This window comes from Tauraco erythrolophus, chromosome 1 (assembly GCF_009769465.1).
Source record: "Tauraco erythrolophus isolate bTauEry1 chromosome 1, bTauEry1.pri, whole genome shotgun sequence".
In the NCBI taxonomy this organism is placed as follows: domain Eukaryota; kingdom Metazoa; phylum Chordata; class Aves; order Musophagiformes; family Musophagidae; genus Tauraco; species Tauraco erythrolophus.
Window position 1 is genome coordinate 120,910,572 of NC_141465.1, and position 288,358 is coordinate 121,198,929.

The 288,358-nt window shown below is 38.3% G+C and overlaps 3 protein-coding genes across 9 annotated transcripts; 2 read left to right on the forward strand and 1 right to left on the reverse strand.

Annotated features, from left to right (window-relative positions):
• Positions 1-6,887: 6,887 nt before the first annotated feature.
• DYNC2H1 (dynein cytoplasmic 2 heavy chain 1) lies at positions 6,888-193,310 on the reverse strand. 3 transcript variants are annotated; one of them, XM_086621808.1, is made up of 90 exons: positions 193,009-193,310; positions 191,019-191,189; positions 188,294-188,429; positions 187,851-187,969; positions 187,098-187,242; positions 185,330-185,562; positions 184,938-185,072; positions 184,727-184,840; positions 183,551-183,662; positions 183,249-183,373; positions 181,864-182,039; positions 180,298-180,493; positions 179,017-179,112; positions 176,838-176,990; positions 176,630-176,728; positions 173,412-173,551; positions 173,092-173,320; positions 172,492-172,619; positions 169,143-169,258; positions 167,788-167,915; positions 162,627-162,776; positions 161,669-161,874; positions 160,613-160,768; positions 160,407-160,521; positions 159,836-160,006; positions 159,272-159,654; positions 158,369-158,501; positions 158,161-158,278; positions 157,880-157,992; positions 157,670-157,789; positions 155,646-155,796; positions 153,904-154,106; positions 153,219-153,401; positions 152,825-153,007; positions 152,442-152,665; positions 151,512-151,627; positions 149,295-149,494; positions 148,378-148,642; positions 147,836-148,043; positions 147,319-147,448; positions 146,690-146,845; positions 145,373-145,632; positions 144,491-144,737; positions 143,586-143,737; positions 142,898-143,042; positions 141,513-141,615; positions 139,758-139,925; positions 139,500-139,624; positions 138,107-138,355; positions 137,223-137,331; positions 136,443-136,556; positions 135,474-135,616; positions 133,360-133,441; positions 131,024-131,178; positions 129,197-129,334; positions 126,745-126,858; positions 125,612-125,772; positions 125,325-125,448; positions 124,444-124,565; positions 123,799-123,885; positions 122,194-122,320; positions 120,296-120,437; positions 119,092-119,209; positions 117,575-117,587; positions 116,024-116,122; positions 114,688-114,811; positions 111,694-111,857; positions 110,302-110,421; positions 107,796-107,930; positions 106,885-107,028; positions 105,115-105,204; positions 102,565-102,630; positions 101,437-101,487; positions 99,235-99,312; positions 97,931-98,062; positions 95,958-96,030; positions 89,956-90,116; positions 86,930-87,055; positions 80,400-80,510; positions 78,344-78,499; positions 76,263-76,338; positions 73,993-74,201; positions 72,229-72,333; positions 52,683-52,799; positions 42,591-42,800; positions 38,589-38,678; positions 22,894-23,003; positions 22,485-22,566; positions 11,948-12,064; positions 6,888-7,046 (listed from the first exon to the last, which is right to left on the reverse strand). In XM_086621808.1, exons 1-90 carry the CDS (start codon positions 193,207-193,209, stop codon positions 6,888-6,890), a joined length of 12,939 nt encoding a protein of 4,312 aa, XP_086477934.1. In that variant the 5' UTR covers positions 193,210-193,310. The 3 variants fall into 3 exon arrangements, with proteins under 3 accessions (XP_086477934.1, XP_086477927.1, XP_086477940.1); XM_086621801.1 differs by lacking the exon at positions 117,575-117,587 and having other exon boundaries at positions 119,100-119,209; XM_086621814.1 differs by lacking the exons at positions 117,575-117,587; positions 176,630-176,728; positions 176,838-176,990; ... (11 more) ...; positions 191,019-191,189; positions 193,009-193,310 and having other exon boundaries at positions 119,100-119,209; positions 139,758-139,904; positions 173,412-173,547.
• Positions 193,311-195,081: 1,771 nt separating this feature from the next.
• On the forward strand, positions 195,082-210,518 carry DCUN1D5 (defective in cullin neddylation 1 domain containing 5). 5 transcript variants are annotated; one of them, XM_086621824.1, is made up of 8 exons: positions 195,082-195,182; positions 197,955-198,046; positions 200,704-200,774; positions 201,174-201,265; positions 207,012-207,120; positions 207,214-207,318; positions 208,179-208,281; positions 209,040-210,518. In XM_086621824.1, exons 1-8 carry the CDS (start codon positions 195,097-195,099, stop codon positions 209,093-209,095), a joined length of 714 nt encoding a protein of 237 aa, XP_086477950.1. In that variant the 5' UTR covers positions 195,082-195,096; the 3' UTR covers positions 209,096-210,518. The 5 variants fall into 5 exon arrangements, with proteins under 5 accessions (XP_086477950.1, XP_086477954.1, XP_086477961.1 ...); XM_086621828.1 differs by having other exon boundaries at positions 197,964-198,046; XM_086621846.1 differs by lacking the exon at positions 195,082-195,182 and adding an exon at positions 197,668-197,688.
• A 47,599-nt stretch (positions 210,519-258,117) lies between these two features.
• On the forward strand, positions 258,118-265,300 carry LOC104382170 (collagenase 3). Its single transcript, XM_009990058.2, has 10 exons — positions 258,118-258,496; positions 258,596-258,837; positions 259,987-260,135; positions 260,228-260,353; positions 261,182-261,343; positions 261,956-262,073; positions 263,104-263,237; positions 263,567-263,726; positions 264,494-264,597; positions 265,200-265,300. Exons 1-10 carry the CDS (start codon positions 258,374-258,376, stop codon positions 265,298-265,300), a joined length of 1,419 nt encoding a protein of 472 aa, XP_009988360.1. The 5' UTR covers positions 258,118-258,373.
• The last annotated feature ends 23,058 nt before the right edge of the window (positions 265,301-288,358 follow it).

Sequence of the window (288,358 nt, forward strand, 5' to 3'; positions counted from 1 at the left end):
TCCCAGCTCTCGCAGCCTCTCCTTGTATGTCAGATGCTCCAGTCCATTAATCACCTTTGTGGCTCTTCTCTGGACTTGCTTCAGTATGTCCACATCTCTCTTGCACTGGACAGCCCAGCACTGGACCCAGAACTCCAGATGTGTCTCACCAATCCTGAGCAGAGAAGGATCACCTCGCTTGACTTGCTGGCCACACTCCACCTGATGCAGCCCAGGAAGCTGTTGGCCTTCCATGCTGCAGGGGCATACTTCTCCTCACTGTTTCTTCTTCCCATGCAGATACTGAAGATGTACAGAAACAGCTGCAGCAGGCCAGAGTGGTCAGTCAGTGCTTTATCCACTTCCACACCAAGGCATTTCTAAGTACTGAGAAATTCACTTGGTGAATCACTTACTTCTAAAAAGAACTCCATCACGACTAACTATAAGCATTTTTTTAAGACATATCTGCTTATTCAGCACTGCTGATAAGAAAATATCCTTCGGAACAGACTGTTGATGTAATGTTATATATGCTATAAATTGTTTTCACCTTCCAAACCCTCCTAACTTTCCTGCGCCAGTCTCTCACGAAGGACTAGTCCACAGTACCATCTAGTGGCAGAACTTGATATGACCATGCCCATCACAAAACTAACGCATCGACGTTCCTTAGCCATCTATCTCCTAGAGAGATAAAAGTGTATGAAACATCCTCTTATGCTTGGAAATAGTGCCATGTGGGAGTGCATGAGAAAAACTCACCTTGTTAAGGACTAAGATGAGTCAGACAGCTATGACGATGAAATTGCGTACCTGGTACACTTCATCAGCATGATTACTAATTACTTTTCCCAAAGATGACCCGTTAGAAGATCCTTGTTTGCTGCTCTGAAAAAAAATAATCTAACACTGGATGAAGATATGAAGAATATCTCTGAGGCTTCTTTTGAAGACAACCAGAGGAGCTTGCTTTCTCCTGAGATGCAAAGCCTGTAGTAATTCTCACTGTTCTTTAGGAACAGCTCCCTGATAGAGTACACATATCTGACGTTCAACTTGGGCATCTGGTTACTGCTGTGTAAGTAACTTCCTTTACAGGGTCATCAAGCTAGAATGAACACTGGTCAGCATATTTACACCATACTCAAATTATATGTGCTCTGATTTATGTGTTGAAAAAGAACACAGTAATGCGAATGGTTTTGATAACAAAAAAGTAGAACAGCAATGTATTGTAACACAGCATAAATACCCAAATTCTTGCATTGACTAGCCTCTCATACCTACAATGCCATTCTAGAATCAGGTTGTGCAGAGCTTTCTGGATATTCTATAGTGATTCTTCACGCATTATAAAGTGTTCAAATAAATTAAAACAAAATGTTTTCAATCGAATTTAAAAAAAGGGGGAAAAAAATCTCTATTTCCAGAAGGATCATACCCTAAGAACTATTCCTCAGGCAAACTACAGTCCACATTAACAGTAATTATTGTTGTGAAGCTGTTCAAATACTTAACACCAACCTTATTCTTTGATTTTCTAAAACAAATTAGTGAAAAGCCTTTCTGTTTGTGCCAAACCTACTGAAAGTGAAAAAATCCTGTTCTATTCCTTTCTAGGCATCTTACATAGAGGTCATGACAACTAGAAATAAGAAATCCAGACCTTAAAGAGAGACATTTTTTGAAACACATTGACTTAGTGAGCTCTGCTATAAGCAGCTTCAGTGGCTGAAATGAAAAGAAGATGCAGGAAACAGAGCTGGGTGATGCAGCCTCACGCGCGAGAGGCCACGGGCTGAGGTGAAGGACGATGGCCTCTCAAATGGCAGAGTTTCCAAGGAAGCTTCTAATATGTGAAGAACTCCAGCACACTCACGACGTTGCACACCTTCAAAGGAGGATGCTCACAGAGGGTGAACTTGTTTTCTCAGGTGTGACCCACTCTTTATTTGTCTTCAGACTCTTCTACATCTAGTCTCTTATTCACACCTTTCATTTCCAACGGATTAAAAATGAAAAGGTTAAAAAATGTATATGTAAAACTTTGTACGAGAATTTCTAGCCCCAGTCAAGCTTGCACATTTTTAATATGATAACCAATATTAAGCATAATTTATGGAAACCCTTTTTGGTTGATGAAAGTCTATCAGTTTAAGAGGTTGTATAACAATTCATATTTGATGCTTTTGAGCATGGAGTTCAGGGGTTTTTCCTCCTTCGGCTCTAACAATTATATAGATGTTTGGGGAGAAATTACTGCTCTTTTGAGTACTGTTCTCTGAAAGTTGAAATAAAGAAACAAAGGGGGAAAGACTAATTGGCACAACCAGTTCTATTTGTACTCTGCACAACTTGCATAACTTCCCTTTCACTGCAGCATTCAGATTTTAGTGAAATTCTAAAAATGGTCTGATAAAAAATCTTAAATCAACTCTGTAGAGTTTTCCCTTATCACTACAACAATTTGAGGTATTCTATCACAATCATAGGTCACTCAGTTTATAAAATGAGTACACACAGCTTTAGTCAGGCAATCCACTCATGAGTTTTCTGTTCTGGAACGTTTTAACTGGCAATTCAGTAGCCAACGTTAAGACTTACAGACTATGAAAAGAATGAGACAGAAAAAAACAAAAAGGAAGTTACACTCTTCAGCAAACATGTATTCTTCTGTTTGGGAACATAGCATGATCTGTGGCAATAGATTTGCTGTGGAATTGTTAAATGCACCAAAGAGCATGTCTTCCAATGGATGACAGCAGAAATACCTGACGAATACTTGACTGCTATAAAATGTAAAAGGAAGAAACTGTTCCTTTTTAAATTAAAAATAAATGCATTTGTAAAAAAAAAAAAAAAGTTTGTATTTTAAACACACAGATATTACTGCACAATCATTATTTTCAAAGGTTTTGTTACTCTTTAAAGGTTTTTTCACTTCATGCTTTGTCACTTTGAACTCTATTGATAATTTGCGCTTGGTGAAGATACATCTCTTTCTCCAGTCTTCAAAAAAAAGATGTTTATAGAGTACTAATGTGTGTTTTCTAAGATCTCTTTATATATTTTAGTCTTACAAGTTGCTATACCCTTGAAACTGAATAACAGAACAGACTCATTGAAACATGAGTCAGACTATTAAGGCACTTCTGATGGCTTTATTTGTTATGTTTCATACTGATTCCTACTTCTGAATGACCTGGGCTTGTGATACAGCCACACTTTGGTGGCAATAAACACTCTACAGTTCTGTCTTTCACTACCTAAAGTATCATTCCTATGATATACAGTAGTAGTTATCTACAGTATCTTTCATTCAGATTACAACATTGTGTAGAAAGAAAGCACATCATACAATGCACTCAGACAATCAATATCAAGGAAACACATAAGAAGTAATCATCTCTTTTTCCTCTTTAGGTCACCTGGGAGCCTTCCAAAACATCAGGGTTATGACTAGAGTCATGAGAAGGAAAGATTAGTGCATCACTTAGTCAAAATAAGTATCAAAGAAACCGCTTAATACACTGTGAATATAATACACAACTCTCAATTTTTTTGTGATGATAATATTACATCATTAAAAAATCTACTAGATTTCAAGCTGCCAAACTAGCTTGAGATTTACTTAAGTTTTTTTGTTGTGTCCTAAAAAAATAAACTCATCAAAGACATCTAGAAAGAGTGCGACTTTTACATTTGTGATGTAGATCAGTCTAGATGAGCTCCCAAAGGACTCCTGCCCAAATATGAATATAACTCAATGCTCTAGTTATAGTTAAACATAAAGAAGTTTTTTTTCCATATAATTCATGGAAGAATTCAGAGAGTGCAGAAGCAAGCAGCTTTGGTAATGTGGAAGGGCTCTAAACCAAGAGGTGAACCAAACAAAAGGAGATTTAAAATCCATCTGGCTAACAGCACTTTCTACTCACAGAAAGAAGGCTCTCTGACAGAAATGCACGAATGCCTGTCCTGAAAACAAAACTCTTGACAGCGTGAGCTGAGAAATATTTGGCAGTTCTAAATCTGAGGCAGCAGGAGATGATAGATACAAGAGGTAATGAGCCTCCACAGCAGAGATGGGCTAGTTCTGAGGGGTTAGGACACAGATGAGTTATTGGTAAAAAATTGAATCAGTTCCTGACCCTGAAATAGACATAAAGAGAGTGTGGTAGGTCTGCAGGAGTCTCTTTTATATCTGTGTTTTGTTTTTTTTTCTGATAGAGTCAATATCTGTATATTAATAGAATCAGTAAAGACTTCCTGACTAAATATATAAAAAGAGGAGACTTGAAATCAGAGGCTTTAATAATATTAGCATTTACACCTTTATGTTGGGTTTACGTAACGAGGTTTTGGTAGCATGAGAGAGGCTGCAGAGAGAGCCCATGTAAGTAGCTGTGAAAAGCTTCCCCAACTCCAAAACTGGTTGGACTGGTCTCTGGCCAGCTTGGACCTCCAATTCACTCAGGCCAGGGCTGAGACAGTCAGCGCCTCTGTGAATGCCCTATTTAAGATGGGGACAAAGGAGCCCCAACGGAGGCTGGACCTGCAGTGATGAGAGGGGAGAGATGAGGGGCTGGCTCCCTGGCCTCCCGGGCAGGCAGCTGCCCACGCTGGGCTGCTGATATCTGACTGGAGATGGCCGCGGCAGTGTGTCTTGGAGAGCTCCGAAGCACCCTGCTCCCAGGATACCCACTGGGCGGAGTTTGTCCTGCCAGGACTGCCGAGGTTCGTTGAGAGGTCTGAGACCTGAGAGAAACAGCCACGTAGACACCAAGGACAGTGAAGATGGAGTGGGAGGAGGTGTGACGGAACTGAGGTTCCCTTGCAGACTGTGGTGAGATGGCAGTGGCTCCCCTGCCACCCGTGGAGATTAACAGTGGAGCAGAGATCCACTCACAGCTCATGGAGAAGCCCATGCTGGAGCAGAGATGCCTGTGCCTGAAGGAGGTTGTAGAGAATGGTCTTAATGAGCTGCTGGAGTCTGATGATGAGGCAGAGAGGCATCTGAAGCCTGTGGAGAACCCCACGTAGGAGCAGGTGGCAGCTCCCTCAGAAACCATGACTCTGTGGGGAAGAAGCCTGCGCTGGAGCAATCTGATGGGTAAGGATTGCATCCTGTGGGAAGGTCTTATGCTGGATCCAAAAAGGAAGGTTGCAACATGATCTTTACATGTGCCTAAGGGAACTGAAACACAGTCATTCTCAGCCAAACTTGTTTCCTCTCCCAGTGATGTTTTACTAAGAAAGCCTAGTATGACAGAATACTTTCTCTAGACAAGCCAACCTCTAAATCCTCACAGAGCTTGTACACGCATTTATACGAGTGCTTTCTGATCTGTTGGAAACTTCGTCATTTTCTTCCAAAATTTTCTTCACAGACAACCATTTTCCAAATTTTCTACATTTTTATTCTCCGGTGAATAAGAATCAAATGTATAAAGGAAGATGAGGCAATTATCTGAAAAGTATCAAGTAAATCTACTCTGTTTTTAGATAGGATTCAATTTAAAAAATGTATGTGCACTTCTATCAAATTATTTTAGGACATCTTTTTATTAGAAGAAGTACTAAATAGTGAAACTTTCCAAAAAGAAGACAAAAGACCAAGTTTAAGAGATGAACAATACAGTAGAACAGAGAAAAATACTTTCTTCAGGAAGCTGAACTGGAGATGAGACCAATCTTTTCTCTGCTTTCTTTCTCCTTCCCTTGAATGATCAATGAAAAATATTGAGCAAGTGAAATACAGTCTTAATTTAAATGCTACTTTAAAATAAATATAAAATATATCAGAGTCAAGACATCTGTTTTGTTTTCTAAGTAAACCAAGATAGCTTAGATAACTTAGATAGTTTTTGTAGTTTTGGCTTTTAAAAACATCTTTATAAGGTGACTGTAATTGCAGTAAACAATGAGACACTTCCAACTCTTATGTTCAGACTTCATCATTCTCCAGTAATGCTGCTTCCTGCTGGGTTTCGGGTTTCCTGCTTCTTTTGAGATTTTGTGTAACTGCCCACCAAAGCTATGGCAGCATCCCAACATGATACCTCACGAAACAGTGACATCAAACTTGAATATTCTGCACTTAGAACAGGACCCCAGGGGTTTCTCACATCAGAGATCAAAAGCATTATTACATCCCTCTGTTAATCACTTAACAATTGGGTGAAAACCTCTTTTGTTTGTCTAAGGAATTGTTTGTCTATCTTGGGCACTTATATGCACATTCTTACCAGAATTTAGTACACTTTCATAAAAACGTTTTTTTTCAGTAGCTCCTAGATAACAATGTTGGTAGTCTAACGGAATTTGTAACTCCACATGAAGTTTATGAAGCTCCTGCTATTTACTACCAACACAAAGAAATAGGATTACAAGCAAAACGTCATTAAAACAGACTGAAACATTTGTCTTGATTTTTATATTCAAGTAAAAGATTCAATTTCCATTACAACAGGTAAGTGTTATCATTTTTTTTTTATTAAATAATGGAGCCATAAGAATAACAGTTCAAAAAGGATAACGAAAAAAAGCTGATAAAAGAAAAAATGTTGTCTTTGAATTTATAGTCAATATTTATGGGTAAAACAGAAGAGATTTTAGCAAGTCTGAGGAAGAAATACAGCACATAACATTGTCTCTGGAGAGACAACTCAAATTAGCAGTTTGCTGAATAGTGCTATGTCAAGGTTTACAATATCCCACAAAGATTCAACAAGGTTCTATTCAAGTAGAAATAATTTTATATATCTAAAAAAATAAACAGAAGAATTTATAAATCACTGCTTTAAAAATCTATCGGCAAGGAATTTAAGTTTTCTTTTAATAAGAAACAACTGAGATCTTTAAATTATTCTGAACTTCAACAGTTAATTTAATGCAGTTTCAGATTACTGATTTTTTAAAAATAAAGCAGCGCCACATTGAATCCACTGGTCTTGGCTTCCTCCACAAGGTACATCAATATTTGTCACCACACGGTCTCTCTCCACACTAGTGTAGACTGGTAAAGATATGCATTCCTCTGGAGAATATGGACCACATGCATCCTGTCAACAAACAAGTGCTTAGGTATCACTTAAACAGACAACAAAACATGAGAAAGGCATAATCTCCAACGATACGGTATCTAAAGGTGGATCCTAAGATACAGTTTAGGCACTGCAGCCTTGGACAGGCAACCCTTGGTCCAGGCTACAAAGCAGAAGGATTACTAACAACGCAGAGACTTCGGAAAATTCGCTAGACTACTCCATAACTAAGCCTCTACTGTTTCGCTCCAGTTTATTAAACTGAAAACACAAAAAAGTATGTAACAGGGGTGATCTACATACCAAAATCTTCATTCAGCTAAAAAATCAAAAAAATTACACGTCAAAAGATTCTGCAAATCAGGGACACGGGAAGTGCTGAACAGATCCCAGAGGAGAGAAGGCCCCTCGGGAGCACCAGCGTGGTGCTGCAGGGACCTGCCAAAAAAAGTCTTACCCCACATTTTCCAGGCTACCTCATGGATTTAAACAATGATTTCTACAGTCAGTGAATTCAAATATACAGATTGTTATATGATTCAGAGAGCACTACTACACCTTTACATTACAGCCTCACAGGGCCCCCACTTCATGCAGGATACTAAGAGGAACCCGCAATTTAGTTAGACCAGAACTTAAACAAACAAAAAGCCTAAATTCCCCAGTCCTTTCCATATACTTTGAGCACTTCAAGACATGCAAGCATATGTAAAAAGTTACATTATCAGTAAAAACAGTGCAGGTTTGATGACTTTTTGATTACTTTTTTTTTTTTTTTTTTAATTCCTTTCATACTAATACTGATCAAAGTCACAGTGGGGTTCTTTGGCACTTCTGGAAAACAGGCCATTTCCATTAAGTGCCTAAATAGGAAATTATTGAGTTAACTTTAAGCATTCAGATTTGAACTGAGTGCTTTGAATTTTAGGCTAAATTAATTTATAATTTGTATTCTTCTATACATGTACTTTCCTACTGTACAGCATTAGCAGTACTGCTACTACACAGATTGCAATTATGTTGTAGACACTACTTAGGGAAGAATCTTAGTCAGAGCCAGGTCTTTACCTCTCAGTCTGTGTCCTGATGAGCAAAAATGCTCTAATCTGAGAACAGTGACAGCTCCTCTCCGCTTTCTGTACTACAAACTCCATGCACCTTGGACATAGCTTTCTCCTAGGGCTTTGCACCGGGCATTGTCCCTACACATGATTACAGAACCAAGCTCAAAGGCTCAGTTTAGACTTTCTACGGCATGTAATTTGGGTTTCAAGCCATGATATATTTATTCAGTGTAAATAATTCAGGGTTTGATTCAACTGATAGATACTAAGCGTGTTTTCCGTCACACTCAAAATCTCCCTTCCTGTCAACAGGAAAATGTCAGAAGATGTTCAAGAATCAAATAACAAAGCAGCACACTTGCCAGAAAGGAATTTAAAACAAAATTGAGGGTCTTTTTAATGCAAACCACATAAAACATGAGTTAGTGAAGATCCAATATTAGAAAATAAGCAAAAACAGGAAAAAGGAAACATGCAAACAATAACTGTTTCAAGCACTTTGCCTTGCATGTCAAGTGGAAGCCATTTCTGAAGAATTTCATTGTTTCCTTTCAAAAATCAACTTCCCATGTCTTTTGAATATTAATGTTTAAATCTTTACACAAGGTCTGTGCACTGCAAGAGTTGTACAAAATATCTTAATAATCAGAAGTTTGTCAAAAGAACTCAGCTGTTCTCAGAAGGGTTATTCTTACAATATTTACCCCTTGGTTCACACTACTGAAGAAGACAAAATGCTGGCCAGTCTGCAAGTAAAATGTTAATCAGAGAACTTAAGTTTTCCCAAAGCTGGGAGGCCAAAAGTTGGCCAGTTTGCCTTCAACGATCTCTTTTTACACTTTTTTGGGGGTTAAAATAGTTGTTCTTGTGCCTTTCTCAATCCCACTGATGTTTTAAGGAATCGCATTACTTAAAGGTTAAAGTCATTCTGTGACAGTCTTTCTGAACCACAGATTCTTACGTCCTTGGCTTATGCACGGTCCAAAAATCCTCTGTTTAGATTGCCTCACGCACGGTTCTATCCCCCTCGGCAACACCCTTTGCAGCTTGGGGTCTGTTAGTGAACTAAAACTGGCAAGGATCCTCACAGTTTAATGAGAACAATCATCATGTTAGTAGCTCGAAATGCTCCATTTTGAGCATTGCAGCACTTTGAGGGTGATGTCTCAGAGAAATCCTGTAGGCTACTTTATTTTTTTTTTTTTCAGTAAGTTCACTTTATATTAGGAATTGCATAATAAACAGACTTTTGCTCATTAGATTTTGTAAGAGATATTTATGAGGAAAAGAAAAAAAATTCAAAACCTAAGAATCCTAAGATAATATGTTCTACTTCATGCACTCTTCTCCTAAGGAGAGGATAATGAGATAAGGGGAAGTGCATAATGTCCTGATTCTGCCTTGTTTTCTAAGCACAGTGTTTGATTATGGTCAGTTTTTACAGTGAAGCCCATAGCAAAACAACTTAAGGGCTGAGCAATTCAGAAATGCTCTCCTTAGAGACACTTTATATGCAAAATCTGGGCAGTTGACAAGTGTTGGCTTGTGTTTTAAAAGAATTGTATTTTTTTCCAACACAAAGACTTCAGTTGCTCTTCATTTCAAATGTGAAGTACATTGGAAGAAGTTTAATTCATTGATTATTGAACTCACTTCTCTGTTTTATAGATAAAGCTCTCTGCTGATGTCAGATATAACTTCTGAATCTTATCTTTGAAGTTTAAAGAACACAGACTGTTATTCAGAAAAACACTTAAGAATCTGTTTTATGTCTAAAACAAGATTAATGTTTTTCAGAACAGAGAGAGGGTTACTTGCAATCCTCATCTGCAGTGTACATAAGATAAACAGTTGGTGTTACCATGTAAAACCATGTATGTTACCACCCAGAGCAACAAAACTAGTGAAGGGTTTAGAGAACTTGTCCTATGAGGAACGGCTGAGGGAGCTGAGGCTGTTTAGTCTGGAGAAGAGGAGGCTCAGGGGGGACCTTATCGCTCTCTACAATTACCTGAAAGGAAGTTGTAGGGAGATGGGGGTCTGTCTCTTCTCCCACGTTATGAATGACAGGACGAGAGGGAATGGCCTCAAGTTACGCCAGGGGAAATTTACGTTAGACATCAGGAAGAATTTCTTTCCAGAGAGGGTTGTGAAGTATTAGAACAGGCTGCCCAGGGAGGTGGTGGAGTCCCCATCCCCGGAGGTGTTTAAAAACCGTGTGGATTTGGTGTTGAGTAACATGGTTTAGGGACCCTGACAGTGCAGGGTGAATGGTTGGACTCGATGATCTTGAGGGTCTCTTCCAACCAAATGATTCTATGATTCTATGATCCTCCTCCACCCACCACTGAGTCTATATATAAAGATATCTGGCAATTCTGTATTTACTCCATACATCACCTTTCAAGTAAATTGGAAATCTGTTTACTTGTCTGAACAAAACAAACCTTGTAAACTACTAAAGAACTAAAAAAATCTTTCACTGGTCAACTTTGTAATGGGTTTGTGGTGGTTTGGCATTTTTAATATTTTCTTTACTTGTGTATTCAAAGTCTAAATCTTGACCATTATACTTCTAATGCTGTACTATAATATAATGCTATATTTTCAGTGCTGGAAATAACAAACAGTAGTGTGTTAGTAATGGAGCTCCTTGCACGATATCTATCACAATATACTACAGGTCTCATCTACTTAGGTCCAGTGAACTTTTTTCTTTGACATTCTTCTAACCAATCCTAGCATTCTCAAATAACTGACTGATTGTTTATTTGCTAAATTGCCAAATAACAAACTTCTCCAGTTAATAAATTGCTTGATGAGTTAATGTCTCCAGGACAGGATAAAAGGTGACATTATTGTTCATTTTGTATATAGTCTAATTTTATTTATTGTGATAAAGAAGTGGAAAAAACCTGCACCCATCCCTATTTCTCACTTTTTACATTTACATTTGATTTTTGATGTAAAAGTTTTAATATATTTTCTTTTAGATGTGTCTGTGGGATTCTTCTCACCTATCTCTCCCAGAGTTAGCGGTCTAGGCTGTCTCTAGAGTCACATCTAGGCAGAGATTTATCTCAGTTACCTTGTGATAGGATGGACTTCCTGAGATGCCTGTCTTTTACTGAGATCAAAGAAGGAGCTAAGGCAACTAAGTCATACTGGGCAATTAACTTTTTGACAGATAACTTTAGATGAGATGAATTCTACAATAAGTTTTCTTTTAATTATAAGACTAAGTATATGAATTTGCAATTCCTACACATCCTTGAATAAGTTCTAAGTAACATTTTGCTTTATTTATCAGAGATTGCTATTATAATTGGAGAGCAGAAGCAGTAACAATTTTTACTGTTAGGATTACTTCACTTTCATCTTCATAGTTCTGCAAGCATTGGCATTTTTTTAAATTAGTGTAAGTAGGGGAAAGGTTTTCCTTGCTTACAGATCATATCATGTTCTGTATCTTTTTATTGCTGCTATATTTTAATTTAATGTTTAAAACATGAAGAAAACATATTCTAGGAATGAACTCCCAAACTCATGTATACGTTTACTAAATACACTTTTCAAATATATGTTGTTTTTTTTTTTTAAAATAAGGAAAAAAAAAGGTATGATTGAAATAAAGCCCTCGTCTTAACCTAAACAATAAAAGCTAAAAAATACTTACAAAATGATAATAAGTTCTTCTTTTATATAAAAGAAGTAACTGCTTTTCCTATTAAAGACAGGGATTTTTATTTTGAAATAAGGGGGAAAACAAGTCAGCAGCACCATACTGAAAAGCTACTACACAGAAAAAAGCAAATCATGGGTCTTGAAAGTTTATGGCTTTTAATAATTTAGTACCTGTGGAATCCAGGCCATGTAACAAGGGAGAACAGATGACACACTGGGAGAATCATGCAGATTTTGTGAAAGTCGATTTCCATCAAAACTGCAGCCTTCCAGTTGCAAGCCACTGATCTGCCATGGAAATAGAAAATATTCAAACATATATAACAGACTTAAAATGTCAGTAATGATTACACTGTGCTTTAATAAATGACAATCCTTTTTACTGTGACTGAATTTTTAAATAACAGGAATTGTGCTCTGTGTCAGAACAGGAAACATGATTTAAAAGGAAGATCTAGACCACGCTTCAGAGTGAACTTCCTCTGATTTGGATTCACATTCTTTGAAATGTTAGAGGAAAAATACCTGTAAATGTCATCGTTTATGAAACTGCAGTTGCCTGGCATTAGATTAATGGAAATATGATAGCAACAGCCAAGTACACAATCATTACAATGTCAAGAAGAAGAGAAAAACAATCACTGAAATATAGATGACTTTCTGCTTCGAAGTCTGAGCACAGCTTTCAAAGAATGGAATGTGTGATTACACAGCTTCTCTAGAGGCAAACAAAATATATGGAAATAATACGATAGAAAATGTTATTTAACATAATTCAGGATTTTGTAGATGAACTATTGTTTGGAAAAATTAAATAAGAACCATATACGCTTCAATAAATAACTATGCAATGCTTTGTATGTAATATGTTCTCAGTGCTTTCTTTTACTTAATAAGTACTTTCAGCCTCTGAACTAAACATTATCTTTTTTTCTTCACTGAAGTCCTGCATAAATTAATGACAATGGTATCTATTCTGGATTTCTTCCAAATAAAATTTTCATTATCTGTTTATAATTTTATTTCCCAGTTCAAATAATAAGTTTGCCAGTATAAATAATAGTAGTAGTCAGTTCAGCCTGTTGAAGTGAGAACTTCAATTTTAGCAATAATAAAATTCAACTCAGTAATAACTGTCATGCAGCTTTTCAAAAGGGTAAATCTTAAGCTGGAGAAGATGTTCAACAGAAGCTAGAATTCGAAAATCATCTGTCTCTTACACTACCATACTAATGCCCTGAATTAAATACGTAATACTGATGTAGGCTTTCACCAAATACAAGATTCATAAAGCAGTGCTGGAACTAGGAAATACAATGCTTTTGGAAAACAGGTGAGTGACCACATAACCAAAATAGAGAAAAGTATCATTTTCTAATACATTTTCTCTTGCAAGAAATTTTTAAAAGTGCACTAAATTTTAAAAAGTAGCTAAAATATGAGTAGTTACAATGAAGAGTTGTATCATAGTAGATGTAATGGAAATAATTTGCTTGGGTAATTACAGTATTCTAAAATTATTTATTTGACAAGAAAAGTTGCAATTAAACCATAACACAATGGGGGTTTCTGTCATGCTTGAAAATGTTTTCCTCCCAAGTGTTCGGGTTTTTTTGTTAATATTCTACTAACTGCATATTAGCTAAGATCACGTTTTGCTTTTCTAATAACTAATTATTCTTTTGACTGTAGACAGACATTGCAGCCTTCAAAAATTTGCTTATTTTAAGTCATATTTCTGTTCTAACTCTTAGCTGAGGACTCTTCCTTACAATGTGCAAGATGCATATACATATATTCTAATGTGAAAAAAAGATTATAAAAGATGGCATTTAAAAAAGCTGTAGAAAAAAGCTGTGTTTCACCTTGGACAGACAGTGACCTGAAAAGTGGCAACATTCTTTGAAGCACTCTGTGCTCCATATGGAACAGGACGCACAGTAAAGCCTCCCAAACTGAGGATAACCTGAACTAAACCAACCCCAAATGGAAAGCTCAGAGTAGCATGATTTTTTGTCTAACTTTAATTTCCACAAATTATTATAACAAGGCCTGGGTGAAATGAGTTAAATTTTACAGACTCTATTTGGAACTGCAAAAACTTTTTTTCTCCTTCAACCTGTTGTCAGTAGCTCAAGGTCTTTTTCTCGTTATGGAAGTGTGACATTCCTCTTCCTTCTCCTGCCAAGTTTATTGTGATCCTTCCTTTGAATCTTCCCTGAGATTTTCAGGTCTGCTGCTTTTAAGGCACAGTGTTAATATTTGATATTTTATACCATTTCTTTTCAAACTCAAAATCTCTCCACACAGAGATTTTGGAAAACAGTGGCTTTATCCAGTAAAAGAGAAGTCTGAGTGTCAATAATCTAGCGTATATACAGTGCCACTTCTGTCTTGCAAGAACAAAGAATATGAAGAAAAGTATCACAAAAGGCACAAAAGCAACAAAGTATTACTAATGATTACGCTGAGGCTTTCCCACAGACTCCATCTTACTGTTCTCTATTGTTAACACTGACACTTAAGATGTCACTTTATTACATGCAAAGGTCGTAGATTACACTTTATCTAACTACACTTCTGACTTTCAAAGCTCTTATTTATCCCTATTACACAAATATTAGAAAGATTCATCTCATATGTTCTTCCTTCTGGCCTTCCTGCATTCTGCAGGGAATTTTGTTATGGACTTTAGTTTGATAAATATGTGAGTTTGGGAAAGTAATTGAGTGAAAACTGATCTGATAAAGAGGTTTTAAAATTTGTTGTTAGACTGTTCAAAGGTCTGGCCATCCTGAACACCTCTAAAAGAAGTTTCTATAGAAGTGGGTCACCTATTGAAAAGTCTCTTTCTACTGCACACACATTTCTTCTTTTGATATCAGCAGTTCCTTTGACATTATAGTTATAGAAAATCACATCATTTGATCTCTTGGAAAACTTCAACCAATCATAGAAACTCCTTTGAAGATGAAGACCAAAATTTTGACTTTGATTCAATATTAAAAGACACAGAAAAAATAAAACACCAGAACAATGTACTTTCAGATACTGTTTGGCTGAGTACTCCCATAGCCACGTTCTCATTCCTACGATGAACAATGTAAAGAAATTACAACCACTATGAAGGACAGGGATTTCACAGTATCTATAATTAACATGCACAGTATTTTTGCAACTCAGCTCAGAGTAAAGGCTGAAGTTTACTATCATTTTTAAAATTTTAATTCTGACAAAGTATTTGGCATTTTGTAACTACTGGTACTACTTTAGTTTCAAAAAAGCTACTGTTACACATTACTGATTACATTTCTTTAAAACACACTTGTAGAAAGTGTGCTGATATAATGGTTCAAAGCATCTCTGTTTCCAGAATTTCAAATTCTCTGCAATTAATTTTTCCTTACTGTTTAATTTCAAAATTTCCCATGAAATGATACAAACTACAGCAGACATAAAGAAGTCACATTTTCACTTCACGACCTCTACAGGCCTCCATCATTGATTTCTTATTATTTCAGGATGGAGATATACTGTAAAAAAAAGACCTCTTAGGATGCCTTATAACGGTGTTTCTGTCAACTGCTAAAACATATTTTTGATATTAATGCTGATATTATGTATTTGAATATTATAGTCTCGCAATTCATTTTTAGTTTTCACTAGTTATATTAAACTCTACTCAAGCTCATAGTACTTACTACCCAAAAAGTCTTTTACTATGTTTGTACAATAACAGAAAAAGGAAGGCCAAAATGAATGACTACCTGCTTTTGTCTGAGAGCACAACTGGTGCATAAAGCAAAGAGAAGAGGTGCTTTGCATATCAATACGTGATTATACTCCAATAGCCACACGTTTTCAGTACCTTTTGTTAAAGCAGTCCAAAGTGATGTTACAGAAGGCGTAATTTTATACAGATTGATTCTAAATCAAATATTCATCACATCCTACAAGAAGAGATCTACTCCACATTATAAATCTAAATCACCACCTGAATTAACTCTGCTAATTTAACATGGAATTTGATAATCCATCCAGATTCATGTGTATTCTTGGCCTTATGGAGTGTTCTTCTGCCTACTTTGTAGTTACACTAACAGTTACAGCTCTTAATTCTTCTGATCTTACAACGATCACAGGGTATATTATTTAAAATTTTTGGCACACAAAGATCATACCAAATGTCTACAATTGCTCAAGTAGGATGCCATTTTTTAACAGTGCAGGAAGACTGAAAAAGGATTTTCATCATACAGATCATGAGATTTCCACCTTCTTTTCCTTATAAGAACAAACTCTATGTCATCAAAAACTTTTAAAATTAAAGGCAAGAAAAAAAAATCTCAAAGAACATGTCTTCAGAACGGTTACTGAGTGTGACTAAGTAACCTATATAAGAAGGTTATACAAAATATGTGTGAATCTTAGGTTTAAATTCAAAGTTCATCCACATTCCTAATTGTTCCAATCCTTCAACAAAGATATTCTATTAGAATAATGAAATATCTATTGACTGGGGGACTTGAGCATGACTCTCTCATATCCCAAAACAGAGCTGCCCAACCATGTGAATACAGAATCAAGTCTCTCAGTGGAAATAGTCACACAAAGTGAAATTGCACAATTAGCACAAATTGAGATTGATAAACCTCAGAATAGCCTATAACATGATCACGTTCTTGCAGGGGATGTGAGAGATCCAATTTTAAGCCTGCAATCTGAACCATGCAAAGAAGGAACATGTAGTATCAAAAACTCAAATCTTCTGACAAAAACAAATCATATTTACCAATTCTACCAATTATTTTATCGCAAACTTTCTAAGAGTTTTAAGATCTGTCTTATGTAAGAAAAGAGTGGCTTAGCAATCAGAAATGAACACAGGTTCATGTCACTTAGAATTTCACTTAGATTTCACAATCTGAAGACCTGAAAGTCACCAAGGGGGGAGGAAAACAGCAGGATTGAGTATATCTGAGTTCATCTTATAGATGAAGAGGTGTATGATCATGTAGGTTCTAAACTGAAACACAACAAATCATAATAAGAATATTGTGCAGACACAAAAGTATGTCTATGCATAATACTACTAAAAAAATACATTCATAGATGCATACACAATAGGATGCCAAGAAACATTTTACATTTATTTCAGTTATCTTATTCTGCACACAACTGAAATGGAAACAGATCTCCTTTTGCTTATGAACTGCATTCTTAAATGGGTAAAAATTTCTTAGTAACCTTATCTGCAGAAAGAAACACAGCCAGTGAGGAAGTAACAGCTAACCATCAGACTGAGATACACAGTATCAAACTTATAGTGGCTCAGGCCACCAAGGATCCCATGTATTTACATGGATCATGTGTAGCCTAAGCCAGCAAAAGTAGACACGTTATTTTTTTGCTAAGACTTTCCACCTTGTTTTCACAACATCCTATTGTGATTACAATTTCCTTTCTTCTATTTCACCCCTATGTAAGATTTTCTGTTCATGTATTACATTTTATATAAAAGAAATCTTCCTATCAGCACTGGTGCTCTTATACAATGAAGATATCATCTTTAATCAAGTAGATAAATGGTGTTATTCATAACAGCATTGTATAAACTTAACATATTTTTTGCACAGTGTCTTGAAAACTTTAAATAACTCTTTCCTGAACCCTATGTCTCCATGATACCATGATTAAACTTCTAAAATGTGACAGGTTTTTTAAAAAAACCCACCTTTTATCTTAAGGCAATTGACCAAAACTACTGTGGTAGGACCTGTGGAAAAATAACAGAAATTGAGAGGATTGGGAGAACATTGTTCCCCAAAGTTCACGTCTTAACATAGCTGTAATATTAGAGCAGCTTTGAGGCAAGATACATTTGCTGCTCCCAGGAACAGAATGTGGTTGGCAAGGACAAGACCTGCTCTGGTCGAGTGGAATGCATAATATCCTTGGAATGGGGAGTAGAGTGGTATGGAGGTACCACAGTTCATCCCTGTTGTCAAGGATAGAGAGTGACTGGCGGAAGATAACCGCATAGCTGCTATCAAGGAAGATCCACCCAAGAGTCCTGAGAGAGCTGGCGGATGTCATTGCCAAACCCCTGTCCATTATCTTTGGGCAGTCTTGGCTCACTGGGGAAGTTCCACTGGACTGGAGGCTGGCGGATGTTACCCCCATTTACAAAAAAGGGCGGAAGGAGGATCCGGGGAACTACAGGCCTGTCAGTTTGACCTCGGTGACGGGCAAAGTCATGGAACAGGTTATCTTCAGTGCTATTAATGAGCACATACAGGTTAACCGGGTGATCAGGCCCAGTCAACATGGGTTTATGAAAGGCAGGTCTTGCCAGTCAAACCTGATCACCTTCTATGATGGGGTGACCCGCCTGGTTGACGAGGGAAGGGCTGTGGATGTAGTTTTCCTAGACCTCAGTAAAGCCTTTGATACAGTTTCTCATAGTGTTCTGGTTGAGAAACTGGTAACTGCTGGCCTGGATAGGCACACCCTCCTTTGGGTTAAAAACTGGCTGGATGGCCGGGCCCAAAGAGTGGTGGTAAATGGGGCTAAATCCAGCTGGAGGCCGGTCACCAGTGGGGTTCCCCAGGGCTCAGTGCTGTGTCCAGTTCTGTTTAACATCTTTATCAATGACCTGGACGAGGGGATTGAATGTACCCTCAGTAAGTTTGCGGACGACACCAAGCTGGGAGGCTGTGTCGATCTGCTCGAGGGTAGGGAGGCCCTTCAGAGGGATTTGAACAGACTGGATCGTTGGGCTGAGGCCAATGGCATGAGCTTTAATAAGGCCAAGTGCAGAATCCTTCACTTGGGGTGTAAAAACTCCAAGCATCGCTATAGGCTCGGGGAAGAGTGGCTGGAGAGCTGCCTGGCGGAGAAGGACTTGGGGGTGTTGGTTGACTACCGGCTTGCTATGAGCCAGCAGTGTGCCCAGGTGGCCAAAAAGGCCAATGGGATACTGGCGTGTATCAAGAATAGTGTAACCAGCAGGAACAGGGAAGTGATCCTGCCACTGTACTCGGCACTGGTGAGGCTGCACCTGGAATATTGTGTCCAGTTTTGGGCCCCTCGCTTTAAGAGAGATATTGAGCTCCTGGAGCAGGTCCAGAGAAGGGCGACTAAACTGGTCAAGGGGCTGGAAAATAAAACTTATGAGGAGCGGCTGAGGGAGTTGGGGCTGTTTAGCCTGGAGAAGAGGAGGCTGAGGGGAGACCTGATTACAGCCTACAAATACTTGAGAAGGGATGGTGGGGAGGTGGGGGAAGGGCTCTTTACATTAGTGATGGGTGATAGGACAAGAGGAAATGGGTATAAGCTTAGTCAGGGGAGATTCAGGTTGAGTGTTAGAAAGTATTTCTTCTCTGAAAGGGCTGTCAGCCACTGGAATAGGCTGCCGAGGGAGGTGGTTGAGTCCCCATCCCTGGATGTGTTTAAGAATAGGGTGGATGAACTACTTAGGGATATTGTTTGATGGGAGATTAGGGACGGTTGGACTGGATGATCTCTAAGGTCTTTTCCAACCTAGAAAATCTATGAAATCTATGAAATCTATGAAGATGGATCGTAACTGCTGCCTCAGCAATGATTGAGAAATCGTGTCCTGAAGCTGAACTTTGCTCATTATAATGTCATTATAATACCAAAACACACCTCCACCTCAAAAGCTACCCGCCTCCGGGCTGCAATCACCCCTCACCGAGAATGCGCCTTGAAATTCTTCTAGTCTGTACCTTTAAATCAAAGCAAGGAAAATTTACACCAATCCTAACAAAGGTATGTATGACTAGAGTCATTCAAGCTTCACCTGAAAGTAAAGAAAGAGTATAAAAATGGCTTAAGAGAAGGGGGCGTTGGGGAAGACCTCTATTGGAACGTCTGGGATCAGTCCATGGGCTGGACTCTCTTCTTGCCACGGGGATGCCTGTTTGGTAAGAGCTCTGTGTTATGTGCACTTAGGTACTAACATCTTGCTAGCTATTGAAAATTATCACTGATTAGTTGTGTTTTACACTGTTCCAAATCTGTTTTTGCAGTCAGTATCTGTCACCAGCTATCTTCAAATCTGTATCCTGTCACAAGCATATGTAATAAAATTTGTCATCTATAAACGTAAGTTTCCAGAAACTTCAAGAATTGATACAGGGGATATATGGGATTTGGCCCTGTGTCGCTGCCCATGAGGGTCCCCGAATAAGTCAGACAACCACCCTCTGACCTAGCGGGCTGTCCAGAGGGATTTGTCCCAGTGATGCTGTCACTGTAAGCCTGACAGACCAGTCAAATTGTAAAGGGTTCGAGGTAATGCCCCTTTTCCTTAAAATGGAGTGTGGCAGGCGGGTTGAGTACAAGGGTCTCGTTTTTATTGGGAAACTGGTAGACTGGTCAAATTGACAGGAGACAATTTCTATGGTCCTGTCACATTACAACGCAACATTAGGTCAATAGAGGATAGAGAGGGGGACTACCTCGAACCTCTCTATTGACCTAATGTTGCGTCGTAATGTGACAGGACCATAGCAGTTGTCTCCTGTCACTGGAGAAAGACAGGTGTCTCCTGATAGTTGCTTAACTCATTTAAGATCTGAATTGGTGCATGTCTTTCTTCATTGATAAAATGAGGCTGGTAAACTCCAATTTCTGATTTAGGTATCTAAAATCAAGTGGGATAAAATAGGGTCCTAGCTATCTCACCACAGCATGTCTTCGAGGACTTACCTGTTCCGCTGATCGAATGTTTTTGAGTTCCCACTGAAAATAGCTCCCTATTCTATAAGGTTAGCCTGAATTCTTGACACTGCAGATACGATGTTAACTTTACCAGTATTAAAATTCATATTGCTCATGGGAACCAAGCTTAACGTGCAATCCAGAGGATCCCTATCATACAAGACACATTTTAGAGGATAATTTCTCTGAATCATTGACATTTTTATGCCTTAGTTACACTCCATGTGTTATTTAGGTTTACTAATATGAAAATTTCTCCCCAGTTCTCCAAGAGCACAAGGAAGGAGTCATGGGAAGGAATCTAAATATTCTGGCGTGGCAAAGGGTTACAAAGTCTTTCTGTACATAAAAGATTCAAAAAAGCAGTGAAAACACATTTGAATACTTACTAATCAGATTCACTGAATATTGCTTTTACTGAGGAAAGGCTAATATTCAAATCAAGTGAGTGAACTTGACATGATTCTTACCTTTTGCCAAAAATAACCACTTGGCTAACTGTTTCTAGTATTCCTGAGGCAGAGAATTTGATCTTTAAGAAAATTATCTTTTTATTTTTTGATTCCTCTAAGAACATAAGACTCATTCTTGTAAGGCAGTGGAGAATATATGTTAATCTTTTCCCTACATATAACAGCGACTCAGTGTATCCCAACTAATATTACCAAAAATCTATCACATAAATTTGCACATAACAAAGAATTATAAGCTTCAATGTACCTAACTGGAGTGTTATAAAATTCTTTCCTCTAATTATCTTTTAATTCTTTAGTTTCCAATCAGCTATTTTAATCTAGCAACTGTAAAATATTGTAATATTTTTAGCATATGAAAATACTTTGATAATATTATTCATGCATGGTGTTCAGGTATTTGACATTGACTTCTGACATTTTTCAAAGACAGTAGGATGGTTTTGAAGAAGACCAGGCTTCCAGGATCTGCAGCTGATAGTTAGCCTACTGGAATGAGTGGTCTGAGATTTGAAACTCAATTTTGGCTCACTGCTATGGACTTAGAAGTCTTGGCTGAATCTGGAACCTCAGAACATGTGACTTGCAGGCTTTGAGGTTTATCATATGACAGGTTTATCCCAGGGAACCAAATTGCCCTAAAAGTCCCTTGGTTTATTTATCTCCAGGTTCTAGACTCCCATCTTCTCATTATATGAAGTAAACAACCATTACTCTTATTTAAATACCAAGATTAAATAATTCTCTAAATTATATTCTCTAGTTCCCACAGGAATTAATTCAACAAAGTTAAAAAGACTATATTGTACATAGTCTTTTGGCCTTACAATCTATTAATATTTTAGGAATATGAATTCTTATACATTCTGTATTATTAATCTTAGATAGTGCCAGCAGCCAATCCAGAACCCTACTATCTCCCACAGCCTTGTGTCTGCCTGCATTATCAAACTAGAGAAGGTGCCCTGCCACTTGCTTTCTCTCTCCTAGTCTAGGAATCTCTTTGCTTTAGCTGCACATCAGTACATAGGCGCGTGGTGAGCGCCCTGCATTATTCACTCGTGGTTCCGTAAGAAAGCAGTTTTAAGTGTCGTGTTCTGTGCTGAACGCAGCACTTTTAGCTGGGCAGTATTATCATGGGGCCAACATACCTGCTGGAAGATGTAGCGTAGAAAACTTATTTTGGGAATTCCCTACAAAATTAAGTATAAAATAGGTGCAAAGAGATCTGGATTCAGTCAAAGTGGCAGTGCCACCTGAAATGTTAAGAAGCTAAACTAAACCATTTGAGGATTCCTCTCTACTTTGCTGTCTAAGCAATCATTAGTGACTTTATGGCTGCTGGCTGTAACCCTAAACGTCACCAACATCTCAGGTAGACTAGTGTACTTACAGCTCAGTTTTCAAGGAAGTTTATGGACAGATGACTGAGTCTATGCTAATAAAACAGCCCTGTAAAATTCTAGTAAAACATCCTAGTAAAATACCTTAACTTGGAGTTTGCCTTCGTGTATTCGCCCTTTCCATGATGCTGTAAATTTAAGGCTGTCCACTGAACAGCTCATTACTCTGCAAGCAAAACATATATACAGTAAATCTTAGAGACATACAACAACAGGAAATTAAATACAAAATCAAAACCAATGCATTTTCAATGTCTACCATATCATACTAAGTCTTACTTTGAAGAAAAATACACTTTTAATCTAAAAAAAAATTAAAAAATCAGCATTTAAACAAATAACTCACAGCTATTCTATTTCAGTGCAAGTAACAAAAATAAGACTACAAATGACAGGAGTTGACATAATTTGTTCCATCTGTGTCCCGTATCTTCACGCATAGGGAACAATGGCACATTAGCATACGTAAACAGGTGGATTATTTTCCCCTCACCTTGCAGTCTCCTGGCGTAAGGCATTGAGAAATGTGTCTGGATGAAATAGCTCTGAAAGGTCAAGGGTGTCAGACAGTAGTTGCTGTTTCTCTGCTTTTCCTACCCAATTCTAAAAAAGGAAAAAAAAGGAAAACAAAGAATTCTGAAATCATTGCCTGATTTTTCAACATTTTGAGTTAACGTCTGTTTCTCAATTATTATGATTAATGAAAAATGTTAGTGCAATAACCTCAAAGATTAATATTAATTTCATTTTTTTCAAAGTAGTAAACAGAAAATTAACACCATTTAAAAGTGTAAAGAAAACCAGTAGTTCATATGCAATGACTCATCCATTCTAAACAAACTTCTGTTTTGTTGTTTGAACAGTGCAGCTCACTTTGTACAATGAAACGTTTACCGAGTTTGTTACATTCTGTTGAAACTCTATCTCACCTTTACTAACAGAAGAGTTTATGTTTTCCGTCAAAATGGTTGTCATTATTGTCTTTGCTTTACTAAGTTCAGGCAAAAACTGTGTTCAAGTATGCTTCAAGATCATTCTTTTGGGTAAACTGCATATTAAATTCAAGAAACACTTGACTTTCGATCTGCCGTAAGAGTTTTCCTAAGTACTTACCAACAATTTCTTTGAAAATACCTCTTAGTATGAGGTTGATGCTGTCATTTTTAGTGTGCAGAGTTTCAAGAGATGTTTCAGATGTATTAGTTTGACACATGAAATCACAGAATTTCTGTTAAGATAAAAATTGGCTTCTGTCATATTTTGTAGAGGGGGAAGGAACAACTGGCCTCAATTATCATCACAGGACAATTCTCCTGGTAGCTGTACTACGGCACATAAAAAATAACCAAGTGGTTGGTGACAGCCAACTTGGCTTCACTAGGGGCAAGTCGTGCCTGACTAATTTAGTGGCCTTCTACGACAAAGCTACAGCACTGGTTGATATGGGTAAAGCAACGGATGTCATTTTCCTGGACTTGTGCAAGGCATTTGACACTGTCCCACATGAAATCCTTGTCTCTAAAATGGAGAGACATGGATTTGACAGATGGACCACTCGGTGGATAAAGAACTGGCTGGATGGTCGCACTCAAAGAGTTGTGGTCAATGGTTCAATCTCTACATGGAGACCAGTGTCAAGTGGTGTTCCTCAGGGGTCTGTTCTGGGTCCAGGGCTGCTCAACATCTTTGTCAGTGACATGGATGACGGCACTGAGTGTACCCTCAGTAAGTCTGCCGATGACACCAAGTTGTGTGGTGCCGTGGATTCACTTGAGGGAAGAGATGCCATCCAGAGGGACCCTGATAGGCTTGAGAAATGGGCCAGTGCTAACTGCATGAGCTTCAACAAGTCAAAATGCAAGGTCCTTCACCTGGGTCGGGCCAATCCTAGGCACAAATACAAACTGGGCACAGAGTGGGTTGAGAGTAGCCCTGAAGAGAAGGATTTGGGGGTGTTTATAGATGACAAGCTCAACATGAGCCGGCAGTGCGCTCATGCAGCCCAGAAGGCCAACCGCATCCTGGGATGTATTAAGAGAAGTGTGGTCAGCAGGTCAAGAGAGGTGATTCTCCCCCTCTACTCTGCTCTTGTGAGACCCCACCTCGAATACTACGTCCAGTTCTGGTGTCCCCACCATAAGAGAGACATAGATCTGTTGGAGCGTGTTCAGAGGAGGGCCACAAAGATGATCCAAGGGCTGGAGCACCTCTGCTACGAGGACAGGTTGCGGGAGCTGGGAATGTTCAGCCCTGAAAAGAGAAGACTTTGGGGGGACCTAATAGCTGCCTTCCAATACCTGAAGGGAACCTACAGGAAGGCTGGGGAGGGACTTTTTACAAGAGTGTCCACTAGTAGGACAAGGGGAAATGGGTTTAAGTTGAAGGAGAACAGATTTAAATTAGGTTAGAAATTCTTCAGTACGAGGGTGGTAAGACTTTGGAATAAATTGCCCAGAGAAGTTGTGGATGCCCCCTCCCTGGAGGTGTTCAAGGCCAGGTTGGACGGAGCCTTGAGTAGCCTGATCTAATTGAGAGGCGTCCCTGCCCATGACAGGGAGGTTGGATTAGATGATCTCTAAGGTCCCTTCCAGCCTATGTCATTCTATGATTCTATGACACCTACTCCAACCTACTTCTTTCACCCTGTCTTACATGCAGCTATGAAGCCTGTTACTAGGAGCAGCAAGCTTGGAATTTCCCACCAATGCAATGCATTCTGTGCCAACATGAGAAGAGAGACACACATTGCACCTTGTGATCTTGATAAACCATGTGTCTTAAGTAATGAAATCTGAGTTTGATCCTCAAAACACAATCTCAGACGAAAGAATTTGTTATCTTCAGACAAGTTAGTTAGGTACCTGAGTGGTTTTGCAACAGTACACACTGAAAATCCTACATTTCATACTATACATCTTTGGTACAATTTCTTTACATGGTATAGTCACAGTCCTGACTGTGGTACTGTAGTATGAACGTTAACCTACTGTATAACCTACTCATAAGTAGGTGCAAGTCATATGCTTCTGCATAGAAAGATTTATGCTTAATACTAAGCCAGAAAATAATTAGAAACGAAGATTCCACATGCTATAACTAAATAGAAAGATAAACCACGCTCCTTTCTGAATATCAACTACTAGGAGATTACAAAATTACTCTAGACACTGAATAAAAAATCTTGGAAGCAACATTCTCATTATACAATGCACCTGCCAGGCATTCATATCTTGTTTAAAAACTGCTTTACTGTATTCTTTGAACTGCTGACAGACAAATAATTCCATAGAAGCATCTTAGAAGCGACAAAATAATCCAAAATACAAGTAAATATCCCTCAGGGAATTTTATTTTACTTTGTCAGTGCATCAGACACATCTCCATAATGTTTCCATCATGTTCAAACATTTTATTGGTGATCTTTTTACCTGTCACATCACCGATTACGAGCCCTCAATCCAAATGATTATGAATCTTTTAGGAGATTTTGCTTTCCGTTTTCATTAGCTAAATGTAAACAGTTAATGACTCCTGTCTGCCTGATTCTTTTAATGACTTTATATAACAACCTCTTTTATCATATAGCAGTAACTCTGCATTCTGGTTAGGACAGGTTTTGTACGTTGTTTTGTATAACAAAAGCAGGTGCAATCATTTCAATTTGTATTTAATATAATCATTCTATTGCTGCCATCAAATAGCCTTTTAATCTAAATGCTAAAGAGAAACGCTGTCAGGAACATAGATGTGTATATTTCACACAATTAAAAGACCAGTATGAGTGATATTATTTCTGAACTCACACAATTAAGTAGCACTGGGAAACACATAATAACAACAAAAACTTTCATTAGATCACAAAAGCAAAGTTTGTAATTGCTTGTGCTGTTATACATAAAGCTGAAGACATCGCTCATGCACAGACGTTCAACAAATAATTTAAGATTTAAAAGCAATAAAAATTATAAGAAAACGTATTTTACAACACAAGTGTGAAAAATATCCTTATGCTTATTCTTCTTTTCGTCTTATATGACCACATGGAAGCATGTGAAGTGCTACAGTCTCAAAACACAGCAACGTTCTTAAATGGATTATTTGTCACTAGTGTCTCCACTGCCACTGCCACAGTGCATGGAAGGAAGGGATCAGGTCTTGATGGAAGAACGCTTAAACAAAGCTGCAGAAAGAACTGATGTTTCTTGAGAAGGAGAAATCCTGTAACAGATCAGCTATAATATCTTAATTTCCCTCTTCTATCCTGACTCCAATAAAAACATACATTGACTTCATTTGTCAAAGTGATGCAAAGTTGTTTGACTTCTTATTGACCTTGGATGTCCACACAGCATTTCGGTCTGAAGGTCATTCTTCTATCACCAACTTGGTAGGAAACTCTGCTTCTCCTGCCAGGTAGGCCAAAATAACCCATGCATTTGTTGCTTGCCAGCTGGATTGCAGTAAGCAGACTACCATCAGCTCCAAGATGGTGTAAAATTTAGCTACTTGTCTCGTTGTGGCTCAGGCCAATGCTCTTGCTCTCCCAACCGCCCCCTCACTTCCACCTCCCGTAATATCGTCTTTAACAGGTTTGCTGCAGTTCGGGATTTGTTTTCTTTGAAAACGGCTAACAGTCAAGATGTAAACTCGCTAAAAGCAGCTTTCAGTCTATGAATTAAGATACATCTTTGGTTAGATATGACAGCTGTAATATCTGGAAAAAGGCATATGAAAGCTGAAATGGTGTATAACTTATTTTTAAAAATAAATTAAAATTATATCAATAATTTCTATTATACCAATAACGTGGTCTACAAGTCCAAATATCATCACCCTGAAAAGATTTATATTGCAAAATAAAATTAAAAATCTATCATACACTCTTCTTTGTAACTGTTTATTTCAATATTTCATTATTTCAATCTTTGCTGAATCTTTATTACAATGAAACTAGAATTTTAAGTTTGAACTGCCCATGATAGATTAATTTAGCATACGATGATTATAAATACTAAAACTTATCAGCAACACTGAAAATACTTGCAAAGCAATTCCTAGCAGGATAGTTCAAAACGTCAATGGGAGGTTCTGTTTGGTACAATAAAAGATTATTTTTTTTTTATTTCACAAAATCTTAAGTGTGGTCTCAGGTGGTTCAAATAATATTTTTTCATGTATCTTAACATCCAAGAAGCATCTACTCCATTTTCAGGGAGAAGCCTTCCTTATCTTCTGTAATCTCAAAGCAAACTGAGCACCTCATGTTAAACAGTGGAAGGAATAAAGAGGCAGCCAGATTTTCACATTATCATTTATACAACTTCAGGCTCACAGAACTCTTCTACAATCAATCAAGTACCTTTCCTTCACTTGTTTTAATTCATTCCAAATGTATTCTCTTTTACAGTGTTTTCCATTGGTGTGGTCCCAGAAGAGAACTTTTCTTGAAAGAGAAAATCATATAAATCACTACAGAAGCAATTTAATTTCTGTGTCTAGACGGAGAGTTGTATTCAATGTTACATGTATATGCATAGCCAGAAACCAGAGAGCATAATTCTGCTTTTTCGCTAGTTTTGGAGGGATTCAAACTTACTAGGGAAAAAAATGCAGGACCTTGGATAAGTCTGAGAGCAAACAATGAGTAGCACTGCTAAGGGATTAAGTATTCAGTCAACCAGAGTTGAGATGAAGCAAAGGTCAATCACGCAGTTATGCTACAGTCCTGTTTTCCTCGGAATGCAGCAGCTGTTCCATAGATGTGCTCCTAAGTGTTGGCATTCAGTGGTAAATGCCAGCAGCAGTAATTGTGTTACATTGCTAAGAAATGAAATAGAGGTATTTTTTCCAGCATTTAGAACAGAGAGGGTAACGTGTAGCTTCTCAGGGGCAACTGGCATACAACAATTTGCTCCCTTGTGGCAATTTTTTTTCTATGTGAAATTCTTGAGCTATTATTCTTGAGCTAGTTACCCTTTACTAAATGAACATGTGAATATTGCAGTATTTCAGGTGTTGGCACAAACTATCTTTCAAACGGTAAATCATATAGGAATTTGATTTGAACTATTACTTTTATTTTAAAGTAATCTTTTCCTTTCTTTTCCTTTTCTTTATTTTCTTTTCTACTTTTTCTTTTTCTTTTCCTTTTCCTTTTTTGAGTACTCAGACCAAAACTGCTGGCTAGTGCTTTAAATAAAATACTATTACTTCTTTATTTCAGTTTGACATGCCTCAGAAACCCCTGTTTGTTCAGGAAGTCTGAATATCAACACAATACCACAGTGTCAGAGCATAAAAATTCTGAGTTCATTAGCATCAACACGGTAGCTAACAATGTGCCAGAAGCAGATGTGCAGCAAGGAATAGCTGAGGGAAGTATTAGCAAATGTGATCTCATTCCAGTTAATGAATTAATTTATTTTTATCAAAACAGGAACTTAACTTTCCATGAATTGCTGTTTCCTACATTTAATAAGGATACCAGAATGATGCTGAGTAAGAACTGTAACATCATACTGACAGGTTCATGATTGATATATGCCAAAAATGTCTACTTCCAGATATTTCTGTATGATCACTTAACAAAGATTCCAGTTGGACAATACTCTTATGTTTTACGTCTTCTAGTCTCTTCTTTCTCCACAACTAACCCCATCAGTCACTAGGTGATAGATTGCATTTGCAGTTACACAGAGTATAACTGGGTAAGGAAGTGTAAGAGCTGCAACCATTCCTTGGTAGAACCAGAAACTACAAAATGTGCAAAGCAAACGGGACAAACATTCAAAGAAACTTCAGCATCCTGTCCTTCTGAAAGAGATTATGATCCTACTTCCCATGTCCACTGGTAGGTTGCAGGGCAGGGAAAATGGTGGCACACCATTGCCTACTGCAATCCTTGAACAAAGTCAGGACTACATCAGACAAAATTCCTTTGCAGAGCTCTGGAGCAGGGATGCTGAAATGTACATTGTGATGGTGCTGGTGTGAGTAAACAAGGGTACAGAAGAGTCAATATGTTAGCCACTAGGAATGACCGGGATGCACCGCAGTAATTTGTTTTATAGCACCAGCTTGAAGGCTATGTTACAATAAAGAGAGCCAACAGAGAACTGCTTACTTTACTACGGTTCATTTTCTCTGGTCAACATCCCATGAGATACAGATTTTCCATTAAGCATCTCCCTCACAGTCCTTGTTCCTCTTCTGAAACAATGACCCTTTGGACTGCAGTCATCAGTCTCTCTCTCTCTTTCTTTTCTTTTTTTTTTTTAAACTGTTTACCAGTCATTTATTTCCTGTTAATACCCTCTCTCGAGGCTGTCAAAATACAGATAAAATCTCTCAGCTATGCCTGTGTCACAGAACTCTGTTAGCAACTATTAAGGCTCAACCTACCTCTCAGATATGTATGCAATGTTTATCAAACACACTAACTAAAGCAATCTAATCAGAAATTGTTTAACTCTGTGGGGTATATATCCCAAAACATACCAGAATGAAAAGGCAAAGAAGTAAATATATTTTTCCACAAGGAAAAAGAGATCACTGAATGGGAATAGTGGCTGATGCAATCCCAGTCTAAACAAAGGAACTATACGATCGCCTGGCCACATCTGTAGACACGGCATCCTGGGACACACCACACTGGCTCGTGCTAAAGCTATTTACACTCCATTGAACAGAACACCGCAACATGGGATTACTGCTCAGACTCTTAAATGGTTTGTTCAACCAAGCATAACTTCGTGTAGTCACAGGAATTAATTAAGATTTTTTTTTAAGTGCTGTAATAAGCTGGTATGGATTGTTGTTTGTTCCTACACAGTAAAGCCAAGGCATTTAGAGTGAAGGTACCTCAAGTACAGTATAAGAACTAATTGTAGCCCATAAAGCCTTTCTTTAAACCAGAAAGGGAAATTTTTTATTGTGGCCAGCCCCAACTGAACAGCTTATCATCAAGGCTGTAGGTGTCTTTCAGATGTCCTGTCAGAGTTCAGGGCTAAGAGAATACTGGAGACCAGTAGCATGGCATGAAGCTTCATTCAAACTTGTTCTCAGGAAGTAATCCAGTGAAACAGACGTTATGGAGTAATTTAGGGAAAAAATAGTCTACATTTTGTTAAAAAGCACACTTTTTTGGTATTATTTTTAAATGCATTTTTGTTTAGATACAATGGTTTTAGTTTTAAAATTATTTCTGATATCCAAATAATTTATTCATAAAATTAAACATTTGGCAGCAATATCATCTGTGTCATTTTGATACCTATTGCATGAAATTTTAAAGTATTCTACAGTATCATGGAATCATAGAATAATTAGAGCTGGAAGACCTCTGGAGATCTTCTAGTTGAACTCCCCACCTCAACGAAGGGCCAGATTACAGTAGGTTGCTCAGAGGCTTGTTCAATGGTATTTTAAATATCTCAAATGATAGAGATTCCACAACCTTCTCCGGGCCACCTGTTCCAATCTCTGACCATCCTCAACAAAATTTCTTCCTTCCAAATGTCTAATCAGATTTTCCTTTGTTGCAACTTGTGTCTGTTTTCTCTTGGCTGATCTTAGGAAGTGCCATTAGATATGTCTAAGCAACACATGAAACATTTGAAATTTTCAGGGCTTATAACTCGGTACATCACTGTTGAGTATTTAACATTTAAGAGAGAAGTACTACAATGAAGTGGTACAAATCAAGTACATATTCATGAGAGCAGATCTGATCCAAAAGGTACAGTGGAGAAGTTCTAAATCACAAAATTATAGAATTTAGGTTGGAAGGGATCTCTGAAAGTCATCTGATCTAATTGCAGCTGAAAGTAGGGCCAAACTCAATGACAGTTCAGGTTGCTCAGGGCCAGGGCATTGTCTACTCCAGTTCTGTATATCTCTGTAAGTGGAGATTCCACAAACCATTCTGGGCATCCTGGGCAACATTTTTTTTTTGACTGAACAGTCAAAAACTGTACAAGTGCTTCAGATGTGGCCTGTATTTTTCACTTGATGGATTCTTCTCTTGATACATTCAAACCATCAATTTTGACTTTCTCAGTCTGATGAGAATAAAATACATGAATACACACGACTGAATAAATCTTTTTTCTAGCTTGATAATCTACGTATCTGAATAATGAACAATATTTGGTTTAGTTCTAAATTATTTACTGCATTTTGCCTGATACGTATATAATTTCAGTTGATTAAATTTATCATATGGGATCACAAAATGACACTGAAAATGATAATTACATAGAACTTATAAGAAAATACATTGTATGCATAAGGAAAAGCATATACAACACTGTATAAGAGTACAAACCTGATGGGAATTTTGAAACTCGAGCTTAGATGAAGAGAATAGATTCCTCATTGGATCACAACTCTCTTAGTTGAGAGGGACTACGTGGAATTAACAACATTAAAATATCACTGCTTGTAAATATGTTCTAACACATTCTCTTCCATGTAGGGATATACATTTTAATTAAGTTGCTATTTATATTATTTAGTTGAGTACACTGGGAAATAGACTACAGAGCAGGAGGGTATTTACCTTTCCTCCCTTTAAGCATCACTTATATGCCTAAAATAGGGATCTAAGCATCCTATCATTCATAAGAAGTCTTTTCCTTTGACTCAAGGTTTTGTTGTGGTTTTTTTTCCTCAATTAAGTAGTTTTCTGAATGTTTAGAGACAATGACCACAACAAGAGCTCTACTAAGACCAAAAAAAACTAAAACAAAAAACAAAGCCCCAAATCAGAATGCCTCTGTGTTTATTCCAGTTTTAAAATACAGTCACGACAACAGAGTTGCTGAGTGCACTTGCAGCCTGCACTAGTTGCTTTATTTGAATATGAATTCCCAAGAGTAAAACTACGGCACACACAACAGATAAACAAGAATTTAGTCAAGAATTACTCTTACGAAGCTTTTCCTTCCCAAACTAAATTTGAGATGACAGCTCTGAAACTTTAAACATTTTTTAAATTTTTTCTACAGGAGTACAATATGAAACTATGTTATAATTTCAAATTCAGCTATATGGAATCTCCTTCCAAGAGAGAAAGATAGGTCAACATTTTTGCCTCCCCCTAAAGAAATGCTAATTAGGGATGATGCTTGCTGGTGGAATGGCAATCTGTTTCTATTAGAAAATGGGCTTCCTTTTTAATATATACCTGCAAATGCTATTTGAGCAATAGTTATAGGATGTTACCATGGATCTTGACCAATTAAAGTCTCAAATTAAGACATGAAATATTTTGTCAACTGTTTCACCAAGCCAGTTTCCACCAAAACATCTACTTTTCAAAACAGAACCATGATCATACCTACTTACTTTTTAGTTACAAAGCTGTCTTATTGCTCTAAGAAATTTATTCCTATGTATGCATGTATGACCATGAAATCACAATTATAAATTAAACAATAAAAGATGTAGGATGGATTGCTTATTATTAGTAGACACAATACTTGTGCCAATATAGTGGTGACCAGAAGAGCAAGTTCCTGCAACTGAGTTGTCTAGAAAAAAGCAGAGCAGATTGATGGAATGTACCTGCAAACTGGTGTATTAGCATGTGTTGCAGTCTTCTCATTTACTAGTGACTGGGATTTAAAATTACCAGTGTATTTGACAGCATAACGTAAGAAGACTCATTTTCATATGCAAATGATAATAACATCTTTTTCTACTACTTGTACTATAATTAATCTTTTTTTGCTTGAGCTCTTGTCAGTCAAGGCTATCCATTTTACTCTGCTTTCTCTTCTGCAGACAGCTTTGTCCATGATGAAGGAAAGAGATACAATGAAAAACAAGTTATTAGAAACTGAGCAATATGCACTTCAAATTTTAACAATTTAAATGCATACAGTTTATTAATATTTCATTATTGAATCTTTTCATATTTCTTCCTGTATTGTGAAAATGTATCTTGCAGCTTAAAGAGAAAAATCAATGCTGTGAGATTACTACTTAGAGGGGCATAGGACTTCTTACGGAGTACCCAAGCCGGTCAATCTGGGGACTGAACGTAACGTTTCAGGAATTGGATAAAAGAGGATATTTAGGAGAAGGATCAAAGGTGGGGAAAGGTGGATGGGGGATGAACAAGAACGGGAAAACAGAGAGTTATAAAAGGGTAGGTCGCATGTAGGGAGGTTGCTGGTCAGTACACTTTGGCCAACCTTGTACCTGATCACCAGAGTCTGTCCTATCCTCCTCTTAAACTCTGTTTTTACTTATTTTTGTGTGCAAGAGTGTTCTCTATGTGGGGGAAGGGAATCCACTAGCAAGCTTCTAGCAGTATCAGCCAGCAAGAGGATGAGAGGGCTGGGAGCTGCATGCTGCAGACCGAGGGACTGGAAGCAAGAGAGTGGAGAGACCAAACATCAGTGAGACTTGTGAAGGGTGCTTTCCCTCAGCAGTGAAGAACCACCGAAATAGGACAGGGCTGTTCATGCTGTCTGTGTTTAGCAGCTGCCTGTAAAGGTACTGTCCTCCTCTCTCCATTGGCCTGTGTGTGGCTGGCTGTGTCTGCACAGAGGATGTGTGCAGTCCTATTTTGGGATTCACACTCAGCCCCTATTTCTCAGATTTCACGTGCATATCATCTACTGTCGCATTAAGACTGATTTATATGCTGGTCCTCAGAGTTCTTTAACTCAGTGAAAATTAAGGACTTGACTTCCTTGGCTTTCTAAGAGCAGACTTTCTGCTTGTTATCAGTGAAATCAAAATTGAACCTCTTTGCCTAGATGCCTTGGGTGTGAAGGAAGAATCTTGTGTCTCCTATTCCCAGAAGGTTTCCTAGTAGCTTTAGCTTGCAATTTCCAAGAGTTCAAACCTCATATACCTTGGGTGTCCAATCTACCTCTCTGGGGACCTAATTGTTGAAACAGTGGAATAGTAAAGGTTCCAAAACAGAAACGGTCATTCTACCTCAAACAGTAAGTCTAGTAAAAGCACAAATCTTACACTAAGGGGTCAAATTGGTATTGAAAATAAATATTACTATCCTAGATTTCACTCAGGATGGGAGGGGACAAGAGATAACAGCATCCCAGAGAGATACATACAAGTCTCTTGATAAAATATGAAATATAACTTTTTTCTATAATATTAGTACTTTATGAATACACATACATTTTCAACAAAAAATTTCATAACTTATGCAAATAAAAACTTTCAGTGTTCATAAACATTTCCTTGATTAGAACTTTGAAAGTAGTGTTTATGATTCTGAGGTTAAACAGTCTTCCTTTTCAGTGTACATTGTAAGCCTTTTAGCAGTTGTGTGACCAAATAGCCACCCAAAGGAAGAACTGTTTTTACAGATGACTTCAAGGTAGCTCAGTACAAAATAATGAAAGAAATATTTTCATTTAAAATATAAGGTCTTGCTGGAATTAGAGTTTTTGTGGTGTTTTTTTTTTTAAGAAGTTAAACTAAGCTCATTATTTAGTTCTTGTGGAAACAAGAAATACTTGCCAACTTATTGACTCAAACATTTTTTCAATGTTGATATTCATCTGAAATTTGCCTCTTAATAGCTGTAGTTCTGCGTCTCTCTCTTTCTCTTCTGCTGGTACTCACAGTCATGAGAAGATACTTATCTACAGACTGGGATGGACTTTAACTCCATTATACACTGATGTGTAACATTGATGAGTTATAATCATGTATCATGAGAGAGGGAAACCACAGAATACATTATGATGCCACCATGAGAAAACTGGGAGCATAAGAATCAAGAACTACAACCAACACAAACATCCATGATGATTTATAAGCTTCATATCCTAATGTTGATAGAAAATAAATCACTGTAACCAGACAAGCTGAAAAATGACATTGTAAAGTTCAATGTCAGCATTGCTAACTGAAACTATTCAGAACTCTTCATCTTAGAAGAATGTTCAGTATACAGAATTTTTTTTTTAATTTAAAGCAAAAGCTATCACCCAAATATAAGAACTTCCACCTGGCAAGAAATCACGTATTTCTATCACCTCCATCACCACAACATAATACAGAGCAAAACACGGCTCTATTGCATTGTGCATATACTGATTTGTTCACACTGGAAGTAGGCAGATTTCTTTTTTTTTATTTTGTTTTTACTGAGATAATTCAGATCTGAGAAAATGAAACACCTGTTGTTTTTCTGTCTGTTGTTGTGTAATGCTCTGAGAACATCTTCACAATTCTATAAATTCTGCTATAATTATTCTACCATCTGGCATATATTTTGGATTTCTCCCCATCCCCATTAAACGTTTGTAAAAAAGCAGTTGCTTTTATTATTTTCTGCACTGGCAGGAAATAGCTTGACAAGGCAGCCTTTAACTAATAACCTAAGTAGAGACTTACTGCATCCTTAGTAGATGCAATTTTTCAGTACAACTTTGATGCTTCAATGGCTCCTACTTGCCTCTTGAAAAATACCTAAATCAAACCTGCTTCAAGTAGTGAAGGTGGAATTTAATATCTTAAAGTGAATGAAACAAAGGGAGGTATGAGTAACTATCAAAAAACCTTGATGATGGAGTTGGTCATATAAAACTAAACCAATCCAAAATATGGCCTTCATTGAAACACAAATCTGAAGATAATTTTGAGTTGTGAGAACATTTTTACTGATGGCTTTATTGAATTTCTGAATACTAAATTTATAATGAAATCACATTTATAAAATCAATAATGAAAAGTCACGAGAAAGGAAAGTTAATTAAAACATAATGAAGGCTAATCAAAATCTTGGTGTAATATGTAAAACCATAAATTAGAATCACATTTACTGAAAAAGATGATTCAACTGAAATACATAATTAGAAATAATCAACATTTTCTGGTAAAATACATACAAAAAAAACCCCCCATAAATTGTATTTAAGACGTGATCTGACTAGAAGCTTGGGAAGCCACGTACACTGATAATGTATTATTAGGGATTGCTTCAAATACAACTGTATTACATATTTGACATTTAAAAAAATATCACATAAAAATATCATAACCAGTATCTGGTCATCTGTCTCTATTTTCTATTGTCACTAACAAAAAAAAATGAACACAATTTAGTGCTTATGGATACAATTAAATATCTACTGTAAAGCTCTGCCTTAATAATTTGTCCCTCTCTTACAGTAAGTAGGTATTTAAAACTATACATGATTTCTTCATAATAGCTTTAAATAAAAGCAAGTAATGCAAATATACGATATTGTCAGCAGTTTGAACAATGAAAAAGGACAATTATTATCATGGTAACATAATGCAGCACATTTTTCAATAGTTGACTGGAATAATAGATGTAAATAAAAACTTTTTGAATATGCCTGACTGAAAATCACCTACTACTGTTAACAGCAATTTCATCCTGTTACACTCCGCTACATTATCTTCACTTTTGTCGTGGGTTAGGTTGAACCGCCCCCCCCACACACAGCCGGTCACTCCGGGAAGTATACTCCACACAGAAGCTTGAACTCTAATCTCAGGCTTCCATTTAACAAAATTCATATAAGCAAGGAAAATCACACGCACTTTGGTCAGAAACAAATACAGGTAGAAATCACAAACTGCAAGGCATACTTGAAGATTATAAACACTGCTGACTCAGCCACAAGTGATGCTTTTTTAATAATAATGACTATAATAGTCATTCAGAAAGGACTAAAAAAAAAAAAGGCGACTAAACTGGTCAAGGGGCTGGAAAATAAAACTTATGAGGAGCGGCTGAGGGAGTTGGGGCTGTTTAGCCTGGAGAAGAGGAGGCTGAGGGGAGACCTCATTACGGCCTATAAATACTTGAGAAGGGATAGTGGGGAGGTAGGGGAAGGGCTCTTTACATTAGTGATGGGTGATAGGACAAGAGGAAATGGGTACAAGCTTAGTCAGGGGAGATTCAGGTTGGATGTTAGGAAGTATTTCTTCTCTGAAAGGGTTGTCAGCCACTGGAATAGGCTGCCGAGGGAGGTGGTTGAGTCCCCATCCCTGGATGTGTTTAAGAATAGGGTGGATGATCTACTTAGGGATATGGTTTAATGGGGATTAGGGACGGTTGGACTCGATGATCTCTGAGGTCTTTTCCAACCTAGAAATCTATGAAATCTATGACTAGGTTCAACTCTAGTCATATGACCAATGTATCATCTGAACGTGCATTATCATTTGTTGCTATATATATTTACACTTTGTTTATAATTTCAGCCTTTTGTGAAGGAAAGGATAAAGAAAAATTAAGCATTAGCCAAAAGAAAAGGTTTGCATAACAAGAATCTCATAAATACTTCGGAAACAACCATTTGATGGTTCGTTTAGAAAAAGGAGAAATCATTTTCCTCTAAAACATTCCTTCTGAATCTGAAAGATTCAGCACTAATGTTCACAGAAATCTTCTTCATATCCCACTGGACAAGACTGTTAATGAAGGTCAAATCCAGCAGCTTTCTATTTCTTGCCTGGAGGTAACAGAAGATCTGTCCCTCCTAAACGAAACTTCCTCCCTGGAGGGTTCTCTCAGTTTCCTCTCTATGTATCCAGCATGATGAAATCTGTTCCCTTAAATACTAATTAATTTAGATCAACTTTTTTATTTGTCTGCCTATTATCTTAAATATACCTCTTCTGTTAATCAAAGTACAGATAGATTTACCTTAACTAAAAATTTTCTTCTTCACTGTCAGACTGTAGATTGACAGAGCTGTTGTCAGACTCTGCACCTTCTATTATGGCCCCTTATTAACCTGAAGAATGCAGATGTTTTCTTTATTTGCTTCAAAGACTAGTTTTCTATTAATTTTTATACTATTAGAGTTGCTTCACTTTACCTCTTTACGTTATGTCTCTCTACCAGATTAAAGAGTGTGTCGACTTAGATGTTCATCTGAGTAAATAAATTTGTCTCTTCCCCCACACTTCATCAGAAAGACTAAAATCTAAGATGTAAATCTATTGTGAAATAACTAAGAACATTACTGTACTGACTTCAAACTGCTCAGTCTGCTGTCTTCACATTTCTCATCTATCTTTACATTTTTACATGCCTTTTTACATATCTACTAAAAATCTTTGGGACTTGGAATTTGGAAAGGCCTATTGCAGTGCAATTCGCACAATATACCATGTCACTGAACACCAGCGTACTGAGGCAAAATGACTCTTTAAAATTACCTGTATAGCAAGTGCTCGAGCTACAAGACTTCTAAGATACTGTAAAGGATCTTCCGGACCTTCCCACTTGTTTTGCCATGAAAGAGGACACTGAAATGAAAATATATTTACTGAAATTATCCATTTCAAAACTATCATCATTACATTTTAAGATAGCAATTTGAATGAAATTAAATAATCCAGAGAGCAAGTATATCTCCAAAGAAAAAAGGTAATACAGGTAACATAATGATCAAAGCATACAATCACTAATAGGAAGGTCATATTCCTGCTAATTCTTCATGTGGCCCACAAAGACACAGTGCTGATGGAGAACTTACAAGCACCTCTGCTATTCAATAAAGAAACATCAGTAGGTTCCACAAATATTTCAGAGAGGCCTCAGTCGATCCTTTCTCTGAAAGCCACAATGCCATCTTTTCAACTGCAGTCCCAGGTTCCCAATCCTTTGCTGCTGTCTCCTCAGCCTTGAACATGCAGTTGAGTGGCTCTGTGGTGAAGTGAATCTAGTGCAATTCCTCCACATGGTTTTCTTTTCTTGAAGCGTTTGCAGAACAACATCTGAGGACAAAATCCCGTAAAACCTTCCCATATAAATCTCCCATTGACTTCAAAAAGAAAGGTTTAAATGACCCTTCTGTTAGATTTCCTCCTTTTAAAATAAGGATAAAAACATTAATCATACCTACTCCACAGGAACCTGTAAAGCATACTGAAATGGACTCTGCAAGATTCTCTTACTTAAGTGAAAAAGAATTGATGTAAATCATTCCTTGAGGAATATTGCACAACACTGAAGACGCTGAGCAGAATAAACAGTTTATACTGTTTAACACTTAGAGTTGCATTTTCAAGAAGGTTCATGAACTAATAGCACATGAGCTGAACAGATTTTCAAAATCTGATCACAGAAGTTTGTAATAAAAAGTATCTTTCAAAGTAAATAGTCCAAATTTATCGTTTATAGATAAAAAACAGGAAATATATGCATCTGTGGACACTAATAATTAATTGAATAAATTAGAATATATACAAGACAATAAAGCACAGTTAACTGAATGCTTTTTGCATAATTATGATTCTTTGAAAACTTTTTGTATTTAAAACTATTCTTGCATTTTTGCAGACACTTTTGCTAGATGCTTTTATAGGTTGCTCACTGATCTATCATTTAGAAGGCATTCACCTAATGCTGCTCATTTATCACTCTAAATTACTCTAAGTTTAAAAAAAACTTATCCTTCGCATATAAGGAATTAGCTGGATGGTCGCACTCAAAGAGTTGCAGTCAACAGCGCAATGTCCAAGTGGAGGCCAGTGACAAGTGGTGTTCCTCAGGGATCAGTATTGAGGCCAGTGCTATTTAACATCTTTGTTGGCGACATGGACAGTGGGATCGAGTGCACCCTCAGCAGGCTTACTGACAACACCAAGCTGTGTGGTGCGGTTGACACACTGGAAGGAAGAGATGACATCCAGAGGGACCTTGACACCTTTGAGGGGTGAACCTGTGTGAACCTCATGAAGTTCAACAAGGCCAAGTGCAAGGTCCTGCACATGGGTTGGGGCAATCCCAGGCACAATACAAGCTGGGCAGAGAATGGATTCAGAGCAGCCCTGAGGAGAAGGACTTGCAGGTGTTGGTTGATGAGAAGCTCAACAGGAGCCATACATGTGAGCTTCCAGCCCAGAAAGCCAGCTGTCCCTGGGCTATATCAAAAGAAGAGTGGCCAGCAGGTCAAGGGAGGTGATTCTGCCCCTCTATTCTGCTCTTGTGAGACCCCCACCTAGAGTACTGTGTTCAGGTCTAGGGCTTCCAACACAAGAAGGACATGGATCTGTTGGAATGGGTCCAGAGGATGGCCATGAAGATGATCTGAGGGCTGGAGCACTTCTCCTATGAAGACAGGCTGAGAGAGTTCAGGTTGTTCAGCCTGGAGAAGAGAAGGCTCCAGGGACACCTATTAAGCAGCCTTCCAGTACTTAAAGGGGGCTACAAGAAAGCTGGGGAGGTACATTTGCAAGGGCATGTAGCAATAGGACAAGGGGTAATGGCTTTAAAGTGAAAGAGGGAAGATTTAGATCAGATATGAGGAAGAAATTCTTCATTCGGAGGGTGGCAAGGCACTGGAACAGGTTGTCCAGAGAAGTTGTGGATGCCCCATCCCTGGAAGTGTTCAAGGCCAGGTTGGATGAGGCTTTAAGCAACCTGGTTTAGTACAAGGTGTCCCTGCCCATGGCAGGGGGGTTGGAACGAGATGATCTTTGAGGTCCCTTCCAATCCTAACCATTCTACGATTCTATAATAGCTTAGCTAATTGTTAGTATGGAAGCGTATTTCAGATGTACACTAACATATCATCTTTGCACAAACAAGGCACATAGCTGAAACCATTAGAAGTCATTTATTGAGCTTCATATTTCTATTAGTAATCTAGCAGCTTCTTCAGGTTCTATAATCTTAAAAGAACTACATTCTTGGTGCTTTTAAAATATAAGTTTTTTAAAATAGTCCTTTGTTACATAATGCATGACCACACTAAACTAAACAAGAACAGTGTATAGAAAATACATGAAACAAATCACTTAAGATGGTAAATATGCCGAGGTTTAGCTGCCAGGAGGTTTATCTGTCATGCCAAGAGCGTAGCATTAACCTCTCTGGAGGGCCACTGGAAAGATTGCTTTATGGTCACAATCCAGTAGAGTCATCTGTGTCACGGTAAGTGGATAAGTAAGCAGATGAAATGCCAGAAACATTTGTTCAATATATTGGGAAGGACTGAACTGATGTTGGTGAGAGACAAAAATGCATAGAGTCTTTAAGTACATTTTTGTAACAGTGACCAGCATCATAGCCCCTGCTGTTTCCAATTTAAGTGTGCAGCTTAAGCACACAAGCAAGCCACACCTTCTTGCTCAGTAACAAGAAACATAACTATAAATACTAAAAAACAGCCATTACATGTGCAATTTGCATTCACTATGACTTGTACTTAGCACCAATTTCTACAACAGTCAAAACGTGTTTAAAAAGGCAATGAGATTGCTAACACAAAAACGTTAATTTATTCTAATTCTATAGCAATTTTGCTAACAAATGTCTTGTGAATCTGAAAAGACAAAGAATTTAATTATTGTTTTAATTAGAAATTTGATAGATCAATAAATGCATAACAACCTTTTTAACAGTACTTGTTCGTCACATGAAGATAAACAAGATATAAATAGGAATTATCATTCATTGTAGAGCCAGTCTCAGTATCTATGAATTAGCGTCAACACAATTTATCAATTGCTGCAGGTGAAAAAAACCCACAGAGTTTCTTTGGAATCCAATTACCTAGCTATTAATGACAGAGCATGTAAATTTGCAGTCACTAATTGTACCAGTTTATAAACATGCCTAGTCTGATGCCAGAAAACACGGAGAAAGTACATTTAAAATTTTAGTGGCTTTTCTTGTTTAGCAAGAATATAGGGTGAGATGACAGGTTGATATGATAGGTACAGCTAGTCTGGTGTGATATGGCAATAATCCACAATGAATAAATGCAGAGAGCGAATTGTGATTACAACTGTAGTAAAGCTTAAATTTTAAGAAACTGTAAAAATGAAAAAAAGGAACAGATTTACATGTTTTACTGGCTAATATATTTGACTGATCTTGCATGATTTGGTATTTGAAATGGAAATACTATTCCACAACTTCTAATCTGAGTGGATTTGTCCTTAAGAGAAAGCTTGATGAAAGTATAATATACTCAGAAGCCTCTGCAAGTACTTGAAGCAATATTTCTCTGGGTTTTCATTCCAGAAAAAAATATGGTTCTGTTTTAGAGTTATTACCAATAAAATAACTCCATTTTAGGGTCTCTATCAATAAAATAACATAGAGCAAATGCTGAAAATTAAATACATGAAAATATATATCAGAATTTTGTTCAGTTTCTTTAGTTTTTTTCTTTGCTTACAAGGTAAATTCATGACAAAATGACTTACCTTTTGATTTAGCAGAGCGCTTGCTAGTCTTTGTACTTCAGAACTCAGTAATGAGGTACCTCTGATGACTTTACTTAAAGAAGCAAGTGACTGATGGACATTTTGCACCAGGCGAATGGCATTGAATTGTTCCAGAGTAATGAATGATAAGATCGGAGATCCCTGTTGCTCCACAGGAGGAGACACCTTCTGATGAATCAGGTTAGAATTCTAAAAAAGAACACATGATGTCCAGTTAATAAACTCAAGGAGACTATTATGTTATACAATGTATTATTCGTTTAATTCACAGTACTTCGTATGACCTTGTTAGCTCTGAGGTAATTCAGATATGCCCCCTTTTCTGACACTGGATTAAAACTATAATGATACTTTCAGTATTGTCCCTGAGATGTTCAATATAGGCATCACTCTTCTGAGACAACTCTGTCTACCCAATTACTTCAAAAGTCCTAGATTTCTGAAAAATCTTCATTTAGCTGAATCACTGCTTTTAGTATTGGTGTTAATGTGTCAATATAAAAAGCAGTAGTGTACTCAGCATAACAAGATTGTATAGGGTACTGTAAACCATGCTGCCAGACGCAGCTCTCGCTTTGGTAAGACTGGTTCAACCTAGAAGCAAATCAAATACAAATAAATACTAAATACAGAATAATATGTGTAAATCCTGAGTATCCAACTCTGAAGGGTACTGCTGCTTTCCCATTGACATTTTTATTACTTACTTCCATTCCTTTACAGCCACTGAAAAAACAAATTTATTCAATAATGTCCAGAGATGGTAACATTTTGCAAATCTTAATTCATATGCAGCTTATTACATAAACATATTTTAGCATGTGTTCTGAAACTACCAACCTGACATGTGACAAGATGCTACACTGAATTCTAGTTATGGAATTTAAATCTTTATTGGAAAATTCTACAAGGCACAAATGCTCAAAGAAAACTCTAGACTTTGAGAAAAAAAATATTTTGCTATTTCAATTACCAGTAATTTATTAAAGGTAAAATGAAATTTTACTTTCTCCCAGGTATCTCTTCTTAAAATAACAACTAGTTTTGACTATTTGATTAAATACACTTCTGAATTGTCATATGGCATCTTGCTTTCCAGAACACATAGGATGTCTGTCTCCACAATAATTCCCAAGCACCGTAAATTTGTCAGAACTTTCATGTGTTTTTCATTTCAAGCTCATACTGCAGTCAACTATCAAGCAAAAACATGAGAAAAGCTACGTGAAAGAGTAATACAGACAGTATAGTTTATGACTGACAGAAAAATGAAGGCTAAGGTCTTGCCTCTCACATTATTAAAAAGGTATACAACAAAGTCATTTACTGTTCAAAGTGTAAGAAACATACAGCATTTAGAAATGTCATGTTTTGTTTTTTGTGTTTGCATGCATCCTGAAATCACAGTATCAGTTTCACTTCAATTTTTCTGAGACCATAGTGTATGGATCTTCTGGCTCATAGATCATAAACAAGTTTCAGCAATGTCTAGTGCACGCAGGTGACTCACGGGAGGTTGCAAAAGCGACCCAGCCTTGGATCACCTTGAGGTCCTATCTCTGCAGAGACAACCCATGCAGAGCTGTGAAGATAGCTCAGACTTGAGCTGTCCAATAAGCCCTAGACTGAACAGAGCAGTGCTGCATCATTCAAAGGACCAAAACTTGAGTTGAGCATTGAAATCCTTCAACAAATAATATTCCCTGAGTCTCAATCCAACCATTATTCAGTTGCCTGATGAAGAAAGATAAAGAGAAGCTGGAGGGTTTCAGTTTCAGCTAACGACCTTGTGTACTCAGAAATCACAGATCAGAAGACAAGTAAAAAGTAGAGTATGCAAAATTGAACTTCACCCATGGATGAATAAAGAAAGATAAGGGGAGACTTCGCCACACTGCCAAAAAAAACGTAGAATCCACTTAGGCATAGTCCTACACACAGTTACATAAATCAGGGGATAAAACCCTAAGATTTGGATTGGGAATTGGGAGTCACTTCTCCAACTACACAGCTGGCCTGTGAGGAGGCCCTTCCCCCTTGATTGAGAGCCCTTATCTGGAGACGTAAATGAATATTTAGTGTGCTTTAAATTTTTAACCACAGATGATTAACTAATACTCGTGTAATATCATAGAATCATAGAATTGTCTGGTTGGAAGACACCTTACAGATCATCGAGTCCAACCATTCACCCTGCACTGTCAGGGTCCCTAAACCATGTTGCTCAACACCAAATCCACACGGTTTTTAAACACCTCCAGGGATGGGGACTCCACCACCTCCATGGGCAGCCTGTTCCAATACTTCACAACCCTCTCTGTAAAGAAATTCTTCCTGATATCTAACCTAAATTTCCCCTAGTGTAACTTGAGGCCATTCCCCCTCGTCCTGTCATTCATAACATGGGAGAAGAGACAGACCCCCATCTCCCTACAACTTCCTTTCAGGTAACTGTAGAGAGCGATAAGGTCCCCCCTGAGTCTCCTCTTCTCCAGACTAAACAGTGCCAGCTCCCTCAGCCGCTCCTCACAGGACAAGTTCTCTAAACCCTTCACTAGTTTCATTGCTCTTCTCTGAACCCGCTCCAGCACCTCAATGTCCTTCTTGAAGTGAGGGGCCCAAAACTGGACACAGTACTCAAGGTGTGGCCTCACCAGTGCTAAGTATAGGGGGAAATATCTAGCACGCTTTTGTGTTGTAAGAGCGTGTTCTGTGAATCTCTTGTGTGCTGTAATAGTGTATTGTAATAGTGTATTCTTGTTTTTAAGTTGTGATAGTACATTCCTCCATTATATCCATAAAACCTGCAATAGTGGCATATTGAATCTGCAAGTGTAGTTGAAATAAATCATTGGCTTCAACCTTGTAGCTGAGTCTCTTTTCGCCCCACATAGTTTGTTCAGTATATAGGAAATGTAATGTAAAATTAGTACAAGCTAGTTGATGATTTCTTATTGAAGTATTTAATTGTACAAAAAAGGAAGAACAAAGACATGGCAACTTGCAGGCATTGCTCACTCTGTCATATATACTGTCTTAATTCATGAAAAACTTACTGAAAGAGAAGGCCTCTAAGTTCCTCAATACTGCCCTTTACATAACAGTCTCCTATGAACTGCATATTCATTTCATCACTCTTTTAATGCTTTCTCCTGAGAATTTGTTAAAACAACCCATCTGTCATTTTTATAGGAAAATTAAACATGAATACTGATATTAGCTTATACATTTAACGTTCTATTACATTCCCTTAAAATCCATTATGTATATAACTCACATCAGCTTTAAAAATATCCTCATGACCTGCTTGGGAATTAAGATGAAGAACTGCTGAAGTACTGAGTGCTTTTCCTAATCGCAAGAAACTGAAGATGGTTCTAATCTTTAACATTAAATACTATATTATATTACCAATATTAAGTTAGGTGTATTTTGAGACTTTGAACATTTTCCCTCTTTCACTTTTGTACTTACTACTATCTCAGTACATGACCTCATATAGACTCACTTAAAGCTGGTCCAGAGTTTTTCTTCATTACCTTCCTAAACTCAAGCTTGCTCAAACTCCAGTATGCTCTGAAAATTACTCCCTCAGAAATAACAAATATAATGAAAATAAACTTCTATACCTCCACTAGCTCTGCATTTGAGTCAAAATTCAATTTTGGTGGTGGTGCTGGGTTTTAGAAACATTCATTGACCTTTTGATGTACTTATTCTGCCTCCTTCCTCAAGTCTCTCTGCCTATTCTTTTAGATATTAGCCTCTCACTGCTTATTACACAAATTTTTCATTGTTGAAAATACAAGAAAGCATGACTCTACATTTCTGCTTCACTGATTTGCTTTGGTGAAAAAAACATTGTTATTTTGCTAAAGCCGAGGTTTCTAATGTTTTAGATAAAAAACCAACAACCCATTAATTTTCAAAGCTACTTTTGCAATTGTCTTGCAGTATTACGCAACTTTATGAAAACAATTAGTCAGCCTTCACTTTACAAACACAACAAAACACAAGGTAGAGCACACTACAATTTTTAAGGCCGAATACATCATGACAGCTTACGATCATATGTTTAGCAAAAATAATTTTGAAGCAGTTGCTTCCAAATTTTTATTATGGGTGGATCTTCTGACTTTCCTGGAGGTACTAAAGGGTCTCCCTGAAACAAGGCAGAAAATGTATCCACCTTGCAACGAAGATGTAGCACTGATTCCTGTCTCTCTCTACTCATGACAGATAGCCATTTGGACATGGTGAAATGGTTATGCAGCCCCATTGTGTCCTGATGTTTTTGCGCTTCCCTGAAAACTGTCATATGATAGGCAATGCCTGAGTTCCCTTGGACAGTGATTGTGACCGATCCAGTTATGTGACAATGCAGTGCTTATATAGGTCCTGATCTACACTCCGTCATGGCAGAAGGCTATGTGGGAAGAGAATGGACACCAGGACACAAGCTGGTTGAACTACTCTGCTGGCCCAGCCCTGGCCAACAGGCCGTGGTGGGCCATCATTTCACATTAAGGAAGATGATAATTCTTTTTTTTTAATTTTTGCAACATTTGTTTGACAAGTTATTCAGTGATGGCTTCATTTTTTTTCAGTAAAGAGTCTTTTGTGCAAACTTATACTGAGCATGTAAGTATTTGGGATTTTTTTAACTTCATGGCAGGTTTAAGAGTGTTTAATTAATTTAATTAGTGTTAAGCTGTTATTAAATCACACTGAAAGACACTGCAGAAGCAGTTTCAGGAGAGTATTCATTACAGGGGTGTTTTCAAATGGCAAGAATTAAAATGTATGTTTTCAAATGAAACTAATATAGATCAAAATATCAAGACATTCTGTATTAGTCCAGATCAGCTAAACAGAAAGAGGAAGTTTGTTTGTGTAACTTTCAACACAAGAGTGCACTGATTTGAGCCAGATTTTAAGTATCTATTTAATTTCAAGTAAAATTCAATGAAAAATTCCAAAGTCTGCATTTTGGCTGGATTAATAAACCGTGGATGAAGGAGATGCAGTGCCAACTGTTGCGTGCGTTTGCTGCCTCTGTTAGCAAAACTATTGATTGAGAGATTATAATTTGAACTCATGAAAAAATACAAATACTATTTTACACATTTCAATGTGGTATAATTCTTCAGTGAGCACATTACTCAGAAGTTAAATAGTCCATTCACAGATTTGTGAAATGTTGGCCAATATTAGGTAAAATTTTGGTTTTATCACTGATTTCTGAAATTCACTGACTACACAAATCCTATAGACATTCTGCCAATTTAGCTGTATTATATTCTCTAAATTATTTAGACTGATTTTTGTAGGATGAAACACTGATGTTCAGTCCAGAGAAATACCCAGTCAAATGCCGTCTGTTATTTTACATAAACTCGGACATTAGATTACAGAATACAAAAGTGATCACCATATGGTATTGACAGTGTAAAGATAAAAACATGTCCACACTTAAAGATTATGATTAATTATTCCAGTATAAATTCTGCATAAACCTATGTCAAATGGTATATTTTGTTATGCTTCAGAATCATCAGCACTTAAGAGTACAATAATTATTTTCAAGGTATTTGTAAGGTAATGCTTTTTGAGTTAATTCTTGATTTACATACTCAGCATAGGAATAAAAATGTTTAGAAACATACTTAATCTTTGTCTATATATTAACAAGCTTCAAAGTGTTTTTTGCCTCTGGAATAAAAAGTAGTTGATTTTAAAAATAGCTTTGATTTACAAATAGCATTAGCTAGATTCACTTCGGACCCATACTGGACACTTCTCAAGTTTCAGTAGTTTGAAACAGATATTTCACCACTATTTCCAACTACCCTTAGTAATGAGTACATCTGACAGGTAGAAGACAAGTATTTGCTTCTTTTAAATAAAATGGAATGTACTGTCAGAATCTATCCCATCTCTCTACTACTATCTGTATCCAATAGATAGAAGAGGATAATAATAAAACCACCACCACCACCGACTCCATGAAGATCAATAAGGTCAAATGCAAGGTCCTGCACATGGGTAAGGGAAATTGCCCATATTAATACAGGCTGGGGGATGAAGGGATTGAGAACAGCCCTGTGGAGGACTCGGGGATACTGGTGGAAGAAAAACTGGACACGAGTCAGTGACATGCGCTTGCAGCCAGAAAGCCAATCGTACCCTGGGCTGGATTAAAAGAAGTGTGGCCATCAGGTTGAGGGAGGAGATTCTACCCTTCTACTCCACTCTGGTGAGACTCCACCTGGAGTCCTGTATCCCAGATGGTCCAGAGGAGGGTCATGAAAATGGTGAGAGGGCTGGAACACCTCTCCTATAAAGAAAGACAGAGAGTTAGGGTTGATCAGCCTGGAGAAGAGAAGGCTCCAGGGACACCTTATTGCAGCCTTTCAATATGTAAAGGGGCTTACAAGAAAGATGAAAAAAGACTTTTTACAAGGGCATGTAGTGACAGGAAAAGGGACAATGGTTTTAAACTGAAAGAGGGTAGATTTAGACTGGATATAAGGAAGAAATTTTTTGCAATGAGGGTGGTGAGACAATGAGACAGGTTGTCCAGAGAAGTCATGGATGCCCCATTCCTGGAATTGTTCAAGGTCAGGCTGGATGGGGCTTTGAGCAACCTGATCTAGTGCAAGATGTCCCTGCCCATGGCAGGGGGTTAGACTAGATAGCTTTAAAGGTCCCTTCCCATCCAAACCATTCTGTGACTTTATAATGAAAAGTCTGCAGCTAAATGTAAATGCTTCCAAAATTGAGGGGGAAATTTTTTTTTACAGACTTCAGGAATAGATAGTTTTTGTCATTTTATCTCTTCATAGCTGAATATGCTCTTTTTAGCTCATATTCTGTGCCCATTCATTCATAAATAAAATAATGCATGGTTGTTAACTTAAGCAGCAATTCAACTATTTTCTTCATTCATCCCAGGTCTTTATTTAAACCTTCTGAAAACAAACACGATGCCTTCATTGAGCTATCAATAAAGAATTACAATATAGAAGTGCATGTAATGTATACGGATTTTTTAAAGATGCATAGACTTTTGCAAAGCTTAAAGCAAGTACTGGTTGAACAGACTATGAAAATTATATTTGATAAAGGACATTATTATTTGAAGTTTTTGAAACATTCAAGCAAATGTCTCCCCCCCCAAAAGTGCACAAGGTGATAGGGCATCCTATTCGGAAAGAAATCTTCAAAAGATAAAGAAGTTCATATGCTAACAGTGTAAAAGCATTAGTAAAATCCAAGAATGTTCAAGGTAATATAGGTGTCTTTTTTTAAGATACTATGAACAGTAAAAATGTAGGTCAAACACAGATGCATACAGTGACTCTACAAATACTGGGACAGAAGAGAACACAGAAATATTGCATAATTCATTTTCTTGTATTTAAAATAAAGCAGAAGAATAGATAGGCACCACAGGCTTGATTCAGGCAGGAATCTAGTTACATTTGAGATGTCTCATTCTGTCTCTAGATGCTACTCCAGCAGACCACAGGTCTCCTGCAGATTCATTGTTATATCTGCCAGGCCATGAATATTTGATGATTGATTTATTATTTCTTGAATAGTGATAAAAGCCTAATTTTACGTAATCAAATTGAGCCCCTATGACAGCATCGATTGAAGAGAGCATTTTACATCTCTAAAGAAAGTTCTCAGATACAGTGCGGTAAAAAATGGTTATATTCAAATCAACAAAACCAAAAGTCAGAAAGAAACTCGCTGCTCAGTTCTGTGAACCAGACAAGCTACAGGGTAACTCACAAGGAGGAAACTGTGAACGGCAGGATGGTCAGTCGCCAGGGATTAGCCAGAGATGACCCAGACATTATAAATAAGTCAGTCTGATGCTAATCCTTAGTGTACAGATTGGTTTTGTAGTTAACCAGAGACCTCCTGCATCCGTAGAAGTACCACACACTAAACACAAAATTTAATTTTTTAACTCAAACATAACACAGTAAGCAGAGCAAACAATATGTATATTGTTTGTATCCAATGGTTCTGTAAAAAAAAATGCTCTTGCTAGGAACACATCACTAGACAGTAACTAGGTCTTATGATAACTGCAAGGCTCCAGTACTGACCTTTTAGACTTGTTATCAACTTGTTATGAGAGCTTGCTGTCTGAAGTGGAATTCAGTACCACATATCTCTAGTTATGATGTGAAGTTGAAGCGTGGGATAACAGCAAAAGTTTTGAAAGTATGGGCACAGGTGGAAAAGAGAGGACCAAGAACCACGAACAACAAGCTTATGGTCAGCTACTGGTCCTTGAGGAAGGGCAACATTAAGAACTGGCTAGACTGCTTTTGCTTTAAGACAAGAAGATGCAATTAAGCAGGAAAGAAAAACAGCCAAGTGACACAATAAGGTACCTGCTACAGTTTGAAGAATAACCCCAGCCAAGCATCACCCAGGATGTTCAGGAACAGAGGTAAAGGGCTGAAAACTCATATGAAAGGAGAAATCAGATTTGAGGGCAACGGTACGGAATAAAGACAAGGCCTGCATCTGGTCCAGCTTCCCTTGTCAAAGAGCTCTCTGGCTTGATTAGCTTCACTGAGGTGACTAAGACCATCAAGGCCCATAGCCACCAGCAGGGACTATGTGGCTTCAGCTTCATGGTACTGCATGCTCACAGGTAACTTATATGACACAAGTTTTAAAGAACAAGTGCTTTGAATTTGCAGTGCTAATGATTAATAATGATAAAGAACTAGCCATTAGCAATGTGTGCTGTTAATGAGTATTAATGTAGTGCAGTTGTGTTTTTACTGGCCTCATTTATCAGTCTTTCAAACACTACAATCAAAATCTCTAACTTTCTGATTGTATGTGTATGCACATACATAACAGATTCATCTGAGCTCTTGCAAGGAAAGTTTGCAGGTCTAAAGGTACATTTAACTCTAGTCAGTAAGATATAACAGAAGATGTCACATTGAAATATACTGCTTTTTCTTACAGGATCACGGACCTGGTTAACAGCAGTCCATGTTCAGAGGCCACAGATTTCAACATGAAGAGAGTTCTTACATTGAGGGTGGTGAGGCACTGGAACAGGTTGCCCAGAGAAGTTGTGGATGCCCCATCCCTGGGAGTGTTCAAGGCCAGGTTGGATGAGGCTTTAAGCAGCCTGGTGTAGTGGACGGTGTCCCTGCCCATGGCAGGGGGTTGGAACTTGATATTCTTTGAGGTCCCTTGCAACCATAATGTTTCTATGATTCTATGATTTAGTACCAAAAGATTATTTTGACAAAACATGATGTATCATACACTTAGCATGGATTAAATGAGAATTTAATGAGAGATTTCAAAATGAAATGGTAAATTCTAATGTGCATCTCATGTCACTTCTTTGTATGTGGTTACTTGAGTAAAGGAAAGGTTTTTCTCATTCCAATGTTGTGTACAAGATGTTTTTAGGCAACAGTGTCTATGATCTATTACTTATTGATGAGGAGAAAAATAATGGCCAAATGTCTAGGTAAGCACCTAGCATGAAGTGAGAAGGAACCTCCCCAAGTGTGTGTAGTTGTGTAGTATCTGCATTTCAAAGAGAACTCACACACATTACAGCTAAACGGACACCCATAGTAAAAATTCAATGGTTGGAAATCAAGCTTTACAATACATGTAAAAAAACCCAACCCAACCGAACCAACCCAGAACAACGAAGGAACAAAAAGGAAGTTATATTGGATATTGCAAGCATTGTAGCAAGGATTTTAATGAACCTAAATTTAAAGCTAGCACCATATTTCAATATTATACAGGAAAGACTTTATTTAATATTTAAAATAAATATTGCCTTCTGAATAGTAAAGAAATGAAGAGACTAAGTCTGCAAAACTAAAATGTATTAGTGTTCTTCTTTGAAACACATACAAGATGTCAGTCTCATGTCTTGTGAATTAATTAACTTCTTCATTTCTTATGTTTCAATATTCAAGATAAGTCCTTAGACATTACTTTTAATGCAGTTACCAGGGGAAAAAAAAAGTTTTTATTTCAAATTATCTACTTTCCTACCTGATTAAGTTTTTTCCATAGGTTGAGAACAGGAGAAAGTTCAGTAGACCATATTTCTCTGTCAAATTTGCAGCCTGCAGTTACTGACCTGCTCAGGATCCGAAGCTGTGAAATGACCTGAGTGACGAGAATACAAATGTAAATCTTGAAGAAGGATAAACAAACCTCTTTTAGTACAAGAATGAGATACACTAGCAAATACTCTTTAATTTATTGATGGAGTATACTTTCCTGCATAATTAATTACTAATCATAATCTATTCAAAACACAAACAATACCCATATCCAAATATAGAGCATACTTGAGCCTCATTCATATTAAGCCCAAAACAAACAAAATCTGTATTTTGCATATCACAGTCATTGTCTTTTTTCAACTACAATTTAAAAACTAATGAGGTGTATAATTAATTAAAAAGCCTCTTTTCACAAAATCTATAGACAAAACTCAAAACTCAAGCTCTGCCTTTATCTAGGCTTCATCTGTAACTAAGAAAAGAGAAATAAAAAATCAGAATTTGTTACTGAATACATATTCTACCTATCAGGCATCAAAGCTCCACGACAATTATAATCAATTCATTCTGATCTCCCACAGATCTCTTACTTATTTAGATATTCATGTTACCTTAAATTATTTAAATGTACACTTATTAGTTTAAAGAAATAAAGCGAGCAATTTGAAGAATAACTGCAAAACTTTCAAAAAGCAGGGGAGCTTCCAGTACATCAGGTCCAATTGCCTTTTATTGTTAGCAATTCTGGTAACTCCACACATAAACTAATCAAATATATGTATACATTTATAAAGAAAGAATACTGAAATTAAAATTCTTCAGTGATATTGCAGTCTATCCCTTAAACTGCATATAAAACCCCTGATATTTTTAGGCATTTTAGCTAAAATTTAGTTATTTTTCACAGTGCATTTTTTGCAAGACGTTTTAGAGAACAACTTACTAATTCTCTCCTCTTTTGCTTGACTTCAAAGAATTAAACTTGATAATAAAAATTTTATTAATGGTTCAGAAGGACTGGACTGTTTAATTGTTAGAATGAGTCAGGAAGCCAAGTTGCTTCTTCTGGATTTTGACTTCTTTTCTATTTTTGAAAGATGTGCAATGATGTAGTATTCTCTTTTGTTTTTCATTTTCATTTGCTGAAGCAAACAGCAACTTCTTATTTATCAGCTTTGATAGGGACTAGGAAGCACTACAAGACGCTAGTATACTGAACTTAATACATTAAACAGTCTTAATATATTAGATATCTTACAAGACATAAACCAAAAGATAAATATAAAGTATAAATATTTAAAATATAACAGACAAACCTGTATTTAGAAAAACAAGTTTAAAAATACTTTTAATTAAGCTAAAATAGTTTTTTTCATGAAAAGCTCACTTAATATAATGTTAATTTTGAAAAAAATCTTTTTTAGTTCCCTTAAAAATGATAATATACTCTGTTATCCTAGAGAATTATGCATACTTTTTAATTCCTGATCTCAGAAATTATGAAAATAGGATTTTTATTTCTCTGTTATATTTAAGGAATTAAAAGTGAAATTCATTCCAAGTCTTAAAAACCACTATTAGTTGACGAAAGACATAGTCTATGATAATGAAGTACCTTAGTCATGACCCTGCAGCTTGGTTTGCCAAGAGAACAACATGCATTCCTAATGAATATCTAGAAGAAACATCTCACTGTACTAAAATCTTACTTTTGTCTAGTCTGAAGTAAGATGGCAGAAAGGAAGGCAAGGAAAAGTTGCAGCCAAGGCAAAAGAGTAGCTGGAGTGAACAGAGCTTTGCCTAGGAACAGGTTACGAGCCAGCTGAGAGCGTACAGGCAGAAATCGGAGGACAAACCAACATGGGTGGTGCTTTAGTAGGTGTGTGCTACAGACTCTTTGATCAAGAAAAGTAGAGAAGTCTTCTTCTAACAGCTTAAAGGAGCCCAACAATCACAGGTCTTTATACTCATGGGAGACTTCAACCAACCCAGTATGTGCCATGAGGGTAATATGAAAGAATGCAGAATTCTAGAATTCATTAAAACAACTTCTTTATACGGGCAATCAATCACCCAACCAGGGGAGACACTCTACTGAATCTGTCACTAATAAACAACGAAGAACTAGTAGAAGATGTGAAGATCGAGGTCAGCCTTGGCTGCACTAAGCGTGAGATTGTGGAGTTTAAAAACCTGAGAGAAGGGAGCCAGGCAAGGAGTAAAATCACAACCCCGAACCTCAGGAGAGCAGATTTTAGCTTAGTCAGGGATCTTCTCAAATTCCTCAGAGAAGAAGAACAGTCCTTTCTGATGTGCAGGAAGCAAGCACAATACAAGCCAAAGAATAAGCATGGCAGAAGAACAATATGGATGAAGAGGAAGATAGTGATCTCAAGTGTAAAAAGTTAATCCACAGAAGATGGGAGCAGGGATGGACTACCCAGCAGAGTGTGCTGGTTTTGACTGGGACAGAGTTAATTTTTTCCATAGCAGCTTGTATGAGGCTATGTTGTGGATTTGTGCTGAAAACAGTATTGATAATGTTTTTGTTACTGCTGAGCAGTGCTTACACAGAGTCATGGCCTTTTCTGCTTCTCACCCCACCCCACCAGTGAGCAGGCTTGGGGGGCACAAGAAGTGGGGAGCGAACACAGCTGACCCCAACTGACCAAAAGGATATTCCACACCATATGACATCATGCTCAGCAATTAAAAGCTGGGGGAAGAAGAAGGAAAGGAAGACTTTTGGAGTGATGGCGTTTGTCTTCCCAAGGTCTGATAGAGACCTACTTTCCTGGAGATGGCTGAACACCTGCCTGCTGATGGGAAGTAGCGAATTAATTCCTTGTTTTGCTTCGCTTGCGTGCATGGCTTTTGCTTTACCTATTAAACTATTTTATCTCAGTCCACAAGTCTTCTCACTTTTACTCTTCTGATTGTCTCTACTCCACCAGGGGGCAGCGAGCAAGCACTGTGTGGTACTTAGTTGCCAGCTGGGGTTAAACCACACACAGGGATATAAAGACATTGCCCAATTGTGTTAGGATGGAGTTAGGAAAGCCAAATCTCAGATGGGTTTGAAACCAGCAATAGATGAGAAGGCCTACAAGAAAGTCTTCTGCAAGTATTCTGGTAGCTAAAGAGAGGAAAAGAAAATATGAGCCATTGCTCATAGCTTCTTTTATGGAAAATACCGTTTCATTTTCTCATTCTCCTAAATTAATTTTAAACTTTAATAATTAATAATTAAGGAGACAAAATAACTCTTGGGTTGAGAGAAAGCACTGTACATAGTCACTTAAATCAAACTTAAAACAGACAAGCACAAATTCACCCCACCTATCCTTAGGCACTTACTTAAAACTTACTTAAAACACAAAGATTACCAGTTTAGCCTCCCTACATAAACAAGAGACAGATCTTAAGTGGGCTAATTTGTCACTTCAAAGGCCCTCCCATTTCAGTACATAGGAAAACTAAATTCCTTACATATGTACCTCAGATAGACAAGTCAACATGGAAATTAGAATGAGGATTTTAATTTGCTGGAATCCTAACTTCAAAACTCAAGAATTCAGGTTCTCTCACTGTGCTATATATATGTTACCATCAGGTCAACTTATAATGAACTTCAGATACTTACTCTAGGATGATACTAATTGTGCCTTAAACATGATACTTCTGTAACCACAAAGAGAGACTAGAAGTGACTAGCACAGATGCAGACATCTGATAGGTCCATTGAATCATATTCTTTGCACTCTAGTTTGGAAAAGTATCAAGGTATGTACTTATAATACTAAGGAAACTGAAAATCTAATCGTAGTTGTATAATTCAGGTCACTCAAGAGTACATTTACAATACTTAACCTTTGAATGCTCACCTTTGTTGTCACAACATATTCCTTTAATATATTATACTCTAAAAGCTCTTCTATGTTGTGCTAGTCCAGCCAAAAGCACACCTAAATATTTTGAATAATGACAAGAGTGAAAAAATCTACCATAAACCAAGAAAACAGTACCATCACTGAAAATATAAGAGGGATGGAAAGAAAGGTAATCAAAATTTAAAAGCAATCACCAATCATTGTCTGTTTAAAGAGGTGTGAGAATATTATTCAGAACCACGAGTCTTTGTAGAAGCTGCCTGTTTTAAGTAAGGTCAACTAATCATAACGCTATTTATATAAAAATTTCAGTAGAGTAATTTATTTGTGAACAGTGCATCTAGTAACTACGAACAGCGTACACAAACTGCTACTGAACATTTTCTCCATTCTTAATGGAAAATTCATACATGGGTTTTTTGCATTGTCAGCACAGAAAAATAGAAATTGCATATATTAATAAAGGTGGGGTAGTCAAACTTAAAATGTCAATATTTATTTACCTAGTTACTAAATTAATTCTGCATCTCAGCTTTTTATCTATGGCATACTTTATGGGGTTTTGTGGATATATGCTGCTACAATATTGACCAACACATTATAGTAAAAAATCCACACATTTAGAGAAATTAAGAGAGACAATGAACAAAATGCAAAGTAATAAAGACATGGAAGATCCCATGTGGCTTCACAGGGAACTACTAGAAAGTCATGTTTGACCTGAAAACTAAAATAATTCATGGGAAAAAAAAAAAAAAAAAGGAAATGTCAAGATTTTAACTTTTACTTTCCTGGAACTAGATAAAATCAGCTTTCTAGGAATGTAAAATCTATTTTTGTACTTCACTCATGCACAAGATGAGGAAAAAGTCTTGCTTTCAGTAATTCACAGCTACTGCAAAAACCGCTACTTCACAAATACAATACATAATAAACACAGGCTTATATCTAAGTCTAGTATTAATTTCATAAGCAATGTATCCTACAAATTATACAACAAAATTAAATTTTACACACAGCCTTAAAATTTGAAAAAGAGAAAGTAATAAATTCAAAACTATACTGTGAAATTCTGTCACTAAATTAAAAATAAAAATAAAAATCTAGGATCAATCATTACTGAACAAAATACAACTCTGTTCTAAGAATACAAAACAGAAAAGATTTGCTAGTCAGATAACAGCTATTTTTTTCAAGACTATGGAACAGATAAAAGGATTTTTATTTTTGCACAAGAAGCTAACAAACTCCTCTCAGTAAATCTATAGACAATGACAAAGCAGAGACTCTACTGCCATCTACCAGTTTTAAAAGGATGTAGTCTCAACACAGAAACCACTTCCATGTTTCATTTCTGTGAATGAAACAATATATCCCTTTACACAGCTGTTCAAGGAGATACTTTTGTTTTTAAGACTTCATAGTTCAAAGTAAAATACGAAGTTATAACACAGTCATTTTGGTAAATATTGGGCAAGTAGTAACTCAGTGCAATGCAGCTATGTCTTCATTGTGTCAAGAGAGGGAATGGGTTTCAGTTTGACAAGCCTTCTGGCAGAACTACACATACTGTTCCTCAGAGTTTGGCTGCAGTTAGCCACATGGTTGTCAGGGCAGTCTAAGACCGAGCTGCCAATGAAACCTCTCTGGCTTTCAGTCTCGCTGTGTCCCTTACCCTCTCTCTAAGAACAGGGTCCATGGAGGTTGTTAGGACAAAGGTACATTAATGGCATTCCTAACCAAATCACTCATACCGCATGTGGATGCATAAGGAACTGTGCAGGTCTACGCTTGCTCTTTCATTGTTCCCTCAAGGCCACCTCAAAGCTTCACTTTCACTCAATAAGGATGCCAAGTAGGATGGGACTCAACACAGAGAAGCATGTCTTCTTAATCAAAAGACAAAGCAAAACAGGGAAAGACACTGACGCCACCTACATCTTCCTTTATGCAGAAGAGGATCATATACCGTTCATGGCAGGAAGACACCCTGTAGGGTTCAGTGGAATAGGAAAGAACATCAGCAGGATGCTGCAGATGGACAGCACAAGCCTACTACTGATCCAGCCAGTATTCTAGTTGCACCTTCTCCCAAAGAATAAGTAAGGGTTTCACTTTGTAGAAGTTCCCAGGATACACATTACCTGGAGAACATGATGCTAAAAAGAAAGACCAGAAGAGGTGGCTGATCTTAGCTAATTACACACCCTGACAAAATTTAAGAAAACCAGAAAATTGCAGCCTGTTCTTGGAAGACAACAAAATTCTCATATGCAGAGCACCAATATATTATCACATACATAGCACCAATCCTATGGGAATTAATAAGGCTACAGGAAGAACTGCATTAATTCACTGCAGTGGTAAAGAGTTGTATTTTCCATTAGAGCACAGTATTGTGAGTTCGACTTCGTTATGTGGCACAGCACATTTCTTTCATGCAGCACCACAGATACATACAAAACACTCTCCATGTTTTAAAAATTCTTATTAAGTACTCAGATCACTCTGTTGCAGGGTAACAATAAATACAGTTCGGCATTACTCATCAATTTCTGCTAGAGCTTATTAGTCATAGATTCATAGATTCATAGATTTCTAGGTTGGAAAAGACCTTAGAGATCATCGAGTCCAACCATCCCTAATCCCCATTAAACCATATCCTCAAGTAGCTCATCCACCCTATTCTTAAACACATCCAGGGATGGGGACTCAACCACTTCCCTGGGCAGCCTATTCCAGTGGCTGACAACCCTTTCAGAGAAGAAATACTTCCTAACATCCAACCTGAATCTCCCCTGACTAAGCTTATGCCCATTTCCTCTTGTTCTATCTCCCATCACTAATGTAAAGAGCCCTTCCCCTAACTCCCCACCATCTTTTCTCAAGTATTTATAGGCCGTAATCAGGTCTCCCCTCAGCCTCCTCTTCTCCAGGCTAAACAGCCCCAACTCCCTCAGCCGCTCCTCATAAGTTTTATTTTCCAGCCCCTTGACCAGTTTAGTTGCCCTTCTTTGGACTCGCTCTGGGAGCTCAATATCTCTCTTAAAGCGAGGGGCCCAAAACTGGACACAATATTCCAGGTGCGGCCTCACCAGTGCCGAGTACAGGGGCAGGATCACCTCCCTGCTCCTGCTGGTCACACTATTCTTGATACATGCCAGTATCCCATTGGCCTTTTTGGCCACCTGGACACACTGCTGGCTCATATCAAGCCGGTAGTCAACCAACACCCCCAGGTCCTTTTCCGCCAGGCAGCTCTCCAGCCACTCCTCCCCAAGCCTATAGCGATGCTTGGGGTTTTTATACCCCAAGTGAAGGACTCTGCACTTGGCCTTATTAAAGCTCATGCCATTGGCCTCAGCCCAACGATCCAGTCTGTTCAAATCCCTCTGAAGGGCCTCCCTACCCTCAAGCAGATCGACACAGCCTCCCAGCTTGGTGTCGTCCGCAAATTTACTGAGGGTACATTCAATCCCCTCATCCAGGTCATTGATAAAGATGTTAAACAGAACTGGACCCAGCACTGAGCCCTGGGGAACCCCACTGGTGACCGGCCTCCAGCCGGATTTAGCCCCATTTACCACCACTCTTTGGGCCCGGCCATAGTCATGTATTTGTGATGTGGGATGCACTTAATAAATGTCTAATTATGTGCTCTGCACAGCTGACACAAGGGTTACATAAATGCTAAATTATTTTAAGAAAATAGATTTATGTTCATCCTTACATCTATAGCAATAACACAAGTTCAAGAACTATTTCAATTGCATGCTTTCAACAATTATACCCATATTACTCTATGTACCATGATTAGAATTACAGAGGAGCAGTACCAGTGCTGAGAGTCCTGTTGAGCCAAATTTTGAAAGAGAAAATTTAGTCTGCTGATGAACAGAGAAGAAACTACAGTTACTTGTATATTATAATTTCACCTTGAAAAATAACCACACACTACAGCCCCACTACTCTACATACGGTAGAAACACTGCAGTCAGATGTATGGCTGTAATAGTGGGTAGACACACTCACCCTAAATTTTCTTTAGCTGACTCGGGTAATAACTGCAGTGGAGACTTGGTATGTAACCTCAAGCATGACCCAGCAATCTGAGAGTTCTAAATGTCCTGGTATACCCTTTCCTAAACACATTCTCTGTTGCTGTCATTAACAAGGTGAAAAGGGGGGTTGGAACTAGATGATCTTTGATGTCCCTTCCAACCCAAACCATTCTATGATTCTATGAAAACCAGTACTGGAACTGTACTACGATCACACATCTGACTACAGAGAGCAGTTTAAATCTAAGTAAACAAGATGTGCAAGGAATGGTGGGAAGTCGTACAGAATCAGATGGGACTTGCTGAAAATAAGAACAGGTCAGCAACTAAGGTAAAAAAAAAGAAATCAAGGAGAAAATGTTGTTTTACTGAAGTCAATGAGATCATTGCAATTACATTTTATGAGGTAAAATTCACTTCATGTTTCCTGACCCTGATTCTTACTTTGTTTGCCTGACTATATTGCCTTACATTGTTTTCCATTATCCATAGCTATTAAAAAGATTTTTTTTTTTTCTACAAAATTTCTAAGCTTCAGGCACTGGAAGAGTAACATTAATGATTTTAAATGAGTACTATATTTAGCAGCTACACTAAGGTATGATGAGCTACTCCTTTTGACTTCTAATGGATTTCATTAAAGAAATAGTTTCTCTTAAGCAACCACATCTGTAAAAAGAATGCATTCAGCGTGAGATTTCTGTGCTAGTATCATTTCTGGGGAGTATACAGTTAGGCAACGTGCTTTTTGCCTGATTTTGTAAACCCATCTTTGTTCAGATACCATAATTTACTTAAGTCATCCTGATGTAAAGTGTGAATATTATTTCTTTATGTTGAGTTTCTGCTAGAACAAACTCTAAAGTTTTCAAATGCTTCAGCTGCCATTCATGACAAGTAGGAAATGTCACTGTAGGAATACATGAAAATAAGTATTCAGTGGCCTCTGCGCACGGTTTAGGAAGGAAAGGAGCAACTAATAATGGGAGAGAAATAGTCTGTTTAGAGAACATGAATATACTCACACACGAACATGGAGTGAAATACAGTTGGCAGCCAGTCAGCAGTGGTGTTCCCTAGGGCTGAGTACTGGGACCAGTTCTGTTTAACATCTTTATCAATGATATGCATAAGGGGATCAAGTGCACTCTCAGTAAGTTTGCAGATGACACCAAGCTGGGTGCGAGTGTTGATCTGTTTTGAGGGAAGGAAGGCTCTACAGAGGGATCTGGACAGGCTGGCTTTATGGGCTGAGGCCAACTGTATAAGGTTCAACAAGGCCAAGTACTGGTCCTGAACTTGGGTCACAACAACCCCCTGCAACTCTACAGGCTTGGCGAAGAATGGCTAGAAAGCTGTCCAGTGGAAAATGACCTGGGGATATTGGTCAACAGACAGCTGAACAGAAGCCAGCAGTGTGGCCAAGAAGGTCAATAGCATCCTGGCTTGTATCAGCAAATAGTGTGGCCAGCAGGACTAGGGAAGTGATTGTCCCCCTGTACTCGGCACTGGTGAGGCTCCACCTCAAATACTGTGTTCAGCTTTGGGACCCTCACTACAAAAAGGCATTGAGGTGCTGGAGCATGTGCAAAGAAGGGTTACGAAGCTGGTGAAGGGTCTGGAGTGCAAGTCTTATGAGGAGAGGCTGAGAGAACTCAGGTTGTTCAGCCTGTAGAAAAGGAGGCTGAAGGGAAACCTCATTAATCTCTACATCCACCTGAAAGGAAGATGCAGTGAGGTGGGTGTAAGTCTCTTTTCCCAGGTAACAAGTGATAGGACAAGAGGAAACAGCCTCAAGTTGCACCAAGAGAGGTTTAGATTGGATATTAAGAAAAAAGTCTTCACCAAAAGGGTTGTCAAGCACTGGGAGAGGTTGCTCACGAAAGTGGTGGAGTCACCATCCCTGGAAGTAGAATCATAGAATCATAGAATGATTAGGATTGGAAGGGACCTCAAAGATCATCTAGTTCCAACCCCCCTGCCATGGGCAGGGAAATCCTCCACTACACCAGGTTGCCCAAAGCCTCATCCAACCTGGCCTTGAACACTTCCAGGGATGGGGCATCCACAACTTCTCTGGGCAACCTGTTCCACTGCCTCACCACCCTCAATGTAAAGAATTTCTTTCTTATATCTAACCTAAATCTGCCCTCTTTCAGTTTAAATCCGTTGCCCCTTGTCCTATCACTACACACCCTTGTAAAAAGTCCCTCTCCAGCTTTCCTGTAGGCCCCCTTTAGGTACTGGAAACCTGCTATAAGATCACCTCGGAGCCTCCTCTTCTCCAGGCTGAACAGCCCCAACTCTCTCAGCCTATCTTCATAGCAGAGGTGCTCCAGCCCTCTGATCATCTTCGTGGCCCTCCTCTGGACTCGTTCCAGTAGCTCCATGTCCTTCTTGTGTTGGGGACTCCAGAGCTGAACACAGTATTCCAGGTGGGGTCTCATGAGAGCAGAGTAGAGGGGCAGAATCACTTCCCTCGACCTGCTGGCCATGCTTCTTTTGATACAGCCCAGGATACGATTTGCTTTCTGGGCTGCCAGTGCACATTGCTGGCTCATGTTGAGCTTCTCATCCACCAGCACTCCCAAGTCCTTTTCCTCAGGGCTGCTCTCAGTCCATTCTCTGCCCAGCCTGTACTTGTGCATGGGATTGCCCCGACCCACGTGCAGGACCTGTGCAGATGTCGCACTTAAGGACATGGTTTAGTGGTGGACTTGGCGGCATTAGGTTTACAGTTGGACTTCATGACCTTAAGGGTCTTTTCCAACATAAATGATTCTATGATTCTACTCAAATCAATGAAATCCAGATGTAGTTATGGTAGTTTTCTTTCATCTCTTAAGTGGTCATTAAAATGTTCATTATACAATTTTTAGAAATGCTGTTGACATTATGACAGAGCTTGATATGACGTTCAAGAGAAAGAAATAGGTACTTCCAAAAGGTGATTCACCCCTTTATTTTAGATGCCCATTTAAGAATGGCACAAATTATTCCCTATAGCTGCTTAGTAACAAAGAAATGGATAACTAGTTAAAATTACGTGGCTAATATTCATATGAGTCAAGTTAGACAAGATGAATTACACTGGAGCTTCTTTTTTTTCACTTCAATTATCTTTGAATTAGGCTTATCATATTTTTCTATCACAGTACCTAGGCATTTAAAAGAAAAACAAACTCACATGAAATTATTCCAATATCGATCAGGGGAAATTGAAGTGGCTTGAATCAATAAATACATCACAAGTCTTTTCTAGTAGGATTTTAACAAAATATCCTCTAAGAATTGAATTAAAAATAGAATCATAGAATCATCTGGTTGCAAGAGACCTTCAGGATCATCGAGTCCAACCATCCATCCTGCACTGTCAGGGTCCCTAAACCATGTTGCTCAACACCAAATCCACACGGTTTTTAAACACCTCCAGGGATGGGGACTCCACCACCTCCCTGGGCAGCCTGTTCCAATACTTCACAGCCCTCTCTGTAAAGAAATTTTTCCTAATATCTAACCTAAATTTCCCCTGGAGCAACTTGAGGCCATTCCCTCTCGTCCTGTCATTCATAACGTGGGAGAAGAGACCGACCCCCATCTCCCTACAACTTCCTTTCAGGTAACTGTAGAGAGCGATAAGGTCCCCCCCTGAGCCTCCTCTTCTCCAGAATAAACAGTGCCAGCTCCCTCAGCCGCTCCTCATAGGACAAGTTCTCTAAACCCTTCACTAGTTTTGTTGCCCTTTTCTGAACCCGCTCCAGCACCTCAATGTCCTTCTTGAAGTGAGGGGCCCAAAACTGGACACAGTACTCAAGGTGTGGCCTCACCAGTGCTGAGTACAGGGGGACAATCACTTCCCTGTTCCTGCTGGCCACACTGTTTTTGATACATGCCAGGATTCCATTGGCTTTCTTGGCTGCTAGGGCACACTGCTGGCTCATGTTCAATCGGCTGTCGACCAGCACCCCCAGGTCCTTCTCTGCTGTGCAGCTTTCCAGCCACACTTCCCCAAGCCTGTAACGCTGCAGAACCTCTGACAGAACCTCTCTGTGTATTTCAAAGATACACTTTTATTCCACAAAATCTACTTTTACAATATCATTGACTTGTAGGAAATGCATTAAAGAATAACATCTAAACAAAATATTTGGTATTAACACAGGAGGTACTTTAAGAAGTACTAACTGAAGATAATATTAATGAAGGAAACAGGACTTCATACATCTACATAATTCACTCTATGGCAGGTAGGAACATGTTATTCTTCAGAGACAGACTGCAACATACAGAAAGCCTAGATAACCATCAGATTAGGCTCCTAACTCAGAAAAATAAGGTTTTGTTAGATCAATATCAACCTTAGTATAGCAAACTTTTTTTTCTGTTATTTTAGTTTATCTGCCATCCTATAATGACTACCCAAAAGATTATGTACATACTGGTAAATAAAAGGGGAAGTTTGTGACTTCCAGCAAGTAGGAAAAGGCTCCTTCTCCACCTGCAGATGTGCAATTGCAGAATAAGTAGAAGCAACTGTGAAGGAAAAGTTCTATTGAAGGGGCATGTGTGCTAACTGAGCCTGACTCATGGATCAGAATGAGTGCCATTCAGAGGAAGTGGGAGGTGAACAAGAACATGGCGACCCAGGTGGTGTTCTCCTGGATTCTGCTGGTGAAGGGAATGGGACAGGAACAGATGCATGTGACCATGCAACAAGGTCACAACACTTGGTTGCAGAGCTGGGATGCTGCAGACATGACTTTGGCTTTTATGGCTATGACACCTTTTTTGAGCCTGATTGGTTCAAAAAGCAGGTAATTTTGTTGCAAAATCTGAACCACCAGAACTGCAGTGTATCAGTGGCCTGGTTCAAAAGCAAATAAAATTACAAAGGACAAAATATAGGAGTAGAAATACTCCCAGCAACTTCAGTTGAAGCGAATTGGAACCCACTTATTTGAAGTTGTAAGTATCCACAGCTCAGCATTTTTAATTGGGATATAAAATCTACAATTAAATAATTTTACAGTATTTCATTGAAAAATTGGTAAGAAGCTACAGTCTGTGGACTCTTCAACAATCTGAAGCTCAAAGAGTATTTTATATTTGTGATGCCCTTAAGCACTTTGAAGATGTGGTGGGTTGACCCTGGATGGATGCCAGGTGCCCACCAAAGCCACTCTATCACTCTCCTCCTCAGCAGGACGAGAAGAAAATATAATAAAAGGCTCGTGGGTCAAGATAAGGACAGGCAGATCGCTCAGCAATTACTGTCATGGGTAAAACAGACTCGATTTGGAGAAATCAATTTAATTTACTGCCAGTCAAATCAGAGTAGGATAATGAGAAATAAAAATAAATCTTAAAACACTTTCCCCTCACCCCTCCTTTCTTCCCCAGCTCAATTTCATTCCCAACTTCTCTACTTCTTTCCCCAAGCAGCACAAGGGGATGAGGAATGGGGGTTGCAGTCAGTTCGTTATGTACTGTCTCTGCCGCTCCTTCCTCTTCCCTCTCTTCCCCTTCTCCAGCGTGGGGTCCCACTCACATGAGACAGTTGTCCATGAACTTTAAAGAGTAAGTTTCAGTTATGCATGCACAATCACCCTCGAGAGGTCCTAAAAAAGTGAACTGTAAGTCCACAGGCTTGTCTTTCACTTGTCATTACTGGGACGGTGGACACAGAAAAATCAAGATGCTGTACTGATATACAGAAAGACTGTAACTATCCTTTATCTTTGCATGATATGTGTGAGAAAGTGTACTAATTTGTTCATGAAAATATCAAAACCAACCTATTCTTCAACCTTATGAGACTTACCTGTCTCATACGATAGTCTCTGTGAAGTATCATGAATCTGTAGGTGTAAAAGAATGCTGATTTCCTGATGCAAGATATTATCAGAATTATTATACACAATATTCTATATAGAAATTAGCATTAAGCAAACTAAATGTTAGCCATACTGATTATCATCGGCAGTCATATTCAAAGAGTCTTGGATAACTTGCCAGATACTGAATGGCTTATTTCACAAAATGCTTTACTATATTATTGGAGAGTGTTTAGATTAACCAGTCGACGGATCATACACAGCTACTAGTTACAGGCTGTAGTCGCTTGCAGGCAGAGCCATTCGACAGGATTTGATGGGATCATGCAACACTAACAGAAGGTTTTAAATGTTACGCTCTCTAGGGAGTGACTGTCATACTAAATGTGCTGTGCAAAGAAAGGCAGGAAACAAAACAATGGCTCTGCGCTTTCATTTCATTTTCCTAGGGTGGTTACTGGCAATAATTCATATTAGTTGCAGGTATGCTAAATCCAGCACAGAAAAAGATAGCTCTTACTGTTATTCTAAGGTGTAAAAATACACACGCGGGCCTTTCTGTTCAGTCTGTAAAAATTCTATTTATCACATATGGTAAATGTTATTTTGACTAAGACATTTTATGTATGGTTCTATTAAAAATTATACTAAAGGGTGACATTGGTTCTTAGGAATTTATAAAAGAAAAAAAATACAGTTTCAAGAGTAAGAGACAAGTACACTGGAGTTAAAAGCCCACTTCGCAAGAAGGCAACTGGAGAGAGATCTAAATTACAGACCCTTTTCATCCACAGGAAACCTAAAGCAAACCTCCACATACTGACTGCTCTAATCATTGGTTATAGGTTAGATGGGAGATTAAATGACCTGAATACAGGCCAACAGGCAGGCAAAAAACACAGTGTTTATCAGATCAGAAGAACAGAGCATGACTGTAACTGAGTGCTGAGCACTCTTAAAGCTGAGTGTGAGGAAACTTGAGTCGCAGTTGTACAGAAAATCTCTACCTGGTGTAAAACAGACAGGACGAGCTATGCTGATTCCTGCAGCTGTACTGTCAGCTGAGTTCTTTTCTATTTTAACCGCACTGTTCTGCAGAGAGAACATAGCAAGTGATGTAAGATTATTCACAACCATATTCATCCTAAGGGATGTTGTGTCAAAGACTTGTAACAGAACGTAAGGCAGAACTGAAGATCCATGGTGAACTCTAGAAATCCAGCCTCTAAAAATTTACCTAGCTCTACCTACATAAAGCAACTGAGGACAAAATCTAGAAAAAAAATTCAATCATGTTGCTGAATAAATAATATCTATTTAAGTCAAATATATTCTTAAAACCAAACTGGCTCTTACCAGTATGCATGCAATATTAATACTCTCTGAACTGCACTGCAGAACATCATAAGACATAATTTCTAGCAATTCAATTAGTAATTACCAATATTAAAATAATATAGCTAGCGATATTCAGCTCTTAAATAAGAACTTAAGTTCTCTGCTGGAAAAAATAAAAGCTGTGAATATAATCAATATTTTCAAGGTTACTGAAAAATGTCCGTTTCTTTTCAGTGCTGTTTTAGGCTTACCCAAACATTAGCAATGCAGTAGGTTACAGAAGAGATCTCTGCACGACGGCAAAATGCTGCACTGTGATGCAGCAAACTTCTGCTACAGCAAAGTGTGTTGCTGCAGCAATACAGACTACCATTCCTATACATGAAAAATCAATAATATTCATAAAAAGTCTCTATCAAATCTACATTTCTGTTACATAAGTCTTCCATCTTGTGTAGTGAAATGATGTCACAAAATGATATCAGGTTTCTTGTAATAGAATTACGGCAGTTTAACTTCATGGTTAATAGAATAGATCACAGTGTTACCTGTTTTAATACTTATTTTAAAAGATTTTGAACAGATAATAATTGCTAATTACAATTTACTTAAAATCAATGTATATCTGAATGATTACTTTAAATCTCTGAGCCTAAACATATGACTAAAGTCGAAATTGCTGTCAGTTGGTTTAAACAAGTAACTTCCAAGTATGTATGTTTCAAAAATAACTAACGCCCCTAATCCCGGGTTCAGTGGTGTAGATGGAATAATTCTGTGCATTTCTGCATAAGGACGACATGTTAGTAAAAATACAGACTGAGAAATGATAATGGCTAGTAGATGAGAAACTATATGGGATAGTAGACATAAATTGTAAGAGAATATATCACGTACTTAGCACAGAATCAGTGACATAGTGGACACGGCATTAAATTTCACCTTTCTGGTGCTAGTGATGAGGCTACAGAGCTCATAGCAACTTATTTCTCACTACCTTAGTCATTCAGCTTTTCTCTGCTATAGCTTGGTAATGGATTTATGCAAAACACTCCTGTTAGAAGGCAATCATTCAATTTCAGATTGTGAACCATGGGACTACCTATAGATCAAAGCTGCCAAACTGTCAGAAATGGAATGAGAGTAGAATTCGTAGTTAGGTAGGAACACAATTTAAGAAAAATCTACCATTTCTGTTACTTAAATTCCCCAAAAGTTAAAGAAGAACCACAAACTATTATTTGAGGGATGAGGAAATCTCTCATATGACAAAGGAGCATCTCACAGAATTGTAACTACAAATCTCATATTTTCAAGATTATAACCCGTAGTTTATAATCAATGCTATGACAGACCAGTTCAATAGAGTGTGAGTCTGCATGCAAATGTGTTCATCACCTACTTCCCTTCACACAGGAACTCTGATTCTATTCTGACGTTGTGGAGGTTAACTAAGGACTTATTTCCAAAACCTGGCATTTTTAGCAATGCAGCTCTTAACAAGCTATGTAAGCATAGCTGAAATAAATAAAATAATCAGCAGTCTACAGTTTATCTGACAGAAACAAAAGCATTTAAAGTTGATTTTAAGACAAAAATGAACAGAGCTATATTGATTCTTGGGTGTTTTTAGGCTTCGTAACAGAGGAGTTCTTGAGCTCAGCATATTACCCTATGCACTCTCATCCCACTAATTTGTCTTTATATAGCTTTATAGTTTCATGTGCTAATAATAAAACAAATAATTTGAAAACACAGCTATGGATTTAAGTGAACAGATATATTTATACCTGATATTCAATAAATGCAATACTCAAATGCGACTTTTTTTTTTTTTTTAAACAGATCAAAGGTCTTATATCAATAAGAAGTTTCCGCATGGAGCCCTTTTTAGGTGAGTGTGAGCAAACAATCAGATATTTTTTTTAAAAAATGTAACTCTAAGTCTTGAAATTGAAGGGAATTCCAGTTATAGGGAACTTCCAATTCATTTTGCCAAGAAAGGTTGCATCAGATAATCCTTGAGATCCCTTCCAACCTGGTATTTTTTGATTTGATTATCTTTTTTTCCCTATAACTTGTCCTTATACAGGACAGTATGCTAGGGCTGTGCAGAAAATTAAAGTGAGCCTTGACATACAGACCAGATCACTTCACAGCTCTGACACAAGACTCTCAATTCAATCAACATTCGATTTATCTGAAGCAATTAATTTACCAGTCAAATAAACTATACAAATCATTAGTCAAAGATCTGTAGTGTTTAATTGTGCTTATACAGTAATCATATGCATTCATCTAGACTTAAAAAAAAAAGCAACGAAAAAAAAATAGACTGAAGCATTTCAGCTTTGCCTAAAATTCCTAAACTTGCTCCATATTTTACCTAAAAGGTATTAGAATGCCCAGCAAACTTGAACAAACAGAAGGTAGAATTTTGCCTGCCTACGAGCAGAAGAAATACACATGTCTATTAAATACATGGCTCTGTGGCTGGTGTCACCACCACAATTTTGGGTTTTCGATAACAGGATGGCCTGCACGGCACAGGCTTGCTGGCACCAGATAGGATTCATCTTTCTCAAAGGGAGAAGAGAGTCTTTGCTCATGAGCTAGCAGGGCTCATTGACGGGGCTTTAAACTAGATCTGAAGGGGAAAAGGGATAAGATCAGGCTTGATCAAGACAAGGTGAGAGTACCTGAAGAGCTGCAGAAAGGAACTCCAGGCACTCCAGCCCATAAGTGAGCTTCATCGGGAGCCCAACTTAAATGCCTCTATGCAAACACACGTAGCAGAGAGAATAAACAAGAGGAGTTAAGAGATGTGTGCACGCCTGCGGGGCTATGAACTTATTGGCATCATGGAGACATGGTGGGATGAATCCTATGACTGGAGTCTTGGAATGGAAGGATACAGGCTTTTTAGGAAAGATGGGTTGGGGATACAAGGAGGAGGTGTCACCTTCTACCTCAGAAGAAGAAGAATCTAGGCCTTAGTGGCTCAATTCAGTTGTTACATATAATGCCATTTAAGACTCTGTATGTTATCCAATAAAACGTTATGGATAGGCAGATATGACACAGGACCTCCAGATCCATGCTCTACTGGATCAGGGTACACTGTACTGGGAATCAGTTGTTTAAACACTGTCTTCTAGTGCCATTTTGCCTGACTTCCAATTGCTGGCCCAACATGAAAATGCATTCACTTGGGTCCTGTGTCATACTTGGCAGCTCCTAGTAGATGTATTAAATACACTAGGACATCTCCAGATGATACAAGATACCAATTTTTAGGCAAGTGAATTGACACCTAAGGGAAGTGATAAAATATTAGCGATGAAAAGCTTTGTCCAACAGACCAAACAATGCACTGAAGATGAAAACACCCAGAGTTCAAATCACTCCATCATTTCCCTTCTTAGACTAACGAAGTTATGAGGAGAACGACACAGACAGTCAGTATTTTCGGCTCCACAAAGGGTGAGAATAGTTGCCCCAGCTGTGTCATTAATAGTTCCCAGCATAATGGATGACCCAGGTCACTCACTCAAGCTGAGGCTTCTACATACAACTCTAAAACTATTAGGTGAAAAACGTTTGATCATTGCCTACTATTGCAGCTGCATTCTCAAATATTTAACATCTATTCAAATCCGGACTAAACTGCAATTAAATGATACCTGAGAACTCTTGACTACGATACAGCCATCTGCCATATCTTACAGCTAAAGCAAGAACGGAAATATTTAAAATCAGTAAATTTTTAAACAAGACCTACGAAAACTCTGGAACTTACTTTTCATTATGTTGACAATTTTATTATGACATGTCGAAGTAGTTACATGCTATTCTCCAGTGAGAACAACATTTTTTTTCAAAATTTCACATTCTAATAGTAAAGATAGAATTCTGACTACTGGGAGAATTATTCAGAATTTCTCTTTCAGAAAAAGTATCAAATGTTACCCATATTCTATCTGGCAAACTATTGTAATAGAATTCAGTGACCAAAACCAAAACCTTAACTTGCAGAGAACAAACAGCAGCTGTAACAGCTATCCCCGTTGATGGGAGTTAAATTAACAGTATAAAGAGAACCAGTGAAACTACTTATATACGTGGATACTGTTCAACATGAACTGAATGATATTATTGTAAACTTTCTCAAAAATTCTTTGTTTATTTATGTCCTAAATAAATATCTTTGAAACTAAATATAATTGTTATTATATTAAATATTATATTTAAATATTCTACAGATAAAAGTCAACATATTACAAAAATCCCTCCACTTAGACTCTGACTTTCTTATGGAAATTCTTACTTATGAACAGGTAGTTGGGTTCTCTAGCTTATACTGGATGCAGAAAAGATTCAGAGGTCAATGAAAAATGTAACTTTACCTGGGAACTGATCATACGTTGTGATGAACGAGCAATATTAGCAGGCAGGCCAAAAAAGTCAGGTTTATCATCTTCTGGAAGTCTTTCAATAATATTACGATAATCCTGCATTAGAAGAAAAGAATAAACATAACTGAGGGAAATTTTTTGTTCAGCTTATGAAGTTAACAGTGCTTGCTGAAAAGAATTTCATTAAGTGCACTGGATAACACAAAGATTAATATAAGTATATAACACAAGACATATCTTAGTAATCTTATTTATAAATTTCTTAATTTTATTTATAAAAAACTATCTTCTTTTGTATAGCACCATTCTTACTATGGTGATGCTATCAACTGAAAAGAAAAATATGCTAAGACTGTCTCTGAAAAGTAGTTACAATACTTCTGTTGAAACCTTAGAAGTGAGATTAATGACAATATAAAAAAGATTTTGGCATTTGGAATTTGAGTAATAGTGTATAATACATATTTATAAAATGAAGAGCACCCATTTCTATTTAAATATATGAAGACATTATCACTCAAAGAAAGTGAAATCGTTTAGGGAAAACCAGGTTTGCATGATCACTGAAGATGCACAATAGCATCTAATAGTGGTTATAGTGTAATAGTCACTAGTGATGCTGCTCTTGTACAAAACAGAAAGAGGCCTAACGGTGCTGAATACCTCTTATCATCATGGCTTTAAAGGTAAAAATAATTACTATTTCAAAGTCTGGCTGCACCCTATTGTGTTATATCACGTGCATTTTGTCCTCCACTTGCAAGAGTATGCCCTAGGTGTGCACGGAATCTCACTTCAGAGATAAGAACAGTAGCAGACTTTTACACCAAACACCAAGGGAACACTATTTAGTAAGAGACATTATTCCAATTAACTTTAGTAATCAAACTTAGCTTTATTATTAATGTTCTACTAATCAAAATAATTTGCAGAAAAATATGTAAGATATAAAAGTATAAACTCTCACATGAATAATCATGTAAGAAATTGTGACATATTAAATGCAGTGCAGGCAAGAAGAAAGGTTCATCTATTTGACCATATTATCTACCAGAACAGAGACCAGCCTGGTTTGTTTATTCCTTCCCTCTTTACATAAACTCATATTAGAGGTAATGTAGGGCTCATATGGAGCCCTACATTAAAATGCGAATGAATCTTAATAATAGTAACAACAATAGTATGTGAAAGGATAGGGACAGATGAGTTCTTTAGATTCTGTTGAATTCCCTCTTGTTTATACTAAAGGAATATTAAAGGAGAATCAGAATCCACATTTATCTCCAAATAAAATGTCATAAATCCTCCATGGCATTTTAGCAGATTATGTCAGAATGTTGATATATTTTGTAAATAAGGAGATATATTTAGATTCTCCTATTTCATCCAGAAGTTTCAATAATGTTTAGCAGTCTGTACAAAAGTGTTACTATGTTAATATACTGTCATATAAAAATGTAATGATATCCTTCTTTCTCAGAAATTGACCCAATTTCTTTTACCCAGCTCTTCATAGCTACGCTGCTCTTCACTATAGTCCAATCAGATATCATTAAAAAGGAGACTAACCAAACAGACTAGGAGAATAGTTCTGACCACTTAAGAATTAGTGCTCCACACAAAAGAAGTCCTAAAGAAATGGAGGTATCCTTTGGACTGTAACTCTGGTTTTCTTTGTGGAATTGTTTCCAAGAATAATTCTTGAAAATAACTGATTTTAGTTTCTATATTAGGTGACAGAAGATGTATACCTACCAAAATACTGCAGGAATTTGGTAAAGATATTGAATGCGGGAAACTAGTCATCTTGCCTCTAGCATTTAAACTGCCAATGACTCGTGAATTGAAAAGCTGTTCCAAGTAGGACCGAAGAACCCTCATGTCGAAGTAATTATCTACACGGCCTCCATAAATTGCGTTTTCAAACAAGCCATGCACAAATTCCCACTGAAAATCTTTGGAACCTAAAAATTAATTGATATTAGTTGTACATCAATGGATACCATTGCATTATAAGCATTTCTTCTTGTCATTGCAGTTCTTCAGTGAAATAAAAAATACAAACACACCAACTAATTTCTAATTGTTTTTCTTCTGTATTACGAAATAATGAAAGTTGCAGAAACTTTAAACATTGTAAATATTTGTCATTGATAACACGAACACTTACTGTGTTTCAAAATGAGTTATTAGAAATATTACTTAAGTCTTAAAGTGCTTTTTATTGTAGATAAATCAATAGGTAATATGCATTTCAGAAATGATGCTATTAAAATTTTAATTATGTGCTCCTTTGTCATAAATAACACTATTTTGTATCACAGTACCATCTGATCTCATAAAATAAACTGATTGATTGAGCCAAAACTAGATAATGCTCAAAATAAGTAACATTACTGGAAATGTCATCTTTCAAAGACAAAGAGGTCCAGCATAGGTACTTTGTAAATGATTATAAATCACACAACACAGCACATAAAACTAAGCGTGTTACGATTAGTTTCCTGACCAGATTAATGCTGCAATTAGATTACTCTGGCTTAGCTATATCCCACAAATTCAAAATAAATTATTTTCTCTCCTTTCTATCACAGTTGTCCAAAAGAACAACATGGGACAATGATCTGCTTTTAACCTATAGCTTTCACGTGCAGGTAAAAGCTTGATCAGAAAGATACTTCTCAAAGTCCCTTGAAAAAAGGAAGGAGCAACTACTTTCAGGGGGGTTTTATTGGTGGTAACTGTTGTTTCCAAACACTTCAATCATTCCTTCATAAGAAAAGTTATCTTCACAGTAATAGTTGATGATTAGATTAATGATTATCATTGATAATTAATGATTCAATCTCTTCACAACACTCTATGTTTCAAGTCTGTATAACTAAGGTCCAATTCCAGCAGTACTAATGATCCATAAATCTCATTTAAATCAATGATCATAAATTATTTCTAATTATCAGTTCCTAACTTCACTTTAGAATTACATAAAATACAAAGACTTTTTTAAACATTACTTTTTTCATAATAACTAATCCTATGCTAATTACTATGCTAATTAACAGAAGTGGGCTCCATCTAACACTGAATTTCAATATGAAGTATTCATTCATATTCAATGCGTATTCAATTCATTTATTCAATATATAGGGAAGCTCACACTAGGAAGGAACAGAGACAGAAGACTTCGTCTTCCAAGCACTCCTATATCTCCTATTTATTCCTCTGGACTCAAGAAGTTGAACAGAATAGCTCTTGGCATAAAAAAATTGTTGGTTTACTCAACCTCCCAAAAATGGAATTATGATTCACTCTGTGTTTCTAGCTTTGCTTACTGGTGATGAGCCCTGCAGTATCTCCACTCCTATCTCAGTGTTGTAGAAAGATAAAGCTCTTCATGCAACATTTCTACTAATGATAAAACAAGACACGACCCATTTGAACTCAAGGTTAGATGGCACAAGGTGCTTTGCATCCATACAGCTAAACTCTTTTGCCCTAAAATAAGGTAATCTCCTACCTGCTGCCTATTGGAAAGAGTCTCCAGGCTCTGCTATCTGACAAACCATGCCTTGTCACTGCCTATGAGAATGCCAGTATAAGCCAAATATGAGAAAAAATAAACCTGATCATGGAATAGTTTTAAGCCTGTGTCCAGCCCTTACCAGTTTACTAACACAGACATATCCTCAGAGTCTGGATCTACATCCACAAAAGCCTAATAAGCCTGAGCACAGCTGATTCAGGGTCAGACTGCTTCCCATACTGATGTAGTTACCTAACTACCTGATCATCTGTTTATATTCACAAAAATGTTCCAGTGAAGATTCAAATGCAAACTTTAAATACCTTCAAAGCAGCCTTTAAACAGAATGGCCCCACTCCAAAATCCAAACAAAACAATCACACAAAGTAACTATTTTATAAAAATTACTGTGAAAGTTTTTAATATTCTGAAAAATTTAAATGAGACATTCAGAAGGGTTATGATACAGAGGTGAGAAATCTTTCCTTGAGAAGTGACTTACCCTCAAAGAGTCTATCAATAATGTCAAAACCAGCACGGAGATCGGATAAAGAAAATTCATAGAACTTGGTCCAACCCTACCATTAAAAGAAATACAAAATTAGTTGTAATTACACAATTATGATACTGAAGTAAAATACAAATATTATGTGGCTACTGAATATTGTATAATACTTAATACTGACTGAAAAAAGAGACAACCTATGTATGTCCTCTAAAATGCGTCTTTGGAAACAGTCAGTGGAGGTAGTATAAAAAAAAAAATCAGATCTACCAGTGTATTTAATTTTACATACTTATACAAACTCGAATCCATTGAGTATGAGAAATGCAAGCTTAAGATTATTTTATTTCCTAACAGTATTTACTTCAACTAAAACTTACTAATGTCTGTGACTAGGTCACACATTGAATTATCATTTTATTTCTGGGGCTTTTGTATTTCAGTTTCCTTTGGATTCTCATAAATAGGTCTGAGTCTTCAAACACAGTCTACATTATACTTTCATCATCTTACTCCTTAATTCATGTCACTTCTCTACTGACTGAAAAAATTATAACGAGAAAAGCAATTACTGCCGCTACTACAGAGAAAATGCTGATGGTCATATGCATATTTTAATCATTCTCAGTTTGTACCTCCTTTCTGTTCATGGTGACATTATTCTTTATGCAGCATTCATGTGCAATGCGTATGCAATTCTCATAAAAAACTTTCAATATAAATGGGTAAGTATATATAAATATTCATAAATGACACAGAACTTGGGAAATCCAGATCTCAAAGGTATCTCCAGCTGCTCTATCTTCTTATGGCTGTAACTTTGCACATGGATCACATCATGGGAACAGATGCACATGACTCATGATGAGAAACATACAAATGCATCAGATAACATACACATTTCCAATGAGATGGATACAGTCTCAGGTCAAGACTGTAGCTGCTCCATAGATCGCAATCAAACTATCAGCCAGTCACCCTGAAGGTCATAAACTGGTGTCTCTCAACAGTGTTCATCTATATTTTTTGACGCAGACTCAAAACAACCTGAAATTCATTATAAAATACAAGAGCTTCTAACTGGGATTAATTGCAGTCCAGCACTGTTAGAAACTGGTAATCTTAAGCAAAATATAAAACCATCACTAAGTCTGCACATGAGACACACACAGTTACAGTGGAATTAAGGAGAAAGCAGTAATCCTGCTTTGTGTCACTTGGAAAGCTGGTGGTAAATGAACATGAATTTTAACAAAGCCAAATGAGAGTTCATGTGTCAGATCAGAACTTTAAATATTTTCACCTATTCTACTTCTTGGACACCATATTCAAAGTCTGTTACCGCAAGGCAAGAGGAAAACAACCTTATAAATCACGAAGTCAGAAGGAGCAAAAAACTCTCAAAAATTATAGGTTCTGCCAGATCGAATCTTTCAGATGACAGGTTAATTTCACCCTTAGTCTAAATAAAATAAACAAGACATAGAATAGTTTGTTGGTTGTTTTTTTTTTTTTTCTGTTTAATTTAAGCATCTGCAGCCAGAAATAAATGTTTGCTTTAAACAAAAATTTATCTAAGGAAAAAAGACATCACAGTCTCTGGAAACCATTACGATCCTCACTAGTAATGAGTAAATTCCCGTGTTCTTCCTTCTCCTTGAACAGGGTTTGTGTGCAAAAAAAGTAGTCAGTCATCTCCTCCTTCCCACCAAAGTCTCACTTTTATCATATTTTCTATGCAATCATGCATGTTTCCAAACTATTTTCTCCTGTCCCAAGTAAACAGGATTCACAGAATCTTTTTCATGAGATTTCACTCCTGCATTAGTATCAGTTAGTACACAAAGCACAAAATAACCCCATGCAGGCAGTAGCAATTTTCAGAGGGACAGAAATATAGGCTACCAAGATCTTATTTTGCAATGACTTGAGAGACAATAATGAAGCCAGGCACCAGAAGCATCCAAGTTTTTCTCATCTCTGAATATGACCCAAAATATACCTGATGAAAAATACTTCCAAGTATAAAAGCTAATAAATGGGGTAAATTTTTAAAAAGGTAGCAAAAAAATTATTACCTGAGGAATATAATTTCTTCTTTCTTGGCATACAGCATGAAACCATGCTAAACAAAAGAGAGAATGCGCTCTAGACAAATTTCCCTTTTTATTAATTTGCTCTGGTGTCCAAGATTCATAGGTCCGCAAGAGATTCTTTTTGAGGCCTGGAGGTGCCTGCATTGGAAGGAAAACCACTGTTCTAGACAGAAATCCTGATTCTTTCATTTACTGTTTTCTTAAATTCTAACTTATGATTTATAACTCGATAAAATGAGAGACAGTACTTAATAAAACAAAATGGAACAAGAAAAAATTCTGCTTGTAATAAGTAGCCAAACAACATAATGATCTGATACTGAAAATAACTTAAACATACTGAAGGAAATTGTAACCAGGACTTACAGGAGGACTGAACTACACTAAAAGAACTTTGTGAAAGAATAGCGCTCTATCAAAATACGTAAGCATAAAAATATATTCAACTTTTTCAAGAAAAAGAACCTTTCTTCTGATTTTACAAGTTCAACTACCAATTACTGTTTCTGTGATCGGAGTCAGCTTGCCTTCCGCCATCATCCCACTCTACTAGCTAGCACATAGATACAGTGTATACGTGTGATAAAACGCCAGTTCTCTAATTTAGTGGTAGGTAACATTCACAACCAGTAGAAATAACTGCAGTTAAAGTATATATAATAACAAAGATTACAGTGCTCAAAAGTAAAAACAACTTATTAGATACTTAGCCATTTTCAAATTAATTGCAAGTGTGAAGGTAAACATAAATTTTAAAGATATTTGAATCACATTTTCATATTTATAAGAAAGTTCTTTCTTTTGAAAAATAATTGTTGTTAGTGTTTCCATAAGATTATCATAGTTGCGTATGTTGAATTGCACATGTGGCAAATAATTGCAAAATAATGTAGTCAATTGATGATTGTTTTTTTAAATACCTACATCTTGATTGGTAACAGTTAAGGGACATACCGCAAACACATAATAATCAAATATTATTAGTCAAGTCATTGGCTATCATTGTATTTACTACCAATGAAGAGGTAATAAAAGGATTTAGACTGTTGCATCAGTGCAAAGTTCCAACTATTCCAAAGATAGTAGGATCAGTAACTTCAAGAAGCTAGATGTAAAGAAACGAGACAATCCTACACAGTCCTGTAGTTTCTGTACCATTGAAGACCACAATATAAGCAAGAAGGTACCCCAGAACTTTAAAAATACCTGCAGTCAATATAAAAGTGTAACAACTTTGGCTTCTTGAAAGTCAGCAGCATTGGACTCTAAAAGGCCAGAGCTTCCTGGTTTAGCTGTAGGCAAAACCTACACACTCCATAACCAATGGAAGAGTTAGAAGCACCCCTATCCGTGTTCTGCATAAGTGCATTAATAATTAGAGCACTTTCCAACAAGATGGAGGACAATGGTCTCAGTTATTTCTTAGGTTGAGCCATTTTGAAAGCAAAGCTCTCAGTTTTTTGTAGAGGCCTTTAACAGTATGTTCTGGTGTATGGGAGGAGAGCTGTTTTTGTTGAAAAGGTCCCGTGAATACAAAGCTGTGAGGCCAAAAAAAAAAAAAAAAAAGAGAAAAAGTGTGATTCTGTGATCTTCAGATGAAGACATTCATCAAGAAGGAGGAATTCCTTGTTTTTCATCCCTGTTCCAGCACCTCTGTAGGTTTTTGTTTTTGCGAAACCGTGATTAAATGCATAAAAGAATTTGCAGCACAAATCAGAGCAAATACTTCCCACAGGTAAATTTATTTTCAGCTCAGACTTTCAATTGGAAAAAAATATCTGGAAAGACATTTTACAAAACTTCTCTTTAAAGCACAGCTTCTGCAATTTTCCACATATATACTGCAAATGATCATCAAAAATCTTTCAAGGTAAATTCATACCATTTTTGTATTACATCTAATTGAAATATAAAGCAAAACCAGTTATGTAAATAGTCCACATTATCCAAACTTTATTCTATCTAAATATATAGTTTACTATACACTCAAGTTCATTCATTGTAAACATGTAAAAAAAGCTTTCCAAAGAGATCTTACTTCATAAGTTATTTTCAGACTTGATTGAAGCAAAATCGGAGTAAATTTCGTATGAACCTCAGTAGTAAGCCAAAGGCGAAAGTTTGGTTGAGGCTGCAATGTATTCAGTTCCTATTAAAGAGATGTTACATATTGAAGCAGGTTTTGGGTTGGGTTTTTTGATATACAGAACAGTATTTATAAAATTATAATATCCTAAATTAGAAAGCTAGGTTTATCTCAAAATTCTTTAGCTGTTTTTATGAGTAAGGTTATTGAAAAGACTATAGTTCAAGATGTGTTGTCTCCATACAAGCTATACGCTGGCTGTGCTCAAGTTTGAAGTTCATCCTAGCTGTGTCAAAACATTTGCACCTCCCCCTCAGATCCTAAATTCAGAGCATAAAAATATATGGCAGTTCTTTACTCTTATGTCAAAAAACACCAGAAGGTTACATCTCAAAAGATGAAGCCTTGGAATGCAGGCTACATATCAACAACAGATCTCAATGAATTCAACAACTGTATAGCTACATAAATTTCTTTTTCTTCAAGTGTTTGTTGTATGCATACTTCATGTATCATGAGTCACATAAACCTGAAGATAGGAAAATGGAGTTCTAAGAGAATAAATATTGTGAGATGATATTTCATAGATTTCATAGATTTTCTAGGTTGGAAAAGACCTTAAAGATCATCCAGTCCAACCATCCCTAGTCTCCCATTAAACCATATCCCTAAGTAGTTCACCCACCCTTTTCTTAAACACATCCAGGGATGGGGACTCAACCACCTCCCTCGGCAGCCTATTCCAGTGGCTGACAACCCTTTCAGAGAAGAAATTCTTTCTAACATCCAACCTGAATCTCCCCTGACTAAGCTTATACCCATTTCCTCGTCCTATCACCCATCGCTAATGTAAAGAGCCCTTGCCCCACCTCCCCACCATCCCTTCTCAAGCATTTATAGGCTGTAATCAGGTCTCCTCTCAGCCTCCTCTTCTCCAGGCTAAACAGCCCCAACTCCCTCAGCCGCTCCCCATAAGTTTTATTTTCCAGCCCCTTGACCAGTTTAGTCGCCCTTCTTTGGACTCGCTCCAGGAGCTCAATATCTCTCTTAAAGCGAGGGGCCCAAAACTGGACACAATATTCCAGGTGCAGCCTCACCAGTGCCGAGTACAGGGGCAGGATCACTTCCCTGCTCCTGCTGGTCACACTATTCTTGAAACACGCCAGTATCCCATTGGCCTTCTTGGCCACCTGGGCACACTGCTGGCTCATAGCAAGCCGGTAGTCAACCAACATCTCCAGGTCCTTCTCTGCCAGGCAGCTCTCCAGCCACTCTTCCCCGAGCCTATAGCGATGCTTGGGGTTTTTACACCCCAAGTGAAGGACTCTGCACTTGGCCTTATTAAAGCTCATGCCATTGGCCTCAGCCCAACGATCCAGTCTGTTCAAATCCCTCTGAAGGGCCTCCCTACCCTCCAGCAGATCAACACAGCCTCCCAGCTTAGTGCTGTCTGCAAACTTACTGAGGGTACATTCAATCCCCTCATCCAGGTCATTGACAAAGATGTTAAACAGAACTGGACCCAGCACTGAGCCCTGGGGAACCCCACTGGTGACCGGCCTCCAGACGGATTTAGCCCATTTACCACGACTCTTTGGGCCCGGCCATCCAGCCAGTTTTTAACCCAAAGGAGGGTGTGCCTATCCAGGCCAGCAGTTACCAGTTTCTCAACCAGAACACTATGAGAGACTGTATCAAAGGCTTTACTGAGGTCAAGGAAAACTACATCCACAGCCCTTCCCTCGTCAACCAGGCAGGTCACCCTGTCATAGAAGGTGATCAGGTTTGATTGGCAAGACCTGCCTTTCATAAACCCATGTTGACTGGGCCTGATCACCTGGTTAACCTGTATGTGCTCATTAATAGCACTGAAGATAACCTGTTCCATGACTTTGCCCGTCACCGAGGTCAGACTGACAGGCCTGTAGTTCCTCGGATCCTCCTTCCGCCCTTTTTTGTAAACGGGGGTAACATCCGCCAGCCTCCAGTCCAGCGGAACTTCCCCAGTGAGCCAAGACTGCCCAAAGATAATGGACAGGGGTTTGGCAATGACATCCGCCAGCTCTCTCAGGACTCTTGGGTGGATACCATCAGGCCCCATAGACTTGTGGGCATCCAGCTGGCGAAGCAGATCCTTGACCCGTTCCTCTTGGATCACAGGAGCTTCGATTTGCTCTCCCTCCCTGCTCTCAGACACCATAGGCCAGCTCACCTGGGAACTACTAACCTTGTTATTAAAGACTGAGGCAAAGAAGGCATTAAGGACCTCAGCCTTGTCCTCATCCCTAGTGACTAACGTACCCCCGTGTCCAGTAGGGGCTGGAGGTGATCTTTAGCCCTCCTTTCGTTGTTAATGTATTTATAGAAGGACTTTTTGTTGTCCTTTACGGAGCAGGCTAGTCTAAGTTCCAGTTGGGCTTTTGCCCCTCTGATTATCTCCCTACATGCCCTAACTTTCTCCCTGTAGTCCTCCCTGGATTCCTGCCCATTCTTCCAAGACTTATAGACTTCCCTTTTTCTTTTGAGGTGTTCCCAAATCTCCTTTGTCATCCAAGCTGGTTTTTTATCCCAGCGACTCAATTTCCAGCACACAGGGACAGCTCGCTCCTGTGCCTCCAGAATTTCCTTTTTGAGGAGTAACCAGCCCTCCTGCGCCCCCTTACCCTTGAGAGCTGTCAAATCATAGAATCATAGAATGGTTAGGGCTGGAAGGAACCTTCAAAGGTCATCTAGTCCAACCCCCCTGCAAGGAACAGGGATATCTCCAACTAGATCAGGTTGCTCAGGGCCTCGTCCAACCTGGCCTTGAACGTCTCCAGGGATGGAGCATCCACCACCTCTCTGGGCAACCTGTTCCAGTGTTCTACAACTCTCATGGTAAAAAATTTTTTCCTAATATCCAATCTGAATCTACCTCCCTCTATTTTAAAACCATTACCCCTTGTCCTATCACAACAGGCCCTCCTGAACAGCCTCTCCCCATCTTTCCTGTAGGCCCCCTTGAGGTACTGGAAGACCGCTATAAGGTCACCCCGGAGCCTCCTCTTCTCCAGGCTGAAGAGCCCCAACTCTTTCAGCCTGTGTAAAAGCTTCACAAAAAATATGTAATTACTGAATGCATGAAAACATACTGCTCGTGCTCTATGTGCAACCAAAACAGACATATTTTCCACTGAAGATATCACAGTTGTTTGACAATTGACTTTAGAACAATGTCAACAGTTTTGTGTATGTCTCTTGGAAGAAACATAGCTCAAAGAACTCTTAAATTTTCTCACAATCCATTCATTTTGACAATCTCTAAAACATAATCATAATCATTTTATTTTCAGTGTTTTCAGTAAAGAAGAAAATTCTGTCAGCCCATTAATTGTTCTGCTCTTCAGGCAAAATGACAACTACAACTGTGACCTAGAATCACCGAATTGTTGAAGTTGAAAGGAACCTCTGGAGACTGTCTAGTCCAACTCCATGCTCAAAGCAGAGACAGCTACAGCAGGTTGCCCAGAACTGCGTCCAGTCAGGTTTTCAATATCTCTAAGGATGGAGACCCCACAGCCTCTCTGGGCAACCTGCTTCAGTGTTTGACAATCCTCACAGTAAAAAAAAAAATTGTCTAATGCTTAAATGGCATTTCTTGTATTTCAGTTTGTGCCCTTGGCCTCTTGTCCTGCCATGGGACACCACTGCGAAGAGTTTGGCTCTGTCTCCTTTACTCCTTCCCATCAGCCAATACACACTAAATAATAAGAATCCCTCCAAGGCTTCTCTTCCCCAGGCTGAACAGTCTCAGTTATCTCAGTCTCTCCCTGTGTCACACACATGCTCCAGTCCCTTCATCACCTTTGTGGCCCTTTACTGGACTGGCTCCAGTATGCCCATTGCCCCTCTTGTACTGGGTAGCCCAGCACTGCCTACAGCACTCCAGATGTGTCTCACCAGGGCTGACCAGAGGAGAAGGATCACCTCCCTTGATCTGCTGGCAACGCTCTGCCTAAAGCAGCCCAGGAGGCCAGTGGCCGCCTTTGCCGTAAGGGCACACTGCTGCCTTAGACTCAGCTTCTTACCCACCAGGACTCTCAGGTCTTTTCTGCCAAGATGCATTTCAGCCAGTTGGCCCCCAGCCTACTTCCTGAGCCTATCAAGGTTCTTCTGAATGAAAGCACACTCATGTGCTGTATCAATCATTTCTCCCAGTTTTGTATCATCTGTGCTTGCTGAGGATGTGCTTTGTCCCATTACTAACATCATTAATTTAGACGTTAAACAATGTCGGCCACAGTATCAATGTCTGGAGCACACCACTGATGACTGGCCTCCAGCTGGATTTTTTGCTGCTGACAACAACCCTTTGAGTCATGCAGTTAGGCCAGTTTTCAATCTACCTCACTGTGGTACAATCAGGTCTGTATTTCATCTACGAGGATGTTATGGGACACAAACTAGGATATGAAAATGATTCACAGCTTTGGAAGCAGATTTAAGAAAAGAAAACAAGGGAATTTACATGATGGTTCAAGTGCAATCATCTGCAGCATGCATTCTCTGATACATCGGGTTTGGCTAGAAGATAGCTAAGGGCAGTCAGTTGTAAGCTGTGAAGGCATCATCTTCATATTGATAAAGTTCACATTGACCAGAAGATGTATTTCCTCTCAAATGGAAAGATTGTGAGAACTGAATTTATATATCTGGATGGAATTGAATTATAAATAGGCAGATCTCTCTTAAGAGGATGTTCAGATATATGAGTTACATAGCCTCACACTTGCTAATGTTATGTAAAACAGACAAGGGGTCAAACATCAGCAAATCTCTGTCTGTATTAAGCTCAGCAGAAAGTTTAGCACATTCAGCATTATGTTCTTATGGAAAAAATAAGAAACTTCTGGTAAGTATCCATATTTTAATACTTAAAAGATCTGAAATTTTATAATTACTAAGAGTCTTACAAACACTTCCTTACTGTTCACTATCATATTCAGACTAGACAACACACATCATGCCTTTCTGTTTTTTCAGAATGGAGGGTCGGAGCAATCCCAAGCACAAGTACAGGCTGGGTGGAGAATGGATTGAGAGCAGCCCTGAGGAAAAGGACTTGGGAGTGCTGGTGGATGAGAAGCTCAACATGAGCCAGCAATGTGTGCTGGCAGCCCAGAAAGCCAACCGTATCCTGGGCTGCATCCAAAGAAGCACAGCCAGCAGGTCGAGGGAGGTGATTCTGCCCCTCTACTCTGCTCTTGTGAGACCCCACCTGGAATACTGTGTTCAGCTCTGGAGTCCCCAGTACAAGAAGGATAGGGAGCTGCTGGAGATGGTCCAGAGGAGGGCCACGAAGATGATCTGAGGGCTGGAACACCTCTGCTATGAAGACAGGCTGAGAGAGTTGGAACTATGCAGCCTGGAGAAGAAAAGGCTCCGGGGTGATCTTATAGCAGCCTTCTAGTACTTAAAGGGAGCGCCTACAGGAAAGCTGGAGAGGGACTTTTTACAAGGGCATGTAGTGATAGGACAAGGGGCAATGGCTTTAAACTGAAAGACAGGAGATTTAGATTGGATATAAGGAAGAAATTTTTCACTCTGAGGGTGGTGAGGCACTGGAACAGGTTGCCCAGAGAAGTTGTAGATGCCCCATCCCTGGAAATGTTCAAGGCCAGGTTGGATGAGGCTTTGGGCAACCTGGTGTAGTGGAGGGTTTCCCTGCCCATGGCAGGGGGGTTGGAACTAGATGATCTTTGAGATCCCTTCCAACTCTAACCATTCTATGATTCTATGATTCTAAGAATGTTAAAGGCACACGCACGCCACATGGTCATTGGTAGGCAGAAGACAGACTCTAAGCTCATGTGCATGGAGTACACTTTACGGACAATCATTAGAAACTTGAAAATTAAGATTGTAGTAACTGTTGATAGGAATTCCCTATCTTTCTATTTTTGAGTTAGTTTGTGTTGTGGATTTCACAGTGCTACACATGTAAAGTCACTTTGATTTAGTTAGCAAGTTAATGATTTTATACACTATAAGTAAGAGTGTTTCTATAGAACATTAGACATTATAATTTCAAATTAGCAAAAACTCTTAGTGACTCAGACACAAGTTACAGTTAACAAAAAAGAGCTACTAAAAGGAAAGTCTGAGAACCAAAAAGAAAAAGAATAAATTTAAGCATACATAAATTCAGAGTTCAGCAAACATAGGCAGTATCCCATAAAGTACCAGAAATCCTAACAGGAGCATTTGTTCACTCATTGTGGCAGAAATACTCTACATTGTATGAAGATTAAAGCGCTTCCACAAAGGAAGGAGCTGCTTAGATCTGAAGCATTTCACCTTTTTCACAACCGAGAAAACTGCAAAGGTCTATTTTTAAATTGTTGGAATTTTAAACATCACTATGGAAATGCCTGAAATGCTTCAGAGATGTTGCATACTAATTTTGCCTGGTTTCCATTACATTCTCCTCTAGTTATCCTCACCTTTTCCAATACAGGAAGCCAAGATGTAACAAGATGCAGGTTCTTTAAACACAGCCATTCTCCGTTGCGTGCACATTCTTTTAAAGTCTGAATGGCCAGGTCAGCTTGGCCTTGGCCCATTGCAATCTGAAATGACAGACACAGTTGTATCAAGAATTTATCATACCTCATTTAACAGCTGAATACACAATTGTATTTCCAAGTTAGAGTGCGTATGTAAAAAAGAAGCTGTGCTAAAGATAACCAGAATTTTCTCGAATGCAATAGACTATTGAAGCAGGGAAAATATTAAAGAAAACATAAGTTTTTCCTTTGCAACCTATCTAACCAGAGTTTCTTAAGAAACAACATTACCTAGTCTTTTTATGGAAAAAACATACATCACTTGGTGACAGTGATGGTATTCCCTGGGAATTCAAAAAGCAATTTAAATATCAGTGACTATACTGTATTACTGCAGAACTGCTGATACAATAAAAACAAGAGATAAATGAGGACAAAGTTAAGAGTACTTCCTTTGAAGAGAAACACTCAATTTCCTATCAAGAAGAGTGAAAAATTAAGGCTGCTTTCTTTCCAACTGGGAAATATGAATAACTTAAGGGATTTTCTTCATTTTTTATAGTACCATACTGCTTCTAAAATAAATTTGGATCTTCCAATGGAAATACAAAGATCCAAAACTGAATTTTCAGATAAATTAGTCAAAATTGAAAATAAAGGATGGACTTGTTCTGTGGTGCAATTACTGCAACAATTGATGTTAGACTATGTAGAGTACATTCACTTTAGTTGTCCCTTAGAATCTAACTGGAAGCTACACATAACAAAAACACCTGAACCAAACAAGTTGAAAAGAAAGTGGTCTTAGCCAAACTGAAAAGTCTTATCTTGGCATTACTGCTGTAGCAAAATACAACTATTACGATTATTATGACTTCATCAGATACCTCTTAAGAGGAAATCCATCCTATCTTTTTATCCTAAAACTGCATTGAATCAAAGAAACTTGGGGCCTTAGCTTTACGTGACGTTACAGAGATATTTTCCGCCTAAATAGAACTGAATATAATATCTTGAAATAATTTAAAATAGCTAAAAGAAGGTAACTGAAAGTCACCAGACAATATGGTAGTCCACCACACAAATTCAGCGTTCTGTTCTTTATCCCATATGAGAAATAATTCAACAGAGAAGAAAAATCTGATCTTCTATGTTCTACATAAATTGAATGAGAAATTGTGAGAAAAAACAACAACAAAATATTCTCATTAGTAGTACAACTTTCAGATGATTGAGCTTTGAGTAACACTCCTGAATCAAACACCATACCATGTTACATTTTAAAAGTCCAATGTATAAAGGATATTTAGAGATAAACAGAAAAAGTTATGCAGCAGAGTAAGAAATATACATTCTGAAACATTCACAGCTAGATAAGCTGGCAGTAGGATCTAAATCTTTATAATTTGATGGGAAAAATGTATTACACCAGTGTAATTCCAGGAAAAGAACAATTTCAAGGACTATTTAAAAGCAACATTAAACTTGACATTTTCCATTTCTATGCTAACCAGTGATCAGCTAGATAACAACTCCCCTTCCCTGAATATTTCAAATGACAGAAGGAGATAATGTTTTACAGAAAGGTATAAAGCATATTGGTACTGTGTATGAGGAATATTAGGAAACCACTCAGATCACAGAATAATTTGAGTTGGAATGGATCCTGGAATGTCTCTAGTTCAACTTCCTGCTCAAAGTAGGGCCAGCCATGAAAGATCAGACCAGGATCTGAGGGCTCTGTCCAGAGGACTCTTGGGAACCTTCAAGGATGGAGACTGCACCAGGAAATCTGTTTGACTGTTCTCCTGGCGAAAAAGTTTCTCCTCTCATTACCATTTATGCCCATTGCTTCTTTCCATCATGCCTGATTGCAAGGACTCTGGGTCCATTTTCTCAGTGACTTTCTTGTAGGTATTGAAAGGCTGTTATTAGGTCTTCACAAAGACTTATTGGTGGCAGGGCACAGTGCTGGCTTATATCCAGCTTGTTGTCTACAAAAATCCTCCAGTACTTTTCAGCAGAGGTCCTCCCCAGCCAGTCAATCTATTACTTGTATCATTGCAAGGGTTTCTTCTTTCCCAGGGGCAGGACTTTGCATTTCTTGAGTTATGAAAGGTTCCTGTCAGCCACGGAAAGCCAAGGAGAGTGGTGAGCCACTTGCTTGGTGGGGCAGGGCATATAGTGACAAGGCACATGGAAAAGGTTGAGGTATACTCAATGCCCTTTTAGTGTGAGGTTTCACTGCTGAGGCTTGTTTTCGGGCCTCCCAGATCTCCCAAACCCACAAGCAGGAGTGAAGCAATAGCCATAATAGAGACAGAGAGATTTAGAAATCAATCAACACACTTAGAAATAAAAAAATCCACAGGATGAGATGGGATGCACCCAAGAGTTCTGGGAGGTGAGCTAATATCACTTCTTGCTATCATCTTCAAAAGGTTATGTTGATCTGGAGTGTTTGCTGATGAAAAACAAAAATCATAGAATCATAGAATGGTTAGGGTTGGAAGGGACCTCAAAGATCATCTAGTTCTCTGCTCTCGTGAGACTCCACCTGCAGTACTGCATTCAGCTCTGGAGCCTCCAACATAAGAAGGACATGGAGCTGTTGGAGCAAGTCCAGAGGAGGGCCATGAAGATGATCTGAGGGTGGAAGCACTTCTCCAATGAAGAGAGGCTGAGAGAGTTGGAGTTGTTCAGCATGGAGAACAGAAGGCTCTGGGGAGACCTTCTAGCAGCCTTCCAGTACCTAAAGGGGGTCTACTCAGTAATTGTATCTCTCTTCTCTAACCCACTTTGCCAATAAAATCAGAAGTTAGTGGCGAGACAGGTGGGAACAACAAACACATAGACTATGTTTTCACATACTAAATTCCTTAAAAACCAAGGTAAAACAGATATTACTACTGTAAAATTTTACACATTGTAGTTTTTAATCATCATGCTCATCTAAGACTGACCTGATGGTAGCACTCAGTGTTTCTTTCAACACTGGCAAGTTCTTGCAACTCTTGAGAAGGGTCAGCACCAGGAGAAATAATTATCAAGATGGGCTCGATTTCCAGAGTCTCTTGATACAGACGTTTCAAATTCAGAGGCGATGGAGATAAGTCTTTTATTCCTATAATTAGAATTAGAATTTTCAGGGAAATAAAGTGACTACACAGAATGAAGTCCTTCATCAACCACTTCAGAGGTCATCTGCTGTCAAAGTTCTGTTCAATGGAGACCATAAAACTGGTTCTAAAATGAGGAAAAAAATTCTTACAATAAGCAGGCAGAAGGCACTCTCTGTATTGATAAGGAAAAGACACAAGCACCAAAATGGTGCCTGAACTTCCAGCTTGACAAATATAAACTGTAGTTTTCATTTAGAGTGTAGTCTTCAGGGAAATTTACAGAAAGAGAAGAGTTGGATTATAAGACTATGAGAAGCTGTGCTATTTGCTAAAACTAATTGCAGTGTGTATGTCCACATGCAGAACTTCTCTCCTGTATTGTCCTGAGAACCTTAATTATTAGACTTGGATGTTACACAGTTCTTAGTATTACAATTAATTTGGTCTATTATTTGCTTTAATATACTATTTAAATATTTAGAATGTTGACCTTGCATAGGCAAGGCATTTATATACAAGTCCAAAGCTATGTGTATAAGGGTATCATAAACAGTGTTAACCACATATTTTCAATGCATCTTTAGACTGGTCCTTAAGTAGTGAAGTGTTAGGTGCAATGAGAAATCACAACTTAACGCAAGACTGAAGAGCCCAAATCAAACACATCTATGCCACACCTAATAAAAGATGCAATACACATTTAATTGAGGGCATAGTCTGCTTTCAGACTTGAGCTATTATCTCCACATAGAACAATACTCTATAATTTGAATATAGCAGGTCAGGTTGACAAAGGTTAGTATGCGGTCTGGGTTCTCTGCATGTATCTGTACAGAGACTCTAACTGATGCAACTAAACAGATAAAATCACTATCAATCAAAATACTTTAAAAAATTTGAATTAAACAAGACTAATACTGGAAAATATTTTCATTTTGTATTCATTAGGCGTGCAGAGGTAATATAAGCAGAGATTAATACACATACTGAGGCCATAAGGCAATTGATATAGGCAGCTTTCTTGATGCTGCTCATTGCCAATAAGTCCTAAACCCTAGAAGATCCATAAAATGACAATTAAATTAAAGTAGGGCTGTTCAGTGCTGAACTGAAGCATGCTCTGGGAGAAGACTCTAGAGACTCTTTACTGTCAGGTTTGCAAAAATGTCTGACAAGCATCTGCAAGTTGTTTGTCAATGAATCCTGTACAGGCCAAACTCGGACACATTTTCAGAAGGCCTGACAAAAGTTTACACTTCGAATGAAAGCTGCCCAGCAGCTTTCTAGTCATTTCTCCAAACTGAGCTTATAGTAACATTTTTCACAAATACAAGCTACTCCAGATTTAACATTCCCTTCACTAACATAATAAATGGAAATAGCTAAGCTATTGTCGGGGAGGGGTGAAAGAAAGAAAGAAAAGAAAAAAAATTAAGTAAGAAAAAAAGTGAAACAATATATAATTACAGACTGGTTTGCTTTTTTTTCAACCACAGTCATGATTCAAGCTACCTGAAAAAGTAATAAAAGAAAAATATCAGGAAGTAGAACATGATCACATTCTCTAGAGTAAGAATGTTTATTTTAGTTAGTTTTTAAGAAAGAGTATTTACAATGCTGAAAATGGAAGATGGTATTATGCCTACGATTAGAAAATTCAACATCAAATGTTTCTTTTTGTGGATGAGGACCATACGGAAGAGGTACTTGTAATGTGTTCTGGTATTAGGGCTATAAACCACTTTCTTTCACCTTAAGCAAGTTTTATCTCATCAAATCCCTCTCTACTAAGTTGTATTCACTGTGAGTATATTTCACTGTTGAAGTATCAAAATATAAATGTTTCCATATTAATTCAAGAGAGGTATTAAAACATTACACAAAGCATTATTAGAACTTAATCACTACCTACATAAGCAATTAGCATATATTGAAAATCTTAACATGAAATTTTAGATCAAAATTTGATTAAAAGTAAGGTTTTGGAAAGGTAAATTTTATTAACTTTAATTTCAGTGAAGAAAATAATTTTGAAAATCTTCACTACTGTTTCAAATCCTGTGAAAGATATAGGACTAAAAATATCTGTTGAAGTCAACAGGCAGCATGGATACAAAAAACAAACTGAGGTCTTTCTGAACACTGATTAACATTGTGGACCGGGTGTCATGGAATACTGCAGATATTCACTGTTACATGGAAATGCAGAGCAGATGTACAAGGTCATATAAGGCAAATTCGTTGAGTCTTTTAAGTACAGTGTTCTTACTTCCAGTTGAGAAACCCTGGAGACATAAAACACTGATCACTGAAAAAGGTTTCACTATAGGCTTGTGAGGTTCTTATACACTCGCCTTGACATTTATTATTTGTCATGGACAAAGGCAGAAACACGCTAGACAGACGTCTCTTCTTCACCTCTTCAACCACTCTTAAGTCCCTGTTCCTAAGACTGCTTTGCTGCTACAAACAGCTGCACGGAACATACCGCAACCAAGATAAACCAGAGACTGTTGGCTGTATTGTTATTTTTAGCACTGTAAGCAGAAGGCACACAGATTCCCGAGAAGATTAATTGATTAAGAGTTTTGATATCCTACATAACTCAGTGTTAACTGGGGACTGCTGCTTGGTCTTGCCTTAACTGGGGAATAGAATAAAAAGCCACGATTCCGCAATAGATGAATGTGTGTACACCTGCAACTTAAGTTATTATAATGACATATTTGTGGTAATGATGCTAACTTAAAAGAGGTGCAACTGCAAATGAGCAACTGTCTAGCCAAATATATTGCTGCACCCTTGAGATGCATCATTTAGAAAATAAATATGGTGTAAGTTTACTTCCAAAAAACAGTTTGGGATTTTAGAAACTTGGACACAATGTTTAGAAAAAGCACAGCTGTACTGAGCTGCTTTTTGTTCCAAGGAAGCTCAACAGCAGTGAAATACAGAAAACCTACAACACAGCCCTGTCTATACCTGGCCATTACAGCCAGGATTACATTTAGAGAACTGTAAAAAAGGACTCCAGTGTTTTCAGGGTAAATCCATAAGCACTCATATTCCAGATAATAACTATGCAGTCAGAGTGGGAATTCCTGACATACTTTTCTACCTCCATGCTCCATTCTGACAGGACTTTTTAAATCTTACTATCCAAACTGACACCCTGACATGAGAAGAAAAAGCATATGTGAGAGCAAATAACTTTTCCGATCAAAAGGGAAAAAAAGAAAGACCTGACATATAAATACAAAGTTAGGCACAGGATGCAAACTTCACATTTTTTAATAAACTGATGAAGCTTCCATAAAATCAATGAACTCACAAAACTTCTCTACCAAAGTCAATGCAATTAAACTAATTCACAGTAGCTAGAACTTGAACTCCAGTGCTTGTTAAAATTCCTTCTGTTGGTGATCTGTACATGGAGAAACAATGTACAAATTTATCAGTAAATTTATTATTACTATTAAGAATTCCAATACAGAAAGCGGGAGAGGCAATATTTTTTTTTTATTTTGGCAAGTAATTTTATTTGGACCTAGATGCAATGTGACCATGAGAGCTCTGGTCCACTTTAGAGAAAATGGTCTACGAGAATAAAACATAGATTTGTTCAGTCTGCACTGGTTTTCTTTCCGTGCATCTCTACTGCTTTTTTGAAGAAGTTGAAAATGTAAGTAATTAAAATCAACTATAATACTATTTCTGATGTAGCCAGACTCAAAAAACTAAGTTAAAGCAGATATGAAAAAAACCTGACTCATTGAGAGATATGGAATGATTTGGGAGTACACCATCATTTTTGCTAACATGGTGCATTTCAGTACAGCATGTAAAATAAAGAAAGAAGTATACTTTGGGTGCCCACAAAATGCATTTATAGAAAATTCTTATGAACTTTATCTTCAAAAGAAATTATTTTAATCCCTCTTCATGCATAATTTAAAAATATATGTAAAAGTTGAAAAAAGGAAAAAAAAACACGTATCTGGATACAACAGAAGTGGAAAGCTTTCTTGTAGGCCATTACAGCTCTTTTAGAACTCATTTTTCTCACAGGAAAACAGCCAAAGGAGATTGGAAACTTAATAGTTCCCTTTTGAACTAAGTGAAATAGTTTGTTTAAGAAGTTTCGGGGCAAGGACCCTGAAAAAGACATGGTAGAAAAAAATATGAAAAAGATATTCGCACAAGTGTGACCCCTTATACTGGTTGGAAAGCACTGTTCATGATTGATAATGGGATCTCAAAATAAAATCTCACTGATATGCAAGAAATATCTGTGGATTAAACCTTGCCTACAAATGAAGTCAATGGTATTCTGCCTTCCTCAGTCAGGCTGTAGTTTCATGCACCAAAACCCACTCCACTGAGGAATACCTCCAAGTAACTGGTATCAAGCTAGACCTAACCAATTTATGTAATTCATTAAGATCTGGAAGGCAGTAAGTGGGTGAACAAACTTACTCTGCATTCCGGTCTCTGCTGGGCTTTGAGCCGCACATACTGCAGATCACGCTTGCCATTTGATTGCAGCAGGCAGGGACGTTGTCAGTGTGGGACCTGTTCACTCACCATGACGAAAGTACCCTCTCGATCTAGCACTAATGTCTGACAGCGCAGGCTAAACTTACTCCTGAAAATACCGGCCTTGGTGGCAGACAGGGAACCAATTTTGACCAACAAATAATGGCCACAAACAGAGCATAGAGAGTAAGATAAACTCTCACACAAGTGTCATTAAAAATGTAAGAATCAGAGATCTAAACTTCTACCTAATCTTATACTAACAAGAAATGACACCTATGTTCAGAACTTAAAATTACCACAGTCGTTTTTTGTATATAACTCATGTACTGCATTGTCATGCAAAATGCATGAGATCATTCAAACTTCAACCCTTCACAAGTACTGGAAATGTTAAATCCAGCCATATTACCTTGGCAGCCTATGAGCCAATTTTCCAGGTTCATTTTCTACCACACTAAAAGGAGCCTTTGCCACTTACATTTAAGGTCTTCACGATCTACATACTTTCCCTTCTGTTAATCCCACTTCCATCCTGACACTGTACCATGTTAAAACCAATAAATTCTGCCTTGTCCCTACGTAATGCAGAAGGTGACTTTCAAAACTACAGTGTCCACCCCAACGAGACGCTCGTAACTCATCTTCCATATGCATACTGTCATTAACTGCTAAAAACTGAAGGAAGGCTTTGGTGTGCTGTATTGTAATGTTAAGATTATTTGGAATGCAAGTCCCAAACTTTGGATAAAATAGACTTCAGACAGGAAACAGACAGACTAGAACAATAGGCAATCATAGTATTGAATCACATTAAATCATGTGCATTTCTAAATACATAGTAAAACTTGTATCACAAATCAAGAGACAGACAAAAATGACTGAAAACATGAAAGAATCTTTTGAGATCCAATTTACGAATTCTCAAATCTAATGTTTTTTAAATGGCAAGTGACATTAAATGAAAAAATCTTCTTGGAAAATTTATGTCTAAAGGAAAATGTTGCAGTGTAAAACTTACAGAAAACCAGCTATCCTCCTTTCTTAACTACTCCAGTGTTCAAGAATTCATTAAAAAAATCTAATAGATCTTTTATTATATTTTAAATCACTATGTAGCATAAACTAAACAAATTTAAAAGCACATTTAAACAGTACTTTAAAAGAACAAAATCTGCAAATCCATTTAAAGCCACTTTTAAATCCTAAAACTTAGGGATTCCCTAAGAACTATAAAATAAAAGAGAAACATAGGACACAAATATTTACTTCTTGTGTGGAAATACCCTGGTGAAAAAATAACTTACCTAGGGTTTTACATGCAAAAAGAGACATGGCACTCTGTAGCCTGTCTGGTCGGACAGCCTGGACCACAAGTACCTTAAAATAGAATATATTAAGGGGAGACGAGTTTATAAAAGTATATTGTGACAATTTAAAAAGTAAGACTCTCCTAAAAAGGCTGAATTCTTTAAACTTCTCTTTAGAACAAAGTTATTTTCTCTGAATATATAGAGCTATCTGATCATTCCCTTCCCAGACAATCGAATGTAATTGTTCTTTTGCAAGTAGCTTGTCCTATTGATAGAAACAGAAGACAGATCTACACCTAACGTCTATTTGTAAGCTGGAACTTTTTCTACAATGTCTTAGAAAAAAGGTAGCTACGTGGGTAGCTAGAATGACAGAAAGGAAACTTAGCTTTATACTGGTAATCTAAATTCTATACATGTATTTAGGCAGTAACTTCCTAACTGGAATACTAATGTTTCTGATTTCAGTGCAGTAACACAGTAAAATAATAAGATTTGAAAGAATTTCCTTTGTTTAAGCACATCTTTAGAGCTTTACATCTAACTTCTTTTACTGAGACATTCTGACTTTCAAACCTCCTAGTTCTGCAGATGCTTCTACTGATCTTCAAAAGACTAAAGAACCTGAACAGCTAATCAATTAGGACAGAAATCAAATTAGCAGTTTCCCTACCAGCTACCTCTTTTTCAGGTAACTTCCTGCAAATGTTCAGTGCAGGCAACTGCAAGCAACTAATGCAACTTCACTAGAAATTATTTGTTAAAATCACCAGCCCTTCTCCTATCCCCTTACTTGCAGACCCGTAAACCACAATTCTGAATCTACCATCACATTCCAATTTCCAAGTCTTGAATACCTGTTGTTAGTTTTGGAGGAAAAATTTATCTTCATTACATTTATAAGAAAGTACTACTTTTTAAGCTTGAGATTACATTAAGTGCTATTGCACTATTCTTAAGTTTAACGTACAATTTGAAAGAAACACACTTATGAGTGGCATAAAAATCTAACCAGGTAGTTTCAGTATATTTCATCAACAGAAACATTCTTACTAATTTCTATGCAAGGAACTAGATATATAATATGCTGATCATTCCAGATTTATTTTCCTATAAATGCAATATTTTTATGACAACACATTGCACACATAAGAATGACTCTTTTGCATTTCATCAAATCAAACAAGACAGACAAATTCCTTTCTAAAATGGTTTGTTCCTAAATTCCATGCATGCTATTTTAGAAATTCTCCTCCTCCACAAAAACTCCAAATAGAGGGGCCCTAAGAGCCAACCAGTGTGAAACTACATTGTCTTACACCCCATCCCTTCTTTGGATGGACCTCCATTTTATATGAAATTACTTCAAATGAAAAATCACAGCATCATTTGCAAGTAAATAACAACAACCTTTCTTCCATAAACACAGGAGGGATGACATTTTTCTCTTCCAGAGGAGAAGGATCCCCAGGTAGAGGAAGGAACTTGCCTCTCCAGCATTTTTGGTGAGTTCTTCAATCACCAAGCTTTCAGGAAGAGCAGTATTTCATGACTACTATTCTAAAAAGCAGGATCTGCGACTGTGTTTTGTGGTTTTCAGTCAGTTGTGTGAGTTTGTACATTTAATGATGAACTAAAATTAATGATGCTCAACAAGCTGACAAATTCTGCAGTAACAAAGCAACCATGAAAGAATTTTAATATCTATTCATAAGAGCCTGTTACTTCACAGGGTACGCTCAGTTGAAGCCAATACATCAACACAAAAAAGACTCAGATAAGAGAGAACCGAGTGTGTACTACACACACACAAAAAAATCCTTAGACTAAATAAACTAGTTAAGCTGTAAGACAATGTCACTACTTATGATTTAACTAGGTCTGAAGCCTTAACTCCCAAGATATAAAACTTACTTTCAATGTTGAACTCATAATTATTTTTAAATAATTTAATTTGAAAAAATTACCTGCTGAAATAAGGATATTCTTTTCACAATAGTAGATGGAAAGTCTTGTTCACACACAGAGCTCTGAGAAAAATTGTGCCACAGACCTTCATCTTCAAAGTAAAGTGTCTGATAGAGACCTGGGAGAGAAATCTACAAAACAAATGATGCATATTTAACAATCAAGAAGAATACCCATTTGGACACTGCCTATTTTAATTAATTTCCAAATACCACTATAACCCTAAACCTGTAAATACTTGTGCATATCACATAACTCAATTCAATTTTATCCTCAGAGCTAAAGAAGAAAAGGGTAGGTTTTAAAATTAATCATTTGTTTACCTATTCCCTGGAAATGTTAAGTCTGAATTTGCTCTATATTTTTGTTTCTAAATTTCAAGTTTCTTTGTTTTTAAACTTTGGGCTCTAAATTTTAGTCTTTTCCTTTAATCATGACCAGGTTCTTTTTCTATCAGGACATGCTAGTGATTCACCTAGTTGCTCACTTTTGTTGGTTTGATTAAACTCTTAGCAACCATGCTTGCCACATCACTATTGCAATTGTTCCTGATCCCTGGTGAAGGGAAATGAAAAACAACAAACTCCGGATTTAGCAGCAAAAGACCAATGAAAGTTTTTCTTCTTGCTCCTGAGCTACATGCAGGAGAAGAGCCTCAGTCAAAATTTCAAGAACTAGTATTTTCATTTAGTTCTGTTCAGGCTCAGAGGACTTTCACACGGACTGTTGCAGGATAAATCCAACTAGAAAGTGATTTTTGTTTCAGTTTGGAATCCCTTGATCTGAGCAATAACAAACTCTGAAATATCTTTAAAGATGTGCATGGAAATCTGATAAGTAGAAAACTACTTTCCCAATTAACTGTATATGGGTTTTAATACAATATGAAGTGGTTTCTGAAAGTCATTACATAACGGAAACCTGCAACTTAAATATTCTTTGCAATGCTTCCTCCATATATTTTTCTATCTATAGAAATTGTAGTACCTTGGGTAGGCTTATAGTATTTTCTAATCTCAGTAAAATGACGGGTTCATTCATATGCATTGGAATTTATTGTTAGATGAGGAAGAGGTGTACATGAAAAGGTTCAGAAAAACGAGATGAAATTTAAAAAAAACCCAGAGTTTTGTTTTCAAATGAGCATATATTAAGCCATGGTTTCTGGAAGATAGAATGAACAGTTCAAAATAACAAAATTTTTCCATCTGAAAAACACATATTTGAGTATTCAAATCCAAATTACTATTTACTAAAAGCAAAGACCTTTTAAGTTAAATTCAATCCACTACATGATTTATACCTTCAAAGATGCTACTGCCCAGGCTCGGTCCTGTTCTATCCAAGACGGGATCTGGTCACGAACACTTCTTTGTGAATCCTTATTGAAGCAAGTTACATGACACACATAAGTTACACAAATTTTTGTGAACTGCTATATTCAGTATTAGGATTGCAAAATCCATATTTTTCATAAAAATAGTATTCACGACAAGAATTTTCCTGTGGTCTTTTGCTAGGTTCATAAGTGGCATAACAAAACAAAAGCTATCCATGATCCAAATTTGAGGTACACTTCACATTAACATTTGCTTAAACTCTTGAGTGTACAAATATTTTATCGTTTAGAGTATCTGTATGACCCATTCAACTCTAAGTAGTTCTCTTTTCCATTAAAAACAAGTGATCAAAATGACTGACTATCTGCATATGCACTCTGAGCAACTGACTTCAAAAAAATAAATCCGTTGCACATATTCACAGTCATGAAGAAGATGGTTCTTTCACAGTTGTAATTCTGGGGTAATTCACTAGGCAATGCAACACTTCAGGACATTTCTGCACTGGTAAAGTTTGGCCACAGCTCTATTATTCTGCTTCTTAGATGTTGTGGATGGAAGAAATTCTACGGATGAACAACATAGCTTAAGCTCCAGTGGAATCTCTGTATTTGCTGTATTATTTTTTACAAAAAAATCTTACAGTATCCGTTAACTTGTCTAACAGTATCTGCATGGAAATCACATCTCTCAACCACTGGGCAACTTCAAGAGTAATTTTAAATGTCCAGCAGAAAAAACGAAAGCTTTCTTGTGAAAGGATGTCTCAGTCAGGAGTTATGAAGTCTGAGAAAAAAACTACAAAAGTAGTTTCCTGCAAAAATAGGAAACTCAGAAGCAGTTGTAGGAATAAAATTGAGATGAGTCTGCAATATACATTCCAGTTAGAATCGAGGTTGAATCACGTATGTCCATCTATGGGTTGTGCGTTAGGTGGTGTAGAGGTAGGACTGGTGTTAAACTCCACTGTACAATCAGATCTCACACAGCTTGAAAATGACCTACAGTAAGAAAATACTTGACTATCACCAAGTTCACTGACGTTTAATTGAATTATAAAGACTCCATAAAGATGAAGAGGGACTTCTATATTCACATTGAAATGCAAAATCTGTAGAGTCATCTAAGGGCTAGAGAAACTGGGAATTTAAGGATCTTTTTAGCAACCAGTTGTTTAAATAAAAAAAAACCTGAGTACTACATTGTGTTTTAAGTGACTTGCCACTTCTGCCAGCATACATATGAACACAGTTGGTGTCACAGATATTCTAAAAACAAAGTACTCACACTGGTCATTGTCTTGCAGCACTGGATGTAGAAATACCCTAACAGATGTCTAAACAAGGCTAAAAGTTAAAAGTAATTGTGAATGATGAAAACTGCAGCTAGATGGAAATGACCTAGCCTGACCATGAATGAAGAAGAGGAAATCAGCAAAAGAAGAGACAAAGACTGAGCTTGAGATGCGTGATCGGGCTTGTGTTTCGTAAAAACACCTTTCAAAACCTTTGTTAAAATATTTGGTCCAAAGAAGGGTTATAATGGATAAGACTACAGAAAGCTTAGCTTTTTCTGTACTCTTTTCTACTGGAAAGTTATTTTGAAAGCATACAGATTCAATAGAATTAAGGGACACTTAGTAAACTACAGCATGATTGATCAGGCATGCAACAGCAGCTTCTTCAGCTAGCTCTGTCACCTAGTAAAAGATATAAATACATCTCCAGATGTAGAACTCTGAGGCTGGGAAAAAAGTATGTCAAAGTTAGCAAAGTGTGTGGACAATTCCATCAATCCATAAAAAAAAAATACAACTCATATTATGATACCGGGAGAAAGAGGGATTTAGAAACACTGGTTTCAGTTACAGAAGAGGGCTTAAAACCTTCTCAAACATACCACTGAAAAACTAAATTGTAATCCTGGTAACAGAAAAAAGAAAAAAAAAAAAACAATGGAGAAAAGTTATGCAAATTAGAAAATGAGTTGCCATGCTCAAAAAGTTCAAAAAGTGTTTAAATTTTTATATTACTATGTGAGAAGTCATTTGTTCCTTTAATCTATGAATACAATTAATTAAACAATATAGTAAGAATACAACTTTAACTTGTCAGGATTTAAGTAAATGTTCCTTATTTCAAAATACACAAATAAATGTAGCTTACTGATTTTCTTATGGTTTCTCCAATGATCACACCTGTAAAAGTCTCCCATTCCTAGGAGGAATAAAACAACTCAGATAAGTCATAAGATCATTAAGAATAAAGATTAATATGTAGGCAAAACAGGAAGATAAACAAATTAAAGCCTAGATTCTGAAAGAGCTACAAGACATTTTTAAAACTGTAGGTAATACTACCAGTACGTAATTCCTTTTGCAGAATCCAAGCTAACTGACTACGGTTCCTTGTAAGAAAAAGAAACACAGGAGAAGCCCTGTCCTTTCTCAGCACCCACAGCTCCCACCCAGATTGCCTAACTATAGACTAGCAAGAAGTCACATTCGTAGCTGGCAAGAACACACACACACTGCCTGATAGGGCATCAGCAGCCCACATAGAACAGATAACTACAGAATCCATGTTTCAATACTGCTTCATGTTATAGTATCCCAAGGATGCAGTTATCAGAACAGGAAGAATACTTAATATAATAGATTGGTATTATGAATACACTGGTTGTGTTAAGAAAAGGAAACGTAAGTTAAATTTACGTATGATTAAATTTTTTAGACTTGGAATTTGTATCCAGGAAGACAGTTTTTAACCATTTTAAGACAGATTAGATAAGTATTTAAAAACATATTAGAAATGACACAATCCTATATTTGGAAGCGGTAAGAAATACACTAAAAAAATCTTCATAAGTATTGAAATTTTACATAATCAGTATCTAAAATTCTATGAAAAAGATTCATTTCTTACTAGCTAAAGACAACAGTAACACTCCAAATGGAAAAGTCAATCAACTAGTACTACTCTGATACAGACCACAGTATAGCTTTTGCACCCATCAATCTAGTTGAGCCTGCAAAACACTGCAAGAACCCTCCATAAACATCTTTTTCAGATCCCTATTTAAAAGATAACCATTTACCTGCCTTTGTCGTGGTAATCTTCACTTTGAACCTAATAAATAAAATGCTGATATCCAAAAGTAACTATCATAGGAAAATAGTAGCATATAAATTTTAAATCCTTACTTCTACAGTTACTGACAAAAACTTTTTATTTACTTATCTACAGTTCATATTGTGAGTAAATCACTTGCAGATTTTCTCTTTTAACACTTACATTCTCTTGAAAATGTTCAGGGTGCATTCCTCGTACAAAATGTAGAGCAAACATTAGCTGATCAGCCTGAAATAAAAGCAATAAAAATGTGTTCATATGTTCATCACAAGTCACCTTTCCACCTTTTTTATAAGTAAAAAAATTTCCTTAATTTCCTTAAAGACCTCTAATTCCATAGTAGTGAGTTAATGACACATATCCTAATTCAAAATTGCTACACACCTCTGCAACTTAGAGACAAACACTAACCCAAACCCTGTATCTAACTCCATGTAAATTCAAGTGAAGAAGATAGTTAACTCTTACACTCTCAGTATTTTCTAAACTCCAACCTGATCACTCACAGTGAAAATTTTTCCTACCAGAAATCTCCTCTCTGTGCCTTGCTTTTGAAATCTTTAATCTTTTCTGATATATAAAAATAGCTGCCTTCCAATATTCAAAAGATGTGATGATCTATTGGAAGGCTTCACATACTCATGACTTCAAATACAGACTTTAAATTATTATGAAAATATTTAATGAGAATCTACTTGGACTTTGATAAACCAAAATCCTTAGAAATAACTGCTATCTCTGCATCCCCAATCTGGTGTTGATAGACTGGGTTGATAGGAGAGGAGAGGAGGTGGTGTAAAATTTTCTAAGATGTCTCCGTTCTCACTGATCAAACTCCAGACTTAGATGACTTGTAGTACTGCTCAAATCATCTATGCAGATCTACTCTGCATTCTTCAGTCTGGTACTATGAGACAAACACCTCCTGTTAAGACTGTTCCTTGTCTCTAAACTGGAAAGACATGGTCTTGATGGATGGACCACTCGGTGGATAAGGAATTGGCTGGATGGTCGCTCTCAAAGAGTTGTGGTCAATGGTTCAATGTCCACGTGGAGGCCTGTGACGAGTGGTGTTCCTCAGGGGTCGGTACTGGGACCAGTGCTATTTAACATCTTTGTTGGAGACATGGACAGTGGGATTGAGTGCATCCTCAGCAAGTTTGCAGATGACACCAAGTTGTGTGGTGTTGTGGACATGCTGGAGGAAAGGGATGCCATCCAGAGGGACCTTGACAGGCTGGAGAGGTGGGCCTGTGAGAACCTCATGAAGTTCAGCAAGGCCAAGTGCAAGGTCCTGCACGTGGGTTGGGGCAATCCCATGCACAAGTACAGGCTGGGTGGAGAATGGATTGGCAGCAGCCCTGAGGAAAAGGACTTGGGAGTGCTGGTGGATGAGAAGCTCAACATGAGCCGGCAATGTGCACTGGCAGCCCAGAAAGCCAACCATATCCTGGGCTGTATCAAAAGGAGCGTGGCCAGCAGGTCGAGGGAAGTGATTCTGCCCCTCTACTCAGCTCTCCTGAGACCCCACCTGGAATACTGCATTCAGCTCTGGAGTCCCCAACACAAGAAGGACATGGAGCTACTGGAACGAGTCCAGAGGAGGGCCACGGAGATGATCAGAGGGCTGCAGCACCTCTGCTATGAAGACAGGCTGAGAGAGTTGGGGCTGTTCAGCCTGGAGAAGAGAAGGCTCCGAGGTGATCTTATAGCAGCTTTCCAGTACCTAAAGGGGGCCTACAGGAAAGCTGGAGAGGGACTTTTTACAAGGGTGTGTAGTGATAGGACAAGGGGCAACGGATTTAAACTGAAAGAGGGCAGATTTAGGTTAGATATAAGAAAGAAATTCTTTACATTGAGGGTGGTGAGGCAGTGGAACAGGTTGCCCAGAGAAGTTGTGGATGCCCCATCCCTGGAAGTGTTCAAGGCCAGGTTGGATGAGGCTTTGGGCAACCTGGTGTAGTGGAGGATTTCCCTGCCCATGGCAGGGGGGTTGGAACTAGATGATCTTTGAGGTCCCTTCCAATCCTAATCATTCTATGATTCTATGATTCTATGAAGTAAAAATTAAAAGTGAAAGGCATATCTATCCTAAGTTTTCACCAAGAAAGCAAGAAGAGGAAAGCCACCTGATTCAAATACAGAGCAAACAAGAAATACATTAAGAACATTATACATAGGAACAGGGGAACAGATAGAAACAAACAAGCTAGCAGGTAGAGATTTGGGGCAGGATGTGAAAAGAGAAAAGAGAATATTACAATGGGGCTTTTCTCTTTCTTTTTTTTTTTTAAAAAAAAGAACAAATAATCACACAAAACCTCATCATGACAGCTAGGTCAAATACTCACACTTGGGAATGCTAGAAATAAGAGCGAACATAATAAGAGTGCTCAGAAGACTGTGAAGCCTGGGGCTGGCTATGAAGCCAGAATGAGGGAGATATGAGGAGCCAGAGGTAAAGCAGAAGCAGGACTAGACAGAATAGACTTGTCCATTAGAAAACTTCTCTGTGGAGACATGTGCATATCATATTTTAATTTTTAGTCCTCCCCATTTTGCATGTTAAATATTGCAAACATAATTTTTTTGCATGCATTATGTACCTACTGATATGATACTGCTTATGTGAAGTAGATCAAGTGTTGGTTGCTGAAAGAATTCTTTCAAACCCAATGCACTGTATAAAAGCCAGAAAAAATACAATCTTACCTTAAACAAACAACGACAAACATATTCATACACTGTGAGTTTCAATGAGCCAATAAGCGAATTGATTCTTTCCTCAGTATTACTTGAATCCTAAAAAGAAAATTTGGATTTCACAAATTCATGTGGAACTAAAAATCTTTTATGTAATCTGTAAATTTCAGCAGAATGACACAAATAGTTTGGACTCTTGATGACACTAGTTCTAAAAACATACTAATGAACTCTGTTACAGCTATCAAGGAGCAGATGATAAAATGAGAAGTTCATGCTGAAGCATTAAGAAATGAGTATTTTGGTCTTGAATATTTTGATTAGGAACATTATATCACATGATATATAAGGTAAATACATAAAGAATAACGGTTTCTTCTCCTAACGTTAATATCTTTGAAATCTCATAGCTTTCACTTGGAAAAAACTGCTTATGTATTGAAAGATGATATTTAATGTTATTAAACAGGTATGTTGATGCTAACTGTAGTTACTAAACTTCCAGACAAATTTGGCCCAACAGAAGTAAATATTAAAGAAAATAGTAAATATATCTTGTCCTTCAAAGCTTAGAGACTAGAAGCTGTAATTGTAAGAGGAGAAAACTGAAAGAAAGATGAGACAAAAGAAGAAAAGAAAAAAAAAAATGGAAAAAAAAAGAAAAAAAGAGGGGGGGGGAAGGTGAGGGAGGTAACTGGTAGTTATTATTTATCAGAAATAATTTCCTTTCTACCATGCTGGAATTTGAAGAGATGAGTTTATAAAGGGGGACAATTTGGATTCACAAGCTGATTTGACTAATACCTCTCCATGTCTAAAAAATTGCTTTGGAAAATGAATAACCGGATAGAGGAGAAGAAAAAATGAAGAAAGCAAAGAAGGTAAAACCAGAAGTTGAGCTTTAAATAGGTAACATAATAGGCAGGAAGAAAAAAAATTATGAAAGAGTGTCAAAGTAAGAACAAGAAGTTAGAAGCTCATGTTGTGGAAAACAAGCAATGGGTAAAGAGCTTCCAAGAGGGCAAGTTTGCATAGTCAGAACTATGGTCCTGGAAGGACAGCTGTAAGCACAGATGCCAGAATAAAGGGTAATCCAAAAGTGACATGAAAAAAGGCTGGTGAGTGCCATTTTAAAGCAGAAGCAAAGAGAAAGAAGATGAATTTTGGAGATACTGAATAAAAAGGAAATGCATCGTTACTCAGTGTGGCTTTTTAGACCTAAAGAGTGAGGCAACAAGGGATAAATCCACAACCCAGTGATTCAGTAAGAAGAATATACTGGCCATTAGCATACTGAAAAGTAAAAATTTTATTTTCAACAAGACAGGCTGCATGCATGTTTACAAACTGTATAAAAGTAGATATTTGATCTTCTGTCAGGTAACTGAACCATGTAGAAATATAGGTCTTTTCTTATGTTACCCCTTGTTGATAGAATTATCGTTACTTGCAGATTAGATCATTAACTTATTTAAATAAACCCTTTAGTAAAGTTAAAATCAACCTTTTTTTTCCTAAATCACCTTATGTAAAGAGCAAGTCTGAAATTACAAGTAAGAGTTACTTTGTTTTCAGACAGTACAGCAATTTTGCGATACATATGTAATGTAAGATCATTAAAAATTCCATGTGCATGTATTCTGAATATGTAAAGCATCATCAGTCCTTATACATTATTATACATTATTTTTTAAAAATGTCCAGAACAGCTAACAAATTCTAAGGATCAAAGCAGATTGATTCTTCTGCAGCATTAACAGCTCCAGGAAGACAACATACCTGCTCGCTTTGCAGAGCCCTTTGGAAAAGTCGCAGGAAAGCCGCCAAACTGAAGCGGTACATATTATTAATTTTGGACAAGTCAGAGATAATAAAGTACATCTTGCTAGCACTCTCAGCTAAAGGGAGATAGGCGTCCCTCTCCTGTGGTTAAAAAACACACACACATATATAAAAAGCCAATACATTACTGCCATCTACTGGTTTTTGCATCCCATATTCAGCCCACGGAAAAACATCCGGATGACTCCCACTGCTCTAGAAAACCGAATCCTTTCCGATTCTTCAAATTTAGGGACATGCACTCAAGACTTCAACACTATCTTTAGATTTCTAAATTGGAAGAAAGCATTTCTAGCAAAAATTGTTTAACTTATGAAAAACAATTCGGAAATCAATCTCTAGGGTACTGAGGCCTCTCCCCACCGCCAAACGTCGCAAAATTCAACAGAAAATTGTAAACTAAACAAATAAGAACACAGAGGGAAAACTCTGTAATTGTTACAAAAACAGCCTTCTAGATGAATAGCATCACCAATTATCTAATTTTTTACAATAGCAAGAGATGTATTAAGTAAGAACATCCATATGAGCCATACCATTTGCCATAGCAGGTGGCGTAAACAAAGTCAAAACACATTATTTGCCAATAAGTCCTTGAGGAAAATTCCTTTAATTCAAACTGTCAGACTTTAAATCATATAGCTATTCACCATGTGTAAAAAAAAGGAATTTAATTACTGAAAATAGTTTCTGTACTTGCATATCTCAATTATCTTTTACTCCAAAAAATTAATTTAGTATGTTACTGATCTTGTACTCCTGTGGATGTATATATCCTCTCTATATAGAAGATGATTATTTTTAGCAGGAAAAAAAAACAGCACTAGAAGATTAAAATAGTCTTCTACCTTATCAAGGAAACTCTGAAGTCTGAGAGATTCAGCAAGTGATTCTTGGATGAGTGCACTACTTGCTTTAGTCTGATTCAAAGATTCAATCAGATCCTTATTTTCTAGTATATTGCCTTGTGATGTTGCAAGTGTCTGGAAAAAAAAAAAGTCATCTATGTTACCTCTAAAGGAACCATTTTGGAAGCTGTCCTTACTGACCTGTAAATATTTCTGAATCCTTGAATGCATCAAGAATGCACTTGAAAGTACTAGAAAGCAGGTGGTTATTCAAAAAACTGAGATGTTTTAAAAGAAATGCAGATCATCAGGTTCTGAAATTCCAGTCGTCAGCAAGCTTTTGAGAATGATTTCTATGATCAGAGTCTTACATACTAATATCCCCATGGTAAATTCAAATTAGAGTATTTTTTCTTCTATTTACCTACCAATTTAAGCTGAAATTGGCTACTTGTAATGACTTCCTGTACCCAGTCATTCATTTTCCTTCAAAAACATTCCAATATCCCCTATACAATTTAGTTCTTATTTCCAGCTGAGATGAATATTTACAATTACAACAATTTCAAATCCCTTCAAAACCCTTGAGATCACTCCATATTTTTCCTGAGTTCTCTTCTAATTTCACTTCCAATAAGAAGTGGGAAAAGCTTGAGTGATTCACTATTATTAAGGTTTTTCACCAACTTTCGGTAAATACACTTCAATACAATTTTTTTAGTCAGACAACAACACAAAATTGGCTTCTTGTCAGCTAAGTCAGTTCTGAACAACTACCTGTAGGACAGCATTTCAGGATATTTTGGAGGCAGAGATTCACAAGTTAGAACAGTAGAAAGCACTTAGTTCTCTAGCTGAAAAGAGTTTAGGGCAAGATCATCTGTTTTTTCAAGGGAGTCCGATTCTGCTATGAGGAATCATAGTGTGAATTATGAGGTAGCCACAGCATGTATGTCTTCACTCCATGACCTTCAGAAGAAAACCATTATAGTACTTCAGATGGAATGCTAATGTTGTTTTAGAATTAACTTGAACTTAGCTAGATCACCTCCAGCACTGACTTCGTGGAGAAAGTCACTTGTAGCACCCGCCAGTTTCCACTGAGCTTTAGGTTTCTTTCTTCAGGGTGAAAGAGTATTCTGACTTCAGTGCTAACAAAAATGCCAAAGTTGAAATCAACTTTGGTGTTAATACTTGGCCACTTTTTGTTGCAGATATATTAGGCATCAATTACTTGAAATCTTGCACTTGATAATTCAGATTGGAAAAATGTGAAAGATTTTGGAGTTCCAAAACCACACAAGAAGTCTGTTCGAAAAAGTGGACATTTTTTTGTTGCAACTCTGAACTCTCAACTTCTGGTAGAAATTTTAGATGTTAAACAATGATCAAATTTAAATACCGAAATTTTTTTAGAGAACAAGTTTCCCTCTGCCTGTAAGAGAAATCTGCCCATCACAGTTTTTGAAAAGGTTTGAGGTTAGTATTTGAGACTTAATAGGGAGATTAATAGGGACAGTAAATGTGGAAATTCATATCACATTAGATAATTATGTGCAAAATTCTAAATTCGAGCTATTAAGGGCCAGTCTAATAAAATTCAGTTTATCACTTTTTGAGGAATCTGTAAAAACAACTAGCAGATGCTCAAGTCCAATGTGCTGCATACTGCAGAGTTCTGGGACTCATCCTCAGACTGAGGGTTTGGAGGCAGCAGGTCAATCTTCCTTCTTTTAGAAGGCAGATTTGAGGATTCATTCCTATGGGCATGAGGTACAGTTTTTGTGAAATCCATGACAAGACGCAAACAAAAAAGAAAATAGTTCTCTTCCTCGGAAGCTACCTTTTCTTATAGAGCTGTACAACTGTTTCTGAGAACAACTACTTTCATTAAAAAGGTAAATTGAAAATTGAGATTATTAATTTTAAATATGAGAAAGAAAAATGCTAACTATAAAGAACATTACAGTTCATTGCTAATAAGAAGCAATTGTGGAGGTTTAAAGTTTTACATGTCTCTCAACAAATCTTTCCATCTTCTACTGGGAATTTTTCTTTCAGCATTTTTGCTTTCACAACATAGAATAATTTCTCAACTTGATAAAGTATCATTTGACATGATACACAAGCTTAAAAATGCAGCTTTTTAAAAAACTCATAATTTGAAAAAATTAGTATAATTTTAAACCAAGTTTTCTCTTTCTTAATGTATTAAAATTAATGAAATTTCTAATCAATCTAAACCAGCCTACACATAGCCCAACAATTCATACATTTAACTTTGTCAATGCTTAATGTATTGAAATACTACAGTTTCATGTCAGATGCACATATTTTATCTACTTTATGCTCCCACAGCCACAGGCAAATCATGCTTTTATTTTCTCAAATCAAAAATTCTGAGGGCTCATTATTCCAACACGTCCACCTTCTTCATTCAAACACATAACAATATGAAGGCTATCTTACTGATCTAACAGACATAAGAGAGGTAAATTTATTTTACCTCCAAAAGAGATTCTTCAAGCTTAGCTAACTGTATCTTCTTATCTTCTTCTTGTTGTAACAGTTTTGTCTTCTGCTCTTCCAAGTCCGGCTTTTCATGCTGAATTGTTAAAGCCAAAAGCTAAAAAGACAGGAGATTATTCAACAGGATAAAAACCATTTTAATATTTCATAACATATAGTCATTAATTACATAGCATAATATATGATCACTAATTACACAGCAGTATACAGTCTATATTTTTGAAAGTAGACTTCTGAGGATTTAGTCACTTGCACCAGGCATCCAACAGCTTTAAATCTATGCAGATATCCAGGATATCCTGCAGTAGCAAGTACAACCCAGGAACAACTGTAAGCCATGCCCTTATGGGTAACATCAGATGCAAGCCAGGTGAGATACTCAACAACATCTCAAAAGGCACCGTATCACTGATTCACATCCTTTTATACTGAGACCTAAACCTTCGCACCTCAATCTGAATCACATCTGTGTTTAAATGACTGGCAGTCTTCATTAGTGTATAAACCGTTATCAGATATAAAAAGAAGTAGGTGAGAGAAACCACAAACTGGAAAGAATAGCAGAGATTTCTTTCCAGCAAGTCTATCAAAAGCCAAATCCCTCTCTTGCCAACGAAGAGAGAAAACACAAAACAAAGTATTTTTTTCCGTATTTCCACTTAAAGAGGGGGTCAATTCACTTGGTTCCATTGTATGATGTCAATTCCCTACTTCCAGTGCAGGGAGGAAATCCATATGCTTATCCACGTTTCACATTTTGAATTATATCTTACTTATCAACATCTTATTTACATCCCATTCTAAGCCACTTGTTAGTTTCAAAATCTTGTTTCATACCAAACAAAGAAGGTTTTTTCTTCCCTTAATTTCCTTCTTTTCTTTTTTTTCTCTCTTCCATCTGTATGCTACATTTTGCTTCCTAAATGTTACAGAAAAAAACCCTCAAAAGCTACTAGAATTTTGGAGGAAGTAAAATATACAGCTTTTTGATTTCATTACATTTTTCCTGTACAAAAGTATCTTGATGCTAGCATTACTCTCTAACTAGGACACTGGAGAGCAGTAACAGAAATGTTTCCACAGTACCATAAATGCATCTTGAACAGAAAACAGAAGCAATTAATCTGTTGCAACTGAAGTCATGAGACGGTTCCCATTTTCTCTATTGGACTCACTTTGTTCCAAAGTGCATAAAACCAAAATTTTAAAATTTAAATTTAGTTTCAGCATCAATTTTACCACTTATATTTGTGTGCTAGAAAATATTTCCGTGACCAGTAATGCAAACTGCACCATAGGGCTTCTTCCAGAAGCTGTGTGTAGCTACGAATGTCCGCCACACACACATTGTTTTATTTCAAATGCCTACCTGTCCTCTTAAGCCACTTCCTGTTGTGGTAAAGTTTACTTCTGTAACAATAGAAGAAGCATCAGGTGGAATGAAGGGATGTGGGTTCCTTGTTGAGAGAAAAAGACGGAACTCTTCATTATAATCTATCATTTTTTCACCTATTTGTATAGCGTAACGGGATCCTGCAAATAATAAATAGATGCTATGCTCACTCTGATTGGAACGTTCTAGAATTATCTGAAATTGTATTTGTATACTACTTTATGACCAATAGCTGCAGATATATTTCATAAAATTTATTTATAAATTGTTCAGAAAGAAAAATAAATTTAGAAAATTTAAGGAACATAATCTCTCCTGCATTCTTAGACAAAAAAAAAATGAAATAACATAGCACCAGTGTAAGAAAGTTACATAGTGAGAATATTTAATACACCAGAGTAGCATGAATGGCAAAAAATGTACTTGAAGTAAAACTAATACTAAAGAATCTTTGAAATCTTCAAACAACGAATAGGAGACAAAACACCACACATGATACACTGGAGAAGCCTCCTTTTGTGTAAGAATCCTGTCATAATTCAAACATATTCATTTACATTTCCACACAGGTACACCACTCTATCAAAACACACTAACCATAATTGCATATTGGCTAACTAAGATGGTTCCACACTTTCTGAATGTAATCCAAAACCATTAGATTTCATCTCTGGATCTGTTACATTTGTTTGTAGAAGGTTCATATTGTTGTACAATCATAATTCTATTAAAATATTACTTTCTGTGATAATTGTTAGAGAGAATGTCTATGAAACTAAAGATGTTGGAATATCTAGTCATTAGATTGAAAGAAAAATATTCTATTAAGAAATATCCCATACATTTGTCTTATCATAAATATACTTAATTGAATCACAGTATGAAACAAACAAACTATTACATTTCTGCTTTCATGGTTTCAATCTCTGTTTATACTCCTAATATTTTGACATTTCTCAGTATGCCTTTCACACAATTAAACTAGTATGTATGGCCTCTCCTCACCCTCCTTCCACCACGTTTCCACTATAACAGGGTCAGAAAAGAATAGACTCAAACAATCACATGACTAGAGTAAGATTTTGCCTCCTGATACTAAGAAGGAAGAACAAAATTATAAGATGAAAAGTTTCAAAGTGAAAATTTCCTTTCCAGAGAAATTTCTGAAGTGGAACAGTTAGGTGCTTCTCTATTTTTAGCACTAGGAGCAGATCTGAAAAACTCTAAGTATAAATCTCTTGCTAAAACATGGCTAGAGATGAAAATCACATATCAATTTTGCTTCTGTGCCAAGGATCAGAATAAATTTTAGGCCCATGCTGTAAAAACGCCAAACAGAAAATGAAAGCTGTTTATTGCAGTATATATATTCACATTTTTCTTAACGTTTCATTCCAAGTAATGAAAAGATGTGCAGTCATCACAAGCAAAATAATGCAGACAGGTCCCCACCTCCACAGTTTGACAAAAAGAAGGAACACATGCCTGCTTGTGAAATGACCGAAAAGACTCCAGTAGTGACCCATTCTCCCTTCTCAGAAAACAGCTCCCTAGGGCGGACTCGCACAGGCATTAACACAGCTCATTAACATACAAAAGAGGATACCTGAGCATTGTGAGCAATTCCCCTTAATAAACTAGTATATTGCAATTTAATCTGCTTTCTCCACAGTTTTGCAGACATTCATCTCTTAATTTGATGGAGTAGAATCACTTAAGATGCCTGTAATACTGTATTTCTGCTTTCCAAAGTTCAGCAGAAGCTAGTGAAAAAAAAGAAGTTGTAAAGAAGTTCTGCCTAGCCTCCTACAGATCCCTGAAGTCACCACTTTGGTGGTGCTCTCAACTTTTACCAAGGATAAAAAAGCAATCACAGGTGTAATGGAAGAATGATTTAAACATTTTCTTTTCACTAAGCAGACCTTTCTGATATAGGAGAAAAACGTACCTAAGAACTCTACAGCATTTGAATTTATTTTTAACATGTATTTACATTTAAAGAATTACTGCTACCTCATCCCCTATTAGATCTCAGTATGAGATGAAATGACAGCAAAAAGGAGGCGGCCGGAGCTATTTTCAGTCCCCAAAGTTCACACTGTAAATTACACGCGCAGGCTGTGGTATGCACTGAGGAATGAACACGTGAAGTAGAAATACACTCACTAAGGATAACGGAAATATACTTTAATTACAATAATTTAGAAAGTATTTAAAACATACATGGCTGTATTTTTTTAATCCACTCAGTCCTTTTGATATAATTTCAAAATATGCAACATAATTCAACACAATTCATGCTGAGATACTTAAACTATTACTATTTATCTTTGCTAAACTTTTCAACAAAATTTTTCATATCAGCCTTTTTAAAGCAACTAAATCCAAAGCAGTTATATTTAGAGTACATTATCTCTCCAAAGCAGAGATATTGTAAAATGTAATTTTTTTTTTTCCTTTCCAATTGCATCAATTAGGGAAACTCCTTTCATCAAATTGCACCATTTTGGTGATCTCTATGACTCCCATTCCAAAGTCACATCAGATCTTTGTGCCTTCTTTAGTTTCAGACAAATGAAAGAGAAACAGCAACACCAACATTCTAAAATTCTAGCTGCATAACCAGTTGTGTAATTTCTGGTCTAGTTAAGGCTCAAGTTCCTAAGCAAAACTGTGTTTGAAATTATCACTAGAAATTAACTTAAAATTTAAATTGTGAAGAGTTGATAAAAACATTTTACTCTAATTCCAGTCAAAAAATCTTTAAATACTTTTCAATATTTTTCCACTTACTAAACAAGAACATATCCCCAATGTATTTCATGCACTGAAGTGCTAGCAGCAGGTTAAAGAGGAAAAAACTACACAATACTCATGTTTTTAGAAAAATCCATTTTTTTATGATATATATATATAGATCTAAGCTACAAAAGCTTTAAGCAAGCATTTGTAAAGATCTTGGTTATTTACCTTGAGCAACAAGATCTTTTCTTAGCAACGGGTAAAGTACAGGCTCCACTCCATCCATTTCCTGTATAATAAGTGTTTTCCCAAATCTCACTGCCAGCTCAAGAACGGTTAGGAAGTTGGTGTCCTGGGCAAATAAAAATAAATTCCTTTGATTCAGATTTTTTGAAATATTAACACTTTGGAATGAAGAGGAAGGCATTATACCAGAAACCAAAATCTAAAAATCAGTAGCATAGCTGAAAAATTCTATTACAAGCATCATATGATATTTCAGGGTTTAGCCACAAGTGTTTAATTTAAATAAGTTTGATCTATTCAGCCACTGACATACAGGCAACCTATTGAACATGCCTAGCTCTTGAAGTGCTGCACCAGAAGAGTACAAGTCTACCACAGGTCTTGTGTCACATCTGTCAGGTGCATCTGGAAGTCTTGGCTAGTTAACACTCAAGTAGCTATGTCTCAAAACCAAATCAAGATCTAAGGACAGGATTCACATTGATGTTAAGATTTCTAAACGTAGTCTTTTACGTGTAGATGTCTAAACATCCACATGGTGCTTAAGATTCCATTACAGTCAATGGAGATCCTAGACAATGCAGACAACAGAGCCTAAAAGGTAATCAAGTCAATTAGCTAGCAGAGGAAGCATTCAGTTACCCAAAGATATGTATCCAGTACCACCAGAGAGTATCTAAAAGGCCTGCACAGAGCCAGCAGGGATCTATGAAGACCTACATTCTGTTCAAGCAGTATCTTGAGGCCAGGTGGGGTTCAATAAGGGACTTTTGAATGGCACTAGATGCCCGCCTCTATGTGGGTGCAACTGAGCCAAGCCTCGACACCCATGTAAACAGTGACATGTAGACAAATGATCTGAGGTACCTTAACCTCAAACCGAAATCAAACCTACTGTTTCCAATGTAGATAACACAACACAAAACTCATAGGGAAGCAGTGTATACATACTCCTCAAATCCAGTGAACTGCAACCAAGAATACTGGAGACCTCTCTGTGTACAAATCTTTTACTATCTCCCTCTCAGCAGGAAATACTGATTCTCTTGGAGAGGGCAGCACAAAAAGGCAACCTTGTAGAAGCAATACCAAATGCTGACCCTCTAGTTTTAAATACTCCGATCTCCTCCTTGAGCATATTTTCAGCACTGTATAAGAATATTGTAACCTAGAACTCTACAAGAAATTATATGCTTCATGGAATATAATCACATTTTTAGTGATTGCTATCACACCCTTTTAAAAACTGCTCTCTAAACTCTGGAACAGAGTGAGCTCAAGCAGAACAGAATTTTAAGATGAAGAATAAATACTGCACCTGTTGGTTAATAACTTCCAAACGTGATTCCTTCAAATGTGTCTTCAACCATTCAGTAGCCCGGAAAGAAGGGTCTATCAAAAATGGACAAACTTTACTCTAGAGGAGAAAAAAAAAAAATATTTTTTTTACTGAAATCTGTTTTGTTTAAGAATAAAATTGAATAGAGTCCTTTTTTAATTTCCCAAAATAATGGTATCATCATTTCGAAATCTTTTCATCAACAAACTGTTTAAAGAAACAGTAACAGTCGAATAACAAAATAACAACAAAAAACAGCAGAAGGAATTTTATGGGGTTTTTTTGTTTTTTGTTTTTTGTTTTTTTTAAATAAAGCACCCAAAATCAAAATTCTCAGGTGTTTGTCCCATTAAAGCTAGGCAGTTCTTCACCTTCTCTTAAAAACAGGAGTCTCTATTCAATGAGTATAATCTATGGCTTTCGTTACTCACGACTTCTTTGAAACTTAGAAGAAGAGGTATTATTTTTCCTTTTTCTTTCTGTAGTGAGCAATAATACAGTACTTCTGGTTTTGGACCTCAATTAATTTCAGACAGAATAATGAATATAAGTATTTCACAAGCATAAAGATAGAACTAGTGTTTTACTTATAATCACAAACAAATCCAGATCTCAAACTTGCAAACACTACAACGTAGAATATTTTGGTGATGTTGGCTAACAACATGCATATTGATGAGATGGCAGCTTTTCATTTTAATAAAACCCTTATTAATGTGTGGTTCCCATACCAATACTGTGCAAAGCTTTACTATTTTATTGTACTATATAAAGATATGTTATGCTATACACATTGCTTTCTAAATATTAAGACTTTAACCACTGATGCACTAATTATTACTAATTAAGTGCTCAGAATTTACACAATGGTCACAACACAGAGTGACCACAGAGATGATAGTAAGTCCAGCAAGTGAAAAGAGACCTATTCACAGATGACATGTACATTTAAGATTTCACGGAATCACAGAATGGTTGAGATTGGAAGGGACCTCTGGAGATCGTCTTGTCCAAACCCCTGTCTGAGCAGGGCCACCTATAGCTGATGGCCCAGGACCATTTCCAGATGGCTTCTGAGTACCCCCAGGGGTGGAGACTCCACCACTTCACCTGTGCCAGTGGTTGGTCACTCTCACTACTGTGTTTCCTGATGTTCAGACAGAGCTTCCTGTGTTTCAGTTTGTGCCCATTGCCTCTGACCCTGTCCCTGGGCACCACTGAAAAGAGCTTGGTTCTGTCCTCTTTGCACTCTCCCTTCAAGTATTTATAGACATTGATAAGATCCCCCTGAGCCTTCTCTTCTCCAGGCTGAACAGTCCCAGCTCTCCCAGCCTTTCCATACAGGAGAGATGCTCCACTGCCTTATCATCTTTGCGGCCTTTCACTGGACTCTCTCCAGCAAATCCCTGTTTCTCTTGTACTGAGGAGTACATAACTGGATACAGGACTCCAGGTGTGGCCTCACCAGTGCTGAGCAGAGGGGAAGGATCACCTCCTTTGGCCTGCTGCCAATACTTTGCCTAAAGCAGCCCAGGATACCATTCTTTTCAGCAAGGGCCCATTACTGGCCTATGTACAACCTGGGGTCCACCAGGACCCCCAGGTCCTTTTCTGAAAAGCAGCTTTGCAGCTGGGTGGCCCCCAGCACATGTGGGTATATGGGTTTGCTCTTTCCCAGCTGCAGGACTTTGCAATTTCCCTTCTTCCTGTCAGCCCCTTTCTCCAGCCTGTCAAGGACCCTCTGGGTGGCAGCTTGACCCTCTGGTGTATCAGCCACTCCTCTCAGATTTGTGTCATCAGCAAACTTGCTGAGGGTTTAAACACGTCTTCTCAGCAAGTCTCTGATTCAGTCTGATAGAAGAACACTTTCAGGGTGGGTTTTTTTTTAGATTCTGAGTCCTACTATTCCAAACTGAGCAACTACTCAGATCTCAAACTGAAAGATAGAGAAATATGGACAATATCCAAGTATCAAAAGATGATGAGCACAATGCTTGAGAACTGTACTGTAGATGACATTGGTAAAATACTATGTTTAATTTCAGTTTTAAAAGGATGCTGAAAAAAACTGTACACAAAGAAAATCATTTGAGCTGAGGGAGGGCTTGAAAAAGCTTTTCATGCACAGTGAGATTTTTAAGAGCTCAACCTATTCAAGTAAACAAAAAGATGAAAAAAAGATTTGATTATAGCATGTAAGTAGCTTTAAGGGTACAAAATGGTATCTATTAAAGAGCTTTTTACTCAAACTGAGAAAAGAATTAACTAGATCTAATAACAAGATGATAAAGCCTGATAAATTTCAATTGGAGAAAAAGCTGTAACTAATTTGAGAGAATCATCCAAGCAAACTACCTGTAGCAAATGCAGATTCTCCTCATGGCATTAAATCCTTACTTTCCAGCAGTTCTAATAAATTACTACATTATAACTACAATATTATGTACCTAATTGTGCAATTGCTTTAGAGTATATATATAAAACTATATGATAAAAGTGAATCGTGAGTATAAGCATAGTATTGTCATTCTTTTCTCAAGTATTATTAGCTACTGGCCTTAAGTGAATGGCATTTTGTATCCTACATCACATGGCTAATCTGACGAAATCTCAGCATTTCAAATACAGATATTTTGAAAAGTATCTGCAAATAGCCTTTTCCTTTTTCTGAAAAAAAAATACTAGAAATACTATGCCAAAGTATTAGAAATACTATGCCAAAGTGAAAATATATGGGACATAATCTTCCACTGATTGTATTGGTGTTAATGATTATTCACACTTTGAGCCTGAATGGACTGATACCAGGTTTTGTCTGTTAGACATCTGGAAGAAAATTGTAAAAACCAAAAAGAAAAACATGTGTTTTCTTTACTTGTTTTTTTCCTTTGCTACAGAATACCCAGAGTTACATAAGTATTTGTTTCTCTGTGTGTATTCTGTGGTGCTAATAAAATAACACAAACAAAACAGTTCAGAATTCCAGAATATGCCACGTTACTGAAATTTGTAGAAATTGAAATACTTCCAAGACAAGACAAAAAAACAAATTTACCTGCAAGATGACAAGAGCATTTTCTATTGAAAGGTCATCTGAAGGTAAACCTTCACTTTTCCAGACTAACTCGTCACTTTCTGTACACAGGAACCGCCGTAAATTGAACTCTGATAAATGAAAGAGTGTAACTTAGTGATAGTACTTATAGTCTGCATAATTTTTAAGCATTTATCACTCTATACACAGCGGAGACTGTCTAACACAGTGCAGGTCTGTAGATTTCCTTTAAATTTATTATATTATTGCTTGAATTTATTACTATTAACTAGTTGATGTTACTAAAAATATTTAATGGTGTTATTAACACACATAGATAAAAATGATTAGTGAAAAAGCAGAAGTATTCAGAATGCATTGGCAAATTTACAACAGTTAATGTGAATACATTCATTTACGTAAACTGTTCTTTTTAAGCAAGGACTATAGAGTTAAATCTTAAGAATTTATATTTATAATCTTAATAATTAATAGAATAATTGTAAGAAATAGTCTGTATATACAAGTATTTATTGAGTAAGACAATGTTGTCAATTTCATTTGGGAACACCAAGACAATTGAGACCGTTCATTAGAACTCACTGGCATTCCCACTTCCCCAATCATAGAATCATAGAATGGCATAGGCTGGAAGGGACCTTAGAGATCATCTAATCCAACCTCCCTGTCATGGGCAGGGACACCTCTCAACTAGATCAGGCTACTCAAGGCTCCATCCAACCTGGCCTTGAACACCTCCAGGGATGGGGCATCCACAACTTCTCTGGGCAACCTGTTCCACTGCCTCACCACCCTCAATGTAAAAAATTTCTTCCTTCTATCTAATCTAAATCTGCCCTCTTTCAGTTTAAATCCATTGCCCCTTGTCCTATCACTACACGCCCTTGTAAAATCCATGTCACTGACAAAGATGTTGAACAGCACTGGACCCAGAACAGACCCCTGAGGAACACCACTTGACACTGGTCTCCATGTAGACATTGAGCCATTGACCACAACTCTTTGAGTGCAACCATCCAGCCAGTTCTTTATCCACCGAGTGGTCCATCTGTCAAATCCGTGTCTCTCCATTTTAGAGACAAGGATGTCATGTGGGACAGTGTCAAACGCCTTGCACAAGTCCAGGAAAACGATGATCAAGCTTACTTACTTACACATAGACACAGACACAGACACACATAGACACACAAAATTACTTTCAAGGCCTGCTGATTTGGTCCATTCATCCAAGCTGGTTTTCCTCTGATCCTCATGTGCAGCAGAAAGATAGGTAATAAACGCAGCTGCTAACTGAGCTTTTTTAGGCAATGTAGCCAGTTCAGCTGTTATCTCTGACACCTTCAAAAACAAAGTACAGAATGTAGAGGTGTATTGCAAACAAAAAATTATGTTAATATTTCTCATCAGTTACTAAAAAATCAGAATTAAATTTGCCTGCCAGTGAGAATACAGCTAAGACAGCCTCTCTTCTTGCATTTCAGGTGTCTGTACCCACAGTAACACACACAGGGAAGTACGGGAGAAGTACTTTTTATCTCTGGGTTAGAGCAAGGACAGATGTTTTTGAGAATTTACCTACTAAAAATCTATGAATCTGATGAACAGTTCGCCTTGTCACTTATAAGCAACTGGGTAAATAGTATTATAGTAAGAAAAAAAAAAAATATATGACCCTAGTCACAGGGTCAGCTAGTAAGTACCACTTACAATATGTATACAGATACTAAATACTATATGTATCTATTATACTTAAAAATGTGATTCACTGCAGACTTACATAATAAAATCCATTTGTCATGTATCTTCAAATAATTCATCTGCACTACATCACCTCTGCTTTGAAATATTTCAGTATTTTGGAGAAAAATACAGTGTATCAAAATAATACACAACTACCATAATTGCTTTGAAAGTACTGTCAATTTTTTACTTTAATCAAACTGACACTAAAAGAAAGTTGATATGCAAACAAAAAAAGCAACTTTTTATTACTTCCTCCTTACTTTAAAGGGAGATGAATACTGCTTGTTCACCTTCCTTAGTACAGAAGGAGTTCCTGCCTAATATATCTTCCAGTTTGGTCTACAGCATACTATTAACAGATAGTCTGAACTTTCTAAGACAGGGGTAATATATCAGAGTGAAAAACTGCAACGAATCACTTCTAGAAGCATTTAAACTCTGGGGTTGAAATACACCCAACTCTTACTATAGTAGATGGAATAACTGTAAAGCTACTTTAAGAGGAAAATCTTCCATTTCTTTCCATTATGCTGGTCAACCTACAAGAAGGATTCATCTAATCTTAACTTTGGTACTTCAGAATGCAGACATTTAGTCTGCATGTTCAGACTTCTTTTTGGTGTCTATGGAGATGCAGGATCATGTGTCTCAGCAGACAGATTTTCTCCATTTTAAGATACACAAGAAAGCTTGGTATCGCTTCTGGAGGTGACAGCTATTTTCAGCTTGTTTATATCTTGAAATTTCCCATTCTGTTTCAGACTGAAGAAGGGCCTGTGTGTCCAAAGGCTTGCCACTTTCTCCCAAATGTATCACTTCAGCAAGTAAGATATGCTCACTTTCCCTACTTCAGAAGTAGAAAAGTTTCAAACATGTAAGTGAAGACTTCAAAAGTAACCCAACGTTTTGGGTAGGTCTACATTTGCATTTCCTGCATCAATGCCATAAAGGAGGTATGTTTTAAGACTGTGATTGTTTAACGCTTTCCCAAAATCTGTACCTTTGATTGTACCTCAACTTGGAGGGTCCGACTGCTGACATTTTTAGCCACCATAACAAGTACATTGATATTGCGATTGAAAAACATTAAAGAACGTTTTAAGTTCTATATTAAATACCAAGGGCTTTTTTTACACATTCTATAGCTATGTGATATAGGTAAGGTAACTTCTACAGTGAAATAAAAGTAAGTTTTAGAAGGAAAAACAACTTTTATTCCTAATGAGAAATCAAATAATATGTACACTTAGGAGACATGCAGACTAGCAATAACTCACGTTCTCTAAACAGTGCAAAAGTTGTATTTTCAAATTATCAGCTATAAAATATACCTATGCAAATTTTCACTAACCTGGGTGCTCCATCTTTCATGTTCCCTATCGAGTTGATTTATCAATACCTCTGCAGCTTTCAATGTTTTCTGAGCCTTACTTAGTTCTGCTTCAAGTTTTGCTGCTTCTGTTGTTCTGCTCTGGAACCTGCAAAACAACTACTGTTTGTAACTGCTATCATGAACTACTAAACTTATGGACAGTTATTTTCAAAGCAGTTTAATTGACTGAATTTGTAATTAATTTCTCCCTTATTCTTTATGAAGAACACAACTACAATTCTTTTTTATATCTTCTGCTTCTAACTGGCAGATGAGCTTGTCAGACTTTTAACTAACAAAATTTAGATAGATGCACAAGGTGAGATTTAAAAATACATTTTCAATATAGACTATAACGTCTGAAAATCATTTCTTCTTCTACTTAGACAGCCTGACTTGATTTTAGTGATTGTGTTAATTTTTGTTCTGCACTTAGCCAGGACAATAGCAGACTCAATGCCATACTATACATACTGTCCCTGCATATGGCAGGGGGGTTGGAACTAGATGATCTTTGAGGTCCCTTCCAACTCAAACCATTCTATGATTCCATGATTTGTAACTTTTTGGTAAATTTAATCTACAAAACCTGTAAAGGAGATATTGCTAATTGATATGGATGACCCCAGTTCAATGCACAGTAATCTATCTTGTAAACTACTATGAAATAAGAACATACTCTAAACAACAGGCAAGGTTTAGGTATTAGTTTGTAATTTTTAATACCTAATCAGACTAATTACTATTTAATTAACGTAATTAATGTATTTAATAATCCACCTTTTAAAGTAATTTATTTAACATAAAAGGTACGTTAGTAAATTTAGTAATTATATTTTATATTTAGTAATACACTTATATATTTATATCATATAGTATATAGTGTCTAGTTAATCTCAGACATCGCTATATAGCTGAGTGACAAGAAGAATTCTCCAATTTACTCCTTTTTGCAGACTACAAAACATGACTTTTAGTAATACACATATATGTCAAGTTGTAAAGTATCTCCCATCCTAACTACATAATGGAAACATTGAACTAAAAAACTTGGATTAAACCGAATTTGGAGAAAGTATAAAAGTTCACCACAGCAATTTTTATGGCACTGTAAGTCACATATTTGATGAGATGGTAAGAAAAAAAGAGACGGCTAACTAGCTAACTGTCAGAAAAGTAAACCATCCTAAAAGAACTAGAAGTGCCTTTATTCAAGCTGTGATCAGTAGAAGTCTCGTATAGATATGTTTCCGAAGTCCTAAGGAAACATTAAAGTCCATTTAGATTTAAAAAGTGAGAGACATACTGCTTATCTTTCACATCTACAATGTCTACAGCGAAGGCTTCCAACACATTCAGTAGTGAGAAGCAGTCAGTACTTTTGAGGACCATCTCATCTGATCGATGAGATGAACTGCATTCTAACAGTATTCATTTATCTCCGCGGAGTGTGTAGACAGCCTAATTATTGCTACTTCTGATGTAAATATCTTGCAGAGAAGGGATTTACATTTGGTTAGCTAAATTTAATTTTCATAGTGTAAAATCACCAATGTTTTTATTTATATCTTGAAATAAACTTACTTATCTTTCAGTTCCGATACTTTTTGACCAACAGAGTTCAGAAGATCTTCTAACTTCTGCTTTCTGCCTTCAGTTTTCTTGAGATTACTACAAAAATGTAACATTTATTTTAAGACTAAGGATCCAAAGGGAAAAAAAAAAAAGAGTAAAAGTAACAGGAAAGTCATTTACACAGAAATAGTTCAGAGATGGTTCTTTCTTGTGATTTATATTAACAAAACTCTGTTTTCACATGTAAAAGTTTTGACTACTTCTCATCACATAGTTTTAAAAATGGAACTAAACACCCCATTCAAATGTGTTCTTAAAGATCAAAACAAATTCTTCCAATAGAGAACTTTAAGACCCGGCAAATCAATCAGTATAGATTCCATATCTGTGATGTTCATTTTTCCCTGACGCATTTCAGCTGAGACAGGTAACTTCTAATTGGCCGAAAAACACCCAAGGCATGGCTTCCAGGAAAAACAAAATATTGCATTCTTACTTGTTCTGTCTCAGCATGAACGCTTTATTACCTATGGATGAGGTATGCTTTCTTACATCTTTGGTTTTTAATAAACTTCAATTCCTCCTTGGAGGCTTTAGTTTCACCCACCAACATTGGAATTAAAAACATTTATTTTATAACAGTGTCTAACTTACGCTTCCAAGCCAGCCTTTTCTTTTTCCAAAGGCTGAATTCTTTCTAGGACATGGGAATACTGGACATTGGCATTCACCCAAGCTGCTAATGGAGCAGCTGCAGCGCTGGCTCGTTTAGCATTCTGAAAAAAATCAGCAACCGTTACAAGAAAGTCCTTGAAGTGTAATGTAGATGAGATAAACACAGGATAAATAACTGCAACAGATTTACAACTTATCAACTCAAATATGCCAATCAGCTAGCTCCTCTACTGAACTAATCTTTTAAAGTGTTACTGAGAGATTATATTGTAGGCCATCAATCTGTGTAAAATAAAAATAATAGGTATCTTCACAACTATGAAACTTCACTGAATTTAAGAAGTTTTAAATTAATGCATAATTTATCAGTGTTTTCCTTCTCATGTAACTACAACTTTCCTTTTAATAATAAGGAACTAGTATTTAAGAATTCCTTTTTATAGCTACTGCCAAACCAATTCTCAAAAATCATTCATACATTTAATCATCATTAGTCCCTCTTTTTTTAATTAAGTGTATTGTTAACACTCTTACTGCTACATGAAGGCTAGAAGGATTCAGTTACAATTCCTTGATCTGAGTTCTAATTTATACCAGTGACAAAAATATCTGAGGACTTGACTTCATAATGACTTCTCATCCCACCACTCCTCAGTCACCAACAAAATTCTCACTGTTGGAGGCAGTCTGCAACGGAGTAACCTCTGCTACACTTTTACCTCTTTATACTGACCAATTCTGTAAGCAGAATTCATAACTTTTTCTCTAAGTTCATTCTAAAAATTATGTTGGCAAATCAGACAATCATGGCTTTTATTTTTTCATCTTTTTTCATTTTATGTAATGCAATCACAAATTACCTTTGGATCAAAAGATGTTCTGTTTTTAGAAAGAAGTTCTTCAACACTCTCTCGTATTTCTTTTGGAATATTGCGGGCATCAAATGTTGCTATGTCCTCCCTCACGCCTCTTTTGGCCAAGAAACTATAAAAAGAATTAAATAAGTAAGTGAAGAAGAAAGAAACGTTAAAGAGGTTATTTCTCTATGAATCCAAAGAATCCTGCACACACATTATTCCTGAATATAAATCAAAGTATTTATATTGTAAAGTACTGGTTAAGTTCAAAGCTTAAATAAAATCCTCACCTCTTCATGCTCACCCATGATGTATCAAAAATCCCCATCAGCCGTAAAACTCCTTCAAGTATGTCTCTGATTATGTCAGGGGGCATCCGTAGCGACCGGATTTCTGACAAAGACTCTGGCTTTATATTTCCAACTGCTAATTTAGCTTCATTAACCAGTGGCTTAAAACATAAAAACACACCAAAAAAGAGATGAAGATACAAGAAACTGAACATTTGCCATTCAGTTTTCACATAATTTCTTGTTCTTTTTATACATTTTATTACCTAATCAACTGCCACTGATGCATATTCCTGTGCACAAGTCATTAAAAAATTGCCATGTATTGAAATGATAACAAATATATTTCCATTCATATTTATCCTTCATATTTATCAAAGACCACAGGAAGGGATTTACCCTAATCCTGTAGTTCTATGTCACTTTCAATACAGGGATGTAATTTCTTGGCACCTATGACATTTAAAAGGAAAAAGTTAAGTTGCTGTACTTTTCCTCTGCTCTTTAGTACAATTTTTGAATGGATGGGATGAAAAATAGAGACTAAAAGCAATGACTGAACATACATGCCTCGCAAAACACCTGATACTTAACAGCTGTAAGGTCTCTTGAACAAGCTGTTTGCTCTAGTGCCATTAGGATTTACAATTTTTGGAATATAGTAATACCTGGAAATTATCTCTCAGTAAGTTATTTCCATTCAGCTGATAGTACCAAGCCCTATGATATTACCAGCTTGACCAAGTACCAAGCCCTATGATATTACCAGCTTGACCAAGGCAGAATAATGTAGTTGGTCTATATAAAACATTAGCAATTGAAAAGCATTTCATAAAATCTGCAGAACTCTGTTGCAGATCACAGCAGCATAGAATTAGCAATAAGAGGAAAGATTTGGCCTGAAAATTCTTTCTATATTTAAGATCTAATAAAATACAAATGCTAAAATGACAATCTAAATCTGGTAAATAGAATACTGTTTTCTAATGCATAAAAGTTTTAACATCAAAATAATTTACAGCAAAATTTAAGAAATGCAGGGATAAATTTCGCAGAACTATTTTGCATAGCAGGACTTGAGTAAGTAAATAAAGTCAGACTGCAAAATATTACTTTTCCTTATCAGCTTTTACCTGAACCTCTTTTAGCTCATCTTCAATTTTTCTTTTTCTTTCTTCTATTTCTGCAGCTTCTTCTGCTATCCGGTGTTTTATTTTTTCCATTTCTGTTTTTTGCTCACTAGCACTCTGTAAAAAAGAATACCTTAAGTTTTCAAATTCATACAGATTTTATCCCTGTAGGTCTCTTATTTGTTTTAGTCTTGATTATAATATAATTTGCACCATGCTAACTACATAAAATATTTGAGACATGGAATAAGCATCTTTTTTACTGTCTCGTTCCCTTTCTTCATCGTAGGCAAAATCTGAAACTCTATTTTTGAGGCTCATTTTCACCGTTTTTCTCCTTCCCTCTGATTTTCCATACCTTATCCAGATGTTAGTCCTCCTCTAAAAGGATGAGAGTGACAGCATCTGTAACATCCTTGCTACACTTGAAATATCTTCCTGCCATTGTTTTTGTAGCTGCTTTCTATTTTTTTCATGGCACCACTAAAACTCTCCTTTTCTATAACATTCATAAAAGCAGTAGTTGTGTTAGAACTACAGCCTAATAGCCTAAAAACACTAATACATTACTTGTAAATTTGCACCCATCTGTCTGTAAGGATACCTGTCCTATGTCCTGGCCACATATTGTAGGCTGTTTAGGTTTACATCTTTTTTTTTTCCTGGATTTGTACTGTGCCTACCATACAGCAGACAGTAGCTATTAGCCATCTCCAGGACTCCTAAGCACTTCAATATAACAATAAATACCTACTATATAAAACTACAATAAAAAGGACCTTACATATCCTGAAACTAACAAAAAAAAACCCCACAAAACAGGGAATACCAGTTACAAAACAGATAATTGAAGATAAATGCATACAATGCATAAAATAAAAGACTAATATTCTAGGCTAAGTTCACCTAAAAGATACAAGACAACAAAGCCCAGAGATTACATTTTTCCAGGATATAACACATTATTATAACCAGCAATTGTCAAGCTGAGTTGAACTTGTAGCAGAAAGTAATAGATGTAAATAAGCAAAGAAAACCTTGAGATTAATAACAATCTTTCTGAGCACTTAACCCAAGCTATAGACCAGCATGTCATTGAAGATTACATTCAAATCCATAAAACATTAACTACATAAAACCAGATTAGACATTTCATGCAAATGTAAATGTACTGAATGATAGCTCTGAGTAAGAAAACCTTAAAATTCAGTTGTAGGTCAAGAGGATGGCTCTGAAAGAAGTAAAAGAGTCTGCATGTATTAAAGCCTTCTCTTTTACATAAACCAGAACATTTGAAGTGACATTAAAATGTCAGAGGGCACCTATACTTTATGCTAATCTAAATAATCAGAATTCTACTCTGATTTTTCTGAGTCAGTGGGCTCATCATGTTTCATTGCGTTTTGCCTATTCTTTGATTATGTCCTACAATGTAGTATGTGCTACCCACACAACCTGTAACTCTACTGGACCACAGCAGACACAGATATAAAACAGAAATAAGGGGAAACGGTGTAACAAGTTCTTTGAGGCCAGCAGTGAACATATCAAGCCAATCATCATTATTCAAATTTATGTACAATAGGCAGATAGAGCCTAAAAGTATTAAAAATTGCCAACAGAAGTAGACATAAAAATGGGAAGTAATGCACCTTTAAAGCATGGTGAACTAAATGGTTTGGAAAAGCAGGCACCTACTTTACTGCATACAGAGAATGTCTTTGTCTTTGAGCTTCTTTATTTAAGTTTGTTTCAGGCCGATCAGACTAAACCAGTGACAAAACAAATAGTGCAGTGACAGCAGATTCATTATGGCTTTTCCTACACTGATGATTCCTGGAAGGAGCAACGTAGAGATCTATTTTCTGCATAATTATTTTACTTAACTGAGAAAATGCTACTAAAGAAAATGACCTCCTAAAAAGCCCAGGTCAACCTCTGAGCTGAAGAATAAAAATTCAAGGAGTGATGAACACAAAGGTACCATTAACTTTCTTTAAGGTTAACTTCAGAGACTGGGCCTTATGAAATCCATACTTTCTAACAGTCAACAAATTTAATTCCTGGTATTTGTTACCTAAAATAGTGCTACTTGTCAGTATTTTGTTTACAGTTCCTATCTATAATAAACATTTTAAAATGAATCAGTTTGGATTTATGAAGTTCTAGGAAAACTTTCAGACTAAACTACAGCAGTAAATACAATCCAAGTGCAAAACTTGCAGTGATCTCTTCTTACTCAATCAGTTCAAATATGATCTAAATTACATAATTCTCTGTCCTGTTGCAAGTTTGTTTAAGCCTCAGGGGTCGTGCATTCCCTTAGGCAAATTCTTGTAAAAGCACCAGGTTTTGTAACCTTTGAAAACAATACAAAGCACAGGCAGTTAAGGAGAGCAAAACAGAAAAATATATATATTTTTTTCTTTACTTTTGATATGATTCTATACAACACCTGCATAGATACTGTAATTTCTTGAAGGGCAGCATCAGCCTCATCCTGCTTCGTTTTGAGCAAAATGCTTTGTTCTCCAGCTTTTCTGTTCAGTTCATCTACCAGGGCTTTAGCTTCATTCAACTTCGAAACACCTGCCTATAAAAGTTTATAAGAGGCAGTTATTTAGCAATGAATTTTAAACAGATTTAAATGAAGGTGGGTTACAAACAGTATGCATAAACTAAGAGTGATGTAGACTAGTATTCTTAATTTTTTTATTTATGTATGTTCCACATTTTCTTGATATTATTTACATTTTCTTTGTATTATTTAATTCCAAAATGAGATTTGACACTTACATATGTGTCACTGTAAGATCTATTACTATATCAAAAAGCTGGAAACAAAATTCTCAAAATAACAAACTTTTAATGGAACAGCAACTAGTACATAATCTTTTTCTCATTAACTCAACAGCATTTCAGTTAACTGATATTAACTCCATGTAATTTTATGTCTTCTAAAAGCAAAACTACAAAAATTAAACAAATCAAAACAAATTAGATTATCCTATTTCTACATATTTTACATTCTCTAAAGAACATAGATGTACATAAAACAAAGACTCGACTATGCTTAACTATTTTCTTTATTCACATTTTCTAAATTATTTACTCTATAGTAATCAGACATTAGAATTATTTCAAGATATATTAAAAAAAAAATCACCTGGAAGATGTTTTGATTTAGGATACACATATCTAATTTTCATGTAAATTATTACTTTTATTTAACCAGAGCACTTAAGAAGTAAATAAGTGTTTGTCACAAATAAATCACAGTTACTTTCTAAATAAATAAAAAAGCAATTTCTATCATTACAAACATAAATCTTCCTAAATTCCTTACTACAGTGATGGAAAAATATTGGCAGGCAGATTAAAAACAGTGTAGAACACAAGGCAAAGAAGTCACTTGTTTTTAACAGATGCTTTAAGAAGAAATAGAGCTTTGCAAGTCAGGTTTCATAACAGCAGCAAGGCTCACTGGGAAAAGGAGCTGAAAAGGAAGGAAGAAGGGTAAAGACAAAAGTTACATGTTTTAAAGGATCATCTTTCCAGAATCTTACTGGGGGAAGGGAAGGAAGTATACCAGGAAGAGAACAAATGAGTTTCAAAAATAAGTATGTTATGCATACAGAACAGGAGTAAAGCAGTAGTTGTGAGATGAAATGCATTTGGTCTACAACTGTCTAAAGGTTTGATACATGGAAAGGAATATGAAAACAATTTCAAATCACAAAATTAGAGAAAATCCCAACATAAGGAATCTTGGACAAAGCAATACAAAAGTACCATGAGGTTAAAGATAACGATTTGTTGAATCACAGGGACGCAAGAATCACACAAAGCAGGAAGTTGCTGTAGAGATATATAGACAGGGACAGAATATGAAACTACATTGGGAAAATTTATACAAGCAGAAGTAGGACTTAAATTGATGGAACATTGATGGATTGTTTGCAACACAATTTCAACACATATGGGTCAAAAAATCTGAAGTGCTCTCAAGTACTTTTTAGTTTTCCAAGAAAATATACCCAGTCTGATATAACTGTAAATATTAACGAAAACAAGAAACCACTCTACACTCTTTGAGGCATTTGAAAAGAGATGCGCATTAAGATCGATACTATCCCTTTCCTGAAACCACAGCATGAGCATATGTCAACAGAGGACACCTCGCATGATCTTGCCAGCAGTTACAGCCCATTAATACACAAGGCATTTCCAAATGTGAGAGTATTTTGAAAATCCATATGTTAAAAATGTTTTAAATACATACCTGCAAGTGGTTCTGCCTTTTTATTAGCTCTCTTCTTTTACTGTTATTGATGGTACTATATATATGAAGGAATGTCATGTATCTGCTAGGTGTTGCTCCATACATTTTACATGATTCATGGATTGCCAGAAATGAGTTCAGAAAATCAGAATCACCTGTACAACATAATTTGTTACACAGATAATAATATACTGCTTCTTATCTCACATTAAAATAACTAAGGACGAGCAACAGAATATGTTTTTTAAAATGTGAATTAAGGACATTCAAAATATCGTAAAGACTATAATTTCTTTCAAAGTACCTAAATAACATGTCATTACATTTGAAATACATAGCCCTCAGAAAGAAATATACTGAAATTGATCGAAAGCTACAAAATATTTCATTGATGTTTGTAAAAGAAGGTAAAATTAATTGCTGATTATGGAGGGCTAATCATAAAAGAAACTTTATTTCCATAGAAATTGAATTTGAAAATACATGGATTTTTTAGAAAGGGAGCCCATGTGTTTTTCTCTTCTCCCTTGTCTTTGATTACGGGTAGACTAAAAGGTTTTTCTAAACATTCCAGGTTGTTCAACAGTTTCTCAAAAGAAGCCCAAAGATACCATAAAATAAATTGTATTACCCTACAAAAGAAAAAATTGCTGAAACATATCTACATATAAATGAACGCCTTGAATAAGTACTGAGGCACAGATTAAGTACCAGGATCTAGGAAAAAGATGGATGGTAGCATGAACACTAAATCCTAAATTTGGCCATTATTCCAGTGCCTATTAAAAAGCAATACAGAACAAGAAGCATCAAGTGAATCACTTACTACTTTATACTCTCTTGGCTCCAGAGTCTGCTACTCAGACTAATGCTTTTATTAGAAATGCCTAAAAATGTATTATAATACAATACAATACAATATAATGTAACGTAACGTAATGTAACATAACATAACATAACATAACATAACATAATATAATATAAATGAAAGATCTTGACAGGCTTGAGAGGTGGGCCCATGTGAACCTCAGTTCAACAAGGCCAAGTGCAAGGTCCTGTACATGGGCTGGGACGATCCCAAGCATAAGTACAGGCTAAGTGGAGAATAGATTGAGAGCAACCCTGAGGAGAAGGACTTGGGAGTGCTGGTGGATGAGAAGCTCAACATGAGCCGGCAATGTGCACTGGCAGCCCAGAAAGCCAACCATATCCTGGGCTGCATCAAAAGGAGCGTGGCCAGCAGGTCAAGGGAGGTGATTCTGCCCCTCTACTCTGCTCTCGTGAGACCCCACCTGGAATACTGTGTTCAGCTCTGAGGTTCCCAACACAAGAAGGACACAGAGCTGTTGAAGCGGGTCCAGAGGAGGGCCACAAAGATGATCAGAGGGCTGGAACACCTCTCCTATGTGGACAGGCTGAGAGAGTTGGGGCTGTTCAGCCTGGAGAAGAGAAGGCTCCAGGGAGACCTTCTAGAAGCCTTCCAGTACCTAAAGGGGGCCTACAAGAAAGCTGGAAAGGGACTTTTTGCAAGGGCATGGTAGTGACAGGACAAGAGGCAACAGTTTTTAACTGAAAGAGGGTAGATTTCAATTAGATATAAAGAAGAAATTTTTTACATTGAGGGTGGTAAAACACTGGAATAGGTTGCCCCATCCTTGGAGGTGTTCAAGGCCAGGTTGGATGAGGCTTTGAGCAACCTGATCTAATGGAAGGTGTCCCTGCCCACAGCAGAGGGTTTGGAACTAGATGATCTTTAAGGTCCCTTTCAACCCAAAACATTCTATGATTCTATGATTATGCAAATGAGTGCTGGCACTGGTCTCCTAGATTATGTTTAACACTCTATTTTTAACATGGTTAAATTTGAAGTTTGATTATAAAAACAAATTACTCAGAAAAGGGGCATTACTTAGAAGAAATTAGTTACTGGAAATAAAGAATTATTAAAGTAAAATGAGTGGGTCTAGGACAAGAATAATGAAAATATATAGATTCACAAACTCTCAAAATATCAGATTTTGAGGCTGTGAAATAACTTCCATATAGAAGGAAGACAAAGAACAAAACAAAACAAGATGCAGCTTAATTAGTTTACAAAATTGAATATACATAGTGATTGCTTGTGACAGAAGAGACTGGATTTGATCAGCCAGGATGTATGTTCCAGATTAATGTTCCCTTGTGTAAAATGCTTGCCATGTAAACAATACTAAAGTCTAGGAATTTTCTGACAAAAACATCCTCAAAGTATCTGTGCCACTATCTATGCCCAACACAGGACTGAATAAGCGTTTAATAATAAGTAATCATAACTAATGGGTCCACCTCAATATTACCTGAATGTTTTTTCTTAACTTCCTTATGTGTTTTTCCAGTCTTTTCTTGTTCATCTGAATCACACAAAAGCATTTCAGGTATCTAAAAAAATTAACATGTTTTTTTATGAAAAGTATGAACAATGAGAATTTGAGTTAAAATTTAACCCACCAAACCTTCAATCTAGTTTCTCATTTGAAAAGACTGAATATGATAGCCTTATTCAGAATAAGGTATTTAAGGATATAGCATTAAAAAGATTAATTCTGCCTTTCCCTCTCACTGATAACTTCTTGTTCTCTCAAGCAGAGGAGCTTTTGCTGGCTGCAAGAAAGAGCAACTAATCCTGAAAGGACTCTTACAATAACACAAATGTCAAAGATGTAAAAAGATCTACAACTCAACAGGAGGTCAGACAGTCTTAAGTACAACTGTCGTGGATACAATACCGGAATTAAACAATGCCTATGTCAGGGTCTTTGAGGTCTTTTTCATGGTCAAAGAGTGGGCTTACCTTCCTGTGTTATCAACTATACAACATACAGTGGCAAATTCATAGGTTATAGCATATGATTAAATGGTTCTAGCATTAAGATTCCACATTAAAAAAAAAAAAAATCCCTACTGAAGTGAAAGTGAAAATACTCTGAGAAACACTTTTTAACTATGGACAGAGCAGGCTCAAACTTTCTTGCCAAAAAGACCTTTCAGTACAAACTGTTGTTTGGACAAGCCCCAGTAACCCAGGCAGAAATGGTCACTGCACCATTTGCTCCCATGGCTTTTCCAGGAAAGCAATGAACCTCATGGTCCAGGTGTGAAATCCACCATGATGAGTCAATGGGAGAGTCCAGATCACCTTACAGACAAGACTGAGGGTGTTATTGCATAGGAGTCTTGGGATACATTATGGAATGCAGTGGAAGAGCATTTCAGATCGCACAAGACTTACTATGGATTGGTGAGGCACCCACAGGAGCTGGCTGTCACAAGGGACTAGAAGGTTCAGGCCAACTGCCCGAGAGACTGTGGAGTCTGGGAGTCAAACGAGACCCAGTATGTCTGTACCTGTATGTGCCTGCACGGGATGCAATGGGGAGATCCTACATCCAAGGCTACCGGATGGACTGATTGTTTAAGCACAGTTACTGGAAGGGTTCACTGTGCCTCTGTGTGTGTGTGTGTGTGTGTACACAGTGAGGCAGTCTGTACCAGCAGCTGGAGTGCAGCTGTGGCCTCAAGAGCTTGTACATCCAGATGCCAGCAACTGGGGAGACCAGGGGATCCGGAGGCAGGGGATTCATATTCTGCACATGTACATATTTCCTACTAATGGACCTTCATTGTGATCACTCAGAGAGGGGAACAGGATGATGCCAACAGCGTTGTTTATGTTTGTGCTACGCTTTTCTGTTTGTGTTGTTCTGGGTCGCCAATCACACGTACATATGTACGGTGTGTCTGTGTGTGTGTGCCTACTGCGAATCCATGCTCAGCTTCACCTCTGGTTCAAGTTGGAGCCATGAAGGGTAGGCAGCCTTGTCCCTATCAGAGTACTGGATTTAGAAATCTCTTAATATATAGAAGTAATATATCTCTTTCTCAAACTTACACTGTAAACATCCTGAAATGTGCAGATTTTGATCCTAAAAAAAACACGCTGACTCTGTTCCATCAATCAAAACACTTGGCAAAGGTTCAAGAATAACATAAGGTTTACAGTGCAATCTGAGATCTATAGCAGCTCATATACACTTAACAAAACTATTTTAAAAATAGCTGTTAAGCATACTAGCAACAGCAGATATCATCAGCATAGTTGGCTTTAACATTTTGCTTGCAGTCTATTTGTATTTTGTTCTTAAATGCTGTTTGATCAGAGTCATAGCAGTCAGCATTTTCCTCAAGGCAGCCCACAGAGAGAACAAACATAATGTTACTGGTAAAATAACAACGCTAATATTACTTAACTGTTCTGTAGAATTCTCTTTGTAGGACTGCAGAAATTGATTAAATAAGCACAGTGACAATAACTCCTTCACAATTTAAATATTTTGACCCTATTCACAACAGCTCAGTTATTTTTGGAGATATTAATTTAAACAAGTCACAGGTTTCAATTAATGCAATTTACCTTCTTCATACTGTTTTCTGACCAGGTTTCCATCCACAAAACCTGACATTTCTTGTACAGTGCTGGATTACTTTCACAGTTTATTGTGAAATTTAAATTGGTAGAATCCATGATCAAAACAACATGCAGATTTTGTTGGATCCCTAAGAAAATGCAACATATGAAATATTTAGTAGATAACAATCTGACTACATGATGGTAGATTTATTGCAAATACAACAAAATTTACTTTCCTTCAAATACTCAGCATTAGGTAATTTCCGAAAAAAGATATTATTACACCACATCAAACTAGGGCAGGAATGTTTAGAAACAGAACTTAAATTAATATCGTGGATTCTTATTATGTATATTACATTTTTTTTTAATTTAGAAGAGCTGACAGTATTTAAATAGATACCACTAGCTGTCATTCCAGTCAATATAGACCCATAGGGTCAGAATTAGAAGTAGTTCCAGGACCCCTGAGTATGACTGCCAACATCTGTATTCTTTCAGTCACATTCTTCTATTTATTTATAAACTATTTAATTTTCTTGTTGGTCCAAGGAAGAAACACAAATAATTAAGAAACCTATCTGTAAACTTGCTTATGATTACTCAGAACCCAAACTGATTTGTAGGTATAACTGACAAATAGAAGAAAATTCTGTTACTAGATACACAAGCTAAACAAACCAGAAAATGGTGGGGACAAGAGCTTTCTTCCTTCTAATTGCTTTCAACAGCACATTTCCTAACAGTTTTGTAGAACATTCATGGATACAAAATTTCAGACAGAAGAATGAAGTTTAAGCTGAGTTCTGTGTCCTCAAATATCACACTGCAATCATTATTTCCGTCTAGTTTTTAATAACTAACTGAAAGTTAAAAATGTACACAAAGCAAGGACCACATTAGAAATTGTCTAGTAATATCCCACATTTGCAACTTTGTAATAAAGTATAACTTCTAATTCTGTTCACATACGGTATGTAAAATAGTTGAAAATTGGTCCTGTAAATCCATCTTGCGAAGCTTGATCCTTCAGAGGAGATAGCAATGGTTCTAATTCTTCTATTTTATATAGCCCAGGAACTTCTCCTATTTCAAGAATGAATATAAAATGTCAGATCAAACATACAATAATTCTTCAAACTCCTTTGAAGGATTCCCTTGAATTCTCTGCATAGAGAATTCAAACATGGCAGTACTCACCTCCATACTTTCATGAGTATCATCCCATGTACTTCACCATTCTTTTCATGGTATCATGGAAACAACAAGCCAAATTATAGTGATCCCATTTAACTTAAACAGCCTACTTTGTTTATGTTACTGAAATAGACTTCAAAAACTCATTCAAATCTACCCAAAGACAGTGATCCAATACTGCATACAAAACAAATCAAACCAGACTTTGTCATACACCAGGAAGCAGAAACATGAGAGTGGTTATCTACGACCTCAGACATAGAGGTTTAACACTGGCTGATGAGAATCTGATGCTGTAACGAGAGTTGGATTTGCACGTGGGAGACAGGAAAATCTGGTGCTCTTATTGATCAGCTCTTAAACTACTGCAGCTCAAAAAAAACATTCAGCAAGTTAGACACTCCTTGAAAGATCTCTCTGCCTGTGGAACAAAGCTAGTTAACAAAATAAAGTTACTTTTGTATAGGCATAAAGTTAAAAAACATCCTCTAATTCTGCCTCATTGAGCTACCTCGATGTGGCAAAAGTAGTACCATCTTTTTGGATTTGTCTCACCTGAAGACAGTAAACTGTTGATCATCTCAAGGAATGTGGAATGAACAAACTGATAGTCTTCAAGCAGCAATACCACCTGCTGTGCTTCAATGCCCGCAAGCTCCATCACCTAGAAGCCGGGAAGACATTTAAATCTCAGTATGGAGAATATATGTATTGTTCATAAGAGAATGATAATCTTTCCTTGATTATATGGCACATATATGTTTTCTCCACAGCATCTACACTATTATATACTTACAAAAGAATACTAGGTGATTCAGATATATATCAAATATAAAAAACATTCTACGTAGATGTACAGCTTAGTAATGAAAACATAATTAAAACAGACTCTTTCATAGAGTATATTTCTGTTCCAGATGTGAGTCAATTACAGAGTTGTACCACTCTGTTGTGAGAGCTTAGGTCTTGAATTTTCTCTAGCATTGCTGAAGGTACTGGGAAACTGCTGATTCAAGGTTTCTTTTTGTTTTTAAATAATAGGTACACTTTCACCAATCACTAAAATTTTACTTGACTCAGCTACTATCCTATTAACTGGCAGACCATAGTAGAGACAGAAAATAAAAACATATACAAATATGAAAATATATCCATGAAAAAAACCTTTCCAATATTCGCATAAACTTAGAATTTAGGAAGTCTACAAAATTCATAAAAACAGCTCTGGTATTCCAAAAAGCAGAGGTTTCAGGTAATTACAGTATACACATCTAGACACTGAGAACTTTTGAAAATCTACTTGTTTCATTTAGACAGTTGACATTTTGCTTTTCTTAAAATATCTCTTCAAATGACACTTTTGTGTACTTCAAAATTCCTGTATTTTTTTTTAATACACACCTACAACACTACAAAATGGAAGATACTGAGTGACTTACATATTTAAGATCATTTTTGAATTGCTTCAGCTCATAGCTTCTGGAAATTTTTGGAGTAATCAGAACAGCTCCGTGCATATGACTAACTAAAGAGGTAACTGTTCGACGACCTACACCACTTCGTCCTGCCAAAAGAAGTGATCCGCCAGGAAAACTTAGCACTCTGTCCACTTTAGACATATAACTGAGGACTTCTTGGAACAGTAAAATCTCTATTTCTTTTTTGTCTCGCCCATAATGAATAATACCCTATCAAAAAAGAAAAAAAGAAATGTGTTCACTAATAATAAATAAAAGCAGCAAGATCTGAAAGCATTCAACATTTAAAAGTTTAGAAAAGAAGGGCTTGAAAGCTTAAGACACTACGCTGGTATTCATTACAAATAAATTATTTATGTGACAGTATTAGTTACCTGGCACACCCTTTAACAGTAATGAATAGATCCCATTACCCCCAGTACCAGGATATCAGAAGTCTTTGATACTATGAAATAGAAGTCTACCATTGAATTAATTAAAATCAAATAATGGACTAGAACAAAGTCTGAGCTGCGTCTCTGACTACAGATTAGTTAATACATAACTGAGAATAGTGTTTTAGGCAGCTAATTGCTGCATAATTGCAGATTATGGAATTTCCTAATGAAACACACATAACAACAGATCCTAAGATTAAATTCTGGCCTTGTTATACTTAATAAAACCTCATTTTAGAAGCCCAATGTAATTGTGTAGTCAGAAAAAAAAAACACACTATCTGGTTACTGAAGCTACTGAACTTCATCGTTTCCCATAGTCTATTGGTCACAAGTTGGCAAATAAGGTGAGGGAGTAGTTTCCCATCTACAAGAGCAGTCCATCCAACACTACTAATAAGGGGAGATGACCTCAAAGCTCTCATCCTGAAAATCTGTCAGCCTAGCAGAGTTAACATGTTTGCATTTCCTCATCAAGCCCATTTTTCGTACTTTTCTGTTTGAAAGCATGCCAAATCTCCAAACAATCCATGTATAATTTCTTCAAATAAAAACTACATTAGAAAATCAAAAATTCAGAAAGCAAACATTTAATAAAACATTTTGGTACTCAAACAATACACAAACATATACGCATGTCCATGTTTCTCAAAATGTTGTTCATCAAACTGTTGTACATCACCAGCAAATACGAGTGATGCCCTTTTCATTAAAATAGCCTTGCTGCATGATACTTCCTACTGCCTGCCACAGAGCATCACAAACCTCCTCCTCCCTCGACCAAATGCAAAAGATGATTCAGCAAAGAAGCAACGGACCCCACCCTAAACCTGGTGCTTGCATGTTACTTCCTGTAAAAAATGTCTAGAATAATTGCTATGAATCCTTGCTGTGTATGTTCTTTACTCTTGTCTCACTTTTTGAATAATATCTTTCAAGTCTGTTGAGTTTAGCCTGCCAAGTGGCCTTCCATGTGGTGGTAGTGCCTGTCCTGGTGTGATGAATGCCTCTTGACAGACTCCCCAAGTTACATAGAAGATATCTGTGAAAATAAAAGGAAGTATTCAAAAGTTTAGGAGCTCAGCTCATACGCTATTGGACTTATCAGGCTGATTTGATTCAGCAATTCCTAAACAAATATTTCAAGTTTGTGTACCATGCCTCAAATGGTTTACCTGCCATATTGTCCAGAATAGCTGAGCCCCAATCACCTTGAAACACTTTCATCAAAATGTTATCGAATACATGAAGTTCTTTCATGCCAACAATTTTGTCACGGAACAAACGACGTGCTTCGTAAAGAACAATTTCCAACACACAGTCTGCAGTTTGTGCCGATGATCCTATTTTTAGGAGAGATTTAAGCAGAGATTTAACTTTATATATTTATAACAAATGTTACATTTCTCAAATTTTCCATTTCAAAATATGAGACTGAAAATGAGTAAGTGAAATTACATACCAACAGGAAGAATACCAGTAAGGAAGAAATAAGAGAAAAAGTAAACATTATGAAGTGCTTTAATATCTTTATGGATCATTACAACATAAAATGAAACATATTCTATTAAAACAAGTTCCCCAGTTTAGTGCCAGCATTCTAATGAAAGCAAACAAGGTGTTGCACACAAAGTAAAAATTAAAGGACAAAATTCCAGGCAATGAAAAGAAGAAAATATAGGAGACTGTTTTAAACAGAGAAAGACTGATAACAAATACTAAAATAACAATAAATACCCAAACCAGCCTGTATTATAAAATACCAGTAGAGAATACAAAGCTTCAACATTCTCCACAAAAGAAGGAAGGTGAGATGAGTAAATGACATGTCATATTGTTCATCATTGAAAAAGCATATGCATATGTCACCTGCAGATATAACAAAGCAGTTCTTAAATGGGCTGAGATTACCCATTCATTGATTGTCAGTGTAGCTCTTCTGACCTCATTCACAGAATCATAGAATGGTTTGGGTTGGAAGGGACCTTAAAGATCATCTAGTTCCAACCCTCCTGCCATGGGCAGGGACACCCTTCAAGCTACATTTATAACATTTGATGATCCCAGAAAATTATAGGCAAGTGAACACAACAACATTATCACTTTTATACTCCTTAAGCAGCCCTCTATGTAATCCTTTAATTAATGTAAAAACTAAAAGACAATAAGGAGTAATTGCTCAAGATCTGGTAATAATAGCAATTTCAGACACAAAAACAAGATTAGAAAGCTTATGCTGTCTATTTGGAAAAGCACACAAAACTGAATACTTTTACAAATTTCACCATTTCCTAAGTCAAGGAAAGAAGAACTTTCAGACCAGACTCTAATTATCAAGCATTCTGAAACTGAGAGAATATTAAGGCAGATATCTTTTACACAGATGAGAGAGTTTTCTAGATGTTTTCTATATGTTTAAGGGTGGTTTTATTCTTCTTTTGTTAAGCAGGTCATAGGTGATGTGTATCAGTTGTAGTTCCACGGTCACCTCACCAGGTTTATACAACGAGGTATAAAAAGACAAGCAGAAGAGGTAAGTCTCTGGGAATCTAGAAGACAAGATATATGCTCAAAAAAACCCAACCCAAATTAAAAAAAAAAAAATCAGAAAAAAATGGTAAGGAGTAGAGGGTACATTTCAAGTTCCCATAGTAGAGAATGTAGCCTCAAACTACTAACTTCCCTTTATCTCTAAACAGTTCCCACATATTTTAAAACATTACTGGAGTTTTTTAAACTTGTTTACTGTATGTTATGGAATGAACTGTTGGGCATTTTTTCCCCCTCTATTGAGTTACAGACAGTTCACAGTTTAGAAAGAGTACCACAGGTGAACAAGTTGCACGTGTTGTCAACAGTAAGACTGACATCAATAATAATTCAGGCTGTTTAGAACTGCTTTATCAATGAAAACCAAATAAGTAACTTACCACCTGCTAAATCATATCTGAACAAACCAAGAATCCACTGAGTAAGAATACATGGTGTAAAAAGGTAATGACTGTGATCATCAACTGTGAATTTCGCTCGTACCTAAAAACGGAAGTTAAGAGGAGAAAAAAAAAAGTGATGTTTTAAAATGTAAAGCACTTGGAAATGTAGCTTCTCGTTTTTTAAAAATACTAGATAAATTAGTTTTCTATTTGGTCTATATATTTAGATATTTTATTAATTCACTCTTTATTTTTTTTGAAAAGGGCAGAGATGAATTTTTTAAATCTTGTTTGCTGACCACAAAAGATTTTTTCATAATTAGAACATTTCTTCTGTACTGTTTTTGATGCAAACAACTGCACATGTCACCTAGGACTGGTAGTGCAGTATTATTAGACAAAACACATAATTTTTTTAAAGCAATACCAAATATAAAATGCAAAGGAAATATAAAAGTGTAATAAAAAACTACCTAAATCAGTAACACTTAGTCACTACAAAAGACTTTGTATAGAAATGCTAACTCTGCCCCCAGAGAGGATATTTGAATTTACAACTACATCTTTAATTCAAAGAATAACTGCCTTCATCAGTTATTTGGTCTTAGTGTGATGAGATTTAAACTGAGATTTCTTAGAATACATTGATAGTACCGTATGAAACTCGTGCTAAGTGGTGCATGCTAGCGGGTGACTATACCAACATTCCAGTCATAAAGAAAGGTTTTATATCATCGCTCTGTCTAGATGGGAACATGCATATATACATTCTTGGAACATACAGTAAGCACCTACATACCCACAGTACCTACCCCAGTAAGGTTATGTACATGATTAAGAAAAGTAAGTACTTACGTGTTTTGCTGGATAGAAGTCTGTAAGATTTTAAGTGGGAGGATGAAATGAACTGTGTGTCTAAATACCTGTTTTTAACAGTGTAAAATTTTAAGAGGTAGTCCTTGATGTGTGTAAAGGACTCCACCCTCATATCTCTCTTCTCTATTCATAACAGCATCCGTAACATCTGAGCACATAACAGCCTTTGAAGTACACTGTCTCATCCATTAAGTAGGAAAACACTACTACCCACATTTTATAAATCAGGAACTGAAAGCACAGATAGGTTAAGATGCTTAACAAAACCATACAATAAACCTGTGGGAAAGCAAGAGCACTTACCACTTACTCAGTTTGACTCTAATACCTAGGATTCTCCGCAAATAAGTAGGCTCTAAAATTGATATCAACATTATGAAAAAGATATAAACTTGGATTTTAATACTGATAAACATTTTTATTCTCCTGTTAATATCAAAACTTGATTATTTAAAAAAAAATCTGAATTCTCCATCTCCTTGAAAAAAGAAATTAGATGTCCATACCTGTTCATATACTTGAACCATAGATCCTGCTAGCTGATGTATTTTTGGTAAAGAATCCCAAACAGGGTGATTCTTTAGTTTTTTTTGTAATACAGGTTCCAAGTAGGCACTATAAATAGTCTGCAGTTGGTCTCTTTCTGGATAGCTACATAGGAAAAAAATAAAGTAATTATTATGGATTATCATTGTTAATTTTTGATTTAAAAGATTCACAGTTATATACACAATTACTGAGAAATTTCAATGAATAGCATCTCCACCTAGCAGCTAAGTAAAATTATCATTTTATTGCAATAGGCCACCCTCATAAATTTTCTAAACACATCTGTAAATGTGTTCAAACTTTAAAACGAACAAACAAACTTCTTTTCAATTTCTCTAATTTTGTAACCAAACAGCACCTTAATATAAAGCTGCAGAAAGCAGTTTACTGAAAGCAAAGTCATCCAACAGGAAGCATATTTCCAACACTTCATTATCAACAGGTTCTGATCATCAACAGACTGCTCTTTAGCTGGTTTCTAGTGCCAAAAGGCACCAAACAACACCAAATCTGAAGATCCCAAACTGTTAGAAAAGATGAAAGACTACAACAGCCACATCTTCATAAAGACTAAATTGAGCAAGAGCCCTATAAACAGAGGCTGCATCTGAGTTCTGAGAGTCCAACTAATTTCCACATACTTACTCAATTGCACAGAGACGAACAATAGAAGTAAATCTGGAGCTAAGTTTATGTCTTCCTAATGTTCCTCCAGCAGACATGGAAGCCACAATTTGGATGTTTTCTAAACCAACCCATTCCAGATTTTCATCATAAAATCCTTGATATGTAAGAACCTTCAATAATTAAATAAACATTTCATTTTAAAAAAAGCCAACAGAGTATCATACAAAAAAAAATTAAACTAAATTAGTGAGAAGTATACCACTATTGCTGTTTTCTTAATTGCCAGAGGTATACTATTCCTCCCAGTCTGGTGTCAGCTGCGAACTTGCTGAGGGTATGCTCTGTCCCATTGTCCAGATCATTAATGATAAACAGGTACTGGCTTCCAACTAGACTTTGTGTCCCTGATCACCACCGTATGGGCCTGGTTGTTGAACCAGTTTTCAACCCACCTCACTACCTGCTTATCCAGCCCATAGATAAACAGCTTTTCTGTGAGGATCTTTTGAGACACAGCATCAACGGCCTTAGTGAAGCCCAGGTAGACTATATCCACTGCTTTCCCCTCATCTACCAGGTTTGTCACTTCATCATAGAAGTTTATCAAGTTGGTCAAGCATGACACGCCCTTGGCGAATCCATGCTGATTTCTCCTGACAATTTTTTCATTCATAGGCCTACTGCATTATAACTCTTTGAGGTGAGCATTGTCTTTATTTACACATGCATATAAGACAAAGAGATAGGGTATCTTATTTCTGGCTGACATCTACATATTCTATCAAATTACAAACAAAATTAATGTCAATACAGATGCAGAATGTTAACTCTGAAAATAATTAATGTAGGCATTTACTACATACACGAAACTATTTCCAGTATACTTAAGTCTTTTTATAAAAATAACAGACATAATTGTTCACCTGCTGTAAAAAAGCCACGAGAGTGCTTGTTCCCCATTTATCAGGTTTGGGTAGATTGATATCCTTTAAGTACAAAACAAGCCTTTCACAGTCCTTTGGTCTGTACACTCGCCCAGTGTTTGTACTGATTAAAATGCAAGTTTGACTTAATTTTTGTAGCAGATGTTGAGAAGTAGTTTGTGCGCTGCAGTGAATGGTGGCAATCTGAGTGGATCGGAGTTGAGAAAATGCATAACGAAGTAGCATCCTAAAAAAGAAAATGTGTACATATGTATAAGTAATACATAAATGCATTAAAATACTGTGTATTCAAGTATATTGTACAGGTTTTTGATTAAAATGCATATACTACTCACTGTATTAATGTAATAGGTGAAGTATGAAGTTTGCTGAATTAAACATTCTAGCCTTAAAAATCGTAATATTTTCCATTCCAGAAATTCAGCAAGTGTAGTATACAGCTACACAAAAAAAATACTGAGCCTAAGTATCTTGTATATAGTGATCCAACCCATCTAAATAAAGAATCTAAGACGGGTGACAGGATGAGCTAAACTCAGTTGCCTGCACAGACGCTGCACCGACACAGTGTTTCTTGAGATGAGACCAGATACCTCATGTACCTTTCAGCTGTTGCTCCATTACAGCACAGGTTTTCCAAAGGTCCTGTTTCATATTTAAAAGCCTCATTCAGAAGTCTTAGATTCATAGTGGCAGCCTGAACTTTCCCTGTATATGTTCAGAAGAATTCACCTACTTGCCTCTATAGAATGTTTGTTTCACTAGTAGCCTACAGAAGTGATATTCTAGTAGAAAGTCACGTGTAAAACGATTACAATAAAATAATACAAACTTTGTCAAATAGCTAGAAACATTTTTTACCCCTTTCCACATCCTTCAGGACCTACAAGAAGAAATGGCTGCTTATTGTAAAAGTCTAGCCAGGGCCTAAAGTAATCTAAACTTTTCTGCATGTCAGGGGTTTGGATGACGGGAAGTGTTTGGAGATTACTGAAGTCATCAGCTGTTAGATTTTCAGGTTTTTTCAGCTGATACAGCATTAGCTGTCCAGTGTCAGTGTCATAATATGTGTCCAGAGGCTTCCTTGGATCCGGTGGAGATTCTTGTGCCCAACTGAAGATCTTTAAAAAAATAAAAATAAAGCTTCTGTTAAATCCATACTCCTAATGTCAAGATCCACAATTTCAATCTAATCTAAAGAAAGTTCAAAGAATATTTCTGTAAAATCAAACATTTAATTACTTGATTTGATAGTTTTAAGGCTGCCTTTGAAAATTCAATCATGTTATGTACATACTTTATGGTTAAGTCCTTAATAAAACAGTAACATATTACTCTTCCACATATTACTTTTTCATAATGCAAAGAACATAAAATGAACTGTATTTAGTAAAGCTTTATATAAACTTTTTTTTTCATATTAGGCAATATACTTAATAACAATCATAAGAACAAGATAACTCCTTCACATGCATCAATGGCCAATTCCACAAGCTGAGTCTAAACCTTTACTATCTGCCATGTAGATATCTTACAGCTCCAGGCTGTCTTTTGGAAGGAATTGTTTCCTTTTCTTCAACACAAAAACTAAGTGTGATTGTGGAGATAACTATCTCCAGGGACAGCCTTCTGTAGACACAATGGACCAGTATATCCACACAGTTTTCCAACGCTAGTCCTTAGTCTTTGTGTCCTCAAGTATCTACACAAACACAGAACCACATCCCATCGCATACAATACATAACCTTAAAATAATGCTGTAAGAACACCTCCCTGGTGAGGTGCAACAAAGCACTCACATTATCATTTCAAGCACTCTGAACAGAAAAAAATCCACAAAATAGACCTGTATTACATATACACAACACATGTACACACACAGTCTTTCATAGTGGGTCCTTGCATAAAGCAGTATGGACAGAGGCAACTCTGTATCTCTTGGTGCAGCACCGAAGGATTGCTATCTGGGCCAGATGCACTTAGCAATGTATCAGTGACATATGAAACTATCCTTTACTTGTCAGCTATTTCCCTATAGACAACACAGATTGCAAACAAATTAGAGCACAGATATTCTTTTACTAAAAATTTAAGATTGTTAGAAGACAGAAAATCACTATTCCTAATACATATATTGAGAAATTTTTAATAAAACTGCTGAAAATTTTTATTATTACCTCTTTGGCAAATTCTTGTCGCGATTTCATGTTGAGATTGCCACCAAGACCGCGTAACAAGTTAATAATAAACTGTCCATGATCAGTGCACCCATGAAGATGAGACAGTCCGTTCATCACAGTTCCAACTAAACTTGTTTCTACCACAGGGTCATTCTGTAAATTGTAAGTTGTAGTAGATTTAAATATAATTCTAAAAATAAATGTGATGCATTGCTAGCAGACTATTACTCATTGCTCTTTGACACTTCCACAAATGAAGAAAGATCTCAACACTGCTGTTTTTCCAGAAAATTCACTTGACATGAATAAAAATAATCTTTTTAAGTGTTGTTTTGGGAGTTTTAATTCCAGACTACGTATTGACATAATTTAGGATAAGCAATCAGAACTTTCCTTACAGATTTTGAGAATCTATAAGAAATTGACATAAATACATGCATTTCATTAGCTAAAATTGTATTAAATGTTTCAAAACTTTAAGTACAGCAATCAGCTATCAAAAAAGCATTGAGATTTTTTTCCCCCTAAAATCTAAAAATTAATATGAATGATCTCTTCGGTGATAAACTAGAAAATGGATTACCCTTAACAGAAGCTGAAATTTTATTAAGTATTCAGTTACCAACCTTCTTCACAACCCAGTTTAAAGCCTTTTCAAAATAGTCCCCAATCCAATTTTCAAGGTTGTATCTGCATTCTTCAGGTTGACTTCTTAGCCAAGACTTTATCAGGGAATTAAGATCTGTATCTTCATCACTAAGTCAAACAAAAACAAAAACCCAAGATTCAGACAAATACAAGGCATCCACATCTTCATATAGACAGGTTTAAAGGAACAATAAAATTCCAGGAAAAGTTCAGGGAAATACTTTAACAAGAATTTCTAACCAATGTTTGGGCTCTCTAAGGGTCACACAAAAAAAAGAATCCACCATGCCTGTTTCAAAAAGTCTGAGATATATTAGCCAAAAGATTATAACATGAAAACATAGAAGGGACATGCAATCTAAAGCAAACTTCCCCAGTGATTTTCTTAATAAGTTTAAGTCAGTAATTAAATTGCTCCATCCACTTTAGACTGTCTTTCACAAAAAGTAAGTGTATTTGCTTACTTTAAAAGTATGCAATACTCCTGTGACTTACCTCAGAAAGATCATTCCCATTCGAGATATGGTAGCAGGAGAGGCACAGCTAAGGTCATGAGTTTCAAATATAAAGTTGACATTTGAGCCAAACTGAATTCTTTCTCCACTGGGCATAGTCAACAATCTGTTGTCATCCAAAACGGAATTCAAAGATTCAATCCATTCAGGATCAATATCACCGTCACAAATTATCCACGAAGTAACATCTGTTTCCAGACACAAAAATAAAATATCAAACCCAAGAAAAACACTTAAATCACCCCGTGCTATTTTAACACTCTTTAATACTCTTGTTTCATTATAACTTAAATACAAGGTCTATGAAAATATTCCTTACATACTTTACCTTCTGCTGTCTATTTTTGCTTTCTTACCATAAAATTCGGAAACTATGTATCAGTGTTCTCGACCATGACTGTCACCAAAAGTTCTTCTTACTTTATGCTATCCACAAATAATAACGTAACATAAAAATGTAACTAAAAATAAACAATTTCAGCAATTTAAGCATAATGACGTATAAATCCCTCACAAACATACCTTGGGGTTCTCGTACCACTTGTCGAGCACTATTTGTAAGTACACCATCAGACCATTCTCTGGTATCCATGTCAATATGGCCTAGCAACTGGTGTCGAGGCATAGCTTTGGGATTCATAGTATACTGTTTCACTACTTTGCCAGTTTTACCAAGCGCTGTCTTTAACATCCGCCAAAGTGTTGATTTACCTCCACCACTTGGACCTACAATGACTACACCCATTCTTTGACGTAGTTGTTCATATAATTCCAAAGCCTTCTTGATCTAGATAACAGAACAGACAATGGCTACTTGAAGTTGTAAAGCTAAATCAATCATGTTCCTTTTTAATGTTTTTCCAATTTACTTGGCATGCAGTCACTTTGTTTCTATAATTTTATTTTTTGAAACAACAGGTGTTTGCAGAAGTAATTAAAATTATGATACTAAAGATTATCAAGAAACTTATTTTGCATGTTAGAAGCATTTCACTAAATTACTAATATAAAAAATATCAGTCCTCTTTGAGCACCTTTTTACTGAGAAATTAATGAACCTTTAGTCACAAAATTTCATCCAGTCCTACGATAAATAACTATGAGACACAGAACTGCTTGATAAAATCAAATGTTCACATATTTTAATTCTTTCACTGTCCAAAACATTCATTGGCATTCATACATGGCTTGAATGTAATTGTGCCGCATGTTCATATCTTAATTTTTGTTGCAATATTTTTCTTTCAGTTACACAACTGATCTACCATGCTTCAAACACACACATCTCTTTTTATATACGTATAATTCAAATCTATCAGTTATTCTCACTTTTTTATGAAAGATTTCTTTCAGAAGTAAACAGAAATTAGTCAAATGAATGTAATATTAATCATTTCTAATTCAGAATAACTCGTTTTGTTGCTGTGGTTGATGTTTACCTGAGTGTTTATAATTTCCAAGTTTGCTTCTTCAAAGACTTGTTGTAAAGCTGTAGTTAACTCAGCATACTCTACATCTTTAAAGTCAATGCCAGGAAATACATCTTCAACCAGTGCATCAAAACGTGCACAGTCTGCAAATGTAAGCTTTGACATGGTATTAAGCCGTAGAGCTTGAACCACCATATGACTTTCATTAACTGGAAATAAAAAACAAAGAAGCCAGATCAGTTTAAGCTGCTTCTTGTTGTTTTTTTTTTTCCTTGGAATACATCAGCATCTGAACCCATACTGATAAGATGTGGCACATGGAATCACAGTGCAGACTAAATGCAGTTCATGTACCACTCTACTTGGAAGTTAGATGAATGCCAAGTATCATATATGCTTACAGATGATTCTATACAGGTATGAGATGGTTATGATGTTGGCCAGATAGTACATAATAGTCTAATGATTGAAGTGGGACTAAAAGTAGCAGTGCATGATAGCTTACTTGTTAAAGCACTCATAAAAGAAATTAAGGACCTAGATTCTAGACCGTACTCTGCCAGAAGCAGTTTGAAGTCACATCGATCAAGTATGTCCTAATTAACTATGAATATTCCAAAAGTAAACACTCTCCAGGACTCCTTTTGAATTTGAAGTGCCATGGAAATGTGTTTTGAGACTAGAACAAAAACATCCACAAGAAAACTTTACCCGAAAAACAAGAGATACTCATGATAGGAAAGGCACACGGCTCTGATCTCTGTTGTTTTTTTTCTTTTTAATTCAAACTACTTTCTTATGTAAAACGTACATTTTCAGAGAGTAGGACTAGGAACCACAGGTGAAAATCATCCTGTGTTTCTGCCCTCCTTCTGAATGCATGATTGCCCCAAGTTCAACACAAGGGATGGAAAGTGTCCATTTCCTAAGTTCCCTTCTTCCTGTAGCTTTTTCCAAAATGTTCCAGAGGTTAAGGATTAGCATACCCTTCCAGAATTTGGAAAAAATACAAAGTTTTTCATCCTGAACAGTGTCTTAAATGCAAATGCTTCTAAAGGTAAATTTTCTAAAAAGTATGATAAACAGCTAACATTAAGGAACTTGATTTAGGAAGGTTGAACTGTGCTACTAAAGGAAGTAATAAAAAATTTAAGCAACATTTAAGAACATGGCCAATATTTTCACATGGCAAAGGATTTTGACTCAACACTAAGAGCAAACATAAAGAAACAGGAAACTGCATTTGTTGGAAATATCTTCATCTTCTCAAGCTAAGAGATAAAAAACAAAAACAAAACAAAACAAAAAAAAAAAGAAAAATTTTGGGGTTTAAATCATAAGCTAAATCTATCCACCTTGCCTTTTGCAGAGTTACTGAAATTATATTTTAAAGCAGATCAAACACATTTCAGAAAATTTCACATATCTAAACACAAAGCTAATACGTCACAGCAAGGAACAGTGATAAGAATGTGCCCTAAAACACATTGCTGGTAATGCTTCTTTGGCAGATCTTAACTAAAGTCAATCACAAGTTCTTCAAAGTTGTCAGACCATTTGTAAGCCAAGATTTGTAAAGCAAGACTATCTCTAAAAACTTTCAGATATATGCTATTCAAGCGAACAAGAAGCAGTAGTTGTGTCCTACTGTGTCCTACAGTAGTTTACTGTCCTACTACTAGTAAAGATGTGAAATGCTCATTCATCCCACACTCTTAATTCCCACTCATTAAACATCTAAACAGCAGAAGACAATAATTTAAAAAAATCTTTTAAAAATATAGTGACTCAGTCTAGTCCAATACATTTCTATCATTTCTACTCGTCCTTATATTTGTCTCTGTCTACCAATCTGTATCTAAATCCATGTGACAACTTTAGCAAACCTCAAATAGAATCAAAGTGGTCTGATGATCAATGAATAATGACAGCATCAGGGGATCAACTTTCTTGTCCTAAGCCAAGTGAAAACAAGACTCTCTGAGAATCACTCAAAATCATCCCAGAATGAAGTCCTATCTATATCTATGTTCTTATATTAAAGCTCAATCTAGAACACAGCAACAGTCTTTTGTGACATCCTAATGAAGAAGGACTTTCACAGATATTTTTTTCTTTTCTAAATTGCGCAATGGCTTCTCAAAACTCCAGTGAACAAGAAAGCTGTAGTGAATGATATCTGTACGATATCCTAAATAATCAAAAGTTTGGCATAGTCAACCTTACTTTCCTGTTTTGCTTCACTCTTCTTCAGCTGATGACGAAGACTGCCACAGCCTCTCAAAACAGTCTTCAGTGCTCGTAAACCCCAATCATAGTGCTGCTGTGGTGTCAGAAGCTCCCTAAATTTAAAAACAGCAACACTGTAATAAGCTTCAGGCGACAGTGCCTGAAATTTTTGTTTGACGAATGAATATGCTCATAATAAGGTTTTGTGCAAAAAAGAAACTGATGACAATCTGTAGTACCATTTGAAATGCATTTCAGAGATATAAGCAATGACACTGAAATTTCCAGAGGGAGTATATTCAACAGCTAATGTATTTATTATTGTCCCTAACAGCATTAATGAAAATCTTTGAACTTTGTTCTCTCTAATATGCATACTGATAACCAAATAGTCACTTGCATTTCAATAACTGCAAGAATCTAAACTCAACACAAAGCTTGTGAGCATTCATATGCTCACATTTGCGTTTAGTGAGCGGTGAGCGTAATAGAGGAGCAGTATTTTGAACCTTCACATTACAACTGCATCCCTGGTGTTTTCACACCTGAATGTCCCAATACATTGCAATATTTTTATTTTACAAGTTAAATTAGTATCTACAGAGATTTGCATGGTATATCATTCAGATTTAAGAGCTGTATTGAATGGAAAACTTTAGATAACTCCAAACCTGCGGTTTTATGTCTAGTTTTGGTTCTGATGCACAGCTTTCTGCAATATCCAAGTCATAAAATACTACAGAAAATTAACAGAAAGTATGTGTAGATTGTATCCTACAGTCATGCTTTGGCATAGATTAGACGGAGAAGAAACAAGATGGCAGTGAGATAACCACAAAGATCAATGCTAAAATAAAAGCAGGAGGGAAGAGAACTAGAAAGGTAATGTGATGAGGGTGGGGAGAAAAAAAAAAAAAAGCAGATTACCTGGCTAGATTAAAAATAGCCACTAATTTTCTGCCGAGTATTTTAGCATCCTTAAAGCCTTCTGAATACAAAATCACTTCTGCAATGAGTTCATTGTCTGGATGAGTCATAGCAACTGGCCTGAAAAGCTGTTTGAGGTTATCAGGTAGTTTTTGTCTTCCTCCATAACCTTTGCCAGCAGGATTCAGAGTGATAAAAATTCCAGAATTGTGATCCATTTCAACCTAGCATTAGAAGCACATTGTAATAGCATATTGTCATATGAAACAGTACTGAGAAATGTTGGGTGGGCTATGTTTAGTTACAGTAGTCACTTTTTTGAGTTTTACCCAGTTGTTTACAGACTATTTTTATAAGAAGAAATTAAGTAAGTTTTGTTGTACCTTTTTGCCAAGCATCTCACACACAGGACTATGTTTCTTCAATGCATGTTGAATTGTCTGAATCTGCATGGATACTGCAGACAATACAGCTTCCTCAAGTCTATTGAATTCATCAAAACAGCCCCAGGCACCACACTTCACTAAGCCCACAAATATGCGTCCCATCGACTTCACATCAATGCCCTTAAAATTAAAAAGAATACTATCAAAATTCAAACAACAAGAAAATAATGAAAGACTGTCTTCCAATCTATTAAAAAATATGTCATTGGAAATATCCACAAATTTCTAATGGAAACTGACAAATTATCAAAAGTATTTCTAGAATATAATATTGCTTTATGAAGTATGGGCATAGATATCCATTTCCTAAATTATACAGAACCATATTCACCTCATCGCAATTAAAGACTAATACTTGTCTTCCAAGAAGTCCACCCAAAGCCTTTACTGATTCCGTCTTTCCAGTTCCAGCTGGACCATAGGGATTTCCTCCAAGGCCCATCTTCATAGCCTGAGTAAGTGTTAGGTAACACTTATCTGTCAAAGGTGTATAAACAAGTTTAGGGGAATTACCCTGCAGAAGCAAAACAAATTATATTGATTATTAGACAGAAATTACTGACAATGTAATTTCATTGATCTAATTCCTAAGTCATTAATTTGAAAATACAACTTAACAGTCAAGATTACTGCCTCATTAGTATATGAATTTGTTTACAGTTATGAAGTTTTCCTGATTTTGTATCAAATGTCAAAGCATTGTGCAATTTTTTTTAGAATTACAGAGAAAGGGCCAACACAAATGAAATTGCACTGTGATATATAAAAGTAGGAAGCATATTAGAAAATATTTATATGATAATGTAGCTGCTTTTCATACAACTTAAATTTACCCCATCAATATCAAGAACAAAAATGATTACCCTATCTTTTAGTATTTCCATGAAACAGCGTGCTAAGGACACAACAAAGGAGAAAAGAATGGCAACAGTTGGGAGGCAATCAGCAGCATGTGTGAAATGAGGAAGTGTTTGACATATATAAAAGCCACTAGGTAAAAATTAAAAATATCACACCTGATATTCATAAGTATATTGGAGTTCAGCATCTACCATCTGAACATAACATTTTTGGTCTTTCATATAAAATCTCAGCTGCTTCTTCCAAGCCCAGTCTTCAACATTGTGAACCTGAGCTTGATTCAGCTGCTTCACCACATCAATGTTATGAATGACATCAAGAATCAGAGCTTTAAGCTTGAGCTCAAGGATTCCTGATTCTGCAAATAATCACACACAAAAGAAATCAAACATCACAACAGTGCAGTAAGGAAGATACACGTCACCCGTTCTCAAGTTCATCACGCTGCTTCCTATTATCAGCAGATTTTATTCATATCTCTTTTCAATTACATATAAAAATATCTTTATCTAAATCAAGCAGCATAAAATGAGATCCTGACAGAGAATGTGAATTATCATATAACTTCAGTCATTCAGAAGTGATTTTGTGTGCCTCTACACTCCACAGAGAGAGACGGAGTTTTTTCTGGAACGCAATTTATTCTGAGTATTTACAGCGATGTCCACTTCAGTAATCAGTGTGGCACAATCTGTTAATTTATCTGCTGAGGAGCTGAAAACCATACTACATGCACTCTGGAGATTTTTCAGACTAACGAGGGTGATGTGGAACAAATGTTCATTAGCAGGTTGGGTGCATCAAGCATACTCTGAGAACATAATTGCTTAGTTTCATTTGAGAGAAATCCAGTCTGTGTGTTCCTATACCATTCTATGACGGGAATTAAAGTGGGGATAAGCAGCCAACTCACTTCAAAATCACACCTATTACCCAAACTAAAAAGTTGCTGTAAATATGTTATACAATAGATGGAATAAACACTCTTCTGTAAGTGATGACATTTCTCCAATGGCTATAGAAAGAGCACAGAAAGGGAGCTTAGATAAACAGTCACACTTCCAGGCTGCTGAAGGTAGGTGATATGAATCTCATGCTCAGTTAATACATCAGATGTTAACAGCTCATAAAGTCTAAACTAGTATAGCTGGTTACTGTATTAAATTCAAATGTGGTGGAAGATTGTTAACTACATGACAAACTGAGTCTTTTTATATGTATAGGGTAAAAGTCATCTCATCTAACCTACACTATAGAATCTTACATCTCAGGTAGTCATTCAAAGCCACCCTTCTGGTCAAATGAGAGGAATAAGCACTCAAAGGCGTACTTATTCTAACTCATTTGGACTGTGTAAGATTCAGAACAATCGTGTCTTGAGAATAACTAGTTTATTAGTTTTGCTACAGAGGTACTCAGGAATTATTAGTTCAGCTGCAGATGTATACATCTAAGATAGAAAAAGAGAATCATCTACACAGTTGTACAGAACATATTGGCATGACATAATGTACCTCAACTGCTGTTTGGCCAGTTCCCACAAAACATAACACTAGAGCACAGTTCAGCAGGTGAGGACAAATTATCAGGAAATATATAAACAAAAAAATGTAAAAATATATTAAAAAATAATTAGAGGTTTGCAAATATATAAACACTCCAAGATCACTTTTAATCTAAGTAAAAATCTATTGTTCGCTCTGAAATATAAAATACACTAATCTTTGCAGTAATAGGTGGATAACTTTATGTAACTCAACTTTATGAACTTGAGACAGATTTATGTAATTTCCTGTTTAAATAAACAGAATGTTAAATACTATACAACTACATAGTCATTATAAAGAATTATATACTAATCATCTAAAGAATTATATATTAATCATCATTTTTATACCTGTACTCCCAGTATCTTCTATACCAGTATCAATGCTAGTATAATGTTCCAGTTTAGCCATGAGTTCTAACTCCAATTGTTGCAGATTATGGTTTTTGATAGCACTTTCAACATCTTCAGTGAACTGGATTTGTTCTGCCAAGGATAGAATCTTTGGAAGAGAAAGTTGAAATTACATTTTATAAATACACAAGACATAAAGAGAAAAAGTTTTTCAATTCATTTGTCATTGCTTATTATGTCTGATATTTAAAGTATGTTACTGTATCATTTTTAAACAAAGCCACACATTTGCTAGGCTCTTAAGGACAAATATAACATCTTCAAACCGACAAGTCCCTTAGCTGTTCTAGAGCATGTGACAGAAAAATTTTTAAAGTATCTTTTCCCATGAAATGACATGTCAGATGAAAACCACCACATTGTAGGCATGCTGAGCCCATATTTAACAGGCTTAGGAGCACCTCTGACTTTTTGTGTCACTGATCTGCTAATACAGTATCTTGCATTCCGGTTTCTAACACTCCACTTGCGTTCTCATTACTTCATGTCCTCTGGAAAAGCCCTGTCTGAGCTATGAAAGTTGAGCCCAACTCAGAACTTACACCAATTATGGCAATCTGAAGATGAGTAACAGCGACTACATTCTGGGGGAGGGAGTAACCAGCTGTCCTGCAAGGAGGTGACAGACAGGATCACTGAGCAAAGGGCATGGGGTGATGTGACAGGAAAGGATCACAAAAACCAACAAAATGGGGCTTAAGTGGAGTCATCTCCAGCACTTTCATGTCAGTAAGGAAGTACCTACAAGGCATCATTATGGAGAAATTCCCTTCACCCTCTCCAGAAACTCAACATGCTGGGGGACCTCTCTAAAATTGTCTGTATGATAGTGCACACAGTATGGAGAATAAACATAATGAATTAGAGATCTGTGTGCAGTGACTGAACTATGATCTTGTTGGGATCATGGAGACATGGTGGAACGGCTCCCATGACTGGACCGTTGCAAGGGAGGGATACAGGTTCATTAGGAAGAACAGGAAGGAAAGCCTCACGATCACAGGCCCTGGCCCTCATGGGGGACTTCTACCACCCCAATACCTGCCAATATTGGATCAGATGACTTCTAGAGGTCCCTTCCCACCACAACCATTCTGTGATTCTATGTGATTCTCTGTGCTACTGGACAAAAGTGCATACAAGAATTTCATGTTCATGACTATTTCTGCTTATACAGCTAAGCTTTAGAAACCATATTTTAATCAGATTCAAAAAAGGCTTTTCTATGTTATTAAGTCTTAGCAGCCCTGTATGTAACATGAACTACCAACTAAGATCAAGATTTACACCAAGTTTAATAAACAGATGGATGTTAGATCAGGTGCCATGTAAAAGACTTGAGTACTTCAAATGTTTACAAAACAATTATAAGAACACATATCTTTAAGAATTTCTCTATACTACAAATTAATCAAACAGATTTGTTTGGGGTTATTTTCTCCTGCTATGAAGACAGGCTGAGAGAGTTGGGGCTGTTCAGCCTGGAGAAGAGAAGGCTCCGGGGTGATCTTATTGCAGCTTTCTAGTACTTAAAGGGGGCCTACAGGAAAGCTGGAGAGGGACTTTTTACAAGGGCGTGTAGTGATAGGACAAGGGGCAATGGATTTAAACTGAAAGAGGGCAGATTTAGATTAGATAGAAGGAAGAAATTTTTTACATTGAAGGTGGTGAGGCACTGGAACAGGTTGCCCAGAAAAGTTGTGGATGCCCCATCCCTGGAAGTGTTCAAGGCCAGGTTGGATGAGGCTTTGGGCAAACTGGTGTAGTGGAGGACTTCTCTGCCCATGTCAGGGGGGTTGGAACTAGATGATCTTTAAGGTCCCTTCCAACCCTAACCATTCTATGATTCTATGATTCTATTTTCTTCCAAATCCATATGTATACTTCTTTATGAGACTTCAAAACATAACTTATTTGGTAAATCTAAGATTACACAGTGGCATTACTGGACCAACTACTACCTGGGAAGGAAAGAGCGACGGATCAATTGAACCTTGTGATTTTTTTCCAGCGTCAAGACAGTCAATTAACATTTTTTCCAGGGTCTCCTTCATCTCCAAAGCCAAACTGTTTAGCCACACCTGTTGAAACGATGAAAAAGCCTCAGAAGTTACATTACAAAATAATTTCTCAAAGACACTTGAATTGTACTTGGACATGATTTTTCCTACCTCCACATCATTTGACAGAAGAACTTTATTTTTAAATGGCACAGTTTCTCCTTCTACAGACTTCATGGCAACTATGTATTTAAATTCTTCATCAAAGCTCACACTATTAATGCCTATTAATCAGAAAACAGTAATGAAGTTATATATTCTTAAAGTCAAACATTAACTCCTTAGTGTCTAGTACTGAAAAGAGAGAAAAAAAAGTCTGCAACAGATTATTTAGCTTTGAAGAACCTTACTTCTAAATAAATACATTTCACAAATGAAGATTAATGCATTACCAGCAAAAAGTTTCTTCAGATGAGACTGGATAACCAGAGGATTTGTGGACTGCCCTAAAATTTCTAATAAGTCATCGTCTCCAATGAAATAGAATCTTGGAAATGCTGAGCGTTTTTCCTATATAAAAACAAAATAAAACAGTTTTGTTGATTTAAATTCAAACTTACTGACTTTCTTTATAGAAAACTACATTAACGACAGCAGTACCTCCAAAAACTCATTCAAAGATCTCTGACATCTCTGAAGCTGGTCAAGTATGGTAATTAAGGTATTTTTTATTCCTGTCCGGGCATTCAGTGATGTTATCCTATTGTCGCTCTTGATATCTGACATAATGGATCTTGGCAGAAAAAAAATGAGTAATTCATAAAAATTTACAGTTTAAATTACAAATATGAGACACAAGTAGTTATGTAAATAAAAATTAAAGCATACATAAGCATACAAATAGCTGATATATCATTTTCAGTTTTCAGAATTAATGATAAAATCTTTCAGAATTTACATCAATGTCTCTCCAATGTAACTTAATAACACCTCTTTCATGCTAAAATTTCTCTACCCAAAACCAAAAAAATTCAATTCTCGACTTTTATTTCCTTCTAAGAAGTTATTTTAACTCAAATCAAGAGAGATAGCAGTACATATCTTTCTACATTTCTAAAATCACCTCCCTTTTTATCTCCTTGACTTGTCTGAAACAAATAAACCATCTGTTTCTCCCAAAAGTCCATCTGTGTACTTTCTTAGTGCTTGTCTTCAACAAGAAAGGATTCTTGAAAAAACAGTTACATCACCTCTGCTTCTGTTGGCAAGAAGATCTTGTGCAATAAGAACACTGATCTTATCTTGTGTTTGCCTGCCTTGTTCATGATCTTTGATGCTTCATATCATTCCCTTCTTCACATGCACCTCATTACATAAAATCTGCGTTACTCCCTTTATTCAGATCTATGTCATTGCCACACATCTAAATCTAATGAATTCCTGTTGCTGACCTTCATCTCCGTACATATTCTAATTGTTCCATAAATTTTCACCATGAAGAATATTCTAGCCAACACATGTCAAAGATACTATGAAAAATAAGTTGCACTCCATAACACTAACCTAAAGTCTTCATCAACTCTGTTAAAACGAGCCTGTTCTTTGGGCAGAGCTCCACGACCAAATATCGGTTCCAAATAGACCCATTTCCTTTGAATTTGGTTTAAATTCTGCAGATACTCATCCAACTCAGCCAGCTTTTTTTCCCAGATGGACACTTTATCTTCAAAACCTTTGTAATATGGAGAGTCCTTGAGGGACTGTAGAAGACAACGATGATCTCCAACTTGGTTGACTAAGTCCTTCCAGTCTTTAATAAGCCTGATAGTCTTTCCTTGGCTACCTTCATAGTCTGTTAACGTAAAGACAGCTCCTACACCCCAGAGTTCAAGCTCACGTAACGCTTCTCTGATTGTGACTTCACCTTGGGCCCGACAATTCAAATCCTATTTAAAAGCATAAATCAATTTCATTTGAAAATACAGAGCTTGCAATAAACTTCCCATTTAAAAATATAATGTAAATTCTATTTCAATAGTAATAAAAATATAAATATGCATACAGGACAAGATATAGTACATAAAATAAGACATAAAACATAGTACCGTTATTTGAAATTATTCATACCTTAAGTTCTGTTGCTTTTTCTATAATGGCATCCGTCACTTTTAGCAGATCTCCAAATAACAAACCCTCAAGTGTAGTGCCTCGGGGAAGACCCAGAAGACGAAAGAGATCCAGCCAATGGTCTGGAGAAAGATGTTCTCCTCTTACATATTTTAGGAGTGGAATTATCATCTATAGGAAAGAAGCATATGTAAATTCATCTAGTCTTTTTGAAAACTGTATCTGTTTGATTACAGAGTGACACGTTATTCAAACAAAACAAAAATTTACATTCTTAAACTGAAGTACATTTTTTTCAGTTCCTGAATTTAATGTTTAGGAGTATAACTCTAGGGAAAATTTATTGCTAAATATGTCTTTATGTAAACTGTAATGACCCTCCTGTTCACTGTAAGGAACTAAAAGTTTCTCAAAGTAACTGAAATGTTCAAATCAATATCAGAAGATATTTTGTTAAATTGTTACGGATTTTATTGTAAGAACTAAAAAATGAGCTACGGAATGAAGTATATTAACCAGTAATACCAAAAAATTTTTTGGTTTATACCCCTTTTTGTAATTAGCATCTTACTTTATATTTGTCCACTTCTTTTTGCAACTTTACAGTCATTACAGTATGTTCTTCCATCTTCCTCATTTTATCATGCCAGTTAAACAAAAATTCTTCAAATAGGTATGTTTTACTCCTGTGTAAAAATCAAATATTAAAAGGTCATAACAACACAGTACTACAACCACACATATATGTCCATGAAAAACAAAGTAACAAAATCATACCTAAAAGTAATCCAGTCTTCTTTGGCTTTTTCCTGAAAACCTTGATAAAACTCTTCATACAATGCCCAGACTTCTGCACAGCTCTTAATATCTTGACATACAACTTTCGACAATGAGAAGTCAGGCTCTTCCAATTTAAAATGATGGCACTCTTCACTGAATAAAAAGATCATTGCATTATACATTACGTTATTCCATTATACATTTATGGTTTAAGAGATTATACCATATGGAAATAATTATACTTTTTTAAGAAAAGCCATTGGCTTCTTTGAAGAACATTGCTGCCAACTGCAAATTCCTTATAGTCTCCTTCTTGAATACAAATCATAAAGGAATACAAGGGATAACATAGCAATCTTCTCCCATATTCATAATTATTTTCCATAAACTTCCACTTCTTTCTCATTTATGAGGAAAGTTAATTACTTTGTGCCCCCAAAAACAAAGCTTGAAAGAAAATAATTTTTAATTGATTGTTTCATTCTGTTAGGTAGAAAGAATATGCTAATTTTATTTACTATCATATTTAAGTGTCAAGCTAAGAATTTAAATCAAAAACTTTGTCCACTCAAGATGTGCAATAATGAGCTTACTGAAAGTAGGCACTCACAGCAAAAATCTTTTCCTTTTGCACAACAGTCTATCAGATAGGACACTTAAGAAACAGAAGAGGTGAGTTCTTCCCCACTTAAGTTACAAGGGGACTGAAGTAATAACTCCCCCTTCTTGGGACAATATCCCAAACCTTCTCTTAGTGAGAATTTCAGAAATTAGAATCAAGTCTTCAGTGTACAGACTCCCTTACGTGAAAGCCTAAGAGACTTCTTGAATTTTTCATTCCAAAGAACTCCAGAAAAACATAGCTTAAGAAATTAATGTTATGTAAAACCGACAAAAAGGACTCTGAAAAACTAATGAAAAACATGGAATACAAATAAAATGAAATCCCTTGTATTATTTGTTGTGATAAAAATTAGTTAAGATTTTCTGAGGTACTATTGCTGCAAAAGATCCATACATTAATGAATGAGGTATACAGGCAAACATACATACATGAGCTTTTCTTTCACGGTTTCAAGTTCATCAAATTCTTTTTTCTTTTCCTTTATGATCTGAGCACTTTTCTCAAGCACATCTTGATCACCTGTTTCAATGACATCATCACCTGGCTTTAGCTGATCCCAACGAGCTTTAAACTTTTCCATGTCTTGAAGATATACATTAATATGTGAAATCACATTTCCTTTCATCATTTCAATCTGTAAAGCAGGAGTTAAAATGAAAATCTTTCAATGGTTTGCAACTACAACTATGATCAAAATCAAAGTATCAACTTCAAAACACGATCAACTTGGTAACTACAACTTGATTAAAATCAAACTCAAAAAGCTTCTTGTATAACACCCTAAGGAACGGTTCATCTTTATTCTGTTTTTTTTAAAAACGGGGCACCAATTTTTTTTTTTATGCTGGTATTTGAGACCTATTTATTTGGACCATGCTACTTATTCAGTTGCACCTTACAGCACAGAGAAAAATTGCTATATTTGTATGGCACATTGATATCTTCAGTAGAACTTCAAATCAGTTCAGCAATTTGCCTATGGACTGGAATTACAGGACTGCGCATAGTCTAGCAAAGTTGTGTGAAAAGAAAACAAGCATCAGTAAACATGAAAAAGTAATAGCAATGCTATCTTTTAACTATTATCTGGTTTTCCTCAGTTAATCATTGCATTTACTAAGTCATCTCTGTCATCAGAATGTTGTTTGAGACAGAAGTACAACAATGTAACATTCATTTCAGGATCAGTTGAACAGAAGTTTCACCTAGTCATTGTTTGAACAGTTTAAGTATTCTTCCTTTAAAAGCTCTCCCTCAACTTAATAATGTTGGTGTTCACACTAAACTGAGAACATTCATGGATTTAATCTGAAAAAAAAAATTTCTCCAGACTTATTCAAAATAATTGCAACATTTTTAGGTAAAATATTAATCTTGCACTGTTACCTGTTCTGTAATCATAAGCTGGTGGCTTTCCATCATTAATTCAAATTTGTCCCATGTAGCTCTTAGGTTACTGATAGTGTCCAAACCTGCACCAGCCACAGTTCGCAAAAGTTTGTTTTTATCATCAGCCTCTTGTAACAGGAGAAAAATCTAAATCAAACAAATTAAAAAATATGTGTTTATGTAAAAATTCAGCAAATCCTGTTTATCCAAACTAAAAGCAAATACGTAGAAGTCATCAACTGTGTATGCACAGATTATATGGTTATATACAGCTGTTTTTTTAATACTGTTTATGGAATAATATTGAAACACTGGAAAAAATAGTGTCTGAGGTATTTAGAGAAATTCTAAATCTTGATCCTGACATGACATATACAGAAGCAAATATTTACTATGAAACAAATTAAATGCAACTACAGAAAGGTAGAGGCCTCCCAGAACTCCTCTGTCATGCCGGCTAGTCTTGTGTGGACATTGGATATGCATCTCAGTAGCTCCAGAACTGCACTTGTGGGCAACTGAACGAGGCTCCTGCTGCATGTATTAACAACACACACTGCAGACATCTGCATATACACATCTAATTCAGACGCATTCACTTAGAATTGAATGTTTTCTGGATAAATATTGTCCGGTTGGGGAGAGTTAATGTGTTTATGTAGAATTCCACAATTTTGTAGAATTAGAGTTCTTTAAAAGCATCACTAAGGGATGAAGCAAATTAAAATTATATATTCTAGTTGGGTTTCCAAAAAGCTTTTAACACGAACCCTCACCAAAGGCATTTCAGGAAACCTGGTAACCTTGACACAAGACCAAAGGTCCTTGCAGAGATAATTAATCGGGTAAAAGACAGAAAACAGAGACAGGAGGAAATGGCTAGTTATTGCAGGAGAAAAAAGTCACCCATGGAGTTCTGTAGGTACTTGTGCTAGACTGTTCAAGGTGTTTTATAAAAGAGTTGGAAAAGGAGACTAACCTGTAAGATGACAAAGTTTACTGATGATACTATGTTATTGCAGGCACTAAAATAGTTCACTTGTGAAGACTGCAGAATGAACTTAGAAGAAATAGTGACTGACGATACTGATGACTAACAAAATTCAAGTAGATAACCATGATGTGACATATATGTGAAAAAATAAATTTCACATGCACAAGTTGAGTTCTGAGCTAACGACTGTAGTTCAGGATTGGTATCTTGAGGTTATGACAGTTTTACAAAAACGCCAGTTTAATCTGAGCAGTAGGAAGTAAATCAAATGTCAAGAGTCACAAGGATCAAAAACAGAATAAAAGAGATAATATTACTATTTCATCATATAAATCTATAGTTTGTTCATATCTAAAAAATTGTACAAAATTGTTGGTCCCACACAAAAAGACTGTTGCAAAACTACAAAAGCCTCACCAAAGGGCAAGAAGGATGATCAAAGTTATGAGTGGGCTTACGTACAAGAAAAGCTTAGATAAACTACAACTCTTCAATCTAGAAGAGATGGCTGACACATGACACAATAAAGAAGAATACAATCGTATGTCATGAAATTAGATGTCAAGGGGGTGGGGGGTATTGTCAGACTTAGAGGATTAACAGCCGAGGACGGCCCTCCATTGTCTGATGAAAGGAGTGTAGGCAGGTGCCTTCGGCCTGCTGCCTCAGTGATAGTAGGGGGTGATATGTGTAGTCAGGAGCAACACACAAGTTGTCCAGAGGTAAAAGAGAATCCCAAAAATAACAGCTCAGGTAATAAAAATTCCCCCCCTAGGGGTGCAGTGGGGTCGAAAGCCCAACTTACGTGCTTCTATACGAACGCACGCAGTATGGGCAATAAACAAGAGGAACTGGAAGCTCTTGTTATCCGGGGAAACTATGACATAGTTGCCATCACTGAAACATGGTGGGATGACTCATATAACTGGAGTGCTACCATGGATGGCTACAAGCTCTTCAGGAGGGATAGAAGAGGTAGAAGGGGTGGTGGGGTTGCCCTGTATGTAAGGGAAGGTCTAAACTGTTTAGAGTTAAATGTTGGGGATGACTTGGTAGAATGTCTGTGGGTGAAAATCAAAGGGGGGCCTATGAAGGCGGATATTGTAGTGGGAATCTGCTACAGGCCACCCTATCAGGACAGTGAGACTGATGAGCTATTCTTTAAACAACTGGGGGAAGTCTCGCGCTCACTAGCCCTTGTCCTTATGGGTGACTTTAACCTACCTGATGTCTGTTGGAAGTATAACATGGCAGTCAGGAAACAGTCTAGGCGGTTCCTGCAGAGTGTGGAGGACAACTTCCTATCACAACTGGTCAGTGAACCAACTAGAGAAGGTGCTCCCCTAGACCTGCTGTTTGTGAACAGAGAAGGTCTTGTGGGAGATGTGAAGGTTGGAGGACGCCTGGGGCATAGTGACCACGAGATAATAGAATTCTCAATTCTAGGGGAAGTTAGGAGGGGGAACACTAAAACGGCCAAGCTGGACTTTGGGAGAGCTGACTTTGGGCTGTTTAGAAGTCTGGTTAACAAAGTCCAATGGGAGACAGCTCTCAAGGGTAAGGGGGCGCAGGAGGGATGGTTACTATTCAAAAAGGAAATTCTGGAGGCACAGGAGCGAGCTGTCCCTGTGTGCCGGAAGTCGAGCCGCTGGGGTAGAAAACCAGCTTGGATGACAAAGGAGATTTGGGAACATCTCAAAAGAAAAAGGGATGTCTATAAGTCTTGGAAGAATGGGCAGGCATCCAGGAATCAATACAGGAAGGAAGTTAGGACATGTAGGGAGATAATCAGGGGGGCAAAAGCCCAATTGGAACTTAGACTAGCCAGCTCTGTAAGGGACAACAAAAAGTCTTTCTATAAATATATTAATAACAAAAGGAGGGCTAAAGATCACCTCCAGCCCCTACTGGACTCAGGGGGTACGTTAGTCACTAGGGATGAGGACAAGGCTGAGGTCCTTAGTGCCTTCTTTGCCTCAGTCTTTAATAATAAGGTCAGCAGTTCCCAGGTGAGCTGGCCTTCGGTGTCTGAGTGCAGGGAGGGAGAGTAAATCGAAGCTCCTGTGATCCAGGAGGAACGGGTCAAGGATCTGCTCCTTCGGCTGGATGCCCACAAGTCTATGGGGCCTGACGGTATCCACCCGAGAGTCCTGAGAGAGCTGGCGGATGTCATTGCCAAACCCCTGTCCATTATCTTTGGGCAGTCTTGGCTCACTGGGGAAGTTCCGCTGGACTGGAGGCTGGCGGATGTTACCCCCATTTACAAAAAAGGGCGGAAGGAGGATCCGGGGAACTACAGGCCTGTCAGTTTGACCTCGGTGACGGGCAAAGTCATGGAACAGGTTATCTTCAGTGCTATTAATGAGCACATACAGGTTAACCGGGTGATCAGGCCCAGTCAACATGGGTTTATGAAAGGCAGGTCTTGCCAATCAAACCTGATCACCTTCTATGACAGGGTGACCCGCCTGGTTGACGAGGGAAGGGCTGTGGATGTAGTTTTCCTGGACCTCAGTAAAGCCTTTGATACAGTTTCTCATAGTGTTCTGGTTTCGAAACTGGTAACTGCTGGCCTGGATAGGCACACCCTCCTTTGGGTTAAAAACTGGCTGGATGGCCAGGCCCAAAGAGTGGTGGTAAATGGGGCTAAATCCGGCTGGAGGCCGGTCACCAGTGGGGTTCCCCAGGGCTCAGTGCTGGGTCCAGTTCTGTTTAACATCTTTATCAATGTCCTGGATGAGGGGATTGAATGTACCCTCAGTAAATTTGCGGACGACACCAAGCTGGGAGACTGTGTCGATCTGCTGGAGGGTAGGGAGGCCCTTCAGAGGGATTTGAACAGACTGGATCGTTGGGCTGAGGCCAATGGCATGAGCTTTAATAAGGCCAAGTGCGGAGTCCTTCACTTGGGGTATAAAAACCCCAAGCATCGCTATAGGCTCGGGGAAGAGTGGCTGGAGAGCTGCCTGGCGGAGAAGGACCTGGGGGTGTTGGTTGACTACCGGCTTGATATGAGCCAGCAGTGTGCCCAGGTGGCCAAAAAGGCCAATGGGATACTGGCGTGTATCAAGAATAGTGTGACCAGCAGGAGCAGGGAAGTGATCCTGCCCCTGTACTCAGCACTGGTGAGGCCGCACCTGGAATATTGTGTCCAGTTTTGGGCCCCTCGCTTTAAGAGAGATATTGAGCTCCTGGAGCGGGTCCAAAGAAGGGCGACTAAACTGGTCAAGGGGCTGGAAAATAAAACTTATGAGGAGCGGCTGAGGGAGTTGGGGCTGTTTAGCCTGGAGAAGAGGAGGCTGAGGGGAGACCTGATTACGGCCTATAAATACTTGAGAAAAGATGGTGGGGATGTGGGGGAAGGGCTCTTTACATTAGTGATGGGTGATAGAACAAGAGGAAATGGGTATAAGCTTAGCCAGGGGAGATTCAGGTTGGATGTTAGGAAGTATTTCTTCTCTGAAAGGGTTGTCAGCCACTGGAATAGGCTGCCCAGGGAGGTGGTTGAGTCCCCATCCCTGGATGTGTTTAAGAATAGGGTGGATGATCTACTTGAGGATATGGTTTAATGGGGATTAGGGACGGTTGGACTCGATGATCTCTAAGGTCTTTTCCAACCTAGAAATCTATGAATCTATGAATCTATGAAAAGGAAGACTAGGGATGATTGGTCTGTATCTCTTCCAATGTAAGATTTAAATGGTATGAAGTTAACAGATAGCAGGTGGGAAAAAAATAAAAGAAAAGAAGGGGTTCTTCATGTAATGGGTAATCGACCTACACTTCACCAGAGGATATTTTGGATATCAGAGGTGTATTTGCTTTCAAGAGGAAATGAGGTAAGTTTACGGAAGAGAAATTCACTGAGTGTAACTATATGCTAAGGAACCATAGAAAATTCAAAAAAGTTCTGGTTGGAGTCCAGAAGTGTGGGAAAACATCAGATATGCTACCCTGATTTTATATTTCCCCTAGACATCCACTTTATTCTACTTCTGGAGACAAAATACTGTGTTACATGGACCACTGCCCTGACCCTGTATGGCCACTGCCTGTTCTAAACTAGTTATATTTAGTTATATAACTAAATATAAGCTTCCATACTAGAAAGTAATTACGGTTTTTGATAGCTGTTGTTCTGAATATAATAAAATAGTATCTTACCCCTTCTTTTTGTTCATGTAGGTTTAAATATTTTAAATTGTCTTCTGCTATTTCTTCTATTGTCTGAGGCCTAATCACTAATGTTTCCATGGCATCAGTGAGAAATGAAGAAACATCACACAGGTGAGCTAGATAAAGGTGGAAAATAAAGTTATCATGGAGAAAATATTTGTTATAATAAATACTCAAGTCAGACAAATGTACCGTGATACAATATTGTCATAAGATATGAAAATGCACACAAAGTATTTGCTTAAAAAAATTGCAGACCCCAACCTTATATGCTGCTTCAACAAAATTTGCATGTTTGTGTTCACACACAGCTATTTAAATGTAATCCACTGTACACAGTGTACAATTTATACCATAATTTATCAGCATTCCTTCTGAGAATTAAAGACAAATACGGAAGGCATTTATTTACACACTTTTAAAATCTGTATCGGTCTTTTTTTGGGTAATGGGAGAAAAACAGATATTAAAATTGCTCTGGGTTTTTTTGGGGAGAGTTGTTTTGTTTTTTTTAAAGAAACTAGCTAACTAAAGTCACTTTGCTCTAAATATTGAAAAGATTCACAAACAAAAGTCTGATTAAGCTATTATGTTGTATTTTCCTACCAAGGTAGATCTTTTTAGTACTGAGAAAGGAGCTGTACAATTCCAGGGAATAATACATCTTCCAGAAAACAATTCATCTTTCAGGCCATGAAAATAATTCACTTTCAGCACAACCCCTGTTCTGTGTTTCCTGTGCTGATTGTTAACATTTAAAGCATAAAGGACTGGTACTTCTCACCATCAACACCTTATTCCATTTTGTCTACCTGTTCCAGATACAGATAGAACACCCAAAACCAGCAAAAAAGGTTGCACTTTTTAACACTTTGCATTTTGACAATCTAAGTGACAAGTAACTCTGTGGAATAAGTCTAGATTATTTAAGACTCTTCATGAAGTATTTCCATTTGTGAAAGAAAAATCTTAAATCACAACATTTCATGATGCTTCCTCAAATTACTCTCAAATACCTAAGAAATTTTCCTCCCTCAAACATCAAAGAAATTTTCCTTCAGACAAAAGAAACACATCAAATACTGTTCATATGTATCCTTTTACATCTGGAACAGATGCGGCTAAAACAAGTGAATGGGAAAGATGCACAAGGACACCAAGGGATTTTAGGTTAGGCTTGCAGCAAAAAATTATTAACACATTCCTTTCTCTGCACTGTAATTTCTGCAGCTTACTGTGCCCAAAAGTAAAATATTTCTTAAAAAGAGTATTTACATTAACATAAATGTCCACAAGTACAACACAAACAAACAAAAAAAATACTATTCATTGAAGTTATTTACCTTGAATAGATTTTCTCAAAGAAATGACAAGAACATCATACAGCTTCTGGATGAAATCATCAATCACAGTTTTCACAGGGTTGCAGTTAACAGTTAAACAATCTATCTTGATGGTGCTTCAAGACAAAAGATTAAAAAATAGCAAATATTCAGTAGTATACTTACATGTCAATATCTCTAAGATCTATGCACGCCTATAGTTTACCCTGCTTTGGTGGCCTAATAAAAAATTTCCCTCATAATTCTACGAATGAAAGTCATAGCTTATTGGGAAAATTACTCATAGTATTGAAATATGCAGTTTTATGGGGACTAAGGTCTAATGCTCTGCTCTTCCAAACAGTTAGAAAATTGCTTCATTTTATATAACCAATGTCACTAAATTCAACAGGATTATTTATACACTCAAAAAGAAAAGTATCTTAATTATTTGCACAGTCATGTCTTTAAATCTCTAATTTCCATTAGAATTTACTAAACCAGGCTTCAATAGCCCTAAGAACATAAGAAAAGCCATAGTGAGTCAGTTCAAGGCCTCATATCTAATATCTCACAGTGGCCATAAGTAGATGCCTAAACAACACTAAGAAAAAGGGCTACCTTATTTGATACCTTCCTGAATATCCTCCCTCAATAGCAATTATTTTCATAGAATCATAGAATCATAGAATGGTTAGGGCTGGAAGGGACCTTCGAAGGTCATCTAGTCCAACCCCCCTGCAAGGAACAGGGATATCTCCAACTAGATCAGGTTGCTCAGGGCCTTGTCCAACCTGGCCTTGAACGTCTCCAGGGATGGAGCATCCACCACCTCTCTGGGCAACCTGTTCCAGTGTTCTACCACTCTCATAGTAAAAAATTTTTTCCTAATATCCAACCTGAACCTACCTCCCTCTATTTTAAAACCATTACCCCTTGTCCTATCATAACTGGCCCTCCTGAACAGCCTCTCCCCATCTTTCCTGTAGGCCCCCTTGAGGTACTGGAAGACCGCTATAAGGTCACCCCGGAGCCTCCTCTTCTCCAGGCTGAACAGCCCCAACTCTTTCAGCCTGTCCTCATAGGAAAGGTGCTCCAGCCCTCTTATCATCTTCGTGGCCCTCCTCTGGACCCTCTCCAACTGGTCCATGTCCTTCTTATGTTGGGGGCTCCAGAACTGAACGCAGTACTCCAAGTGAGGTCTCACAAGGGCAGAGTAGAGGGGGAGAATCACCTCCCTCGACCTGCTGGCCACGCTCCTCTTGATGCAGCCCAGGACGCGGTTGGCCTTCTGGGCCGCAAGAGCACATTGCCGGCTCATATTGAGCTTCTCGTCCACCAGTACTCCCAAGTCCTTCTCCTCAGGGCTGCTCTCGATCCAATCACCACCCAGTCTGTATTTATGCCTGGGATTGCCACGACCCAGATGTAGGACCTTGCATTTGGCCTGGTTAAACTTCATGAGGTTGGTACGGGCCCACCTCTCCAGCCTGTCAAGGTCCCTCTGGATGGCATCCCTCCCTTCCAGCGTGTCAACGGCACCACACAGCTTGGTGTCATCGGCGAACTTGCTGAGGGTGCACTCCATGCCACTGTCCACGTCACCGACAAAGATGTTGAAGAGGGCCGGGCCCAACACGGACCCCTGAGGGACGCCACTCGTGACCGGTCTCCACTTGGACATTGAGCCGTTGACCACTACTCTCTGAGTGCGGCCATTGAGCCAATTCCTTATCCACCGAGTGGTCCATCCATCAAACCCATGACTCTCTAATTTAGAGAGAAGAATGTCGTGCGGGACAGTGTCAAAAGCTTTGCACAAGTCCAGGTAGATGACATCCATTGGTCGACCCTTGTCCACCGATGCTGTCACCCCATCGTAAAAGGCCACCAAGTTGGTCAGGCACGATCTGCCTTTGGTGAAGCCATGTTGGCTGTCACCCACCACCTCCTTGCTCTCCATGTGCCTTAGCATGGTTCCCAGGAGAATCTGCTCCATGACCTTGCCAGGCACAGAGGTGAGGCTGACCGGCCTGTAGTTGCCCGGGTCCTCCTTGTTCCCCTTTTTAAAAATGGGGGTTATGTTCCCTCTCTTCCAGTCATCGGGGACCTCGCCAGACCGCCACGACTTCTCGAATACAATAGCCAGTGGCTTGGCAACTTCATCCACCAGTTCCTTCAGGACCCGCGGATGGATCTCATCAGGTCCCATGGACTTGTGCACCTTCAAGTTCCTCAGATGTTCTCGAACCTGGTCTTCAAGTACAGTGGGCGGTGGTTCATCCTCACAGTCCCTGCTAGTTCTTTCCACAGCTTGGGTGGTAAGACAAGAGGCTTTACCATTGAAGACTGAGGCAAAAAATTCATTAAGTACCTCAGCCTTCTCTATGTCCCGGGTAACTAGAGCACCAGTATCCTTCCGGAGGGGGCCTACATTCTCTTTGGACTTCCTTTTGTCCCCTACATACCTATAGAAGCATTTCTTGTTGCTTTTTATATCCCTTGCCAAATTCAATTCCTTCAGGGCTTTAGCCTTCCTCACTTGATCCCTGGTCACTCTTACAGCTTCTCTGTATTCCTCCCAGGCTATCTGTCTCCGCTTCCACCCTCTGTAGGCTAACCTCTTCATTTTCAGTTGGTCCAGGAGCTTTTCAACTCATGGCACTTAATAGCCACATGTGGTTTCTGATGATAAAGACATGTCAGTCAATTTCTTTTCATTCATCCCAGTCTGTCCCTGAATTCATTAAAATCATTACTGCTCAGAATATCACTTAGCCAACAAGTTCAATCAGTCCATTCTCCTGCATAAAATGACACCTCTTTTTCCTCGTTCTGAACATGATTCCCACCAGTTTCACTTGAGAACTCCAACCATGCAATACATTCAATTCCATGTGAGTATGTATAAGAATAAACGCCTACACTAGCATATCTTCATCTATTAAATTACAAGAGATAATTGAGTGTTTCAATACAGGAATTATTTCATGTATAAACATTTACTAAGTCTGTTCCTGACTGCCACACATATTCCAATTGTACAAGACTTAGCTAAAAGAAGTGCTAAAACATCACCGTGTTTTGCGGTATTTCAGAATCAGCCCCAAATTTTGAAGGGGCTTCCCATAATACCAAAGGAAGATATTAAAAGTTTTCAGAGAAGGCTGCACAGATAAAAGGGAATAAATGTCTAAAAATAAAACTCAGAAACAAAAACCCCAACATTTAAAAAGTACATCAATATTTTAAAAACACTCTAAATTCTACCTATATCTTCACGTAAAAACAATATTTCTATTTTACTATTACCTTTAAAGTATCCAATAAAGTACATCATTCAAACAAAAGAACAGAGTTACACTTATACCTTGGAAGGCGTTCTGCTTCTTTTCCTCTCACTTTTAATGCTTTGAAGTTTTTTTCCCAGTCCTGTTTGCTTGAAAGATGTGTCTTCACCAGAGTTTCCATATCTACTTGGCCAATTACAACCCATTCCTTTTCAACATTATTTTTTATTTCATGGAAAAGAAATAATTTCCAAACTGAAAAACTCTATTTCTCGATAATAATAAAATACTTGAATAATGTTTTCAAGATACATTCTCTTTAACCTTTGTGCTCCTTCAATTACCTACAGATTGTCTTAGTGCAAAAATAAGGAGGTATGAAACGGCTTGACATATTCACCCATTTAAGGATAATCAAAACAGATTTTGAACAAAATTAAAAAGACATCTATAATACTGAGGTTTCAATGGGAACTTTACATATACTTAAAGTTAGGCATGTGCTGAAGTGGTTGGCTTAACATGGATGGACTTACAAGGCTTTTTGCTTACACACCTTGCAAAAAAGGACAATAATGCACAAATGTCATTGCTCAGTTACTTCTAGAATGTCTGAAGCCCAGAACGATACAAAACTAAAAAAAAAAAAAATGCATGAGTCAGTCAAATATTGAAAATACCTTGAATTGATTAGAAATGTCTGTCAGCCTTCTGAACAAATCCTCTGCTTTACTGAAAGCAGTCAGAAATCCATCTGCATTTCTTTCGGTCATAACAGTGAATATGGACTCTTCTTCTGCTTCACTTACTCCCCTGAACTGATTCGGAATGGCGATGAACCTCTTCATTTCTCTATAATATCTAGCTCGTACTTCTTCAAAAGGAGGTCTGAATTGCAACCGGCCTTGCCTAAAAAGCAAAACAAATCACACAAAACCTAATATTTGAATGTAATCTGAGCCAGAATACTTTCTTAATAGGAAAAAAGAAAATATCTTACTTGAATGTTAGATCAATATTTATTTCTGTTAAATTCTCATTGAGTGCTTCTAAGCCCATTTGATACTGATGCTCCAGAGCTTTGTAAAGTTGATGATTCCAGTGCTGTCTCCAAGCTTTCATATCACATGATTTGAAACCCTAAAATTTAACAATATTTATTTTTATTTTATTCCTCAAACCATAAGATGAAACTGAGCACAGTACAATGCCTGAAAACCAGGATCTCAATAAAATTCAAAGAAGTATTACACCACTGGAACAGGCTACCCAGGGCAGTGGTCACAGCACCAAACCTGTCAGAGTTCAAGGAGCATCTGAACAATGCTCCTAGTCATAGGGTTTAGTTTAGGAGCAGGGAGATGGACTTAATGATCCTTGTGGGTCCGTTCCAACTCAAGATATTCTATGATTCTATGACTCTATGACCAGCTTGAATATTAAGAAGATCTAGAGCAATTACATTTATTTAAAATTAATATAGGAATAAAAAAAATATTCAGATCAAACCAGTCTCTACGGGAGTTCAGCATAACAACTTCACTGAGGTTCCTCACCCATTGGTTTACTATAAGATTCTTCAAGGCTACGTTAAAACGCACTGGACTCTGCTAGAAATAAGATACAGAGCTGGCTGAATGAGAGATCTAAACCTGTGTCACACCTTTTATTTTCTTATGATACGTAAGCTATCTTTTAAACAGTATTTCAGAAAATTCTTGTGTGTTTCCACAGATCAACATTAACTAATAAGTAGATACCAGATTTTATCTTAAAGAATTTAGACTTTCGTTGGAATCTGCTACACTGCACTGTAAGAATGTGTAAAACAGTATCATACACTCAGGTCTGTAAATGGTCACTTGTAAGCCATCCAAGGATTTTCATAAGGGCAACACAAGTTGAAATTTCTTCCAGCATAACAAGTACTCTTCTTTGTTAATTGGATAGAGAGGGCTTTCGAGGCAGTCCAAGGTTACTGCAGGAAACTACACAGTTGAGGTTTGCCCTAGGATTCAAGGCTGCCCAGAGAAACTCCTCCAACAGAAAGATTCCAGAAAATAAGAAAACCTGAAATTATCTCAATTAAGCCTCAGAACAACTATAAATAGCGTTTTTAAATAAATATGTAAAATCTTGATGACAACAGCAGTACGACTTGTAAGCCATCTTGTAATATTCATAGAATCATAGAATCATAGAATGGTTAGGGCTGGAAGGGACCTTCAAAGGTCATCTAGTCCAACCCCCCTGCAAGGAACAGGGATATCTCCAACTAGATCAGGTTGCTCAGGGCCTTGTCCAACCTGGCCTTGAACGTCTCCAGGGATGGAGCATCCACCACCTCTCTGGGCAACCTGTTCCAGTGTTCTACCACTCTCATAGTAAAAAATTTTTTCCTAATATCCAACCTGAACCTACCTCCCTCTATTTTAAAACCATTACCCCTTGTCCTATCATAACTGGCCCTCCTGAACAGCCTCTCCCCATCTTTCCTGTAGGCCCCCTTGAGGTACTGGAAGACCGCTATAAGGTCACCCCGGAGCCTCCTCTTCTCCAGGCTGAACAGCCCCAACTCTTTCAGCCTGTCCTCATAGGAAAGGTGCTCCAGCCCTCTTATCATCTTCGTGGCCCTCCTCTGGACCCTCTCCAACTGGTCCATGTCCTTCTTATGTTGGGGACTCCAGAACTGGACGCAGTACTCCAAGTGAGGCCTCACGAGGGCAGAGTAGAGGGGGAGAATCACCTCCCTCGACCTGCTGGCCACGCTCCTCTTGATGCAGCCCAGGATGCGGTTGGCCTTCTGGGCCGCAAGAGCACACTGCCGGCTCATATTGAGCTTCTCGTCCACCAGTACTCCCAAGTCCTTCTCCTCAGGGCTGCTCTCGATCCAATCACCACCCAGTCTGTATTTATGCCTGGGATTGCCACGACCCAGATGTAGGACCTTGCATTTGGCCTGGTTAAACTTCATGAGGTTGGTACGGGCCCACCTCTCCAGCCTGTCAAGGTCCCTCTGGATGGCATCCCTCCCTTCCAGCGTATTGGATGGTGAAAACAGGATACGTTTGGTTAAGTTTTATTTATCTAATTTATCTTAGATTACTCAGATCTATATTTATGTAAGTTATCTATCTGTTTAAGTTTTATTTATCTAGTCAAGGATAAAAAAAAAGTGACTGAATACAGTTCAGTTAATTTTCCACATAGAATCATAGAATCATAGAATGGTTAGTGTTGGAAGGGACCTCAAAGATCATCTAGTTCCAACAGAACACATAAAATATTCTATAATACTAAAATGATTTTCAAACAGATCTTAAAGCAAATATAGACTATTAATTTTCACAAAATATACTTACTTCAAGACAAAAATTTGCAAACTAAATTTCAAAAGAAATTACAAACCAAAATCTGAATCAATGGCCTTATTTATTATTCATATTATCTTGAGAAGATGAAAAAAATTATAAGAAAAATACAGCAAAAATACTGCATTTATTCAGCTGGCAAATACCAACTAAAAAAATCTGGGTTTGCATTATAAAGGCTAAGAACACCACATCCATCTAAGAATGTAGTCCCACTGTTCCTGAAGGTTATAGGAAAAATTAAACTGACTTGAATGATACCTCAAAATAGCTTAGGTGATAGTAATATAATCCAGTTACTTTGATAAAATGATATTCTTAATCAAAATCTTAATCATATTACTCAACGATCTTAAGGACCATTTCCAACCTAAACGATTCCATGATTCTATTCTAAAAGTTGACAGTTGATAAGTGAACAAATAAAAATGTGACTTTTTCATTATTTCAGGCAGAAATGCATTTTAATTCCAAATTTTATACATTTGTTCTATTCTGCCTGGGGATCACTCATATCTGTACCAATTTCTTTATTTCACTTCGTGTTAATGGCTCAGACACAACTGATCTACATGACTTAAGGTTTTCCAATTTCTTCATCTAACACTTGTCATCTAATCAGGTATTGTTCTTCTCCCATTACTAGTATAACATAAAAAAGATTATTCTCATCCTCCTCATCTGAGATTTTACCTCACATCTGGCATGAACTAATACACAGTTTTCCTGAGCTAGCTAGTAACTCCTTAATCAAAATTAATTCAATCATGCTATGTTTAAGTCTTAAGTCTTGATTACTGTTGAAAGTCAACTATTCACAGTTTGCAATATGATAATGCAGCCCTGCCTGTGACTCGAGGCTGGCAAAACCAGTTCTGAGCTCCTGGAGTCCATCTTTCCAACGCTGCTGCTGCCGAAGTAGATCAATATTCATAAGTGATATAACCTGTTAAAAGAATTTTAAAGGATGATGAACATATGCATCCCAACGTAAATGAAAGAAGGGTAAAGTAAGCTATAAGAAACATGATTTCAACTTCACGTGGAAAATATACCTTTTCAACGAAGTTTGTGTGCCACTTTCTCAGTTTTCTGTTTTCCGTGGAAAGCCGTTCAGCAGCAGCTTGGAGTTTTTGTATATAAGCTTCCAGTTCTCTAGGATTATCCCATGTTATTTGAGCTTCTCCTCCAGAACCAGATTTTGAATGCTTGAAAAACATACAAACTTTGTAAGATTTAATGACAAATACAGTTCACCAGCTAGCATACAGGAAGTGATAATATGAGAAAGATGGGTTTACTCCTAGCAAAAAATGGACAACTCTCACTACTGCACTAGACATCATAATCTGGCAGACCACAGCCACATGGGCATATCATTATAGCTACACCAACTCACTAAGGAAAGATTAATGCCAGACCCTTAACAGAGCTTGACGCTGAGACACCTGCCCCACACACATAACCAGACATCTTAAACTGAAAGGACACCTTAAACTCCTCCCTTTCTCTTTGTTCTGCCCAGACTAAAAATCAAAATGTGACACTAACAATTGCTATCCAACTTCAACTCTTTATCATGAAATATTTTTTTTAAATTACACTGTAAAATTCCACTGACTCATAAGCAGCTTTGGGGATTTCCATTTCTCTGGGATTTTTATGAAGATTCTGGGGGGTTTATGCATTTTGCTAAGTTTACAGTAGAAAATCAGAAGATAAAAGCATCTGAAGTTCCACAGCTGGACTTATTCCTAAAAGATGTAAGGCAGTAATCATGTCAAATAGGAGAACATGTTGTGGCTTTGAACACTTCTGCACCATCACTGTCTTAGGGTTTGCATACTAAAGGAATCTGGCATAATCTGCAGCTAGCCCAAGGAAAATTTAAGAGACAGCTGGGGAACTTTTTTCAGGACACTTCTGCACCTACAGTTTGGTCTGGACTCTCCATCATTTTGTGTGAAGTAATCCCAATCCCAAACATCCCTTCTACTTTCACCCTCACTCTTATACTCTGACTTGCAAAATTGTCCTGACGAGTGAGTTTCCAATTGTTTCTGTAATGTTTGCTCTGGAGGTATTACTCGCTTGCCCAATACAGAGTTTATGGGCATGTCATAATTCTCTAGCTGTTCTCACATTAAGAGTTTTAGAAGAAAGCGGAGTGTTTCAAACTGTCAAAAAACAGTAAATTGAAATTCATGATATACAACATGTTTCTGCAGACATAAAATAGAGATATGGTGTTAAAAAACTGTAGATTGTAGTGTAATTTTTAAGTTCATATCATAGAATCATAGAATTTCTAGGTTGGAAAAGACCTTAGAGATCATCCAGTCCAACCATCCCTAATCCCCCATTAAACCATGTCCCTAAGCAGTACATCCACCCTTTTCTTAAACACATCCAGGGATGGGGACTCAACCATCTCCCTGGGCAGCCTATTCCAGTGGCTGACAACCCTATGGTCTCTTCAAAGCAGAAAAATGAAAATAAATAAATAAATAAATTCCTCCAAAATAATAAATAAATAAATTCCTCCAAATTTCTCCAAATTCTTAAAGAGAATCTAAAACTTCTTTAAGTAAAGTGAACTTCCTGGCAATTACAAAAAGAAAACCCCGAGCTCAGAGCAACTGTATTATGTCTGAATATCAAACCACTGTAACGAACTGCGTGCATAAATCAATAATCAGGTAGATCCACGGATTCTTTGTTCTTAATCTAAACCAGAAACTATCCACTTTCAACCTGCCCAAAACATGAATTAGAAATATTGAAGAGAATTACAAAATCCACAGAAATTTAATAACAGTCAAAACAGTGAAACCATTCCTTAATACTAATTTATACTAAAATAGACCTATACTAATACTATTTATACTAAAATAGACCAAAATAATATTATTTAGAACCGTTAAAATAGGAGTTACATTCCCGGCTATTAAGGAATTGACCACATTGTGGTTCGTGTGTAAATTTAAACACTAAAAATAATTCCTGAGAGAGCATATTAAACTAATATCCAAAGTAAAAACAAGTAAGCAGTTATTTAAATGACAATATAAAAAAAAGGCCCATTGATTTCAATAAATGCTAATGAAACACATAGTGTTGTTTGCATGGGAAGGCTGCAGTTAAAAAGTCCAGCAATAAACATAGAAAAAGCAGCACAGAACATGCACAGATTCCATTGAAATTAAAAATATAAAGAGGGGGGAATTCTTTCACCTTAATTATCTGTTCAAATGCTAGAGCAGATTGTAACATCATTGGCTTCTGACTCTCAATCATTTGTTGATCAATAGAATTATAAAAATGCGCCACCTGTGCAAATGGAGAGATTAAATATACAAGAATAGATAAAAATACTTATATGTCAACAAGTGTAATGCAGGATATTTCTGAAAGTATTGCCCAATCAATACCATTAAGCAATGAAAATTAACTATATTAGTAAAATATTTACAAAAATAAAGTACATATGCAATGCTAATGTGATCCTATCTTCTTCTAGTGATAAAATCTAATAGCAAAAAAGACTGCTACTTACACATCTGAGGTGATTATACTTCACCTTAAGTGAAATATATTCAGTCTCTGATTTATTGTAAATGGAACAATTCCAGTATTTTACACAAGTGTAGGCATCTAGTGCCATTTCAGAGGCCTTCAAGTATCCATGACATCCTCCAGTATATGACACAAGACCTAAAAAACATCTATTTACTTCCAGATTGGCAGCTGGAGTAAGAGGAACAACTCGGTTTAGTTGTCCACACATAGACATCTAGTGCCTTTTGAGACGACTACGGTTTCCGCTTGGGAACTCATCAATGATCCAGATGCAGGGGTATCTTATAGGTCTTGTGTCATCTCTGCTTTAGCTGTGCAGGTATCTCAGATACCAATCACACCTCATGTGAAACTGAATTGAGCCTGCGTATTTACATAAGAATTTTTACCAATACATACACATTTATTCTTGCATCTTACAGTAACAGAAGAAAACTTGACATGGGCTTTCAATTGAAATGTAAGCCAAATACATGTAGCACTGAGTACAACCAAAAACAATCCCCCTCAAAAAAACCCAAATATTTCCATTAAAACACATTAATATATTTTTTCAGTTGAAAACTAACAATGGTGAGAACAAGCTGGTTCATTTATGACATCTTCCTTCAGTTATAAAAATCAGACATCAAGACTAAAACCAGGAGATCAATTAATTACTTGTCTTATTTTTGTGTATTCATACAGTAACTTCACATAGCTTTAATACTATAATTCATTTGGCTTCAAAAGAAGACACATTCTGAAATTGTAAAGCAATTCTTTATTTTTTTTTCTTTTAAGGACTTAGCTAATTTGCTCAAGAAACAAGTCACTTTCATACAAATACAGCAAAAAGCTTAACCACACAGTCAGAAAAGATAGCAGTCTAGAAAAGTTCTACTCCTAAAGCTGAGAAGTCAGAGCAGGAAGTTATTATGGCATTTAATCTTTTACCTGCTTGAGGATGACCGCCTGCTTACAGAACTTCTGTGCAGTGTTTGCAACACGCTGTATTTTAGCTGGTATAGCAAAACCAAGTGCTGACAGCTGACGTACTTCTCTTAGGAGAGTCACCAAACGATCTGAATAAAGTATGTTTAACGTTCCAGAAACATGATCCAACTCCATTACAGGACTATTAGCTTGGATGCTAAACAAAAAGCAAATTAAACATATTATTGAATGTAATTTTATATGGATCCTTTCTTAGGTGAAATTTATAATTACATAATAAACAATTGTAAAAAGCTTGATGCCGTTCTATCACTATCTCTATGTTTATTGACATTTTAATTTACTCAGAAATTACTCCAGTAACCTCTTTCTTAATTCAAAGAAGAAGACGGGAAGAAATGAACAATGCCTATTGGTTTTGCTCACAAAGTTTTCTGGCTTGTTACACCAGTTAACATGTAACTCACAGCTAGACACTATTTCTCATATACACTGGATCCATCATACTCACTCAAGCAGGGACTTTACAGGCCCCAGCCTTTAGCACTGCAAAGAGGAAGAAACTCCCTGAGGGAATCAATCCAAGAACCAGGACTTGGATCAGTGGAACATTTTGACATACACAATCAGATACTAATAAGAACATCAGCTATCTTTAGATTTCACTTTTATTTTTTTTTTAACTGTAGTAATGCTTCTATCACGATCTTTCTAGGCTTCTTTCATAAAAACTTCAGTCTTACTAATTTTTTTCACTTTTTTTCTCATCTTTTCTACTTCCCATATCCATTTTATTCTCATTTACATCTCTTTTCTTTTCTAATTAATCTCTTCACATCTTTTAAAATCTCATAAAACCAAAATTTTATGGTACTAATAAATTAGATGGCTGTTATATATTGGTGTGCTATATCTGTTTATTTGTTATATTTGAGTGTTTTTGATAAAATAAAAGTTCACACATAAGTATCAATTCCTGTATCCTCTGAAACTGTGGACAAACTCTTTTTTCAAAGAAAGTTCACAACACTCAGAGATGCAGACAGAAGCTATGTGGCAAATCAATTTAAAAAAAATGTTAAAATATATTATAATATCTCATAAATTAATTTCATTATTTTGGGGAACACAACTCAAGGTTTAAATTTATTTTCTTACCCTTCTTTCATCTGCTCTACCTAGACTGCAGAATTTCTCATGAATAACAATTCATTTGTTACACTACATGTCATCTGTGTATCACAGCTACATTCTAATCTCCTCTGGTTTCTAGACATTATCAGTATATGGATTACAATGGATAACAAGTAGTAACAACAAGAACACTAAACATGTCTTTCATTTCCAGTGTTAACAGAAACTGCAAGATTAGTTAGTAACACTGTTTTGTATATGTTACCTTACCAACCATGCACAGCAGGATGACAAAATGATAATACTCTTCTATTTTGTTTCTCCACTTATTCTGATTTCTGTATATTTTTTTATTTCCTTCATCAAGTTCTCCTGAATTACACCACACTACAGATTTCAGCATATACATTATTTAAACAAGGATCTATTTACCAAAGTCCTGACTTGGGATTTGATAATTCTGACTGGATATTCCTAGACCAATCATCAAATTGTTCTTGTTCATATACTTTTAACTGTTCCAGAAAAGAATCTGCACTCCGATGAAAAGTCTGAAATCCAGATAAGTCAGACAGAAGAGCGTCTGCCAGCTTGATAGCATCATCCACCTTAAACACAACCACGAAGAAAAGAAGCTTAACTTACCAGTATTCAACCAGAAAAGATAAACCACCACAACACAAATTAGTATTACAAAACATCTAAGTGGGATTCAAAAACCAATTAGGAAAAAAAAAAGTGAATCCTAAATTGTGTTCCAGATGTTCAAACGTGGGAACATTACAGTAAATTGGGTCTGAATAAGTTGTCCACCACAGGTGCCTACCACTGTTAAGATACCCCAGAGTATCCCACCTGGTCTTTAGTTAATTCTCCATAAAGGCACAGATCTCCCATGCATCCTTTGTTGTGTCTATAAGGTCCATCCCATACTTAAAGGTATTTCAAACAGGATTTGACATCTATGTGCGGACAAATTAATCAAAACCCTAGTCAATACAATCAGCAGAGATTCGAGAGCAATTAAAAAATTTAGCACAGCCTGAAGCAGACACACACTTGACACACATCAGCTGAACTGCTCTGTAGGTCTTTAACAGGTCAAGAAGAAGAAATAATTGTGAAACCTGAACTGCTGCTGTTCTCTCTGTAGGACAAATAACAAAGTAACATCAGCTGAAATGGGCCCTTAGGATTTCTACAAATCACAGGTGAATGCCAAAAAAATAGGCTAATAGTTATCCCAGGATAAGTAAAAAAAATAAAAATAAAATGAAAATAATGTAAGTTAAAACAGAGTCAAATAGGTTTTAAACTAATTCTGCTGTAAGACAGCATAGAATCATTTGACATTTACTGCTACTACAGCCTCTGTAGTAAATTCCTGGCAGGCACGGCCTCAAAAAAGTACTACCAAGAAACCCCTTTGATTTCAAGCAGATAGTACACAAGTTAGTAACAACAAGCGAGAATTAGGATGTCAGAATCTGGCGCTCTCTAGATCTTAAATACAATTTTAAAATGCAAACTGGAGGGTAAAATTTAACAAAGATGCCTCCTCTCAGAATTTTGGTCTTTTTTTGCCAAAAAAAAAATAAGACATAAAAGCAAGCAGTTCAGCGTATTACAAAAAGACAAGTCTTCCGGGTCCATTAATAAAATTCAATGTGGCAACCAGCATCACTAATAAGAAATCTTGATTCTATAAATCTTGGACATCCACAATTTTTCTGTGGGGAATTCCCCACAGAAATCTCAAATATCATGTTTTACATTCTACAATAATATCGTGACTAAACAGGAACGGAATCTGTTACCTTCAGCTCCAACTGCCGTACCCATACAATATTATTGACAACTTCAGAGAGGTTTTTGCCTGACAGTGGTCCAGAAACATCACCAGGAACACCATGACATCGAGTTACAAAGTCTGTCTCATAGTCTAACATAAGCAAAAGATTCATGTTAGACCAGAAACATAACAGAACAAGCTTAAAATTATTACTGTAGTCATCAAAAAATACACTAAGGATACTGACATAATTCCAAAAGCAAATAAAGAATTCTAGTATTTGCAAAAATAACTAATGCAATTAAATACCTTTAAATACATTTTTACCTTTGACGTAATCTTGAAGTCTTGCTAGCAATGTTTCCCTTTCAAATAGCAATTCTTTGCTTATATTTGGATGCTTTATCAAGTCCTTGTATTTCTGAAATGTTTGAAGAAGCTGGAATATGAAGTTTAAAAAAGTTATCTCTTTCTCCTGAAAAAAATTAAACATTCTGACACTACACATTAGTGCTGTTCATAAATACTGTCTTTGGCTCTAAATACTTATTCCTGTGCTTTAAACCGACTACTTAAGAATTCATAGAATTATAGAATGGTTTGGGTTGGAAGGGACCTTAAAGATCAGCTAGTTCCAATCCCCGTGCCATGGGCAGGGACACTTTTCACTAGACCAGGTTGCTCAAAGCCTCATCCAACCTGGCCTTGAACACTTCCAGGGATGGGGCATCTACAACTTCTCTGGGCAACCTGTTCCAGTCCTTCATCACTCTAATTGTAAAAAATTTCCTCCTTATATCTAATCGAAATCTGCCCTCTTTCAGTTTAAATCCATTGTCCCTTGTCATATCACTACACGCCCTTGTAAAAAGTCCCTCTCCAGCTTTCCTGTAGGCCCCCTTTAAGTACTGGAAGAATGCTAGAAGGTCTTCCCAGAGCCTTCTCTTCTCCAGGTTGAACAACCTCAACTCTCTCAACCAGGCTTCATAGGAGAGGTGCTCCAGCCCTCAGATCATCTTCGTGGTCCTCCTCTGGACTCACTCCAGCAGCTCCATGTCCTTCTTGTGTTGGGGACTCCAGAGCTGAACACAGTATTCCAGGTGGGGTCTCACAAGAGCTGAGTAGAGGGGCAGAATCACTTCCCTCGACCTGCTGGCCACGCTTCTTTTGATGCAGCCCAGGATGTGGTTGGCTTTCTGGGCTGCCAGTGCACATTGCCGGCTCATGTTGAGCTTCTCATCCACCAGCACTCCCAAGTCCTTTTCCTCAGGGCTGCTCTCAATCCATTCTCCACCCAGCCTGTACTTGTGCTTGGGATTACCCTGACCCATGTGCAGGACCTTGCACTTGGCCTTGCTGAACTTCATGAGGTTCTCACAGGCCCACCTCTCCAGCCTGTCAAGGTCCCTCTGGATGACTTCCCTTCCCTCCAGCGTGTCAACCACACCACGCTTCAGTAACTTTATCTTTAGGAAAGTTTTCAGACTATAACAATACACATACCTGCTGAGGACTGTCCTGAATTTCTGAAATAAATTTCTTCAATTTGCTGGCTATTTTTTGTTCTGCTGGTGCAATAATTCTTTCATACTGAGAGACTGCTGCTTTCCATAATGGCTAGAGACAATGAGTTCATATGTTAGTATAGGACTATCCATATACATCATCAAATGTCACAGAAAGAATGTGAATAAATTAAAAATAAGCATTATACCTCTGTATAAGGATTATAGTGTACAGGATTTAGGCCAGCAAAGGGTTCCAACACTTGGGCAAGATGTAAAGCATTTTGTTCTCCAGCTGACAAAAAGAATGAAAGTTTTTCCTGCAGTGTTCTAACACTTAGCACCTATAACAGAAAAAAATATTTGATATATTCAACACATTTTTACATAAAACTTACATTTAGAAGCAAAAAGCACAAGCAGCGCATCCCATCCCTCTCCTTTTTAAAAGAAACTTCTGAAAAGCTCAGGCAAACACAAACTATGGAATGCTATCTGACTCTAAAAAGGCTATAAAAGTGTTTTATTCCCTTTTTTAACTTAAAAAACATTGTTTAATTCTATGTCTAATTAAATAAATGTGTATAATTTAAATCTCTACCTCATCAAGACGTTTGCCAAGTTTGGCTAAGGATTCAGGGAAATATTTCTCATTTTTCCATGGATGTGGAGTATAATGTTGCCACAGTTGCCCAGTTAGGTACTCACAAGCTGACACCCACTGCTCACAAATCAAGATGCCAGCCTTTAGATTTTCTTTCACACTGTGAAAAACATCCTTCCACAAATCCAAAGCTGCTAATTTTCTCTGAACATATCTACCTAGCGAGCCACCTGGAACACAAAAAGGTATACAAAAGCAATATGTTTGTTTGTTTAAAATAATTCCTTTAAATGCTACATGACATTCCAATCTTGTTTTTAAAAAAAGTGTACTGTCTTAATTTCATACCACATCAATGTATTAATAGCTGATTATTTTGTTTCAGATTCAATAAACCTCTTAAACACCTCCAAGTTAAACAGAGGTTGGTCCAACATCAGAAGTTGATGGATTTGGATTCTGGAATCCACACACAAGCATCTGCCTTGTATCAGCAGTAATGGCAGTAGCTGGCTGCCCCCCGCAACCCTCCCCCTCATGCACACACACATCTGGCAGCAGCTCACTGTCTTAGGCCTGCCCTAGATCAGGGGACTGCTGTCAGGAGAACGAGAGAAGCAATCTCTCTGCACACACTCTGCTCTCACTTTCACACAGACTGAATTAACCTTCAAATGGAGGTTTCTGTAAATAATTTTTCTCCTCTGAGAGTGTTCTGGTTTTGACTGGGACAGATTTAGTTCTTCTTTTTAGCAGCTGGAAGAGCTCTGTATTTTGGATTTAGTCTGAGATTCGTTATGAGAAGAACGTTGACAGAGCGCTGATGTTTACAGTTGGCATTGAGACCTCAAGGACTATTCAGCATGCCATGTTTTTGCCAGTGTGCAGGAGCACATCAGGCTGGGGGGGAGCATCGCCCGCACAGAGGATCCACAACTGCCCTTATGATTTGAACTAGAACTTGTGATTTGATTAGACTTAGGATTGAGGGCTAAATTGGTCAATTAAGTATTCCATATCATGCAACATCGCGCCCAACACATAGATGAGGGTTGACCGGAAAGAAGGGCTCTTGCTCTTCTGGAGGCTCTTTCTCTCTCTCTGACTCTCAGAGTGGTATCTCTCTCTCTTGCTCTCTTTTTCAGGCCTCTTGCTCATCCAGGATTGTGGTGTCGGGACTTATCTGTTTCGGGATCGCTTGCCAGGACGGGACGGGCATTGGTTACCAGGTGGTCAGCAACTACACCGTGCATCACTTGTTTGTATATATTATTATCATTAATGTATTATTATTGTCATTATTACTTTTAGTTTTATATTATTATTATTACTAAATTGTTCTTATTGCAACCCAAACACCTCCTTCCCTTTTCCCCTTGAATTCTCTTCCCTATTCCCTGGGGATGCGGGAGGGTGAGCAAGAGGCTGTGTGGCACTTAGTTGATGGCTGAGCAAAACCACCACAGAGAGAAAGACAAGGAGTCAAACAGAAGAAAGACAAATCCAGTCCACAGGCTGAAAAGTATTCAATTCCATCTTGTTATTATCTATCCTCTTTCCAAGTATGTGTGAAGGCATCTACCAGAACTGCCTGAATTACTGGATACTACAAGGCAAATAATATTCATGGATCGTAATTACAAGAAGAAAGCACTGTAATGCTGCAGGCCATCACTCATGCCATTATGAGGAAGAAGGTCTCTCCTCAAGATTGATTTCAAATTTTCACAACTGTTCACTTAAAAAAGACTGCATAAAGGTTTACCTATTACATCCAAGAGATTATGCATGCGTGGCTGTGGATAAGGATCATGTTCTGTTTGTCTCCACACAGCATCAACAGTATCCTTAGTAGTCTCCACCAAATCCACAACTTCGAATAATGAGAGACTATCCAAGTTGTAATAATCCTAGGAAAAAAAATATACTTAATACAATCACTTTGCAACAAGTATTGTAGAAACATTTACACTTTTCTGAAGCTGGCAACTGCTATGTTTCCTGGGTTTTATTGCTTAACAGAATATGGCATAATCTCCTCAAAACACATGCATTTGTGTAAGTTCATTCATGTGAAGAACGCACTAACATCTGAAGCACAATCCAAGCAAGTGCTTCACAGGTGCCAAAAACTTTGCACGACAGCATTCATTATCATCGTCTGCATTTTCAGTTTTGCTTTTTATAATTTCCTGAGTCAATATGCAGTTCACAAACTGCAGCATACTGTTGTACTTCCACAGCACCTCTGTAAATCCGGGAGCATTGCCCGGACAGAAGATTTACTATTATTCAATAGTAAATCTACTACCAATTAAATGCTGGCATTCCTCTGCGCCACTGTCACTAGAAACTACATGAACACCACCTAAAGCCAATTTTTGCCTCAGAAAAAGTAACTAAATAGTTATATATTCATGTATTTGAAAAGAGTGTACACATACTGACATATATTTCATAACAGTGGGTTTTTACAAAGTCTATAAATATATCACTGATCACACAAAAGAAAACATACTTTTGCAATGTCCTCAAATAGGTCTCTAAAATGAGAAGCTCTCTCTTTACTACACCATTTACTTCCATGATGAGCACATTCTATCCAGAGCTGAAATTCATCTGTTGGTGTAAGTATAGCTGCAAATAATAATGGAGAATGTTTAAATATGAAATACACAAATGGTCACAAAATATTTTCAGTCTGAATATACTTTCTAAAGCAAATTTTTACTATATAGTTATGTAATTATCCTTCAGCTTCTGACTCTGACTAGGTGCAGCATCAAGTTCATACCAAGTGACCAGAGTTGATCATCACTAATTCCAATCTACTCAGCACAGCCGGTTATATTTCACACTCCGGAGCCACTGGAATAATGAAGACTGAGAGACTCAACCTGTAAATAAATTATTTACTCCTAAGTTAATATTAACTACAAAAGACATAACTGCAAAACAAACCTCGCACGTCATCTTCATTGAATTTTGTTCCTGTGTAATTAGGATCTGACCTTCTGAGAACAGTACTCAAGCCAGCTTCAAGCTCACTTAGAAGTTTCTGAAGTTTGGGATCAAACGTTTTACTCCATCTCTCATCCTGCAATGAAAAGTCAAAAATTTGTGAACTCACATGATAGAACAATAACTATTTTCCTCCCATTAATCTTAAAGAAAGAAATTATTCAAATTAACAGAATCATAGAATCATAGAATGGTTTGGGTTGGAGGGATCTCAAAGATCATCTAGTTCCAAACCCCTGCCATGGGCAAGGAAACCCTCCACTACACCAGGTTGCCCAAAGCATCATCCAACCTGGCCTTGAACACTTCCAGGGATGGGGCATCCATAACTTCTCTGGGCAACTTGTTCCAGAGCCTCACCACCCTCAGAGTGAAAAATTTCTTCCTTATATCTAATCTAAATCTGCCCTCTTTCAGTTTAAAGCCATTGCCCCTGGTCCTACCACTACATGCCCATGTAAAAAGTCCCTCTCCAGCTTTCCTGTAGGCCCCCTTTAAGTACTGGAAGGCTGCTATAAGGTCACCCCAGAGCCTTCTCTTCTCCAGGCTGAACAGCCCCAACTCTCAGCCTGTCTTCATAGCAGAGGTGCTCCAGCCCTCGGATCATCTTCGTGGTCCTCCTCTGGACCCGCTCCAGCAGCTCCATGTCCTTCCTGTGTTGGGGACTCCAGAGCTGAATGCAGGATTCCAGGTGAGGTCTCACAAGAGCAGAGTAGTGGGACAGTATCAAATGCTTTGGACAAGTCCAGGTAGATGATGTCAGTTGCTCTTCCCCTATGCATCAATGCTGTAACCTCATCACAGAAGGCCACCAAATTAGTCGGGTAGGATTTGCCCTTAGTGAAGCCATCTTAGCTGTCACCAATCACCTCCTTATTTTCTATGTGCCTTAGCATAGTCACCAGGAGGATCTGCTCCATGATCTTGCCGGGCACAGAGGTGAGTCTGACTGGCCTGTAGTTCCCTGGGTCTTCTTTTTTCCCCTTTTTAAAGATGGGGCTATGTTTCCTCTTTTCCAGTCAATAGGAACTTCACCAGACTGCCACGTCTTCTGAAATATGATGGATAGTGGCTTAGCAACTTCATCTGCCAGTTCCCTCAGGACCCGCGGATGCACCTCGTCTGGTCCCATGGACTTGTGCACCTTCAGGTTCTTAAGATGGTCTCGGACCTGATCCTACAGTGGGCGGTTCTTCATTCTCCCAGTGCCTGCCTTTGCTTTCTGCGACTTGGGCTGTGCCGCTGGAGCTCTTGCCAGTGAAGACTGAGGCAAAGAAGTCATTGAGAACCTCAGCCTTCTCCATATCCCGGGTAGCCAGGTCCCCCATTTCTTTCCGGAGGAGGCCTACATTTTCCCTAGATCTCTTTTTATCACTGACATATCTATACAAGTTTTTCTTGATGACCCTGGCCAGATTTAACTCTATCAGTGCTTTAGCTTTCCTAACCTGATCTCTGGTTGCTCAGACAATTGCTCTGTATTCTTCCCAGGCTACTTGTCCTTGCTTACATCCTCTGTAGGCCTTCTTTTTGTGTCCAAGTGGGTCCAGGAGCTCCTTGTTCATCCATGCAGGCCTCCTGGTGTTCCTACCTGACTTTTTCTTTGTTGGGATGCACCACTCCTGAGCTTGGAGGAGGTGATCCTTGAATAGTAACCAGCTTTCTTGGGCTTCTCTTCCCTCCAGGGCTTCGTCCCATTGGACTCTACCGAGGAGATCACTGAAGAGGCTGAAGTCTGCTCTCCTGAAATCCAGGGTAGTGAGCTTGCTGTGCACCCTCCTTGCTTCCCTAAGAATCTGGAATTCCACCATTTCATCACGTTCCCCACCAGCCCCTCTTTGTTGGTGAAAACAAGGTCCAGCAAAGCACCTCTCATTGCTAGGACAATGTAATAATTTATTTTCCTTAAAGTCAAGGAAAAGTACCTCATTCTTTTCAGTTAACAATTCACAATAATATTGTGAAAAAAATCTTATCACAAAATTGAAAGTCAGTTGCTTGATTTATAAAAGCGCTCTGAAAATGAGTTCAAAATTCTGTTACTGAATTCTCTTAAGTTAAATAAATTTGTAATCTACTTCTATAGTAGAATCTTGAAATTGCTAGAACCAAATATTAAAAGTTATTGTGTTTTTCTAAAATTACTTTATTAATACTATGACATAAAAGAAATTAAAAACATTTAAATGCTGAAACTCTTCTTGTTCAGCTCATGAAATACAGCCATGGTCATCATTTTTGACAAAAAGTCCACAAAGGAAATATACTCTTTAATGAAACAGAAGGAATAGAGTCATAGTTTGCATGATACAGTCCTACGCGTTTCATACAAAATATAAGAATATCTAAAACAAGAAAATGACACAAGACCAGAATTACCAGTGGAAAAGAGGTAAGGAGCTGTTGTCTCCATTAACCACCACTACCAGTGTATTTCACATCCCTAGCCATTCATAGATATGACTAGAATCTTCCTCTCATCCTTACTGATAGGAGGTGAAGTACCTTCTTTGACTTAGAAATTAGAACTATCAACCATTATTTAAACTCTTAAAATATTTTATTTTTAAAACATAAAATATTTATCTCACAATAGTTAACATCTTATGGAATTTCAATGTTTCAATATACATCTACAGAACATATAAATTGGTGTATCGCTCACCTTCAGTAATACTGGTGCAAAAACTTGTCGTACAGCTTGATAAAGTGTGTTAATTGGTGAATCTAGCATAGATGACACAAGAATATTACTATGAAGATTATCTTCTGTAATTACATCAGGTCGCAGCTTAAAGAACACCAATACATTATTCTTTGAATCAGTAGCTTCAATCTGTAATAATCAAGAAGACAGGGTTTGTTTAGAAAACTGTCACTGACTGCCTGTTACACTAAATTACGTACACCATTTACACAAATGATTTACATCAAGAAAAAATTATAAAGTACCATATTACTGATAACATTCTGGTAGTATCTGATTTTCACAGAAAATGAAAACTTTAATTACACTCATTCCTGAGCTCATAGGAACCTGAATTCCAACATCAAATAGGTAAATGCCTTTTTCATTATAAAATAGCTTTAAATATCATAATTACTTACTCTACTTTGGTTTTGAAAGCTCCACTTAACCACTTTCTAGGGACAAACCAGAAACTCCATCTTGTGCCTAGAGAAAACTAAGCAAGAAATCTATCTTTTTATTGCATTTTTATGCTACATAACTTTGGGAATATTTTTCTAAATATTCAGTATTTTTCTCCTAAGTCTGTAATATATAGCTCTATTGCAATTCATGGATTTCTCACGGACAGAAAAAGGCATGATCCTTCATCAGTAAAATCGTAAGCTGCAAAATGACTCTTGTTCCCTTCAGTCAAACTTATGGGTAAAGTTCCAAAATTCGCCATAAAATCAATTATTGAAACTATTTGTGGATGAGAAGAATTCATAAAACAGAAGAACATTATTAAACATTTCATAAAACAATAGCAAAAAGATACACTAGCCGAAATCCCAAATCCTGTGCAATTGCAAACATCTGTGAACTTTTTTCCTGTTAAAAGAAACAGAGCGCTAGCAAGAACAGCTTTCCATTTTACTGGATAGCAACAGTTTTACTTTCTTATCCAGTCTTTAGCCCAACACCTACAGACATCATTTCACTGAGACAATGAGTATACATTATAGCCCCAACACGCATCTGATCTTCCACAGCTCCTGACGGTGGCTTTGTACAAGACAACGGCTCAGCAGCACACCCCAAAAACGGATTCTTGTATGAACACAGCATGTACTAGACTTCACGGACTACACAGACGATTACACCAGGAGGTATTTAAGTTACTGGTCCACACAGCAGTTCACATGTTAACGACCCATTACACCAGCCTTCAGTGCAGAATAAAAATGTTATTGAGGTAAAAGACACCACGTACGTCCCTGGTCTCACAGCAGAATGATGGGATGCACGTCAAGACTCACGCTTCGCCTGTACACTCCACGTGGCAGCCACCACACCGTGTCTTGAGTACCTGGTGACATTCCCTGCACATCACACCCCGCAGTATCACTCAGATGAGTCACTTGCTGAACACAAACACTCAGAGCAGGGCATTTCATCCAATGAACCTCAGATTCACTCACAGCGGGACACACCAATCTGCAAAATGCACAATTTCGAGAAACACCCACCTTGGGACTTGTCAAATATCAGCCAATATGCTACATATTGGGCCATATTTCCTGCATTGATGTTGGCAATGCAATCCTTCCAGTCACCAGCAAGCACCGTTGCCCAGGAATAACCCATACATCGGACTCCACATGGCATTTGCAGCAACATGGCGTTATCAAGGCCACATTACATTCGCACAGTGACCACATACAGCGCACCAAAACTACGTATCAGCACGAGCACAATCCACTAACAAATACACCACACAGCTGACCATATGGCCTCCACAGGCTCTCCGGAGCAGACACTGGGACCAGCACAGATATTTGCAGCAGGAAAATGTCTCCCAAATCAGACACCAGTCTTTTATGACCACTAAACCTGGGCTGGACCCAAGGCTCAGCATCCGCACTCGCACACTGGGATGCGGTGGACACGCTGGATCCATAGGTGCCTGCACACACTCCCGTACCTTGTTGGATGCGGTGAGCTGGGTGCCCGAGTGCTGCACAACGAGGAGGAACTCATTGCCGTCGTCGAGGAAGTTGGTCAGCTCGGGGCGGGAATGGAGCCCCGCGGCCAGGGCGGCGGGACCCGCAGCTGGATCCAGCCCGAAGTAGTTAGCAGCCGTGGCTGAAATAAAGCGCTTCCTCTTGTCTCCCTCCCCGGCCATGCTGGCAGGAGGTAACCCGGCCAGGCAGGATCAAGGCGGGGGTGGATCCAGAATCCCACAGGACTACATGAAGCGTTGGCTGGAGAAGACCCAAAGCGCGGGCGGCGGGAAGGACGGCGGCTCCCGCCGCGGCACAGCCCGAGGCCTCCCGGCGTCGCTGCGTCGCCAGCCCCCGTCGCTATGGTGACGGAAAATGGCGGCCCCGGCGCGCTCGCGAGCTGGTTCCGGGTGGCGACGGGCGAGCGCCGCGCCGCCGCCGGTGGGAGAGAAGCAGCGATCGACGCGCTCGGCATTCGACAGGCCCGCCGGGCTGAGCGAGCCGGGCGGGGCGGTGCTCCGGCGGCGCGCGCCCTCCGCAGGCCGCCCGAGGCGAGGCGCGCGCTCCCGTGCGCGGGCCGGCGGCGGGGCGGTCCCCGGCGACGTCCCGCTCGGCTGCACGGTTTTCCTCTCGGGGCCGCCGAAGCGTCTCTCCTGCCGTCAGCCGCATTACGGTGTCACGGGCACCGCGGTACTTGGGGCGCTTCCCTCTCCGCCCCGCCGCTCCGTTAGCGATCAGTTTCCACTAACGAGCCAGCGGTTCCCGGGCTTGCGCTGCTTCGGTGCCGCAAGGCGTAGAGGGACGGCTGCCCCGGCGGCGGTGGAGGGGCGTTCAGCGCTCCCGGACACGACGGGCAGCAGGAGGGAGCCGCGGAGGAACGCGTTCCCGCCGCCGGGACACCGTCCCGCAGCCGCCGGCTGCTCCAGCTGGACGGGGCTTCAAGGGCAGCGGCTGTCTGCTTGGGACAGCGGGCCGGGAGCCGCGGCAGCGACTAGTGTTGTAGAATAAACCTGAGTCGCGATAAACCGCGATCGCGTTTATGCTTCGCGCCAGGAGCCCCGCGTTGGGCTGGCCGCTGCTGCCGACGGCAGATCCGCCACCGGCAGCGCGTGCCTGCCGTTTCCGGCGGTGCCGCCGGCCAGCGCGGGTTTTTTCCCGCGCCTCGCCCAGCGCCTTCCGGCGCTCCCCGCCGGTGCTCCAGCCGCGAGGGGCTTTACGGTGAAAACATGTTTCTCCTCCCAGCAGCTCCTCTAACCCGGGCACCCGCCGCGCCGCCACCGCCCGCGGCTCTCCACAGGCAGCCCCAGCCTCACGCCAGCCTCCGGCGCCACCACCCGCCCCGCGCCGCCGCCGCGGGACACGGCCCGCCCGCTCCCGGCGTTTCCTCGCGGCGTTCCGCGGGCAGCGCTCAGGGTTCGCGTTTCCCGTTTTATTCCACTGTCCACACGCGCTGGATCGCTCACAGCGTTCTTCGTGTTCGCGTCCCCCCCGCCACCATTCGCCGCCTTTAGAGCCACCCGCCCAAGCGAACGGCCCCGAGAGGCGTCCCCACGCAGGGCCGGCGCGGCCGAGGGAGGACAGCCCCCGCCCCACCGGCGGCCCGGGACGGCTCCTGCCGCGGACGTGCCGGGGAGGGGCGCGTAGGCGGAGCCGAGGGCAGGCCGCCCGCCGTCCCGCGGCGGGAAGGGCGCCAGCCTGGCTCCACCCGCTCGGGGGCGGGGCCTCGGCGGGTGTCCCGCCCCGCCGGCGCTGTCACTTCCTGCTCAGCCGTGTCTGTGTCCGGGTCGCCCGCCGTTCCCTGAGCAGCCGCTGCCGCCCGGTTCCGGCTCCCGCCCCGGGCGCGACACCCGCCTGTGGCACCGCTGCGGCGGCGGGGCCTGCTCGCGCGGCGAGCGGAGGGGCGGTTGGGCCCGGCGGGGGCGGGGAAGAGGAAGGCGGGACGGGGCTCCTCTCGTCTCCTCACCGCCGGTCTCGGGAGGCGGCGGCGGCGGCCGGGGGACGGTGAGCCCCGGGGGGGGCCTCGGCCGCGGGCCCCGGCAGCGGGGCGGCCCCCACCCCGCGGCAGGACGATGCCGGTGAAGAAGAAGAGGAAGTCCTCGGGGTCGGCGGCTGCCGCGGCGGACGACGCTGGCCTCAAGAAGTGTAAACTCGGCAGGTACCGTCTCGCGGCGCGGCGCCGCCCGGTGGGCAGCGGCAGCCGGGCCGGGCCGGGCCTGCGGTGGCGGCTCTTGCCGGCTGTCACGTCCCGGGCGAGCGGCGGCCGGGATGGGCCGCTCCTCCGCGGGCGCGGGGCTCTTCTGGCCTCGGCCGAGCGGCGGCTCCGCTCCGCACCGCGTGTCCCTGGGCTGCGGCGGCCCTTTGTGCGGCGGCCGCGGCGGCCGGGGTTCGCGCCGGGCCCCGGTGGGCGCCGTGAGGCCGTGCGGGCCCCGGTGGGCGCCGTGAGGCGGTGCGGGCCCCGGCCGGCTCCGCGCAGCGCCTCGGTCGCGCCGGCGGGCCCGTGCTGGGGCGCTTGACGGGCGCGTCCCGGTGGCGGGCAGCGCTGGTGCCGGGCGCGCCCCGGCCGGCTTGCGGCGCCTGCGTTTGGCTTGTTCGCACTCGGGGGGGAAAACGCTCTCCTCGCGTGCTAGTTCTGCCTTTCGCTCCAAGAGTAAGGCTCATTCCAGCATTTGTCCCCGTACTTGTTCTCACCTTTTGCCTGAGGTAGGCAGTTCTCCTCTTCTTGAGGCTGTCAGTACTCGAGAGTGTCTACGTTAAACCATCTCTTATTTTGCGGTGAAATGGAAGGAGAAATCAGCACGCTGCAAAACAGAATCAGGAAAGGTTTTTATAATAAATAAAGGAGTCTGGAGCATCTTGCTTGTTAACTACTGTAAAAAGAGACCTTATGCCGCGGTACCTAAAAATTACCATTAGAATGATAAACCGCTAGTATGGTGTAGCAGGAGCTTTCAGCGTGGCTTCTCTCAAGTAACTGTATGCCTTCGTCTATTAGAACTTGTTAGGTATGTCACTAAACCAGTAGTTACGACAAACGTCCTGGGGACATAAGAATACAAAGGACTTACGAAATCAGCACTATGGGAATGGCTATTGCAAGAAACTGTGTCATAAGGCCTTTGCCATAGGCTGACCAAGCTTGAGCTTAGAAGTGCCCAGGTTTTTATTTCGTTATGACTGTTCATTTTGGATGAGTGTTACAGAGCTCGCTTTCTGTAGTCATCAATGATATTTTGGTTTCAGTCTAAATTTATTCATAGGTAGTTAATAATCGTTTGTGTGCCTGCATTATCCTTTATATAACACTTCTCCCTCATGGTTCTGCCTCACAGTCTATTTGGAGTGAGTGCTTGTTTTTTCTTGTACTTTATTTTGTTCAATTACACAAGCTAAATTCTTCTGTTTTGTAATACAGATTTTCAGTTTCCTTGCTTATCATAGCTCTTCTCTACATCTGTTCCAGTTTCAGTTCATCTTTCCTGAACACTGCCAACCAAAATTTTAAGATCTTAATTTTTTTTACTTAAAAAAAAAAAAAATCTTTTGAAAGGTCCTTTGGAGGAAAAAAAAAAAGGCTCTACAGGAAGCTAGCAGTCACTAGGCAAAAACTTTGTTGTAAATGAGAGTTCATACTAGCTGATCACAAAATGTTAGATACACAAGTGTTTTTAACATAGCAATACGTTGGTAATATTCTTTAATAAAGCCAGTGATTACAAATGGATACACGCTAAACTGGATAAAACCAATAAGCAATAACATAGCCTATGGCTCTGTTTCTTTCTGGTGACTTGTGTTTTTAATGGCAGTTTAATGGATGCCTGTCTGTAGTACATAGTACATCTCTAATTCTGGCTTTCAGCACATCAGACTGTATCTTGGAGAACATTGCTTTCTTTTCCACTGGAGCTTAAAGCAACACATGGGAGGCGAAGTTGTTTGCCACCTCTTAGAACTGAAGCATTCTTTTCCTGCTTGCTGTTTCCATTTTAAAATTGCAATTTCAATTGGAGCTGCAAAACTTTAAATCCTCTTATATGATTAACTTTCACCTCATTCTTAGAAATAATCTTAACTCGTTCTAAAAGTCTGTAACTTGTATTTGAAAGGAGTGTGCATTGAAAAGGTGCTGTAACTCCCAACTGACTAAAGGTGCTTTCATGTGGTCAGTGTTTTTACTGGAAAAAAATCAGTTATTCTATGTATTCTTCTAAAGAATGATAATTATGAAAATTTGCCTCGTAGGCAGACTGAGTTGTAGGTGGCATAATGAAGACAATAAAGGGGGGAAGCTGTCTGTGCTGAGCAGTTTTAGTGCTTACCACAGATTGCCTATTACTATTCTAGTATAGGTACCAAACATCTATAGAATTTACAGAGATTTAGTTCCATGTTTAATGTAAACAAATTGACCGAGTTTTCTTCCCAAATTTGGATGCTTAACTATAAATAGCCTGACTTTTAAATATGTCAAACTCTGCAGCTCCTGTTGACCTAAATGGGATCTGTGCATATTCAGCGCTCTGGAAGATCATGCTGCTTGTTAGAGACCTAACTTTGAACGCCTGCATGTATGAATATAAGCAGATAATAAGACATTTGAATTACTAAGTAGTGATATTTTGACCATCTGCGTGGGGGATTTTTGGTTTAATACCTACAAGGTAACAGTACTTTTGCATTTCAGAAAAAGTAATAGTTGCAACAAATTGGGCTATGAGAGGGTTGTATTTCAAGGTAATTTTATGTTCTGACAAGTAATAGGATGACAGTTGCCCTTTAACAAATTTGGCTTCGTCGTTGATGTATATTGACTTCGCGAAACAGTTTAAATAGTTTGAACTAATAATAACCAATTTGGATTTCAATTTTAAATTATTTCCCTTTTTTCGTATTGCAATAACACTTATCATCCTTGTGTTTCTATAAGCTATTGCAGATCACAAGCCTCTGGTAAAGTAATAAGTGGAGAGGAACATTTTTCAAGCAAAAAGTGCCTGGCTTGGTTTTACGAATATGCAGGTAATATGCAATGGATTCATATTTAAAACTATATGCTTTTATTTAAAACAAATACATCAAATACTTGCATTTTGCTTTTTTTATGCTGATGTAGACATAAAAATATGTCCGTATTCGCTTCCTTATAACGTGCACTTGAATTAGAGTAGCTTTTACTATCTCCTTTTCAGTATTTGTTCTTTTTGACTTTTTCTTTAGTCTGTGTTTTGTAACTTACCATGATGTTCTTTAAAATGAAATAACCAATGTTGAACAGTACTATGTTGAACCAGGATATAAGGAATGATTCTACTTCTTGATTTGAAATGGACAAGTAGAAGTCAGGACACTGAGAGATAGAAGTTTATTTGTCTGACTAGATCTTGTTTATAATCAAATTGGAAGGATAAGGAAATAGTTCATGATTTAAGTCTCTCGGATTTCTATTTTACAAAATAAAATAATAGATGCGTATACCGTTTTTCCTATCTGAGAATCTGTCCTAATGTTTATGATATGCTAAAAAAATAAATGTTTCATTCAAGAGTGTTGGAAGTAGCCTCTTTCAAATAAATCAGAAATGCTATCTAAGTAATAGCTGCTTTCAGTGATTATGCAGTGTCTTTTGCAGAATTTTAGACTACTACTGCCATTTATCTACCAATTATATGGTTAGGAATTCAGGATCTGTAAACTGTTATTGATTTCATGTCTAGTCACTACTTGAAATCCATCATAACTAGTTGGATGGATAAAACTCGTTCATGTCCAGTTCTCCGTATGAAATAAACTGGTGATTTATCTGCCAGCAATTGGTCTGAGTGTTACTGTGAGAACTGATGTTTTCCTTGCAGTCTTTCCACAGTAGTGAACGACTCTGGATTCTAGTAATCTGCTTTCTCATTTAGGTTTGAGGCATACTCTTTTGGAGTAAAGAGTCTTTTCTGAGGAAAATAATAATCTTCAGTTAATTTTCTTCTTATAAATGTATCTGCACATACTTTTAACTTTTTTAAGGTCTGTAAATTTTGTTTTTGTTGAGTGAAGAACTGAATGTAGGCAGTTATACTTTGTTAGTTAACCAGTAATCAAAACATGCCACATTTCTAGCGTAAAATAGAATTCCAGTGAAATTGTACACCATAGGAGATTAAATGTTTTCATTAAAAGAGGAAATTATGCACACACAGAAACACACACATACATTTATATATATGAATTGTATTGTAATTGTAAATGATTTCTGGGCCAAAACCTGATTCAAGTTTATACTTATTACAGTGAACCCTTGTATGTGTTTCTCTTCATAACTTAAACTTGAAGTTTTTCTAACGCATTCTGTAAGGCCGTCTCAAACCAGATGGCAGTGTTTTGCCTTACTTACCTAGGCAAAATTCTCTTTGCAACACTTTTCAAGAGGTAGGAGTTTGTGATCTTAAATACCAGTTGCATTTTATTTGCCTGTAAAAGTAGTTATTCTCAATATTTTTTATTGATTATGTTCTTATGTCATGGTGAGTAATTATTCAAAGTACATTATCCAAACTCTTTAAAAGAATTCTGCTTACAATAACAGCAGTGGAGACAGATGAAATGGAGACAGGTGTCATCAGGGGGTAAAAAAAAAAAAAAAAGACTGTTCTGTCTATGTATAAATAGCAAAATTTGCCAAAAAGTCATAAAATGGCATGTTGTTTTGGAAGATGTAGCCTTTACCTTTTATGTGGGTTCATATTCACTAAAATAATGTTAACGTATTAATCCAAGATGCATCAAAATAGTATGTCAACAGGCCTTTTAGTAATATTTGATTGCCCAGTAGGAGTAAATTCCATTTTTGGAACAGGCTTAGCAGAAATAACTGAAACCAGAGAGAGGTTCAGAGAAACAAAGTATTGTAGAGTGTATCTGTATGGGCTCTTTAAATACATTATTTTTCTGCTTTTTGGAGGTTTTCTTTGTCTTAAAATGGAAAAGAGACAGCATAACATTAACTATTGTGGTAATAATCAAGTTATTTTCCTTGCAGTCATAAGCCTTTTTCTACTTTGTACATGGCTAAAATGCTTAGCATTTTTCCGATTTGTTGTTACCACTCTCCTCATGTTACTTAGTATCATAAAACTAGCCTGACATTACTGGAAGATTCATCCTCCTCTGTGTTAGGGCAAACCTGTAATGTTAACACCATTGAAAGAGTAATATCTGTAATAGTAGCTCAGACAGAATTATTTTTTTTTATTGTTGATAAACTAACTCTTCGAAGAGCATTATTGATAGAGTAACTTCGGCACAGAGTAGCAGTCCCCAAGTTGCCTTAAAAACAATTGACTGCCACAGTTGGTGGAGTTGAGCTATTGCAACGGGAAACTCAGTAGAGTCTTTTGAAACTTCGCATGCACAAACTAAAATAGCTTGTCTCCTGTTGTTAGGAGGCAGCACACAACATTAAAGTTCTGCTTTAGCTTTGCTTTTAGTTCATAGTCTTACTTCGTATGTCATACACGTTTCCACATTGCAGCTGATAGAATGGTTCTAACATAAAAGTTACTTAAGAGTGTAATTCAGTCTTTTTAAAGGCAGCTTGTTTGCAATAGAGTCTAATTATTGTTGTGTGTAACCCTTGTGAGAAGCAAATGCTACCTAGATTTAAGTCTGTTTTCTTTTTGGTTTTGAAGGTCCCGATGAAGTTGTGGGGCCTGAAGGAATGGAAAAGTTCTGTGAAGACATTGGTGTTGAGCCTGAAAATGTAGGTTTCTTGCACAATACTAATAACACTGTAAAAGAAAGTATTGGATAAGATTAAGTTCTGTGTAAAATTCTTAATTTCAGTAAGCAGAGAGCTGTTTATCTTCCTACTTTTAGGAGCTATTCTAAGATATTTCAGCTGAGTACATCAATTATGTGTGGCTGGTGTGTGAGGACTTTTTGTTTGGTTTATTATAGTAATACTTCACTTTCAGAAATTGAAATCGAGGGAAAGATTGCACATAGCTGAATTATTAAATGGCAACAAATATAAAGTGCAAACATGTACAAGAATTGCTAGAATGTTTGAATGCTTAGAGTTTTATTCTGGGACATCTAGAAATCAGCCTTTTCTTACATACTGACTCCTTTTTCCTCTCTTGTTTTTACCCCACCCTAGATTATTATGTTAGTTTTAGCCTGGAAACTAGAGGCTGAAAGCATGGGATTTTTTACCAAGGAAGAATGGTTAAAAGGAATGACCTCATTACAGTAAGAGTGTTTTTGTATATATAATAAGATGTTCTAATTTTATGTTTGTAACAGTAGCTTAATTATTCTTGCCCTCAGTTGCTTGTGCATTGACAATAAGGCACAGAAACATCTGGCTTTTAGGTCTGGTCTCAGTCAACAACTGAAAGTAGCTACTGTTGTTCACCAACTTGTGAATCTGAGTTCACTCAAATGATAAAGTTTTGTCTAACCCTAATAAGTCAGGTTTTGGTGGCTTCTTTTTCTTACAGAAAATATTTTAAAATATCATTCTAGTTATCAGACACAAATAAGTAGGTCTGGAGATACTCATAAGCATATCTCAGCACTGGTATTGTAGAAAGCTTTCACTGACTTCAAAGCTTCATAGATGAGGACTTCGTTGATAATTTCAATTATTAGTATTATTTAATAGATGCAGGTCAGAAGCCATGCTTAATGCTTGGGTTAAATAACATTTTTTCTATTTATAAATAACCTTCTCACTCCTTCTGTATGTAAGAATTTTTGGTGAGATAAAGGTCTGCCTAAAGAGGTTGTTTCTTTCATGAAACTAACCAGTTTTTGGTAAGGTTTAGTTCAGTTGTCACTCTTTGTTTGTTCTGCTTGAAACTACTTAATGGTACATGAATGTTTTAAGGATGACTTATTTATTATGACAATGCATTCAATATTAAAAATGTCAGGGAGCTACTGTTGCAGCTACAGCGTGATGGGAAAGGGGCTGATTCGACCCTTGGAGTGGGCACGATTGCCCTATCAATTGTGAATTGGTTTGGGAAATAATATTGGGCAGATACCTCTGGTTATTCGAGACTATGGAGGAAGAGACTCTGGCCTGACCGTCCTGTGCAAATCTTACTTGATTTGGGATCAGGCTTGATTGCGTTGTGACTATAAGAAGCTCTCAAATTTAGTAAGAGCTGGAATAATTAAATTGCCTAAAATTCAGGCCAACAGAGATGAAACACTGAGTGCATAAATTTTTAGATGCAGTGAATGGGTATAATTTGATCACTTCTCTGCAGTACTTAATTTTTATGCCTAAATGGAATATCTCAAGAGTTAGCCAGCAGAGCAGAGAATGCGAGAACAAAGATGTATGGAATCAGCAGCTCTTCAGAGCCAATATTGCAGACTTTGTTTCTGAAAATCTGCTGTGATTAGGAATCTTCTGGTTCTTTGAAGAACAGAGCTGACCATGCCATAGGCTAAATATGTTTAAGACAAAAAAAATGGTACTGCTGTGCATTTTTGTATAAACAGACTTGTGATTGGAGCACTTGCCTAAGCCTAAACCAGTTAACCTGTGTGTTTTGCTTCCCCTGGGTGTGCTCTAATAGCAGGCTGTAAACTAAGCAGCTGGATGAAGCAGTGACACTCACGTAAAGGAATTCAAGATTCGTTGACTTAGAAAGAGAATATAAATCTGTAGACTTGTGTTGTTTGTGCCTACTGGGAAGGGAGGATCATATTATGGGATTCCATCTGGAATGGTGGAATCTAGTTTCTCTTGAAAGGTTTGACAGAAGTTTTGAAGGAGAAGGATTTTATGCTCTTCAAGCAATAGAGTATTATTACATTCTTGCATAGCGGGGTGGGTTTTTTTTTAATTTTTGCATGAAGAATGGACATTAAAATGTATTAAAAGCCCAGAATGTATTCTTAGTCAAGAGTTATATTACAGAATCCTTATTTCAAAATATGTGAAATATCACGTAAGGTAATTGCATGAAAAGAGTTGGGTGGAATTCAGCTCCATAGTAAGACACCTAAATGTGTGGTTTATATGCAGGAGCTGGATTTCTTAAACTGTTACTGCAGTCTTTGGAGATCTAGTCAATGTAGTGGAGCCTAAGAAGGTATGCAGTTTGCCCTAAGAGCTAGTGGCTGGTCACCTGAATTGCTCCTACGGGTTGGTTGACTAGACCGCTATGAATGGCAACACCGAAAGCTTAGACACTTAAATCTAGTCTACAGTGAGATGCCAACATTTGGGTGCCTGAATCTTGAAGTGACATTCTTTTTGTGTGTGGTTTTGTGATATGCTGATGAAATTTGTTCTTGAGAGAGGAGGAGAAAAATAAATGTGTGGTAAGGTACACACTGTCAAAATTAAGGTGAGCCAAGCACTAAGTAGCAGCTTATGAAACTTGAACAACCTAAGATGTGAAAGCGAGGTTTGACTTAGTATATCGTGTTGTTGGGTGAATTCTGCCCTAGATACATACGGATATATGTGTGTGTGTGTATGAATATATGAAGGCTGAATGTCTGAAGCTGAATTAATCACCTAAAGCTCTTTTCATAGTCAGCAGAGAGCAACAAGTACCTCTGCTGGGCAATTTATTTCAGCAATTTTAAACACCTCCTTAGGATGAAATGAATAGCCCTCAGGAAGTGAGTGTTTATCTACATTTACTTTAAAGCCATTGGAGGGTGAATAACTTACAGTTGAGTGTTTAACTTTATGTATCTGAGTTAAAGGAGAAGCATAATCACGTATCTGTCAATTGTAGGCTTTACAGAGCCACAATGAAAAAAAAAATCTGGTTACAAAATGAAGGTGAAGGAAAAAGGATTACAATTCATAATTTTATTGAACTCCACAGAAGTCATTGTTTGAACTAGGTGAATACAAAGAATTTCATCTGTAAGGAAATGAGGCGTAAACAGCTGTATTGTCTGAGTACTTCCCTCTGGCTATTATTTTTTAACCTTAGAATTTAAGCCAAATTTTACTTTAAAGGTGAGCTTTTGAAAATGAGTGGTCAGGTAAAGGGGAGAGAGTCAAATTAGATTCCAACTGAGAGAAAGATAAGGTCATGATTGTGCATTTTAAGATACAAGAGAAGCTGCATGAGAGAGGCAGGAAAGTCAGGTTTGTAACTTCTCGCTGCTTGCAGAATTATTAGTAAACACAAGGTATTTGGGTTGGTTTTAATGACACAGTGAAACTATAGCATTGTTAGGGTACAGAAAAGATGTTCCTTTGCTCTCTTAAGCCATTGCTTCCTTTAACCTCCTTATGCTCCAGTTATAACATGAAACCTAAATTTCAGAAGATCCTATTTCAATGCTTGAAGAGAGTGGATGGATATAATTTCCTTTTGTCCATCCGGAGGGCTGGATGATAGCAGGGGAGCTCTTTTGTAGATTGAAAAACCTCTAAACTACATTATATACTACCGTTAAATGCTTTTGGTTTACTGTTTGTATACATCTTACTGATTTTTCTTAGTGAAAGAAAAGCATGTGTGAATAATTATGAAATATGAAACATCAGAATATCTGAGTAGGAGTTACTGAATCATCACTCTGTCCATGTTAGCTATGCCTCAGATGAACTCTCTACCTCAACAGAAATTGAACTAGGACCGCTTTGTGGTGCTAATTTAAGTTTTGTTATTAATATGATGTATGGATGTGAAGAGAATGTACTGAGTTGATGTCTAGTTACGTTGATCTTGAGGTAACCTTATCTAATGCTTTCAGTAAAGACAGTTTAAGAAATCACATCTTTTTCTAGTCTCTGTACTGCAGCTTAGTGTTAATTCACTTGTGCTAATTAGAAGATTGTTCTGACTAAAAGGGAGAAAAATACTGTTGTGGAGATTATTCTAAGTATGGGTGACCTCAGTCTTGGTGTTTATGGTGCAGCCACACAGGCAGCTGTAGCTCCATAAAACAGGAGTTTGACAACCCTTACCTCACTAGTGTGAAGACTGTCAGTGGCCAGGTGTGGAAGTGCCTTAAATGAATTTAGCAGAGAGTTGTCCCTGCATCGGGCTTCAGAGCGCAGTGCCTGTCTGTTTGAGTGTGATCTGTTTGACTGTTTGGTGTTAAATAGGTTGACAGTAGCTTAGAGTCTTGAGGCTTAATAACTGCACATTTTCGTATCAACTTTTTCAAGAGTGTCACTTCTAATTAAAATGCATATAGCGATAGTACGGTAGACAGTAACAGGAATTTTACTTTGTACTTAAATTTATAATTTGAACTATTTTAACAAAATATTTTGTAAGAAATATAAACACACTGAGATTTGTGTTTATCTGTGGTATGGTAAATAATCTAAGTCAAATTATATTGACAAAATGTGTGGTAAACCTGCTTTAAGTAGTTTATATATGTCTTTAGTATGCTAACAACTTGAGCGTTTAGTTAGGTGTCAAATAGGTAGATTTGTCCTCAAATTCAGAAGACAATATTATTGCAGTATGAAGGTTTGAACATAGAAATAAGAGACATGAATATAAAATGAGATGCCTTTGTAGCATAGCATAATACTGTTTTAAGGGTTAAACGATAGAATACAGAGACTAATTAGATGGCTGAAGACAAAAAAAGTAATTTTATCTTCAGTTAAATTTACCAAAGCTTTTTAAAAAGATTGCTTTTCAACTTAATGCATGCTTTATTGCAAAATATATTAGTTCTTGTCATCTGAATATGCAGTCTAATTAGCTAATAGTTTCATTTATTTAGCACTGATTTTGGCTGGGACTCAGTGCTGCTTTAAGTAGGTGCTGCTAGAGGCAAGAAATAACAAAAGACACCATCAGCCTGTACTGCTACGTTCTTCTTGTCGAAGCCTGGGAGGGACAGACGGATAGCCATGCACGCACAGGCTGTCAGACTTGAGGAATGGGAAGCATCAGCTGTGGGAAAAGTACAAAATCTCAGCAACCTGCTGCGGTACCTGCGGAGGGCCCTTGCCATGGGCTCCTGTGCCAAGTCCGTAAGGAGATGTTAAAGATGCACATGGCTTTCCTGAGAGACAAGCTGCCAGAAGGGGGGCATGTAACCAAAGAAAGTATTTGGGTACATCTGCATTTCTGAAAGTATTGCTTCTGTCATGCCAGATACAGGGCAAGGTAGAATTTATTTATTTTTTTGATCATGGGCAGCTATTGTTTTATAAGAATAAAATATGATATAACATAACAACTATTCTTTTGAGTGAATCTTTCCTGGAGAATTAGCATGTGTAAATCACATTCTCCTCTGCCATTGTTGGTGAATCTGACCCATTTTCTATTTGGAAACAGAAGTCCTTTCTAAGTAAAATATGTGGCAATCTTCTTTTCTGCCAAAGAGTTATTTTTGCCAAAGGGTCACCCTGTCAACTAGCAGACCTGTACATTCTCATACAGCCTGTGGGTTTTCAGTTGAATAGGTACTGACTAATCCAGGCGATAGGCTTATCAGAGCTTGCATTTATTGGTCGTAAAACACGACCAGACTGGTATGTTTTGCAGAGTGCCTGCTCAATCATGCCACTCATAAATACGTAGTCTTTAAGTGTATGTTTAGAGTTGTTTTTTTCCAAACAGATACGGCATAAAGTCCTTACTTACAGCTGGATTTTACCACCTTAAGGCACACTGAATACTGTTCTCTCCAAACTTTCATAGTGATTGAAAGATAAGATAGTGGTGGGTATGAATATCAATTGCACAGTATGGCATAAAAGACTGCTATTTGAGGAGTAAAGCAGAGACTATGTGTTACGTTGCTGATACATTTTAAAAAAAATTTGCTTACAGAAGGCAGGCATTCATGATTTCAGTAAGCTGCAAATGTGAGCATGTTCAGTGTTCTTTAAGTCACTTTCATAGAATTACTCTTGTATATCTGATAATTGCATTCTGGTGATTTTAAGTTTTGGTTTGCTGGAAGTTTTTTCTTTGTCCAAATGCGTTGTTTTGAACTCCTAATGTCATTTTGTTTTCTTTATTTTAAGGTGCGACTGTACAGAAAAATTACAGAGTAAATTTGACTTCTTGCGGTCACAATTGAATGACATTTCATCCTTTAAGAATATCTACAGATATGCCTTTGATTTTGCAAGGGTAAGACTACTGGAATGTTGAGGAAGTTCTTATTTTAATTATTTGGCAAGCTTGTACTTGAGTGGGTTTTGTGCTTTCTTTATTCAACCTTAGGATAAAGACCAGCGAAGTCTTGATATCGATACTGCAAAATCCATGTTAGCTCTTCTGCTTGGAAGAACTTGGCCACTGTTTTCAGTATTTTATCAATACCTGGAGGTACAAGTTTCCTTGACTTTCTGAATGACGGCATAGTAGTTGGGCTGTTCTGTGAAAAGATTTAAGGGTTTGTGCTGTTTTGCTCAAGATTGTATCCGTATTGCTCCTTTTGCCTTGCTCGATGTGCTTATGAAACACTGATGTTCTTGTGTGCATCACAGATCGTTTTCTCTTTCCCTGTGCCCCACTCTCCCTTCTCTTAGCAAAGGCAACTAAAATTCCATCTTAATTAGATTATAAAGATAATTTTAAAATTTAATAGTAGCGCCTCAGTAATCTCTCCAGCTGCATCTGTGCTGAATTTCAAGTTTGCTTTGTATAGATACAGCATGTAAGTCCCTTGAGCTCTGGCTGTCTCAGGAAGGTTTTGATCAGCTCAGGTTCAAGTGACTTAATCAGTAATGTGGACGTGTGTAGGTTGTGGAGCATGGTAGGCTTGACACTATTCCCTGACTTCAAATCAGTACTAACATTGCAAAGTAGATGTCCTTATGAATATACTGTGTTGTACCCTGGAGAAAAGATGATTTTTGTAATTATTCTGGAAATATATCAGAGCTAGGTATGCCCTGCTTCAGGTGAAGATGAAAATTTACCAGTTTTTGAAGCTTAAGAGTGGTGACTTCCTGATTCCCTGATATTTTGATTTTGCTCTGATCTTTCGAGAAATTATTTTATGTAGTTTCAGAACTATGAAATGTGTACATGTATAGTATTCTAAAAGCCAAGGAAATAGTAGCCATTGTTACTCATTGAATTGTTAGGAACTGATTGAAGATCAAGTGAAAGAAATGAGAAAGAAGACGCAGCATTACCAAATGTCACATGATATTTTAATGTTCTGAAATTATTTTCCCTAGCAATCGAAGTATAGAGTTATGAACAAGGATCAGTGGTACAATGTGCTAGAGTTCAGCAGAACTGTCCATGCAGATCTTAGCAACTATGATGAAGATGGTGCATGTAAGTATTCATAACATTTTGCTTATTCAGCTAGTATTTCAGTATTTTCAATCTGCATGAAACAAATTTCTTTAACAGAAAGAATACTTTAAGGTTAAAATATTTCTTCTCCAACAATGCATAGAAAAACTGCTCTGATAACCATCTATCTTCAAACTGAAGATACTAATTGTAGTAGTATGTCAGAGGTATGGTGGAGTACTTGAGCCAGCTTATATTTCCACTGAGGATCTTGTGAAGCTGCTTGCTACATGCAACTATAGACTTGCAAATAGAATTACAAGCAGCAAACTCTCATTTTGTACTAATATATAATAAACTGTAGTTTAACTATAAAGTAGCCTAACTGCAGGTGCTTGGGACTGAACTCTATACCTGGCTGATAGTCAGTCAGACTATGACTGAGTTGCGTTAGGCATCCCATTTTGTTCCACATTCTAATTATGTGCAATTTTGAAAGCTCTAGCAAGAAGGAGTTAGTTATCTTAATTTACAGTATAGCCTTGTTTTATGCTTTCAGTTCAGCGCACCTGTCAGATGTCAGGAACACTTTTTTCCATAGTTCTGTGTAGCGTTATTCATGTACTTTTTGCCACCCTTGGGTTGAAATGATTGTAGACATCTTTGAGTCTTAATAAGTAATTGACCATAGGATTGACATGAATGTTGCCTAGACCTGTTGTTCTAACCTTCATACTTTAAGAGAAGATGTTCGAAAGACACTGGCAAATATAACTCCAAGTTTCATCCATTTACAGGGCCTGTACTTCTGGATGAATTTGTTGAATGGCAAAAAGTTCGTCAAGCATCATAGCAAGAATTGAAAAGAAAATGCAAAAGTTTTTTTGGTGCCCGCCTGTACACAAACTAATGAGGAAAAAAATGGATTGCATTTTCATTCTTATGAAAGACTTTACAGTAATTTTTTTCCTTTTTTAAGGAAATTTTCTTGTTACATGTGATATGGGCATTGAACCACACCTCTTCTGAGACTGAAAGTTGGAGTTCTTGTTTTGAGTCTTATGTTTATAGCGTTTATTTCAGAACAATAAAGATTCAGATTTGTGACAAAGGCCTAAAAGTGAAGAATGTCCCTTGAATGTGAGTGTGGTGTCTATTTTTAAAACCAAATCTTTAAGATTATCTTTCTCAGAAGTGCCCTTTGCTATGAATTTTTGAAGACCTTAAAAATGCTTATCTGGCACTGTTGCTTGCTGATGGTATGACTGTCTTGTGTGACAAACATTAGAAAGAATGACTGATTTTTGGAGCCCTGGGTGGGAGTGTGCTAATTTCCATGTTAAGTATTGGTTATGGGTTGTGCCACAGTTTTCAGCTCCTTGTGGAGATAAAGGCCTTAAACTCTTCTCTTTTTCTTTTTTGTTCTTTGTTTAGTACCCACCCAGTGGCATGGCATTTGTTGTCAGGCCCTTTTAAAGCAGAAAAGTATAGAGCATATGCCTCTATATGCAGAATGGCTGAAAACTAGTTGCCTGTTCTTCAGATGGTGAACACAGATACTCTTTGGTACAGTAAGGCAGCTTCAAATTTTTAGTACAACTTAGACTTTGGATTGCTTTGTATAAGAAGTGCAATTTATATTTTAAAAGGGAAAGCTGGAAAGACTTGGTCGCAAGCTTTGCTTCTTATGTGTTTTAGACTGGAAGCATTCACAACATGACACTTTTTTTATCTCCCTGGATGCTTTTCATAATGTAAATGAAGAAGAGACTATCAAATCACCTACCTTTGATCTATATATAACAGGCTATTAATTTTTACCCTGTTACTCCATGTATTGAGTCCAATAACTACTGCGGTTGCCATTTTAGGCGCTCAGTATTCGTGGCAGCCTTTAAATACAGTAGAAGTTTGTCACTCTGCCTTCCTGCCCAGGAGGTCCAATGCCACCCTTGAGAGGGAAAGGAATTATAACGAGTAAGTGTGAGAAACCAAAACAGAGTGAGAGAATGAAGCATTTGTAACTTCTACTTTGTTTTATAAATATATTATGTAGACTGTGATAACGCCATGAGACTCAGTCGGTGATCAAGGCCTCATTGTGCCAAATATTTCTTGAAATGAGAATAGACAATGTAAGCTAGGCATGACTTGAAGATCTTTGCCTCAGGGAAATTACTTCTGTTTTGCACATCCCTTATTCAGACTAACAAGCATGAGTTTTCCTGTCTTTAAGGAAAGCTGTATTCCCAAGATTAAATTTTCTTTTTCTTGCAAAGGGGGGGGGGGGGGGGGGGGGGAATAGAAAAGATCTGAGGAAAAATAGTAAGTGGGACAAAGTAGTACTGTGTGCCTGTGCTCTTGTTCTACTAGAGAGGATGATTCCTGCAACTTTCTCTGCAGACCTGCTTGCTGTGCACTGCAGGAAGCAATGCAGTGGTGGTCCATGGGCTGTTCTGCAATTCATCTGACAGCACGGTTGAACCTTTAGAATTGAACCTTTAGAAGCTTGGTTCTGCCGAAGTGAAAAAAAGCATTGAGGGGGAACCAACAACAGCTGAGCTACTTGGAAGATCTCTGCTTATACAGTGGCTAATCTCTGTGTGCATGCAAACACGTGCATTACAGCTGTTCTAAGTATTTTTCCACCCTTTTTTAAGGGAAGTACTTAATTTTAGACCTCACGTAACATATTGAAGAGAACTGCTGTAGTCTACAAGTTGTCCATTTGCGTTACTGGTAATTCTGATTTCACTGATAACAGAGTGCCTTTCATTTGGAAATTGCCCTACCCCACAGAAAGTTAGTGCCAGAATGAGATTAACCTAAGAGTCCCAAGATCTACTGGTAGAGTAAGTAAGGTCCTAAGATGCACAGATAAACATGCACCAATTAGCTTATGTCAAGGGCGGTACTGCTGTATATGAAATCTCTGCAGGGGCACTGATTCTCAAATTATTTTCTCAAATTCACTGCAGTGGCTGTCCTTGTTTAGTGTGTTTAGTCACCACTATAACTGGGAAATTCTCTTTCCAGAAATTTTGAAATACTGGTTAGAAGATGAATATTTTATAGTGTGATTTAAAAAAAAAAAAAAAAAAATCATCTTTTTTAGGTAACCGCAAACTGTTGTGAATTCAGTTTAAACCACTTGGTCCTAGGGGATGGTATTAGAGTCTAACAGTAGGAGGTGATGCATCTGTCAATCCAAGAGGGTCAAGTACTTACTGTTAAGGTGAAAGACACTATGTGATGTATCATTTGTATCTCTGTTAAGGTTTTATCAGTATTCCTATAATAAATCCATGTTTCAGGGATTTATAACTTGGTTGTGTGTGTGATTGAAAAATCATCAGTTACTGTAAAACTTTGACTGGGAATGAATGTATTTAAACTACTTAAAATCAATATAGTTTTTCAAATTTGAATAAAATAGGATTTTAAGTTATGTTTTTGTGTTCAAAACTGCAATCAGATTTATTGTTTAAATGTGAACTAATGACTTGTACAGTTTCATTGTGAGCTGATCACTTTTATTAGCTGTCTTTTATTAAATCACCTTACATCTTACTGTGGATAAGTGCTAAAAGCTGTTTATTTATTTTACTTTTTTTCTTTATTTTGTGCATGTCCACAAGGCAAAACTGAGTTCAGCTAAATGCTTTCTTTAGTCTTTGAAGTTTAATTTTGCTTTGCTCAGGTGCGTTTCAGTCTATTGAATTAAAAAAAAAAAAGTGACGCCATATTTTTCAGTATTCTAAGATGAAAGTTCACAGGTGAAATGTGCTGCCACAGTTATGATGAATAATAAAATCGAAGGTGAAATGTCTTCCAAAATTAAATCATAGTGGTGTCTATCTTGATGTCATAAACTTTACTTTAATCTCGCTTTAATTTCTCGATATTAATTCTTTCTAACGTAACTAAATTTTTCTGGTTTTTCTTAGACAACTAACAGTTTCGGGTTTTAAATCTGAAAACACCCACTTGTTCATGGAAAAAGCCATACTGTTAGATTGGAATGTAATACTACTTCTATGTAAAAATGTGATCTTGAATTAAAAGTCATGTATGTTTACTTGTGTCTTTAACTATATATGTAGTTTTGGTCCAATTTCTCATTCCTGTTTAAACGTCTAATTCTTTACTAAAGGCTGTAATTTCACGTTTCTGTGTAGCAGAATTTGAATTTTGCGTTTGAGTGGTACAGGTGCAAGTTCGGCACCAGTCGCAGGTGACGGGTGTTTCTGTCTCTCTGAAGCTCTGAACTGATAACGTTGATAATGACTGCACAAACATTGCAAAAGGGGCCATAACTTTAACATTTCTCATGTTTTGTTCATCATTTGAGCTAGAGAATAGTTCTTTCAGTGCAGTACGTACAGACTTGTACAGGTTTAGCTTCATGTGGCAAATAAAATGATATATTGGAACTAGATGATCCTTGAGGTCCCTTCCAACCCAAACCATTCTATGGTTCTGTGTGTAATAGGGCAGAAGACTTGTGTTTTGGTCATGCTGCCTCTTTTAGTTTTTTCTTTTGTGTATGTGTAATTGTTCTTAAGCAGAGATTTAATTCCAGCAAATGGGTCAGTCTAATATCTAACTTAACCTTACTGAATAATTCCTTTGCTCCTGTGTGCACATATACAGAATAGACTCTGATCTCTACTGGGAGCAATGGCAAACACCATTCTTGATTTTATCCCATGTTATTAGAATCATAGAATGGTTTGGGTTGGAAAGGGACCTTAAAGATCATCTAGTTCCAACCCCCCTGCCATGGGCAGAGAAATCCTCCACTACACCAGGTTGCTCAAAGCCTCATCCAACCTGGCCTTGAACACTCTCAGGGATGGGGCATCCACAACTTCTCTGGGCAACCTGTTCCAGTGCCTCACCACCCTCAATGTAAAGAATTTCTTCCTTATATCTAACGTAAATCTCCCCTCTTTCAGTTTAAATCCACTGCCCCTTGTCCTATCGCTACACGCCCTTGTAAAAAGTCCCTCTCTGGCTTTCCTGTAGGCCCCCTTTAGGTACTGGAAAACTGCTGATAGAACATAGTGGTCCTGGTAATTAACTGTTATGAATTATTCATTGGATGAGCACTGTTCCAACAACCTATTGCAGTGCATGTGAATGAGCTTTTCCTCTCTTCCCCAGCCACCCCCCTTCCTCTCCCACCCCCCAGTGTATCTCTTGGTTCACTCATCTGTTTTTAGGAGAGGACTTGGTGTTTTCTGGTGTGCTCTTCTGTAGGGTCTTTCAGAGCCCGTTAAGAAAGTGTCAAAGCCAGCATCTGAGTTAGTCACACTGTTTTCCTTGCAGGTACAGCTGGTTCCACTACTTTACACTTTCTAGTTGGTGAAGTCCCATGTCATACCTGCTTCAGGACACTCTTCCTTCCTAAAATCGTCAGTCTCTCTCAGACCTAAGGCAATGCCTGTTTGTTGTCTCCACAGTTCCACTTTGTCTTCTTTTTGATACCAAAGTTCCGGATGCCTTCCTGAGTCAGTAGGATGTTCAGATGTAGGCCAACCAGGCATCTCATGTCTGTGTCTGCAAGCGATGGCAACAGTTCTGTTCCTTCTCCTTACTCTTGCCTTCTGCATTTCTTTCTGTCTCTGGGGGAAAGGACACTGTAGTGTTAAGGTAGGCGTATTAAAGACTGAACGTGTACTGCAGGATGATGTTGCCCATATTCTTATTATTTAAGAATAACTTTTATTCTTAAACCGTTGCCAGATTTGTCACCAGAACTAAATTAGCTTCTCAGTTTCATATATCACTTCCTTCACACTGTGGACTTTAATCTTGCTCCTGTTTTTATTTTAGCTAATCAGAGTATGGCATTCCTTAAGTATTGGGATCTCCTTAGCTTTTTTCCCCTTGTAATAGTAAGCTTTTTTCCCCTTGAATAGTAACTGACAATAATAACAATGACAGAAGGTGTAAGTTACTTAAATTGTTTGTTTTATAGGTCTTACGGTGGACAGATTTTTATTTTAATGAACCAAGTACTATTTTTTACTCCAAGTTGGTTCCAGTGTATATCTATGAATGACTTACTACTTTGTAAGTTATTAAAATGTTATGATTGTGGCCTGTTCCTCTAGAAGCTATGCCTATTGATAAAGATGCTTTAGACACATAAAATTTTTCACCTTCTTAAATTAAATTTCTTTCCTAATTTTGACAGTTTAAGAAAAAAATTACTACGTGTTTCAGGGGTTTTGTTCATGTATTTTTATCAGCTCAGTAGTGAATTAGTGCTGATTATAAAATAATTTAAAGGTATTTTCAGCTGATTTAAATTCTAGCTAATATATAATTTAGGTTTTTTCATAATTATTTGATTTTTATTTTCACTGTTCATTTTATGTTAGTGAATTAAAGGGCTAGAACATAGTATTGCCAGCTAGTTTTAAGGTTTTTTTTGATAATAGCATTTTAGTGATTCTTAATTTTTTAAATATTAAAATATTTCAGGAAGGTTTACTGTGGTTATTGCAGTAATTTAAATTACAATAAAATGAAATGGTAGATGTGACCTGTAGCCTGCTGACTACAATAGGCTTAAAGTGAAATTATTTTTGCATTCAAAATCCGTTAACTCTAGATCAGTTTTTCTAATGAAAGAGGAAATACTATCCTAAGATGTAATGCCTCTCAATAATTAAAACTTATAAAGAAATATGATAAACGTCAACAGCTAATGTTACATCCTCATCTAGCTGCTCAACATACTTCAATATGAACATGGAAAAAATGTTAATCAGGACACGTGAATGAATGATTCAGGACACATCTGAAATAAATCATTAATAAGGATGAGAAATATAATCACTTCAATTTTTTTTCAGATTACAGCAGCAACAGGAAGAGGAACATTAGTTATATAGCAAGTAGGTCCTCTGTGTACTTTGCACTTGCTTCTGAGTTATGCTTTTGTGTAGCAGTTTGAGGAATTCGTTCTACTTGCATGGATCTACAAAACAAAGAAAACAGTTTATTCTCTCGTGTGTGTTTGATTTTTGCATCAGGGCTGAGTAGTAATACAAAGGAAAGACCAGAGGTGGAGTCTCAAAGACTGGGCACGGCTCGTGACGCTGTGATTTTTGCTGTGATGTGAAACAGAAATATTCATGGCACATAGGGAAGGGAAAGAATAGGAAATATATCTGAAAATAAAGTACAGTTATATCCTACCATTTTTCCCTTTATTTCCATGCTTATTTGTTTAACCAGGGCAATGTATACATGCACACGTTTTTATATATAGAAATAAATATATAAACGTTTCCCATCGAGTGTTCAACCTGCTGGTGGTAGCTGCCCATAAAGAGTTTGAAGGTGAAAGGAGAATTGGAAAGGAGATTCAGTTCTCCTCAGCTTTCCCATAGCATTTGTACAGTTTTGGGGCTGTGGAAGTGGCTGGTCACCTTTCTGTCCTATGCAAATCTCCCTCAGTGGTGGCTTTTCTGCATTTGAATGGTTCTGCCCTAGGAGCCAGTTTAAAGGTTTGATAGTGAAATGCTCTTCCCTTCCTGAATCTTCAGTAGGCTTATTCAAGATTGACTTTAATTATATGTTTTGAGTTTTGTGGGTTTTTTTTTTTCCCCTGGGATGGTGAATGGAAAAATGTATTCTGTGGAAAAATGTCTTCGCAGAATTGGAGATGCCGCGGAACCTAACAATGTTCACAGAAGACAATAATTATTACTGACGCTTGAGTGAACCACCAGGATACTTATGTGCCAAGACCAACCTTTGCCAGTGTTTCTAACAATTTTATTTTTTTAAAAAGCGTTTATGGAACTGTGATTTTAGGTCGTGTATTAAGTCACACAAGGATATTTCTGTGCTTATGCTGAACTTCAGTACAGCATATACTCAGTTGTACACTTGAATGTGTAATTCTTAAATGAAATGCTTATGACATTAACGGTGTAGGGTGTTACAGTTTGTGGAGCTTCATATATTTTTGCAACATAGTATCCATGGAAAATCACTGATTTCTGATTTCTGGGGAAGCATCTTAAGTGTGGGTAGCTATTTGTAAGCAGTGAATAAGCTTCAAAACACAGTTTCATTTGCTTTTTTTTATACTAATTTTAATTTCCTAAAGGATCACCGTTTGTCAGAGGACATGTGCGTAGTCCTTGTTTAATAACAGAAAGAGTATTATTTTTCTTTTAATTTGAGAGTTTAGTGAAGCAGCTAGTGTACTAGCGAGTCAGGCTTCAGTTTCATTGTACTGGGTACTGTGGCGTTAATAAAACTTTTTGTCCCAACCTAATGACGTTACTGTCTTACAAATAAATACTGTGCTTATGTTTTGTGTCTTTTAACTAGAACATTCCTGCAATCATAATATTAAATATTTTTCCATTTAAGTACATAATCTATAGTTGCTCAATATTCCTTAAAAATGTAGTTAAACCAAGAACTTGTTTTCTGGTATTAATATTATCCATGCAAGTGAGAAAATACTTTTATTACTTTATACGTTTCTTGAATGTTTTGGCCGCCTTTGCCTCAAAGATTTGATTTGTTAGCATACTTCCAAGTTCACCAATGATGATTCCAGTCAAGTTGTACGAATATTTTAGTTGAATTCTGCCCTTTGGAAGTAAGTAATAGGGGCCCAGTTCTCCAAATATGCTTAAGATTTCGTCCTTACAGAATTAAGTTCCTGAATCTTTTGTCAATCATTATTTTAGGTCCTTCCAGCTTAGATTTTGAAATGGTTCATCCCTGAATTTTTTGCCATCCTTCAAATAGTGGCTGTCTTAACTACAAGAGAAGCAGTAAGTACTAATTGCCAAGCTGCTGCTGCTTTGAAATACCAGGTGGAAGACAGAGGAAGCGCTCACGTTGAGGTTGGATTGCCTAGAGTTGGAAACAGGTCTGAAGTTGGTTGTATTTCTTTTAAGTTGTTTTTGCTACGATGCAGTGAGAAATAAAGATTGCCACACTACATTATGCAACATAATGTACATAATGTACTTGGGAGTACTGGTGGACGAGAAGCTCAATATGAGCCGGCAATGTGCTCTTGCGGCCCAGAAGGCCAACCGCATCCTGGGCTGCATCAAGAGGAGCGTGGCCAGCAGGTCAAGGGAGGTGATTCTCCCCCTCTACTCTGCCCTCGTGAGACCTCACTTGGAGTATTGCGTCCAGTTCTGGAGTCCCCAACATAAGAAGGACATGGACCAGTTGGAGAGGGTCCAGAGGAGGGCCACGAAGATGATCCGAGGGCTGGAGCACCTTTCCTATGAGGACAGGCTGAAAGAGTTGGGGCTGTTCAGCCTGGAGAAGAGGAGGCTCCGGGGTGACCTTATAGCGGTCTTCCAGTACCTCAAGGGGGCCTACAAGAAAGATGGGGAGAGGCTGTTCAGGAGGGCCAGTTGTGATAGGACAAGGGGTAATGGTTTTAAAATAGAGGGAGGTAGATTCAGGTTGGATATTAGGAAAAAATTTTTTACCATGAGAGTTGTAGAACACTGGAACAGGTTGCCCAGAGAGGTGGTGGATGCTCCATCCCTGGAGACGTTCAAGGCCCAGTTGGATGAGGCCCTGAGCAACCTGATCTAGTTGGAGATATCCCTGTTTGTTGCAGGGGGGTTGGACTTGATGACCTTTGAAGGTCCCTTCCAGCCCTAACGATTCTATGATTCTATGAACATCTACATAGATTTTAGAAATGGTGGGGCATAGTAAGGCACAGAGGAATAGAAGGAAGTGTCCGGCGGTGTGAAAGATACTCAGCTTTTGGCTGGTATAGTGCATTATGAAACAAAATTATCTGATCTGAATGTTCAGATTTTGGATATTTCCTTATGCAGGTGCCTAAGGTGCTACACAGGGGGCCTGTTTTTAATGAGATTTGAATATCTGAAAATGTTGACAGTTTTCCTTTGCCACGATATAACTCCTTGATGGTGTTCTGGTGGAGGCTAGAAAGAGGAAACTAATTCCCGGAAGCTTCCCTACTGTAAGGGAGTCCACAGGAGACCCAGGAGCAGTGGACTCCTGTTCCTCTCTTTCACGTTTGTTAGCAGTGTTGTGCTGGACATCAGGAGTAGGTGCACTTTGCCTGTCCCCAGCCACATGTGACCCCCTAGAGACAATCACCTTCTGACAGATCTGATCTGGAGTAAGGAATTAATGATATTAACCAAAATTTTAGAGCAGCAGTATAAAAATGGACATAGAAATCCCCACGTAACTGTTTTCTTCTGCTCTTCCACTGTTAACGGTAAAGCTGGCAGGACCACTGACGCCAGCAGCAGTGGAAGGCTCACTGCCGGACGTGCACCGGCGTTGTTCTCCTAGCCGCTTGCACAGCCTTTGCAGCGTGCACAGAGGTGCAGACTATCGGAGCCAAACAGCTGGAGATGTCTGAGCCATGTCATGGAAGATAATTTAGTTTTGTCTGTGCTATACCTCAGTCACAGTGAGTGCAGCCCGGAGATGCTGCACGTGGTTTCCGTTTTGAAAGGATTTATGTATTGGGTTTTGTTAAAACATGATTAGAAATGTTGTCTCACTGTTTTGTCCATGTTCCAAAGATACTACATAGATGTTCTGAATGTTTTTGAATGTTAATACAAGTGCTAAGCACATCAATACTCGAAGATACTTGGTTCGAAGGCACTAAACAAACTAACTTGCTAAATATACGCAAAAGAGAAATCTGATAAATCTGTGACGCACTGTGAGGTAAGATGTGTTTCGTCATCTAAATGCCTGTTTTCTGTTTGTGCAAGATAGAACTTTATAGGCACACAAGAAAATAAACCGATTTGTGCTGAAGGTTACTATGTTTTGGACTTAGATGAGCGCTTACAGAATGCCTCTCATGTACTGATCTAAAAGCACTTTATTAATGAGTGAAAACTTCACTGTGCGCTGTACTGTAGCTACAAATTTATTTTCCATGTAACAGACTGATATGGCAGAGGTTACAGGGAAAGTCATAGGTTACAGGCATAACAGGAGCCTGTACTGCTTACCTGCTTTACTAACCCTTACAGTCTTCCCAAAGTTTCTATGGGTTTTATGCCCGCAGGGAGGAGAAATTAATGGACTTTGATCCAGCTGTATGGGTAGAATTAGTGCTGCACATATATCTACTGTTCTATAGCCCTCGTCACCATTTGACATGATTATACCTAAGGACAAAGCAGCAGTTTTGGCTAGGGATTTATGTTTATTGGCTTACCTCTTCAACAAGCAGAGGAAAGTTTTACACCTTACATATTTGCCAGTACATTTTGCCCCCAAGTTGTACAGGCTTGTTGTTCTAAATGCTCTTGTTCCTAAATGCTCCTTATTGACACAAACATTGCCAGTGTTTCCAGTTTATGGCCAAACTGTAGTGAATTAGCAGTATATAAAAAAAAGTAAATTTACAATTTTATACAAGCACAATTTTACACAGATTTGTAGAGAAAGGGTAGCAATGGACCCACAAACCAGAAATTTGTCATCCTTCTGTCTCTTCCTACCCTGCTTCCTTCCTCTGTAATTTGTATATCTTTCCAGTATATGAATGGAAAAATTCTGAAGAAACATTTCAGAAGAACAAAATAAAGAAAAGAGAAACTATGGCTAGGGGCAAGAGAATTTTATTTTAATTATTGTTTTACTGAATAATTTGATTTTAAAATTACGTAGTTGGAAGCTAAGCTTCAGAAACAAAAGTGCAATGAACTAAAGCTACAGTATTGCAATGCGTAGTGCTGATGAGTGTTGTAAACATCTTGGAGAAGTTATGTTTGTAAAGTAATGTTTTCATACTTTCAATATAAGACATTAGAGGATCAATCATCTTTCAAGAAAATATTTAAATTCGACTGCTATCAAAGCCAAATGTTTCTGTTTCCTCAGAATTAAACCTTGGATGTAATTTTTTTGATCTTTCTCTGCATAAAGAATCCAATGGAAAAAAGGTTGTAGAAAACAGGAACAAAGAAACAATTTCTCTCCTAGGTAACATGCTTAAATCTACCTGTTAAAATCTGCTAGATACAGTTCAGGCAAAGTTGTCTGATGCAAGAGACTGAAAGTATTTCAGGCTTCCACCAGTGGCATTGATTTGACTTTGAACATTTCAAAATTAATTTTAAAAAATGAAATGAGACATGTTAAGCTAAAAGCAAATGGAAGTTTTTTGTTTGAGATAATGTCTTTCCATATTTGAAATCTATGAATTCAAAAATTGTGCAAAGAATATTTTTTTTATCAGAGTGTATTAAAAAAGACACTAATTAGATTTAATACAACTATGTTGCCTTCTACAATGGACCTTTATTATGTCTGCCATCAGTGCAACCTGCTGTTGTGACTAAATTAGAAATTATCATCTCCCTACTTTCTACTATTTTTGACTTCAAGGAGGATGTGCTGTGTTCTATAATGCTAAAATAAAACAGGTTATTTTCAGTTTTAACCCAGAGGGAGGATTTGGAACTTCAAACAGTGCAGCTTAGCAAGCTGACTTTTAGGTAAATCTAACCAGAAAAGTTGCAGTGAACACTGATCTGCTGATTAAAGAATTTGCGCTTAACAATCATCTTGCACATGCTGCAGTAGAACAGCACGATTTGCCTGTTGTTTGAAAAACACAGATTAATTTAATTAGCAGCTAGATTCACACCTAAGGTCCACAGAATCTTTTCATGGGACAAGACCCCATCTGTCTTTAGGCCTGTCTCCTTGCAAAATACATCCTAGAAAATGAGTGATGACTAACAAGAGTCCTGCTACATGCTCCAAGAAGCCGATGTCAGAGACTTAGCAGGGCTAAGATTTTAAAATGTTATTTTCAAAAGAGATCTGGGAATGCTGCCTTTGGGCTGTCATGGACATGCAGGTATACCTAAAATCACAGATACAGGAATACACTTGGGACAATATTCTCGAAGTCCACTTCTAAATGTATTAATGCAACACGTGCACAAGGCACAGGTAACTGTAATTAATATGGGAAATGTAGAGGCTGAGAGAGGTTCTGCAGAGTGAGGTTGCTATTGAGAAAGAGTAGCATTGCATAGATGTTGGGCTGTACCCATGTAGAAGTCCTTTAAAAAAAAGAGGAAGCAATACTACTTCACAGTATTCACAAGCATGAGATTTTTTTAATACCTCTCTAGCTCTTTAAATGGGTACATTTATGTTGTTACAGAGTCCTATAGAACTCGATGTAATGGATGGAGGCAGATTTGCAGAGCGCTGTGGGAGTGTGTGGTGGTTTGATGGTGGGGGGGGGGTGGTTCTGGTGGCAGGAGAGGGGATTTGCTCCCTGTGACTTCCCTGGTTTTGGAACCGGGTCAGACCCGGTTCTGGTCACCAGATCGGGCTCCCATCCCCCTCGGGGTTGAGCCAATCGGCGCCTCTGCGAATTGCCCTATTTAAGTTGGGACAAAAGGAACCAGAAAGGTGCACTTTGCCCGAGAGTGAGGAGAGAAGGGAGGAGGGCGCTGCCCCTGCTCCCCAGCTTCTGGCCGGGTGGCTGCCCACGCTGGGCTGGCACCACCTGCTGAGGATGGTGGCAGCGGAGCCACTTGGGGAACTTGGGGAGCGCCCTGCTCCTGGGGTGCCCGCTGGGCCGAGTTCACCCAGAGAGGACTGAGATCTGAGAGAAACAGCCACACAGACACCAGGTCAGTGAAGATGGAACGGGACAAGATGTGCTGGAGCTGAGTTTCCCCTGCAACCGGTGGTGAAACAGCAGGTGGCTCCCCTGCAGCCAGGACAGTCTTGGTGGAGCAGAGACCCACTCGCAGCCCGTGGAGAAGCCCACGCTGGAGAAGAGATGCCTAAGCCTGAGGACGGTCGTGGAGCACGGGACACACAACAAGGCAGAGACGCATCCAGAGTCCGTGGGACAACCCACACCGGAGCGAGTGGCAACAACTCCCTAAGAATCCGTGACTGTGGTAAAGCCCACACTGGAGCAATCCGATGGGGAAGGATTGCATCCTGTGGGTAGGACTCATGCTGGAGAAGTTTGTGGATTTTCCTTGTGAGTAGGGGATCCACTGGAGCAAGGGAAAAGGGTGTAAGGACTCCTCTTCCTTTAAGAAAGGAGCGGCAGTAACATCATGGGATGAACTCACCTGCACTCCCCCATTCCCTGTCCCCCTGTGCCGTTGGGGGGAGGAGGTAGAGCCGGGAAGAAAAGGAAAGGGGGTTGGGGAGCTGTTGTTTTTAAGATCTGGCTTTGTTTCTTTTTATCCTCTCAAGTAATTGGTTTTGTTTCCCTTTGTCCTTTTAAGTAACTGTTAATAAATTGTTTTGCTTTAAGAAATCTGAGTCTGTTTTGCCCGGGACCATGGTTGGTGGATGCTCCTTCTCTGTTCTTGTCTCGACCCTCAGTCCTTTTATTATATTTTTCTCCTCTCCACTTCACTGGGGAAGGAGTGAGAGAGCGGCTGTGTGGAGTTTAGTTGCTGGGTCAGCCTAAACCACAACAGTGTAAAAGCAGTCTAGTTTCTTTTGCCCAAAATTTGGACCTTGGAACTCTGTATATTCATGAAATGAAGCTCCTTGATTCTTCCTATAGTAATTGGTGTGCAAAGTATGTCAGGGAGGTCCCAGAACACAATTCTTTCAGCTGACGTTGTAGGATCCCTTAGCCAACATCCAGATCCGCCAAAGCCTTTAGGCATACTTCGGATATCTCTGTGCAGTATCTAACCATAGAGGTGACTATAGGTCTAACCGGCCCAGGTTTCTGCTGGTTGCCAAGGTGTCCAAATATCTGCTGATAGGTGTCCCCAGAACTGCTGTTTGACGTTTCTGAGCAAGTAGATGCCTGGATCTTGTCTAAGCTCTATGGTGTTCAAAGAGCTGGCACCTATCGCTTCTGGGCAAAATATGGGAGGAATCCCAGATTATACCTAATTGTTTGAGCCACACACAAAAGACTGTCAGGAACAGAGATACTAGTCTTCCTTTTGTCCCGTAGCTTACATGACTTTTAGGAAAATTCAGATAAAAATTATAACCCTAAATATTCATTTTAGTAGGGTTTGGATTTCTGATGAGTGCCCTCTGTACCAAAGGGAGTGTAGCACAGTCTAAACTGACTTTTTCCAAATTCTCTTAAGATCACTTTTGACTCTGACGAGTAATTCTGATTCAACAGAAGGTTTATAACTGAACATCTTCAGCATAGTCTGTCAGCTGAGTAAACAGGTTGGATGTGAATCAGAGACACTGAATAAGTTCATCAGACTGTTGAAAGCTACAGCAGATGGGTCACTGGCTGTTTCCTGTGGGAGATGGGATCACTAGCTACCCTGCAACCAAACCTAAGCAGGGGATACAGGATCAGCTCTGGTACAGAAGAAAGAGCTACTGAAACTATATTGTTCAGCACTTGGAATTTCCTTGGATATCTAGCTCAGTCCATCTCAATTTGATGTTTTTCATGAAACAAATGCCCAAGGTCTGCAGAAATTTGGAAACTGTAGTGAAAAAGGCATTAACAGATTAAAGGAACTGTCACAGGTAAGAGAATGAACTGAAAAGGTAGGTCATCAAGGAGAAAGACATGATGTTTTTGACAACACTACAAAGAGTGTGATCAAATATATTTCCTTTTCCATTCATCATTTTTGTATCATCTCTTGTAATTTTTTTCTATTTTAGGAGACATACAAGCATAGAAAAACTTTTAAAAACTTTTTTTTCCCATGGTTTATAGAAAAATAAAGTAAAACAAAAGTGGGATAAATTACTTCACATGAAGAATCACATCTACACAGCCCACGTCAGCTACTCAGACTAACCTATTTTGGCCTAGGTTGGGTTTCTTAATACTTTGCTGCAGAGTGAATGTTGCTCAAGCATGAATTTTACTTACTATCTGTGTAGGACAGCGTTAAATGCTCCTATGGCTTCATCTGATATCTTCAAAAAGAGCTGATTTTAAAGAAAAATCCTAACTTCACTTGATTGCTTCACTATACAATTTGAAAAATCTAAGGAGCATCTCACTTGTGAAGCTTCCCAATAAATAAAAAATACAAATAGTTTGCCCTCTGAAGTAATAGTATGTTCCTTTATCTCATGCAGATTATTGTTTCTAAAGTAACCTCGTTATTAGAAAGGTCCGTCCTTTTCTGTTCAGGAGGTGAGTTTTTCCATTGTTAAAGGGACCATTGGACATGGACCAGGTAGGTCAGCATCCCTGCACAGGCCATTTGGGTCAGAGTTATTGTTCCAGCTATAGGGTAAAGAGAGACCATGAAAGTTTTGTTCTTGAGGTTTATGGCATGTTCCTGAGGAAACCACCTTCACAACCCCATCTGAAGTGGACTTGATGCCAAAAGGTCATAAAAGTTACCAGTTTTCTATTAGATTTTAAGTAAGAAATGCAGTTCCTTTTGAAATTCGTAACTTGTTTAGAGATGCTTGCTGACAAATGTTTAACATTTTTTTCCAGCCTTGATGCGTCACTGATGCACTGCATCAGTCTTTGTTTTGACTAAGCATTACGTAATGGTAGGTGTTGTTTCTAGTGCATCAGGCCTGTGATAGGCAAGCCCAGAAAACTCAGAAAGCTGTGATTCCTCAGGAATTTTTGAAAGGAGACTTCTACAGCAAATGCTGCAAAATGGGTATAATTTACAGGGCACTCCATTAATTTTCTAATGTGTGTTCTTTATTACCTAATATGCATATTTCCTGTGAGAAAGACACTCTGTTCTATTGCTTGTTCTGTAATGGAGGCTTTGATTTAGAAGTCGCAGAGCAACATCATGTGGCCCATGCAATTTAGACGTAAACTGGAATCGCATTTGTCCCACCCTGTCTTAGAAAACGCCGTATCTATGAGCGCCGTAGTGCCGCAGTTTTGAACCGTTTGGGTCCTGCACGGTTTTATTAAGTATTCTTGTGGTAGCTGCCAAGTTTTTCCACTTCAGGAGTAGGTGCTGTCTATGTACAACTTGGTTACAAGAGTGTTGTTTTACCAAAGCCCAGTTACGTTTGTCAAATTACTATCAGTAACAAGGCTGTGATCTGTAATTCAGCATTATCCCTTCCCAGATTTTAAGTATTTTTGTTGTTTTAAGAATGAATATAGTTGCAAGCCTAAACGAATATAGAAATATTTTGTATCCATTTGGTGGTTCTGTTTCAAAGTAAATAGTTAATATACCACACTCTATGCCACTGAACTTTGATCTTAATGTTTTCTGCTCTGACCCGTTTTTCCACCAGCCAGGTGTCTGCGCCTCCTTCCCGTCCAACTTTTGTCTGCTATTCCATCCCTCTTTTAATCAAGACTTACTTTGAGTCCTGCAGCTGAGATCCACGGAAGTTCATCTATTGGTGGTGCCCTTGCATGAAATTTTTCCTTTAGTCCCAAAGAATCCAGACTGCTGTAGTGAGTTAGTAAGCTCATACACCTTCAGAACCTTGTGTAACCTTAAAAATAGCCATACTTTGTCTACGACACTGGGAAAAACTGAAACTATACAGTCCTTTGCTAAATATTATCTACCTGAAAGCCATGACCTTCATGCACTTTTATTATTGTTTCTTCACTTGTGCATGTAATTCGCTTCTGTGAGTGGGTCACATAAACGCTAAGGACAGGAGCAGCCAAAACGACTACCTAGTTTTAACCTCTGGATGACACTGGCAATAGAGTTTTACCTAGTGATTCCAACTATGGCGGTAGATATTCTTTTGCCTTGTTTTCCAAGAGCATTATCTAACACTAAATATATTTTTTACATTGGAGCAGCGTTGAAGTGCTGTGGACGTTTTCAATAAATTCATTTTTCCATTGTAAAAACAGTAGAACTATAACAACAGTGGAAAGAAACCGAAGGCGCCTCCTCCCTCCCCAAACCAGCGAGTAGCGGCGTGCGGGGAGCCCGGGCGTGCAGGGGGTTGTGTTAACGTCACGTTTGAACGAGGCTCGTGAGCCGCAGTCCCGAGATGACGAGACGCCGCCGCCAGGGGTCGCCTCGGCCTCAGCGCTCCGCGCTGTGGCTGACGTCCCGCGGTGACAGCTGCGCTCCCGGCGTGCCCGCAGAGGGCGTCACGGGGAGCCGCCAACCAGCACCTCGCTTCTTGGCAAGCCGCTGGTTTTCCCCTTTTCAGTTCCAGCCTAAACAGGAAACAAGCCTTGCACAGGGAGCAGAGCCAGGCGTGGCAAGGCTGTGCGTCCATATGCTCCGTCTCTGCTTGTTGTGACGTTTGTTTCAGCACAAGGATGAAATGAATGAAAACAGCCTTTTAAATAATGTGTATGTGTAGGACAAGCATCACTACAACACTTAAATATTTGAGTTACTGGATTAAATCTCATTTTGAAATGTGATCTAGACAGGTGGAATTCGGAACCATGTGAAAAGCATATGATTGGGGCTGTTCAGCCTGGAGAAGAGAAAGCTCCAGTGTGATCTTACAGCAGCCTTCCAGTACTTAAAGGGGGCTACAGGAAAGCTGGAGAGGGGCATTTACAAGGGCATGTAGCGAGAGGACAAGGGGCAATGGATTTAAACTGAAAGAGGGGAGATTTAGATTAGATATAAGAAAGAAATTTTTCACTCAGAGGGTGGTGAGGCTCTGGAACAGGTTGCCCAGAGAAGTTGTGGATGCCCCATCCCTGGCAGTGTTCAAGGCCAGGTTGGATGAGGCTTTGGGCAACCTGGTGCAGTGGAGGATGTCCCTGCCCATGGCAGGGGGGTTTGGAACTAGATGATCTTTGAGATCCCTTCCAACCCTAACCATTCTATGATTCTGATAAACCTCATTAGGCTAAACCAGCTTTATGGTTTCTTTGAGTTACTCAAGGATATGGATCACGTGGATTTCTGTATTGTTTTTGCCTTCGGCTCTTACAAGCCGTTGTCTGTCGCACCACACCTGCACCCTCTGCCTCCCTGCCCAGGCCCAGCATCCCTGCCCTACTCTGTCTGCCCTCCCGCCCCAGCCCTCACTCACCCACCTGCTCACCACACAGCCCTTTCTCTACCTGTCCTGGGCAGCTGTGTGTCATGGTTTGATGTAGGGGGGGAGGTTTTGGTGGCAGGAGCTGCCCATCAGGTCGGACTCCCATCTTCCTTGGGGCTTGAGCCAATCGGCGCCTCTGCGAATTGCCCTATTTATGTCGGGACAAAGGAACTGGAAAGGTGTGTGCCTTTGCCCAGGAGCGAGGAGAAGGGAGGGAGGCGCTGCCCCCAGTCCCTGGCGCCTGACTGGACGGTGGCCCGGGCCGGGCCGGTGCCACCTGCTGAGGATGGCGGCAGTGGAGCCACTTGGGGAACTCGGGGAGAGCCCCGCTCCCAGGGTTCTCACTGGGCCAAGTTCACCCAGAGAGGACTGAGATGTGAGAGAAACGGCCACACCGACACCAGGTCAGTCAAGATGGAACAGGATGAGGTGTGCCGGAGCTGAGTTTCCCTTGCAAGTGGTGGCGAGATGGCAGGCAGCCCCCCTGAAGCAAGGTGGTCCGGGGGGAGCAGAGACCCACTTGCAGCCTGTGGAAAACCCACGTCGAGAAGAGATTCCTGAGCCTGAGCACGGTACGCATCTAGAGTCCGTGGGACAACCCCCGTTGATGGGGAGGTGTTTTGTTTAAAGGAGACTCCTGAGCCTGAAGACTATTGCGAATAATGGGCACAGGTCGAGACACATTTATGCATTTAAAGTCTGTATGACGACCCACGCCAGAGCGAGTGGCAACAACTCCCTAAGAATCTGAGACTGTGGTAAAGCCTGCACTGGAGCAATCCGACGGGGTAAGGATTGCATCCTGCGGGTAGGACTCACACTGGAGAAGTTTGTGGATTTTCCCCGTGAGTAGGGGATCCACTGAAGCAAGAGACAATGGTGTAAGGACTCCTCCTCCTTTAAGAGAAGCGGCAGTACAACATGGAATGAACTGACCTGCACTCCCCCATTCCCTGCCCCCGTGTGCCACTGGGGGGAGGAGGTAGAGCCGGGAAAAAAAGGCAAAGGGGGGTGGAGAGGTGTTGGTTTTAAGATCTGGCCTTGTTTTCTTTTTGTCCTTTTAAGTAACTGGTTTTGCTTGTCTTTATTCTTCTAAGTAACTGTTAATAAATTTTTTGCTTTCAGAAAGCTGAATCTGTTTTGCCCGGGACCATGGTTGGTGGATGCTCCTTCTCTGTTCTTGTCTCGACCCTCAGTCCTTTTATTATATTTTTCTTCTCTCCATTTCACTGGAGTGAGAGACCAGCTGCGTGGAGTTTAGTTGCCGTATCAGCCTAACCCACGACACCGTGTCACCAACCTCCTGTGATATGGCCACCACCAATGTTCTGCCTGCTGTGACATGGCCACCACATCACTGGGAGGATCCAGGGCTGATGGACAGCCCAGCCCTTGGCTGCCTGGGTCAACAGGGTGCCGCTCTTCAACTTTGTTCAAATGCAGTGGGATGAACGAACCCCATAACTCAGGCCCATGGGGAAGACAGCCAACAAGGAGAGGCTGCTGTCACCCCTATCTGTGTGGGGACCGCCTCTCACTTGGGGCTGTGGTCACCTCACAGCCCCTCACTATCCTGTCCCACCCCACCTCCGCTGGGTGTCCTCCCTGCTGTCAGGGACAGGGCATAGCGAGGTGAAGCTCGGCGTGAGGGTGCAGACAAACAAATGTGATGTCTAAACACCAAGGAGCAATTCAGGTGTTTAACATACTGACCTAGTGCCACTTGGACTGTCTTACAGCCCAGTATCCTGTGGATATACATGAAACTGGTAGATAGGACACCGGACCTTGGAAAAATGCACTCAATGCTTATTTTAATCCCGGTTGTAACACCTAGAAGTCTGCTGGCTCCATGCATGGACAGTTAGCTCATACCTGGCTGCACGGAGCGGGGTTCAGGTGTCTGGAAACAGGCTCCGCAGTGTCACTGCAGGACAGGGCAGGGCTGTTGTGAGCACAGCACTGTGCTGGTCTGCTCTGCCTGAGGGTCTCAGACACCCCATGACCTCCCAGATGGCACTGGGGATTGGTATGTTAGGAACTGAACAGCCTGTACAGATACAGAATAGCTCATATGTGTAAAGCTGGTAAAGTGGATTTTATCATCAGGCACTTTTTTTCTCTTTTTCCTCAGCAACCATCCATGTCTACTGTCATCTAAAAATCTGACCCTCACCTTGGTTACTTATGAGATGAGACTCGCGTAAGATCTCAAAGAACATACTGGTACAACTGTTCATGATCAAACTGTGGTAAGACCCACAGATTCATTCTTCAGGGAGGGCTCTCATCAGGAAGACAAGAGCAATGCAGTTGATTAGACCTGGAACTGAACCCCAGAGTTTATTAATCCTGATGTTGGCTTTCTTCAACATAATTACCTTTCCCTAGCTATAGTATATAAACACTTTATATTTATATGTATGTATATGTTTATAAAGCGTTCTGATAACATATATATATATAGTATAATAGAATAACAATACAATAATAATGTATTTTCCTGAGGATTCCAGATTTGATCCACTGAAGATTTCATCATGGGCATAGCTTTATATACGTATAGCCTCACTATATGTTTATAAAGTGTTTGCAGACTCGAGGCTTAAGAAAAGACAGAACACTTTTACAAGAGTTTAGGTGATTTAAGTCCTTAGTGTAGAGGATTAATATTCCATTAATAAGCCTAAAGTGCAAAAACAACTGTAATGAAACATTCTTTATTATTATGAAGATCCAAAAATTAGAATTGTATTATTTTAAGGCATATTAGCAAAAATGTTCCAAATGTGAGATTTATTTCACTGGGCAATAGTCTCCCAAGGGGAGTCATGAAAGCAACTTTGAAATATTTTAAATAAACTGAATAAAGTATAATAAAAAAAAAAAACCCAAACACTAAGAAATCTTAATAACTTGGCAATAAAAGGAAACAGAAATTTAATAATGTGATTTTAAGTCTAATTTCTCTGATTACAACTCTTGCTCTATTCTGTCTTCATAGATAACTAGCTGCTAAGTCAGGCACCTGTCATGCCTACTTACTTATTTGCACTCTTACCCCTATAATATTTATTTTATTTAAAAACAAATTTCTAAAAGAATGTATTTTCATATCAATCGTATTTTCTCTGTTACTGTCATAACAATACGACAATATTGTCTGGGAAATGTATTCTTACAAAAAGTAGACAACTACATCAGCTAAGTATAAAGACCATGGAAAGTTTCAGGTGAGTATACCAGGAGACTCTTAGACTAACAGGATATTCAGGTAGCAAAAAGCACATAACGCAGAGTTGGTTCCTGCTGAAGTCACTAGCTGTTAGGATAGTCTTTCAGATGTAAGAAATATTAGTACAGACTTTCAAAGCTGTTGAAATTCCATATAGACATTCCAGCCATAAACATCAGTCTTTCCTGGAAGTTTCCATTTAGTATTTGACTTAACTTGGTAATTGAATTGTTGAACATGACTGGTCTTAAAAATATTCCAGTGCTTACCTTGCAGCTTGTTGTCAAACACGTAGAAAACCTGAGTACCCAGCTCCCATTGCTGCCTCCACATTTTTTAAAATCCAGTCAGATGCGTGTCTGAATTGTTAGATACCTTTGACAAAGTGGCTCATTATCCTGTATTGGAAATAAATAAAAAAAAAAAGTAGGAAATTTATCTGTGTCCATGAAGTCCTGTAATTCCCAGCAAGCCCAAGTTCTTTTCACATACATCACTGCTCAGTTGTCCTTATTGTCTCTGTTTCTTGGGGCCTGGAGCATCCAACCAAAAGCACGAGTTTTGGTCAGAGCTGGGTAATCAGCTTATTTCCATGCCGTTGAGAAGAATGAGGATATTTGGACATTTTGTAAGTGATCAGAGTAGGTGTAATTGACAGTGACATTACACATTTGAAAATTTAAGCTCAAAAGGAAAACATATGATATTTTTCCAGAGAAAATTCTACAAAGCTCAGGCTTCCTAAAAACTACTTGGCACAAAACTCTAATTTGGGCACGGTAGGTAATAATCCTGTGTTGGAAGGGAGGATGATCGGATGACTTGTGACAATAGTCCTCCCCATCTCTTATTTTTATGGTCTCCATTGTGATTCTAGCAGAGGGCTACCTCTCTGCTGGCAGAGAAGAGCCTTGGCTCAAGTGCAGCATATCACATCCAAGTTTCAGTATCTCCAGGTACTCTTTATGAGCGGAATGGATTGGCAAAAGCAAAGAGAAGTAAAACGGCTCGCCCACTCTTGGCAGGCAGCTGGGCTGGGCTCTGATTAGCAGCCAGGGAGTTTCTGTCTAGCCCTGTGTTTACTGTTCACAGTCACTCAAGCAAGAGCTCTCCTAAATTGCAACCACTGCAGTTCACGTTTTCTTTTTGCTTTGAGAGCCAGGGAGCACAAATCTGGAGCACAAATCAGAGCGAGGAACAGACGAAATTAGCTCTGCATTGCAAGCAGACTACAGTTACATTATTCTGCTACATTTCTGTGTCAGGTACCGGGCACCAATCAATGCGCCAGGTTAAAATAATTCCTGCTGTGTATTGTTCAATTCAGCACACAACCGTGTGACAATCCCTCAGTTTCAATGTCAGATGGTGCTTGACAGCCTGTTCCAGAACTTTTATAGCAGTGTTTAATAACTCGTTTGGCTCTCCATCTCTAATTGGAAAAATACTTCTTTTCTGAATTCCAAGGAGTAGCAAAGTCACAGCTCTCTGTTTAGGGATAAACAGTCAGAATTCAAGATTTACTGCTCGTTTTTTCTCCTCATTCCCTTTTTTGTGGGAAATATCATCACTTTTCTTATTACCTGAATCGAATATATAAAGTAACTACTACTATTATCACTTCTACTACTTTGTGTTATACCCTGTCTCCTCATCCTTTACCTGTTTGTCCTTTTGGGACCTGGAAGTGCAAATGTTATCAATGTGGGTACACCAAGTACTGTGAAGGACAGGATCAGATCTTGAATTTGCGAAGTTCATAGAGAGGGATCCCACCCTCTTCCATGACTCTATAGCTATGATGACACTCCAATTGCTCCTAGAAACACATTCATGGTATTTGTTATTTTTCAGGTGTTGGCATTGTGTCAAGCATTACCAACCTTACCCAAAAGAGGCTAATTCTGGGAACAGCTGAGACCAAAATTGTGTTCTTTGTTTCCATCTAGAAATATTGCAGCCAAAGAAGTGGATCCTGCAAATAGAATAACACATTAAATCCTTCTGGGCTCCCTATGATTTTTTCCCAAAGCAGAGCAGACTTAATTAATAGCAGAAGCATGGGCCAGCTCTAAAGACACATGGTAAACATATAAGTTCACATGGTGAACATGTATTTTTTACAGTCATTCCTAGATCAGAATTTAGTGAATTTTTTTTTAACAAAATGCCTGAACTTTCTTCAAAAGTAAGTATATGATGAGAAAGGATTCCAGGGAAAGAGCAGAACAAAGGAAGCTTTCAGCTTCTGCCCTTTGTATTAATTACATTGAATAACATTACATTTAAGAAGATGAATTAAGGGTTGACCATTGGACCCACATTGTATCCTACGTGCACTATTCATAAAATACACCATAAAGATAAAAGGCAAAGCTGCTGCACAAAACTATGTGCCATAGCAGTCCTTCCTCTGAGCAGCACAGCTGTCAGCTTCATTATCTCTCAACTTGAATCAGTGTCCATGTATTATGAGGGGCAAATTCTCTGAAAACTTAGGGAGACCAACGATTAATTCTTTTTATTACTGATATATTTTTGACCTAAAACCATTGAGAAGATCAGATTGTGCATGTTACTAGTTTGATTCATGTAAGTATTTGCATTTTCTGTGCCACTTGGGCAAAGAAATTTATCATAGAATCATAGAACAATTTGGGTTGAAAAAGACCCCAAAGATCATCTAGTTCCAACCCCCCTGCCATGGGCAGAGAAATCCTCCACTACATCAGGTTGCCCAAAGCCCCATCCAACCTGGCCTTGAACACTTCCAGGGATAGGTCATCCACAACTTCTCTGGGCAACCTGTTCCAGAGCCTCACCACCCTCATTGTAAAAAATTTCTTCCTTATATCCAATCTAAATCTGCCCTCTTTCAGTTTAAATCCATTGCCCCTTGTCCTATCACTACACACACTCGTAAAAAGTCCCTCTCCAGCTTTCCTGTAGGCCCCCATAAGTACTAGAAAGCTGCTATAAGATCACCCTGGAGCCTTCTCTTCTCCAGGCTGAACAGCCCCAAACTCTCTCAGCCTGTTTTCATAGGAGAGGTGCTCCGGCCCTCAGATCCTTAAATGAAGTATCACCATTACTTGTTGATATATTAGTTATGATGCAGCATCTGTATAACTAAAAAAGAAAACTAAGAGATTTCCATAGCACACTGAGAGAATGAGGAAATCATCGTTAAGTAGAGTTGACTTACAAGCACTACTCAGCATGCCAGAAGACAGAAGCCAGTAGCTGTTTTTACGAAGGTGCTGGATCCAAAATGGCTTCACTTCACTATAACTGGGAATTTCTGAGAGCAATCATTTCATATAGTCATTAGTTTATTCTGGCGCAGTAAGTAACTGCATGTTGCTGAGTGAAGTGAGAGCTTGTGATCTCAGAGGTGGTGTACAGCAATCTGAACTGGTAAAGATGTAAGAAATCCAATAAATCAAAGTCCATCTGTATATTATTTCATAACACCCCTCTCAATATGCTTTTTGAAATATTCATAAATTGCAAAATAAGGGAATTTTCACCATCTGTAATATAAAGAAGGAGGGGGAGCAGCAGCTGCTCACAAGTGAAACAAAAGTCCTCCCAGCAAGAAGACACACAGCAAATCTCTCCTTTGCCTGTGACTCCAACTTTGGCTTCAGGTCTGTGGTGGGAGCAGTGTCCGGATGCCTGTGGTCACCCTTCCAGTATTGCAGTATGTCACTAATGTGGGTCACCTCCTACAGACCTGCTTGCAGTTCAACAGGTCTATACTATGTATGTAGCTCATTCTGTCTTGTCTGAATGCACATTCTATGAGCCTGACTGGGAGTAACTGGTGTTTGAAGCATACAGTCACTGGTAAAATTAAAACTTGTTTGATGATTGCTTTTCTCAGTTATGTGATGCCATTTATTGGCTGTAGCCTGTTTGTCTTTGCTTGGTTATTATTTGTTACCAAATGTAGAAGCTTAGACACAAATGTTATCATCAGTTTGCCAAATTCTGCAGCACCTCAAGTATTGACTATACATTGGCTTCTGAACCTTTCAGAGCAAAGAAACATTTCTAAAAATAAAAGTGAAAAAAAAACCCAACCCACAAACCAAACCAGAAAATAAAATGACAGTCAAGTTCCTTGACAGAGAAAGCCATGCAGGAATAAGCATGTGTGGTAACACATTCTGTCATACTCTGTGTTCCTTCATCCAGCTTTTGGAGAAAATGTTGAATAAAACCGGAGCCAGGAGGTAGGCTACTACATGAAATTCATAATCACACTGGGGACTCCTTGTGCTCCCACCTGATGATGTTCATACATCAATGACCCACTTCCCCACCTGGCTCCTTCACCTGCTAAGCAACAGAGCCAAGTTTCCTTTGTCTGTCTTCAACTTTTCATTAACTGTATGGTCTACACTTGTTGCTTTATGCGACCCTTAAAAATCCAGAGTGATTTCATTCTTAATCTTTCTCATTGGGTGCCCAAATGCTGCTGCTATTACTTTATGTTCGTACTTAACAGTGTTTCCACTTTTTATTCAATTCCTTCTTATTCTCTTTTGAGTATAAGGTATCTTCTTTTGACCTTTCTCTTGCTTCAGAAGAGTTTGCGTTTACACAGTTTATGTATTTTATTTGCTTGTCTTAGAGGCTACTCTGTCCTACACCTTTAGATTATTTTCTTAGACTAAGAATATTTTCTAAAAAGATTGCACCTACCACTTCCCTAATTTTGTTGTGGTCTGCTTTCCTGAAACCAATTATTCTTATTCCAACTGCTTTCATCCCTTCTTTCTTCTTAAAAGCAAACTTATTATTTATATAGCAAAGAGAAAAGAAAGCTGTGGCAAACAATACAGAGTAGCTACAGTTGCTAGGTAATGACCTAGATGAGTGATAAGATCTGTGAGTAATTTTTTAGGCTTATTTTAATCTGAAGCTTTTGTTTCATATTTGTTTTCAGCTACGTATAAGTGGATGAAACAGTATATTATAATCAATTTCTCTTGACAGTTATAATCATGGTATTTTATTTTCACTTCCAAGGATCTCTAAAACATTTAAAGGTATACAGAAGAACCTTGTAAAATTTAGTAGGGATGAAACCATTAGATTTCTATGAAATTAATACATCTGAGATATAGATAAATGTTTATTTACTCAGGTCTGTATGAAAAACAACAGAGGAATGCTGTCTACCTCATTTGAAAAACAATTGGTGATTTATATAAAATAATTGAATTCCTTTTATAGAATGCTAATGCTTCTATAGGACACTAAATATCAGATTAAAAGTATGAAAGGAATGAAGTCTATACACCAGGAACTTGTAGAAATTTAGTAGTAGGATGAAGTGTCTGAGTGATACACACTAAAAACATAGGAAGGAAATACTTTGGGAAAGAAAACCAAAAGTAACCTGTATTTTCATGAGGCTTTCACAGGATTTTTAAGGATCAGAGATAAATTCAGTCCTGAAGATCTCAACTTCAGGAAGAAATTGAGGGGATGCAACTTATATGTCATGGAATGTTAAAGGGCTAAAATGTGCTTTGCTGATTAAGGAATATAAAGGTGCTGGATCTTTTGGCTTTAATACAATGGATGAAGGAAGAAATTACAGTTGACTTGAAATCGGTCTTTCCAGCATGGGCAGAGTTATTCCAAGCACAGGAGTCAGCATCTGCAGGAGGTCCACTGGCACCCTGCAAGCTCTGCTACTCAGCACCATGACAGGATTGAGTCCATAACAAAATATTTGTAAAACCTGCTTTCTCCCCAGCAGTACTGTGTATCTTAAACAAGACAGAAAATTACACAGATTTAAAGAAATATTTAGAAGCGTGCATTGGTTCCTCCTGCCTTTTAATGCTTTGTGTGTTGTCATGTTTTCCTCTTTCCCACAAAGCTGATTTCTGTGTTATTGGTTCAGATTACTGTCAGTAGCTACTGTCAGTTCTGCTGTTTATAATCACTATGATTCTCAAACTGGACAAAGTTTATTTGGAGGGGTGAGGTGTATTTTTCAGTTGAACCTTAGTGTGTAACAACAAAAGAAAGCCAAGAAATGCTCTGTTCTGTGGCACTCTGAGGTTCTTCCTGGCAGCAGCAAAACCACTGCTAGTGTCATGTTCCTTGTGGTGGGCTCTTCCCACATTAGCTCAGACGACTGGTCACCTCCCCACTAAGGTAACCCAAGGCCTGAAGCCTCTTTTCTTCTCTACCCTAACAGGAGGGAGACTTGCTGTCTGTGCCCTCTGAATCTGTGATGTAAACAGCAATTTTTGTGGTTACCGTTCTTGGCAGAAGTCGTGTTCCTGGGAACAAAAACCACTTTGCTTGGAAAACAGGAAAAAACAGTGAGAGCCACTCAGAAGTTTGTTTTACAACAGCCATACTGTATGGACAGGGAGAAAAAGATTTACGGGATTTAATGTCAGGTCTCTGCTCCGTTCCCTTCTGCCAGCACAGCATGCAAACTGAGATTTTAGCTACTCTCTACAGATTAGAAATTGATTTTGCTGCGAGCTATAGTACTAACTACAGAGAGTAGTTGAGATTTTGAGATGTCAGTCAGTAGTGAGAAAGGGAAGAGCATGTGAAGGGATTCTCGCAGTTTGAGTCCTGGAGAGGTACGACCCTGCCTCAGGGCTGCCAGGTGAGTTACAGCAGGACGTGCAGCTCCAGAGAGAGCGCAGACCACAAAAGATTTCAATTTACTGGTGTCAGGCCAAAGTATGCTGACATTGCATTCCCTCCCATCCCATGTTCTTGTCTCCAAGGCAGCCTTCTCGAACTTGCAATCATGACTGTTTCCTTTGCTTCTCCCAGTCTTTTGTGATGTACCCCCAAAGGTCTCTCCAGAAAACACAACACTAGACTATACCTCTGTTCTATGTCGGCTGTGCAGCCTTATATGCAAGACTGTTCCCAAAAGGCTCTGAAAATACAGGAGAGCCATACTCCTCCATTAACACAGCCTAGAATGGTGTGTCTGCTGCTCTGCACTGAGCAGCACACAACACGGGTGTGCCCATGAGGCAATGCAGCTTCACCTGTCCTATCCCTCATGTACTCCAGTATCTTCACTTCACTTCACTTCGCTTCACTTCACTTCCACATGATTATGTTTAGGCCTTCGCTAAGTGTTCGTCCACATCATGCAGGGCTGTAACTGTGATTCTGGGGCTGTGAAGGCCCTCCAAGGCAATTTTTATGACTGGTTTATTCAAGTCAATTGTCTGGTAAAATGTATTACTGGAAGTCCAGATACTGCTGCTGAGAAACAAATTGTTCTTGGAAGCCATAAACTGGAGCAGAAGTCTTGTTACAAATAGGATACCCTCAGAGGAGAGTGGAGAAATCAGCCTATGTTCAACAGTAGAAGATAAGTAAAAAAAAACCATGGAGATAAAGTAGAAAAGAACATACAAAGGCTCCACGGGAAATTTACTTCCCTTGTTTAGTACATTTTCTGTGGTTCTTTACAGGAAAAATTGATGTTTATGGTTTTATGTTTTTCTTTTGCATGGCTTTCACTGCACTCGGGTAGCAGAGCTTGTGTTTTGTCACACCACATGATCAAACCTGCAGACAATATAGCTGATAACGCTTCATTTCGAGATTCACCTGTAACTAGTGCAATGACTCTAAATTCGCTGTCATTGTAGAAATCTGTATTTGCTGATTTCCTTCTAAGACAACATCTTAGTAATAAAACAAGAGTGAGCTTCCTGTGTGCTCCCCTTGCTGAGCTCCGCCTCAGGAGCACTCAGCTCAGCGGCCGTGACGGAGGCACCTGTCAGGACACGGGGTTTTGCCTCAGCCCCTGGCACTGTCCTCCCACAGAATCACAGAATCATGGAATGGTTTGGGTTGGAAGGGACCTCAAAGATCATCTAGTTCCAAACCCCCTGCCTTGGGCAGCAAAACCCTCCACTACACCAGGTTGCCCAAAGCCTCATCCAACCTGGCCTTGAACACTCCCAGGGATGGGGCGGTCATAATTTCTCTGGGCAACCATCTCCACGTTTCTCTCTGTCACAGGCTCTGCGGGATCAGGGCTGTCTCTCACTCTGCTGGGTACAAGAAGAAAATCTCTGAGGCCGCCCATAAAGAAATCCTGCCGGGCCCTGCTGCGGGAAGCTGGGTCATTTCGAAAGGCTTTTTACTGTCTGGGGGACAGTGCCGTGGACAGAAAGGTATGAATATAAATATTAAAGTGCGTTTGGATGAGTGATAGGAACATATTACTCTCACCTTTAATTGTGGGAAAACTGACTTTTCTACTTACACTGTGTTTGAGACGGAGTTCGGGCTGGCTGGGGAGAAGCAGGGCTGGGGAGGGCAGCTGCTGCAGGCTGGTCCTCGGTCTGGCCAGCAGGAGACAGGAAAGGAAACGGGAAATCAAGATAAAAGTAGTAAGAAATGATTCTTGGAAATTAATTTAAAGCTCAGGTGGGAAGGTACGTTTAAGCACCCGCGTGTTGCAAGAAGTAGGTCACAGCGTTCTGCGCAGCCCAGCCAGGAGGCCATCCCAATAGCTGTGGTTTGGCTCAGGTTTGCAGACACTCCACGGCGTGCCCTGGGGACTGCAGCACCTTCTGGACGCTTCTGCCGGACCGTGCTGGGCCCACTGGGGGCTGAGCCACCCTCACCCTCCTTACCATAGGGTCCGAACCACCCCAACCCCCCTCACTGTGGGGCTGTTTCCCTACAACCGGCCACAGCTTTATCCTTGTTTTCTGCTAAGATTACATAGCTGCCAAATTGTCTCCCTCCTGTCACGAGATGAATAATTTTTATTTAACTGGCTGAATTATTTCAAGGCAAATATTTTATTTACAACTGAATTTTTAAAGCTTCTGTAATTTCCACTTCCTGAAGACAATGTAAGGAAAATGCCAGGATGTTCAGTGACGATGGCTTTCTCAAGCATTTCAGTTCATCCTGGATAGTTTTGCCAATACCAATGTAGCAATTCACTAGAAAAAAATTGAGCTAGAATAAAGGAAGAATTTACCAAAGTGCCTAATGACATCTCCTTCCTCCTTAGGCTCTGCTAGGAAACAAGATAAAGTTTGCTGATTCTTTACTTCACAAAAAGAAAACGGAGTTAATGGGAAAGCCACAAATTGACTTCTTGTTCTCGTAACACTCCACAACTGCACGTAGCAAAATCATCAGCAGATGGGAAAAAACCCACAGTGGTGCCGTTCTGCAGTTCTGCAGAGTTCTCAATCCCACTTCAAATACTGTAATTGCAAATGGGAGATTAAAGAGAAAAAGATTAATATACCATGTTAGTCAATAAAGATTCTATGTATCTAATAACTTTTTGTTGGTTCCTTACAGAGTGAGCTGTGATATGACAGAAATATAGGATTATGTAAGTACAAAATATGTTTTTATTGAAGGCCAACAGACAAACTACTGATTTAAAGAGGAATTATTTAATGCTCAATAAAGGCTCTCTTGTGCAGCTGTTGACTCTGATTCTCTGTAGAATTTCATCACTCTTAAAAATCTCCCTCCTATTTCAAACTATTACCTTTTTCCACTTCCAAGTTTTCACATGATATCTATTGAAACCATCCATCCTATAACTCACATGTATAGGGACATCAGTGTTAACACTGGGTGTCTTAAATTCTTTATGGCCTTCTGTTCATAACTGGTTTAGAACAACACAAATATCAGTAATAGTATATGCAGGTATTATCTTTTGATGAAAAGAAATATCACCTCTGATGTCTAGAACAATTAAATGTCCTCCATAATCATCATTAATTAAGCCCATGGACTCAAATTATAAGCTATATTTTCTAAATCATCTGGTAATCAAATAGAAAAAAAGAAATTTTTGACATTTCTGTTATTGCTCGTATCATTAGTTTGAAAGCATTGTCAAAGTTATTAGTATTTAATGCAGTTTTTCAACTCTGTCACATTTCACCTTCTATATTACAGAGCAGATGTTTGAGACATAGTTCTCTCGATTTGGTGAATGGCCATGAGGATCTGTCCTGGAACATTTGTAACTTCTGGCAAGGACTTCTGACGTAGCTAAAATGTACACTTCTAATAGCCAAAGTGGCTGCGGGATGATTAACCTAAATTTGTGGCCCAGCTACCACAGGCTAGGGACAGCACACCACCCTGACTCAGTAGTTTTATATTTCCTTCGGCCACAAAAGCTCATCCTTGATGTCAGTATTTACGCTGCTGAAATCTCTATATTTATAGGTAAATTTTTTTCAACAGACATTTAATCTTGCACACTTGGATTTTAACTGTGGGCTTAACGTACTAAACTCGAATCCCTGCTGCTGATGTTTTTCAAGCTTCTTCATATGCTAGAGATCTGGAGAGAGCACTTCGTGCACTTACAGCCATTTATAAAACAGTTGTTTCAGTAAGTACATCTCCAGCTTGACAATGTAGGAACTGCCATGTGGTGTTTAACAGCTGCTGTTATACTTCCTTTCTTTCTTTATCATTAATTTGTGATGACTAGTGCTGTATGTGAGATATGGGGTTTTCACGTCCGATGTTTTTAAATATCTTTATTTTGTAATAGGCAATAGATATTTCCTCCTTGGAATGTAAACCCTCATTCCGATGGAGGACAAAACAAAGCAAGTTCAAGGTTCCTCAGAAAGCAAGGTCTGATGTTTCATTAAATATTTTTGCTGTATTTCTCATTTCTACTTATTTCTAGGTGTTTTGAATTTGGTACCAGGATATGAATCATGTGTTGTGTTTACCAAACTTTTTATTTCATTCTATGACATAATGTAGACCATCGGCTCCACGACATCTGGGATTACAAATATTTCACCTTTCCAAACTTTGCGGTGTAGTTTCCATCCCCCTTCACTTTGCTTTCTCTTGAATTTTAAGAGTTTCCTGCTAAGAAGATTGTTAGTTGTTCTTGACAGAGGCTTCACATGAAGAACACAATTACACTGTATTTTGTTATGATTGATTTATTTATGTCTATTTAGGAAAGGTTTTTTTAATCAAGAATTGGTTAATTATGAAGCTACCTCCAGATATCTAACAAAGCAAAATTTCTTGAGCCATATCTTTCTCAAAGAAAGTCTAATTTTTAACATGTTCCTGTGCAGTAAATTATAACTAGGATGTATATAATTTCAGATAATTAGAGCTAGTCCTTCGAGAGAAATGGAGAGAGGAAAACATGAATATGTGAGGAAAATGTTTCAACCCATAAATCAGCTTTTCTTTTATGTCTCTTTTTTGTGGGAAAAATAAATATATCCACTAGCAAGACTGCTGCTTGATTAACTCTGCTTGAGTCTGGGACTGTACTTGGGACAACTTATAGCATCTTTCACATGAGGAGGATAAAGAAGTAGTTCCTCAAATCTTTTCCCCTTGGTCTCATGACAATCACCCTCCCAAATGAATTTGTCTAATCTCGTTGTTGAACAGTCAGCACTGTTATCCTATCGTTTCTTCACTGCTTCATCTGAATGCTCTGTGCACTTAAGGCTTAAATCATAGGATATTGTCTAGTTTGCAAACATGGTCTCTTTTGTTGCACCTCTGTACATTTTTCAGACCTCAGGTCTGTCTAGAATCCAAGTTTATGTAAAAAGGGGTAATCTTGAAAACAGTTGTTCTGCATTAGACGATTTCATGTATTTATAAATATGGTGTGTAAGGCAGACAAATATATATTAGGAAAAGCTCCTTGTCACCCCAACTAACCATTTAATCCGATGTTGCTGTCCAAGGAGAGTAATCATTGTTTTATTTATAACTGTTGGCTTTTATTAAGATGAATGCATGACTGACCTCTCTCTCCAATACTACTGTTGAAAATTTCATTAACTCAGGTTGAGTAGAAGTAAATCATTTCAGTGGATATTATGCATTCTTCTCTGTGCCACGCCCATTCTAATAGTACGTGGATCTGTTCTAGCATCTCAGGTTTGGGATTTAGCCTAGAGCTGTAGGGATTCAACATTTTACCACTGGAAGTCTGCCCCTTATTAATCAAGATAAGGGTCATTACACTGGAATTTAACCACCTACTCTATAAGGATGTCTGACAAGTAAGATTACCCCTTGTGATGACTTTGTTTGGTTTGGTTTGGTTTCAGTCTGAGTCAGACAATACTCAAACTTTTTTAACAAAGAGTGTCTGATACTTAGAACCTGCTCAGAGAAATCAACATCTCTGTAGCTTCATTGCTATCAGCAAAGAATGTCCAGATTAAAGTATTCTGCAGCTTCTGTGATCAGTAGCATCAGAGCTGAATAACCAGATTCTGTTGTAGAAACAGAAAATGCTTACTCTAAACAGAATATTCCAAGAAAAAGGGTATTTGGGGCCAACTGAGCAGGATTTTCCCTATGACATATTTTCAATGTCTGCATAGCCTGGTCCAAAGACATTGAGAGAGATCCAAGTTCTTAACAAGATAATTCTGAATAAATAGCTGAATATCTAAATATCTGAATAAACATCATATTAGTATTACTGTCCACATAGAACTGTATTTGAAAACACATCTTTTATTTAATCAGAAAAATCTTCAACTTTGAATCAGAGTCTTGGCACTCTGGAGCAATTGTGATAAATAATAAGAAAGTTGGTTGCCTTTTACCGTATATATCCAATATTGGCTGTTTGAAAATACTAGTGTGAATAAATTAACTATATCTTTCAGGCATTATTAACATTGTTTTTTAACTGTTTGAAATGAGATTTAGAAATTGTTCAGAGCAGTGTCATACATACCTACAGCCATAGACTTGAGGAAGAGGATGCTAACATAAAGTAATATCATGTCAAATGGATCACTTGGCTATAGGATTTGAGAAAACGACAGTACACTTTTGTGCCTGGGCAAAGTTTAACTCTGTATTTCTTCCAACAGAAAGACTTAGTTTTTAAAACAGATTAATTTGAGCTGCCTTTAACATGTAGCTCATTTAAGAATTCAGCCGTTTGTTGTTGTGCTTCTAGTTATTATTTAATAGCAGTTGTGGAAAATCCGCTAGTGACTCACTGAAAAGACCTCTGCTTTCAAATGTCTCTGAAATTTCTTACTCTTCATTCCTCAGGTAAACAAAACTGAGGAGTTCCCTGCCTCAATTGTCTCTCCATTTTCTAATAATCTAAAAATACTGTCTGAGTCTCAGACTCAGACTTGAGTCATGGCTTAATGTGACTCAAATAACCATCAACCAAGTCTTATCAAATCACAGGAGAACAGTTTTAATTCTCTTAGGTTAAAGTGGGCACAAAAATAATTAATCCTGCACAACAGCATTTTAGCTTTGGCAACCTAACTACTCATTTTATGTTCCCAGACATTTTATAACTCTCATATACACGATGCTCACTCACACATCTAAATTCCATAATGAAAGAATTAGGAACAGCCCATTTTGAACACTTTGTCCTCTTACAAAGGCTTTGTAGACAGCATTTTCAAGAAATTTTTAGCAAGTCACTTTGTCGTTTTTTTTCCTTCTCAATTGAATGTGCTAAGCATATGAATCTGTGGAGTGCCTGGCATAGAATTTAGAGGGAGAAACCTACCAAAGATGTATGTATTTCTCAGCCTCTCATCCTATGACCTGTGCACCAGCCTGTGACCTCTTGGTAGTGTCTTCCATATACTAGGGAGTCCACAAAACCACAAAAAACTTCAGATCAAATCATTCTTTTTCCTCATTTTTCTTGTTCTGACTGAAAGAATATATGTGTTATTCATACAGCTTTGGAAAAAAACCACACATTTATCTGGTGCACAGCACATTGTATATCCTATAATTTAACTTACAGTTTGTTTAGCCACATGGGTTTTTTTTTGTCATGTCAGCTTTGAATGGGAAATTGATCTTTTCTTCCTGTTATTTATTCTTTTCCTGTAAAAGATAATGAAGCAATGCAGCTAAAATTGCACAATAAGGTAAAACAATCCTTGTGTTTTGATGTTAGAGGACAGTATGCACTTTCAGAGTTGGTTTTTTGCTACCACTAAGGCAGTAGTAGCAAAAATCTACAATCGTGTCAGCTTTGATTATGTTAAGTTAGTTCGCATTCTTTCTGCCTTTTGGATTTGGAAGGTAAACAGCCTATTGTATAAGAGCAAGAGTGAACTCTACAGTAATAAATATTCACTTGGAAATCAATGGCTCAATATGCCATGGCAGCTGAAAGAAGTCAGGAAAGTGCTGGGCATCATCAGGATAAGTGCTGAGAACAGGAATGATGGAGAGCATAATTTTGCCACTGTATAAACCTTCCTGTGTCCTCTTCTTGAGTACTTTGCACAATTTTGGTCTCCAAATCTCAGAAAGGATATAATGACAGCAAAGAAAGTACCCAGAAAGGCAATTAAAATTAGTAAATGAATGGACCAGATACCAAATTAGGAGTCTGGAGAAGAGACGATCAAGAACTTGGTATAACTAAGATTTGTAAAATCATGAAGGTGAATCATAAGCTGAATGTAAAGCTGTTATTTACCAAATTCTACAGTATTAGAACCAGGGGACATTGAATGAGTCTTGCAGGAGTCTGATTTAAGACAGAGAAATGAAAACATTTCTTACAAAGTGATAAGTGGAACTTGCTATTGCAGAAGATTGTGAAAAGAGCATCAGTCAAAAACTCATCAGACTCATGTTCTCCCTAAATATCATCTATTACCATTGCTAAGAGATAGAATACTGAGCTAGGTGGATCATTTAATCATTTGTATGTTAAATGGAGAAACAAGCAATTCAGCAAAACCGAATGAAAGTATTTGTATTTAATGGTACACTTAGAGTTTTGTGCTGTGGGAATTAGGTACTCCATGAGACAGGATTAAAAACTGAATTGATCCCTTCTCACACAAAAGCAGGAGGAACTGATTCAGCCCTTTAGTACAGCAACAAGGACATTCCTCTGGGATGTGGGTGAACCTCAAGTTCCTACTTTGCTAGCTGCATGGATGTGAAATTTTGTCTCCTAATCAAATTCCTTAATAAACAAAGGTAGATCTGTCATGTTGTAACATTCTTTTCAGTCTGAAGACTTCCAGAAGCTGAATTAATACTACATTGAAACACTTATTCCTTTTGTCCAGATGTAAGTCAGAAGTTGATATATGTGATGTTTCCTAAACAGAAGTGGTAAAAAATGTTTACTTCAGAGTTATTTGAATAATTTCAATAATTCTTTATAGAAAAGCAACCTTCAGTGAAAACCTTGATGTTTCATGTATTTTGCTAAGTGTTTTAGACAAAACTAAAAGATATTGCTTCAATGTTCCTCTTTCTTCATCCAAGACTAAAGGAAAATAAAAATACACAAACCTTGTTTCTAACCATTTGTCTAATCTTGAAATTTAAATAGTGTTGTTATTTGATAGTAATAGAAGTATTTTTCATAGTCAGAGTTTTCCATGTCAGTTTTGAACAGGTTTTATAAATTATTTTGCATTGAAAAGAAATAAAGCAATAGCAAAATTTGACGTGTATTAGCTCTGTGAAACTTCCAGTGAACATTTGTCATAGTTTCCTTTCAGTCAGGAATTTCCATTTTATATGCTAAGGGAAACAAAGAACATACAGCACCAAGTTTTTTATTAACTTGAAAGATTTCAACACAATTATGGGTAGATATTTTCTAACCTGTTTATATAAAAAATTACGCTTCACATCTGGCTAGTGAAAAGTGGACTAAACAAACTGGAGGACACTGAAACTCTAGGACTATGTGACTTGAAATCTTCCCAAGACCTTGGTCTGACTGTCTCATGGCTGTGCTGATATCATGATCACTTTCAGCACAAAAGCTGGCAAAGAGAAGATGCTCTAACAATTTAAGATGCTCTAACAATTTAAAAATAATCAGAATCTATTCTGACTTAAGCCTTAAGTCATTTTAGTGAGTTTAATGGCTATGAATCTGCAAGTATGAACCGTCACACAGTAATTCTCATTTATGAGACACATGAATATTGCTTGCATTTTGTATGTATTCTTTTACACAGATAACGTTTCTTTCTTTTTGTAGTTCTTCCAATAAACTGAACCATGCTTGCTCACCTAGTGGAAATATGTGCCAATGACTCCCAGTAGCCTCTAGTCTCCCACTAGTGCACCCTCAATTGCTGGGAAAGACAGTAGGAAATGTAGGGTGATTAAACAACTCTGGGCCTTTATTGGGAGGTTAATCAGCGGTATAAGTCATGGAATGGTAACCACCTTCTAAGATGTATACACAGTTATCACAGTGGGAGTGGTTTGAAGCAGCTGCTTAATATGCCTAGTGTTTGTGAAATAGCTGAATGCAGTAAACTGTAGAGATGGGCAAAAGGTAGACGTCTATATTGGATTTTAGACAAAAATTCTTATTGACTTATCCCAATCCTTAGGTAACAAGTATGACTACTTTGAGATAATATTCATTAAGATCATGAAATAAACTCAATAAGCCAGTATATGCAGTCTTTGGATGGCTAAAATCTACATGGAAATTAACAGCAATGGGCCACAGAAAATGGCTGTCTATTATCTGTAACAAGCAATTTTTTGTTGTGATATTTTAAATCTAGCTAAACTAGCTAAAGCAGTGACTTCTCCACTGTATCTTCCTGATGTATTTTACAGATATAAACTCCTGTATGATTCCTTACTCAGCACTGGTGAGACCACGCCTGTTTGTATTGTGTCCAGTACTGGGCTCCCCAGTACAAGAGGGTCATAGACATAATGGAGAGAGCCCAACAAAAGGCCATGAAGATGATGAATGCAGTGGAGCATCTCTCCCATGTGGAAAGGTTGAGAGAGCTGGGACTGTTCAGCCTGGAGAAGAGAAGACTCAGAGGTGATCTTGTCAATGTCTACAAATACCTGAAGGGAGGGTCTGAAGATGATGGAGCCAGGCTCTTTTCAGAGGTTCCCAGGGGCAGGACCAGAGGCAACAGGCACAAACTAAATATAAGAGGTTCCCTCTGAGCTTCATGAAAGACTTTTTTACTGTCAGAATGACTGAGCACTGGCACAGGTTGTCCAAGGAGGTGGTGGAGTCTCCATCCTTGGAGATATTTAAAAGATGTCTGGACATGGTCATAGAGTCATCATAGAATCATAGATTAGTTTGGGTCGGAAGGGACCTTTAAAGGTCATCTAGTCCAACACCTCCTGCAATAAGCTGAGATGTCTTCAACTAGATCAGGTTGCTCACAGCCCCATCCAATCTGACCTTGAATTTTTTCCAGGGATGGAGCCTCTACCATCTCCCTGGGCAACCTGTTCCAGTGTTTCACCACCATCCTTGTAAAAAATGTCTTCCTTATAGCTACTCTAAATCTACTCTCTTTTAGTTTAAAACCATTACCTCTTGTCCTGTCACAACAGAACCTGCTAAAAAGTTTGTCCCCATCTTTCTTATAAGCCCTTTTTAAGTACTGGAAGGCTCCTAGAATGTCTCCCTGGATCCTTCTCTTCTCCAGGCTGAACAACCCCAACTCTCTCAGCCTGTCTTCATAAGAGAGGTGTCCCATCCCTCTGATCATTTTTGATCTGGGCAACTGGCTTTAGGTGGCCCTGCTTGAGCAGGGAAGTTGGGTAAGATGACCTCCAGAGGTCCTTTCCAACCTCTAAGATATTGAAGTTTAGTTTTTCAGCATTAATATGAACAAGCATTTCTAACAAACATCACAGTCTTGGCAAGTCATCTTCTGATAACTGATAATATTTCTTATTTCACTTGTCCATAATCCTTTAACCCTACTAATTGGTTTGAATTACTAGCAGAAGATATTTATCACTGCAGTGTATCAGAGCACACTGCCTGCTGAAGAAAGAGGAATAACTGAAAGTTGCCAATTCTTGGTATTTGCTGGTACAGAAAAGAAAATGTTGAATGCCAAGGCTAGGAAACACATGATTGGAACTTTTCAGCAGACGATATTGTGATGAGAGATTAATTTCTAAGGACTTGTTAAAAAAGCTGCAGAAATTCCTCCCTTTCATTCTCATTTCATCCCACAGCTACTGTGTTCCAAATATTCAGTGTTTAAAGCCACATGACAGGGAGACTGAGTACCCTTTACCAGAGACTCTGTGGGAGAAAACTTCATCATCTTTTCCCTATCCCATGAATTTGCGATTGAATACTGGTCATTGTGTGCTAGTTCTTACGAAATAGAGGAATGAAAGCTGATATCTTTTTCTGAAAGTGAATACGGAAGGGCATCTATACAGCAGAGGCAGTGTGAAAAGGGGAGAATGTCAGAAAAAGAAATGAGGAAGTCTGTAGTAATGGCTGAAAGTGCTCTGATAACATTATTCATATAGAACAGTTAGTGTACAAGTATGTTATGGCATTAGGTAAGCTAGAAGATGTTCAAAATCTTGAAATTACATATCTGGAGAACTTAAGTCTGAATCACATTTAAGTTAATTTGCATTTCCAACTGCATTGGCTGGTTAATTTTTCTATATCAGTTTCTGACCGGTATTTTACAGTAACCGAAGATCCACTAATATCACGAAGACATTAATCAATAAATTTGAACATGATTGAGAAATCCCAAGGTAAACACATCAGAATCCACTAAAGAGAGATTTCAAGTGACAGCCAACATTTGGAAACCTTTTTTTTTTTCTATACCAAGAGTAATTCATACTCAAAAATCTTTACTGTACAGAACTTGACTATGTCTTAAGTGTCATACATAAGCATACTCACTAAAATGTTTTCAAAATACCTGATTTTGATATCTGATTACTGATACAAAGGTATAGAATCACAGAACAACTCAGCCTGGAAGAGATCTCAGAAGGTCTCTGGTCCAACCTCCTGCTCACAGCAGGGTCAGCTCTGAGGTCAGACCAGGCTAGTCTGACCTGAAGCTCAGGGCTTCACTCAGCTGGGATTGGAAACCTCCAGAGACACAGACTGCACCACCTCTCTGGGCACCCTGTGCCACTACCTGGCTGTCTTCACAGGGAAAATGTTCCTCCTTCTATCTGGGCTGAACCTCTCTTCTTTCAGTTAATGCCCACTGTCTCTCAACATCCTCTACAGTGACGTGCCCCTCAGCAGGGCAGGTGCTCCAGCCCCCATCATTTCCGTGGCCTCCCTTGAATTTTATCCATATGGGGGAGTGAAATATTTACTTAAATATACAGCCACCTTTATATTATATTTCTTTGTAACAGAAAAAGATAAGATTTATTTCTGTGCCACGTACCTTTATAGTAGAAAATACGCACTGTGCTAGGTAGCACTAGGAATTTTCTAAAATCCTCCTTTAGTAATCTCTTAGCAGTAATGCAAACCTTAATTTTAAGCTTACCACTTGCTCGTAGTTCTTCCTATAAAACTGTATGCACCAGACATTTAGTTTTTCCCCCCTTATTCTCAAAACCTGTTGCGATAGGGTTGAGAAACTGCTTTTTAAAAAGCCCAGCTGTATAAACAACATGAATATGGTTGGCAAGCAAAACCCAGGGCTTTAAAAATCATACTTCCTTTCCTAAATGTTTTTAAAATATATGGTTTTACTCCTAAATCTCCTTACAAATCAAAAATTTACAGTAAGCTTCACTTAAAGTGTCCTTCTTCTGTGCATTTCTGTGAGGGACAAGCACCTGTCCTTAGGGTTTGTGATTCTGTAAGTTTTGGTTAATTTCAGTACAACTTATTTCATTCATTTAACGTGATTCTGAACTATTTATTTGTGTGAGTATGTGGGAAGCTTTGATCCTGAAAAGAATTCTAGAGCAGAGATCCAGATGGAAATTCCAGTAGGAATTGACTTGGAAAAATAAAAGACATCAGGAATATAGTTCAGTTAGGCTGTGTACTTTTAATGATTGATGCATCTGGGAAGTGACTGGTAATACCTCATTCAGTATAGATCATTATCTTGTGAACAGTGGCCACAGCTCTCATATTTTTCACTGATGCTGAAGACAGGTTTTCTCTCCCCTCCTCAAAATCCACATCATTAACCTGCCCTCTTCTTTTGCTGTGTTTCTTCTTACAGTACCTAGGATGACAAAGGCTTTCATGGGGTTAGGTACTAGAGCCAGCACTGGTTTGAAATGTCTGGATTCAGTAATGATAGTAATTGTTCTGATTTGTTATTACTTGAGATGTATAGAAGATATAGTGCTCTTAAATAGTGATCAGTAGAAAGCTGAGTCAGAAATGATGAGTCTTCATTACTTCAGTACTATTCAATACTACTTCAACACTAAGAGTATATGTGTTAACATACATCAGAGAAAAGAGAATGAGGAGGATGTGTGTGTTTCTGTTAGGCTCCTAGCTCCAATTTTGATAAATATTATGCAGTCTGAACCAAAACGTTTCAGAAGACTTTACATTACTTTTTATTTCACATTCCTAAAGGTGCCGTTTGTCCTTTCTGAAGGTGTAGAATCCAGAAATTTGAAGTTCAAACTCCACTTAGGCATTTAATATGCAAAATTTCTGTTTCACCCAAACAATTTAAGTCCTTGTGTCCAAACATTTGGAAAGAAATTTTGACTTGCTATACAAATAAATTGTCAAATAATTTTTTCTTCCTAATGCTGATTTTTGCTACATTTACAATGAACTATTTCTTTCTATGAACAATGACTGCCCATTCATAGTGGAGGTCTTAAGACTTGAGAATAAAGTTGCTATAGCATATTAATAAAACAGTAAATGAACAGACAGGGAACATATTTTGCCATGATGGAAGAGCTAAAATTAAAATGTTTTAAAGACATATTATATATATTTCTGAGTTGACACAAGAAATAACGTTCATCAAAACATACCAAGACCTAATTATGAATGCCAGGGAGTCACAGTGCTACTGAGGTAGTCTTTAAATATATTTTTGTAAGTATTTGCAAACACAAACATCAGGATTTAAAAAATAGAAATGTAAGGTGGTGGATGTCTCAAAAAAGAAATTTAGAAAATTAAGCTTTTATCTTTGAACTGGATTCCTGGGGTTTCGTTTTCCATTTTTTGTACTGTTTACCAGCTCCCTCCCATTAGGAGCAAAATTATGTTGGCTAGACACAAACTCATTGTTTGCCTACAGATTGCTAGCAACAGAGACAACTGGATATTTTGTCCTTGACGTGAACAATCAATGAAGCCTTACAATGGAAGAAGGCTCTGAGAAAATGGGTAAAGTAGATGCACTCCTGAATCTCAGGGAAGAATATAAAGAGGGACTGGCCACAGGTGTTGCAAAGAAAGCTGAACTCGTCTCAACACAAACAGGACTGGAGGCTACATCTGCTGAGTGGGTCAGCCAGCTGTGTAAATGTTCATCCTCGAGTTAATCAAGAGTGCAAAATACATTCCTGAGTTAGCCAGAGCAGCAGGGGGGGGTGGGGGGGTGTATGTGTGGGGGCAGTGTATATGTGGCGCAGCCACACACTGAGTATAAAAATCAAACAAAGAGACTTTGAAGAGAGCAAGAGTCTTAGGCTGGGTTCAACAAGTGTGTTACTTTCCAGGGACTGTGGACCCTCGGTGTCATTACAGTGAGGATATAATAGAGACTGGTAATCACATTTGTATTGTGATTCAGCTGTACGGTGCAATTGCTGTACTCTGCTTGTTGTAATTTGTACTTACATTGTGATTTAAGTACATTGCTGCATCACTGTGCTAAATCAAAATTCCATATAACTTCAAATAATTTCAAGTATGTAAACTTTGTCTTAATCATTAAACCCTGCATGTATGGAATATCTAAAAAAGCCCAGTCAGGGCATATTGGACTCTTACAATTGGGTACCACATTTTTCAAAGTAATAAAGTAAAGGTAATGAAAGAATAAAATACTTCTGCAATCTCAGAACATAATGGCTGCAGTCATTCTTCAAATAATTTTTTTTTTTTTTTACAGGATCCATCTATTTCAAGAATCAATAAAATTCAATTACAGCAACTGCTATAAGTATCTTCCTCAAACAGTTAGTGCTTCCTGGATATAGGAGCACTATCGTGATTGCACTAAGCAGCGCAACAAATGAGCCAAGTCTTGAACAGATTAGTATCTAGTGACATACCACTGCATGTGCGAAAAAATTGCTGTTAAGAAGGGACAACTGCCAAGTTATAGCAGATAGTTTAGCATCCTACACTTATCCTGAAGCAGAGAAAGTTGTGGGTAGCTCATATAGAATGATTAGAACAAAAGCCAGTTCCGGTCCTGGAGAGTGTTGAGTGGTAAGAAGGAGCAGAGCATGGTCTGACCTCCATGGGAGTTTGTGGCTGCTGCCTTGCATGAAGCAGCTGACTGGGGCACCCTCACTTCTTTGGGGCAGTTTTCCTGAATCTCATGAGTTTCTACCTGTGCAGGAGTTGTTTGGACAATAAAACTTGGATTCTTGCACCTCTTGAGGCCTTTTCTCTCTTTCACTTTGGCCGTCAGCACGAGGTGGGAGCCCCTGTTCCTCCGAGGTCAGATGTAGCTGTGAGCAGTAGCACTGTCCTGGTGGGGAGGTGCACAGCATCTGGCTGCCTTCCAGCTGCAGAGCTGCCACCTTGCACAGCAACACAATAAACCTCTGCATCATGATGGCTCCTGGATTGTTCAGGCATCAGCACAAAATGGGCCTGAAGTTCAGCTCTAGAATAGGTCACCTAAATTGAAGTACCTCTGTGTGTACCAGATGGGGCTCCACTCCTGTCAGCTCTGCTCCAGTCATCCCCATTACAGTCAGCAGAGCCCAGCTATGAAGGACTCATCTCAGCAGCCTGAGGAAAGGCATCTAGAGCCATTTGAGATGCAGGAGGGAACCCAAGACATCTGCATGAGACTGTCAGATATGACATAGGACTGATGCGAGCTCTCTGTCCTTCAAACAACATTAGGTATCTATATGTGGGCAACTGAAATAGTTCCAAGGCGTCTACCTCAGTGTAAGCTGAACTTCTGTCTAGGGCTTAGTGAGTGTATTGACTTCACTGTTTATGGTGAGGATTTAGACACACCACACCTAGGAAAGTGCTCAGATTTAGTTCTTTTAATCTACAGCTGAATCTCACTTTAAAGCTCAATGAATATAGAAGAAAGGTACTGCTCATCAGCAGCTCCGAGTGTGGCAGCAGCCCCCAGGTCCTGCCAAACTCAAGCTGTCTTATGTCGTAGGCAGACAGAAAGGCAACTGATCCACAGTGCCCTTTGCCTCTGTCTGACCTAGTGGCCCACAGAATCTTCAGGGACTCATTCAAACAAGCGCCATTGCCTCTTGGAAACATATTTATATGTTTCTTACCTCTGACACTGGACCCTGCTGAACACCTCTGGGCACCTCAATTGCATCCTTTTTGCCAGCAAATGGCACAGGGATGCTGCTGTTTAATGTAAAAAGGAGGCAGAATGGTGTAATGTCCCTTGCCATCCCAGTTGAACAGTGGCTTGTGTTTGACCTCCATCTTGTAAGAGGTCCCACAGATGAAGTCCTACTTGGACAGGCAGAGCCAGAGTGTGTGTTTTTAATTACTCTGCAACTCCATTTACCTAGCTGCACAATAGGCCTCAGAATCCCGTCCTTCTTCGCAGAGGAAGCTGATCTAAATGTGATGATGTAACCCTAGGCACTGGAGACGTTCCACTTGAAATGCAACTTGTGGTAAGAAACATTAACAAACTGACCCATTGACTTTTGTTTATTTACCTTAAGTGAAGTGTCTGCTGTTTCAGGGTCACAGAGCATTCACCATGGTCACTGTATAGTGCTATTTGGGGCACCAAACAGAGTGTAAATCAAAACACAACACCTAGCAAAATGTATGGTGAAACCATACGGTTGGCATGATTCTTGTTTTCAAGTAATTAGTACGTAAATGGTGTTTTAAGGCACTTCATTTCTTCTCGCCACATGTCCTATCCCTCTTTATCCATTTTTCGTGGGGGAAAAACTGGCGTGATTGTTCCAGTCTCTGCTGTGCCTGTGAAAATTACCATCAGTCCAGATAACTCTACCCACACCCACAAGATGCCAGAACTGCAGAAATTTTGCAGTGCTTGTTAAAATCTTACTACTCAGCAGTTTTGTGGGTTTCAATGCTTTTAAAAGGAAACTTTCCATGCTTGCTTGTTTTGTTTGCACTGGGGTCAGCACAAGGTCCATGAACCACAGCTGCCTGCTTTTACCTTCATTTACATGTCCCTTCACAATTTTTAACACTTAAAAAAAAAAAAAACAAAAACACCAAAAACACCAAAAAAACCCTCAGACAGTGGGCTTACTTGAGCCTGAGCCACACACTGAGGGGCAATGGATTTAAGCTGAAAGAGGGCAGATTTAGATTAGATATAAGGAAGAAATTTTTCACTCTGAGGGTGGTGAGGCACTCGAACAGGTTGCCCAGAGAAGTTGTAGATGTCCCATCCCTGGAAGTGTTCAAGGCCAGGTTGGATGAGGCTTTGGGCAACCTGGTGTAGTGGAGGACTTCTCTGCCCATGGCAGGGGGGTTGGAACTAGATGATCTTTGAGGTCCCTTCCAACCCAAACCATTCTATGATTCTATGATTTTGTATCTTACATTGTCCAACACTGGCAGGCTTTGAAGTTGTCATTTATCATTGCCAAGTTTAAAAACTTCGCTTGCTTGAGGCTTTAAAGATTTGATGTGTTAAGGTAATAGACAGCAACTTCAGAGGTCTATACTTAGTTCCCAGCTCTGTCAAGACTATTTGTCTGCCCTTAAAAAAAATAATCACGTGCTACATCTGTGATGCTGTTTCGGAAAAAGAGGAGTACTGCTCATTTTCATTGGCCCTTTAATGTGCTTCTTTGTACAGTCCTTCACCAGTGCTGCTTCAGTTTGTTTACAGAGGACATAAAAATCCATGCCTCAATCTAGGCTCCTAGCCACTGGTGTAATATAAATAGCAATAAAATTTATGAGAAAACATACTGGATTGTGCATATATACATGGCCAGGGGTCCCCATGGAATCAGCTAAATGTGCAGAAAACACAGTTCAGCAACAGTCTACTCTCAGATGGCTCATTACACAGTCTTTCAGAAATCAATATCTGTTTTGGTGGTTTGATTTACTCCCTGTGACAAAATAGTTACAGACTCTCTGTCTTTTTTTCTCTTTGTATGTTTTTCTACTCACTTGCAGAATTCGTTCAAAACAGTGGACTGTCTTTTCACTTGTTCATTTCATTGTCTTATAATGGTAAAAGACCCAGCTTTATGCATTTCTTCATATACAAATCTAATAAGAGAAGTTCATTTCAGAAAAGCTGCCTGGTTTAGATTTTTCCTATAATATGTTTGCCAAATTTTTCAAATATTCCTTGGAAATGCCTCAGGACAGCTCTGTAAAGGGTACCAAAGGCAAAGTCTTTGAAAGCGTTTTCGTTGTGAACTTCAAAGGTCTTCAGAACATCTGTGTGAAAAAATCACAGAGAGTAGAAATGGAAAAATCATTCTTCTCTGCCTAATCTATCATTCTCTTCATGCAAGAAAATTCTGTTATTTACTACTGCTTTGACTACTGCAGCTTAAATGTTTTGAAGAACAGGACGCCACATCTCCTTGGAGCATCGTTCAATAGGCTAACACTGTTTTTAAATTTTGCTCTTGTGTCTAGCTAAATAATTTTTTTTTCTGTTCTACATTTATATCCTTCAAACATTGTCTCTGATACCTTATTTTCATCTCTAATTACCAGTTAGCTAAACTGTGTTTATTAAGGCAACCCTGAAACCACTTAGGAATAATTTGAGATCATTATTTTATAAAGTGTGATGGACTGATCACGTTTTTGCAGTAACAGTTGGTTAGGCAATTAATTTCTCCTATTTCAGAAGCAAAGATTCCAACATCGAAGCTGTGAAAGAACAGTGATATAAGAGCCTGACACAGAATAAAAAACTTTTAGTTGCATCTGACAAAGGGTAGTGATATACAAATGATGGTGTACAATTTTCTCCCCTAGGTACAGGAAAGCTAATTTCAGAGAATTTGAAATCTACGGGAATATTACTTGTGGAGTTTTAAGCTGTCATTTTACTCACAGACTTCTGAGATATGTCTGGTGCTATCATTCACAGCTTCATGATCTCAAGAAAGTATTCCTCACAGCCACAAAAACCTTGACAGGGCAGAATCACTGCTCCTAAGCTCCAGATAAAGCAAGCAAAATTCACTGTAAACTCTGCTTACCACAACTGAGTACCCCGACATTAATGAAAGCAGTGCTGCTAGTATCCGTACAGAAATGTTGGAAGGAAAGAAATAAGACATACACATAATCTGGCAGTCTGCATTAGCAAGGAGTGCAGCACAGTGAGAACATCAGCAAGAGGGATTCAGTTTTGGTCCTGACGTATTTCAGGGGAGAGCATTTCTCAAAAAGGTGGATTATTTAACACTCTTTATGCCACCATTGCTGAATCAAAAAGTCTCAGTGCTGGTGATTGACAACGTAGCGGACAATACACAAACTGTCTGAACAGACCTTGCCTATCCATAATTGGTGTAAATGTATTTAGCACTGGCTGAAACGGACAGTGAGGTAGAAATAGCCTACATAACAAAATCCTCCCAGCTTTATTTGCTTTTGCTCTTTGTCATCATAAGATAGAAGCCTAATACAGTTTGAGGAAAAAATTGAGCTTTTATACATTCAGCTTCACTGATTTTTGTCCTTTTCCTGTTTTGTCAACAAAGCAACATCCCTGACAGAGTAGTGTGTTCCAGAAAGCGTGTATCAGTGACTGCCAGAAAGCTGCCTGAGGTTTTCCGTACAGGAATAGCCTCCTGAAAGAGGAAGGTGGATTCAGCCAAAACAGCACCTCCCCTTGGACCCACGCTTGTGGGCACACGATACAATAAAAGTTTTAGCAGTGGCTGAGATTGGAGTGACTCTGTGTAGACAGAAATCGTCTTTAAGCTTTGTAGTATAATAATGCCCATGTCTGTCATAATGCCAGATTTAGCCTATTTTCCACCTTGTAACTCAAAACTACATTTTTCTGTCATTCTAAACACACAGATACATTGCCTGCCTATAGCTGGTAGATTAGCTCTCTCAAAGGAGTAGCTGTCTCATTGATCTGTGGCTGTGCTCCCTTCATAAAATAAATTAAATTCATGTTTTTTAAGGAAGACAAATTGTATGAACTGGTCACTTTACATATCCTACTTTACTAATAATAAAATATTATTTTTGAAATTTAAATATTTTAAATATTCAAAAGCATTTTTTTTATATTTGGCGTTTCTGGTTTTAGGTACATCTCAAGAAGTAAATTATCTGAAAGATACGTAGGAAGTCACTTTAAGGATCTCTGAAGTAGAATTGGTACTAATGCTTTAGAATTATATTTCTTTACAGAAACAAGGAGATGTAATATTCTATTATATACTCCAAAATGTTATTTCTTATCAGGAAAAACAACGTTTATTGATAATTGAAGTGTGTATGATCTATTCCAGCTGTTAAAAATTGCTATTGAACTACCGTAACAGTTGCAGGATTTATTTAAAAATCATGAAACTTGCTATATATTTTTATTTTCTATCAAAGAGTAGAAAGGCAATTTTTCTAGCAGAGAAAAGTAAGTTATTGCAAAGTTATTGCCAGTATAAGTTACTGCAAAATAATCACGAAGTGCGGTTTGCTTCTGCCCATTTCTTCCCACAACCTATGTCAATATTCAGAGACCATGTTTATATGACGATACAGTTTCAGAGCCCTCAGTGGGACAACGGATGCCTAAACCACAGTGGTGGAGGGGAGAGAAAAAGTAGCCGTCTAAGCATGTTTACTTCCAGCAACAAGGAAGTTCTAACTTGTCCCTAAGTGGTGACTCACTGGGTTGGGACTATAAAAGTAAAGGTAACTGCTCTCAAAAACATCAGGGCTTCAGACTTCACGAATCCAACATGATGCAATCAAGACTCTCAGTTGTCTTCTTTTCCTTGTTGGGTTTGTCATTTTGCCTGGCAATCCCTATTCCCATTGAAGATAGCCATGAATTCACAGAGAAAGACCTTCAGTTTGCAGAGGTACGTTATAAAATCATTCGTTTGCATGCTTTAAAAATAGTAAGTTATGTAGTTATAACTGTTTGGAACTAGGCTTATTACTTCTTTTCCCCTTCTTAGCGCTATCTCAGGACTCACTATGATCTCCGTCCGAATCCTGCTGGCATGATGAGGAAGAGTGCCAACACAGTGGCATCTAAACTTCGAGAAATGCAGGCTTTTTTTGGCTTGGAGGTGACAGGCAAATTAGATGAAGAAACATATGAGCTGATGCAGAAACCGAGATGTGGTGTCCCAGATGTGGGGGAATATAACTTTTTCCCTAGAAAACTCAAATGGTCAAAAACTAATTTGACATACAGGTAAATACATAGCATTTTCAGTGTTATTGCTGTTCCTTCTTTCCAGGTGCCTTGTCCAATAGGTTGCTCAGTATCTGAGGTTGATGGGAGAAGAGTGTGTTTGAGTCTGAAAAAATTCATGTTGCAGCTTAAAATCCTTACAGTCTTACTTTTGGAAAGGTCTCCCAGACCCACTTTACAGCCCAATGAAGTAAATATGAGTTTCTTCTATTGTACTTTGTCATGTAAGAATGCTGGTGTGGTGTAAGCTGGTTACTCCTCATCTGGCCTCCATGTAGACACCCTGGGCACATCCATGGTGCCAAATGAAAGAGTGGTAGGGACTAAGCTCCTGCACCTCACCAATGATTCACACAGTGCTTAATCTTTAGGTTGCTCTTTGGCTCTGTTTTGGACCTGGTTTGGTGTCTGCTCCACCTAGGTCTTGTCCTGGACAGATCTTCTGGAGAGGGGATTATCCCAAAGCAGTGTAGATGCAAAACAGCCTGTGCAATGTGACTGTGAGAGCAGGGGACTGATCCTTGTCCCTCTTCTATTTCACAGTCCAGATGTAGATATCTATGCTTGGTCAGAGAAGTCCCTGACCATGACCTCAGGAAGCTGGCCTTGGAAAGCTACGGTGCTGAAATGTCTCACAGTAGCTCCTTCTCCTTTAATACAGCAAGGCTGTCGACAGGTGTTTTGACCAGCTGCAACTCGAATTTCTTTAGCAGATTCTGAATATGAAATCACTGAACTCTTTCTGATATATCAGTTCAGTATCTGGTGATAAATATTACTTTAATGTGGATGATTCTAGCGTCCAAAAAGCTCTTTGAATCATGTTTTACTCCTCCAGGAAGGAAGGGTCATGACATATTTTATGTGGGATAAAAAAATTTTAAGTTACTGATATGATTTGACTTAATACACAATATATCTGTCATTTTCTAAATCTTCTGGTACATATAAAACTAATTATAGAAAGCTGTTGGATCATTTCAGATGTCTCTGAATGACTTTAATGAAATTGGAAATGATTATTTTTATTTTTTTGGATACTATATGCAGCTGCATAAACTTTTTAATGAGATGTACAGTCAGATAAAATTGTATTACATTATTTCTTCAATTCCCACATTTGATTGGAGATCTTAATCTGTTTGATAGAATTATGAATTACACTTCAGATCTAAGACGTGCTGAAGTAGACAGAGCTTTCAAAAAAGCATTCAAAGTTTGGTCTGATGTGACACCACTTAACTTCACCAGAATACGAAGTGGCGTAGCTGATATCATGATCTCCTTTGGCACTAAAGGTAACACTGAACCAATTATTTTTATGTTACAGTTATATTGCTGCCAATAAAATGAGATAGTTGATTTCATTGTTTTGAATGTTGTTTTATAGAACATGGTGACTTTTACCCCTTCGATGGACCCTCTGGATTACTAGCTCATGCTTTTCCCCCTGGTCCGGACTATGGAGGAGATGCCCATTTTGATGATGATGAAGCTTGGTCAGATGATTCTAGAGGTAACAGAAGTTCCTGAGATTATTGGAAATGGTGGTGGATGGACGATGTTGTCCTGTTTGTTATCTGTAAACAGTTTATTTTGCCTGTTTACTGTTCATTAGTCATTATGTTTATTGTTACTCATAGGAAGCTGAGTTTAATCTCCAGTCTTAAATGAAAGTATAATATACACCTAGCATAAATTTTGAGATATACACCTCTTAAGTACAGTGATTAAAAAAAATGCCACAAGCAAGTTATTTTGTCAGCTTGGCATTTCATTGAGCTCAAGGGTAGTTAGTTCTGAGCACAGACTAATGGGCATTACTTTACTGAAGCCTACAGAAAATGCATATGCTTAATTCAGCTGGAGATCAACTACTTATATCTAATGTGAAAATTCTTCACCTTGCTTATTCAGGACAGAGCTTTAATAGAACAAAACACTATTTTTTTTCACCATGCTGGCATTAAAGCTAATTGCTGCAATACTGAAAACAATATGGACTCTACCAGAGGTGAATTCCTGACAAAAATGTTCAGACACTCTAGAGCTTTCCAGTGTTGTTAAAAAATTTCAAGAAATCTATATCTGCCTACACAACATTGTCAAATGTGATTTAGGTTGAACACGAGCTATGAGATACTTAATCAGTTAGGCCCTTATTAAAACAAACCCCATGATTCTTTGAAAAAGACAAGCAATGATACATCATTTTTTCCATTAATCCATTTGTCCTCTTCATTGTCTCATATTTAAAGCACAATGTTCAGGGTAGTTGGTTAGTCCAAGTTCACTTTGGTGGTACAAGGAGCTACACATTTACTTTCACTGTGGTTTGTTATAGGGTACAACTTGTTTCTTGTTGCTGCCCATGAATTTGGTCATTCACTGGGACTTGAACACTCTAGAGACCCTGGAGCTCTGATGTTTCCAATTTACACATACACTGGAAAAACTGGTTTTGTGCTTCCTGATGATGATGTGCAAGGGATCCAAGAGCTCTATGGTAAGTCTATATAATGTATAAAATATATTTCCTGGGTCATTATAGCCTGTTACAGATGCACTGCACGGTCGCTAAATAGCTGCAGATGTTCAATAGCAACAGTCATGACTGATTAAGACTAGTTCACCGGATTCTTGGCAACCAGACTTCAGGAACAGAAGATCCTTAAATTTAATAGTACAGAGTGAAAAAAGAAAAAAGGAAGTAACACTGCAGAGGACAGTTGGTCACTGTGCTGTCTCCTTTAGTGGAGGGGAGCAGAATCTCTATACTTTTTGACCTGCCTCAAAGAGAAGGTAAAAAGAGACTAAAGAAAGAAATAGAAATATCTGTGTTTCATTGCAGAAAGAATGAAACTTTTGGGGGACCTTCAAAACTTGAGATAAAGAAAGAAAGTCCATTTAACATCTTTGCAGAACAGCTGAACTGCAAAGTCAATGAATGCATTTGGGTAAAGGAGAGAAAGAGAGACAGACTTTCCCCAGTAAAAATGGTTTGCCCATTATGCTTGTATAATAAGAGTTTGGGAACTCTTCCACGTCCTATTCAATATCATGATCCACAGAAAGGAAATGAACGTTGCCAAACTTAGATCATACCATATGATTCCAGGTGCTGGAGACAAAGATCCAAACCCAAAACATCCCAAAACACCAGAGAAATGTGATGCAGATTTATCACTTGATGCAATAACAGAACTTCGTGGAGAAATGCTGATCTTCAAGGACAGGTAAAGAGACTGCTATATCACGCATGATGGGTACTGGATAAAATTTGAGCAAACGAAATCACCATTTCAGGTTTTTACTGAAGATTTGAGTAAACATAAATTTAAAAAATCACAAATTAATATAGATACTTCTAAGAAACTACATCATGTGTCTTTTTAGGTAGGATTTATAATACAATTACAGACTTAACTGCCCAGTAATATGAAGTGAGGATGATATGACTGAAGGCTGACATCGTTTGTACACATTTTTCATTTCACAGAGATTTCTTCAATATGCACAAATCTGCTAATGTTTATTTGAATGAAATTGTACTATATTCAGAAGCCTTTCAAGGGACAGCAGTGTTTCTCTTATTCTAAAAGACAAAAGATTCAAGTTCATTGTTGTTTGAGATGATCACTGTGTGAGTAACAGAAATGGTCTGCAGTTGGGTGACTATGAGGAAAAGAAAGGTCTACAAGGGGCTCTATGTATTGAAAATACATAGCAGCAGGACAGAGGGGGAAAATTAAGATGGAAAAAACTTGTCGGTCAAGATAAAGGCAGTTGAATAAAACAAAAGCAAAGGCCACATGCAGAAGCAAAGGAAAAGAAAAAATTTATTCTCTACTCACCGTCAACAAGCAATGTCCAGCCATATCCTAGGAAGTAGGGCTTCAGTAGGTGTAGCGGTTGCTCCAGAAGACAAGCATCATAATAATGAATCCCTCTCCCCCACTCCTTCTTTCTCTTAGCTTTTATTGCTGAGAAGATGTCATATGGTATGGAATATTCCTTTGGTCAGTTTGGGTCAGCTGTCCTGCCCAAGATCTTGCCCACCCCCAACCTACTGGAGAGGGAGAAATGTTGGAGAAACAGCCTTGATGCTGCATGAGCACTGCTCAGCAGTAGCCAAAACACTGGTGTGTTATCAACACCTTTCTAGCTACCGATACAAAGCACAGCACTATGAGGGCTGCTATGGGGAAAGTTAACTCCATCTCAACCAGACCCACTACAAAAATATATTTTCTTTTTCCGAACTAGGTTTTTCTGGCGACTGCACCCTCAGATGGTTGAGGCAGAACTGGTGTTACTTAAGTCCTTTTGGCCAGAGCTTCCAAATAAAATAGATGCAGCTTATGAAAACCCCATCAAAGATCTTGTTTTCATGTTTAAAGGTGAGTTTTCAATTTCGTTGTTGTTGGCAGAAAAATATCCATATTTAGTCAACCTCAGTAAACGATGTAAAAATAATCAATAGAAGAACAAAACATCCTACCATCTTGCTCAAAAATCAAACTCTGTTGGTTTCACCCCATAGACATCTGTACAATTTTCAGTGCACTAGGAGATGTAGAATTAAGCCTAGGATCATAGTTAGCATAAATAGTTTAATACCTGCTGTCGTTAATTGCATGAAAACGGGGATCGTGGCATCCTCCTTTTATTCTGCTCTCAAAGCTGAGTTTTTACAAAAGACTCATGCATACTTTGTTCTTCTTTTCAGGAAAGAAAGTCTGGGCTTTGAATGGCTATGACATAGTTGAAGACTTTCCTAAAAAGATCTATGAAATGGGATTCCCGAAAGAAATGAAAAGAATAGATGCAGCCGTTCATATAAAAGACACTGGCAAGACTCTCTTTTTTACTGGAAATAAGTACTGGAGGTAAGGTGGAGACATATTGGTGTGTCCCTAGTCGTAACCTGTCCAGAAGTAACAAAAGATCAGCAGGTTGTTTCAAACCAGGCACTTGATTTTGGCTCACGTGTTTCTGGTCTGTGATTTTCATTGGTGCTATAGCTGTGTAGAATATGTCAAAAAGGTGTATGCAAGACTTTTATAAACATATGGGCACAGCCTTTAAAAGCTGAAAGAGTGAAAGAAAGGAAAGGAGAATAAAGTGCCCTAATCTAGGAGAGTTTGTGATGTGTTCATGTCTCCTAGACAAAAATCCTGTTTTGCTTCGTGGAGTTTCTTGTGTGATGTAAAATGGGATCAGTGCTGTGAGAGTAGGAAATCTATCCCACTCTAGGATGGCTGGGTTTTGCTGTTCAGCAGTAGAGCTTACAGCCAGGTCTGATGCATAATTAAGACATTACCATCCCTTCCCAGTATCCCTGTGCCAAGCAGCCTCGGGATAGGCTTGCAGTGCCAATACATCCCGGTATTATTGCCTTCATATGATATGTACTTTCTGGATCAGTTCTGAAAATGTAGCTTTATTAGTTTTACATGTTTGTTGAGCTTGTACTTCTAGTGGAAGAGTGCCCTGGTTTATTGCCCTGAGTTTCGTTATGGCACTAGACATAAGGTACCTGAAGGCTGCTGGTTACTTCTGATGTGGGTAACTTCAAAGCATATAAAGAACACACACCAAACTCCCAGGCTGTTTAAATCTACCGAATTTTTGTTTTCTTTTGTGTTTAACATAGTTATGATGAAGAGGCGGACGTTATGGAAGCAGGCTACCCCAGGCTGATAGAGGAAGAATTCGCAGGAATTGGTGATAGAGTGGATGCAGTCTATCAAAGAAATGGTATCAATCTCTTAATGAAGCTTTGTTACTATTAGTTGTCACTGACACTGAGATTAGTATCCTGTGGGAAATGGTCATTTGTAATTTTCATTCTTTTGAATCAACGTTTTGGTTCTCGACTGAATCAGGTTTCTGATGTAAATTGCCCTCTGGCCAAGGTTCTTTACAAACTATTTAAATACGTACTTGAGGAGCCAAAAAAGACCTGCTTCCCTGCTTATGGAACCTAAAGCGATATGCTTAATATAGACATATTATAATGTGTCTGTTCCTTCAAATGGAGCCCATTCCTATCCAACTTTTTAAAGAGTGTTTCCAAGTCAGAGTCTTAAACATTAACAGGCAAACCCTATATTTTCCTAAGCAAGCGCAGAGCTTGACACTAGATTAAAATATCAGTTATTTTAAACATTGATCTAGGCCTGGAAAATGGAATGAGGACCTTTGAAAATTTAGCTCAGCATTCTAAACACTAAAATATTGCATTTAAAAGAGTTATAAAAAAGCTGAACCAAACAGGATAATTCTCATTTGAAGGATATTTTTAATGTGACAACACAGTTTTCTCAGTGTTAATTTGTTTTAACTTTCCTGTTCCTTAGGTTATCTCTACTTCTTCAACGGACCACTGCAGTTTGAATATAGCATCTGGGGCAAACGAATCGTCCGTGTCCTGCACACTAACTCCATATTTTGGTGCTAATTACAGTTGAGTGCCATGTCCCAGGCTGCAGAGCAGCTTGCAGTACATGGAAATAATAATATGAGCATATAGATTTATTAGAGGACAGCAAGGTTCTGTGAACAAGCACTGGCTACCTACCATCAAATATATATTGTATATATGGAACTTTATAGCTGTATGTCAGTCTGGGACTGAATTAACTTAATAGGAAAGGAGAAAAGAAATTATTAGCATTTCGAGGGGCATTACACCATTTAAAGTTTGTCTAGTATTAAAGGGAGATGCTCGATACATCCTACATGATGATAAGCATTATTAATTACCAGTAATCTGAGCATGTCTAGCATCTTTCAAGGATCTCCTAGCATGTCCCAAGAAACAGATCTGATAAACCCAGGAGTGTTGTATTTTTAAACTAACCCTTCAGCTCTTTTTGAAATTCCTGTTAACGTACTGGGAATTCAGATATGTAATGACTGAGTCCGGACTGCATGGTGACTCCCAGAGCAGGATAACACCAGACTGCAACACTGAAGTTAGAGAATTAAAAGGTATTTGAATGTATCCCCATTTGAATGAGAATGTCCCCCTGGAAACGGATGTCCCTGTCATCTTTGGAATGAGCAGAAGGTATAGAAGCAGTGAAGTGTCATTCCAAAGCAGACAGAAAAGCAAGAAAATGGAAGAGTGTTCCCTACAGAAATCATCAGCCTATGTGATACTGGGAAACCAAAAAGAAGTAGCAACAACAAAAGAATCATGCAGATTAAAACCATGCATGAAGCTGCATCTGGTAACGCAGCCCATGTTCTCAGCTGGTGTAAACTGAAGAAGTTCAAGTGACATTTATAGAGATTATGCCTAGTTGTGCCAGCAGAGAACCTGAACATTCAAATCAAAATATTAAAAAAAATACCCTTTTTCATGTTGTTCACTCTTTTAATATGTATAGCAATTATTTCAGTACAATGTAAGTTTTTGGGGTTTTTTGTTGTTTTTTTTTTAATACATGCAAACTATATGGGACTGTGATTATTTCGCAGTTAAAAATATAGTATTAAATAAACTGGAGTAATGAAATTGTGAAATGACTTAAATTATCCTACGCTGCATGTCCTTCTTTGGAGCATGTCCAAAGAAGAGCAATGAAGCTGGTGAAGGGTCTAGAGCACAAGTCTTATGAAGAGCAGCTGAGGAAACTGGGGTTGTTTAGCCTGAAGAAAAGGAGACTGAGGGGAGACCTTATGGCTCTTTACAGCTATCTGAAAGGAGGTTGTAGCGAGGGCAGTGTTGGTCTCTTCTCCCAAGTAACAAGCTATAGAACAAGAGGAAACGGCCTCAAGTTGTGCCAGGGGAGGTTTAGATTGGATATTAAGAAAAATTTCTTCACCGAAAGAGTTGTCAAGATTTGGAATAGGCTGCCCAGGGAAGTGGTTGAGTCACCTGGGTACATGGTTTATCGGTGGACTTGGCAGCTTTAGGTTAATGATTGAACTCAACCTTTAAGATCTTTAAGAAAAGATCTTAAAGGTCTTTTCCAATCTAAATGATTCTATGACAAAAGCAAGACAGAGCTATTGGATAAAAAAAAAAAAACAGGAACCCTAAGATGTGCATCTTATTCATTATTCTCACTTCTAGTTAAAAATCCATTTGATTTGTTTTTGGTGGTTTTTTTTTTTCCTCTAAGGAAATCAATTTTGTAGCAAAGAGGAAGGCAGAAAGAGAGAAAGAGAGGAAATAGGAAAGAACTGCCAAATCTGCAGAATAAGAATGAAGTTGGAATTAGTCCTTATCATTACAGAGACTATCAGACATTATGAAGAAATACTGTGAAATTAAGTGCCATATTAACTTGAATGCTAAACATAAATAACTATTTGAAATTAACTACACTGCCCTCTTCTGCCTCCTCAAAACCAATCCCTAAGTCAATCAATCAGCCAGGCCTGCCAAGCAAAGCCCATCAACACTGAATACCTGACTGCCAGGCTTAACCATCAATGGGCTAGGTGAGTTTAATTCTATATCTTACATGACATAGATGGTCAAACAAGGTAATCTAACAGATTTAGTGGTCTATTCTGACTGTAAAATTGTGAATTAATGAATGAATTAATGAATGAATGAATTCCAGACCTTAATAGACTCAAAGGAAATGCAAGGAAATAGAGCTGAAAAACACTCTTTACAAACAGAAAAACTGTTTGAGCCTCAGCAAAGCAGGGAATGCAAAGGTTGTACAGGGAAGCAAGGAGATGTCAGTGAATGTCTTTCATATCTTCACAAATTTCTGTTAACACTGAACGTTTGGCAGGGGAAAAAGGTACTGCATAGGAAGCTGGATCTTCAAGAGGCTTCAGCGTGATCATATCCAGCTGCTCCCCAGCCCAAACAGTCAGATTCCCGTTCGCCACTCGGCTGACTGGAAGCAGCCTTCGGCACAAGTCCAAGCACGGCTCCAGCTCATGCATCCGCATTCGCAGCGAGAGACGTGCGCGGCTTTGCGGTTAGCTCTACCTCGGCTGAGAAAAGTACCAGGCTGTCAGTTCCTGGCATTTTGTTAGGAAAAAATGGAAAACAAAAATGCTTGTGCTATGAAAGTGGAAGGCTGAGGTCAGAGAGGCCCTGATGCTGCCGTCAGCCAGAAAGCAAAACTTTCTGCAGGACCTGGTGCCCTGCGACCCACTGCCATCTCATGAGAATAACATTGCGCGAGTCCCTGGTGGGGACCCATATGGGACATTGAACAAGATGATCAATATTGAAAAGAAATGAGTCCTTTTCTTGAGACAGAGACTGAACTGATTGCTTTCCATGAGATGTCCTGAATGAGGAAAGGACCACGAGAGGCTGAGACAGCTGTGCCCTGGGATGTAATCCAGGTATAATTAGTAACTTCCCCTCAGGTTGTTAGTTTTTATGCGTAACTTCACAAATCCACCTAATAGTACATGAACTGATGCTGATTAATATGCCTTTTATATCCATTCTGATCTCTGCTAGGAATGATCATCTGGAGGAGGACAAAGGAAAAGGCAGGGAAAGGAATCTGTCAGATGCTCCACAGGACTAGTTTCTGTGCTGGTTACATGATCCTGAACAAGCAGGACTTAACAGGATGCAACTATGTCCTCCAGAAGAGAGAAAGAAGTGAGCAAACATCATTTAAATTTTCCAAAGTGAGGAACTAGACAGCTGTCCTCTAAATTCATTAATACTTTGGAAAGGCAACAAACACCGTAAGAGGTACCATGAGCTACATGAAATTTACTACTAGCTGAGAAACGGAGAAAGAATCAATCTTACCATGAAAACGCTTTTTTCTTAGCATAAACCGCAGAAACCTGCTCTGAGGACGCTAGATGGCAGTGACAGCTTTGCTCCTTAGAGGACCTGCACAGAATCAGAAATTATATGGTAGGTGAGGAAGCTGCAGCTAATTATAGCAAATTTTTACATTTGGTGAAGATATAAAAAACCCAACACTAATAAGTAGAATTTAATGATTATACTCTGTGGAAATGTGGATCTCTGAGTAAGAAGTTAGGATATTGAAATGTTTAGGAAACAACTTCTAGATATATTGACTCTCAGGGCCACTAATTTTTCAGTCTATTCATGGTTGTTTTCTCAACATCAATGCAATACACTTAAAACATTATACTCCATCAATAGTCTTAGGAATAAAGCAATCCCTTAGTTTGACTCTATTCATTGGAAGATTACACAGACATATACATAGACTTATTCCAACTGCTTGAGAACATGAGAGCCTTTCAGGATACAACTTGATTTCTGAAAAAATGACACTGCAGAATAGGGAGGTAAGGCAAAAGCAGAGATAAATATCAGTTGCAAAGAACCCAAGTAAAACAGTACAAATATAATCAAAAGTGTATGAAGTACCAAGCATATGATCACATCTGCTTGGAAGAGCTAAGGACAATTTCTAAGCCTTTTACAGTTCATTCTAAGCTAGTATTTCCGGGCTTGTGAATATTTTACAGATGAAGAATATGGTCTTGATCTTTGAATCCCTGATACCGCCCAGATCAGTAAGACTACGAGCATTTTGAGCCACGCGGAAACTGATTTTCCAGTCTTGAAAATACTTTTGAGACTTTCAAACATCTTTACTGTTTGAAATAGAAATAAATTAGAAAATTTGGAAATTTTTAATGGACAAATGGATAATGGATAAATTTCTGCGATAGTCTGTAGCTATATTGTCAATCAGCATACTTACTGAGTCTGGAGGGAAGAGTATACTGTTTCAGTTCTTTACTCAACTGATTTAAATGATGGTCTAGACTTTAATCTTTGGTTTTATAGGTGAAAGAACTGTACATTCCTTTATGTTGTGGTATGTTTCTTTCCATCGGGCCTGCTGGAGATGTTTCCTCTTTACACAAATACAATTAAACAGTACTCTTTGGAAAAACTAACTACCCACTAATCAGAAAGCTCATTTGGGATGTGGGATCAAGCCTTTCTGTAAATTATGCTTAGGTTTTTTTTGTACAAAGTGGGATGTCTACTCAGACTATGAGTCCACACCGATTTTTCATTTTGATGATTTTGCTGTTTCTGATGAAAAACGTTTCCAGAGAAGACCTCACCAGTTCTCCCTAACATGGTGCAGAGGTACAAAACCCACAGAGACTGTATCTGCCCTGGGACCTTCCTCTTTCCTTCCTAACACAGTCTTCATGTGGTTGACACATCTGTCTTAGTCACAGCCTTTTGATTACATACTGCGGTTTGAATTTCCAGCCAGTGCTGTTCAGGGGTATCTCTGCCGCTCACTTCAGCTGTCCCCTCAGCTTCATACACCATGATCTCCCGTGCACTGTGCTACAGAGCATGTGCTCTGCCTCTGCTTTCCACATAGAAAATGGATGAGGGAGCATTTTGCTCTAAGAAAAAACTTTCCAGGCAGCAGAAAACGAGGCATTGCTTTCTTATTTACATGTCACATAACAAATTTCCTACTGCCATAATAACACAAGATGATGCAAATTCCTTTTTATATCTTCATGACTATGACCCAGTCATCTTCAGAGCCTGTCATCCTAAGAGGAACCTGGGGGAGTCTGTTGGGAACCAACTGTTTCTGAAGGGTCTGGAGTTCACAGTGCCCTTCCCACTACCTGTTTATCTAACAAACATTCTTTTTAGATTCGACTTAGGCTGTCTCCAAAGTCATGTCCCCCATTGTGCCCCATCCTGAGAGAGGTGAGTAGTTCAAGCACTGTAACTGCCACCTACACAGGAGCATCCCTGCACTAACCTAGCAAGCACTAAGGAGGGAGCACATGGGAGTGAGTGCAGTTAGGATGAGGGGTCCACTTTAGAGGGTGCTTTTGGCTGGGCTGTTTGCTAGTCTCCCCTGAGTGGTCCACATAAAGTCTACAGTCTCAGGTGGGAAGAACATGGGTGACTGTGGCTTTGGCTGGTGGAGTAAGTGCTGTTTGTAGAGGAACCAAGACAATTCAGGTGGACTCGGTAGACAACCATGACTTCAGGGCCCCAGCAGTCAAGGCATACCATTAAATTAATGGTTTCAGACTGTTTCCAGGTGAATCAGGAGATGAAATTCTCCTGATTAATCTCCTGATCAAATTCTCTCCAAGTATTGGGTGATAGAACAAGAGGAAATGGGTATAAGCTTAGTCAGGGGAGATTCAGGTTGGATGTTAGGAAGTATTTCTTCTCTGAAAGGGTTGTCAGCCACTGGAATAGGCTGCCCAGGGAGGTGGTTGAGTCCCCATCCCTGGCTGTGTTTAAGAATAGGGTGGATGATCTACTTGGGGATATGGTTTAATGGGGATTAGGGATGGTTGGACTCGATGATCTCTAAGGTCTTTTCCAACCTAGAAATCTATGAAATCTATGAAATCTATGAAATTCTTCCTGACTATGGTCCCTGCTGCTGTGGGGGACATGAAGGTTCAGAAAGTGTCCCTCCTTAGGGCTGACTGAAGGTTATTAATATGAAAATATTATTCTAAATTGTTAATGGTAAAACTCATTGAACTGATACAGTTTTGTTGTTGTCAGGGCTGAAATGAAGATCATTTGACGTGCGCTTCTTGCATTGACTACTGATTCAGGGAAGGACTTAGCTCTAAAAGACTTTCTTCTTCTCCATTCACACTATCCAGAGAATTATCTCTCCCTCCACATTTAACCCTGATTATGGCTCTGGGTACTGCTGAGATCTGTTAATTCTGGCCTGGATCTGTAGGGTACCTCAATAAAAGAAGGTATGCAGGCCTATAAGCAGATATCACAGGAGCCTTGAGACATGCTGTGAAGCCTTGGCCACAGAGTACTGGGAAGGAGAAGATGTCACCACTCACAGGGGCCAAGCCTGTGAGATTTGAAGCCAGATATAAAACCCTTCACATCTGGCCTCCAGGTTCTTGCATGGATGTGTCTTGGCTGTAGAAAGTTGATAACCAGTAAATCTTACCCATCTAAGTTACATGTTCTTTTCCTATAGCACATGGATGGATAACGTGAAGTAAATCATGCAGAGCTGCATGATGGAGTCAAAAGACATCAGTGGTGCAGAGCAGAGAAGTCAGGGTAAGACAAATGCCAGAAAAATTTGGTCACGGGAAGTTGTAAAGACCCATGGGATGAGATGCCATGTTCGAGGTCTCCCGAGGCAAACTCCAGTGTGGGTACCTCAGGACAATTAGGAGATGCCTGAAGTGCCATGGGGTGCAGCTTCAACAAAGGACAGCCCAACGAAGTGGCTCACCAGGGCAATGGGGATGTGGCCAGGCAACTGGAATAATAGCTTGGTGAAAAGCACGCTCTCCTTCTAGCCACGTATCTTGATCTACTAGTCTCAGTTCATTAAATTAGAACCCACAGGCAAAAGCCATAAAGGAAAACAATTTTTAAACTTCTGACAGAGCCTAGACACAAGGTTGGTTTGTGCCCCAAAGTAGCCTGTATCAGAGACTTAGGTGACAGCTGGGCTATCCAGCTGTAGTTTCCAGGAATCATCCAAAGAACCTTTCTAGTGGAAAAGTTGAGGATGTCGCACTAAGAATTTGGCAGAGCACTTTATTGCTAAAATGCTCTGTGAACATTTTGTAGTTCCAATATGGAACTGTTCTGCTCCAAAACAAAGGGAAAGAAGCTCCAATATGGTCATCAGTCTAAATATTAGTTTGCATATGAGAAAAGATTTCCAAATGAGTTCAGTTCCAAATTAAGAGAAACAAAAATTAAATGAGGCTCTCATAAGTATCGCAGAAGTGTCCTGTGTACAACTCTGTTGGAAATCATGGTGCAAATAAACTTCAGCCATGAGGGAGCTGGGTCTTTTTAGCTTGGAGAAGAGGAGACTGAGGGGGGACCTCATTAATGTTTATAAATATGTAATGGGTGACTGTCATGAGGATGGAGCCAGGCTCTTCTCAGTGGCATCCTATGATAGGACAAGGGGAAATGGATATAAGCTGGAACATCGGAGGTTCCACTTAAACATGAGGAAGAACTTGTTCCCAGTAAGGGTAACAGAACACTGGAACAGGCTGCCCAGAGAGGTTGTGGAGTCTCCTTCTCTGGAGATGTTCAAAACCCACCTGGACGCGTTCTTGTGTGATCTGATCTAGGTGGTCCTGCTCAGGCAGGGGGATTGGACTAGATGATCCTTTGAGGTCCCTTCAAACCCCTAACATTCTGTGATTCTGTGATTCTGTGATAAGGAAAAGATGGGATCTCAGCATTTCTTGGAAATAAAATGCACCCAGCTCTATCCACAGTGACACAAACCAGTGAAATGACTGTGTAGTAATATAACAGAGAAACAGAGCTGTAACAGGAGAATCAGGATGTAGTGGGAAACATAAAGTGATAGCATCAGATTGTTTCCTATTACCTGAGTTGTGTAGCTATTTTGAGCATCTAAGGTGTGAGAAGTAAGAAGGACGTAATCAATAAGAAGCCCTGTAAGCTCTGAACCAAAATTTGGACAAAATAGAAATCTCAACATTGACTTCACTTGGCTTTGGTTCAGGGAGTAGTTACCCAGATAACAGCTGCTTTGCAGGCTGCTTGGGAAACTTATTCCTGCCGTACAAGCAGTCTCAAGTTTAATAATAACTTGAGAGAAGATGCTAACAACACATGTGCATTGTTTTGGAAGAGCACCTGGATCTGGTACCATTCAAGTGTTTCCACCAAACGACAGCAGAAGCCCTTCGGCAGCTTTCTGCTGGGTGCCAAGGAGGAAGCACACAGCTCATAGCTTCGCGTTTGGGAATTTTCTGCGTTATGTTCATGAGACTTAGCGTATGAGTTACACGCTCTGAAACTGAGTCACTTGAGGCAGAAAGTAAACGTCGGATGTGGGCTCACTATCCCTGTGTGAGGCTGCACAAGCGTCAACTCCGGAGGGAAAATACTTTGTTGAACTTTCAGGCTCAAACAACTGGTACTGTGTATGCAGCCTTAACTAAACACTGGAAATTTTAATTTTTATGGTTCCTCTTGCTCCATTCGCAGCTCTGCCTTGGATATTTCATGGCCTTCCAAGAAACTACTTACATCATATTGACACGTGTTTCAAGTGTGAAGATTTTCCTTGGAACTAACAATTACAGTTGCAGAACATTAGAATTGTCCAGCTGTTCATATCAGAGACGGTCTCAAACTGTTCTATTCCTCTCTGTCCTTAATGGAAGTGAGGAGTAAACAAAATACTGTAATGGAATGTTTCAAGAGCTGCTGAATTTTGCCTTGTTTCTCTTTAGTTCTTTCTTACATAGATACAGGAGTCCTTAATGTCCACATTCTCACTTGAATATCAGATTTAAAATAAATACAGTAAATTTAAAATAATACAGTAAACTCTGCAGATTTTTTATGCTCTTGATGAAAAAGTACTTCCCTATTATCTATTTTTAAACTATTGTCCTACTTCACTGAATGTGTCATTGTTCTTATATCGAGAAACAGAGTAAATAAGAATGCTTACTTTTTGTAAGTTGAATGTTTATGTATCTTTAGCAGATCTCTTATTTGTTTTAACTTTAAAACTGATGTTACGATGTTTTGCCCTTTGATGTGAGCAGTATTCTTTAATCCTCCTGACAATTTTGGCAGTCTTTTATTCTTGCTATTTGCTTCGTAAGACTATGTGACCAGAACTAGATACAGTATTCAGGTCAGACTGAATCAGGTCATTATGTTTCTAGAATTATCAGCAGTCTCTTTCTCTATACCTTATAAACTTATTATTTATAGACAGCTGTATTATAAGAGGTTTACTTTAACCTCTGTTGTCAGAAATACCACCTAATAAGGGAAGACAAGCCAAGGGAACACAAATCTCAGAATTCCTCCAAAATTACAAGTAAGCAGGATCCAAGGACATCATCAGTATTACCTCAGTGATTAGTTATCTGCAATTTACCATTTTCTCTGTGTTTATTAAAGGTCAGAGATTTACACTCTCAGTATATGTCGATGGTAATTGCCAATACTGAATGAAAAAAGCCTCACCGTCCTGTTATAATGGAACCACTCAGGACTAAAGTAACAGATACTAGCATTAGACAAAGACAGAGGGCTGTGTGAAACTATGACTTGTTTTACTTTCTCTAATGTAACTTACTACAGGGTACTTACCGCTCAGATTACTGTGCCAATTTTATGATGCCAGGTTTGACAGAACGAGTCTAGAAAACAACCAGAAGGAAAGAAATCCAGCCTGAAAATACACTTTCCAAAGTAAAGGATTTGAGAAAACAAGCTATTTTATGACAGGGTAGAAGTTTAATGAATGTATGGAATGCAAACTTTGAGGGTCAGGATAGGAACAAACTGTGGCAACAGGAGAAGGGAGAAGTTTGTCATTACCAGTAAACTCTACCAGTGCTGTTATCCTTAAAAGGGAGCATATAGAAAAGCAAAACTCCCAGGAGTAAGAAATGGCAAGCCAACTTGGACAAATATACGAGACCCAGAGGTTTGATCCTACACAGAAGGAAATACACAGGCAGATTAAATCATCCATCATTGCAGACTAGGCTACAAGGTTATGGAGCTGTAATTCCACCACTCCCACATACACACCTTACAACAACTGTGGCTGTGTAGGTGGCACAGATGTGTTTAGACTCGGAATGGGTAGGCTAAGTTTTGGTGAGATGATATAATCAAAACAATTCTCAGTATTTCCAGCAATGCAATTTGTTGCTGAAAGCAGTGCACATGTAAAATATCTATTTTTAAAAATATCACAATGACATAATTAGCCCCACTTCCTCTGTGTTTGATAATTAAACAACAACATTCTGTATGTCTGCGTAGTCAAGATAGAAGCTGCAAGCCTATATGATATGATAATTACTGTATCATTAACAACTCACACTGAGAATGACCAAAAGGGACACTCACTTATTCAGAAGAAACGTGGCAAAAACAGAAGCAAGCTTTAGGGACCATGCAACTCAAGGTAAAATGCTTTCTGTTTTGGCACAGACATGCTGTTTCTTGTGGACCAGGCAAAAGCAGTCTTCATAACTCCAGTTTGGGATGAGTCAATTTCTCCTCCAAAGAGTTTACGCTCCAGGTAGATGTAACACACAGTGAGCTGGCAGGTATAACCACAGTAGCCCGCGAGCAGAGCTCCAGCCTGCAGGAGTCAGAGCCCATCCATGATTTATGTGTTTCCCCCACGTTTGGATGACGTTCGGTTGGATGGAAAGGCCCCAAGGCAGGATAACAAAGATAGAGAAAAGAACCACCATGAAGAAGGACCTGGCAGGGAGCAGGGAAGGGAAGGAAGTGAGAGATGGGTAGGGGATGTGAGAAAGATAGGTGATTGTCTCCAGACTACCCTTGGATCGCAGGGCAAGTCAATGCTATAAATGCAGCCTGTTCCTACAGTCAGCAACAACGGGGAAACACTAGAGCAAGTCCTTTGCTGCTCAATTTCCTTTCTGTGGGGGAATAGTTTGTGCTTGATTTGAATCCCAGATCGAACTGAAACACAGCCAGGGACCTGTGAGATGGGGACTGCTCCCAAATCCCTTTACCTAGATGTAGGGAAGATACTTAAGTGCCCTGGCTTTCTTATAGGTCAAATTAAATGGCGTGATTCAACATTGTATCTTCTGACTTTCATATTAATGGTGCTTGGTAACTGAGCTTTGTTTTTTGATTATGATCTATACTGCATCTTTTGCTAAGAAAATAGCAGAGTCAGATAGACAAAAGATTTCCAAGCCCACCTGTTTATTGTCTTAGGATTGTTTTCAGGGTCAGGCTGAACTCTTCCCATTTGAAGTTAGAGGAAGAAGGATGAGTTATTTTTATGTAAACAGTAAACATTTTCCATGAGCTGGTTTATCAGATCCTGCATTCCCTGACTCAAGAAAAGGAGAGCTTTGCTGGGACTTTGTGTTAAGTTTGAAATGATGTATCTTTCTGCAAGAAATTTGTGTTGCTTCTCAACACAAATAATGCCAAGGAATGCCTTCTAACCCCATGTGTGAGATTAATGGAGAAGAAGCTTTGGGTTGTCATGTTGCCTTAATTCCTTCCTGTTATGATGATAAGAGAACAAAGAGTGAACACACACGTTGGTTGTAGAGTGATAATGCCAGAGGTGTGCCTTCACGGACAGAGTCACTGCGGTCACTCCTGCAGTTTTTAACAATAAATGCTACATTTCTAAAGTAACTGGGACTACGTCTAAGTGTCACACAGCTACGTGACTCTTTCAGTGGTCTAGTTATGCATTTGCGAAACTCACCACTAACTCTGTCCATAAGGCACCTGATATTTCTGATGCCAAGCATGGCCAGAACTGTATAACAGGTTAGACATCCAACCAGTTTGAAGCACATTATGAAGCACAGCCACTGAACTATACATTCTTCAACCTAATTGTCTCAGTCACCTTACATAGTAGTTGTGGTCTAAACAATTCAGTCCCCACAGAAAACCCTTGAAGGTTGATGAAGAGGCAGAGCCATTTGTCTTACTTGATTCTTGTTAAATCACTTATGCAGAATACAAGACATGCAGGTTCAAAATCCTGCTTTTCCTAAGAGATCCGAATTCTGACATCTACTTCCTAGAGAGAGCTGTAATCATCAAATTACTGAGCTTCTCAAAGGCATTTTCTTAGGCCCTTCCACTGAAGCTGTTCTTGTATAGATAACCTTATTAAACAAGCAAGAAGATAGTGATACTGGAGCCCACGTTTAGGGAGATCACCTGACAGAAGGGGACTGTGGTCCCATTCTTAGTTGCACTGAACTAATTCAAATTCATACAATTTTTCTTGAGAGATATGAGAAAGTGACTTTTTGTTCTCTGCTGCTCGGCAGTATTTTCAGTTGTTTCTGATACCAGAGCTCATCATAAACAACGGTCTTTTTTTTTCTTGGGAACATCCCAGATTTAATGTGTGGGTGTAGTACTTGTCTAGAATGATCCAGTTGACTAGTCTGCTTCCTCACTTTGAATCATTAGATATTTCCATCAAGCAGCTCGCTTTAATTTTCTTTCAGCTCTCAGGTCCCACAAATCTCTTCTTATTTGCTGTGTGAGGCATTCCTACTTCAGGTGGCGTGGAGTAAACAGTGAAGACCTGGAGGGCCTTTCTGCACCCGGCAAAAGAACCAATGTGTGAGGCTATGGTGTATCATGTAACAGGAAATAATGCTTGCTAGGACTTGCACAAAGATTAATATAGTTTGGATTAGTGTTGAAACAGCAATGTTAGTCTCTGACCTGTTAGTGTGCTTATAAGCAACTTCTGTAGCAGTGTCTGCATTTGGATATCATCGAAGCAAGCAGGACCCCCATCCTGATTGGATCCTCCGGGCACTGCTGTCACATAAATGACATGAACTAAACACCTCATTAGGCATCTCCTTCCTCAGTCCCCAGATGCCTTAAAATCTTTCAAGTCATTCAGTTTCAAAGGGTACAGATTTCGAGTATTATCCAGCGGAAAACACCCTGCAGGTAAGGAGATGAAGTACAAATGTCTTGGGATTTTATCAAACACTTCTCAGTTACAGTTCTATCCGCAAACCACCTGGCAGTGAACAGGTTATAACACATGATGGCAGATGATGGAGCATAAGAGACTTAATTCTTAGAACAAACGATTGCAAAACAGAGTTATTCAGCAAAGGAAGGTACAAGAGAACCTTCAGGGCTGTGAAAGAAAGTATAAACCCAGAAAACAACATGCACTTGCAAAAAGATTTGTTTCAGCAGATCAGATGAAATGCTTCCATGGTGTTACAGAAAAATGAAGAAAATAAGCTAGGTATATAAAAGAAATAAGCAAATCAGTTTGTGCCACAGAACTACAGGATGAATTGTAAAACTCCTCTTTTCATTCTTAGCTGTGAGACAGAAATGGCAGAGGCAGCACACTGTTTTAATTGCTTCTTTATTAATAGTGAATACTTTTTCTGTCAATGTAATCAGTTCTGAGTTAATGTAATTTCTTTTCTTTGCATTCATTGACCAGGGTTCGCTTAAAGTCAAATAACTGAGACATCATGCACCTAATTTTGATTTGAGCTTAAGGAAGAGGTGATTGTCTTGCAAATGGAACTGATTGACTGTGGGAGAAAAATAAATTCCTCTTTTGGAAAGATAGAAATTATTTTGGTTAAAGAATGAGTAGGTTTATAGTAATTATTTGTCGATCTGGGGGAAAAATCCGGTGGCTTCACAATTAGTTTCCAGACATAGAGGCTAGCTGGATTGTTAAGAAGGGATGTTCACCTTCCACTCACCCCAGACATACCATTTTGAGTTCTATGCAGTTTCCTTATGAGAACAGTTTGACTAGAACTACTGAATTAACTGATATTTCTGTTCAATGGATAACTCGGAAAATAGCAATAAAATATATTTGATTCACAGATCATGTCCTATTACTGGTCATACTATTACCATGAGTTATGGAAATGAAACAATTTTCACCTTTAGCATAGGGGGGAAAAAAAAAAGGAAAAAGATTCATTTCATGGCCAAATGCATAAACAAAGAAGAAAGCTTTGGGTTTTTTTTGAAGGTCCAAATAAGGACAACACATTGAGGTACTTGTGTGTTATGCAAAATGCAGAACTCTCCATCTCATAAGCTAAACCTAATTTATATTACCTAAGTGACTCTGGATATTTTTCAGTCTTGTCTTTCTGCCTCATCCCAGGGCATCCCTGCAGTTGTACAATTTGCCTAATTATCTCCATTGATCAACAGATTTCTTCATCTTGGCTCACTTTTCAGTGTTATCTCCTTTTGAGCAAATTAAGGATCGAGCCATAGCATAGGTAAAATGCTAAAGCCATCATGACCTACTGAATGTGGTATTAAGAAGCGGGATCTTCCTCACATCTTCTTTTTAATATCTTACGCAGTAGTAGTGCCTTACAACCACCATTTTCAGAACCAAACAATTTTCCCTTCTGTATTCAAGAAAGTATCGTTCAGACTAGTCCTGCTAACTTCGGTGAAATTTTTAGCCTTGAAACTGAGAGTGTCCATGCTACTTTCCACCACAAACAGCAGGCCAATAAAGCATCTTCCTTTGCCACTAAATGCATTATGTAGTTTGTAATCAAAGTAGATTGCAGAATGAAACTGAGCGCAGAGCTGACACACAACTGAGTAGTAAGCTTAGTGCAAACGGTGGTGGCTGGTGAGCAGCAGTGGCTGGGGCAAGGAGTGACGATGAATGTGTTTCCTGTATTTTGCATTAGCCATGGTAACGGACTCGACACTAGTAAATATTACTCTAGATAAATTTTGACAGTTGCACCCAAAACCTTATTACGGGCAAAAGTGGAACATACTGCCTATACAGATCTTTTGTTAGTCCCCTTTGTTAGGAGAGGGACCAAATCCAGAAGCCTGGAGCTGCAGCTCCATGTGCCCAGGTCCAACTAGTAACAAGGCTGGGCACGTGTTCCCGGTAAGCATACGCCAGTCTTTGTGAGGCTGGTTGTGCTCCTGCAACGCCATGGGAGCAGCTGGGTCAGGGTGTTTTTAGGGCCCCCTCCGCTGATCTTGGGGCTCCTCTGTGCATGGAGACCAACTTCTTACCATATAACCTAACACACATGACATTTTGCCAGTGTGGCAGACAAAGTTACTAGACTACTTGCAGCGATATTCATTCATAGTCCAATTTGATACAAAAAAAAAAAAAAGTTTGAATTGTGCCGTTGAAGTTGTTACACTGAAAAACAGCTTTCTGAGCATCTACCCTTTCGTGTTGCAGTCTGGGACCTACATCTGCACTTTTCCACACCACAGTTTAGTCCATGCAGAATAACTGCTCACTGTTGCTACAAACAAAAGCTAAACTAAAACCAATTTAGGCAATAACAGTTGTCTAGACAATTGCTATCACAGTTGAAATGAGCTAGAATCTGTTCAGGCTGAAACAAGTCCAGAAAAATCCTGGCAGGTCAGTACAAAGATTAAGGACTTTTTCTAGTGGCAAAAACTTGCTTTACGGAGCTACACACTGCTAAAAATTTTGTCACAGTAAGAGAATTCAAAATCTACTACTTTGAATGTATTGATTACAATGGTATATATTCACTTTGTATAATCATAACTCTCCATTAAAGTATTTCTTCAGGAAGCTTGTTCAGAATAACTATGTGGGAGTTACAAAATATTGCTGCACCAAAGTGCAAGACATAATGTACAAAATAATAGGAAATTATATTCATTTTAGGGATGCTTGTGGAGCTGTTTTCTGTAGCCAGATTTGGTCAGGACTTCCTCGTGCTCTCTGACCTGTGTAGAACACCATAAGGAGACGTCTGTTTATGAGCTTTGTTGAGACTGATAACTCAGATTCTTTACTGAGCGTGATTTTATAGCATTAAAAAAATAGTGCTTTTTTCATGACTATTCTGAAATTGTAGAAGTAACTCAGCTGAGAAACTGTTATTAGAGGAAAGCATAGGTTCAAGACATAAGTGTTTGGTGTTTATTTCCTTACTGAAATCACCAACTGTAAGCTCAGATTCTATCTGCAACAAGGCGGCTCCTCACATCTTCATGTTCATGCCTGATAGAGGGCTTGCAGAGCCTTGCATAGGATTTCAGCCCAGGCTGCTGTGGGTCATGACTCGGGACCCTTCTCAGCAGCCTGTCCTGCTGTCACCCTCCAGCTCTGTCACCACCCTGCATCATGGGTCCCAACCTGCTGGAACTCCCACCCAGCTCTGCCCCACTTGCCGTCCACTTCCACCTGTAGTCTGCTGGAAGCCCTGGGCAAATTTATCCTCCTACCAAAACACCAGCAGACATTTGTATCACTGCAAATTTCTATAATAAACCTCCCAAAGAAAGTTTATTTAGGAGTTGTAAACCAAGTCCTTTGCGCAGCTGCATAGTGCACTCCAGGCTGATTTAGATCCAGGGATTGCCTAATATTCTGCCTTAGTATCTTATCTCACAAATATAATCTTATCTATTAAAGACAGGTCAGTCTAGCCAACACATTATCTACCATTTTAATAGTCATATTAGCTTTTTGATAACAAAGTACAGTAAAAAATATACAATGCTACTGCATGTGGTTGCATTAAAGGTATGCTAGAGGACTTTTTTAATTTTGTGTTTTACTTGTGACTTTAATCTTATTATTCACTTTTGTTTCTTTTTTTTTTTTTTTTATTTTGTAAAAAGCTGAAATAATAAGGAGAAGGGTTAAAAATGGAGGGAAAGACTAAGTTAAATTGTATTAAAAATTTTGAGTGAGAATCTTGACTGACTGGAGAGATGAAACTGAAGTTAGACTGTTTGAAATAGCCTCCAAAATAACATACATTTTAGATTATTACTTTTGGGACCTTTAGGCTAGGACTAGTTTTTATTTGACTTTAATCATCTGAAGGTCAAATTGTCAAGACATTCTCTATAGTCAAGGGAGATAAATTCATTCATCCAGAGGTGATTCAGCCCATCCTGACATAGGTAAAAAGACAATAAAATTAGCTGAACATAATAAGCAAAATGAAAGATGATGAAGATAGTAATTTTCTCATGCATATCCCTGACGTTTTCTAATTGATACATAATAAAACTCTCTGTTCATTTTTTAACATGCTTGCCTAGGGGATAAGGGATACTGTGGGAACAAGACCATATATATATATATATTATAAATATATAATATTTTAATGATCACTTCTAGCGAGCACTGACTGACAGGATGCCCATCAGGATACTGAATTCTCTGTTTGGTTTGCCTAAAGGAACAGATAATGAATCAAAGATTCAGAAGAGACTCTGAGCAATAGGCTCAAAATATCAGCTAGAAAAGAGTGGTATGGTTTACTACTGCATCTTTCATAAGTTTGTTTGTTAGTTGATTTTTTTCTTATGATTAATATGAAGCTTTCAGCTGTCTGGACCACAAATGTGTTGTCTAAGTAGAGTTGACTTGTACCACACAAGCTCTATTCTCAAAAGAACAAAGCAGGTGTCTTGCACCTAGTGTAACGTGGAAGATTTCTAGAGCTCCAATACATATTTTGTGTTGTGCTGCATCTGCTGCATTGGGAAATCTCAAAACTGATGGGTAATGAAAACACCTTTTTGGCAAGGTGTCTGAGGGGTATTAGAAGGACTATGACTAAGGAATCATATCAGTCTCCTGACAGTCTTCAATTTTGAATTTTCTCTCTCTTTTATACAACTTCTCAGGATCATCCTGCATCACCCTCCTGTGTATTGACAGTGCCTCCAAATTATTTTTTTGTGTCTAAGTCTTTAGATAAATTACTAAAGAAGATCCCATGACTCAGCCAGTGCCTGAAGCTCTTCAGTTCTTCATTTAGCATACCCTGTAGTCACCTTCTTTATAGTTAGTGCCTTGTTTTCCCTGCAGTCCTACTTCTAATCGTCATATTATCTGTTTTAAACAATTTTCCTTTGGTATTGCTTCAAATGCTTTGCTGAAGCCCAAGAAAATATGATCTAACACATTTACATTGTCTGTTAAAACATTTCATTTGTCAAAGGAAGATATGAAGTTCATTTATCACATTCTTTCCTTAAGTTCATGCCCTACTTAACTCATATTCTGTTAGCTTCCATATTTAGTCAAATTAATTTAATGCAACTACTATGGTTGGATTAATAGGCTTTCTTTTGTCTGGATTGCTGTTCCACCATATCCAATATGGGTGTTATATTTACTAGATTCTAGTAATGCTATGTGACTCCTTTTCAACAAACTTCTTCCAACATTTGCTTACTAACTTTTTTTCAGTTTTCCATTCATACATTTTGCTCTGAATTATGCTTCAGCCTAAAAATGTTGCATTCTACTCCATGCCCACATCCTCTTACTCATCTGGTGTTTGGTCTTGTGTTTAGTGCCAGTATTCCTACTGGAAAGTGAAATGACAAATTTTGCTTTCAAGCCATACCTAGAATATGTTAAATTTCTACCCCATTTTTCACATATCATCTTTATTTCTTCTTGCTCTCTTTTTTTAATCTGTACATGATTTTTTTTTTATCTGTACATGATTGACATTTTTCTTGCTACTTAAATTTTGTTTCAAGGCCCAATTTGGTTTTGACAGCTTTCACTTTATCCCTACATTTCCTAACCTCTAAATTAGAGCCATCTTTGAATGCCTGCATTCTTCCACTTAACTTCAGGCCAAATGTTTAGCCAAATGTAAAACTATTCTCTGCTTCCCATATACTCAATGGAGAGAGATAGACAGAAAGTGATTTAACCCACTAGTAGCTCAGCTTCTGTCCGAAGACATCTGTTTTTCTTTATTGACTGTAATGAGGAAACTGGAAGACTATGTGCACAACTTAGACAGATCTATGAAGCACCTACATTTATAGGAGATATATCTTAGATTTAGCCAGTTTTCTGTCCCTTACATATATCACCTCTGCTTTTTTTTTAAAAAAAAAATTGAATTATTAATATTCTGATATGCTGAAGTACTTTTCTAAGATTGTATGTTTTGTAGATCCAGTTTCTTTTCACCTTTGACTCACAGAAAATTGAGATCTCCTCTCATGGAAAAGTGAACTTTTTACTCCAGTTGACTTCTGATTGATCCCTTGATTTTGTCCAATGAAAGTCAAGATGCTATTACTAGTCAGTCAATGGAATTACATATTTTGTAGTCAGCTCTTCTGTAATATCTTTGGTACTTATGAAAGTCCAAGCCAAAAGAGAAATACTTCATAATGGGGGCAATGATTATTGGTAAATGCTCTATTAACTACAATACCAAGGTTCATCTGGACCCTGCATCTGTTAATGTTATTTGTTAGGAAGCTAGGGTGAGAGTCTTCTGGTGAAAAATAAATATTTAAACCCATGCTAATCACCTTTAGTCTCATGTTACAGTTAAAGCAAAGCAATAGACTCTTCTTATAAAGCTCTATTCGTGTACTTTAAGGTGAGAGGAATCACAGTCTTGATATGCATATCTTTCAAAGTGAGAGATCCAACGTTAAGGGAAATTAATTTAGAATCATAGAATCATAGAATCATAGAATCATAGAATCATAGAATGGTTTGGGTTGGAAGGGACCTCAAAGATCATCTAGTTCCAACCCCCCTGCCATGGGCAGGGAAACCCTTCACTACACCAGGTTGCCCAAAGCCTCATCCAACCTGGCCTTGAACACTTCCAGGGATGGGGCATCCACAACCTCTCTGGGCAACCTGTGCCAGTGTCTCACCACCCTCTGAGTGAAAAATTTCTTCTTATATCTAACCTAAATCTGCCCTCTTTCAGTTTAAATCCATTGCCCCTTGTCCTATCACTACATGCCCTTGTAAAAAGTCCCTCTCCAGCTTTCCTGTAGGCCCCCTTTAGGTACTGGAAAGCTGCAATAAGATCACCCCAGAGCCTTCTCTTCTCCAGGCTGAACAGCCCCAACTCTCTCAGTCTGTCTTCATAGCAGAGGTGCTCCAGCCCTCGGATCATCTTTGTGGCCCTCCTCTGGACTCGTTCCAGTAGCTCTATGTCCTTCTTATGTTGGGGACTCCAGAGCTGAACACAGTGTTCCAGGTGGGGTCTCACGAGAGTTGAGTAGAGGGGCAGAATCTGTCTGCTTCATCGGCTGGATGCCCACAAGTCTATGGGGCCTGATGGCATCCACCCGAGAGTCCTGAAAGAGCTGGCGGATGTCATTGCCAAACCCCTGTCCATTATCTTTGGGCAGTCTTGGCTCACTGGAGAAGTTCCGCTGGACTGGAGGCTGGCGGATGTTACCCCCATTTACAAAAACGGGCGGAAGGAGGATCCAGGGAACTACAGGCCTGTCAGTCTGACCTCGGTGACGGGCAAAGTCATGGAACAGGTTATCTTGAGTGCTATTAATGAGCACATACAGGTTAACCGGGTGATCAGGCCCAGTCAACATGGGTTTATGAAAGGCAGATCTTGCCAATCAAACCTGATCACCTTCTATGACAGGGTGACCCGCCTGGTTGACGAGGGAGGGGCTGTGGATGTAGTTTTCCTTGACCTCAGTAAAGCCTTTGATACAGTCTCTCATAGTGTTCTGGTTTCGAAACTGGTAACTGCTGGCCTGGATAGGCACACCCTCCTTTGGGTTAAAAACTGGCTGGATGGCCGGGCCCAAAGAGTGGTGGTAAATGGGGCTAAATCCGGCTGGAGGCCGGTCACCAGTGGGGTTCCCCAGGGCTCAGTGCTGGGGCTGGTTCTGTTTAACATCTTTATCAATGACCTGGACGAGGGGATTGAATGTACCCTCAGTAAATTTGCGGATGACACCAAGCTGGGAGGCTGTGTCGATCTGCTCGAGGGTAGGGAGGCCCTTCAGAGGGATTTGAACAGACTGGATCGTTGGGCTGAGGCCAATGGCATGAGCTTTAATAAGGCCAAGTGCAGAGTCCTTCACTTGGGGTATAAAACCCCCAAGCATCGCTATAGGCTCGGAGAAGAGTGGCTGGAGAGCTGCCTGGCGGAGAAGGACCTGAGGGTGTTGGTTGACTACCGGCTTGATATGAGCCAGCAGTGTGCCCAGGTGGCCAAAAAGGCCAATGGGATACTGGCGTGTATCAAGAATAGTGTGACCAGCAGGAATAGGGAAGTGATCCTGCCCCTGTACTCGGCACTGGTGAGGCCGCACCTGGAATATTGTGTCCACCTCTCCAGCCTGTCAAGGTCCCTCTGGATGGCATCCCTTCCCTCCAGCGTGTCCACAACATCACACAACTTGGTGTCATCTGCAAACTTGCTGAGGGTGCACTCGATCCCACTGTTCATGTCTCCAACAAAGATGTTAAATAGCACTGGTCCCAGTACTGACCCCTGAGGAACACCACTCGTCACTGGCCTCCACGTGGACATTGAACCGTTGATCACAACTCTTTGAGAGCGGCCATCCAGTCAATTCCTTATCCACCGAGTGGTCCATCCATCAAAACCACGTCTTTCCAGTTTAGAGATAAGGATGTTGTGTGGGACAGTATCAAATGCTTTGGATAAGTCCATGTAGATGAATTTCACCCTAAAAGATGATTTTCATAGCTTTTATTTTTCTAAAAGCATTTCAAACAATATGGTCAGAATCTACCCAGGGATCTCAATCAGAGACTCAACTGCACATAATTTCAATCCAGATAGATTGCTTTTCCTTTGAAATGACTTGCTTGGTTTTATTCCATCACATCGTAATGCTTAAGGCTAATTGATCTTCCCTTTCTTCCATCTCACCTCTGCGCACAATGTGCACACAACAGTAATTATGTTCCACTCACACTTGTTGCTCTGTCAAGTTATTGCTAACTCTGTCCTTGGATTCTTGTTCTAAGATACAGTCTAAAATGTTTGGAAGTCTTCAGCATTTAAATATTTGGTGTCTCTGTTTACAGTAAAAAATTAAAGACTATTGAGTTAAAAAAATCAGAGTTAAAATTCAGGAATATTCTGCAAAGAAAAGAAATTAATAAGAATTGGTGAGAAAGTATAAAATAAACAACATAAAATAACAAAAAGGAAGAAAAGTGATATATTTGCATGTAAGCAATTGTTTTGAAAAAGTTAATCTCCGTTGTACGTATGTTTTCAAACTACGCCTGAGGACATACAAAACTGATGATGCAGAAAGATTCAGGAAGCCTCTGTGGTCAATGATACTCTTGAACAAATAATGTAGAAGTGTGGGAAAAGACAGAAAGAAGCCAAATCAGTTGTTGATAACAGGGAAGGGAATGAGGAAACATATATCTCTGGAGAGGGATTACTGGATTCCACCTCTTTCAGGTTTCTGTCTTTTCTCACATAGCTTTTGCTACTACAAAGCAATCAGACCAACCAGACCAATCAATATTGTACAAGTAATAAATTCAGATTTACGGATAGGTAAGTGGCAGCTTTTACCTGTGTTTGTTACACCAATTAGCTTTAGGCTTGGTATTTCTTCTGCAGAGGTGTCTGGTAAACAAAAAGGTGCCCAAATCCACCAGTTAACCATTCTAAAGAGAAACATCAGCAGACTCCAACTTAGCTTCTGTGTCTATCATCTCCTACGTTCTGGCAGGTTCTAGGGAAAAGAGGAGGGTGGTGGCGTCTTTGCCAAGTGCAAGGAGACCACATATGGGGTGGCAGCTGCTCAGTGGACAGGCTCTCCTCCTGGGATGAGGACCGAGTTGCATGGCCTCTGGCACCACACTGGGAAAAGGAGGGAAGGCACCTGCTTCTGACTTCATTTGGTACCCAGCCCTGGCAGCTACCATGGCTTGTAGGGAAGTATTACCTGTGACAGTCAGTAGAGACTACACCTACACTGCTAAGCTGATAGCGACAGGGATCCAGCAGCAGTGGATGATTGACCACGCTACTCATTTTTCTGTCCATTCCCAGTGCCAGTTAGCAGTCTGCAGGCAATGCCTCTGCGCCCATCCAGGCACCCCAATTGACAACATCAATGAAAGGTGCCTGTTCTGGAACAGGGAGGATAAGAGAACTTGGCCACAGGAGGGCATGAGGCATATCATGCTTTCCAGAACCAGTACGTGATCCTCTTTATTTG

What these genes read in the sequence shown, in the direction of transcription:
- LOC104382170 (XM_009990058.2), top strand. Translation starts at nt 258,374, where the DNA reads ATGATGCAATCAAGACTCTCAGTTGTCTTCTTTTCCTTGTTGGGTTTG. An exon ending in AAAACTAATTTGACATACAG is followed by an intron (nt 258,838 to 259,986) that starts GTAAATACATAG and finishes TCTGTTTGATAG; the next exon opens with AATTATGAATTACACTTCAG. An exon ending in GATCTCCTTTGGCACTAAAG is followed by an intron (nt 260,136 to 260,227) that starts GTAACACTGAAC and finishes GTTGTTTTATAG; the next exon opens with AACATGGTGACTTTTACCCC.
- DYNC2H1 (XM_086621808.1), bottom strand. Translation starts at nt 193,209, where the DNA reads ATGGCCGGGGAGGGAGACAAGAGGAAGCGCTTTATTTCAGCCACGGCT. An exon ending in GTGAGATGCTTGGCAAAAAG is followed by an intron (nt 152,666 to 152,824) that starts GTACAACAAAAC and finishes TTCTAATGCTAG; the next exon opens with GTTGAAATGGATCACAATTC. An exon ending in GGGCTCTGCAAAGCGAGCAG is followed by an intron (nt 105,205 to 106,884) that starts GTATGTTGTCTT and finishes TTTTCTTTTTAG; the next exon opens with GATTCAAGTAATACTGAGGA.
- DCUN1D5 (XM_086621824.1), top strand. Translation starts at nt 195,097, where the DNA reads ATGCCGGTGAAGAAGAAGAGGAAGTCCTCGGGGTCGGCGGCTGCCGCG. An exon ending in AAGAAGTGTAAACTCGGCAG is followed by an intron (nt 195,183 to 197,954) that starts GTACCGTCTCGC and finishes TGTTTCTATAAG; the next exon opens with CTATTGCAGATCACAAGCCT. An exon ending in TTGGTTTTACGAATATGCAG is followed by an intron (nt 198,047 to 200,703) that starts GTAATATGCAAT and finishes TTGGTTTTGAAG; the next exon opens with GTCCCGATGAAGTTGTGGGG.